Below are 288,358 nucleotides of genomic sequence, written 5' to 3' on the forward strand. Positions count from 1 at the left end.
CTTCAAATGGCTCTAAACGATCCCAACTGATGCATAAGGGTCTTATCTAGCGAAACCATCATCATTTTCGCCAAAAAAATGTAAAGTACTTTAAAACCACAACTTCTTGACTTCCACTAGCTGTGTGACTCGGCAGCTCGACCTTACGTAATACATTACATATGTGAAATGCACATTTGCGGACCATTTGTCGGAGCGGTCCTCTTTCACTTGTAAACACTGGAGCGTAGTTTGCATACATCATGGATACGACCTTCACGCTGGCTAGTGAAAGACGAGATGTTGTGATTAAAAACTTTATACATGTTTTTTTTCAAAAATTTCTCTAGATAAGACCTTTATGCTTCGGTTGAGATCATTTAGAGCCCTTTGAAGCTTACATTTTAAAAACTAAAGATCCACGGTTCAGGTCCACTATATAGAGAAAAATCCTTGAATGTTTTTCTTAAAAAAAAAAATTTAAATTTCTTTTTGACTGAACAAAGAAAGACATAAACATCTTGGAGGACATGATGGGAGTGAGTAAATTATCAGAATTTTTTAAATAAAAATGTAATATTCATTAAATACCTCAGAAGTACATATTGACACCAAATCTATACATATCTGTAACTAAATGGTACATATTATGATCTTTAATTAAAGGGCACTGCCCCACTGACAGCTAAGGACCATTTTTGCTCACAGTGTACATCAGGGCTAGTCAACTGGCGGGCCTACAATCATCTTTATCCGGCGCGCCGGTCATCTTTGTCTCATTTAAAATCAGCATGGTTACTTTCCACTGTAATCACAAATGATGGACAATAAACCATCTGCAGGGGTGTAATTTTCGGATTCAATTTGAGCTATGCGACCGTAAGTGATGTATTTCAATGTGTTTCAGTGCGCAAGGTGAAAATTATTCATCTTTTTTTGTTTAACTTCATCAGAAACACTTGAATCCTTTAAAAATGACTGATTACTGATAGGTAAATTGTAAAAAAAAATCTGTAGAAATGACAGTATTCCTGGGTATTATTGGCAACTAGCTGCCAGTAACTTACTGTAGATTTTACATTTATGTTATTTACTGGCCAGAGTTTGTTCAAAGTTAAATAAACATGAAACATTTTCAGTCTTAATTTTCTACAGTAAGTTACTGGCAACCAGCTGCATAATTACAGCTAATTTTTTACAGTGAAATATATTCGTAGATTGAAGGCTCTTGTGCTGGAATGAGCTTTCTTTCCTATGTAAAAACTATGATTTATGATTAAACTGAAATTTCATTAAAAGCTAAACAGTTATAAACAAAAGAAACATAATACAAAAATACATGTGATTATTTACACATGCACTTATTTTGTGCAAGGTTCATAGTTAAACTATTAACATCTGGCTCTTGCGATGTTAAACTGCAATTGTTTTTATAATATTAAAAAATTAGATTTGAGTTTTCCGTAAATACTGGATACAAGATTTTTGCATCTTTTTTTTAAATGCATGTTTTTTAATATATGACCTATAACAAAAAGTCACAAAAACAACACAAGTTATAACATAGGCTATATAATAATAATATATATAATATACAGTGCAAAAGTCTTAGGCCCCCACCACCAGCTTTGTTGTTTTAGGAAAGTTTTAATGTCCATCCATATTTATTTTTCACTCTTTTTTTAAGATACAAACAGAAAATACAGGAAATGTGTTCACAAAATTAAAAACAAAAAATTTTCAAAAGTAAATGTCTTCAATCAGTATTTAATGTGACCTCTCTTGACACGAAACACATCTTGAGCTTTTTTGAGGAGACTGAAGTCCTGAAGTAATTCGATTAGAATTACAAATTAGGATTTAATTTAATTTATGTTTAAGAGATCTTGCAGCTGCCTGCTATTGCTCAAGTGGAAGGGAAGTTTACCCTAAATACTGGACACTTCAGATTATACTTTTATACAGTTTTTAATACTACATACACATTTCCTGTATTTTCTGGATGTATTCTAATAAAGAGACTGATAAATAATTATATATGATCACAATACAATTGCAAAAACAACAAATCTAATGGTTTCTTTTGCACAGTATTAAATATATAAGGGTAAAAGTTTGGCCTGCATTATATTTAATTTTTTTAAATCTGGCCCTTGAAGAAGAGTAGTTAAAGCAACACTATGTAGTTTTTTTACCTTTAAATAATGTCTCTAAAATTATTTCAGGGATAGAACAGCTTTTAACTGGACAAATTGTACTGTTGCTGCAACCTGAGCAGCCTCCTAGCTGCTACAAGCACACTCTGAAAGTGGCGGTGGAGGGTAGGAAACACAGCCCCGCCCCTCCCCCTGCCTGCAGAAGAGTGTCTGATACCAGGCACTGTTGCACTTTTCAACCACATGGGGGAGCTGTAAGTCATTTTTACATGGAAACTACATAGTGTTGCTTTAAAGACCCTTGGTGTACACCCAAACTCCATATGAACCCACAAATTTTTATCTCACTATTTGTTTCTCGCATGTAGACGATTGAAATGTAATATGTATGGCGAATCATGCTGTGCATGACCGTCTACTGTTTTCAGAGGTTAAGTGGGTTAATTCAAGGTTTGAGAGCCACTTCAGTCCATTTCAATCAAAGGTAGCCCTGGTAACAGCAAACACGAGTAACAAAAGACTAAGAGTGCTTAGGCTGAACAAAACAATAGAAATAATCAAAAGCATCCATCATAACTTCATGGTGTGTTTGAACATGTTGTTATGAAACCCTATAGATGATTTAACATGAGATTATTTTCAGAAGTGGAATAAGAAAATCATATTTACTGTGTGTGTGATAAAGTATAAATGCAATACATTTTTGGAAAATCAAGAAATCATGATATATATTTTTTATTTATATATATTTTTACATATATATATATATATATATATATTTTTTTTTTTTCAGGATACCATTTAAAATCAGATTTTATTATTTGGGTATTAATTAGGCATGAAGTTTAATAAAAAAAAACCCAACTGTAAATATGAGTAATATGTAAAAACCCATGCTTTACTGTTTTCTAAATAAAATCATCCTGCATAATGTAAAAAACATTTTGTGAAAATATAATTTGGATATCTTTACTATTGACTGAGTAATGGCATGTCAAAGATTGACTGAATCAAACTTTGCTGTTCAAAATCTAAAAATTAAATTGTGTGACTTCAGCTGGGTTTTCACAGGCAGGGTCAAATATTAACACCCATACCAAGCAGCAAACATTATGTTAATGATTTTAAAAGCCACATTTCCAGTAATCCATACAGTCATGTGATTCTGTGGAAACTGTGGCGTCATTATAATTTAATTTAAATCATGTGGCCGTGACCCAGAATAGCTAATAGCAACTTCCCAGAGACTTCAAAGTCAAACGTCCATGTGGACGAATCACATTCCACAATTTGTAAATCTTTGCTTCTCATTCTTATTCAATGAGTTTCATTTGGGTGTAACCCTTAGCAACACTAATGTTGGTAATATAATTCACGTTTAATCTTTGAGAATGAAAACATCACAAAAATGAAGATTTGAAGGGGATCAAAACCTTTCATAAAAGACTTACTATTTTAAACAATACCCGCTCTTGTGTTATGACAACTTTAAATTAACTTTTTTGATCCACTTCAAATGGTGACTAGTATAAACAAGGAAAAAGGAAACATCTGATCTATTATTGGAACTGTGAGTCAGACATTTGAAATAAAGGGTTTAAAACATCATGCATTACTTAACTACCTAACAGAAAACCTGGATAAACAACATCACCCATCTAGTGAGAATAATAAACTTTTTTAAAACCTGTAGTGACACATACTTGAATATTGAATCAACCTAAATAAGAGACACTCCACTTTTTTTAAAATTTGCTCATTTTCCAGCGAGTTAAACATTTGATTTTTACCGTTTTGAAATCCATTCAGCTGATCTCTGGGTCTGGCGCTAGCACTTTTTAGCATAGCTTAGCATAATCCATTGAATCTGATTAGACCATTAGCATTGCGCTCAAAAATAACCAAAAAGTTTGGATATTTTTCTTATTTAAAACTTGACCCTTCTGTAGTTACATCGTGTACTAAGACTGACGAAAAATTAAGTGTTACGATTTTCTAGGCAGATATGGCTAAAAACTAAACTCTTATTCTGGCGTAATAATTTGCTGTTGTGATATGGCTGCAGCAGGCGTAATTTTTTGTCGGTCTTAATACACAATGTAACTACAGAAGAGGCAAGTTTTAAATAGGAAAAATATTATAACTCTTTGGTTATTTTTGAGCGCGATGCTAATGGTCTAATCAGATTCAATGGATTATGCTAAGCTATGCTAAAAGTGCTAGCGCCAGACCTGGAGATCAGCTGAATGGATTTCAAAACGGTAAAAATCTAATGTTTAAATCCATGGGAGCCGGAATGAACATATGTATCCATTGTTATCCATGTTTATGATATTTATGCATTTGGCAGACGGTCTTATCCAAAGCGACTTACAGTGCATTACAAGGTACACTTTTTTATTGGAATGTGTGGTCCCTGGTTCAAACCCATGACCTTTTGCGCTGCTAACGTAATGCTCTACCACCAAACTATACAGGAACACATAAACAGCTTTGTCTACATATACACAGCTATCTACTGACACACCTGACAGATAAAAGCTTGTATCTCAGCTGCCAAAGACCATCAGATTTATAACCCACACCAGACACAGAAACTGAAGGACTAAAGGGGGCGTTCACACCAACAGAGATTTGAACAAAGTAGCCGGACGTCATTTATTTTCAATGATTTGGGATGTGTGCATTGTGAATGTGCGATATGTCAAAGCTCCAAAGCCTAATGATTTGCTGCCTTATCAGTCAATGACTAAACAGGCGGGGGTTTTGAAAGAGTAGTATGTCATTGGTCAGCTGCCTTGTTAACATGCTTTACACCAGGGGTCTTCAACTACTCGTCTTCGAGGGCCAGAATTTAAAATTGTAAATAAGATTCGGGCCAAACGTTTACACCTATTTTTACCTTTTATATTTTTTTTACTTTTTTAATATTTTAAAGATATAAACCACCTTTCCATTGTATCCGGACACAACTGTCGGAGTGTCAGTAATAAAGTTTCAGTTTAATTGTGTTAAAATGGAAGAGATGCTAAAACCAGTGCAAGCAGGTTTTAATGTACACATTTATTTATAGTTAATAATTTTTTACTTTTTTTATATTTTAAAGATATAAACCACCTCTACATTGTATCTGGACACAACTGTCGGAGTGTCTGTAATAAAATTTCAGTTTAATTGTGTTAAAATGGAAGAGATGCTAATACCAGTGCAAGCAGGTTTTAATGTACAAATTTATTTATAGTTAATAATTTACTTAGCAGTAATCAATCATTTCTAAAGGATTCAAGTGTTATTGATAAAGTTAAACAAAAAAGGATTAAAAATGTTCACTTTGCACACAGTGTTTTGATCAACAAACTGAAATACATCGCTTCTGTTCGGCGTGTCAAGGGTGTAGTCGCACGAGTTTATTTATAAATGGGTGATTCTCACGAAAACTTGGTTTTAAAAATGTCAAGCATGAAAATGTAAAAATTGCTTAAATTTACTTTTTTTCCCAACAGACATTAAAAACCAAAGTCTGGAGTAAATGGGAACATTAATTTAAACACTTTTACTTATCATTTAACACTTTTTGTAACATAATTAAAAAAATTAGTCCTAAAAAATCTCATTACCGCAACAGTCAGAAAACATCAACACTGACATATTTTCAAAATGACATGACAAACCTGAAAGAACATAATTTGGAGATTCTGCACATGCATTTAAAATCAAAGTATTATGCTTTTATTAATTAAATTAACATTTAATAAGCATCTGTTGCGGTAATGATAATCAAAATGTAGTGTAAGCATTCTGACAAGACAATATTTCAAATTAACTGTAAAAAAATGATCTTACCTGGTAGCCATCTTGAAGTAACTGGTCCATGTGCTTGGTCACTCAAAATCAAACTTGATTAAAATTCTGTATGTGTGCTTAAACTGTTCTCAAAAAGTGTTGCGGAGGATGAGAACATCAGGCATGGACACATCATTTTCCTAATTTTTCTTCATTATTATTATACATGAATATTCAGTAAATATTTTTTCTGTCGTCTAAAGTAGTCTAGTAAAACATCCATTTATTTATTTTCTAAATAAATTTGTGTTAATTTGATTAAATTACAACATAACGCATGTTCAAACACAGCCGAACACATTGCGGTAATGAGAATTTCAGCAGAAAATGAGATAAAATTGACAAATTATAAATTCTTATGTTGAAATCACACATTGTGCAAGGTAGAACACAGTATTGTGTTAATTCTGATGCTTTTTAATATTACTATATTACACATTTAATAGCTAAAATCATTAGTGCCGTGGTGTTTCAATAGTTTTGTGAGAATCACCCATATTATATATATATTTATATTTATTTATTTATATATCTCCTGCCCTAAACGAAAAATTGTTCTATAGAGCGCGTTTCATCCCTCAGACGATGACATGTTTGTCCCGTGGCAGCTACATAGCTTCTGTTGGTTGCAATTCGCCATCTAGCCGCTTGATGACGCTAAAAGTTCACACCGGACATTTACTATAATTAAAAATGTGTTAAGGTTCTGGGATGACAGGTGGGTAAATTATGGGAAAATTTTCATTTTCAAGTTAACTATTCCTATAAAAAAAACCTTATGTAGTCATCATTAAATGCAAGTAAACTCGAGTGTATCTTAGGAGTGGCTGTCTTCGGTCACATGAGTTTATTTAAATTTTAAAACAACACCAGCTTCATTAAACAGTAAATATTTGAAGTAGCCAAAAGCCCCCGAGGAGGGCATTACATTTCAGAGACTTTCTACACAGCTTCCTCTTACTCAAAGAGTTTCTAATAAAAAAGACAGACAGGTTCTAGCAGTACAGCCACCACAAGTTAAACAACCTGAAGAAATCTACAAAGCATGGTTATCATCTTTCTGTTTACGATGTCATGGGATTTGCATGTGTCATCATTTCCTATAGCAACACAAATCTGCTAATGTGAGAGATAAATATCAGGAGTGCATGAGAAATTTGAGATGGTGTCTTCCTAGGTGAGTTCACACGTATGGACAAACTAAACCAAATAACATAAGCAAAACAACAGCGTGATAGGACGTATGACGTCTGATCGCCCTCATTTTGCCAGCAGCATGATGTTTTGAACTGGGAATTATTTTCAAACACAGCCAACAACAACACGTGAAATCAGATAGGAGCAAATAATCCTGTCCAAAACAAATGGTAGCAATGCAGTGTGTACTGTGTCACCTATGTCATTTTACAATCATATGTAATATTTTATCATTTAATAATTTAACCAGACGATAAAGCAAAGAAAAATATTTTTGTGATTTATTACCCATATGCTGCTTATAACTGCAAGGTGAACAAGTGAAAGATTTGCTCTTTGCTGACATCTAGTGATTAAAAATTATAGTTCATCTAAATGTAAAAATGACTCACTTTCATGCCATCCCAAATGTATATGACTTCCTTACTTTGTTGAACACAAACAAATAAATATTTTAATGTTAAAATGGCCTCATGTTATCTTCAAAAAAGTATACATTCATCATTAAAGGGGACATGTAAAATAAATCTTTGGTGTCTCCAGAGTACGCATGTGAAGTTTTAGCTCAAAATATCATATAGATAATTTATTATAACATGTTAAAAATGCCACTTTGAAGATGTGAGCAAAAATGTGCCGTTTTTGGGTGTATTCTTTTAAATGCAAATCTCTGCACTAAATGGCAGTGCTCTGTAGATTAAGGGGCGGCATTATCCCCTTCTGACATCACAAGGGGAGCCAAATTACAATAACCTATTTTTTGTACATGCTTGCAAAGAATGGTTTACCAAAATTAAGTACTGGGTTGTTCTTTTTTAACATTTTCTAGCACTGGGGACCCAATTATAACACTTAATCATGGAAAAAGTCCAATTTTCATGATTAGTCCCCTTTAAAGTAATCCAAATGACTCCAGTGAGTCTTCTAAAGCAAAACAATATGTTTGTGAGAGAAAACTATTTACATTTTGATTTTCAACACATCGCATATCCAAGTTCAAATATGGCATTACGCCGATAACGCTGAATGTCACATGATCTCATGTGTCTCATGATGACTTGTAATATGCTCGCTTCATCATAAGAGCCCGTACTAGTCTTGTTGATCTTCATAACAACACTCTTTAAAAATAAAGGTGCTTCACGGTGTCATAGAAGAAAATAAATGGCTTAATGGTTTCATAAAGAACCTTGGTGTTTCACAAAAAGGTTCCCTATAAAAACATATAAAATGAATGGTTCTTCTATGGCTCATTGTGAAGTATTGCATTTTTAAAGGTACCCCTATTTCATCCTTCATACGGTCAGCCCTATCAGTTACAAGGATTTAAATTTTGGGTCAGATTTGACTAAACAATTAGATTAAATGATGTTAAAAGGATGACAAACAAGTGAAATTAAATTAGACAAAGTGTACACTTCAAAAAATTATTTTCTTACTTAATATTTTTGTCTTGTTTTCAGTAAAATTATCTAAAAATTTCTTAAATTAAGATCTTAAAATGTCTAGTTTTTAGACAATAAAATAAACAATTTAAGCAAACTGGTGCTTAAAAAAGGACAAAAAAATGAGTTAAGTGAATTAAGTGTTTATGAAAAAAGTAAACTTTTTCTTATTCAATTGGCAGATTTTTATTATCCATTATTATATTTGTTCATACTCAATTGTAGAAAGTTAGTTGTATATATCTTATGGCATGGGGGTAAATTGGAGAATTTTAATATTTTGGTCAACTACTTCTCATGTAGGCAAAAGCTCACCAATGTTTTGACCAATCAAGAGCAAGAAGATGTATTTTAATGTCTTTGATGGATTGGATTTTGAAAATCAACCATAAAAATCAACCAAACTTTTAAATAATTAGATAAAGTCAAGACTACTATAAACAATCGGACATGTTGGTGCATACAAAAATACTGTATATTTTCAAAGCTTTTTAGTATGATATGGTGGATAGACATATAGGGGAGGTTTCCCGGACAGGGCTTAGACTAGTCCTAGACTAAAATAATTGTAATAGACATGGTCAGAAAGGGATGGACATGGTCAGAAACAATGCTCAGGTAGGATGTGGCATTTAAATGATGCCCAATTGACACTAAGGGGCCTAAAGTGTTCCAAGAAAACATCCCCCACACCATTACACCACCACCACCAGCCTGCACAGTGGTAACAAGGCATGATGGATCCATGTTCTCATTCTGTTTACGCCAAATTCTGACTCTACCATCTGAATGTCTCAACAGAAATCGAGACTCATCAGACCAGGCAACATTTTTACAGTCTTCAACTGTCCAATTTTGGTGAGCTCGTGCAAATTGTAGCCTCTTTTTCCTATTTGTAGTGGAGATGAGTGGTACTCAGTGGGGTCTTCTCTTGCTGTAGCCCATCCGCCTCAAGGTTGTGCGTGTTGTGGCTTCACAAATGCTTTGCTGCATACCTCGGTTGTTATTTCAGTCAAAGTTGCTCTACTTGAATCTGTCGGCCCAATTTCCTCTGACCTCTAGCATCAACAAGGCATTTTCGCCCACAGGACTGCCACATACTGGATGTTTTTCCCTTTTCACACCATTCTTTGTAAACCCTAGAAATGGTTGTGCGTGAAAATCCCAGTAACTGAGCAGATTGTGAAATACTCAGACCGGCCCGTCTGGCACCAACAACCATGCCACGCTCAAAATTACTTAAATCACCTTTCTTTCCCATTCTGACATTCAATGTGGAGTTCAGGAGATTGTCTTGACCAGGACCACACCCCTAAATGCATTGAAGCAACTGGCATATGATTGGTTGATTAGATAATTGCATTAATGAGAAATTGAACAGGTGTCCCTTAGGTGAGTGTATATCACTGCCATTGTTTAACCAGCATTGTTTTTTTGAAAAAGTATGTTTGTAAAAACTACTTAAATGTCCTTTTAAACTACCCCATTCAGCGTTAAGATCAGAGAAAATCTCCAGCAACACAAATTTACCTCTGGCCAATAATAATAATGATAGTTATCTGTTGTTATGATGATCATGCAGTACTATAGCTGTAGTGTAGGGGTGATGAAGGTTTGGCAGCGACGCATGGATGACAGGCTGACTGGGCTTAAATTTCACCTCTCTGTTTTTGAGAGTGAAAAGCGATATGCCCTTCATCTTCCATTTTAAATTTTGTGTTTCTTGTTAGATAACTAAACCATTATCTGCTCAAAAGCCATGTCTATGCTCCATCAATTTGGATTTTTTTTTACAAACATAAGAAATACAATAAACATCTATGGGATCCAATAGGAGCAAATCATGAAGTTTTCAATCAACCAAGAGCAGAGAGAAACAAGAACTCCATGCAACTCTGGACTCACTTAAAAAAGCCAACAACCTCCTCCCACAACCACTTTTTCAGGATGGGGAACGTGCATTGTGTGTCTGTGTGTGTGTGTGTGTGTGTGTGTGTGTGTGTGTAAGGCATACTGTAGGTTCAGAGCGACAGGGAGTACTTAAATATTAAACACTTTGGAGAGGTACACCATTGTTTGCCCTCCATTTCAGAGAGGCAGTTGTGGTTGGTTGGGAGTAAATGGCAACAAAGGCAGAGCTGCTGGAACTTCAGAGACAGCGAGAGAGGGAGTGCAGTCAGGTGTAAAACCGTTTGACAAAGGACGTGAACCATGGAGAAACCAAGACAGAACTGACTGTAAAATGTTAGTAGACATTGGACTTTTGGTACATTAAACATGGATGGAACTGTGAGTGGGACATCAGATCTTCAAGAGACCGGGGATCTAGAAAATAAACCTGGAGAGGAAGAGGACAGGTAGACGTTCTTCACGGAAACTGCTTATTTAATACTAAAATATATAGATTTATAATGATACCGTTTGTGTTTTTGTTTAATTCTGATGAAGAAAAGCGATAGTGAAAGTGCTTGAAATTGTAAATGTATTTTGAATATGAAGAATATATTTTATATTTCTTATATCATATGATTGTGCTTAGGATTACTTTTATTAAATGAATTATATGATTACAAACCATCTTGACGTATCATGCTTTCACTATAAACGATGAAATAACAAAATTATGCAAATAAAACATTTTCCATCAAAGCTCATTAGGCACATTGTGTGGTCGAGGTTGTTTGTCTTGTGACTGGTTGTAAATACAAAGGATTGTATGACGATGAAAAGCTTTTTCTATAACCTTACATGCATAAAAATTCAGGACTGTCCCTAATGGTAAACAGATACAACCAGCTCGGCTTACACATTGGCTTGCACTAGCTGACCTTGCATGTGGTTGAGTGAAATGAAAAAAAAAAATCTGAAAAAAGTACGGGCCCAATACTGGCCCAAGAGGTATTTAGACACTTATACCACTTTTTTAATGAATAAACGAAATAGCAAACCAACAAAATCATTCTAAAACTTGAACTAACAACTTTTCTAGGTAATTTTAGTAGATGTATAAAGTTAGTTCATTATATTAACTATATACAGACACTGTGAGAACCAGGAAGTGTCCAAATGTCTTCTCTATCTCAGGCAAATACAAAGAGATGTTTGTATCATGTTGACCTCATTGTTTAGGATCTCGGATGTTGTCGTGTCTGAAGCTCCTGTCGAGGGAGATGTGGAGACTGGGCCACAGAACTCCAGGGACAGTCGCAAACTGGACTGCATCGTCTGCTACAGTGTGTATAACTTGGGAGAGCGACTACCTCGGAAACTCTACTGTGGTCACACTTTTTGCCAGGCTTGTCTTAAGCGGCTGGACACCGTCATCAATGAGCAGGTGCTTGTTTGACCTATGTAATAATCTGATCATTTTGTGGAGGTGTTTGTTTGCTTGATTGTTTTATGCTACCAATGCTGAAGTATATCACTGATATCTTAAAAACTACTGTAGTTTTATAAGCTCATATTTTTCAAGGAAATACATGTGGAGAAAAATCTGAAAATTTTTACAACCATTCTGACTGTTTGATGCTTGACTGAAATTTTCTCTTTATTATAATATAATAAATTATTAATAATAATAATGTTAGTAATAAATCATCTTAGTTCATGTCAACTTTTGATTTTATAACTGTATTAGTAAACAATTAAATTAACATGAACTAAGATTTTAAAAACTAGAAGTATTGGTAACACTTTACAATAAGGTTCATTAGTTAAAATGAACTAATAATGTATAGACGGTTTCATCGGACGCACGTGATACACGTCTGGATCCGAACCTTACTTCCGGTTTCGTTTTTTTAATGGTCTGACTAGTTACTAAACTGATCTCTTGAACGAATGCCTCGTCGAAAATAACAAATGTTTTGGTTTCCTAGGTAATCTATGTGTTGTTTTATTTGCTTGTTATATAAATAAACTACGTTTAAAGAACTTTGTTATTATTTATTCTTAGCGGAGTTTACCGGAAGTTACGTGCGGACCGCGACAGCCGCTTGTTTATGTTGTTACTGCTGAAACGGTCTATAGCATTTATTAATCATTTTAATTTCAACAATTACTAATACTTTATTAAAATCTTGTTAATGTTAGTTAATGCAATGTGAACTAACATAAACAAACAATTAAAAGCTCTATTTCTATTAATTAACATTAACAAATATTAATAAATACTGTAACAAATGTATTGCTCACTGTTTGTTCATGTTAGGTAAAACATTTACTAATGTTAACTAATGAACCTTATTGTAAAGTGTTACTGAAGTATTGATCATTTTTAGTTAATTTTAGCTAATGCATTAACTGTTTATTAACTAACTCTACTGTGTGTTACCAAAAATCTAAATGTTTAAGATGTTTGAATGGTGGTGTACACAAATAAGAGGTACAAGAAGGTACAAAAGTTGTCATTTGTACATAACAGGTGCATATTGGTACCTCAAAGGTACATATCTGTACCAGAATGGTACATATTAGGACCTATTTAAAATTTCTACAGGCTTTACGTGAATTTTTGATGATGAATATGAATGTGTGTGAATTTGATTTTTAAATAAATTCCTCATATGCTGTTTTTAAGTATCCAGCTAAGCAATTTGTAGGTTGATTTTCCTGTAAGGTAATGTTAAAGGAACAGTATGTAGGATTGTGGCCAAAACTGGTACTGCAATCACAAAACTTGTGGCTGAAACTGGTACTGCAATCACAAACCTTGTGGCTAAAACTGGTACTGCAATCACACAGCTGGTGGCCAATACACAAAATGACAACATAAACATCAGTTGAGGGCTGCAACTCTACTTTTTAAATGACAATATCCTGGCCAGACCACTGTTGTCAGTGATATAAGTATTTGAAATGAAAATGATTTCTTAATATCTAGTGACATATCAGGGACATTTTATAATTAATTGAAATAAATTTCTTACATACTGTTCCTTTAAACATTCCTGTTTGTCCATGCATGCTCTACCAACAGTGTTGTTTTAGGGCACAACTACGTGATTTTGTCCAAACTAATGGCCAGGGGAGGGCAGTAAGGTTTGGAAACCTGCTTGAAAACAATGGGCATTTTCTACAAGCCCACTTTCTACTCCACAGACCCCGGCCACAAGTTTTAATATTCCTCTGCAAAGATTTATTCACTAATTTAACAAAAAACTTTTATTCTGTACAATTCAGCAGAAAAAAAGCTTAAAGGTAATGCGGAGGATTTTCTTTTTCCGGGTGGATCATCAAGACTATTGGTCCTCCTAGTTGTCAATCAGGAGTGTTGCGCAATTGCATTTTTTTTAAAAAAGTGGAGAAGGCGGTTCTTTTCTAAACTTTGAGAAAATCCATCCGCTATACCTTTAATATAGCAAGACCAATATGACATAACCTCATCTCCCAATGTGCTGATCTATTGTATATTACACCTCCACCATGTCAGACATTTCTGATTGACATGATTGTCCTCCATAGGTGTGGATCCCCTGCCCACAGTGCAGGCAGAACACTCCCCTTCCTCGAGGGGGCGCAACCGGACTCGACCTAGACCTGGCAGCATTTCTGGGTGTTAAAGCCGAGGTTGAAAACCAGCGAATCTACAGCCAGAAAGCACCGCTGGAAACCAAGAATTCTTTTATAAAACAGCCAATTACAGATCAGCCTCCCTCAGCCTGGGCTAATGTGGCAACAGCCGAACGTCGTTTCCATAGGAGCCCATGCTGTAAGCACTGTCTGCTCTGCTGCTGGTGGTGCTAATGTTCATAAACCTGCTGGAGGGGGGACCGACATTACCCTGTCAGGCATTGCAAAAATATGACTTTGACCAGAAACATCTTATAATAGATGTTTGCACTGTTCAACTGCCGAAATCAGAATTTTCCTTCACATAATTGCCTGGGACAATAAAACAGGTTGCATCTGGGGAACGTACCAAAATGCATCAGTGATGTTGCAGATTCTGTGTCACAGGAAGGAAATACCTTATATGGTAAAAACAAATGTATATCAGGGTACAACATATGCTTGTTTTAAGCACTACTAAATCTACACAGAACATTTGGTGTTTTATATTTTTAATCAAAGCGAATTGTCAAAGACTGGACAACATGTGAGCATGAAAATGCAATTTACAAATCTTGTGTTCTGCTGAAGCCTTAAAAAAAACTACAAAATAAAAACAGAATTGTATGTTAAGTTAAAGCAATACCCCAGCCAAATATCACAATTACCCTATGATTTACTAACCTTCAAGCTATCTGAGATACAGACGAACACATTTGGAGCTTTTCCAAGCTTATAATGGGAGAAAACAGGAATCAGGAAACTTCTGACTTTGAAGCCCAAAAACGTGAATCCATCTTTCACATATGTAATCCATGCTGCTTAAATTGGTTAATAAAGGTCTTTAGCGGGTAATCGATGCGTTTTTGTGAGAAAAATATCCATAATTTAAACTTTATAAATTGTAACAACTAACTTCCGGTATCGACGCCATTTTGGTCGCACGCAATTCCCGAGTCACTGCGCAACGTAGCTATGGCAACGAGCGCTGACTACGCTAAAACTCTCGCGTGAATCCAAGATGGCGCCGTTACCGGAAGCTAGTTATTACGGTTTATAAAGTTTGAAAAATGTTTATTTTCTAACAAAATCGCATTGATTACCCTTTCATTTACCCATTGGAGCCGTGTGGATTACATCTGTGAAACATCAATGCACTTTTTGAGGTTTAAAGTCAGCAGTTGTCCCCTGAACTGTGTTTTCTGCCATTATAAAGCTTTGAAAAGCAAGGACATTTACGAAAATAACTTCGAATGTTCTTCTGAAAGATGATGGATATATTTATTTCGGATTGCTTGAGGGTGAGTACCAATTCCTGTGGTAATTTTGATATTTGGCTGGAGTATCCCATTAAAATGACAGAATGATTTTATGCCTTAGGTTGGTAAAAAAAAAACACACATTCATTCAAAATCAAAAAACATCCCTCTCAGAAGCAGTCTAACGTCCCTCAAACACACAAATGCCCTCAAAGTAGAAATGATCTTCTCATTCTGACATCCATAGTTTGAAGGTTCTGTCGTAGGAACAGGTCGCAATGAGCTGTCCATCGGGTGAAATGTCAAGCCCCATGACCTTGCCCTCATGCCCCGCTAGAGTCTTCAGAGGAGACCAGCCTGGATGTGTCCACACCTTGGCTGTGTTGTCATACGCACCAGACAGCAAGTAATGCCCATCCGTAGCTAAAAGGAAAAGACGCCGTTAGCTTGACATCATTCTACGATGTTACCAAATTCATCACAAGGGGTTAAAAAGATGTATAAAGTATAGGTAGACAAGTTGATTTATTAATGCCCTCAATGTTGGGATGATCTTGTTTACAGATTGTGCGCAAAAGAAAGCCACCAGGTGTTGTGATGAACTCAACTTTAAGTTGGGAATTAATAAATCACGTTGGATGTCATTTAATAAATTGTAAATGTGAATGTTTAGTAAGTAAAGCTGTCAGTTTTGTCAAGTGATGATGAATAAGAGTGACAGGTGAACTTAATGCTGTTTAATTTGCTTGGATCTTGAACACCTACGCTGGAACTTGACGGTCGACACGAGGTTTTGATGGGCGGGAATCGTGTATATACACCTCCTCTGCCGAAGGTCCCACACTTTACAGGTGTTATCTCCACTTCCTGTGGCCACATTGTAGCTACATGAAAAAGATTGCACAGTTAAAAACAAAGAATAATCCAGCGAGAGTATAAGCAAATATTGGCATGCTCTTTATTACCCGTTTGGTGAGAAGTCGATGCTGTATATCTCTTTGAGATGACCCTCCAGGAACATCACGCAACGGCCAGTCCGCAGGTCCCAGACACGAGCGAATGAGTCCAGACCACTGTGTGTGAAACCGTAACCAATCGGATGTAAATATAAATTTTATTTCTGTTAATTAAGCAGGTTTATTGAATTGTAGCAATATGGAGTGTTATAGACTTTGGGCTGGTAATGCAAATGCTGTAACTATAGTTTTTGTTTTTCTATAATATCATGTCAATGTCCTTCGTTAACAAATCTATATTTATTATGGACTACAGATTATGGATTAGTGTTCCTGTTGTGCTCAATTAGGTAAGCGTTGGCTTCATCATGTGATAGATTTTTAGTAAACACACATTACTGATAAAATGTATATCATGAATGTACTGTACATCTCTTTGAATATAAGCTTCTGCCAAATGAATAAATGTTCATTCACAAATTATGTTTTGAATAAATGAGAGAAAAGATTTCATTAACCTTCTTGAATTTAACTATAAAGAGGCAAACTACTGCTGACCATGCAAAATTTGTGAAAGAGCTGACTGTAAATGTTGAGGCAAAAATGCTCAGGGTTCCCACACCTTAGTTAACTTTCAATTCAAGGACCTTTCAAGGACTTTCCAGGTCCAATACTCTAAAATTCAAGGACTAAATGTGGGGTCACATTTCATGTGAGAGCAAGGTTACATCGTGTTACTTTTTAAAATACATTGTTACAGTTCCCTTTTGAGGGAACTCGCACTGCGTCACTGCAGTGACACTTTGGTGATGCCTCCAGGGGTAAGTGCGTCTGAATGTGTATATCAAATTCAACCAATGGTGAGGCTTAACGACAAAGACAGGGTGTCGCGGGAGCCAGGAAGTATATCGCTATCTGAAATATTGCCAACGACAGTGTTATAGGGATGCATGAAGTATGACAAGGGAGACGCAGCGTCTCGTTCCCTTCCGAGACGTTTTCATGTGTCAAACACAACTATGCCAAAAATGCATTTTGGTATGAATCAACATTCGCATACAGTAGATATAAGCATTTAAAGCAAACAATTTAGCACGTGTGCTTAAAAAGTCTAGAATTTTATGATATTATCCTACACTACACAGGGAATAATATGGATTTTTTCCCAGAAAACTTCTTGCATAAAATAGATTCAAGCACTTTCAATGACCTGTATCTATGTATGTATTTTTTCAAAAACTTCCCAGGGCCTTGAATATTTTTCCACAGATTCACAAACTTCAAGGATTTCAAGGACCCATGGGAACCCTGAACGCTGGGACTGTTTCTTTATAGCACAGCAGAGTTTTTAACGTATGACCCTCACCCAGTTCCTGCGAGCGAGCCATCCGGGTGGAAGTGAAGATCGTGGACTCCTTTACTGTGACCCTCCTGATGCAGAATTTCTTCTTGAACTTCAAGATCCCACAGCCGCCATGAGTTATCATAGCTTATAAAAAAAACAATAGAAAAGACCAAACTTTTGTAAAAGAATATATGACAAAGCATGGACATATCTGTACAGCGATTTTCTTTCTAAGAAAATATAGCTTCTAAGACTATATTGATGGCGACAGTAAAATCTATTTAATTAAGACTTAGAAAAGATGTTTAAAATTAGTTTAATCTAAAATTGGTAGAACTATGTTTTGGTTAACTTGATTAAAAAGTATTTTTTTCAAAAGTATTGTAAAATGATTTTCACAATAAATCTTTTTCCACAGCACCTTTACGAAGAATTAGGGCAGCAACTAACGATTATTTTTATAATCGATTAATCAGCGATTATTTTTCAGATTAATTGACTAATCGGATAAAAACATAAATATTACTCATTTAGCTATAATAAGTGAAAAATCTTATTAAGGCAGTAAAAATTGGGGTATTCACGTGTAGAAGTGTAGTTTTATAAGTGCTAAGTACAGAGTTTTACTAGTAAAATAACTTGATGATATTACGCAGCAGCCGAAAATAGTCCCCTTAAGGCGCTTTTCCATTGCATAGTACCCCACGGTTTGGTTTGGTTTAGTTTGGGTCGGGTCAGCTTACTTTTGGGAGCTTTTACATTGGGTGCAGTACGTAGTACCCGATACTTTTTTTCGTACCACCTCGGTTGGGGTTCCAAGCGACCCGAGCTGATACCAAACGTGACGCGAAAACACTGTAGGTCACTGATTGGTCTGAGAGAATCGTCACTACGCGTCATCGCTACAATGTAGATTAGCTTTACCTATGCTAGGCTAGCTTGCACTGTCTCGAGCAAAAATTTTGTCATCTGTGCTCTGCTATAAGTTCCCAAACTCACGAACAAACATCCACAGGTTGAGAATCAGGGACACCATAACGCTCTCACTTGTATGATGTCACATCAGTAGGAAGCGAAAATATAACAACACGCCTAAAATCCCTCCCACTGCGAAGTGTTACTAAACTCGATGGAGAAGCTAACGACCCAAACTAAACTAAACAGAAGCAGTTTAAAGGTAGCCCAATTCAAAACTTTGCAGAAAGGCCGAGGACCACGCAATGCTGGCAATTTTATTAATTTTACAGATTAGTTGTTGCAGCCCTACAAAGAATATTGCTTGCATGAAAGATTCAATTTGTCATATTATACAAAAATATTTTTACCAAGTTGTGCCCAAAAACCGTCCGGATGGGTGCCAGGCCACTCGTGCCACCCTCATGGAGTGCCCTTCGATGTCTGCTACAGGCTCATCACTACAAATAAAAGGAAAACACATAAACATTTTGATGTTTCATATCAAAAACTCACCGGACACATACATACCTGTCTAAACTCCACAGTTTAACAGTGCCGTCCGCAGCACAGGAGGCCATATTGACATCTGACTCCTCCAGCGTCAGTGTGGCTTGAGGATGAAAGCTAATGGCTCCTACGTTGGTATTGTGACCTGAAGATGAAGAAGTGAAATCAAGGCTTTCTTTAAATTCTCACACTGAAACTTTGAAATAAACAACATACAAAAGATCTATCTATCGTAACATTAAAACTAGGAAATATTTACCCCTTAAAGTGCGAACGAGTGTACAATCTGGGACTTTCCACAATTTACACAAACCACTCCTAGAAGATGGAAAATTTAATGGGAATACTACACATTATATAATCATTCAATCAAAAAATAAATGAATCAAAGAAATCATTAATAACATACCAAGATGCCGTCACCAGCATCTTAGAGTTGGGGCTAAACTGGCAGTAGGATATTGGACGGTCATCGCCAATTTGGCTGCAGAAGTTATTTAGATTCTAAACAAAACAAAATAACATTAACTATTATATATATATAAACAATAACTATTCAATTTTTATGCATCTAGGACATGCGGTCGTACCCTAAGGTTCTTGTGAAGCTCTTGTTGTCGGACTGTTCGTATAGATTCTGGAACTTCCTTTAGGGCTCTTGCATCATCTAACCTCTGCACTGCTCTGGAGCAAATAAAAACAGATACCATATGTTAAACGTGCAAAATAAATATTTCGATTTTATATAAAAGTTGGGTAGATTAATATTTATGATGTTTTTCTTTTATAACCCTTTGATAGCTTCTATGGCTAAGTTCATGGCAAGAACCAGGTTTAATGTTAAACTATGACATTTCTCAGAAACAAACTAATTTTGTTTACCTGGGCAGTGAATACTTGGCCAACCATAGACGTGCCTCTTTTAAAGATGAAGGGCCTTCATGGTACCACGTCTGCTGATACTGCTCAAAACATATGCAAAACAATTCCCATTCCATGACTCTGTCAAATCCATTGGAGTTTATAAAGAAAGTCAACGAAATGCTTACTTCATCTTGACTGCGTTTTCCTTTATCCTCTTCTTTCTTTGATTTTTTCAAGGCGTCAGGACCAACCACCGAAAGAAAATTCCTTAATCTGTAAATGAAATCAGACTAGAAATGTCAGAGAAAAAAATACTGTAAAGGTCTTTAAATTTGTTTTTATAATATTACAAGGACTATTTATCTAACAAAGCTAAAATGTTTCTTTATACATAACAGATATATTTTAGGAAAGGGGTTATTTAAAAAAAAAAATCATATGTGTAGGTCCTTGCCATCCTAAAGTTTAAAACCCCTGTTTTAGACAAAAATGATGTGTATTGTTTATACCGTGAACTATGGCTAATGCTTACAAATCTATGTTTATAATAGGGCTGGGCATAGATTAATCTAGATTAATCTCATACAAAATAAAAGTACTTTTTTGCATAATATATGAGCTTGTGCTGTGTGTGTAAATATTATGTATATTTAAACACACACACATACATATATATACATTTAAGAAATTATATATATATATATATATATATATATATATATATATATATATATATATATATATAGAATTTATAAAAATATAAATACATTTATATACACATGTAAATGTTTCTTTAATACATACATAAATGCGTGTGTATTTATTTATACATAATTACACACAGCACAAACTCATATGTTATGCAAAAAATAACTTTTATTTTGTATGAGATTAATATAGATTATTTTATGCCCAGGCCTAGTTTATAACAATTAATTAATTACAATTACAGTTTATAACTATAATGAAGTAGTTTGATACTTTTTAGTATAAAAAAATAAACCTAAGTGAACAATAACCTTTAAAATGACATACACTATATAACAATGATAAGGCAATAATATTTGGTTAAAAGTATCACATTGATTTATTCAACAAAAACCTTGAACTATATATGAAGAGTTTGGTTCCAAAACACAATAAGCGCCATTTAAAAAAAAAAAAAAAAATGAGTTACTGCCAAAATCAGTATCATATCAGTTCAGTATTTAAAAGTAAATTCTTAATTTTACGCAAAATACAATATACGCCGTGTTATTCTGTCATCTTTTCTGCGTTTTTCCCAAAACGCAATAAACGCCAGTCCTCCTTTTCTACAGAATGCAATAAATCCGCTCCACAAATTACAGCGTACCATTCCACGCAATGTAAACAAACAATGGCATATCTGAAAAAATAATTTGTTTTTATAATAAATCTTTGAAAATCAAGTTATGGATTTTAATTTTTAATGTTAATATAACCTAAAGATGCTATGTGAAAGTTTGTAACAGAAATAGTGGTTTTCATCTCGTCACTTTCTTGGTAAAGAAAACACGTTTTACCCAAATTTGTCAAAATGGATTTATTGCATTTTGGAACCAAACTCTTCATATATAATAAAAGCAAACATTACATATTACAACAAATACCTGCAGAGGGCGCCGACAGCCTGGCGATTGTTATTTTACTTTCATTGTAGATTGAGAACATGCAAACAATGGGTCTCATTTATTAAGCATGTGTAAGCACAAATTTGTGTGAGAGATGTGCGTACGTATTTACAAACAAATTGTGATTCAACAAAAACTTTTGTATCAAAATTTATTCTAAATGTACGCAAAAAAAAAAAACTAAAACCACTAGTACGCAATAATCACATACGGTACAATCAAATACGAGGCTATAATTATATTTTCTGTATTATATATTATTATACAAGATCTATATTGTTATTATTATTATATACATTATATTATACATTACTATAGTCTACTTATTTTTTTTAAACATATTAAGAAGATGCATGTAATGACAAATTTTCACGCTTTCCTTCCTCACTTTTTAAATCTCTATATGAAAGCATCAGCTTAATGCCTAATGTAAACATCATGTAAATGTAATGAGAAGTCCAAACGTCAATCACTTGATCTCCTGTCTGTTTTATTTTAGATACAGATGCGAGTCTCTGTCATATTAATTAAATGTCATATTTGTTAACACATTAAATACTTCTTTAACATTACTCCGGTCGGTGGACAGCACTGGCTTCCTCCAGCGACAGCAAAACCTCCCAAATAAAAAATGCAAAGCAAAACGGAACTTTACCGATAATAAATACGATCATGGATTTCTTTTCCAGCTCTTCTGCTTCTATGACAAACTGCTCTAAAATTTTCTGTAGACCAGTGCTGCGCTGCTAAAAGCCCTTATATGAAGCTGGTTTGGGCGTGTTTTATGCAAATTACCAACCTCGGGCAAGCTCATGTAGAACACTCCAAATTCACTAACTTAATACGAACAAGTATAAAAAAAAAACTCATGTTGTGAATTAGTCAGAATGTTTTTGTGAGAAGTTCAAGTGTGTGTATAAATAAGAAAAACGCAGCAATTATTAGTGAATGAGACCCACTGTTTACATCCACCTTATATTTAATATTTGTCCACTTCTTTACAATAAAAATTATACAGGCACTGTAATTCTTGAGCAAGAACATTGCTAACATTAAATCATGTAAACTGAGAAGCTTCACACGTTAATAATTAATGAGCCCCAGACGTTAAGTTTCCAAACAAACACTATTGGACACCAAAACAAAAAAGCACACGCAGTAAGAGACAGAATAATGCATGCACTGTAAAAGGTTTTTGCCACAAACTCAACTTTATGGGGCAGACATTTTTCACCACGACGTGTGACTTTTTAATCTTACAAGATCTTATTGCACAAGATCACGATTTGGTGCCCCTGCCTGCTAACTGGTTTGTTATTAAAATCTTCTGTTAAAACTGTCCACCGTCTGGCGGTACCACAAGTGGCCACTCACCTCTCCCGTCTCTCCGCTGGCCCCTCCCCAAACAGCGTGATTGGCTCGCCGAGAGATCGGAGACAGGCCTTGACCTCCACATCATCAGTGGAGACAGTGATCTGTCTGGCTCGCTTTCTACGCTCAAACTCTGCCAATACTTCAGCCTGTCGATCACTTATGCGGTCCTCCATTTCCATGAACTCGCCTGAGGAGAAAACAAGCAATTCACTGTCACAGATGCCTGTCACAGATGCTGTACAAAATTTTGTTTCATGAATCAGTAGTAGTTTCATAAGAAAGTTGATCCTCTTGATTTATCAGTTCTAACTAAACACAATTTCAACTTACCGCTGGAGATATTAATATTTCCAGCATCAATGCCAGCTTTAACGGCATCTTTAGCAGTGGATGTTGTTCCTTCACGGCTAAGACGCTCTCTTTCTTTATCTTCGAGGCTTCCATAGAAGATCCTGGACTTTTTCACAACCGGGGCTTCGTCTTCATCCGACATCTTTTCAAGAGAAAACTGTCCGGCAGAGTATCTAACTTAAAAAAGCAAGATAGTACTACATCATAATCAGTATTAAGCAGCCTATCCATTACTTATGCTCCACTTATATTTAGAAATGCACCAATGTATTAGCTGTCGATATTTATCTGCCTTTTTTGCTCAATTTATAACCATCGGCATATCGGTTATAGCATGATAATAAAGCATAATGGTCAATATCACAAACCAATGGTCACTAAGTTTTGTATCTATAATGTCTGTTGCATTAAATTATAGTATAGTGTCATATATTATAGCAATTTATTTATTTATTTGTTAATGTGTACTATAGTATTCTGTAGTATTAGCTATAGTAAATTGATGAACTGAAACAAATACTGTAGTAATATTTACTACGGTAAGGTTCACAAACATAGTATCTAGGAATTTTACTATAGTAAATGATGATGAAGTATACTTCTGTTATTCATGTGGGACGAAACAGGAATCATATACACTGATGTACCTTCTTGTAATTCCATGACGATACCATAGTAAATAAATATACAGTACTATGGCATTACAATCTCTACCATACCACCGCCACAATCAATGCTTTTTGCATAAAGCCATGCTAAATTTCATGCGTATTCATAACGTTTAATTCAATTAACTGTTTACTTACCCCTTGTCCTCCTTCACAAGAACAAATATGTTCTCTTTTAAACAGTTTGTTTATTTAAAAACTAAAGTGCAATACAAACACGATCAGGCAACGCGGGCACACGGCGCACAATATGTCGTCATATCCGTTCGTTTAGGCTTCATTACAAATAGCGACATCTAGCGGCTAAATGAATGAATTAACGTTTGTTGCAAAGAATGCTTACATGTAATTTTTCTTGGACACAAAAACTTCAGAGCATAGAAAATATACACAGTAAGATAGATATCAAAAACAAAATAAAATACTTCAAGTCCAATAAAATTGCACGATTGTCAAAAACATCTGTGTGTTTTTATATAGATGTTGTACGTTTTATTCTAGATTACTGCTTGTTGCTTTTGAAAGGCAAAAAATATTATTTTTTTCTATTTATATTTCTAGTTTTGAGAAGCACGAGCCGTTACAAATACATTTTAATAATAGATGTACGAAATAATACAATACAAACAATTACATCCGCCTATTGTGCTAGCTGTGTGTTGCAAAGTAAACAAAAATGAGTAGTAATAAAAATAGTAATAAAAACGTTTGTTTAGCTCATATTTTACAAGCATTCAAAGTTTATCGTTTCAGATAAAGTATTTACTTGCTAGCTCAAGCGTTCGTTGTTGTTGTTGTTTTTAATTTGATTATTTTTCTTACCCCACAGGCAAATAGCTTTTTCTTGTTTTGATGTTTAATATTTCTTAAAGCAAGACATGCAGCTGTATTATTTTGCTTCTTGGGTAACCTTGTTTGTTTTTTTTTGTTTGTTTTTTTGTTGTTGTTGTTTTTTTTTTTTGTTTTTGTTTTTTTTTTTTTTTTAAACTGAGCAAAAAACTCTTGTAGTTTAAATTGTTTAGACATGTTACTAAACCCTATTGAATGCTTTTGTTAACATTAGGTTTTAACTCAATTATGTTTCCTCCCAAATTTGTTTAAACATCCTTTTGAGACAGCGGTCACGCCCTCTTTGCGTAAAGAAGATCACGTGACACCGTTACAGCGCAAGAAAGAAGGCGTTTGGGGCTTTGTGCGGTTCTACGCAGACTATCAGCGTATGACATTAAGATATCGCGAGAGCACCTCAAAAACTCAGCTATTAAATCGCTCTCGCGGTGCTTCAATGTTATACACCAATCAGTCTGCGCATCATAAATCCAACACGCCTAGCAAGTGAGCGGAAACGTGAGCGTGCAGCGGGGCAGTCCGTATCTACCCCTCTTAAGTCAAATCCACTGTTTATTTATTCCCCCTTTTGTGGATGTGGAGACAAATATTATAAAGCAGCAAAGGTAGGTGCTATGGTCACATTAGACAGTTGTGAATATAAATGTGATTTGTGATGCGTCTCTTTAAAACGCCAGAGGAGCGCTATCTGATATTCAGGAAGGGAACTTAAATCTAATGAGAAAAACATCAGTGGCTCTGCGGTAATTTGGTTTAGCTCTGATTTGCAAGTTAAGCAGCCGACAATGCTTAAAAAATGCGTATCTAGTTGACATCTATGTATAAATGCTGTGGACGCGCAGTTTTATTTGGGTCTTTAATGAGACGATGCGCTTTGCGTCTGACGTGGCGCACTTTCGATGCCCATTTAAATAGCCGATGCACCGCAGTCACAATCATTTTTTCGAACTTAAAAACTATAATAAATGCTATGGGAAGGTACTGCATGTCACACAGACTAGTTTTTATTTAAGCACCAGATCATTACTAAAGCGATACCACAGCATGTACTGTGGTACTGAATGATTATTGATTATTATGCAAGGTGATTTTACTGTACCCAGTGTATTACCATGGTGGTGGTACATATCCAAAAAACATCAGGCAATTTGTGTTTTTTTACTTTCATGTCAGCCTTATGAAAACTAACCATACTTTAAATATGGCAATTGTAGTAAAACCATAGTAACTACACCATGGTTTTAATAAAGCCATAGTTAAACAATTTTATTTTTTGTTGATACATTTTTTTGTTATTACAAATGACAATCAGTCTACCAAAAATGTGGTTACTATACTTTTACTATAATAAAACAATGGTTAATTTTTCTAAGGGGTGGGGGACCCATGCAGACAATCTGTGTGTCTGTCAATAGCATTTGCTCTTTTTTTTTTGTTGTTGCATGGATTCGGGGTGCATATTATATAGGATGGATCAGAAATATTTTTTTAAATAGGCCATAGTATAAAATAAAACAACACTGTTTTACATTGTTTATGTAAAATGTTACAGTGCATTTGAAAGCAGTCTTGCTTGTCTGGTGCAGATGGTTATGAAGATTATGATGAAACTGTATGAGCAGTCTGTTTTCAGGGAATCACAAATAATATCAGATCTACCAAAAAATCTACATAAAGAGTTTAAGTTGTTATTTTTTAGTAGATGCCACAGATTGGAAGTCTGTAGGTAACAATCTGTTTGTGCAATCTCATGTAACTGTTTAAAATATATAAATAAATAAAAAATATATAGGGCTCAACATAAAGGCCGGGAGCCAGTGTAAGAGACGCTCGGGCCAGTAAACATTTCACCCTCAGTCACTTATATTTTCTGCCTGTGGCTGTTTGTCTGTATGTATTTCTATGCAATGTTACCATCGAGACACATATTAAGTCATCACGAGGTTTCTCCTACCTTATTAGTTGTTGCGTGAAATTTCAGAATTAGAGTTTACATATAAAATTGCCAATTGTCTTAACAAATGATGAATACAATGTATAGGTACAATTATATTTGACTTTTGAATTATTATTTTAAATATGTGACACTAAAATCTTTTTGTTGGTGCGGCCAGTGAAAATTTTGGCAGGGCAAGTGAAAACCTGAACCACTGGCCCGACCAAGCCAGAATAAAAGATGATTTGTGTTGAGCCCTGATATAATCTAATAAAGTGCAGAATTAATTTAAATATTACATTAAAATATGTTGTGTTTTTTTTAAGGCAGTGGTTTTCAAACTGGGGGCCGTGGCCCTCTGGGTGGCCGCAAGATTGTGCTGGGGAGCCCCAGTTTTATGACATTTTATAAAATACATTCATTAATCATATATCTTAAATTCTGTGTTATCAAATCTCAGACCAACAGCACCACATTGTATAATTTAATATTCAAATTTTATGTTTTAGAATGTTTTATGTCATACATTTCCTTTGGGGGGGCCACAAAAGGCACAAGGGGGGCGCATGCCGAAAAAGTTTGAGAACAACTGTTTTAAGGTATTGGATTGGGCCTTGTAATTATTATGATATCATGTTTGTTTTTATTTTTAATTGTATAATGTTTTGAAGGTGACAATGTGCCATTGTTTAAATTTTAAATAATTACGAATTTGTTCTTCTTACTTTTACTATCTTAACTAGATATGTGTGGTGACAAACAGTCCTAAAGCAAGGCAAAGCCAGTAAGGTATGTTTTAGTTTGAAATTTGTGACCCTACCTGTGAAAACCTAGCTGAAGTCTTTTTTTATTATTGCAATTTACTGTTTCTACATAAAATGATCCTACATAATGTAAAGAACATTCCTTTAAAATGTAACCTTGGTATCAAACTTTCATGCTCCTATTCTCAAAATTAGATTAGCCTGAATTTCACAGGTAGGGTTCACTTTTTTGATGATTTCTAAAAAATAAAATAAAATGTAATTACCATCGCACATCTTCATTAAAGATAAAACCATTGTACTTTTAGGTAAATTTAGTTGACTTTAACTAAAATATATATAATCTGCTGTTTTTCGCAGTTAATATGAGCAGTGAGCTGAACGTGCCAATGGGCTCTCCAGCTCCTGGATGCCCTGACAGACTGCAGGATGGCAGTGGAATGGACTATAGAGACTGGGTTCGCCGCAGCTATCTGGAGCTGGTCACGTCCAACCACCACTCGGTCCAGGCGCTTTCATGGAGAAAACTCTACCTCAGCAGGGCTAAGCTCAAAGCCTCCAGTCGAACCTCTGCCTTACTGTCTGGTTTTGCAATGGTAAGTATTACTGTAAATAATGTACACTGAATATATTTCTGTTCAAAAACAGCTGCTGCACATCAGACCTAAACACAAAGCTGGTCTCTTACCTTTGCCTTGGCCTGTGCGTGTGAGCTAGAGGTCTTCACTGGTCCAGTTAGATCCGAAAACAGAGGTCCGACCGATACCCGAGCGGGTTCGGGTCTAAAAGTTTTACATATACCTCGGACACTGGTTGTGTATAATATGAGCAGTATCAGGTCTCGGGTAATTTAAAATGAATGTGTTTTTGCCGAACGGATCTGAGAAGGCCCAAACTATCTTGCGTGTGTGCATCGAGTCCTTTTCCAACCCCTCCTCTGTTTGACAAGAGTGCTTGCGACATTGTGTGGCTGGTGGTCAGCAATTTGGTCGGCTCCGCATCCGAAAATGATCGACCTCCAGACGATTTTTGGCTGAACAGGCAAGACTGTGACGTATCTCTTTGATCAATCCATGTAAAACAATGCATATACTATTTATCTGACACTCTTAAAATAATATATGGAAACCTTACCATTTAAAACAGGAATTCTTTACATGTGAAGACATTCTTACATTAATGAAATGATAATGTTTAATAAAGACATATTTAAGAGATTAGCGTTTTATTCATGTTCTCATATTTATATATCAAGCTCTGATGTTAAAAGCACCAGGAAGGACTTCTTTTATCCTTTCTTTGTGTTTGTTTTTGACTCGATTGCTTGCGTCGCCCCCTGTCGTTTCAAAGAATAGTGCAACAGAGACTATAAACCCCTTGTCTGTTTGTTGAGAAGCGCGCGCGATCAGTGGAGGCTCGTGTTGCGGACCAAAGCGAGAGTATAAACAAAGTTTATGGTGGTGTATGTAGATAAGAACGTCTCATTCTAGGGTAATAAAAACAATAATGTTCATTATGTAAAGTCTTTATACACCACTGATAATATAGTGATGTAAATTATATTGCATTTCTGTCAAAAGATCCTTCTAAAAGTTACACAATGCACCTTTAATTTTAACGGACAAACTTTTTTACTAAGTTGTCTCTGACGACGACATGTTTCACCAGTGGCGACTACTGTATGCATTTCAAAAGCGAGGGGTGACAGTGGATTGAGCCGTTGGTTGCAATTCGCAACCTCACCACTAGATGCTGCTAAAATTTACACACTGCACCTTTAAAAATAAATATTAATATCTCTACACCCTATACGTTTTCTGGTTATTATAACATTAAATCAGCTTTCAGTCTGTTTATAACAACCGTTTTTTATTCCCAATGATCTCCTGACCAGGTGGCCATGGTCGAGGTACAGTTGGAGATGCAGTACAACTACCCGCGATTCCTTCTCATTGCTTTCAGCGTGTGTACCACAATACTGGTGGCGGTCCACCTCTTCGCTCTCCTCATCAGCACCTGCATCCTTCCCAACGTCGAAGCCGTCAGCAACATCCACAATCTCAACTCCGTCTCCGAGTCTCCCCACGAAAGGATGCACCACTATATCGAGCTCGCCTGGGGATTTTCCACCGCCCTGGGAATTCTGTTGTTCTTGGCAGAGGTGGTGCTTCTCTGCTGGATCAAGTTCTTACCGGTTGACTCTGGGGCTCAGTCCGCGTCGGTTCTGGCGGCCATGAAGCAGAACTGCACCACGCCCGCGGTTCAGCCAGGGCATAGCGGGTGGCAGGCCGCGTTGGCCTCCACCATCATCATGGTGCCGGTTGGAGTGATCTTTGTGGTGTTCACCATCCACTTCTATCGCTCACTGGTACGCCACAAAACTGAGCGGCACCATCAAGAGATCGAGGAACTGCACAAGATCAAAGTGCAACTGGATGGACACGAGCGAGGTTTGCAAGCGGTGTGACATCCAGCATATGAGCACATCTAATACTTTTTGGGCATATTTTCGATTTTTACTTCTGAGGGGACACGACTTTTCGTCTGGTGGAAATGACTGAGAAAGCTTTACAGCAAAAAAGAGAAAGTTTACAAGATTTCAACAGCAAAGGGCTATTTATTTATATTTCTTTAGGCTGTAGGTCATTTGGACGTGCCATTTTTATGTTTTTTGCCTTAAATGAGAAAAATGAATGTCATATGAATGCTTGCTTTTGTCTTCATTTAGAGTTTTGCAATGCAAACCTGGATCGATAGCGTGCCACAGACCAAATGAGTTGAACTTGTTTTCAGTAAGGATCAGAGTCACTGCCAGAGTTTCTAATAAGAGTAAATCATCTAGCTTTTGTAAGAAACATGCCTGTATGAGCTATGACACACCACTTACGTTTTTGCAGAGTTGTTGTCCACATATTTTCCACAAAGGCTCCTTTTTTTCATATTTAAGCTGCTGCATTTAACACAACTATCGCTTACATGTAGTGCAGTATTTTTGTCTTTATGACGGTTCGGCATGTAAAATATAATCAAGCACAAAAGCAATGTCCATATTTTACACAAAACCCAAGGGAAGTTGTTCCTGTGTGCTACTGAAATTTTCTCCGTTAATGGTAAGAACAAAGATTACTTGCACCAAAATATGTAAAGAACAGGCACAAATACAAAGAAAAAACTTGACTGAGAAGAACAAATGGAGAATTACGAGCCGAGTTACAATTTTGTGTCGAATTGAGGAAAACATTCCAGTGGGACAAGAAGTTGCACCAATTTCTGCCTGCCTTAAATAATTGACAAACTTAAAAGTGCACTTGTAGTATAGTTCACAATTCGTCCGTTCGATCTGCTCACAATGCGAGATTTACAGATGTTTGCTTTTTATTTCATCTCTTACCACAGACGCTGTGTCAAAAACTTTGTTTTGAATGCAAATATCATTGAATTGACTGTGTGAAGCACAACTGCACCTTTAATGCGTAAATGCTCAAACAAGGAAACTTTGACCATAGTAACCACTGTACTCAGCTTGTGGGCTTTTGCAAGCACTTTGCTCTTGTTGCGTGTGTGCAAATAAATACTTTGGTCGTTTTTGATATTTCGGATGCATTGTGCCACACTGTCAGTGTAGATAAGCAATGGATATATGTAGTGTGAAAGCTGGCGTCTTTATGTGGGGAATTATTATAGAAGTGTTTTGTTGAGTAGCATGTTATATCACATCCGTCTGTACTTGTATGTTAATTTATGTTAAATAAACACAACCTATTTTGTTTACTTCATAATTTTGTGTTAATATTATTGGTGGACTTAAGTTGCTGAAACCCTGGTACACTGTAAAAAAAATTCCGTAGAAATTTCAATGTTATTGCAGCTGGGTTGCCGGTAATTTACCGTAGATTTACATTTATGTTATTTACTGGAACGAGTTTGTTCAAAGTTAAATAAATTTTAAATATTAACAAGTCTTTATCTTTACAGAATAAAACTATACAATAACAGCCTCATCCAAAGCATTCTGGGAACCAGAAATCATCATCAACCTTTTTCTGTTTTTTGCTTCAGATTTTGTTTCCCAGAATGTTTTACTTGATGCTGTTTTTTTTAGTTTTACTCTGTAAAGACAAAGACTTGTAAATGTTTAATGTTCATTTAACTTTGAACAAACTCTTGCCAGTAAATATCATAAATGTAAATCTACGGTAAATTACCGGCAACCCAGCTGCAATTTCTACGGAATTTTTTTACAGTGATTGCTATCATTTTTATAGTTTTTTGCCCTAAAAGTGTCTGTGACCTTTAAATCTTGTAAAAAATTAGTCAACCAACAATCTCGTCAACATATTTTGAACCGGTATGTAAAACCCCATTCTTATTTCTGGTAAATGGTGGTATATTAACTTCCTTTATGATGTGTATTGGATTAAACTGATTTCATTACCCAGTTGTGCTTTTGGGTGAAATGAACTTGTTGCTGATCATTTGCTGGAAACGTGTATGGTCGGGTTTCATAGCTGTGACTGGCAGGCGCACATGCACTGAGATTGCAGCTGGGGATAAGTTGACAGTGACTATGAAAGTTAATTTCAAAGTAAGTATGTCACACAGTGCATAAAACATAAATGGGTCATTCTACGGAAATGTCCATTTTCTGTCCCTAGCCTTTACAGAATTTTTACACTTGAAAAACACTTTTAGGGTTAAAAAATGTTTATATTTTGAAATGAAACAATATGGTATTTGAACAATTACACCTTCTTGAGCCATCAATGTAGCAATGCTTGATTTTTATTAATTAATTAGAATTACAAGCACCACAGAAGTGCTCGTCCCCACAGTCATGTACAGAGGGAAAATGCTTTATTTTGAGATCAAAAACAGTGTTTTCTTCCATTTAAAATACAATAATGAGTCCATAACTTTCAAATATATGATGTACATTACATTAAAAAACTAAATGCTAAATAAATATTATAAAATACATAATGAAAGTAGTGGTCCCCTGGAGTTGTGTCACTGGTGTTACCGTTTAACAAAAAAGCTCTTATTTTTAAATCAAAATCACACTGATGACATCACTTGACTTTCTTCTTTCACTTTCCTGGAGATTTATGAAGAGACGCCAATATAAGTCCACTGTCTCTTTTCAGTTATCAGATATCAGAAATCTTCTCATTTATCTCATGATTTCATATGGAGCTTTTAGTTTAAGTCAATGGTGTGACCTCCTTTATTGTTTGGGAATTGCAAAAAAAATAGAATACAAATGGATTAAACTGCTTAATTTAGTGAGTATACAATGATTGCCAACATGTGGTTTGATGCTTTGCAGCAGCAATTTTGTAAAATGCAGCTTTTATGAAAATTGTCACTGGTGTTACTGTCACTGGTGTTACCTTTCTTATGGGTAACACCAGTGAAGATCAGTAACACCAGTGACTGGTGATTTGTTGTGTCACTGGTGTTACTGTGTTTTTTTCTTTCACATTAAATGAAATCTTTCACATGTGACATGATGATAAATTTTAATTCATTGAATTCTGCTACACTTAAGAATTAAGCTTTAAAGCTGAAAAAAATAATATTTCATAAACACCTTTAATATTGATAAAGAAGTAAGGTAACACCATAGTGACAAAAAAAATGGTGTATGCAGTCTTTAAGTACATGCACACAAAAAAAAATCATTAAGCTGTCATTTATGTGTACTCAGTTAAAGATAATCTAATAATGTGGTCTAAGTTTAAATGTTAGAAAAAAAATCAATTATAAGACATCTTGACATACCAAAAGTGGACGTTTCTGTAGAATGACCCAAAAGTGCTATATTTGCTAATATATTGCTGTAATTTGAATGACGTAGGTTATATAAGAAGCTTAGATGTAAAAGCCGCTAAACGCCACCTCCGTCAAAAATGAGATAATATTAACAGAGTGCTCTTGGAACGTATATGTTCATTAAATAAGCTTCAGATACGCTTAATCCTGGCCTCAGGCCATTCAGATATACCAGTTTGTTGGCAGAATCCATTATAATTCTGATAAAAAATGCTTATTTACAAGAAAACACATCATGTGCATGCATTTGGAGAGTTTTGGATTTGAGCTCTTCATATATAATGCAGATTGTGCCTGTTTAAAGGAAAACACCACCATTTTTCAATATTTTACTATGTGCTTACCTCAATTTAGAGGAATTAATACATACCTATCTTTTTTCAATTTGTGCACTTGATCTTTGTACAGCGCGTTATGAATCTGTTAGCATTTAGCCTAGCCCCATTCATTCCTTAGGATCCAAACAGGGATGAATTTAGTATGGTGGCACAAAATAAAACGTGGCGATTTTTTACTTAGTTTGCAGCACTTCGACCTCCCTGCGCAGTAACATCATCCTTCCTGACTACTCCCCCTCTTGCTCAAACTTCTGTTAATATTTACCGCTTAAAAAATGGCCATGTTTTATTTTATGCCACCATACGTACTCGTGTAACTACTTATGTAACAGTCTTTAAATAGGGAAAACATAGAAGTGTTTGGTGGCTTCTAAGGCTATGTCCTCACGAAGCCAGTGCATTCCCTATACGATCATGTTTTTTCCTTTCTCTTTAAAAAAAAATTCCGTAAACACGAAACCACTGAAACCGACTGAAAGCGGTGTAGTATATATGCCGGACCAGTATTTGGCGCTGTAATTCTGCCACAGATATACACTATACACGGAGAAGAAGACTTTGAGCATGCGCATAACCAAGGTATGGTGTTGTCCATTATCGCTTGTTGGTCACTACAATTGCATAGAAGCAATAGATTTTGTTGTAATAAAGCTAGAAGGCTTTAGTAGCTTCTGTAGCACGAACACAATCACGTAGTCCGCCGTTATTGTTGTTGCTGTTACGTGTGAGGCTTCCGACACGTGATGTGATGACGTTTTCGCTTCACAAAATATACGGATTGGCTGTACAGACGAAACCGCAAGGGTGTCGGTTTCAGATTTATCCACTTTAGGACCCGGTTTCAAAAAATAGCGGATTCAGTCTCCCAAAACGCCGGATCCGTGTGGATGAAACGCCAATACGATAACAAATTTATACGTATACACGTCTCCGTGTGGACAGCCCCTCAATTCATCCCTGTTTGGATCCTAAGGATTGATGGGGCTAGGCTAAATTTTAACACATTCACAAGGCGCTGTACAAAGATTAAGTGCATGAATTGAAAAAGGAATGTATGTATTCATTCTTCTAAATTGAGATAATAACATAGATATACAATATATATATATGAATACATAAAATATTGAAAAACTTTGATGTTTCCCTTTAATAAAAATCTCTCACTGGAAGATGAAGGGATTAGACCAGGACAACATTTGTTCTAGTACTGATCTAATATTATGATATGTATAAAAACATATAGAATATTTATATTTTATATAATCCTAATATCCTATATCTATCCTACTGTATATATTATATGGACTGTGGGTGTGGTAGTATAGATAGATGACCCCAGTCAGAAGACATTGCAGTTAAGGCCAAATGTTTGTGGATATATTTTATTATAATGCATACAAAATTTTGTTAGTATTTGAGTAAACAATGCACCTTCTAATTTCACATATTTATACAGCATTAGCAAAATGAAATGGTTGTGCCCATCACGGCATGACTTACAAAAACAAAATCTGATCTGTTGAGAAACATGTTGCAAGTCTGTACACTGACTGAATAAGCACTAAAGCCATTTGAGAACTGCCTGTTAAAAAACAATTCTGACCTCATTGACACTACTTAATTCTTTCAATTACCACACTGATCCTTAGGGTATGATTACAAATGTAAATGAAGTTGCCTGGTGTCACAGGCTAATGATGATAAAGTGGGAACAGGTGCACCAAGAGTGCTGCTAATTTCATGATAAACTACAAAAGGCTGTGTCTCAAAGTGAGGAACGCTATCCTGTGGCTCTGTAACTGGCTTAACGGTAACTATTTTGAAATTAAAATTTTTGATGTTTACAGGACTGTCATACTGTATTGCTAGTAAAGCTCTCAAAAAGGCATAAAGTATGTATTTAATAGTTTAAAACTCCATGAATGGAATCATGGGAGTTTGAAAAAGTGCCTTTCGACAATCTTTCAGTCTTCATTGGCTTGCACTGTGACTTGATTTCTTTAATAAGGATGATTGTATGTTAAGAATGTCTGCAGCAATGATGAGTAATAGAATTTAACTGACTTGGTATTGTTGCCCTGTGGCATCACTGACCAAGGTTTGAATGAGTTTAATCTTCTCTCTGAGCTGTTGATGTTTCAGGTTTATGGAAAACTTGAGCTTTAATATTCATTAAATACTAAGTAGTAGGGAAATGTATTTCTTTGCATGCTTGATTTTATAAACCAACATTTAAATTGCCAGCAGTAACAAACTTGGAGTGTCTTTCTTTCTTTTCAGGAGGTTTTTGGTGAGTACCAAACATGAGGTCCCATGGGCTTCATGGGTCTGAGAAAATTCCAGAGCTGTATTTTTAGTCTGGGAGTAGTGCATCACTTCTGTGCCCTGCTATGTTTTTATCAGGAAGATGGGTATCTTAAGGAACCCTTAAAACAGGCTGTTGTTGAGTCAATATTATTAAAGTAATGTGTACACAAATATTGCAACAAGTAATTGCAGCACCCTTATCCAGCCTATGTTTTTAGGCCTTTCTTCTGTGAGGCATCTTATGTGACCCTGTTTTTGAAAACTTTACTGATGTTTTCTTAACTTAGGCCTTCTCTCCCCCTCTGCAACACAATCCAAAGGATGTCAATATTTATTGTATAAATTGCATTTTCTATCCTTGATGCAGAGTACCTTTTTATTTTTTTGATTATTTGCATTTGTCTGGTTGGTTAAGGGGTTAATCTGAGGGAGGCATTGTGTGCATAAGATCTGGCTTGTTCTTGTTGTCAAATGTTTCTTTTTTTTTTTTTTTTTTTTTAAGCTTTTCATTTTACTGTACCGGTTTATTTCTATAGCTCAGTTGCAATCAGGGCTGTTTCTAGCCATTTTGACGCCCTAGGCAAAACTCCTATTGGCACCCGCCTAAACAAGTTCAAAAACACATTATGCAAAAATCATGATATATGCAAATTGAGGGGTGCCAATAGGAGTTTTGTCTAGGGCGTCAAAATGGCTAGAAACAGCCCTGATTGCAACAGCGCTTGCATGCATTAACTCTAACAAGGCATTTAAATAAACTTGTTGTATAAAGGGAATTGTGTGCTTTTCAATACATTTTTGAAATGACCTTTGATCTATTGATGGTGTTGAGTGCTGAAAATGCAAACTTTACATGTAATGAATGATCAGGCAGTAATTGACAGCCTTTAGATCCAATGGCATACATGCATCAGACAGACCGTACTCCAGATTAATGGATCGCATTATAGGGTGGCTGTACCCAGGTTGTTACCTGTTGGACCAGGGTTAAGCAAATATTTTTAACTCAAGGGCCACACCGAAGAGCTGCATATGTGAACGACAAATTTAGCTTCATTCCGAATCAACACTTTATTACTGTACTATAGTTATACATGGACATCTTTACCCTGCCAATTTCATATTGCGGAAAAACTACCTCCGCATATCGCATTAACATTTCTAAAGTAAGCATCACAATCGGGGTAATATTTAGCATGGTAAGACACAACTCATATTTTACATTTAACTACCACTTGTGTTACCATAGTTTTATTACAAATAAAATGCCATTGTTATCACGGTAAGAACATAGTACATTTGTGGTTACTTACTACAAATGAAACTTTACCCTAGTTTAATCAAGGTTTATTTTCTTAAGGACAAATAATCACAAGTGCATTGTTTGATAATTATTATACATCAATTATCATTAAAAATGTGTTAAAAACAGGCCCTGGTCTTGAAAAACATGCAATACTTTTGGGCAAATCACATCTGTCTGATGCTGGTAAAATATTTTGCTGTCCATTCTGTGTTAAACACACATTTAGTTTCTTTAATTTTGTTGCATTGTTCATTAAGTTAAAGTGTACATTTTAGTTTGTCTAGTGGTAAGGTTGCAAATTGCAACCAACGTTTCAGTCCACCGTTCACCGAAATGCATAAAGAAGCTACAATAAGCTAGGCAACCGCCTTGTTCGCCTATGCCTAGAAATGATCCTGTGTGCAATGCTTTATAAAGGGATATCGGTTTGATTCTCAGGGAACATTTCAATAAAATGTTTATCTTGTAATGCACTGAGCACCGTAATGCACATGTCCAAAGTTGCTTTACACCTGCCCAAACTAAAAATTTACAATTTGAATGGTGTGGTGAGATGAAAGTCAAGAAGCTTTGATGGTACAATACAATTTTATACAATTATAATACAATTAAAAACAAATACTGTTCGAAGTACATTTAAAAGAATTCACAGTTACACCACTGGAAAGTTTCATCTGAGAGGCAATTTTTTTCACTTGACCTAAAATTTCCATTACATAATTTTATCGACATAATTACCAAACACTCATGGAAATAATTTATACTGGCATGAAGAGTCACATGCCCACATTTTGGGTAGCCTTTAAAGTTGCCATTGTGTGTACATTTATAGAAAACATGGTTTCCAATTTTTAGGATACATAACATGATTATTGGTAATTTGGCCTATTAAGAATTTTTTAGAAGTTAGTATGAGAGGCAAAACAACCGTAAAATTACAGATGTACTTTCATTATAATTTTTTTTTTATTAAAGGAAAGCAAAAACATGCCATGTCAACAGCCCTATTACACCTGTTCACTGCCAAATTAAATATTTGTATCTGTAAAATGTATAGAGTACAGTAATCAAATACACAGAAAGGACCACTAAAATGGGTGTATCTGAACAATGCGCAAAAATAATGTCAAATCACACAATTAGTGTATTAGTTCATAATATGGCATGTGGGGAAAAATGAACAAAATAGGCTTAATGTAAAACTGGTCTATCCATAGATATGTATAAAGGCTAGATGTGTTACGGCGGAGTCTCTAACGTCATCACCTGGCGGCCATCTTACCACAGGCAGCTCGCTCACTCGTAGAGTTTTAATGGTGCAGGTACTTTTAAATGACCATAACTTGCTCAATTTTCTACCAATTTTTAAACGGCTTGGTTTCGTACAAACGTTATTAACGTGGCTATCATTCTGGATGCTTTAACATGTTTTATGATTTTTTTTTTGTATAAGTATGCAGTGTCATAGGTACATCTTTGACGTTTATAACAAACCAAACCGTTTGAAATCAGTAAAAAATTAAGTTATGGTCATTTAAAAGTACCTGCACCATTAAAACTCAATGCTACGAGTGAGCGAGCTGCCTGTGGTAAGATGGCCGCCAAATTTGGCCAGCAGGGCAGGAAAGACATCTAGCCTTTATACATATCTATGGGTCTATCCATCAGGTGTGTATATTTTAATGAGATGTTGCAGTTCGGAGGGGTAGCCGGTGAGGGGACATCTATGATTGGCTTTGACATAGATGTATATGCACTTGTAACAAAACACATAACCTGAAGTAGCAAGGGCAGTGTCGTTGGTGCGCACTTTCCTGCAGAGTGGGCAGATTTTGTTGTGTGTTTGTGACGTTTCCTCGCTATGAAGGTGGAGAGGTGGTGGAGGGGTTGGGAGGGAGGTCAAAGACTTAGTGCTTTGGTTCTCTGACGAATACCACCACTCTAGAAACTGCAGAAAAAATACTCCAATCGAGAGGCTGGTTGAAAGTGATACGGCAACACCACCGACTGCTGTAGAGATGAGACGCTGACATTTTTCTGCAATGCTGAAAAACAAACAATTTTACTCATGAAAGTTTCAACAAAGACTCCCATTCCAGAAAAATGTACTACTTGGACTTTTTATAAACTCACCTTTGACTGGGGTTAAATGTCGGGCCTGATGGCTTGAGATCCAGGGTGCGGATGTCATGAGCTGTTAGATATGACAGTTTAACCCCCGCAAGCCACAAAAGTGGTGAATGTGTCCGTGCCTTGCCGAAGACATACAAAAGCTGTTGGCAAAACACCCAACCATCCCAGGCCATGCACACATAAGGGTACGCGGCCAGAAAGGCCCTGTACAACTTCTGCGTGAAGGACTGCGGCAAGCGGATGGAGAAATCGTCCTCATCTCTCTGTCGAGCAAAAACTTTTTCCAGTTTTCTGTGAAGGTAAGGCAGGAGGGCCAGCAGGAGCAAACAGCGCCAGTGCTGCTTACGGAGGAGCCCCAGGTGCGCAGGACGTGTGCTGTCCGTTCCTACGCGCTTTAGACCATAGAAGTTCTCTGAAAACGAGGCGCTGGTGCGGGATAGAAAATGATGCTGCAACAACAAATCTAGGAGGGCATAAATCTCATCAAACCTCCTCCAAAGAACACCATAGCGAGCAGGGTTAGATGTGGCGAGGATCTGTGAAAAATGACAGCATTGATATCTGGGTTGCTCTATTACTGTGAAGCAGAATGCAACACATGGATGCATTGAATGGTTGAATCTAAGGCTGTCAAACGATTAATCGCAAACAAAATAAAAGTTTGTGCACACTTACCTAAAGGATTATTAGGAACACCACACTAATACTGTGTTTGACCCCCTTTCGCCCTCAGAACTGATTAATTCAACGAGCATTCTTTAGAAATGTTGGCCCATATTGATATGATAGCATCTTGCAGTTGATGGAAATTTGTGGGATGCACATCCAGGGCACGAAGCTCCCGTTCCACCACATCTCAAAGATCCTCTATTGGGTTGAGATCTGGTGACTGTGGGGGCCATTTTAGTACAGTGAACTCATTGTCAAGTTCAAGAAACCAATTTGAAATGATTCGAGCTTTGTGACATGGTGCATTATCCTGCTCGAAGTAGCCATCAGAGGGTGGGTACATGGTGTTCATAAAGGGATGGACATGGTCAGAAACAATGCTCAGGTAGGCCGTGGCATTTAAATGATGCCCAATTGGCACTAAGGGGCCTGAAGTGTGCCAAGAAAACATCCCCCACACCATTACACCATTACACCACCACCACCTGGGTCTTCTGCTGTTGTAACCCATCCGCCTCAAGGTTGTGTGTGTTGTGGCTTCACAAATGCTTTGCTGCATACCTCGGTTGTAACGAGTGGTTATTTCAGTCAAAGTTGCTCTTCTATCAGCTTGAATCAGTCGGCCCATTCTCCTCTGACCTCTAGCATCAAGAAGGCATTTTCGCCCACAGGACTGACGCATACTGGATGTTTATCCCTTTTCACACCATTCTAAGTAAACCCTAGAAATGGCTGTGCGTGAAAATCCCAGTAACTGAGCAAATTGTGAAATACTCAATACTGGCCCATCTGGCACCAACAACCATGCAATGCTCAAAAATGCTCAAAACCTTTCTTTCCCATTCTGACATTCAGTTTGGAGTTCAGAAGATTGTCTTGAACAGGACCACATCCCTAAATGCATTGAAGCAACTGCCATGTGATTGGTTGATTAGATAATTACATTAATGAGAAATTGAACAGGTGTTCCTAATAATCCTTTAGGTGAGTGTGTATATATTTATGAATTTACAGTTATGATTTTTTATGTATAATAAATAAATAAATAAATATATAAAATATATAAAAATATTAAAATCATGTTTTTTTATATATAGATGAATGTTTGTGTATTTATATATACCTAATAATTACACACACATATATTATGCAAACACAAACTTTTATTTTGTATGTGATTAATCGTTTGACAGCCCTAACTTAGCTGAATCTACAGGAACAAGATAGGTTAACATCAAATCACAAAAATGTTAAGTGTCAATCGTTGTAAAATGACTACTAGGTCAGTGAATGTTTTATAACAGTAAAATTATAATAATTTATGTGTCACATGATGCCGTTAACACACAATGATTGAATAGATCAAATACCTTGACAGCATGTTGTAATGCAGGTTTGACAGCACCCATCAGAGAGTCCTGAGCTAAAACCTCAAAAATTGATGGTCTGTTATCTTCAGCTGTAGCGGCTGTTGTTAAATGTGCACCTCTCTCCGCCATCACTGCTGAATCAATGAAGATGTTTCGCAATCAGCGAGCAAAAATGAAAATGATGGGAACTGGAAAATCTTTTAAGAATGTTCATTTTCACATTTTTCACAAAAGTGAAAACTACACAAAATTTCATAAAACAAACAAAAAAAGCAATATTTATTCCACGAAATGCCAGGTCTTTTCGCATTACACTAATTCGATTCCGCTGTAACATCTAACATCCTCCGACTTTCCGCATTTTCCCTGCGTGTTCGTTCCGCTCTTCATTTTGTTTTTCCGGGTCCGCTCCATCTTCCAGCGCCGACCAATCTGTGGCTAAAACCGCATCTTCCATCTCCCTGCTGGAAAGGGCTGCATTCACAAAATATCCTTATATTTCTCGTCAGTTCTTATATCGCTGGTGAGTTTGCATTGTTTAGTGTTTTCATTGGCTGTCTGTAGTAAAAAGAGAGGGCGATGTGTAACCTTACAGTCGATCATTTTCCTGTATCCAAGGTTTTCACTAGCTTAGCATAGCTGGTTCATTTTGGAATCACGCCCAATTCATTCACTTTATATTTATTTAACCTGTTTAAGTTCGCATGTAAACGTTACATTTGACTTAAATTGTTTGTTTGTGCCCTGGTCAGTTGTATTATTTCGAGGTTGTGTTTCTGTGTGTTTGCGTAGCATTACATTCTCATGCAGCAGATAACTGTCTTCATGGTTTCCTGTGTATATTAGGGAATTTTACCGAATGCATTACATCGTATCTGTTATTACTTTGTATAACATAAAATATGTGTTTAGGAATAAAGTGCTTTTTAAGATGTGTGTTGAGCCTGTAAATGTGCTATAAGTGATTTCATTTTCAGATTGAGAAGCTGTCAAAATGACTGACTCTAAATATTTTACCACAAACAAAAAAGGTAAGTAAATGTTCATCTTTAAACTTTAACACTTTGTCTATCCTTAAGGTCCAATGTTAGCCTGTTAATCACATTTGTCTTAATTGTGATCTTTATACTAGTCAATTAATTTTTGATCATTAAAGGGGACATTTCACAAGATTTTTTTTAAGATGTCAAATAAATCTTTGGTGACCCCAGAGTACGTATTTGAAATTTTAGCTCAAAATACCATATAGATCATTTATTATAACATGTTAAAATTGCCACAAAAGTGCAAGCAAAAATGTGCCATTTTGGGTGTGTCCTTTAAAATGCAAATGAGCTGATCTCTGCACTAAATGGCAGTGCTGTGGTTGCATAGTGCAGATAAAGGGGTGTAGGGCTGGGATAAACGATTATTTTTTTAACGATTAATCTAGCGATTATTTTTTCGATGCATCGATTAATCTAACAATTCATTTTGTCAGTCCGATTCGACTTCGATTCGATTCGATTCTCGATTATCTCCCCATTAATTAACTAATAGCAAGTTATACATGTTGATTTACATATCTGAATGTAAACATTTCAATATATCTTTATTGCTCTTAAAATTTAAAAATATAAAAAGACTATACAAGTGCAAAATAATGCATTCTTAGACAGAGGTAGCATTCAATAAAGCTTTTGCAGTGCATACTGTGCAGTTAAGTAACCGTATAAAAATCTCAAGTTCAAATTACTTTATTTTACATGCATTAATGAGCAAAACCTCTTCAATGTGCCTTGTGATGGTCTGTGTAATTTTTATAACTAGATTTGTTTAATCCACATTGTTTTCGTGCTGTTCTAGTCCATTTAATGACAGATATAAACTTAAGATAGACTTATTATAGACTTAAGAAGCACATATATTATTAAATCTCTTTCTCTTAAGTTTGTTAAGATAGATTAGGACTCATTTACTGCTGGACAGAGAGTGAATGAAAGCGCAGTCTTCTGGCAACAGTGACATATCTCATTGCTTTCTGTTAAATTGCTCAAATGACTGTTTAAAACACACTAGGCATCACATTCATGATTTTATGGTAAAATGACACTTTTTCGCGTAAATCCACGAGCATTTAAACCATAAACAAAGCACTTTCACTTTAATTGAGCGTGAGCAGCGCAGCAGAACCACGCAGAAACGATTGCAGCACTGTTGCTACAGAGCCACCCAAGTATTTGCGGCTGGCTCCGACCTCCGTTTATATCCGTTTCGAGCCGCGAGCTCGTGCTGCTCATGCGGCGGGGTGCATGCTTGTTAACATGGGCGCTGAAAAAACCACGCGCCGCGCGGCCGCAGGCTCTGCTCACCCTTGCTGTGTGAAACCGGCGTGGACTGAAGCCACTCGCGTTGATACTACTGCGCCGCCTTTTTGGGTCTGACGAATCGACGCGCATATTTTGCGTCGACGTATTTTTTGCGTCGACGTCGTCGATTACGTCGACGCGTTGTCCCAGCCCTAAAGGGGTGGTATGATCCCCTTCTGACCTCACAAGAGGAGACAAATTTCAATTACCTATTTTTTCACGTGCTTGCAAAGAATGGTTTACTTCTATTAGGTTAATAGAAGCCCAATAATAGCACTTAAACATGGAACAAGTCAGATTTTCATGATATGACCCCCTTTAAATATCTGCTTCTGTAGCTCAATTGGTAGAGCATTGCTAGGGCTGTCAAACTATTAATTACATACAAAATAAAAGTAAAAAAAAAAGTATATTATATTTATTTTTAAAAACTAATTTATATACATTATCATTAAAAAATAAAAAAATAAATATATATTTTCTTAAATTATAATGTATTTGTATTTATATATACATAATTATTACACACACACATATATTAGGCAAACACAAACTTTATTTTGTATGCATTTAATCATTTAACAGCCCTAGTTAAAAAATATACATATTAGCATTGACCATTAAAAAGCATTTATCACCCACAAGTAATCTTATCATTTTGCTCTGTTTTAGGTGAGATCTTTGAGCTGAAGGCAGAGCTGAACAATGAGAAAAAGGAGAAGAGGAAAGAGGCGGTCAAGAAAGTCATTGCGGCCATGACAGTGGGCAAGGATGTCAGGTATGTAAGCTCTTTTAGCATACCTATTCAAAACCCAATGTGCATCCTTGCTATTAAAATCACTTATAACATTATTTTCCAGGTTTATACCACTGTAACAGATAATGTAATATATTTGTTTCCTTATATACATGTTTTCTTCCTTCTTTAGTTCCTTATTTCCAGATGTGGTGAACTGCATGCAGACTGATAACCTGGAGCTGAAGAAACTGGTTTATCTATACCTAATGAACTATGCCAAGAGCCAGCCTGACATGGCCATCATGGCCGTTAACAGCTTTGTCAAGGTAATATCAATTAAATTTGGATTAATCCGATTCAAAGTCAAAAACTTAAATATGAGTGGTATGGCATTGTTATTTGTGTGAAATTCCACCAGGATGTCTGAAGTTTTTCTTTCCACATTTCAGGACTGTGAGGATCCAAACCCACTGATCCGGGCTTTGGCTGTGCGCACGATGGGTTGCATCCGTGTGGATAAGATCACTGAATACCTGTGTGAGCCCTTACGGAAGTGTCTGAAGGATGAAGACCCCTATGTGAGGAAGACCGCTGCAGTATGTGTGGCCAAGCTGCATGACATCAATGCCCAGATGGTGGAGGACCAGGGCTTTCTGGATTCTCTCAGGGATCTGATCGCTGACTCCAACCCCATGGTGAGATATTCTGGATTTATTTCATTGAGTGAATGATGATGATCCTGTTTGCACCTGGTGTCTCCGTTGATCCAGTCAGTTGAGGTGGGCGTTTCACACCTGGTTTGAACATGCATCTCAAATTCATCTTCTGTATTTATTTTTCACTTTACGTCAGCGTTTATGGTTACTTGACTGTAGTTTGAATTCTTCCCAGGTTGTGGCTAACGCAGTCGCGGCTCTGTCTGAGATTAGTGAGTCTCACCCTAACAGCAACCTTCTGGACCTCAATCCTCAAAACATCAATAAACTCCTGACGGCCCTCAACGAGTGCACCGAGTGGGGTCAGATCTTCATCCTGGACTGCCTGTCCAACTATAACCCCAAAGACGAACGCGAGGCCCAGAGGTGAGAGGGCAATACTTCTCATAGCTGCTGTTCTTTCCAAGTATGCACTTGATTGTGGTAAATTTGGGTGCCTTCAGGTGTTTTGCAAAAATGCGGATAAACATGTTTCAATGAGAGAGACTTTTAGTTTTGTGTAGTGACTCGTGAAGTTTATCATCTAAAGTTTGTGTCCTTTCACGGTTCTCTTTGAGTTTATTATGCAACAGACAAGTTGTTCTTCTTATCTGTGTAAGTAAATTTGCATACCAAAAAACAAATTAGATTTGATGTTAAAATAAATTGTGGTTTCTGCCCAGACATGTTTAGGTCAATCATCTTTGTTTCAAACTAGTAAATGGTTGATTCTTAGACCCTGTTTACACAAGAACGCTCAAGGGTGAAAACGTACAAATATTTTATCGTATGTGCATTTCGTTTACACGCCGATGACGTTTTTGGGGCTTAAAAACGCAAAAAGTGAAAACACCCACCAGAGTGGAAATCTTAAAAACGCTCTACCATCGCGTTCCTGTCTAAAGGGGTAAAACGCAAAAGTCTGCTCACGCTGGCTCTCGTCACATGCGCGTTTACGACACCGGCATGCACCAGTTCAGGAAAATAACCATATAACCAAATAACCAAATTTAGGCCGCATTTACATTGCATGTTTGAAGTGACTCAATTCTGAATTTTTCCCTCATGTGGCACAGATCGGATATGACCCACGGATGTGTAAGCAGTAGCGCTGGGATAAACGATTATTTTTTAAACGATTAATCTAGCGATTATTATCTCCCCATTAATTAACTAATAGCAATTTATACATATTGATTTACATATCTGAATGGAAACATTTCAATACCTATATGTTTATTGCTCTTAAAATTTCAAAATAAAAAAGACTGCAAAATAATTAATTCTTAGTCAGAGGTAGCATTCAATAAAACATTTGCAACGCATACTTTGCAGTTTAGTAACAGTATAAAAATTTCAAGTTCACATTTCTTTATTTTACATGCATTTATGAGCAAAACCTCTTCAATGTGCCTTTTGATGGTCTCACAGTGTAATTTTTATAACTTGATTTGTTTAATCCACATTGTTTTTGTGCGGTTCTAGTCCATGTAATGACAGATATAAACACAATTATAGACTTAAGAAGCACATACATTATTAAATCTCTTTCTCTTAAGTTTATTAAGATAGATGAGGACTCATTTACTGCTGGGCAGAGAGTGAATGAAAGTGCAGTCTTCTGGCAACAGTGTGTTTTTACATATTTCATTGCTTTCTGTTAAATTGCTCAAAGTCTTGACTGTTTAAAACGCACTTGGCATCACATTCATGATTTTATGGTAAAATGACACTTTTTCGCATCAATCCACGAGCATTTAAACCATAAAAAGCACTGTCACTTTAATTGAGCACGAGCAGCGCAGCAAACCGCAAGCTCGCGCTTCTCATGCGGCGGGGTGCATGCTTGTTAACATGGGCGCTGAAAAAAACACGCGCCGCTTACGCACTCCTCACACTTTCTGTGTAAAACCGGCATGGACTGGAGCCACTCGCGTTGCTACTACTCTACGGCGCCGCTAGTTTGGGTCTGATGAATCGACGCCCATCTACGTATTTTTTGCCATGTCGATGCGTTGTCCCAGCCCTAGTAAGCAGGAAAAAGCAAATAAATTCTGATAATCGGTTTCAGGCATCATTCATATGTGGAAATAAATCTGATATAAATCGGATACATGCATTCTGTCTGCATGTAAACAGACAGATCTGATATACCCATGTCAAGACGTGTCGTGCGTCATTAAAAATGCGACACACCACCAGCTATCACATGTCTCTTCTTAGCAGCGCAATAAATGACGACAGCTCCACTTAGTGCAGTAATGTTGAAGTTTTATGTCCTATTACAGAAATTAAGCTCAATAATCTTGTGTAAGCATTTTGTCTGTTTCCATTGCATATCGCAACATTTTACTTTTTCTGTGGCTTAAGCTGTTCTGGGTCAGTATGTCTACCTTGAATTGTTTTGCTAAGTGTTTAGTGTAAATGCAGATACCGGAAGTCGCTTTTAAAAGAAAAAAAAAATGGTATACAGGCAAAAAAATCTAATTGGGCATCAAGATTTACAGTGTAAATCCATAGGTATTTAAAAAAAAACCTTCTCTGATGTCAGTACTTTTGGCCTTTTTTTTTTACATTTTTGATACATATGCCAATATTGTCTTTCTGACTCTTTTAGCATCTGTGAGCGTGTGACCCCTCGCCTGTCCCATGCTAACTCAGCCGTGGTGCTGTCGGCAGTAAAGGTACTTATGAAGTTTCTGGAGCTCCTGCCCAAAGACTCGGACTACTACAACACCCTGCTGAAGAAGCTCTCCCCTCCTCTCGTCACATTGCTGTCTGGAGAGCCTGAGGTCCAGTATGTGGCCCTCAGGAACATCAACCTTATTGTGCAGAAACGGTTAGTCTGCTCATTGTATGATGTGTTTTATTTAGAGATGTAACGATTACTGGTTTTATGGTTAACCACAATAAAAATGTCCAATGCATGATTTTTTATTTACTGTTTAACCATGCCAGTGTCACAGCTCAAACCCCTGTCCAGCATTAACCAGTTTCTGCAATAACGTGAGACAAACACATTTATTCACATCTTCTTACATGTGTTTGTGATGACAGTGCTTCACTGACTGAGTTTAAATCCAAAAAATTTCACATTTGGGGAAATTTAGTTGTACTGACACGTTTACTTTATATATCTTTAGACAGATTCATCTTTTCTATTCATTTTCCATTAAATGATGTGATCTGATAAGTTTAATGCTCCTTTCTACTTTGTTTGTTTCTTCCGCAATTGCTGTGAGCGCAGGTGTCATGCAGCTTACTCCTGTGTCCTAAAGTACACCCTATTTCTCACAACATATACAGACAGATGACTTGCTGATTTGTCCTGTGTTTATATACAAATCTGACTTACTCACTTGTGTTTTATCTGAACTATATGAACATTTATCTCACGACCCCAAATGTGCCATGAATAGTGTTAATGTTATTTATTTGATGTTTATGCGAACAAAAGTGCACTTACATGTCAAAATCTATTTTAAATTTGGTTTGCATCAGTACTTTTTTTTACATTTCTAGAAATTGTTCGCAGAATCATAATAATATTGATAATAGTGGTGATTTTGGTCACTATAATCATGATGTACAATTTTCATACAGTTTCATCTCTATTTTTACTTTAGTAGTTTATAATTGGCATGACTCACGAGTTTGCAACCCACAATTCTTGGATCTGTGTTGTGATATATTTTTAAGTGAAACAATATAGCAGGGAAAATAAGTATTTGACACATCAGCATTTTTATCAGTAAGGGGATTTCTAAGTGGGCTATTGACACAAAATTTCCACCAGATGTAGTCATCAAGCATAATATTGAATTCATACAAAGAAATCAGAACATTTAAGTATACAAGTTGAGTCATAATAAATAAAGTGAAATGACACAAGGAATAAGTATTGAACACATGAAGAGAACAAGGTGCAAAATGGCATAGAAAGCCAAGAGATCACCTGAAATCTGTTGTGTCAAATACTGATGTGTCAAATACTTTATTTTCCCCGCTGTAAATCGAAGTAGAAAAAAATGTGTCCAGGGCTTAATCCGAAATTGTTTGGACAGTAATAATAATTCTTAATGTCCAACTCCCAAAACCAATTTTATAATTTTGGGTCACTATCGAGTAAATGCTTAGATCCCAAATCTTTTGTTCGAAAGTGCCGATGCAGTATGAAAGCACATAGCAAGCCTGCTGTTATAATTAGCCTGTAGCTTTGCATATACACTGTGTAGTCATTGGTTGGTTATCTATGACCGGTTGGAGGATAAAGGTTCAAACTTATTTGGCTGTTGCCTACGCATTTGTGTACATATCTCAATGTATAATTGCATGTTGATGGAGAACAAAAAAATCTATTAAAGTGGTCAGGTCGGTTCAGAGTTTACACTGCAAATTCATGCGTTTCTGGCCACTGAATGTGGTTTGAATAATACGATCACAAAACATTTTGAACACATTTTACGCCTGTGATTAGATCATTTAAGATACCTGGTGTAAACAGGGTCATTCTTTACAGTCACTAGATGGCAATATTCCCTAGTTTACTGTTATCCGAATGTTTTGGTTGAAGCAATGTTTTCATCAGTCATCTCATTTTTTCTCTTCCCTTGCAGGCCTGAGATTTTAAAACAAGAGATTAAAGTGTTTTTCGTAAAGTACAATGACCCCATCTACGTCAAGCTGGAGAAACTGGACATCATGATTCGTTTGGCCTCTCATGCCAACATTGCCCAGGTACACCAAAAGATATTTTGCCCTCACCTGTTGATTAAAGCAAATATGAAACACGGTTGTTCCTAAACCTTTATACCTCTATGGAACTATATTTAAGCTCAAGTTTCATTACTTTTTGTGGTTTTGTATGCAAATGAACAAACCACAGACTCTGTCATAGATTTACAGTCATAAACATGCTGTGATGCTGGCGAAAATACTCAGGGGACACTTTTGCAACAGTTCCCCTAAGATTTATAATTGTTAAAGGGATAGTTCACACGAAATGAAAATGCTGTCATCATTTATAAGTTTCTTTATTCTGTTGAACACAAAAGAAGATATTATAAAAAATCATGATTGTGCTGTGCAGTATGTGTTGCAAAGATGAAATATTTAGCAGAGCTCAATGGATTTTCCTCCCTAATCTATTGTCATCTTTTTGGAAATCCAAGAATTGTGCCCAAAAGGAACGAGAGCTTTTCCACATTCTGTTCGGTGGCAGGATTTGTGTCATTCAGTTTGACAAAACACACCAATCCAACACGCTCAAACCAATCATGTTCAGTGTAAAAACAACATCTGTACTCACAGCTGCCTCTGTCAAGAAAACGTTCTGCTACATTTCACTGTAATTCACTGCATCATTTATTGTTAATTACTCTTAGCAAATAATTTTTTTCCGATTGTTACTAGATGCTATTATCAGACATTTTTCTCTCAGGTTTGTGAACTTATGAGAGTCGGAGGGGATTGGCCCAATGTTCTTTTGGGGGGGTCAATAAAGTCTGTAGAAAATGAAATGTATCTAAAAATGTATCTGCCTTCGATTTATAGGTGCTGGCTGAACTAAAAGAATACGCCACCGAGGTGGATGTTGACTTTGTTCGGAAAGCAGTTCGTGCCATTGGCCGTTGTGCTATCAAAGTGGAAGTAAGATGAATCCCATTCATTAAGCCAGAGTGGCTTTGTTTACATGCACAACATTTTGTCAATCCAACTGAATTTAATCCGATTGCAGGTTAAGACGGTACACTTAAAGAAACAGTATGTAGGATTGTGGCCAAAACTGCTACTGCAATCACAACTGGTGGTCAATACACAACATGACAACATAAACATCAGTTGAGGGCTGCAACCCTACTTTTTAAATGACAATATCCTGGTTGGACCACTGTTGTCAGTGATATAAGTATTTGAAATGAAAATGATTTCTTAATGTCTAGTGACATATCAGGACCATTTTATGATTAATTGATTTACATTTCTTACATACTGTTCCTTTAACATTGCAATCTGATTAAATGTTTGTTTACATGTACATTCTATATAATCCGAACTAAAATTCTGTGCAAGCGCACAGCCAGGATTGCCAGATTCCCGTATAAAAACCAGCCCAATGCACATTCAAAACTAGCACAAAAGCATCCCAATGACTATTCACACACTGCAAAAAAAGTCTTTCTTGCTTCGTATGTTTGTCTTGTTTTCGGTACAAATATCTACAAATATTTAAATCAGTATGTATTTTCTTAATAAGACAAATCATTTAGACCAAAAAATACAATTTATGTGAATTTGTGCTTTAAACCAGTGGTTGTCAAACTGGGGGCCGCGAGATGGTGCCGGGGGGCCCCAGTTTTATGATATTTTATAAAATACATTAATTTATCATGAATTCTGTGTAATTAAACTTATAAAAATAAGGCTACTAACCAACAGCACTACTTTGTATAATTAAATGTTTTGTTATTCTAAAAAATTTTATGTTTTAGAACAAATTTGTCATAAATTTTTTTTGGTGGGGGCCGCAAAGGTACGCACCATACATAAGGGGGGCCGCATGCTGAAAAAGTTTGAGAACCACTGCTTTAAACAAGCACAAATCTGCCAATGGGGTAATTAAGTTCAAGATTTTTTGCTTGCCCCATTGTTCTAAACACAAATTCACTTACATTTTTATGTTTGTTTTTGTCTTAAAACTACACTAAAGCACTATTCGGACGGGATTAGTTTTCCAAACGACGTTTGAGTTTCAGCGTGTCCCCCAGGACGTCTGTGATTTTATGTACCGATTCGGACGGGATTAAAATGATGCAGGCTATTCCAGAGATGGGAGTGTCTGTTTCATGCATTTGGGCGTTGCAGTAGCACGTGCTCTGGATACGCGTGTTTGTAATGTTTAATATTTTGCTTTAAATGTAAAATCATGACAGAACATGTAATTTATTAATTTAATTTTAACAAATCAAAATAAAATATACAAATCCTACTAAAGTAACATTAGCCTACGTGTTTTATATAACTGTCTGCTTATAACAAACACAAAATAATGAAGAAATAATGATTAATACAATTTAATATCTTTATTAATTAACATTACCATTCCGGAGTTGAACAACTTTGAACGGAGTTTCTTATAATGTTAATGATATATCAGTGTTTAGTCTTAACAGTGTATGATATTCAGCTCGTCTTTATTTAATTATTTTATTTTGCCGAATGCGAAAAAACATTCATATCTGAATGAATGGGACTCAGGAAATACAATATACGCGCATTAGTAAGACCTTACGGCAGATCAAGTTGGCCAAAACACGAAATGAACCGCGTTTTCAAAAGATATTGCGGGCAAACACAGACATTTGCATCCGGACGGGATTAAATTTCTCAGAGGACCTCTGAGTTCGGCGAAAAACAGTAGGTAAATTGCTCTGGAATTTTTACGGAGGTCGTCAGAGAAAAACACAGACATGGCCGATTCGGACGGGATTAAAAACACAGAGGACCTCTGAGAAGCACGATTTTCTCAGAGGTCCCCCTGTAAAACTAATCCCGTCCGAATAGGGCTTAATTTTCTTAGGTCATTTTGCTTATCAAGAAAATGCTTCTGAATTCAAAAATGTTTAGTTTTTTGTACTGAAAACAAGACGAAAATACTTAGTTATAAAAATAAAAATTTTTTCAGTGCAGCCCGTATACCAATAACTAATCTTTATCCCGCAAAACATAATCAATTCGCTGAAACAGTTTAAAATACCTTCAAATATGAAGTTTGCAAAAAAGGAGAGGACTTGGCAACGCAGTGCACAGCATCTCTCGTTGAGTTAACGCTTTATCTCTGGATAAATGTACAAAGTTAAATAGAACAAAAATACGTTTTCAGATTTGGACAAAGAAAACACACTTTTCAAAGGCACAGCGCTATTTTATTACCTTATGTAATGTTATAAAAATGTCATGAACGTTGTAGAATACACAGCGCGTGAACCAATTACCTAAATAATGTGTGTTGCCATTGCCTTGCTATTGCATGTTTCTGTGACAAGAATCAATAAATCAGAGGTAAATATAAGACGTAAACGTAAGCAAAATCCTTCTGTGCATGTGCACAAGGCATTTTTGCATCCGATTGAGAAAATACTACTTCATGCGTTTACATGCATACTTTTCTCCTGATGATCGGATCACAGATCGGACTACATCACCCCTAATTTGCATTAGACTAAGCTCAATCATATTGATTTAGGTGTTTAAATGATGGCTTTTCAATCCAATTGAGCCATCGATACGATTACAAACAGATTTTTTGGTTGTGGAATGTACCTAGTGTCTGCTTTGTGTTTAGCTTTAGTCCGCAGTCCGGGTCTAGTTTGGTAAATCTCAGCTTTGAAACTAACATTTAACTCTTTTAAGTTACGGAAGAGCTCCTGGTGGATAATAGCGGTATTAAGGATTGACGGAAATCTCTTAATTGACGAGTTAATTTGTCAATGGCGGTGAAAGAGTTAAACTATGCAACACTGCATTCATAACCCCCTCCTTTTCATTTGCTGGATATTAATATGCTGTAGTAGGGCCAATGTTATGTTTTCAGCGTTATGGTAAATTTCTCATGGTATTTTTCTTTTTATTGTTCCAATGTATACCAGTGACTGAGTTTTCTCTTATGTGTACAGCAATCTGCTGAGCGTTGTGTCAGCACCCTCCTGGACCTCATCCAGACCAAAGTCAATTACGTGGTGCAAGAGGCGATTGTGGTCATCAGAGACATCTTCCGCAAATATCCTAACAAGTCAGCTTACGTTACAAACGTTGTTTTTGACAAATACCTGTAAAATAACACATGCACTTGCATACTAAAAGGCTGCTTTAATTTTTCTCATTTGCAGGTATGAGAGCATAATCGCCACTTTGTGTGAGAACCTGGACTCTCTGGATGAACCTGACGCTCGAGCGGCCATGATCTGGATTGTGGGCGAATACGCAGAGCGCATTGACAACGCGGATGAGCTCCTGGAGAGCTTCCTCGAGGGCTTCCATGATGAAAGCACTCAGGTTTGATATTCACAGTCACACGTTGAGAGATTTCTGTTTATCGGGGTTCATGTTTTTTTTGTTATTCTGGTTCTGTTCAAAGCTATGTGCTTTACCTGATCTATTTGATCTGATATGTTGCATTCAGGTCCAGCTGACTTTGCTGACAGCCATAGTGAAGCTGTTCCTGAAGAAGCCCTCAGAGACCCAAGAGCTGGTTCAGCAAGTGCTCAGTCTGGCCACTCAGGTGAGATTAACAATAAATAGGAAGTTTAGTAAACAAAATTACAATTCATATGCACAACATACACAAAGCAACAGATTTATACTGTGTGATTGCCTTTTATGAGCTTTAGTGAACAAGTAATAACAATCAAATTGAATAGGAAACGAACTGTCTGACCTATGAATTGGTTCATTTTATATATAGCCAATATATATTTTAATCACAGATTCAGCTTTCGGCATCAGCCCATCTCACACATGACGTGCATCATTATACAATCATCATGAATACTTCACACAAGCCCTTCACACAATGCTTGTTCATGAGTTCGTATTATAGCCACCATCTGGTTGCATATTCATTTTTCGTACATTTTTAGCCACATTGTCTATCAGTTCACATTATAATCACTGTTATCTCATTGTCTGACCATTTCTTTTCAACTTCCTTTCAGGACTCCGATAACCCTGACCTGCGCGATCGCGGCTACATCTACTGGCGTCTGCTGTCCACCGACCCTGTGACCGCTAAAGAGGTGGTGCTGTCTGAGAAACCTCTGATCTCTGAGGAGACGGACCTGATTGAGCCCACCCTGTTGGATGAGCTCATCTGCCACATTGGCTCCCTGGCCTCCGTCTACCACAAACCCCCCAATGCCTTTGTGGAAGGAAGCCATGGCATTCACCGCAAACACTTGCCCATCCAGCACGGCAGGTACTGATTCAGACTTTTAAAGGGGACATGTAATGAAAATCTGACTTTTTTTTATTGGGTCCCCAGTGCTTTTATAAACCTAAAAAATTTGAAAAAGATCAACCCAGTAACTTAGTTTTGGGTAAATATTCTCTGCTAGCATGTGAAAAAATAGCTAATTGAAATGTAGCTCCCTTTGTGATGTCAAAAGGGGATCTTATTATAATAATACCACCCCTTAATCTGCATTTAATCTAACAACGGCACTGCCATTTACTACAGAGATAGAGATAAAATAATTGACAGCACAATTGTTTCAAACAGCAAAAAGACAGTTTCAATTTCAATAAACCACCATTATGGTGATCAGTATTTGCATTTCCTCAGCTCCTTTGCATTTAAAAGGACACACCCAAAAACGGCAAATTTTTGCTCACACCTAAAAAGTGGCAATTTTAACATGTTATAATAAATGATCTATATGGTATTTTGAGCTAAAACCTTACATATGTTCTTCAGGGACACCAAAGATTTATTTGACTTTTTAAAGGGTTAGTTCACCCAAAAATGAAAATGATGTCTGACCCTCCATAAAAAATCTACGTACGGTATACTGTCCATGTCCAGAAAGGTAATACAAACATCATCAAAGTAGTCCATGTGACATCAGTGGGTCAGTAAGAATGTGTTGAAGCATCAAAAATACATTTTGGTCCAAAAATAACAAAATTACGAATTTATTCAACATTGTCTTCTCTTCCGGTTCTGTTGTGAACCGCGTGCACGAGACTAAAGTCATGTGACTGCAGTGACGCAACTGACGTGTTATCCTCAGACATGTTTGCAAAGTTTTTTTTATTCAAACCTACAGTGTGCATCTCCCTCAGACTTCAAAGAAGCTCGGGCGCACAAAAAATAAAAAGCTGGGGCGCACCAGATAACACGTCAGCTGCGTCACTGCAGTCACGTGACTTCAGTCTCGTGCATGCGTTCACAACAGAACTGGAAGAGAAGACAATGCTGATTAAGGTCGTAATTTTTGTTATTTTTGGACCAAAATGTATTTTCGATGCTTCAACACATTCTTACTGACCCAATGATGTCACATGGACTACTTTGATGATGTTTTTAGGACCCATTTAGCTGAATCATTGGAGCTGAATTCAGTGTTGGAAATTGTTTAAATAGTGTTTTCCAGGTCTGGAAAGGCTAGTAACCTCAAAGAAAAAATGACCAATAGTAAAGTTCAATTTGTGTGTATGAATGCTCACATATGGAAAATTGCTTTTTGTGTATGTAGTCTCTATAAAATGTTAGGAAGTCATTTTGATTGTTCTTCTTAGAAGCTGTGGAAATCATGATTGTTTTGTCTCCGACTGGGACAGAATTTTTGAATCAACCATAGTCCAGTAATACAATGGGCTGCTCATTGAAACCAGTGGCATGTTGTTGCTTTTGATCACAACAAAGCTTGGCTTATCGTTTCTATTCATTGTTTACCCAGCTCAGTTTTTTTTACTCTTGTAGTATCGACACCGGGGAGAGTCCAGTCAGTGTCGGCCCGACTGCTTCTATCGATCAACCTCAGGTCATTCCATCTCAGGGTGACCTTCTGGGAGATTTGCTTAATCTGGACCTCGGCCCCCCTGTCAACGTACCCCAGGTGTCTTCCATGCAGATGGGAGCAGTGGATCTTCTTGGCGGTGGTCTTGATAGTCTGGTGCGTGGTTTTGTCTTTTTGTTGTATTTTTCTGATTTGTTACAATGCAATTTATTCTACTGTAAAACTGTTGGAAGTTTATATTTTCTATTACTGACAATTGTCAAAAGAATCGGATAAACTCTAAGGAGCAGTTTCCCAGACAGGGTTTAGATTAATCCAGGACTAGGCTTTCGTTATATTAGGACATTTAAGTAGTTTTTACAAACACACCTTACAAATAACAATACTGGTGTGCATCTTGTGACAAAATAATGGTACCGATATATGTGAAGATATGTCAGTGCAAGATGTTTTTAAAATAAGGCAGCTCAAACATGCATTGTAGTCTGGGACTAGGATAAGCCCTGTCTGGGAAACCACCCCTAAATGTTTCTTAGCCTAGTCATGATTTTAACTTCACTTTTTTATAGGGATGCACCGATAGGATTTGTTTGGGCCGATACCGATTTAAAGAGACAACTTCTGGCCGATACCGATGCCGATACCGATATTAAACACTTGTAAACAATACTATACAGTTGGTCTATTAGCTAGTTTATTTCTGCATCAAATTATTTTTACTGAACATGGATTGGATCTAATTAACATTCAACTGACCAACATAATAAGAGAGGCACAAATTAAGCTAAAACAAATATAAGACGACAGCATGACAACCTTCAAAGGCAGATTTGGCTATTCAGCATTTACTTTAATAACAACATTAACTCATTTTTTTTTTTTTACCTAATGGATTTCTTTATGCAGTTAATTAATAAACAATCGGTATCGGCCTTTCTCGTGCTATTGCCGATATGCCGATGGTTTCAAATTCATCAAAAATCGGCCGATAAATATCGGTGGCCGATACATCGGTGCATCACTACTTTTTTATAGTATTTCTGTAGTTCGTTTTTTAACAGATGAAAATGTTGATTAAAACTTTGGAAAATGAATGCTGTGATCATATCCTTAGAGATGCTTCACCTCTTCACCCCATTAATACCTGCATATCCACACATACTGTAAAAAACATTGAATGTAGTGTAAAGGGTTGAATCTTGTCCATTAAAATGTATCATATCATGAAAATAAGTAAGAAGTTACCTATGTTGCATTATGCAACGAGAAAAGCTAGAAATTGGACCAGAGAGAAGAACGTCAGTTTCAGAAACAATTTCATGCCTTGTGAGAAGCGATTTTGACCTTTTATTTAAAGGTCTGTGCTGTCGTATGCAGGAACTGACTTGTTCCACTGCCTAGAACGCAGGTGAATGCTTCTTTAAGCACTTCTATATTTGAAAAGACACATGCAAAATTACGAAAAAAATTATGAAATTTACGTGTATATTTACAGCTGGTCTATTCGCACGGGATTAGTATTACCCGAGGTAATTTCTCCAGACCTTTTTGTAATGATTAGTGACATAGAGCATTCGGATGGGACTAAAATTACTGAGAAGCTCTGATAAAAATTGCTTTACCCCACTTTTGCTTTACTTTAGTAGACATACTTTAATGTTCACATAAAGTCAGGCTCCATTGCCAGTCCCTTTGTTTTACATCATTATGCCAATTCAATATTTAGCAACTTGGCCTACCCAGAAGAACACCAGCGTAGGGTGGCCATTCGTGCCAGTTCCCCCGGACACGTCCCGAACATGTTTTCGGGTTCGTTCTCCGGAAGTCGCGTTGGTCGACCGCATACGTCATCAAGGTTTAATATTTCGGGTTTAATTTCAAAAAAGCAACCGTTACATTTCAAGGTAAGAATGAAACTACAATGATTGTATGTCTTAAAATAAATAAATCTTAATGTATTTTAACTAAAATGTGAGAACCTCGATGACGTATATGCGGTCGAGCAACGCGACTTCCGTAGAACGAACCCGAAAACATGTTCGGGACGTGTCTGGTGGAACTGGCACGAATGGCCACCCTACACCAGCGTGAATTCCAAACAGTTCAAGGGTCTTCTAAAAGTTTTTTTAGGCAAACCTTTACTAACATTATAGGTGGACTTTATAAAAGGAAAAATAATCCCCTAACTGTGTGTTCACACCAGACACAGAAGAGGCGGCAAAAACGCGCATTGTTGGGCGCTTTTGAGTTTACTGCGCGTGAAATTCTAGTCATTTGAGACATTCACGCGTAAATTTGCACCATGGGAGGGGCTTATATAGCTCAAATTGAGTAAACTTACCAGATTGTTCGACTTACTCACTCACTTTCTTCCAAACAAAATCCTTTTAATTCCTGTGAAAGTACAAAGATGTCTTGTGTAGCGATGATGATTGTCCTCCATTGTTGTTTTGTTTTTCTGCCTCCGCTTCCTGTAATCACATCACTGCTAGAGCAAGCTAGCAAGCAGACTGATTGGTTAAAGGGATAGTTCAGCCAAAAATGATATTAAACCCATGATTTACTCACCCCCAAGCTGTCCGAGTTGCATATGTCCATCGTTTTTCAGACAAACACATTTTCGGATATTTTAGAAATTGTTTTAGATCTTTCAGTTGATTAAATGTAATGTTACGGGGTCCACCCATAGTCCACGACCTTCAAGTCCAAAAAAAGTGCGTCCATCCTTCACAAATTAAATCCAAACGGCTCCAGGATGATAAACAAAGGTCTTCTGAGGGTAATCCGCACGGTGTTGTTGTAGAAATATCCATATTTAAAACGTTATTAACGAAAATAAATACCTTCCGGTAGCGCCGCCATCTTAGTCGCGTCCGCAAAGTGTACGCACTTTTCTTAGTGACGTATGACAAATTCGGAGGGCGGGGGCACAGAGCAGCAGCAGAGAAACCTCCGTAGGCTGCTTAAGCTCTCATCCTGAATGCGGACGCGACTAAGATGGAGGCGCTACCGAAAGGTATTTATTTTCGTTAATAAAGTTTTAAATATGGATTTTCTACAACAACACCGTGCGGATTACCCTCAGAAGACCTTTGTTTATCATTTGTTTACCTTTGTTTATCATCCTGGTTTGGATTTAATTTGTGAAGGATGGACGCACTTTTTTTGGACTTGAAGGTCGTGAACCCCGTTACATTACATTTAATCAACTGAAAGATCTAAAATATCCGAAAATGTGTTTGTCTGAAAAACGATGGACATATGCAACTCGGACAGCTTGGGGGTGAGTAAATCATGGGTTTAATATCATATTTGGCCGAACTATCCCTTTAACACTTCACAAAAATCCACAAAAGTTCAGATTTTTCAACTCGCGCAGATCAACGCTCAATTTGCACTCTACGCGGCAATTGCGCTTACCGCACCGCAGGACGCCTATTCGCGTCTTTGCATTGACTTAATATGTAAATCACTCGCGTTTGCCGCCTCTTCCTCGTCTGGTTTGAATGCTACATGAATCAACATATTTTTGTCCTGGCTGGATCTACAAAAAATGTCTCTCTGGCTGCCTCCTCCTTGTGAATAATTGGATTTGTCAAGTAGGCTTCTTGCTACAGGCGTGTGCACATGTGAAGCATCTGTATCAGGTGCTGCTTCTCAGTCCAATCTCTTCTACAAATCGACAGTTACCAGAGACCTGACGTCCTACATAAATCACAACACCAGCTTTGTGAGGATGCCATTGTAGGTCAGGCTATGTTCAGCAGGATTTAAAGCAAAATGTTTGCGATCCCTTTACTACACTTGATGTCCATCGTTGAGTTAACAGCACCCAATGAGCCTGTGATGATGATACAGCTCAGGCTGTACTGTAGGACATTGCAATGAAACAAACTCAGAATTGCGGGGGATGAATTTTAAAATATACAGTACTAACTCTTTAGATATGATGACATTAAGCCGTTCTGGGGCATAGAGTATATCCAATCTGAATCATAATTTCAATCAAAATAAATCTGAAAAAGTCTATTGACGATTAGCAATGGCTCCATTTTCAGAATTTTTTTTTTTAGGAAATCATTTCAGTATTTTTCTCCATATAGTGGACTTTAGCGGACTTCAACAGTTAACAGTTTCAAAGGGCTCTAAACTAGTGTTACTCATTGCGCGGCTCTCGAGCCACATGCTGCTCGGCAAGCTTTATTTGTAGCCTTTTCTGCTCCGGATGCAGGGCTCCGGACTGCCCCCAAATGGTGACATTTTGCCCCTAAAATTTGAGAGTGTGCCACTGAATTTTACATCCAGTCGCACATGTGCAACCAGTAAATTTGACCTTTTTTTCCAAAAGTGCACAATAAAATGTGACACTGAATTTGAAACAGCACATTGTACTTTCTGGATCTATCATTAAAGTATTTATTAGTAATACAGTGGAAATTAGTAGAAATCTGAATATTTGGTTAGCATGTTGATTTATGGTGTGTGCCCCTAAATTTTCTGGTTGCGCCCCTAAAATTTTCAGTTGGGGGCCACTGTGCTCCTAGTGAAAAAAGTTAGTCTGGAGCCCTGTCCGGATGCTAACTTTGTAAGAAAACGCATTATATCAAGATGCACGTCGATAAGCGTGTTTAATCGTATTCAGCAATTGCCGAGACCGATTGTCATATGACATCAAAGTACCGTGAGATCAGACTGCTTGTTATGCTTTCGAATTGCTCTCGCGGCACTGTAATGTCACCCGCCAATCGTTCTGTGCAGCACCGCATAAATTATGAGAAAGGTGGACCCCTAGTGGTTCGGGGGGCACTGCATACGCATATTATAAGAATGCTTAGAGAAGGTGGTGATTCGTGATGTGCAAACATCTGCATTCTTTGACTTTTCTAACAGATCAGAGTTGAATGGTATTTGATTCACTGTTTTTAGTCTATAAATATGACTTCAGTTTTAACTAACCACTTTTGACTTTGGAGCACCAATCATCTCTTTCTTTATGCAGCTTTATCCATAATCTCAGTATGAATCAACAGCAGTTGTTAGATGATATTGTGGGGTTGATGTGAGACATTAAGAAAAAATCATATATATAGGTTGATCGCTGAAGAGATCAAATGTGATTTGTAGCATCACTTCCTTTGGTAAACACGAAATTGTCTTTGCTGTTAATTAAGCTGTGATGTCTCTAAATCACTTCCCTCTCTCTCTCTCTCTCTCTCTCTTTTATATTGTTTTTGGTCCTGGTCTATCTGTTCTCTATTGCAGCTCGGGGGAGATCTTGGAGGAGGTGTTGGTGGAAGTCCTGCAGTAAGTGAGCTCCACCCTCTCCGCTCGTAACCGTCTGTCCGCATGCAGCATGCTGTGCAACAAACATTCTTTATAGTCTGCATAGTTGAGTCCTTGCTGGTGTATGTTCTGCTTTGTTTCTGTCTATTGCACGCACAAACATAATTGTAAAGTGCACTCCGTCCTGCTTTGAGGTGATATGATGTATGGCACCCCATCGTTATGCACATGAAGCACTGAAAAACACATTTGTTTGCTCTTGTATGTCTTGCTGTTATGTCATCAGTCCTTGTTGCTTTAAGTTAATTTGTGAAAGCCTTTAAATCATGAAAACCTTGATGGTCAGCACGCTGATGATCTGTGAATGTGTGTGTGTGACACAGGTGGGCCAGAACTTCATCCCGTCATCAGTACCCAACACTTTCGCACCATCTCCCACACCTGCTGCTCTCAGCAGTGGGCTCAATGACCTGTTCGAGTTGTCCACAGGGATGTCCACCGCTACAGGAGGTTACGTGGCACCAAAAACCGTGAGTGTTGGACTCAATCTTTAGCTCTTGTTAGGGCTGTCACAATGATTAAATAATCGTTTCATCACGATTGTTTGACCTCATCGTGATGATTTCAGATCACCGTAATGATTGCACATCTCTCTGAAAAACACAAGGGGGAGCTGCAGCGCCTGTATAAACGAGACAGTATCAGATTACTTTTAAATATGTGTTATGTGTATTAATATTTACTGAATACCTTGCAAAAGATTTAATTTAAATAATCACAACGTGTGAAAATTATTTCATAAACAAAGAAACAAATGTATGAGAATTAAATGTCAAAGTAATAAAACAGGCAATTAAATGTCATAAATGACAGCCCTATCTCTTTTATCTGATCATATAGATTGCGTTGTTCCCCAACAATTGAACTGGGAAACTTTTACTTCGCTACATTCCAAAGCATTACATTTGATGTGCATTTTTTTTTATTCAGGACATTACACTTAAAACAGTAATTAAAATACATTTACTCACTTATAAATGTAATTACTGGAATTTGTATGTAATTAAGTATAACATATGAAATGTATTGGGGCAAAAATACAATATTGTGCTTTTGGAATGTAGTAAAGTGAAAGTGTGACAAACCACTCAGTGAGTAGCACAGTTTTTGAAAATGAACGTTAAGTGTTGTTTTAATGACATGTTTGTGCATGGTCATTGACTTCAATTCTGAAGCAGTCAAGAGACGCTTCTAAACAGACACGACCCATTGTCAAAATTTCTGTGTCCAACACTGTAGTTCATCCAAAACAAACCAGAAATGAGACTTAAAGTGTTAAATACCGGAATTATCCTTTAAATATGGAGCCAGATATTTTTTATTTTATTTTAGAAAAAATGTCACATTAATATAGATTAAACAGTATATAAAATTTACAAAAGTAAAACGCAGCATCCACAATGTAGCAATAATATTAATTCGCGTCACTAAAACATTATTTATAATAATAAAAAGGCAAGGACGTTTAATTTGCAAAATATACACTTTTATTTAACTAAATTTTTTAATGTTTATTTCAAAATACCCAGACATCACAGGTGCGCATTGAATCTTGGGATAGCCAAGGCCGTATACAAAGGCCACATTTGGAGGCTACATGTAAAGGAGCCTTCAAATTGGGACAGCCTTCGTAGCGAACCTGTGATGTCATTGGTCTTCAAATATGGTTTTGGAAGGCCGCAGCCCCTGAATTGGGATGCATTGGGTATTTTAAGCTAAAACCTTACAGACACATTCTGGGCACACCTGAGACTTATGGCGCTTTTCCATTGCATAGTACCCCACGGTTTGGTTTAGTTTGCGTCGAGTCAGCTTACTTTTGGGAGCTTTTCCATTGGGTGCAGTATGTAGTTCCAGATACGTTTTTCGTACCACCTCGGTTGGGGTTACAAGCGATCCGAGCTGATACCAAACGTGACGTGAAAACACTGTAGATCATCGATTGGTCTGAGAGAATCGTCACTACCAGCGTCATCGCTATAATGTAAAATATTAGCTTTACCTTAGTGCTAGCTTGCACTGTCTCGAGTAAACATGTTGTCATCTGTGCTCTGCTATAAGTTCCCAAACTCCCTTATAGCGATGAAAAACATCCACAGGTTGAGAATCAGGAACAGATTTTTTCCAGACTTGCAGTTTGTGGCAGAACATTTGCGACGAGCACGTCAGCAATGTATATGCTTAAATGCAACTGAAATGAGGTTCAGCTGAGTGCGTCGACTGACGCCACGGGTGTTTGAACAGAAACGTCACGTGAGACAGAGGTAGTGATAAACGCGATGTGCAAACATCTATTTGTGGTGGTCAGTTTTAATTTTGTGGCGAACTGAGAAATAAATAAATGTATGGGAATGTACAACGACTCTCTCACTTGTATGATGTCACAGCAGTAGGCAGCGCAAATATAACGACACGCCTATAATCCCTCCCACTGCGAAGTGATACTAAACTTGTTGGAAAAGCTACCCACTCCAAAGTGAGGTGAGCTGACCCGACCTAACCCAGACCAAACCGTGGGGTACTTTGCATTTCGAAAAGCGCCATTATGTTACATCTTGTAAAAATTGGCATAAAAGGTGCCCTTTAGTATTCAGAAAAACTGAAAATCCCAAAATTTAGTTCCAACATGGAGGCTGTTCCACACAAGTGGCAAAATAACACTGCCTCGTACCATTTGCTAAGAAGACAATTAGGGCTGGGCGATTAATCGAAATCGAACCGCAATCGCGATGTGCAACGTTGCGATTAGCAAATCGCGAAAGGATGCGATATGATGCGATTTAAGAAATATGCAGAGAGGCTTTGTGACAGTCTGAGCGAGTGCAAATGCGCGAGTGTGAGTATGGCTGTGCTTTCTCCGTGAGAGGCACGTCAACCAAAACAGCACTTCTCCTCAACTGACGAGGGGTTTCAAGCATGCGCGCAGCCTGTGTCTCTCAATGCTTGTTAAATACTCGTGCCTGGTTCCGCATTGCAAGACTTTGCGCGCGTCTTCCACAACAGACAAGGTGTTTAAACTTGACGCACACGCGCAGCCTGTATCTCTAAGCTTATTAAATACTCACGCCTGTCTCCGCAAGTCCGCATCGCAAGTCTTCACGCCCGCGTCTCCCAAAACGTATGATGCGATAAAACTTTACAAACACACCCGCCCAACAATGCTTACAAGCCTGGCTCCGTATTTAAAACAAACTAAAATACAATTTAACTGGGTTGCTAATGTCACTTGAATTAAATGACATGTCATTGAACGCATTTGGATTTTATATTAATTTTAAAAATCCCAAATGTATCTATTTAATATTTTGATAGTTATGAAGTTGAGTATTACAGTTCTTTGTTTACAAAAAAACAATCATGCATTCAAATATTTCTAGTAAAACTCAGTCACCCATTTCAATATTTTAACTTATCAAGTTGCAGCTATAATGAACCCACTTATTTAAATACTGTTACAGTGTTAGTCCAAGCTAAAGACAATTTTAAATTTCATACAATAAGAAGTGTTAATTATATTCTTAATTTCTTTGTTTTTGTTTCCTTATTTTCACAAAAACAAACAAACAAAACAAAAACATAAGAATACCGTTAAATCACCAGACCCATAAGCAGTATCAGTAAGATCTAACCATCTAAAGAGGCAGATCCACATTGCATCTGCTACAAAATTTAATCGCAAATCGAATCGCAATCGCAATTCCTGGCAGAAAAGGCGCAATTAGATATTTTCCCTAAATCGCACAGCCCTAAAGACAATCCTAGGATACACTGCGACAACCTTGCAAAAATCATAAACTCATAAACGCTAATTTATATTGATTTAATTGATAATGAGGGTCCTTCTCATGTGAATACAAGAATACATTTTGGGACTGTTCTTGTTCTGCACCAGTCGCATTAACTTTATGAGCTGCATAAATACAATTATAGCGATCAGTTCCTTTAGGGAACAAAGTATTAAGACCTCCATTAAAGAAATAGAAAATAGTTCAGTAAATCAGGACAGACAGCAATTTGTCCTGGTTAATGTAGTTTTAATTGACCTTATAGAAGTGGGAAGTACTCCATATGATCTGGCTTTCTTTCTTTTTAAATGCCAGCTCACTTATAAGCTACAGGGCTTGTATGAGTCAGCCCAGAAAAATGTCAGACTCCTTTGTATTAAAATGACCTTCACGTTAGAATGATTTTAGTTAGCCTTACAGATAGGCTCGTAGCCCTAAGCAAACAAACTGTTAAATGAGGGCATGATAAATATTCATTGTTTTGGTTTTGAAAGGTATGGTTGCCAGCAGTGAAGGCCAAAGGGCTGGAGATATCTGGAACCTTCTCTCGACGTCAAGGACACATGTACATGGACATGACCTTCATCAACAAAGCCCTGCAGCACATGACTGACTTTGCCGTCCAGTTCAACAAAAACAGGTCTGTATTTGTTTTATTGTCATATCAGATGCAGATTAGGGGTGTAATGATAAATCGCAACCATAGACTGTAAAAAAATGGACGACGTGGCGTCAATTCCTTCCGTTGTAAAGAATTAAAGCTAAAAATGGGCGCTGCCATGTTACGTAAAAACGTCAGTTTGGAGCCAGGGCATGCGCAGAAGGAATCGTCAGTGGAGCCAAAGGCAGAGCTGCTGGATATCAAACTTCAAAAATGTTATTGGAAGTTAAATAATTTTTTTAATTTAGAACCGAGTCACATTCGTTTTCATGGGGAGGGCGGGGTTTATGACTTGTACTGCAGCCAGCCACCAGGGGGCGATCAAAGACCCAGAGGCTTCACTTTTCAAGACGTATGAGGAACACCTGATTGCGACACGCACAAATATATTCTGAATCGTAAAGGCGATATTATGCATAGCTCTTTTAGGTTCCACGGCTCTTTGTTTAGTTGGAAGTCCTAATCGATATAAAATCACTGTGAGTAGAGTTGCCTATATCATGCATTTGAAAAATCAAACAACCATTATAAATATTCTTTATCATTATAAAAATGTCTGAAAAGGTTTGAAGAACAGCAATATAAATATATGCTTATAGGCATTTTTTGGAGATGTGTGTGTATGGTACTTCTGCAAATTTATTGTTACACCCCTAGTGCTGATTGACATGTCCAAAATGAGAATTTTTCCCCCAGACGGCAAAGACAAGTTAAGAGAATTGGCTGATCATACATATTTTAATACATGAGTATATTGCTAAATGACCTAAATTCTTTCCCCGCCAGCGTTTTTTTTTTTTCAAGTTGCCAGCCAGCGCCTGCATTTTTTATGATTTTCACGAAAGTTTAATGCCTTCCAGAAAATGTTCGTCTTTAAATATAAAACATACAATATATCAAATGAAAGAACAGACCCTCTGCTTTGTTCATCATACCTTCATTTGTTCCTCTTCCTCAAATATTGGTAGGTTTCTTCAAAAAGATAATTGCATTTTTGTCAATGACTTTTGATAGAGATCAGATTCAGAGCGAGGATCAAAACACACACGTTTGATGTGTTTGCCCTAAGGGGATACTTCCGGGTTTTATTCGTTGGTTAAGAGCGGCACCTGGTGGATAGTAGCAGAAATACGGATTGCCGAAAAAATCGTCATTGACAGGGAAGCTTTTTCTCTTAATTGAGTAGTTAACTCGTTAATAGTGGGGAAAGAATTAAACAGCCTGCAGTTAGAATATTGCTTTATATTTCATTGTGGAGTGAATAATAAATTATATTAATAAACATTTTTGAGCATTTTTATATCTTTAAAATACTGCTGTTTGCATTTTTATAAAAACATTAAGCCATGGCAGGCATTACTTTGCTTTAAGGCCAAAGTATAGTCCATTTATTACATGTACACAGGGGTCCACCCACCACTGGATTTTTGAAACCTTGCGTAAATTGTACATGTAGGTCAGGGATGGGCAACATTGATAATGACGAGGGCCAGCATTTTTCTCCTTTATACCAAGGGGGCCAGAACCACACGCACAATTTACATCATTCTTAATTTTCTTTATTAAGAAACCACAATATACAATGAACCGGTCTTTAAAGATTTTTACTATTAAACTCTGCAATTATGCTAATTCTAAATCATAACTTTATTTTCAGTGGACAAAGCATTTTTAGATAAAACTTCTTAACTGCATTGCTTTAACATCTGTAACAAACAAGGCAGTTTTAAATTAGTATAGAGGAGTTTCTCATCCTGCCCTCAGAGAACAAAATTATTTAAAAGAAATATACATAATAATAAATAATACATACATTCAAAACAAAATATATAAAAATTTTAATAACAAAGTATTTTACCTTTCAAATCTAAGAGTAATTGTGTCTCGAGTCCGATCCGTCACTCAAACATGTGGCATTGTTTTGAACCCGACTGGACCCGAATGTAAACTGACGTGTGTGCAGTCGCAGCCCTGGTGGGCTCGCAACCAATTTGGCGAGCTGCTCCATTTGTTTATATGACGATGACACCAAGGTAACCGCTAAAATGTACATTTAAAATGATCTGACATGTCTGTCTCAACGAAAATGTACATATCGCCAGCCACACAATGTCGTAATTAGGCGCTCTTGGCAAACAGAAGAGAGGTTTGAAAAAGACATTAACACACACAGTTCAGGGCTTCTCGGGTCCGTTCGGGAAAAACACATTCATTTTAAATAACCCGAGACCCGATTATTGTACCCGACCTGTGTCCGAGGCACGCGTGAAACATTTAGATCCGAACTTGATCGAGTCTTGGGTCAGACCTTGGCTTTTCGGACCCCGTGAACTTGAAGACCTCTTCTTCACATAAGCCCAAACACGGGACTATGCTTACTGTGACGAGTCGTGGGACCTAGCGCCCCCTCCTGGTTGGGAGGTTTTACGTCCGAATACAAAAATCATCATTTTAAAAGTATTTGATTAAAGGGGCGGTGAATTTGTCGATTTTATTGTTTTATACTGTTGCCTGATGTCTACTTCTGATGTCCGCGTGGTTTTTACATTCAAAAACATCAAAAACAATAAGTAATAGGCTATTTTGTAACATAGATTAGTGGCTGTCTGGAGAAATGGTTCGTTTGAAGGGGCGGGCCGCATTGAAGACCTGGACGTAAACACCCACTGCTATGATTGGACGGCTTCATTCCCCGTCATTACATGTGGGGAAATGTTTTAAAAACATTAATGTGATAAAAATAGCAGCCGAACACAAATATGTTTGAGCCACAAAAGATTCTGGGTGCTAGATATGATACACATAAATGACAATACGTATATTAAAGTAGAAACAAAACTCGACGTGACTAAATTACCGTATACAACACAGTAAGCGCGCATCAGAATCTAAACTGCGGCTAATAAATCCTTATCAATAACTTTGTATAATTTGATTGTGCTTGTGAGGTTGCTTTTACATTCACGTAATGTTAAATACCACAGTTATATGATAAAAAATAAGCTTTGTTGAGTGTTTGACCTTTCAAACGTAACTCGCCTAAATTACCGTATACAACACAGTAAACGGGCATCAGAATCTAAACTGCGGCTGATAAATCCTTCTTTATAAATAGCACTGTATATTTCTACCGTTAAATTACATTCGTGTTGTTAAGTGGTGTATCTTTATTAATCGTTTAATGTTTTTAGTACAATAAAACAGTCAAACATACGTGTTTAGACACGGATGTTACAACAGACATATCAAGCGATCTCTTCTAACAAAGCAATAGTTAAACGCAGTAACTTAAATAAAGTAAAATGTCTTACTGTGTATAATGCTGTGTCATTGTTGTCAGATCCAATATAAGTGGTGCTTTTAATCACAGTCTCTCTGCAAATCCAGCATCGACTTCTTTCCAAATAAATCCGTGTACACAAAGTTAACAAACACTCCCCACACGAGCTGGAACTTCTTAAAAAGCAAACTTTTTCCAGGCATTTAATGTTATGTTCCAAGCCTCCGAATTAAAGTATTTAACTTCTGTGTTGTTCCCACGCGGTTCTTCCACAACCGAAAATGCGTTTCCAGTCTATCATAACAGATCACCGCGTCAAAATAAAAGTCTCTCAGAAAAAATGTATTTAAAAGTCATTTTGGTTACATTTGTCAATCTTTAAAGACATATTTACTTGTTGAGACACACGTGTGTCACGCGAAGCTGTGGGCGGGACTTCAAAAGTGGTCCTTGTATTTGGCTATGGGGCGGTGCTTCAATTCTACTTTGACGTCATAGATTTCCGAATTCCACACTGGCTTGTTTTACTGGCTTGGTGCCAAAAACGGTTATAATTCAGTAGCACGGACGTTTTCAGTTCTGAAACTTGCAGGATGTTCATTTAAGTATGATGACCTCTTATATAACAAATTATCAAGTTAAAATTGAGTTTTTGATTCACCGCTCCTTTAATTATAATATGGTCCAGCGGGCCGTATTAAAATTTACCTCGGGCCGCCAGTTGCCCATCCCTGATGTAGGTCATGCATTTACCAACAGGAGAATGTAGTATGTAGCCCACGAGATGCATTGCATTTTGTCACAATGCCCATACGTTGAACATAAGTCAAATTAACTATACTTTGCAAAAGGCTGTTTTCGACTGCGCAGGTACGTTTGCATACACGTAAAAACAGACTATACTCCGGGCTTACGAAACACACCTCAACCTGTCAAACTAACATAAGTGTTTATAATGTTTGTCCTGCATCTAGTTTCACTTGTGCAATCGACACAAAAAACACAATATGATTTTTTTGTATTCTATTTCTCGCATACTATATCCAGTTTCACATCACATACTGTCAAATGTTTCGCACACTGTTTTTCTCCAAAGTTATTCTTACATTGCTAACATTTAATTATTTAATAAGTTATTTATTATTAAAGGTGCAGTGCGTAGATTTTTGAGACATCTAGCAGTGAGATTGTGAATTGCAGTCAACTGTTCACAGCAACACATAGAGAAGCTACGGTAGCCACCACAGGACAAACATATTGTCGTCAAAGACAAAATACAGTACTGACAAATTGCGGTTCGTAGAGCAGTTTGTCCATTTAGGGCTACTGTAGAAGCATGGCGGCGCAAAATGGCGACTTCCATGTTAGGGGACCGGTTGTCTATATAACGGCTCATTCTAAGGTAATAAAAACAATACAGGTCATTACGTAAGGTCTTTATACACCACTGTTAATATAGTTATGTATATTATATTGCATTTATGTCATTAGATTCTTCTGAAAGTTAGAAAAATGCCAATCTGCTGTAGGGTTGTGCCGATAGATGATGCTTGATGATTCTTGCATAACTTATATACTGTATTTGCTAGTGCTGTAACATATGTTGATTTTTGATATATGTTGATTTTTGATATATGGTGCTTTATCTTTTCCCCTTTAAAGTTTTGGAGTCATTCCCACTACACCCCTTCCCGTTCACACCCCACTGATGCCCAGCCAGAGCATCGACATCTCCCTCCCTCTCAACACCATCGGGCCCGTGATGAAAATGGACCCGCTCAACAACCTGCAGGTACGATCCATTTCGGCTGTTCGCCTCACGCTCTTCCGCCCCCATCCGCACCCACGCACGTTCCATTCTTTCAATTAATCCTCCCACAGGAAATGACACGTTACAAATATGCCGTTAGCGTCTTCACCGCGTACATCCGAAACCCTGAATTTTGTGCTGCCCAGCAGGAATGTTTCTCTCTCTGATTATTTTAGTCAGCTGAGCCTCAATGCGTTTCATTAGTCACTGAGATCATTTGTATGAACAGCAGTTGCAGAACATTCAATTTTATGCCTTTAAAACACTTAAAATAATGAGCACTTGCCAGCGGCGTCTAGCCTGCTAATTTCGCTAATCAATCATGCAGAAAAGTCATTATGAATCATTATCACTTGTTGTGATTCATTGGGACATTTTTCTGCCTCATCGGGTGTCGGTTTTCTCTAGATGGGCATCCAGCAGGGTTCTGTCTGTGTTACTTAACATTTACAACAAGCTGTAATGGTCGATCATTTTTCCTCCACTTCCACTGGTTGCCCTGCTGGTAAGCACTTTTTCCCCTGCTGTCCATTTTTTAGGATGCCCTTATGTTTTGTATCCCTCTCCTTTTCTTCATTGTTGAGTTGTTGAGGTGAATAAGCATCTGGCTGTGCAGTGAACAGCGCTGTCCACAGCAAGTTTATTGCTTACGTGTCAACGAGTTCAGCTTTCTCATAATCCAAGGTTTAAAGCAGGAGAGTCTGTGACCTAACTGTGTCCCCCATTGTGAACCGGCTTAATCATTTTATTAAAGTTAAAAGTGGTTGTGGTTTCTTTAAAAGTGTAGTTCATTCGTCATTCCTTATTCCTCTTATAACTGCTTCATCGATATGTTTTTCTTTCATATCTGGAACACAACAGAAGAAATTTTGAAGAATGTATTGGCCACAAATTTAGTTAATCCAGATGGGATCTGGGTTACTAATCTCCAAAAATGATTGAATAACAGTGCATACATTGCCTTAAAGGGATAGTTCACCCAAACATGAAAATTACGTCATTAATGACCCTCATGCTGTCCAAACTCATAAGACACAGTTTAAGATGTTTACAGTTTCTGACCCTCCATTGAAAACCTATGTACGGTATACTGTCCATGTCCAGAAAGGTTATAAAGTAGTCCATCTGACATCAGTGGGTCATTTAGAATTTTTTTAAGCATCGAAGATACATTTTGGTCCAAAAATTACGACTTTATTCAGCATTGTCTTATCTTCCGGTTCTGTATACCGTACATAGATTTTCCATAGAGGGTCAGAAAGCTCTCAGACTAAATCTAAAACATCTTAAACTGTGTTTCCAAAGATGAACGGAGGTCTTACGGGTTTGGAACGACATGACGGTGAGTCATTAATGACATTATTTTCATTTTTGGGTGAACTATCGCTTTAAATTTTTCCCAGATAAAAGCTGGCCATTGCCAATCAGTTGTGAAGATTTCTATGTTCGTAGCTACTAAACTAGTCCTCCGTCATACAGTAGCTGCTTTACCATTGCAGATTTGCAGAAAACTTAAGGGTTATTTTTTTAAGTCGACAAAAGACTACTTAGAAATGACAGCATTTCCATTTATCGATGATGTGCGACCTGAAAGTAGATTTTACTCCTGCGATAAGTTATTCCAAACTTCACGTTGACTGATGTTGGTAGGTTTACTTACACTGCACTAGCAATTATTTTTAACCGAAGGAGACGTAGGAGTGTTATCGAAACATTAATGCCAAGGAAAGCCCCTTATACTTAGGAGCGGCAACGTATGAGGTGTTTCTTGGAGGTAATAGTACATTGTTTTAAATCAAAAACAAAAAAAGCCAAGGAAAAAAGCCAAGGAAAAGTTAAGGAAAGCCTCTTACCGTGGGTTCACACCAGCCGCGTTTGAGGCGTCAAATTCACGTCTCCCGCGTCTAGTTTGACGCTTGAACATTTTGAGTTAACTCGCTTCATTCACGCATGAAAAACAGGTGTAAAATTCTAGTTATCGAGACATACACGTGGAAAGTTGCGTCATGGGAGGGCTTCTGCGACTTTGCTCGCTTTCTGTAATCACGTCACTACTAGAGCAAGCTCCTGATTGGTTACGTTTTTCCACGTTCCAATTTTTTAACTTGCTCATTTCCCGCGACAACGCGCCATTTCTAGTGAACTAGACGTGCGAATGAGGCGGAATTGCGTCTACCATGGCGCACTAAACTCCTAATTCGCGCCGTGAGACCTCCAGACGCGATTCAGCAAGTCTTTACATTGACTAACATTGAAATCACTCGCGCTTGACGCCTCTACCGCGGCTGGTCTGAACACAGCATTATACTTGGGAGCAGACCCATATCGGGGTGTTTTTGGGAGGTTTTCGTACATACCGCGTCATCTTCAAATAATAATAATGTGACTTATTTGCATGCGAATAAACTCTTTCCATTGCATTTTTGCAAAATACACCTTTTTACGAATTTCCTGAAAACTACCTCATGCGAGCATAAACACTTTTTTTGCAATATATAGGAGATTTTGCAAAATTTACATGTTTCCATTGACCGTATTTTTAATGTAATTTTGCGCACTTTAAAAGCTAATGGAAACGCAGATAGTGAGAGAGATTCACGGTCTTAGGATCAAAGATTGTCTAATATTTTAACAAAGTGTCCGTATAATTAACAACACGCCCGCTTTAAGCGGACCGCAAGCACTGTGATTGGTCCGCTAGAACCCCTCCCATTAGACCTATGAATAGTGGGTGTCATCATTATACAGTTTACATACTCGCCTATCCCAAGTTTTTTTTAGATCCATGTCGCACAATGTGATTGTCAAGATCGCTTAAATTGTTTGTAGCAGGCTATAGGATAATTTTGTTTGAACATATTTTAAACTTTAATCTGACAAATCTTAATAACACTCAACTCATTCCCCCCCAGACATTTTTTAAAAAGTTGCCTGCAAGCATTTTTTGTGATTTGCACAAAAGTTTCACAAAATGCCTACCAGGAAAATTTTCTTCTAAAAATATATAAACATACAAATATATTAAATAAAAGAACAAACACTCTGTGTTCAAACAAACAATAAACAAACAAACAAAATGGGTAAAAAAACGTTTCATCCTATCTTTATTTTTTTTTTCAGCTTATAAACTCTTAAATATGGGTATTTTTTAACTACACATTTTTTTTGCAAAATACAATACAATACAAAGTCGAAATAATCATTTTATTTCTAGACGAAGTACTATTATAAAACGGGCGGTTCTGGTTCTTCATTCTGATTGGTTGAAACGCGTTCTAAGCCATGATAAAATCCCGCTAACGTTATGCATATGAAGTAATTGTTTTATAAACGCAATAAACCCCTCGAAGCATTGGGTTACCAGTGCATTTTATAACAGCTTAGGGGGTTTTAGGCACTCCGCTTCGCGTTGTGCCTAACATCGCTACTTAGCTGTTATAAAATGCACTGGTAACCCACTGCTTCTTGGGGTTTATTGCTTTAGTAACTGCTTTGATCAAGGTCAAAATATCGTTGATCATCGTTTGATCAGAATTCAAAGTTTCCTGAAGTCGCCATGTTCTTCTTATCATTGGTTCATTTATTCATTCATTTCAGGAAAACCTTTACATAGACATTTATTAAAATTTCAGTGGCATAATCCACTACATGCTGCCACAACACATCTACAGCTATATAACTCCTATGGCAGGCAAAAAATAAGATGCAGACCAATGCATCTTCCTCCCTGAGTCCATGTAAAAATGGTAAATAGTCTGCAGATTCTGTCTGAGCTTGTAAATGATCTCCCTCCCTAAAAAATAAATAAACACAATGCATGTTTAAAAATAGAGCTTATTCAAAGTTTAATTTATTCATTGGATATCTATGGATGTCTCAGTTTTTAATAATTTATTTTATGTAGTGAGAAATATGAAAGATCTTATTAGAATGGCAGCGGTCATTGATTTTACCACTCATCCCATCTGTTGCATGCCAAACGTTATTTTTCCATGTAGTTGAAAGCTCTTATTCCATGTTGATTCCAAGAGATATTTTTCAACCTCTGATGCGGTAGAAAATCTTATTGCACCTTCTTATTGCAGGTGGCTGTGAAAAACAATATCGATGTCTTCTACTTCAGCACGCTGATCCCTCTAAGTGTCTTCTTTGTGGAGGACGGCAAAATGGGTAAGAGCACTTCACGCATACAGTACACAATATAGACATTTTTTATGAGCTTTTTATTGAGGTTTTTATTTTGGTTTAAATATGAGTACAGTGATAGACACAAAATGAGACATTTTCCAGTTACGATCATAGATGAGCTTTAACCTGACTGTTTTCTGACACCTCTTCTTTACCCAACAGAGCGTCAGGTGTTTCTGGCCACATGGAAAGACATTCCTAATGAGAATGAACTGCAATATCAGATCAAAGACTGCCACTTAAACGCAGGTGAGATTATTCATTTCTAAATAAACCTGTGGTTCATGATTTAAAGGCCCACTGAGGTCTAGTGGAACGTGCAGCATTATTTAATGTAGTGACGTCATTTTGTCATTTTAACTGAAACAGGAAGTCAGTGCTGAACTATTGAAAACACCCTCCCTTTTTGTTTTCTTTTTTTTGGCAGTCCAGCAAAGCCGCATTTGACAGCTTTTGAGTGCCAAGGTTGTATTCAAATAAAGTCTAATAGATTCCGTATTTAGATATAATACAGATTAAAAACAAGGATAACATTGATGTTATGTTTGTGTGTATGCAGCAGGTTTAGTCTTTTTTCTAATCATCAGTGGTGTTTATTAGGGATGCAACAATACAGTAAGTCCACGGTTCAATACGTACCTCGGTTTTTAAACCACGGTTTATGGTGTCTTACATTATTCTATGCCTAGGGGAAAGCCTAAGCCAGGTGTTTTCAACCACTTTCCTTTGAGGGCCAAATAAATTAAATATGATGCAGGCCAAACTTTTACCCCTATTTTTATCTTTTATATGCATTTAACTTTTAACTAGTATATGTGTCACATTTTTTTTTTAAGTATCCAAAACTCAAAATGGATATGAAAATTACGCAGATGGTCAGCACCCCACTCAGCCCCTTTGCGACTCTCCTTAGGGAATTACTTCTGGGTTATCGGCCGTCAGTCATGTACAGGGTACAGACAGCTTTAAAGTAATCACGCTTATTTGAAATCTTTTAAAGGTGGGCCGGATAAAGTTGACTGGTGGGCCGCCTTTGGCCAATTGGCCCCTAGTCTTTCCTCGGCTTTTCATTTTAATTTCATGGGGACTTCAACTGTGGGTTCACACCAGCCGCTTTCGGTGTGTCAAATTCGCATCTACCGCGTTTAGTTTGCCGCTTGAACATTTTGAGTTTACTCTGTATATTTGCACGTGAAAGCCGCGAGTGAAATTATAGTCATCGAGACATTCACGCTGAAATTCGCGTCATGGGAGGGGCTTCTGCGACTCTGCTCATTTTCTGTTATCACGTCACTACTAGAGCAAGCTCCTTATTGTTTAACGCGCCGCGTTTTTCCGCCAAAGTTCAAACTAGACGCGTGAATGAGGTGGAATGGCATCTACCGCGCCGCGCTAAATGCCTCATTCGCACCGCAAGACCTCCAGACACACGTCAACGCGTTTTCACATTGACTTGAAACCACTCGCGCTTGACACCTCTACCGCGGCTGATCTGAATGCAGCATAATGCTACCTACACACCAAACGCGGGGCATCGCGCTACTCGCTCTAGATTACTCATGGGATTTAACTTCATGGCATGCAAATTTTTCGCTCGAGTTGAATATTTTAGGCGAATAGCACGTGTTTTTCGCGGCAAACGCGCCACCCATATCGCATCATTTGCAACGGCCCACGCGAGCACACGTCTAATCGCGTTTTTGCATTGACTTTGTATGTAATCTACTCACGTCTGGTGTAAACCCACCATAAGACTTGCTTTTTTCACCTTGAGGTGTTTGGCTTTTGAAGAATGAGTTAGTGGTTATTGTAACTTAAAAAAGCTGCTTTTACTGTGATAGCTCTTAGAAGACACATTACGGTACCTGCCCCTGAATAATTTTTGAAAAACTCAGGAATGTCAAGGAATTTAAATGTAGCATCAAGTTGAAAAAGTTTGAATGGAGAATTCATGGACATTTCTGTATTTAATAACTCCTTTATAGTGAAATTAGTGAGTGTAATTTCCCATAATTTTTGTTTACTTTTTTTGGCATAAATGATTTTTTTGTGAGGGGGAGCTTTTGTGCCTTTTTTTGGACAGGACAGTGCAGAGTAGACAGGAAAGTATTGGGTGGAGTTAGGGGAGCGGGATCGACAGAGAAGATGGGAATCGAACTCGGGTTGTCGTAAGCACACTTGTTCTATATGTCAGTGCGGGGCTATCTGCGCCGATGACATAAATTATTTTACAAATATTTTATAATAATTATGAACTCAAGTCATGGAAACGTTCACTCTAACCCTGCTGTTATAAAAAAAATTAATCTATTTATGGTATTTAGTGCTCTAAATATGATTCAGTTATTAACACAAAATTGTGTTTAATCATAAAATTTAAGGAAAAGGTGCCACTGCATTTTACCATATTGAGTGCATAACACATTAGGTATTAATGTTATATTTATACCTAATATATTAAGCACCTCAGCATTAAAATGTACCTTTTTTTTACAAAATAAGTGTTGAATATCCATTAAATTGAAATTCAAGAAGGTTGACAATAAATAAACATACGGTATTTCTATTTTTTTATTGGTCTTTTTAAATGGTGTCTGTTTGCAATGTAAAAATGTGTGCTTTGTGCACAGACTGAACTGGTTTGTTTCAAAGCTGATTAGTTACATTTGTATTCATCAACCTGGTGGAAATTGGAGCGTACCGCGGCAGACCATAGGGATAGGGGGGTTGGAAGGTTTGCAGGATTTTGTTCGTGCACATAAAGCTATTGCATGCTGGTCATCACATCCATAAAAACAGCTATCTTTAAGTAGTTTGATTATATTTTTCTTCAGACTGTGTTTGGTAGGAAATGCCATGAATAGGATGTAGAGATGCTGATTGGCTTACATGCCACGACTTGAATAACATTTATAAAAATGAATATAATTGAAAACACAAGCAAGAGCAAGTTATAATCGCATTCATTTTCCATTTTCAGTGTCCATTTCTATTATTTATAAATTACAGAATTTTGAGAATTATGTAGTGGAAAGGTTTCATTTATAATTCAACTGGTTTATTCATAATCAGGATGCAGGAACGATGCTTGGAGCTTATTTTGGCAATATTGGGAGCAGTAGGTTGAAAAACTCTCGATCGATTTTTAATGACGAATAATTTAACTGCCTAATTCTGCAGAAAATAAACATCACTAATTAGTTTTACAGCTTATTGCATCGGCTTACAAACCTCATTAACTTGCATATTAATGCATTTTATATAACACGTAAAAGAGTCAAACCATAGCAATGCACCACCAACCGAGCAGGACACCCCTGACAACCACACACATTTGGACAAACTCGAAAAATGTCACAAGAGTCCTGTCTCCTCTATTATCGGGAACCTTTCTGTTAGTAATACATATTTAAAGGCAGACTCGCATGATTGACAGCAGTAGTTTGCACACCCACTGTGAACTGAAGCTCTTTAGCCAGTCAAGCACAGCACGCTCCACATGAGGGTGACACCAGCTGCCATCGCCTGATTTTGTGGCTTATATAACCAATGACTGTCCTTCTACCTGTATATTTTCTATATTTTTCATCAACGTTCAAGGCTTTTTATTTTCCCAATCTATCGTCTCTTTTCAGGCACTTCATTGTGTCCTTTTACTTAATGTTTATTTGAAATTACTTGCACCCATCCTCTTATTTGTATGCTTGCCAGAGATTTCATCATTTTCTCGTTTTCTGCTCTCTGACGCTTCCAGATTTCCGTGATACGGTTGGGACTGTCTGACTCCAGATTGGCATCATCCAGGGTCAAGGCTTTCATAGAAATGATGTATAACAGGTTTTAGGACATTTAGGTACATGCAGTAATTTGTCATAGTAGTGTAGTGCCCTAGAATAGAATGCCACGGTGAGCTGTGTGTTGTTTCCTATTTTAAGATGGTATTGTTTTTATTTAGGATTGTATTTTAAAAAGTTGTATCACTAATGATACACAGTGCACTCGGCCATGTAATCTATACATTTTGGAATGGGAGTATTATCAAAAAAAATGTGCTGCCGATAGTTTTTCCTTTAAGCTTTTCACTAAGTAGAAAACAGTTTGTTGGTGTATGTTGATGCATTAACACTTATATTAGTGTGTTTTTTCGGGATTTTGACACAGGGTTATTGTGTATAGGGTTGGGCGATGTACCATCAATTGGCAGTTGACGATGGTTACGTTACCATCGCGATGGACGATGATATCGTTAGGCGGGGGTATTTTAATTTTTCGTTTATATATAATTATTATTCGTTATTTTACTTAAAGGAACAGTATGTAGGATTGTGGCCAAAACTGGTATTGCAATCACAAAACGTGTGGCTAAAACTGGTACTGCAATCACACAGCTGGTGGCCAATATACCAAACGACAACATAAACATCAGTTGAGGGCTGCAACTCCACTTTTTAAATGATAATATCCTGGCCAGACCGCTGTTGTGAGTGATATAAGTATTTGAAATGAAAATTATTTCTTAATGTCTAGTGACATTTCAGGGCCATTTAATGATTAATTGATATAAATTTCTTACATACTGTTCCTTTAATTACTTCCACTTAAGAAGAGTTGTGCACTTTTATTTTAATATATATCTTTACATAAATACTATTTCGTACTTAAAAGCTATAATTTCGTTATTTTATAACCCAACTAATGACTCTTTCTAATGGGATGCACATAAAAATATCTCTGTACATAAATATTATTTTCTTCTAATTAAAAGCTATAATAAATTATTTTACTAACCCAATGACTCCTCCGCGCTTTCCAATAGGTTGCACATAAATATCTGTGCAGATGTGCCACCAGTACTCCGTCAGAGCGTGTCTTCAGCACCGCGGGGAGCAGCCAGCACTTCAATCCGCAGCTTATTAAAATTAGACAAAGTTAACAAGTTGGTATTTCTGGCCAGAAACATCGAAATTTAAACATGGTCTGTGTATGTAAATCCCGCGTTTCGGTCGGAGTGTTGTTCCCGTTTTCTTGTTCTTGGCGTTCGGTGAATTATATCTTAAACTGCCGCTTCAGTGCCGTATAGCCTCATAGCTATGTGACGATGAGCATGATCTCCCGAGACACTACAATAGGCTATTAATAAATGATTAGTATGGGCTGTTTTCTTGTACAAAATTGATTATTTTAAGTTAAATGTACAACATGTAAAAGACAAGATTCTAGCAATGTCAAGATCAAATGCCTGACAGTATATTTTCAAAGACTAACACACGTCACTCTCGGGCAAGACTACAGTATTTAAAATAGCATATATGCATTAGGTATATTTTCAATTTAATTTATAGAGCAATTCCTGCAAAGATTTTAGGTTAACTATAGTCGATAGCAGAAAGTTAGTGTATGTCGACTCGCAGCGGAGTGGGGAGGGGGCGTGGCATCACATTGGTGTCTCTCCATCGTGATGTCAATCAACCTTCACGATGGACGATATCGACACAACCCTAATTGTGTACCCCTTGGAAATGGTGTTCTGGGATATGTTTGACTCTATAAGAGCATGTTTTATCTCACCATAAAAACACTTGGGGCGGTTTCCCGGACAGGGCTTATACAAGTCCTAGACTAAGGTGGTGTTTACATTTAAAGATTTGCGTTTTAAAACGGCATTTTAAAATGAAAACAATCCTTTTTTACCTTTAATAAGAAGTTTGACCATATGATTAGGGGGGCACGCTGTGTCATCTGGGGGGGCACGGCCCCCTAATGCCCCCCCTCTTGGTGACAGGCCTGTGCTGTTATGTTAAAAATAGTTCATATGGGTGATCTAGTGAAAATATTCATCAGAAAACCACCAAATAACTTTAAGTAACTTCTAGGGATGCGCCGATAGCGATTTAAACAGACAACTTCTGGCCGATGCCGATACTGATATTAAACACTTGTATACAATATTATACAGTTGGTCTATTAGCTAGTTTATTTCTGCATCAAATTATTTTTACTGAACATGAATTGGATCTAATTAACATTCAACTGACCAACATAATAAGAGAGGCACAAATTAAGCTAAAACAAATATAATAAGACAGCATGACAACCTTCAAAGGTGGTTTTTGACATTAACATTAACAATTTTTTTTAAATATAATGGATTTCTTTTTGCAGTTAATTAATAAACAATCGGTATCGGCCTTTCTCGTGCTATTGCCGATATGCCGATGGTTTCAAATTCATCAAAAATTGGCCAATAAATATCGGCGGCCGATACATCGGTGCATCACTAGTAACTTCCCTTTACCTGTGTGTGATCGGCTAAAATATTAAAAATTAATATGATGTTGATTTTTGCATACACTCATACACTCGCCGCAATTAAATGTGCTGCTACATCATGCTCTGAATGCGCATGCAAATGATTTTTTTTTTCGAAAAGCAAATTATATACTCAATAATATGATTTTGCACATCAATAAAACAACAGCGATATTATCACAAAAGGTAACACAAAATGTTTTGGCTTTTTTTCAAGGATGCGGAAGCATATTGCAGTGGTTTGTATTTGTTGCACATTGATGAGATGCACGTTGTTCCTTTTATTATTCTTATTTATTTACATTCACAAAACTTATTAACAAAACATTGATTAAAATTAAGAAACAAATTATATGAAACAAAATTCGTTTTAAAGAAGCAAACAAAACTTATTAAGTGGTCGAAAAATTACTCAATTTCTACCATCCTATTGGCCTTCAATGCATTACAACGCCCAATATATGATGTTTAAAATTATGTCTGTCTTTCGTAATAAGCTAATTTAATTGAAACAAAATATAAACAACATTACAACAATATAAAAAAACATAAATATAAACTCAAACATGAATATAAAATGGACATTTTCTCCATTAGGATCCAAGAGGAAAACTTTTTGATATAGCATTTATAATAGTTGGTTGCACTATGTTTACTATTTTGGGCAAAAGCTCCATTGCAAACCCTTTATTTAACTGAATAAAATTATTTTTACTTTGAAAATGATCACATAATGTCACGTTATGAACATCTTTCTACTTTCATCTACACTGCAGCGCAACCCCAGAGTTCTCAAACTAAAACAGGGTCTGCAGTGTTTACAAACGACTCCATTTATGAGGGTTGCAAACTTGGCTTAAAATGCATGTTTAAACTTCTAAATTGAAAAACATCTTGTACTGACATCCTAACATATATCAGCGCCATTGTTTTGTTTCAAGATGCACACCAGTAATATTTTATTTTAAAGTATGTTTGTAAAAACTTTAATTGTTGGTACTAATAAAATCAACACTAAAATACCAAGGTAACTGTAAATAAAGCATAAGATATAATTATACAATAGTCACTTTACTAGAATACCTATGTGACCCTGGACCACAAAAGCAGTCATAAGGGTCAATTTTTTGAAATGGAGATTTATAAATCATCTGAAGACTGAAAAATAAGCTTGGTTAGGATAGGACAATATTTGGCCGAGATGCAACTGTTTGAAAATGAACTAAAGACTAATTTCCTGTTATGATAGAAAACAAAAAGTGAGAATCCAACCGTTTATTGAGATTTTCTTATTTATAGCTGATAAGAAGAGTTTGGTTTCTGTGCATATCTTGATGAGTAAACCATGTGTCTGTGGTATTGGCAGATACGGTGTCGGGCAAACTGCAAAACAACAACGTCTACACCATTGCCAAGAGGAACGTGGAAGGCCAGGACATGCTGTACCAGTCGCTCAAACTCACCAACGGGATCTGGATCCTCGCTGAACTCCGCATACAACCTGGCAATCCTAATTACACGGTAATCCCTCAAAGTGCACACATTCAGCAGTTTTGTATTCAAATGAAGTCTGACTCGAGAGACGCTTGCCAATTTGACGCAAAAAGACAACAAATCTTGTCCCCTGACAAACAGAAAGCTGTTGACATTGTCAAGAGACCATATTGTGACAGAATACAAAAATCTAGTTCTTCTTTCTATACACACACCACACCAATCATTGTAATGTAATTCAGTGGTCTCGGCCGTCAAAGAGCTCTGGAGATCAATCTCGTATAGCCTGATAAATGACTGACCCTGAAGGCAATATCTTCTGCTTGAGTTCTCCAACACATGAAATAACAAGAAAACATGCTATAAAAAGCTTGTCCCACTACACCATTATTGATTCTTGGTTTTTAAGCCCCACTGCCGTTATATTTAATCAAAGGCTCTTTTGAATTCATCTGGATTAGTTATTAATACTTGTTGCTTAGGTGGTAGAGCTTGATAGTATGGTCATGGTTTTCCAAGGAATTCTGACAAAATGAATAGCTTCAATGCACTGCAATTGCTTTAGATTTAAGTGTCTTTTAAATGTGCAAAAAAAATCTAAATATTGAAAATAAACACTTTCAAAGTTACCTAAATAAAGTCCTTAGCAATACATATTACTTATTATAAAATGCTTGATGTATTCTGTAAAACATTTACAAAATATCTTTAAAAAAACGATAATTTTGACCCATACAATGTATTGTTGGCAACTGCTACAAATATACCTGTGTGACTTAAGATGTGGTCACATATAAACATAATTTTGTAAGCATTATTTAAGATGCTATAAGCAGAACTTAATAAATGGCAGTACTCCCACCAGTTATTTTTGTTTTCAGAAGCACGTTGAAAGGGATAGATCACCCAAAAATGCTAATTCTGTCATCATTTACTCACTCTCATGTTGTTACAAACCTGTATAAATTTCTTTGTTGTGACAAACACTTAGGAAGATATTGAAGAATGTTTGTAACCAAACCGTTTGTGGACCCCATTTACTAGTATTCTTTTTTCCTACTATGGATGTCAATGGGGTCCACGAACAGTTTGGTTACAAACATTCCTCAAAATATCTTCCTTTGTGTTTAGCAAAACAAAATTACATTTGGGGGTTTGTAACAACATGAGATTGAGTAAATGATAACAGAATTGTAATTTTTGGGTGAACTGTCCCACTTACCTAGATGAGTTTTTTTAGGTACTTTTTTTTTAGGTATATTAATGTTTAATATTAAATATATGAAGAGTTCGGTTCCAAAACGCAATAAACGCCGTTTATTTTGTTTGTTTGTTTTAATCGTTACCGCCAAAATCACTATTGTATCTGGTCACTATTAAAAAGTAAATTCTTCATTTAACGCAAAATCTGATATCCGCCATGTTATTCTGTCATCTTTTCTCATTTTTTTCCAAAAATGTGATAAACGCCAGTCCTCCTTCTCTGCAGAATGCAATAAATCCGCTTAACCAATCACAGCACACCATTCCACGCATTGTAAACAACAATGACAGCGTGTTGAATACATACTGAATCCCAGTTTTCCTCATCTACTTTACTTTGTGATCAACAAACAAACAAAAACAAAATAGTAGTACTTTTAATGGCATTGATTAACCTGTGGTGGTTTTCTGTGGTGGGAAAGAAACGTAATTCTTCAAAATCAAATAATTTACATGAGAGGCACTCGGGAAACAGAAAAATTCTCACAAGACTGCATCAAGTTTCTGTCATAAAACCCCAGGGGATCTTATGAAAAATGTTCCATTATTTTACTCAAAGTCAATGAAAATCAAGCAGGACCAAAACATTTTACAGCTGATCGCTGTCAAAAAAGTTCAGCAACGACGTCCCAAGGATGACAGCAGCAATGACAGTGATCTTAATATGACAAAGTAAGTGTTTTGATTAATGCCATTAATGTTTATTTTTTTAATCAGTGTATACCACTAGTTAACTAAATGAATATAACATGGCAAATATATATGCACATTTATATATTGATTCAATAGATTTATAGCATTTTGAAAAAAAAAAAACATTCCCATTTTGTGGGAAAAAGAATCAGTTTTATAACAAATCTTTGAAAATCAAATTATGGATTTGAATTTTTAATGTTATTATAACCTAAAGATGCTATGTGAAAGAAATAGTGGATTTCATCTTGTAACTTTCTTGGTATAGAAAACACGTTTTTACCCAAATTAGTCAAAATGGATTTATTGCGTTTTGGAACCAAACTCTTGATATGGATATCAATGTGAATGCTTTAAACATTTCTAATATTGTGAAACAATGGCTTTTTGGAAAAAACTTAAAAATTTAGTATAAATATTTTAAGCCCTTTATATGGGTGATTCTCACGAAAACTTGGTTTTAAAAATGTCAAGCATGAAAATGTAAAAATTGCTTAAATGTACTTTTTTTCCCCACCAGACATTGAAAAACAAAGTCTGGAGTAAATGGGAACATTAATTTAAACACTTTTACTTATCATTTAACACTTTTTGTAACATAATTTAAAAAATAAGTCCTAAAAATCTCATTACCGCAACAGTCAGAAAACATCAACACTGACATATTTTCAAAATGACATGACAAACCTGAAAGAACATAATTTGGAGATTCTGCACATGCATTTAAAATCAAAGTATTATGCTTCTATTAATTAAATTAACATTTAATAAGCATCTGTTGCGGTAATGATAATCAAAATGTCGTGTAAGCATTCTGACAAGACAATATTTCAAATTAACTGTAAAGAAATTATCTTACCTGGTAGCCATCTTGAAGTAACTGGTCCATGTGCTTGGTCACTCAAAATCAAACTTGATTAAAATTCTGTATGTGTGCTTAAACTGTTCTCAAAAAGTGTTGCGGAGGATGAGAACATCAGGCATGGACACATCATTTTTTCTAATTTTTCTTCATTATTATTATACATGAATATTCAGTAAATATTTTTTCTGTCATCTAAAGTAGTCTAGCAAAAAATCCATTTATTTTTTTTCTAAATATTTTTGTGTTAATTTGATTAAATTACAACATAACGCATGTTCAAACACAGCCGGACACATTGCGGTAATGAGAATTTCAGCAGAAAATGAGATAAAATTGACAAATTATAAATTCTTATGTTGAAATCACACATTGTGCAAGGTAGAACACAGTATTGTGTTAATTCTGATGCTTTTTAATATTACTATATTACACATTTTATAGCTAAAATCATTAGTGCCGTGGTGTTTTAATGGTTTCGTGAGAATCACCCATATAGTAAGACATATTGAATATTATTTTAATAACATAATAAAAGTATCATTCTATATCATATTTGCTTGTGCGTGTATACCACTAACAACACAGTAATGTACTATAAGTTTCAGTTTGATGGATAAATCAGGAGGCTGCTAAATGAATCTATTGATACGCAGTCGATCCCTGTTGTTTATTCTGAAGGCATCTGTTCAAATGGAGCTTGCCTGATTGCCTGTGGCTGCCTGAGGTCAGGTTGCTTTACTCTGGTCAGGAAACACTACCTGATCCCACAAAATTGATTTTTAATGAGGCTTCAGCCCTCAATATTCTGGCAGCAGCTGCCTCTGATCTCAACAGATGATAACTACAATCCTTCGAGTCAGCAGAGTTTGACCTAATAACACAGCGCATTTGACTGCCAAGAAATGCATTCTTCTGGTAGTGCTAACAGATAAAAGCCATTATTCGCATTTACATTGTGGATTGTGTTCTAGTGGTCTGGGAGTTTTTCATTGCAAGTTATTTTTTGGGCCATTTTACCTTTATTTGACAAACAGTGTATATTGGAAAACAGGAAAGTACAGAGTGAGAGGGGTACAGGAACGGCAAAGAACCTTGAACCGGGAATCAAAGTCGGGTCGCTGAAAGTGCATCTGCACCATATGTCAGAGCAATGCCCACTAACCCACCGGCTCCGACGTGACATTTTTTCTTGTAGGCGCTTTCATCGGTGCACGCGCATTGTTGTGTTTACGCGCCTGAACTGTGAACTTCCAGTCTGTATTTATTTATCGGTCCGGCTAGTGGCTAAACTGATCTCTGAAACAAATACCTTGTCCAAAATAAAATGTTTCGGTTTGCTAAAGGCGAGGGGAGACGACGAGCATGGATCACAACTCTGCGGAGAGGTTTGGCAGCCAGGCCAGAATTCAAGGACATGAAGCTAACATTGTATACATTAATTTTACACAGTAACGTTAGCCTTAGTGTAATAGTTATATAGTTAGATACTCATTAGATATAATATAAAGAGTTTGGTTCCAAAATGCAATTAATCAATTTTGACTAATTTCGGTAAAAATGTGTTTTCTATACGAAGAAAGTGACAAGATGAAAACTATTTAAAAAATATTTTTTGTTACAAACTTTCACATAACTTTATAACCTTCTTTAGGTTATAAAAACATAAAAAAAATCAAATCCATAATTTGATTTTCAAAGTTTATTATGAAAACTAATTATTTTTTCCACCAAATGCAATAAATGCATGACAAGTTTTTTTTTCAAAATGCTTTAAATCTATTGAATTAATATATAAATCTGCATTCATCTTTGCCATGTTATATTCATTTAGTTAACTAGTGGTATACTGATTAAACATTAATGGCATTAATCAAAACACTTACTTTGTCATATTAAGAACACTGTCATTGCTGCTGTTATCCTTGGGACGTCGTTGCTGAACTTTATTGACAGCGATCAGCTGTAAAATGTTTTGGTCCTGCTCAATTGTCGTTGGCTTCGCGTAAAATTGCGGAAAGTTTTTCATAAGATCCCCTGGGGTCAATGTATTAGCATGACAGAAGCTTGATGCTGTCGGGAGAACAAGCAACCAGCATTTCTTTTCATTGCGTGGAATGGTGCGCTGTGATTGGTTAAGCAAATTTATTGCATTCTGCAGAAAAGGAGGAGTGGCTTTTATTGCATTTTGGGGGAAAAAGGAGGAAAAAATGGCAGAATAACACAACGGATATTGAATTTTGCCTAAAATTAAGTATATACTTTTTAATACTGACCTGATACAATACTGATTTTGGTTGTAACTCGTTTTTTTTTTTTTTGGCGTTTATCGCGTTTTGGAACCAAACTCTTCATATATTTATCAAAGGTAATTTACTTGTCATTTATTTCCATGTTATTAGAAATAATCTACTCTAAAAGGACTCTGTTGTTATTGATTCAATGTGAAAGTCTACCAGAAGTTACAATAAGTCAACAAAGCCGTTTGTTTATGTTGTTGCCGCTGAAACCATCTATAACAGTGATGTTTAAATGCAAACAATTAAAGGTGTTACTGTGGGTTCACACCAGCCGCGTTTGAGGCGTCAAATTCACATCTACCGTATCTAGTTTGCCACTTGAACATTTTGAGTTTACTCGCTTCATTCACGCGTGAAATTCTAGTCATCGAGACATTCACGTGGAAATTCGCGTCATTGGAGGGGCTTCTGCGACTCCGCTCGCTTCCTGTGATAACGTCACTACTAGAGCAAGCTACTGATTGGTTAACGTGCAACGTTTTTCCGCCAATGTTCACATTTTTCAACTTGCGCATTTCCCGCGGCAATGCTCAATTTGCGCCATTTGCGTGAACTACACGTGTGAATGAGGCGGAATCGCGTCCTCACATTGACTTAACATTGAAATTACTCGCGCTTGACGCCTCTACCGCTCTGGTGTGAACGCAGCATTAAGGTGTCTGTAACAGTATGTACAAACCAAACGCGGGGCATCGTGTTACTCGCTCTAGATTAACTTTGTGTCATGCAAGTTTTTCACTCAAAGTGAATATTTTCAACTTGGGCGAAGACGTGTTTGAGGTGACTAGCGCGTGTTTTCGCGGCAAACGCGCCGCCCATATCACGTCATTAGCATCGCGTCATGCGAGAACGCGGCTGATCGCGTCTTTGCATTGACTTTGTATGTAATCTACTCGCGCAAATCGTTGAACTCGTGTCTGGTGTAAACCCACAGTAATTTGAAAAATGCTTAGCATAGAAGATAGCTCATTTTTATTTATGTTTTTCCTAAAGTACAAATTTTTACTTCTTCACTTTCTTTGTATAATCAATACAGGCCCTCTTTTGCCTTATTTTTTATGTTACAAATAATGTGCGCTTTCTTTGTCTTTTTCAGCTCTCTCTGAAATGCAGGGCTCCAGAAGTGTCTCAGTATGTGTTCCAGATGTACGATGCCGTTCTGAAGAGCTAAGCGTCTCCGGTCTGCTCCGTACCCATATGCCCCTTCCTGCCAGGCACAACCATTTTTTGGCACAGGATCCAGCTGCACTTCTTTATGTCTCTTCTTCTTATTTTCAGTTTTACTTTATGTCCCCACAATGAGAGAATCAATTACATGTCCTGTTCTAGCCAAATGTCTTGATGTTGTTGATAAAGTGTTAAAGGAAATTTTGGAGTTTGGTTTCTGGGTGATTATATATTTCACACTTGTGACCGTACCTGTATTTGCCGTATGTTACTAATCCAGTAAAAGACAAAGGTTTATGAGTTATATAGATCTATACACAGCGTTGAGCCATAACGGTGAATGAGAACATAGGAAAGCAGGTGTTTAACATACGGGCACTTCCAGAAATGTGATGTTGGTGTACTTTTGAATATTGTCCTGTTTTAATGGTAACCAATCAAATGCCACTGTATCAAGAATAGTTAACATCTGTTTTGCATTCTGGCATTGCTTTCGTCGTTTCATGCAAGTGTAAAACAATGTGGTATTCATTTGCCAACTATTTTAAATTAGTCATGCATGCTTTGACCACATGAACAGAACATTCCTTGTAATGTTTACGTAAGTTGTTCAGCTTAACCAATTTAGCAAACATGCTTGACACTCCATCTATGTCTTACATTGTTTTAAACAGTATGAATCAACTTAATGTGAAACAAAAAACCCTGTCCATCTTATAAAAGTGGGTCATCTGATATTCATTCCCTGAATACATCCATCCACGTCATTGTGCTTGTGAAAGTGAGTAGAATTTTTTACCAGAGGTATTGTGCAGTAGTGTTGTTACGTTATGGTCAATATCACAAATATTACCAAGAATAGTATACAGCGTAATGTAGATCGTCTCAGTGCTACTTAGTACTTAATACACTAATATGGAGTTGCAGTAAATTAAACCACCACGGCAAACCTCAACAAAACTAGGACCAATCTCTTTGAGCTGTCCCGTACAGGTTTATATGATAAAGTCATTTGACTTTGTGACTAAATGTGAACTTTTATGTTGCCATAGATGCTAATGTGCCTGTAAACCTGCATGTAAGCAGTGTCCAATAAACATTTGCCATTAATGTGTACGAAGCAGAAATATTAACCCTCTAAAAATGTAACTTTTATATGTAAGTGTAAAATTTTGCTTAAATTGTTGTTTATGTTGCTGTAATGTGATCACAGTACTTCTAAAGTCTGACTGGCATACAAACTGGAAAAAATCTAATAAAAATTATCCTCCAGCTTCACTCTATGGATCTTCAAAATTCAAAATAATATTGGCTTTCCAAATGGGAAAATGCCTTTGTTACACACACACACTTTAATGCATTTGAAGTGATGACCGTGCATTCCGTCGTCTTGGGATTCGAACCCTCACCTGTGCGCCCTTAACGCTACGCACTGTTATCCTCCATATGTTTTACTATACACTAAATTAAGGTTAGTGATTTAAACTTAAGTAGCTTCTATGGTAATGCAAGAGTCTCTGTGCATCCGTGGCGTGTGTGACATCAACTGAGCAGTGGTGGTGACGCAGGTGTTGCGTAATGTCGTAATCACTCAGGTCTGGAACAACGCTCGAAGTGAATACTAAACAGCTCCAAAGAGCACATTTTGCGTAATAGCACGACTACCCTTTAATTGACAATTTTAATTTAAAGAGGCCCTCTGCATTTTGTTCCGCTTCGGCTTATGTCTTACACGGCTCTGTGGAATACTTGATTCTGATTGGCAAGTCACAACATTACAAGGTCCAACACCCGCCAAAACTGATAAAACATCGCTCATCCATATAACGTTAAACCTACTCCGAGTTTTCTTGACCAATAATACCTACTTGCATGTTTAATGTGTCACTGTCTCTTCTAATACCATGTTTGATATTTTTTTAAATCACTTATAAAATATCTGTTACAGATGAACACTTAAAGTTTGTTGGTGGACCTACCATCATCATACCATTACAACGAAAGTGACAGGAGTGCAAACGTTACAACTTACCCCATAGGGGGTAAAAAAAATCCAGAAATCACAATATATGATTTTTTTTAACTATTTATTTGTATGATATCAGCTAGAATTCTGACCCTCAAAGACCTGTTAGTCTGCCTTTAAAATGTCCACCTCCACTCCATTTATTATCCTAAATTAGATGCACCTGTTTGAGGTCGTTAGCTGCATAAAGACACCTGTCCACCCCATACAATCAGTAAGAATTCAACTGCTAACATGGCCAAGACCAAAGAGCTGTCCAAAGACACTAGAGACAAAATTTTACACCTCCACAAGGCTGGAAAGGGCTACGGGGAATTTGCCATGCAGCTTTGTGAAAAGGTCCACTGTTGGAGCAATCATTAGAAAATGGAAGAAGCTATGACTCTCAATCTCCCTCGGACTGGGGCTCCATGCAAGATCTCACTTCGTGGGGTCTCAATGATCCTAAGAAAGGTGAAAAATTCACCTCAATGACCTGAAAAGAGCTGGGACCACCATTTCCAAGGTTACTGTGACACTAAGACGTCATGGTTTGAAATCACGCATGGCACGGAAGGTTCCCCTGCTTAAACCAGCACATGTCCAGGCCCGTCTTAAGTTTGCCAATGACCATTTGGATGATCCAGAGGAGTCATGGGAGAAAGTCTTTTGATCAGCTGGTCATTATTCCACTAAACGTGTTTGGAGGAAGAAGGATGATGAGTACCATCCCAAGAACACCATCCCTACTGTGCATGGGGGTGGTAGCATCATGCTTTGGGCGTGTTTTTCTGCACATGGGACAGGGCAACTGTACTGTATTAAGGAGAGGATGACCGGGGCCATGTATTGCGAGATTTTGGGGAACAACCTCCTTCCCTCAGTTAGAGCATTGAAGATGGGTCGAGGCTGGGTCTTCCAACATGACAATGACCCGAAGCACACAGCCAGGATAACCAAGGAGTCGCCTAGCCAATCTCCGGACCTAAACCCAATAGAGAATCTTTGGAGGGAGCTCAATCTCTGTGTTTCTCAGCGACAGGCCAGAAACCTGACTGATCTAGAGAAGATCTGTGTGGAGGGGTGGGCCAAACCTGGTGAAAAACCACAGGAAACGTCTGACCTCTGTAATTGCAAACAAAGGCTACTGTACCAAATATTAACAAATATTGACTTTCTCAGGTGTTCAAATACTTATTTGCAGCTGTATCATACAAATAAATAGTTAAAAAATCATACATTGTGATTTCTGGATTTTTTTTTTTTGATTATGTCTCTCACAGTGGACATGCACCTATGATGACAATTTCAGACCCTTCAATGATTTCTAACTGGGAGAACTTGCAAAATAGCAGGGTGTTCAAATACTTATTTTCCTCACTGTATAAGGGCTGCACAATTAAGAGCAAAAAATCATAATTGTCAGTTATTTGTATTTATAGTTATCATTTTGACGAATAGTATTTACATTGTTTTCATTATCATTGTATACCTTAAGCTTTATTGTAACACTGTGTGACAACTAACCCCACTGTGTAAAAATGTTATAATCCCATCAGTTACTAGAAGTAGCTGACATGTCTCAAAATGATGTTAAAGTTAACAAGACATTGATAAAAAAAAAAATATAAGGTTGGATTTGGTGACTTGCACATCCAACTCAGAAATCGAAAAAAAAAGACAAAGAAATTTACTTTCATGCCTTCAAAAAAACACATCAAAGCGTTCAGGAGATCTTCTTACAGTAAGAGAAAAAGACCAAAAGCACAGATTGCACACATTGCCCTGTATAAATATGTAAAGTAGCCGTGTTACAATTAACCCCGCTTGCCCCACTCACACCTACTTAAATGTTGAATATCTAATAGGACAGATAATGTACATCCGGATGGTTGTTATTGCAAAATAAGTCCCTTTAGGATGAAAAAACACTCTCCTGACCGGTCTTATCTTGCAGTATTAGAATTATCACTTATTATACTATGGGGCTGTCGAATGCTTTATTCTGATTGGTTGAGAAATGTTATGCATTATTTTTCGATAAATGCACACCTGACTTATCAAATGTCTTAAAAAAATCCACAAGAGCAATGTTTGTGGTAACCGTGGTATAACTAACTCTTGGACACTTGGGTGTCCATTATTTTCGAATAATTTAATGGCCCATTGTGAAACACTGTTTCTTCTACATATGATTCTTTTCAGGTCAGTTTAAATTCATTTTTGTATCCTAAACAAATAATTACATTTTTGGCACTTTTTGATAAATATTGATTGATAGATATAGATAAAAAAAACTCATACAAACAGTTATTTTTGGGGGATGGTGTGAGAGGAACGAAGCAATTAGCTGAGTAAACCATAAACCATAACAAGTTTGACAAGTAACATAATATCATTGTTCTAATGAAGATTCTTCCAATCAGATTTTTGGGATAAGTTTTTATGCTTAAAACTGGGGTTGGGTGCTTCAACATTTTTATTCATTAACCTATTATTTTCCTCGGATCATAGGGATATTGTTATGTTTATCTAATCTACAGGGTCAATTAGACCTAGCTACATCTCTCACTTGGCAAAATCAGGTACTTAAGTGCTAAGCTGCAGTCCAGTCACACCTGGATAAGGTCACCGACGCGATGCGCACAGGTATAAACGACGTGGTTTCTTAGCAACAGCAGAAAAATATTTGGTTGCTAAGAGACAGTGGTACTTTCAGTCGGTTGTTACACGGTGTACACGTTGCAAAATAAGTCGTAACGGGACAAAAGCCGAGCTGATACGCCAATATGATTCCCGGCGGAATTAAATACACGAGTTTTAATTTTACGTCTGATGTCACGCGCATCATGTCAGTGATTAGTTTTCAGCCCACGTGCTCTTCGAACGCGTGCTCGTATTTACTGTCAGCTCGTATGATGACTGACGCGCAGCGTATTTACGCACCGGAGAGGGGAAAGACTACACTGCTGCGCTCCAAAGCTCGGCTCTCAGCTCTTTTCAATTCAATTAACCTATGATTCTGACCCAGTGATGCGCAAAGTCTATGTGCGGTCCACTACACAGGTTTTACACGCAGGAGTTCAGGGATCTGTCCGTCAACCCCAGACGAACACTCGGGCGGCACGCTGACGCGAAACAAGGACAGTTTCGGCTTTACTTCTTCACCTGAATTCCTCCAGAGAGCGAGTACTCGATGAGAAGATCGTGCAGGTGTTCAGCAGCCCAAATGAAACCATGAATGAAACTTCTTACCTGGCTATAAGGTGAGTCACTCTGTACGCGTTATACATCTGCGCCTTTGGAGAAACGTAAGCAGCATTTATACATTATCGATATTCATTTAGTAAGGGTGTGGCATTCAAAATGTGAGAATATTTATCTTACGTGCTCAAATTTAACTAGCCTAAATAAACATTCTTGAGCTATATTATATATGCATTAGGCTATACTTTTGGCCTATTTTTTAATGCATTTATTACTGAGAATACACATTTTAAACTATAAGAATAAGAAATACCTCTAATAAGAGCAGCTCACACAGGTGTTGGTAGGTCGAATATGTTTGCCTGTGTGTGGCACTTTCTATAAATATCTTTGCTCCATTTAAACCGACCCAGTTTAAGTGCTTTACATTAAGAGCACAGGATGATACTATATATGATTAAGAGACCATAGTGAATAAACATAACCATAAAAATTAAACAGACTTATTAGTTAATTAATACAATATTATCAAATGCTATACTACATTTAGCACAGCACTGCACTGAAATGTGCCTGGAACTAATCTAATATTATCTTATATTAATGTCCTTTTCATTTTCACAGCACTTTATTTATCTTTTTAAAAATGGCATTTGACCTATTTGGTTAAATGTGTTTGTAAAAAACTGGACAAATTTGTATAAAGTGATGTAAAACTATTTTTTTATAAGTGGGTGATTCTCGCGAAAGTAGACCTATTAGGTGAATGAAACATTTTAATAAAAAAAAGTAAATGCAAAGTAAGAGTATAAAAATAAGAAGCATACAGTTACAAACATCTCTTCATGTACTATTTTGCACATGATTTCAAATGACATCATACTAACCAATTTTGTTGTTTTTTCCACATTTAAGGGGGACATTTTCATTACCGCAACGTGTCAATGAATGGATTTGGGTTCTTTGACATGGAAATATTTATAATTAAAAATCAAAAAATAATAAGCTTCAGTGCATGTACATTTATAGTAAAGAAACATGTGGTATTTGGTGATCATTGGTAAATGTAGAGACAATAATAAGGCATATAAATGTGTCCAAGAAAAATTTTCTCATCCTCTGCAACAATTTTCAATCATTTTTTCAAGCCCTCAAGGAACTAAAATTTAAAAAAAATGTTGGAAGGGAGATAATTGACTGTGACACTCAAGATGGCTACCAGGTTAGCAGTTCTTATTTTTTCTCAGATAAAAGTTGAAATTTAGTTTTGAACTTTTTAGTTCTCATTACCGAAACATAAGTTTGTAAATGCATATATTTATTGTAATATCATGTTACGGTAATGATAATTTTTTATAATGATAATCTAAAAAAAATTAATAATTCTATATGAAATATTTGTAAATTTTTAAAAATTATGGTTATAGTAAGTTCAGACCTTAATCTTATATGTGCAAAAATGGCTTTAATGGCTTTTTAAAAAAAATCTGATGCCGGACAACTTTTAAAGGAACAGTATGTAGGATTGTGGCCAAAACTGGTATTGCAATAACAAAACTTGTGGCTAAAACTGGTACTGCAATCTGGTACTGGTGGCCAATACACAAAATGACAACATAAACATCAGTTGAGGGCTGCAACTACACTTTTTAAATTACAATATCCTGGCCGGACCACTGTTGTCAGTGATATAAGTATTTGAAATGAAAATGATTTCTTAATGTCTAGTGACATATCAAGGCCATTTTATGATTCATTGATATAAATTTCTTACATACTGTTCCTTTAAGTTTGGATTTTCTGAGAATCACCCAAGTGGGTTAACCCTTATGCCTTCCCAAATGTATACAGCTGAGTAATTTTACAGTATATTAAAATACCATCGTCTTCCTATATAGGGTCAAGGCATGACAAAATATACCATAAAGGCAAGCACAAACATCTTTCATTAAAGTGCACCTATTTCATTGCTAAATAAACAATGTCACAATTAATATGTGTTTGTGTGGTTTATGGTTAAAAAACACATTATTTTCCGAGCCTGATCTCACAAATTTCCGTGGTATAGTCACAGAATATTTTGCTCATTTATCCGTGTCATTGTCACGGATCTCCGCATTTTTCCGTGTCCGTACCACAGACTTTCTTTTCCATGTCAGTTTCACGTATTGGTTACTCGATTGTTTTTTCAGATTTTCTTACCATTCTCGCTTGGGTTTGGTGTTAGAACCACTTTCTGTTACATAAAATGACATCTTAACCCAAACCCAACTCTAATCCTAATGTCCAAGCGACAATGGTTTTAAAATAGGAAAAACAATCGTGTAACCAATATGTTAAACTGACACAGAAAAGAAAGTCCGTGGTACAGACATGGAAAAATTTGACAATGACGCGGATAAATGAGCAAAATATTCTGTGACTATTCCACGGAAATTTGTGAGATTAGGTTGTGTTTTCCACATATCGTACATTTTTGTAGCTCCAGATATACTACTTTCCTTAAACGCATTGATTTTGTACAAAACACATCGATCTGAAAAGCGCTGTGTCCCTGATTGGCCAGCTAATATGTACATTGCGATACCTCTGACGTCAGCCGGAAATGTGACGCTCCTTACCATGTTTGAAAGTGAGTAAGTTTCAGCCCGACGCAGTTATCACCATTACCATTTTAAGCAATATTTTTCAAAACACTCAGGGCGCTGTCCCAGTGCTGAACTCTCCATATATTTGTAAATTCTTTATCTCCTGTTTGATACAAATAAAGTATTTTTACTTATGCAAAATACTTTTAAAATAAAACCCTTTTAAATGCTGATAAATAACGACTTTTAAAGAGAACCAAAGCTTTAATTACACAAATAACTATTTCAATAAATAAAATACACAACACCATTTTTTAAACATCAATCTTAAACTGGTGGTCTTCTTCCTCGGTTTACAGTTTTTTCGCTTGAATGTAAATAGGGAATCCTCCTTGGCGCAAATGCAACTGGCTTTTTAGGATGATTGGAAAAGAGACTCTCATTGGTATATTGCACATTACGCCCAAAACACACCCATTACTCATTATGAGAATGGGAACAACCCTCTTAGACTGTGTGCCAGGCGCAAAGGCCATTTTTCCCGTCATTAAACTAGAAAAAGTGGAATCGGACACGCATTAAGTTCCCTTGCGTCGTGCGCTTTAGACAATGTGCTTACATCGTTAAAATAGGGACCTAAATGGGGTCGCACACCAGACGCGCAGCTCAGTGCTGCGCCGTTCTAAAAAAATCGAACACATTGTTTTCTATGAGTATATGCACACCGGCGCCGACAGGTGGCGCCTGTCCACGGCGCCCAGCTACGACTCAGGAAGTTGCTCAAATTCCTGTCACGCCACAGAGTGCCACTCACATAGTTTAACATTAAATAACATCATATTTGTCCCAAATCATTAACGATTAACATTGGCTGCTAACGTAATGTTTTACATTTTGAAGTAGACGCTATCTGACTAAGCTTTTGCTATTTAATATGCACTTCCGGTGTACGATACCTCCGAGTTGTCCTAGATGCGACTCGACACGGCGCTGAGCTGCGCGTCCGGTGTGCGACCCCCTTAATTATTTAATTTTGTCTTTTTAGAGGCCTATGAATGGGACTGTGCTGTGGCCACCACGGCTCTCTGGGATCCAGTCAGGACTATGTGCTGCCCGCAAGCCCCTCTGAATGCACTGGCCAACCGTTTGCGAGAACAGGGAGGGCGGGCCGGCCCACCGGGGACGAGCCGGAAGCAGGGCAACACCCCCTCCGTTTCGGATTGCGGTGCTGGGGGCCCAAGGGGTGGGCAAGACAGCCATCGTGCAGCGCTTTCTTCGCAATGACTACAGTGAGGTGGCAGTGTCCAGTAAGACACGAAGGGTGCATCTTTCTGCCGCAGTGCTCAACGGTCACGTGCATGACCTCCAGATCACAGATTATCCAGCCATCAGCAGCTTTCCCGTCAGCTCCCTGCAGGTACGGTGACCGATGTGCCAAAACAATGTACAGAAGTCTGATTATGTATCAAGTCAAGGTTTATCACATAGGTTATGCATTTAGTAAGGACACATACACTCGCTACAATAGGTCAGTGTGTGTAAACATTATCCCTATAATACCTATTAATGGACTTCCTGTACCTCTTTGAATTGACTGTTGCAACTGTGACGTGCAGTCTGTCAGCTCATAAATCTTGCAGCTAAGATTGTGTTGATAGACGCGTGCTGTGTCTGCACAGGAATGGTCAGACGTTTGCTGTCGAGGCATTCGAAGCGCTCACGTCTACATCCTGGTTTATGACATCTGCTGTTTCGACAGCTTTGAGTACGTCAAGACCATGCGGCAGCAGATCTTGGAGACCAGGTGTGGTCCTTTTCTTTATTCCTTCATGCTTTCTCATCTGCTTTTCACCCCCCGGCTTTTTTTTTCTTTTCAATACAACTGTATTCCCAGTTTCTTCCTCTTTTCAATGTGTGAAGGTTGGTGTAATTACACTGAGAAAAGGAGATTGTGTAATCACAGGCTGTCAGCAGCACACTGGGTCATCCCTGTATCACTTAGCATCCAAAATCAACAGGAAGGCCTTTCCTTTCCACTGATTGCAAAGTGCATGTAATGTCGTCGTCGTCATCATCAAACATCCATTTAAGATGATTTGGGGAAGACTTTGCTTTGTGACCAGATTTGATGCCTAATTGCAGCTATTTCTGGATTTTCCTTGATGTCATTCACTGTTAGACTTGTTATGCATGTGTCAACACTTTTGGTAAGGTGCTATTTGAATTCATTAACACATAATAAAAGCGCTTCTTTCAGACATTAGTGAGAGAGAAAGACAATTGAAGGGCTAAGATGCAAAACCATCTGAGAGGCTGTTTACACTTGGCATTAACATGCGTTTTCGTCGATCGGATAACAAGTGGACGAAGTTAATGCCAGGTGTAAACGATGTTCAAAACGTTTTGAGCTCGTCCACTTTCGACCACTTTCAACCACATCCAGAGGTAGTCGAAACCACTTTCGATCGGATCACTTTGGAGTTGCGGAACGCATATGTAGTTGAATGTGTTCGAACAGCCACACGCGACCGCCTTCTCTCCACCTATTTATCTAATCTGAGGTATTAAACACAAGTTTTACGTCTGTTTTTGACTTCTGGCATGAACATACGGTGAACAGCGCTATTTTTAGCCTTTCATTGATAAACCTAAAGCGGTTGATCTCCGTAGTTTCGTTTTGAAAGCGTGTGAAAGTTGTGCGATCCTATTTCATCAATTGCGCTAAAATTCAGAGAAAGCTCCAACATATAAACGTACAAAATGCTGTGCAACATGTTTACTTGCTAAACAAGCAGTGGACTGTGACATAATATTAGTTTGCGTCCATATAAACTCATAATTACTCCCGCTCGCGTTTAAATGACAGCAGAGGGACTCACCCACCGTCTCACAGACCACCCCCTCACAGTATTCAGGACAGAAGTGTTCGAAAGCGGAGAAAAGAGACGGATTTAAATACCAGGTGTAAACGTAATGTGTCTCTCTCGTCCACTTGTGATCCGATCGATGAAAACACATCTTAATACCAAGTGTAAACAGCCCCTGACATCCGACTCTTAATGGATTATGCCAACAAACCGGTATTTCTAAAAGGCGTGAGGCCGGGATTAATGGGATTTGAAGCGAGAGCATTCAGGTAATATCATTATCTCATTATTGGATGGAGGTGGTGTTTAGCGGCTTTTGCAACTCAATTGATGTTACTGCGCGCCGAGGTCGAAGTGCTGCAAACTAACCGTGGGTTTACACCAGCTTGTGTGATGCATCTACCGCATCTAGTTTGCCACTTGAACATTTTGAGCTTACTCACTTAATCTGCGCGTGAAATTCTAGTCATCGAGACATTCACACGGAAATTAGCGTCATGGGAGGGCCTTCCATAGGCTTCTGCGACTCCGCACGCGTCATGTAATCAAGTCATTACTAGAGCAAGCTCATGATTGGTTAACGTGGAGCGTTTCCCGCAGCAACGCTCAATTCGCGGCATTCGCCCGAACTAGACGCGCAAATGAGGCTGAATCGCGTCTACCGCGCCGCGCTAAATGCCTCATTTGTGCCGCGAGACCTCCAGATGTGCGTCAACGCATCTTTACGACTTAACATTGAAATCACTCGCGCTTGACGCCCCTACCGCGGCTGGTCTGAACGCAGCATAAGGGCTCTTCCACCTATAGTTCAAATTTTTTCCGCTTAAAAAGAGCCACGTTTTATTTTGTGCCACAATCCTTACTCGTGTAACTACTTATGTAACAGTCTTTAAATAAAGAAAGCATGGAAGTGTTTGATGGCTAAATCGATTCCTTACAGATCCTTAAGAATAGCATTCTATACTTCCCTAAATTTGGAATTGCTATGTTTTGGAAATGTATGTTTTAACTGGCAATTCATACTTCAGTTTTGCAGCATTTCTTTAAATTCTGTTTTTCCACGGTACTGAATGTTTTTGAAATGTATCGCGTTACACTGTCAGTCAAGAAGCGCCATTAGATACTGTCTCATTTATACAGGCTCTACAGCTCCCCTTGTGTTTTTAAGAGAGATGTGCAATCATTGCGGTGATCTGAAACATATCTGTACCTAAATGCTACATATTAGCAACTTTTAAAAAGGTTTTTTTCTGAGAGTGTAGATGTATATGACTTCCTTTCTTCAGTGGAGAACATGTGAATAATTGTATTAAAGTTGCCATGTTATCATCTTATATTGCGGTATTTTTCTTTTTTTGTGAGCTATTTCTTTAATATCCTCTGTTATGATGTATATAGGCTCATCGAGGCTCACGATATATTATTACCAGAACACTTTTATCCATCTATGCCTAGGTAAATACAGTTTTACGGCACCTTTAAACTCAGTCAGCGATTGGCTTAAACAGTCAGTGTTGGTGTGATTGCCAAGTCTGTCATTTAAAGATTGATTTATTGTTATCAACGGCGTCAGCTGTCACGTTGTGTTTGCGTCAAGGCTCGTGGGGTGAGGCAGACGGTTCCGATGACAACCATTCATGTCTTATCGATCCAGCCAGAGCACAATAAAGTCACCTTGGACTGACACTACCTCACAGCATCCACTACACAATGAGAAAGTGTGAAGCGTTTTGATTCACTGATCCGATCTGCTAAAAACTAATAGAAATGAGACTCCTGGCTACAGTATCATTCCCGCCTGTGAAAACAGAGTCTGGGAGCAATCTCAACAGTTCATTGATCCCTGAAAAGACAATAACTTTCCTGCCGGTTCATGTTCTCATCTCATTTGAATATATCGCTAAATCTGTAGATCTGTCTCCAAAAGCTGGTATTAAAGGCATCATAGATGTGTTCCTAAAGCAAGGCTGTGCCAAAAATAATAACGTTAATATGTAATCCAATCGAAATTGATGTTATTTAGTCCACACTACTAGTTTAGTGGTGAACTATTTATCTGTGCAAGTCAGACTCGGAAATACGTCACAGCACTGCGATCGCTCACAACATCGTTCACATAGACATCAAGGCTAACTTTTAACCTCTTCTTGCCAAATATATTAAATCATTTGCCAAATGAATAAATGTAAATGCTAAGACAGCATCGCTTGCTTCCCATTTCAATGCAATCCCAGAATGCATTGTGAGAAGTTAAGTGAAAATCATCTAAGACAGAGTCAATAAATAAATGAATGTGCTTTGTTTTTAATTATATAAACACACTTTTTATCATTTATGGTTTGGGTATTAGACTAGGGAAGATCAGAGCACAACCTAACACTTTTTGTTTTTGGCTCAATCATTCAAAAAAATATTTGAGTTTTATTAATTATATTTTTAAACAAGCAACACACACATCTCTTCTACAAATGAACATTTGAAGTTTGTTTTTAGTACTTACCATTCTTGGACAATTACACCAAACGTGACAGAAGTGCAAACGTTACAACTTACCCCATAGGTGGGGTTAATTGTAACAGGCAGGGGGTTAGTTGTAACACTTGCTAAAAATTAAGTTTGCAGGCAAATATTTCAATACTATTTTGTCTATAAACTTGAAGTGGATATTGTTTATATATCTGTCTATAATAGAGAGGTATCCACACTGTATTCATTCATCCAGACCTTTTCTAACAATAGTTCAATTATAAATAGATACAAATGTCTAAATATGTTAGAAAAAGCAGCACAATTATGACAACATTCTTTTTATATGTGACCCAGTTTGTAATAACCATACTAAAGTTTAAAATCAAATTCTGAGATAATGAGTCTGATTTTAGCCATTCATTTTATTATGATTTCAATCTTTGATTTCAATCGGTGTCCGAGCTGGACGTGACTGATAGACAGTGCTGGTGGTTTCTGTCATTTCAAGACCCACAGTCACCCTCTGATTGACAGTCCATGGTCTACATCAAACATTCAACATTTGAATACCCATGTTTTGGAAGCCATGTATTTGCGAACACAACAAACTGAGCTGTTTTTTGGCTTCTAAAAAAGGGTCAGTTTTTAGCTTTGATCGAGAGTTTATCAGCTTGTTCAGGCGCTGTGAAAAGCAAGTTTCTGGCCCAGTGATGTGAATCATTTGAAAATCCATTTTTTTTAAAGGTTGTCAGAGATAGTGGTCATCTCAGGTAGAGATAGGGGAAGAGACATATGCTGCAGTTTGGGATCTTTTGAACAGTGGCTGATAACACAACTCTCCGTACATAATATGACTTCTTGTCTTTATGGCTGTCACTGCAAGGCTGCTTTAATGGAGAGACTTCAAAATTCATATTGATTCAAAGCTCAGCTCTCTGACTTTCAATAATGTGATTCAAATTTCAAATAGAATTTAAAGTTTATTTTTGATCGACTGTAAGGGCCCTATTTTAACGATCTGAAACGCAAGTGCGAAGCGCAACACGCAAGTGAGTTTGTGGGCGGATCTTGGGCGTTGTTGCTATTTTCCCAGCGGGAGAAATAACTCTTGCACCGGGCGCAAATCAATAAGGGGTTGGTCTGAAGTAGGTTCATTATTCATAGGTGTGGTTTGGGCGTAACGTCAAATAAACCAATCAGAACGCTATCCAACATTCCCTTTAAACGCAAGGGCGCAAGTTCCATGGCGGGTTGCTATTATTATGACGGATTTACCAGGCGTACGCCAGGAGCGGTTCACAGCCAAGGAGACTGACGTTCTTGTAAGAGCAGTCAAAGACAGAGAAGTTGTTTTGTATAGGGATAGAAGAAACCCGCACAAATCAGCGTAGGTTAAACAGGCGTGGGAGGAAATAGCCACAGTCTCATCAGCTGGCATCCCCATCATTGCGCCAAGCGCTACAATGATGTCAGAAGACGGGGGAATCCCAAGCGTGCCAGCATAAATCGGGCACGCCGTGTAACGGGAGGTGGATCTGCCTCCACACATGACCTGACGCCAGCAGAGGACATCGCTGCGTCCACCCTCACCGCTGAAAGGGTTTGGGGGCTTTGAAATCGGACCCAAGAAACGCAAGCAAGGTCCAACCCCAAAGTACTCTTACAAATCAAGTTCATATACATTAAGGTTTCTTATGAAAACATTTTAATTATTATTTACATAAAATAAACGTAATACAGCCACACAACAAACTTATGAAAATATTTTAATCTTTATTTGCATGAGAATTTTTTTAACGCAGCCACACAATAAATAAAAACTATCACCACAATGCTCACCACAATGATTCCCCTTATCTCGTGTATTAATATTTTTAAGTGTAACAATTTATGATTTGCAAAAATAACTGTTGCATCTGTGTAGATTAGATGCAAAGTGTGTGCGCGTTGTGCACGCTATACATTATGGTCAAGCATGCGCCCTTAAAATAGCATAATGAACCACGCGCAACTGACTTTAAACTTTTTTTTTCTGGTCAGTGGCGCAATTGTTTTTTGAAACTGCAAAATAGCATCAGGGATGGTTTGCGCCGGAACATGCCTCCTTTTTTGTGCCGAACCGCCCCAGGGAGTTCATTCCCTAGTTTGCCGACGTGTATCTGTGGAGGGAAAAACCCGCTGTGCGCCGGTGCAAAATACGAATGATACATGCGTCACTGACAAAGTCAATTGCGCTGGGTGCAAGATAGGGCCCAAAATGTAGTATTTATAATAGAATGTAAAAATAGGATGTAAAATGTAATAGTAATAGAAATATCAATAAGTATGTAAAATATCAATAAAAAATATCAATACGTATATATAAACATGTGTTCGGAGTGTGTTGTGTGTTGCTCGTCATTTCAAAATATGTGTTCTTCGCGTCGTGAACCTATGTGCATCACTTGTGATGTCAAAATACATGTCTGCTGCACACACGTCAAAGGATTTATGATAAAAAAAGACGCTCACGTTCATAAAATACTCGCAAAACACTCACATAACACTAAACTACATGAGATTAACCCTCATAAGCCCCTATTTTCTTGTATACGTTAGAGTTCCTTGGGGGTAAAAATGACCCCAGATATTGAAAGAGTGGTTACAAAAAATATATACATTTTCAATAATACAAATAATATATATATATATTTTTTTGTTTACCTCCCATCTATACAGCAATGTTGTGTTTTGGGAGATATGAAGTACTTTTATACCCGTTTACCACTAAATTGCTCATCTACACCATTAGCTTGCCTGTAAAATATCAAATATTTCTGAAAATTTCACATAAATTATGATCTAAATTTTATTTAAATTGTTTTTACATATTGATCTATATGTTATGTGTTAAATTTGGTAATCTGGTGTTTAGAAAAAACATAAAAGAATTACAGTTTAGGAAATAAATCATCAGAGGCCCATAGAGCCCCATTCATTTCACTGCTCACATCACTACTTTAGTGATACATTTTGTGAATTTATGTATATATAAACATTAGAAAGGACATTAAAAATAAATAGTATTTCAAATAGTAGAATTTTTTTGTAGTTTTTGATGCATTTTGTTTTTACAAAATTTGACTGAATGTAAGTGTGTGTGTCTGTGTGTGTACGTGTGTGCACGTGTGTGTTTGAGCATGTCTTTTCTATATTGCATTTGTGCTCTAGTACCAGGTCTACATTTTTGTGTAAAAAATTTTCAGATTTATTCTAGATGCATTGATTTTTTTGACAAATAAAAAGAAAAAAAGGATTTTCATTTTTAATTGGGGTCATTTTTACCCCCAAAGGGCCTCTTTTGGTAAATTTGTTTTACACATCTTTAGAATGACCGAATCAACGTTTTTTTTATATGAATACTAACAGATAGTCTAGAAAAGTCACCAAATCTTATTCCACTGAGATGAAGGGAACCATGTTTTTTAACTAAAGAAAAGTGACTTGGGGGTAAGATTGACCCCAAGGGACTTATTAGGGTTAAGCGAGTATCTGGCAAACAAGTGCGGCTCTTTTATCATAAACCCCTTTAATGCATCTGAAGCAGGCTCGTATTTTGACATCACGCATGATGCACATTGGTTCACATGACGTGAAGAATCCATCTCATTTATTTCTTTTTTCTTTTACCAATAAATGTTACCCCGGTGGACACAGCACATCTGGCTTCCTCCACCGACAGCGAAACCTCCCAAATTGAAAATGAAAAGCAAAACAGAACTTTACAGATAATAAATGATCATGGATTTCTTTTCAAGCTCTTTTGCTTCGGTGACAAACTGCGCTAAAATTTTCTGGGCATGTATTTTGCAAATTGCCAACCTTGTGCATTTAAAACCTCCAAAATCACTTATGTAAAAACAAATTTAGGAGCTTACGCACAGGTTGTAAATTAGGCAGAAAGTTTTTGTGAGAAGTTCAAATATGTATATAAATACGTAAAACATACACAATCATTTGTGAATGAGACCTACACTGCAAAAAATTATTTTCAAGAAAAATGTTCTTAGTATTTTTGTCTTGTTTTCAGTAAAAATATCAAAAAATTCTTAAATTAAAGTGTTTTTTCTTGATGAGCAAAACGACCCAAGAAAATAAGTCTACTTTTTAGACCAAAAATATCAAATTTAAGTGATATTTTGTGCATAAAACAAGCAAAACAATCTGCCAATGGGATAAGCAAAAAATCTTTAACATTATTCTAAAACACTAAATTCAAGAAAAATTCAAGAAAAATTTGCTTACCCCATTGGATATTTAGATTTTCTAACTGAAAACAAGACAAAAATACTAAGATTTTGTTTTTCTTGAATTTTTTTTTTTGCAGTGTACTGTTTCATTTTATTTTAAAGCAATCTGTGGTCTTTGTAATTTGCATGACTCACTGAAAGAGCTTAAGACTTGACTTAAAATAACTTAAAAAATTAAGCTTTTTTTTTAACCAAGCCTAGGTTCGATATCAGGCCATTACTTTTTTATAGCTTTCAGTACGTAGTTTCACATCTTTCAGTTTTCTTTGTGCGGGTTGATCCACATGTAAACATTTAACAATTAGCTATAGAAAAATCTACATTATAGACCCCCAGCTTTTTATATTTGGGCACACATGTCCCTTTCAATGTCTGATGTGTGGATTTGTTTTTTTACAGGGTCATGGGCTCCGGCGCCACTCCTATTCTGATCGTCGGCAACAAGCGTGATCTGCAGCGAGGTCGCGTGCTTCCCCGGCACAGCATATCTGATTTGGTCCGAAAGAGCTGGAAGTGCGGATACGTGGAGTGTTCGGCAAAGTTCAACTGGCACATTCTTTTACTGTTCGGAGAGGCTCTCCGAAGCGTGGGATGCGCCCGGTGCAAACACGTCCATGCCACTATCCGTTTCCAACGAGCGCTCAGGAGAGAGCGCTGTGTCCTGATGTGACATTCCAGGCTGTCGTTGCTCCATGGTTACCTGGTCAAAAATCTTGCTAAGGAACTTCACATTTGGGATGTTGCTAGTGGATAGACATGGTCAAAAACAGGGATTCCCCCTTAAAGATTCAAAGCCTGATGCCTGATGGAAGAACGCAACTGACATCTCTGCCCTTTTACCCTGGAAATCCAAAATTGGAAAAAGCCAGCCAAAGGCAGCAAAGATAATATAACAGCACAATAACTCTTTGTCATTCCTTATCTTCAGGCTAGGACAGCACTGACCTATGCTTATGCTGAGCCAATGTTAAAGGATCTTCCAGCACCCGTTAACAAAAGCGTTCCTGTATTAGGAACCCCCTAAACCAGAACTGGAACCCAGCGCTTATTCTGCAATACTCCACAGAACACAAATTAGACAGAGACTGCATGTTCTGTGGACACTTGATACTGTGTCTTATCCTAAAAGATTCATATGCCAAGGTATTTTGAAGCATTGTAGTCAATATCTAAATCTTTATGTGTTGCTGATCCCATTTTTATGGATAGGTCTGGGGCCTGGGAAGTGTTTTTGTGAGAGAAGTAAAATATGTCTTTCTTTTCTTAACATATAACTGTGACTACACTTAAACACAATGCTGGGTTATTTTCAACATCATCTCACAGAAAGTCGTGTTTCAGTCACAAAATATTTGATAAAAAATTACGCTTTTTTCGTGTCTTGACCACAAATGTTTTTTTTTTCATGTCTGTGGCACGACTTTCTTTTTCGTGTCTTTTTATGAATTGTTTTCTCGGTTTTTTTCCTATTTTAAATCATTGTCGGTTGGGGTTAGATTTGGGGTTTGGATGTACTTTTATGTATTGGTTTCTACATGTTTTTCTTTCGCGTTTAAAACTATCCTCGCCTGGAGTTGGGGTTTGGATGTCTAAAAATGTAACAAAGTAAAAAACTAGTGAGAATAGTAAGAAACTAGGAAAAAACAATGAGAAAACAATACATAAAATGACACGAAAAAAGAAAGTCGTGCCACCGACACGAAAAACTATTTATAGACATTCGCGAAGTGACACAAAAAAGACATTTGTGCTCTAGGCACGTAAAAAAATTAATTTCGTGCCATGGACACAAATAAATTAATACATTTTTTCGTGACTAACATGAGTTTCTGTGAGATCAGTCTGGGCCGGGTTTCCCAAAAGCATCGTAAGGCTAAGTAGATCGTAAAAACGATCGTACGAATCATCTTAGAATTACGGGCCGTTTCCCAAAAGCTTCGTAACTTAAGTTGCACTTGAAAATCATCGTAGATCTACGAGTGCTCTGGAGTAATCGTTCATTCATAAGTGCATCGTAAGACAACAGAGTTACAAGGTCACCTACAGGACAACCAGCAAATTGCACTCCTGCAATGACGATAATGTAATGTTTTAAATGTATATTTATTTATTTGGGTTTTCTTTTTTATTTGTTTAAATTACTTTAATATAATATATTTAAAGTTCAAATGAGAAATCAAATTTAAATGACTAGACAAAAGTAAAAGTTGGTACTAGCAAACTGATAAATGGTTCCTACCAATTGCTGCTATAATTCATCTAGGCTACAGTAAAAAAATATTTTGACGGGTATGGCATCTGATTAAAGAAACCAAATAAATATTTACTGTACAATGCAATAATCCATAATAATAAATAAACAAAGATAATAAACAACAAATAATAATAATAATAATCTAAACTATAATATAAAATGCAGAAGGCATTTTGCAGTGGGACGAGTCCTAACTAAATATGGACAAGAATATTTCATTATGAACAATTTTAAAACATTTAAAAGGTCATTAAACAATAATAAAAAATATAATAAAAAATATTAGTGCACATCGGCTCAAGATCATTAGCCTAAACAGCTACAAATTCGAGTCATTCTATTGGTGACATTTTAGCGCTTGACAAACAGATAGCGACTCGTAAGTAGCACTTAAAACTCAGCTGCGAGCGATCGTTTCATGTGCATCTTTGGGAAACACACGTAAATGAACAACGAATGTTCGTTTAGTAGCTCGTAGAAAGCGCTCTTAAGTGCTAAGTTCAATCGTTATCGGGAAACCCAGCCCTGGTTATTTTCTCTTAACCCAGCATTAGGTATAATGGGATGAACCCAACCCGACTGGTTGTAATTTACCTATGCTGAGTTGTTTCAACCCAAAATGCTAGGTTGTTTTAACCCTTTGTGAAAATCGATTACCTAAAATGATTAAAGTAAACCAACTCAAAATTTTAAGTAAATAATATTTATAAATTACAATTAATCAGAACTTAAATGTTTATCATTGTCTTTAATATTTAAAGGCGCAAAAGAGGATGTTTTTCACCGACCGAGAATCCAAAAACAGTTACTGAATTTTTTAAATGAGCGCATGCGTAAGAACAGCCTCCCGCCTTCACAGCTCATTTCTAGGGAACGCCTTCCTAAACTCGTGCACGAACGAGTGTTTGTTTGCCACAGGCATATGCTGTGTCGCGTCAGTGAATTTATTGTGTGAAATGATATGATGATAAACACATAAGACGTTAAAACGTTAGATCAGTCGACGCTAACTTACTCCCATTTCAACTAGCATGTAGCAGACTGGTCACTGCCTTACAACTACAGTACAATAACAACGTCAATATACCTGAATAACAGTACAACAATAATTACATCCACGAAGAAAGAATAATTTCTTCAAAGATTTTTTGCGAACTGCGCGTCTGTCTTGACACCTCTCTGTTCCTTCATTGCTCTCCAGCGTTGAAATGTTTCTCCAATAACGACTCTGGTTACATTAAGTTACGTTCTTCTGACAATTTTCTCCTATTCCCAGCGGCTTTAAAAAAGTCTTTCTTTTGCGTCCTACTTCGGGTTTTTTCTCTTCCATGGTGCAAATTCGAGGAGGAAAGCAGGATCGACAATGAAAACAAACCGAAACTTAAGACGGAGTTTCATGCGCTATGCGTCGCCTGTGTAAAGTTACTGGAGCGTGAACGCTCTCACAAGGATTGTAATGGCAGTGATTGACAAGCCAGAGGGCCAATGATGATTGCGATGACCGCAAGAGCAATTGGCTGATGTTTTTAAGGCCTTATCTTGTGCACAGATGACGTATATTAATATTATTACTTTCAGTGCACCTAATAAATTGTCTTTTATCATTTACTAAAGACAGTTTCAAGTAATATTGCAAAAATGTATAAAACAAACATCCTCTTTTCCACCTTTAAGTACACTTAACACTACTGTTTTACCTTAAGTAGTGTTTACCATTTATGTTTTGTTTACAAGTCACAGAAACAGACAATGTGACTCATCTGTATGTAAGTGTGAAGAAACTGAGCTCAGTGCTGGCATTGACTTTAAACAGTCATTGTTTATATGATAAAGCAACACATATCCGTATACAGCCTAAGCACAGGCACTACACTTCTGAACAAAACTAAAAAATAGCTAACTCTTCTCCAACACAATTGAATGTTTAACACTGAAAACCACATAAAATATCACTTTTTGACCCAAACCTGGTTTAAAAATAACAACCTAGCATTTTTTGAGTGTATGAAGCTTGTGTTACACAGCGCTGTATGAACAAATACATGTTCAGTACAAATGTCAACGTCTAAAGTGGCCAGCTGTCTAATAAATGCACAGATACTGAAAACACAATCTCTTCTGTGCTATGTTTGCTGAGAGTATTCAAATACACACATTAGCATTTTCTTGTAATGTACGCTTTTCTACTGTAGTTATTATGCACTACATTTATTCTATAACACAATGTGTGAATCATAGCTGGTACAGTATAAACCAAGGCTTTACAGTGTAGTTGGATGAGTTTGAACTAAAGCCAATCATCATGTGATGCAATTAATTTCAGTTTTAATAAAGCATTTTAAATGTTTGGAATGTACAAAACATGGTAAAAATTAATGGCTTCATTTCATATTAAGCTAAATTATTACATTTGTACAAGCCCCCCAAGAAAATACAGCAAATTTCAAACAGAGGAAACTGGGTACATAATAAATCCACAATAAACTAAAAAAATGCTAGTTTTCATTTTTTTTTTTGCTACTTTACGCCTTATTCAGTCCGCCGCCATGTAGAGTCCAAACTGAGGCTTTGAGGGATGGACGTCCAGAGCGTGTGCTTTAAACCTATTGTTTTAAACCGGGATGCTGGTCATTCAGCCATTAAAATACAGAAAATACATTATTTTACAAGTTTCCACAGGATAAAGAACCTCAGAAATCATTGATTGTTAAAATGAAAAGGGAAATATGACCTAATTTTGAGATAAGAGCTGCACAGTGTGTAAACTAAATCTGTTTTGTTATTAGCCTGTTGGCTAATTATTAATTTTTAATGTTGTAAGCATGCTTCTTTTCTTTAAAACACCAATATAGTCCAATAACTAAGTACATATCTTTAATTTGTACAGATTACAAAAACGCAAGGCATAAATATGTTAAAAACTTTTCTCCTTTAAGTTTTTCTTTTAAAGGGGACATATCATATTTTTCCATGTTTAAGTGTTATAATGGAGTGCCCAGTGCTTCTATCAACCTTGAAAATGTGAAAAAAATAGTAACTTAGTTTTGTTCAACCATTCTCTGACAAAATAGGTAATTTAATTTTAGCTCATATGAAGAATATAGGAAGAGTTTGGATCCAAAACACGATAAACGACATTTTTAAAATAATAAGTTACCACCAAATCAGTATTATATCAGGTCAATTTTAAAAGTAAATTCTTCATTTTATGCAAAATACAATTTTCGCTGTGTTATTCTATAGGGCTGGGCAAAAAAATAGATTTTTCGATTAATCGTTTTTTAAAACGTGGTCGATTCAGAATCGATTCTCAAAGAGCAGAATCGATTTTTTTCTTTCATATTTATTTCTGCAAACATTGAACGAAAGATTAACATTAATCAAATTATTAGTCTTCTTCACTAGATGTCACCCTCTTTTTTGCCTAGCGCATGTTACCAAGGACCAAGAGGCAAGCCTGTTATTCATTCATTCAGTGCTTAAAATGGCGGTTTCAGGTGCTTCGTCGATTTTATTAATTACCCACTTGTAACCTGCTGTTGTTCACTGTTCTTTTTATTAATATAGTATTTGTATTAAATCTATATTCATTGAGTTGAATAGAGTATAAAAACCGGTCCGAGAACCAGAATCGAAAATTGAATCGAGAATCGAAATCGAATCGATTTGGTAGCTTGTGAATCGAAATCGAATCGATCTGGAAAATCTGAATCGATACCCAGCCCTATTATTCCATCATCTTTTCTCCCTTTTTTCCCAAAATAAGATAAACGGCAGTCTTCCTTCTCTGCAGAATGCAATAAATCTGCTCAACAAATCACAGCGCATCATTCCACGCATTGTAAACAACAATGGGGGCGCGTTGAATACACACAGAATCCTACTTTTTCTCATCTACTTTGTACTTCGTGATCAACAAACAAACAAAAACAAAATAATACTTTTGTTGGCATTGATAAACCTGTGGTGGTTTTCTGTGGCGGGGAAGAATTGTAAGCCATCAAAATCAAATAATTTACGTGAGAGGCACTCGGGCGAAGGGAAAATGTCGGCTGTTGCTAACACATTGACCCCAGGGGATCTTATGAAAACTTTCCATTATTTTACTAAAAGTCAACAAAAATCGAGCAGGACCAAAACATTTTACAGCTGATCGCTGTCAAAAAAGTTCAGGGACGGCGTCCCAAGGATGACAGCAGCAATGAGAGTGTTCTTAATATGACAAAATAAGTGTTTTGATTAATGCCATTAATGTTTATTTATTTTAATCAGTGTATACCACTAGTCAACTAAAAATGAATATAACATGGCAAAGATGAATGCACATTTATATATTGATTCAATAGATTTAAAGCATTTTGAAAAAAAATAACTATTGCATTTTGTGGGAAAAAATTATTAGTTTTTATAATAAATCTTTGAAAATCAAATTATGGATTTAAATTTTAATGTTATTATAACTTAAAGATGCTATGTGAAAGTTTGTAACAGAAAATAGTGCTTTTCATCTTGTCACTTTCTTGGTATAGAAAACTCGTTTTACCGAAATTAGTCAAAATGGATTAATTGTGTTTGGAACCAAACTCTTCATATTCAAATCGCTCCTCTCTACCGACACAAGTCTAGAGATATTCACAAGGGTAATGGTGGGATGAAAGGCCTGGGGAGCAAGAAGACGTTGCAAGGGGGTCCAGCTGCTGTAGCGACAGACTGCCGTTCTGCCAAAGCTATTAATAGCACCAGACTTATGCCAGAAGTTATTTATAAAGCCAGCAGCCAAACACACCAAACTACAAGGTGACTTCAGGAAAGAAATGCCAGAGAGATGCTCAGTGAAGATGATGTGTGTTCAGTGAACGAACGGCAAAGTTATTGTCAGCTATAATGTAGGTACAAATTTTCAGCTAAAAACAATAAAACGTATTCTTTTGTAAACCCAAAGCTTTTATGTACAAATCCGTGTGTGTATATGAATATTAATGTGTGAAACACCCACATAGTTCAGATGTCAGCTTGTTATTTTTTCCTGTTTTTCTCTTTAATTGCCTAAAGCTATAAAACACTTTGGTGTAAGCAATCATAGCATATAATCACCACATTTCTTCAGGCACCAGCTGCTTTGAGTCACTGTTTAACACCGATAACAATTCAAAAAACTCTTTTTAAAAAAACTGATATAGTCAAAACCAAATGATATGCCCAAAAGCATATCAGAGAAGATGCCAACGATTGCCTATTTAGAACTAGTGCTGAAACTGGTGATGTAAACATCTTGACAAAACAGTGCATATAGTTAACATCTCCTAAATTGATATTTAGACATCTGGAGCATTAATAATTACCTTTATGATATTTATCCAAAACAACATGTTTGCAATTGCACTGAAACGTATTTTGCTCTGTGTTCTGTATAACGAAAGTGTTACCTAATAAAATAATGTGTGTAAACAATCAAACTGGCAAAATATGTCATTTATGGTAAGGTTAATTTTTTATGACTTTTTGTTAAAAGCTTTTAAATAGTATGTAAATATCATCCTGCCTGTGAAAACTCAGCTAAACTGATATATAGTTAAAAAAAAATTCATCCTTCATTGTAAAAAAAAATGTGTATGTTAAACATAAAAAAGTAAGTGTCCGTGCTGCGTTAAAATATTGAGTTAAATAATATTAGTTAACTTGGTAAAAAGGTTAAATCAACTAAAAGTTTAAGTTAAATAACCTTAAAATGTTAAGGCAACACGAAAACGTATTTTTTTAAAGTTGAACAAACAAATCTTTTTTTTTTAGATATACACGGCAAAAACATGACTTTCTTATCTAGTAATTTTGTCTTAATTACAGTAGAAATATCTAAAAATTCTTAAATCAAGCTGTGTTTCCTTGATAAGCAAAAATATTTACTAAAAAATAAATATACAATGATGAAATATAATGAAAATAAATATACAATTTAAGTGAATTTGTGCTTAAAGGGATAGTTCACCCAAAAATGAAAATTTTGTCAAAATGTTTGGACCCCATTCACTTAAAAGAATACTATGGAAGTAAATGGCGTCCATGAACGGTTTGGTTACAAACATTTTTCAAAATATCTTCCTTTGTGTTCATCAAAACAAAGACATTTATACAGGTTTGTTACAACATGAGGCTGAGCAGGGGCGCCCGCTAGCATTTTTTGGCCCTATGAAAGAATAGGAGGTCGGGCCCCCTACCATACCCATTTCGCACATATGCAAACATATGCAGATATCATAGCAAATAGGAGTAAATACACACACCTTGCTCTGTTATGAAGTTCACTCCGCATTGTGAGACCCCCCCTACGGCACCCCTGAGTAAATGATGGCAAAATTTTCATGTTTGGGTGAACTATCCCTTTAAAACAAGCAAAAAAATCAGCCAATGAGGTAGGAATATTTTTATCTATTTTTTTAAGGTAATTTTGCTCATCAAGGAAATGCATCTTCATGTTAAGAATTTTTAGATATTTGTACTGAAAATAAGACAAAAATACTAAGAAAGACATTTTTTGCAGTGTACATAATATAACAAGCATTCTGTGAAAATATAACCTTGATATCTTTAATATTGACTAAGGCCATGCCAAAGATTGAAATTAAAGTGAAATCAAACTTTGATGCTTCTATTCTCATAATTAGATCATGAAACTTTAGCCTGGCTTTCGCAGACAAACTTACAAAAAGTCCCTGACCATACTTGGGTTGGCTAAATTAGGTCAAAATTTCTGTATACTCCAAATTTGACATATGTAAATTTGGCTTCCCGCTAAACCCAATATTCCAGTACTTGATCTGGCTCTTGGTTTGTCTTTTGGCACTTACTTGGACTCTGTATTGGACTATAAGATTTGGGTTTAGTCCATGTGTCTCCTTGAGAGTTCTCTGTGCTGAAAATCTCAAGTGGGAAATCGTTTTCTCTCTGGTTGCCATCTTTGCAGCTTATTCTTTTGTAGAAAACTGGTTTTGGTATCTTTGAGGGTCTCCGATCAGATCTGTGGTCACGTCTGGGTGTCACACAGGGTCTTAGTTTCAGCTTGTAGATGGACGGCACCCTCTCCGGCTTCTTTAAAGACCTCCTTTGAGTGAATGAAGAACCCCTCTGCATTTTTAGATGTCCAGTACATACACTTGATACTTTACCGTGAGTATTTTTTCTCTCCGCATTCTGCTTGTCCCCTGAAAGCTTTACAAGTTCACCAGTCTCCTTTGAATCCATACTGGAGCCCAAGGAGGACCAGGAACTGGTCATTAAAGGCTTGGAGACCTTGAGGTGAGATGATGTAGTGTGGTCTTCCTCAACCTTGTCTTTGAGGCCAATGGGAAGAGTATTTACCCACTTTTCAATTGAGACTTTCTCCATCTTCCGTTGTCCACTAGAAAGTTCGGCAATAACTGTGTCAAAACTAGCCACGTGTTTACTGTTGTTGCCAGATGAATAGAGATGTACTGTCTGATCACAATTTCCTGACTTTTTGGGAGAGGAAACTTTACATTGGTCTAGCAAGACTTCTCCAGATCTCTGAAAAGTCTCACCGAGGTTTCCATCTGAGCTGCTGTTGGTATCAGAGTCGATGCTTAGCTGTTGCAGATTGGACAAGATTTCCTCCTCTAGACTCTTGTAGAGATTGGCTTCTTGAGCAGGGCTGAGTGCAGACGGAATGTAAAGATATGGACCCTCTATCCCCCCTTTATCACTTCCTGTTTTAGATTTCTGTGAATCAGGGACACTTTTACAAGATCTACTCGAGGTGCTAATGTGAGGGGAAGGCACAATGTCTGGGACTGGCAGTGTCAGATTCTGTAGCTTGCTGACTGCTCTGTTTCCTCTTTTATCAAGCTGCTCTTTGTCATTTGCATCAAGAAATCGTTTCATTGCATGTGAGGATTGTGCCGAACCATCTCCCTTGGTTTTTGTAGTTGCCGTTCTAGGTTGTGCCTCTGAAATGACACCCATCATCCCTTTGGAAGGAGAAAATGAGCGGATGAATCCTGGACTTCTTTTAGGACATCCATTTTCCTCAGGATCTTGAATGGTGATGTTTGGAGGTTTTAAACGTGGCTTTGTATTACTGGAAGGACTCTGGAAGATCATTCCTGGGCTTGGACATTCTTGCCTATTCGAGAGTAGATGTGTTTCTAGTCCTTTTACACCAGCTGTGGAATTTTGTCTCAGTTTGGTGACAAAGTGCGATTTGGTCCAGGTTTGACCTAGGTTCTTCTCAGGACTATGTTGGGGCTCGTTGTGGTTCTTCTGAAGAACCAGGGGCATTTGAGGTGGTTCCATCTCAGGTTGTGGTGTGGTAGGACGATGGAAAGCCCGTGGGAGACTACTAGCAAGGCGAGGTGCTGGAGACGACCGTGTTGCCTCTCTACCTCTCCTACTGGAGGAGTTTGTTTTTCGGAGGTCACTACTGTCAGTACAAGTATGTAAGTTAGGTGGCGTACGTGGTCTCTCCCTTAATCTGGAAAAAATGCACAAAGCTGAGTCAATATCTAAGTTTGTACTTCCTCAACAGCTGTAAATGGTACAATATACTCTGTGCATCAAAACAGAGTATTCACAAGCTTCTGTGTCCACCATACACTCTTAAAAATAAAGGTGCTTCACAGCGATACAATACAAGAACCTTTTTTGGTTTCTCAAAGAACAATTTCTTTCAATATATTTTAAATTTAAAGAACCTTTTTTGACCCTAAATAAGCATTTCTGAAACAAAACGGATGTTAAAGGTGCTTTAAAGAACCAAAAAAGGTTCTTCTATGGCATTGCAAAGCACCTTTATTTTAAATGGTACATTCACACGGGACGAAAGCGTTAACGCTTGACGGAAGGCTTGTATGAAGCGTGGCCAACAGCCAATCACAGTAGCCCCAACCTATGCTCTGGTTTCCATAAACGTAATTGGCTGGCTCTGCCTAGGTTATTTGCATAAAGCGATCTAATTGGCTGACACACGCGTTGTTGAAAAGTTGAGAAATGTTCAACTTCTGCCGCGAGTAATGACACTGACGCGGCGCCGACGGATCCACAATTCAGTTCGGCAACGCATGATGTCACTCATTAAATGTGAATGGGAAACGTTAACGTTTACGCCCCGTGTGAATGCACAGTAAGAGTATTGACTGTAAAAAAGTCTACTTTCTTTGTTCAGTCGAAAGTAAATTAAGTTTTTTTCAGGATTTTTCTCATAAATTGGACTTTAGTGGACCTCAACAGTTTACAGTTTCAGTACACCATCAAAGGGCTCTAAACAATCTTAACCGAGGCATAATGCTACGCACACACCAAACGCGGGGCATTGCGTTACTCGCTCTAGATTACTTGCGGGATTTAACTTCGTGTCATGCGAATTTTTCGCTTAAGTTGAATATTTTCAACTTGGGCGAAGACGCGTTTGAGGCAAATAGCATGTGTTTTCGCGGCAAACGCGCCACCCATATCGTGACATTTGCATCGCCCTGCGCGAAAACGCGTCTTAGCATTGACTTTGTATGTAATCTACTCGCACAAATCGTTGAACTCACGTTTGGTGTGTATGCCCCATAAGGGTCTTATATCTAGGGAAACAATCATCATTTTCGCAAAAAAAAATTTAAATAAGCACTTTTCAACCACAACTTCCCATTTTAACGCACTAGCCGTGTAATGTGCCAGCGTGACCGAACATATTAAGTAATCATGTTGAAAGGCCACACATGGCGTATACGTAACGTTCCGACGTTGTTGTATGTGGAATGATACTAATTCATGTCTTTGTGTTAGTTTATTGTTTAAAATGGTCCGCAAGTGTGCATTTCACATATGTGACGTGTGACCTTTCGATGTGGGTACATAATATGTAAGGTCGCGCTGGCGCATCACACAGCTAATGCAAGACGAAAAGTTGTAGTTTAAAAGTACTTTTTTTGGCGAAAATGAGGATCGTTTCACTAGAGCGTCGGTTGGGATTGTTAAGAGCCCTTTGAAGCTGCATTGAAACTGTAAAGTGTTAAGGTCCACTAAAGTCCACTATATAGAGAAAAATCCTTGAATGTTTTCCTTAAAAAACTTAATTTATTTTCGACTGAAGAAAGAAGGAAATAAACATCTTGGATGACATGGGGTTGAGTAAATTATCTGCATTTGAAAGTGGAGTAATCATTTAAGCGGATTCCAGCATCTAGTTGTTCCGATCTACTGCTGAGAGAAAGATTTTCTATTAAAAAGTCCCCTTTCAACATTGTGTACTGAGCATATACTCATAAGAAATTACTTGTTTAAGAGACAAGAAAACATAAGCGTGTAGTTGCATAAACATCACTGCACAGTCACAGTTTACATTTCGCAAATGCAGGGTTTGCTTACTTGTTAGGGGAGCAGCTGTTTCTCCGTCGGGTGGGCTGATGTTCAGGGTCGGGGTTGTGGGATGGGCGAGGTGGAGAGGGTCCTGCTCTTTGGGCTCTATAGTGGGCTGATGGGGTCCACGTAACTGACTGAAGAGGGGATTGAGATCGGCTCAGCAGAAGGCTGGTCTGAGAACCACACTGGGCATCGGGTATGGTTAACTTTTCTTTGATCTCATGGACTGGAGTAGCTGGACGTTGAGTCAATTTATGGACTGACGTGTGTATGTATGTATGTGCGAGAAAGAAATAACAAAAGAAAGAGTGAATGAAAGTCTTGGAGGATATCATACAGGATATCAAGTCAATTTCATAACCAAATAAAGTTTAGTACACCTTTGTGATGAAATATTGGTAAAGATTATACAGTATACATGTCAGATGACTATGCATTATGTATTAACTTTGTGTTTGTTTATATAACATGAAGTTCTAGTAAGGCCTCATAATGTTTTGAATATAGTGCATGTGGCATCTTAACTCTTTCCCCGCCATTGACGAGATATCTCGTCAATTAAGAGAAAACGCTTCCCCGCCAATGACGAGATTTTCCGTCTTTCCGCAATACCGCTATTATTCCGCAACTTTTTAAAACCGGAAGTATTGCCCTATGGCAAGCGGCTGCATGTCCGTGTCTGTTTTAAAGATCGCTCTGAATGGGATCTCTATGAAAAGTCCGTCACAAATATGGAATTATTTTTGCTTTTTGCTCAAAATATGGTGTTTTTGCAAAAACCTACCCATATTCAAAAGCTGATTGCAAAAGAACCACTAAAGGTAGGATGAAACATTTTTGTTTGTTTGAAAGCAGAGGGTCTGTTCTTTCATTTGGTATATTGTATGTTTATTTATTTAAAGAAGAACATTTTCTGGAAGGCATTAAACTTTGGTGAAAATCATGAAAAACGCTGGCGCTGGCTGGCAACTTTTTTTTAAAACGCTGGCGGTGAAAGAGTTAATAGTGCTTTTTTGCTTTATGTCACTCTTAATTTTGTATTTATGAATATAAATCATAACCTTTGTTTTGTGATTCATTGCAACAATAAAATCATGCAGGTTTTGGAAGACGTAACGGTCTTATTGTTAACTATTCCTTTAAAGGTGCAGTGTGTAGATTTTAGCACCATCTATTGGTAAGATTGCAAATTGCAACCAACGGCTCAGTTGAAAGCTCAGCCGTCCCTTTCGAAACATATAGAGAAGTAACGGTAGACACCACAGGAAAACCATGTCGCGTCTGAGACAACATAGTGCCAAAACGAGCTTTATAGTTTAGGACTACTTTAGAAACATGGTGGTGGAAAATGGCTACTTCCATGAATGGGGACTGGCAGTGTATGTAGATAAAAACGGCTCATTCTAAGCTTATAAAAACAATATAGTTCATTATGTTAATTTTTTTTACACCACTGATAATATATTTATATATATTATATTGCAGTGCGCTTGTGTGCCCATGTACGTACTAAGAGAAGTGCAGCGACAGGGATCGTGTTTGTCCAGATAGTGCTCCAGTGTGTCCCAACCTCCACCCACTCTCACCATTACATGATTCCTCAAGATCTACACACAGACAGACATTTATGAGCAAATACCATCTGCATTTTATTGCTGATCTGGTCTGTCCATAAACCAGTTTTATCACAGAACCATATCCACAAACAAAGCATTTGAGACAAATTTCAATAAACATGAATGATTTGCAACATACCCACAGAAATAATAGTTGCACTGGGATAATTGACTGAAAGAGAAAAGCAATAAAGTGTTATGTACCCGCACAAATATGAGAGTGTTGGAGTCTCCAACCCTGTATTTTCCTTCTGATACCTTCACCATGGGGAACTGGGAAGGGCAGGTGCATCGACTTATCAGGAACTGTACCTGCGGCCACACCAACACAGCAATGTTATTGAAGTGACCCATACCTCTAAAACATTATCTTCAATTATCAGCGGTAACCTGTCACTTTAAATCATAAAAATTAGGCCTAGCGGCTATTGCTTAGGCTGGATAGGAATAAACTCTGGGGCGGATCCGTAAAGGATCCAGACCGGAGCTGCCGAATACGGAGCGGACCCGGTACGCATCCGCCCCGGAGCCTATTGTACCATTGAGATAACACAAAATTTGGGTGTTTTTTTTGTCATCCTGTATGGACACAATTAAATCAGCATAAAATATGTTAGCAGTGAAATAAAAAAGAATATTATTTTATATTAAATTACATAAAGGCCATTGAGAATTTGTGCTTAAATTGTGACTTTTAACGCAGTACTAATTAGGTAAAATGTTTAATATTGCACCATTTCATCCAAGTTCTGACTGTTTCCCAAGCGCCTCTGAGGTTTGTGTTGGATTGTCTCCTCATCATGAATCTCCTTCTCTATCTCCTGCTCCAGCTGTATGAGGACCGGGGAGGCCATGCCGAAACGAGACGCCCGTCTGGCCACCTCAAGAACGCACAGCACAAAATTTTTCTCGTTCTTACGCAAGACAAGGTCATCCGTCTCAAACATCAGGACGTCTGTGACCGGGTATAAAATGGTAACAAACAAGTGAATTAAGAAACAATAAGACAGAATAGAAAAAATAGTCAAACTCCTGATCTGATTCGGTACACTGCAAACCTATAAACCTGTGCATAAACCAATACTTGGACCCATAAATTAAAAATCTTTGTTTATTTAACCTTTACCCTACAAAATGCATCAACTTAAAATGATTAGTACAAAGTGCAATACCCATAATGCACCTTAATATTTTAAATTTACCCAGAAGCCAATACTTACAGTTTATAAAGTTTGAAATATGAATACTTTCCTATTTGAGTCTTTTATGGATTGAATGAATTGAATAATATGATTATGAATATATGCTTTTTCAGCTTTAGCAAATTGGAATTACGGTCTTTGTTGTTAAACCTTTTGATATTTTACTCAAAATATTAAAGGTGCCAAAGAATGCATTGAAATCTGTTAAATTGTTCTATGATATCTCAAAAGAAGGTATTTGGCTTTATTAAGTGCAAAAATTATCCAGAAACGTTTTTACATGTCTATTTACAACCCTAGGATTTGCCCCCAGAATAAAATGGTCTATTATTACCTTATTTGAAAGAGTCATGAATAATAATGTTGAGCTCTGCTCTGATTGGCTGTTTCACAGAGCAGCTCCTTCAGTAGCTCTGTGTGTGTGTAAACAGATCTTATGTTTGAGTCTGTATCAGATAAAGATACAGATTTTGAGGAATAATCAATTGTTTGGAGATTGTTAATCAACGTTCCTGAGTGATAAGTTTGTGTGTTTTTTTCCGTATGGACCGTAACTGTAACATCAATAGTAGAATTGTGGAATTTCAATAGTGGAATTTCCCTTCCCTGTGATTTTGTGTGGTTCACTAGCGCGCTATGCAGTTTTACCGCCTTCATTTACAAAAAGTAAAATGATTATTTAAATCCAGAACAACGAGGTGCACCGATGTAGAAGCATAGGCTACATGTCTTTCCCCTTATGAGAAAAAGATTAACAAGCTATACTACAGCTAAATATATTTTTGTTAACAAGAAAGTTTTTTAGCTGCAAGTTTACAGAGCATTTGTAAATACAGAACACAGCAGTGTCTAAAAGAAATAAAAATTAGACCGTATTTATGCACCTGTAAATGTACAAAACGAATGCAATACAGAAGGCAATGAATATTTGTTTATGGCATTTTCAATAGTATATAAGTAGATAAATTAACGTGTATCTATAAAGTATGAAGACGAATAAATCATTATTTTGGATAAATTAATCTGGATATATCATTTTTAGTCAGACTGATTTGTCATAATTTCAGAACAAACTTAAATGTTATCTATAACAAACTTTAGTGTAGTATTTTGAGCTCATGCCGCCATCTTGTGAAATAAGTGAGAATTTCAAGCAATTTTTAATGTAGTCGTCTTGGTGATGTTTATTCTAAAATTACCATTTCAAATAAATACCTGGAATGCCCATTTCTTTTCGACACCAGTTGATGAAATTGGTCACATTATCCCTGGCCAGGAATGTTGTTGGATGGACAGAGCTGACAAAAGTGACTCCAGATGTGGGCAGCTGCATCTCAGGGACTCCCATCGTTTTTAGAAACTCATCCGCCACGCGTGTCACGTTATTGGCGTGTGCACAAAGCAGCGCACCTGTCTCCAATACATCCAAAATGTTATCGACGTGAATGTCGATGTTGTATAACTCTGCCAGCCATTCCGCCAGGTCTTCTTTCATGGCATAGAGATATTCTTCACTTGATTTAAAAGGCTTGATGCTTTGATTGGACGCATGCTTAATTCCAGACATTGTTCGAATCAAAATGAATCGATTCAAATGCTGATCTCACTAAAGTTAGCGTTAGATTAGAAGCATCGCATTTGAACTGCCAACAAACACATAACTAAATAACAAAAGTGAACATTTCGCTTCCAATCGATTTGAAAGAAAACGTCTTAAAAGTTAGTTTAGGAATAAATTCGTGGTGAATGTGCATCGGCATGATTGCAGTGTAGTATTGTAATGTTTCTGTGATTTGTAATGTTGTCAGGGTGCAGCGCGAGCTAATCGTCCTTGGATACCAGATAGCGTCTTTCCAAACACTCCAGTTAACCGTTTACTGCCCTTATCTTACATGTAACACAATATACACCAACATAATCTAACGTATAGGATTCAAGAAACTGTTGCTTTTGTGATTTTAGAGGTGTAGTAAAGTATTCAGACTAACTACTAAGGAGCTGTTTCCATTAGGTGAATGTGATCCTGGATAAACACCATTGTTGGTCCTGGATCAACCTTTTCATTATCCAGTCAGATTAATGGATTAGGGTGTATGTTAGATTTAGGATTGGTTAGGAGCTTTAAAAAATTCTTCTCAAAACTATTATTTTACACTAATTTGAGAGATAAAAATTAATGAAGGGTAAGGTTTGAAGTACATTAAAAATGTGATCATTTCTTATTAAGTAATATTAAGTAAAAATGCAATTACTTGTACTTGAGTAAAATTAATCAGTACTAGATTGTTAAGTAAAAGAAACACTTTAAGTAAAAATACTTGAAAATTTTACAGGTACTGGGACTCATCTTGACCGATACTACAATTTTAATTTTAAAATTCTGTCATCATTTGCTTATCCTTGTGTTTTTCTAAACCTGTATAAGTTTCTTTATTGTGTTAAACACAAAAGTAAATTATGACTGCATTTTGATGTTTGGGTGACTTATTCCTTACATATATCACTCCACTGTCACTTTTCACATGCCAGTTTTTAGTTACAAATGAGGAAAATAAATGTTTCAAGTCAAAATTTCGGTCCAATTATTACTTATGTGAAAAGAAACAACGTTATAGGTCACTTAAAATTCCTGAAAAAGGCTAAAAAAAACATGCCGAAAAACAACACAAATTGTACCTGCTATGTTGATTGTATCTAAAAACGGTTTACATCATTTGAATCACAAGAATTTCATCTTTTCAAAGATATGTGACATGTTTAGCTTTTTGTTTTAGAGTTGTTGTATTTGATAAAGTTTTCTGTCAAATAATGCAGTTTCTCTCCCACGGTACACTGAAATTTTAAGGTGTTAAAGGGATAGTTCACCCAAAAATGAAAATAATGTCATTAATGACTCACCCTCATGTCTTTCCAAACTCATAAGACCTTCATCTTCCGGAACACAGTTTAAAATGTTCATTGAAAATCTATGTACAGTATACTGTAAATGTCCAGAAAGGTAATAAAAACATCATCAAAGTAGTCCATGTGACATCAGTGGGTCAGTTAGAATGTGTTAAAGCATCGAAAATACATTTTAGTCCAAAAAAAAAAAAACGACGACTTTATTCAGCATTATCTTCTCTTCCGCATCTGTTGTTAAGCGCATGCACGAGACTAAAGCATGCATGATGCGGATGATGTACGACACGGCTGACGTGTTATATGGTGCGCCCCAGCTGTTTTTTTGTTGTTGTTGTGCACTACTTTGAGGAGTCATTAATGACATTATTTTCATTTTGGGGTGAACTATCCCTTTAAAAAAAAATAAGTGGGCTATATGGACATGTTACGTGCTGGTGTTTGAAAAAGAATCGACCCTTTTAACAAAAATCTGTTTTTTTAATTAAACAAAATGAATATTCATTTTTCATAGCTCATGAATTTGCAAAGAAAACCAAGCTGGTAGCCATTTATACATTTCACTGAAATTTACTTTTTTATGTAAACAACTTAAATTATCATTCACATGATTTTAAACAATAATTAAGAATATTTTTATCCATGACTACAGTCCAGTCTTATTTTTTATTATAGTGCCTATACTTAAATATTTTTGTCATTTAATTCCATTACACTCAAACAAGGAAATCTCTAATTCTCTTTATTTTTTCTTCTTCTTTCCTGAGTATTCTCGTCTACTCTTTTTGAATCGATTACTGCCCCCTCCCTCACGGCGACTGGTGAAACTGGGCATTGGTGGCTCAATCTCTCCTGGGCGTCCCCCCCTGTCTGGCACATCCCCCATTCGCACCTGCAGAGGATAAAAGAAAAACTAAGGGGCTGGACACACCAAAACTTTTAAACGCGGCTGAAAACGCCTTGAGGACGCCGAATGCCAGCTGTTTTTCAGCTTAGTGCCAGCTTTCTTCAGCTGAGCGCTTTGGTAGCTGTGATACTTCAGCTGCGAGCCGGTTGGTTGCTGTGGTAATGTCCCGCCCCTCGACCACTGTGATTGGGCGGCCGTGTGAGAACTGACATTGACGAGCGGAGCTTTTCTCCCAAAGTTGAATCTCTTTCAACTCTCGACGCTCAGCGCCGATCGCGAAAAAACCGCAGAGCACCGGTTTTCAGCGCGGAAAAAACCCGCTAGCTGCTGGCTTATTTGAAAAACGCTGAGCTTCCATTGGAAACAATTGAAAACATGCGCCGGCCGCGGGCGTAAAAGTTTTGGTGTACACAACCCCTAAGAATAAGATCAAGTTTATTCTATTGTTACTCATTTAACGGGTCAACTTATTTAAAAGTTTTTGTACTAATTTGTGCAAAGATCATCTTATTGTTCCTATTAATTAGAAGCAAAACTTTGGTAATAAAAGACACCTTATGAACGTCTGTTGAAGGTCCGGCTTTAACCGGTGAAATGCGGGACTGATCCTCTCTGGCTGCCAACAGCATAGCAATGGAAACAGAGGATTTGTAAGAGGGTTCGAAGGATTGCATTGAAGAAAGAACAGCTTTCCGTTCCTTAAAAAAAAAAAAGAGCATGCAGAATTTGCTTTACAACACATTACAATACATGATTAAAGAGTTGCTTATAAGACTATCTTGGTACCTGCCCTCTTTCTCCCCAAGCAAAGGACTGTAGCGTGACATGGAAACGATTGATCATCATTTTGCGCCGGCACTCATAATCCTTACAGAGAGCTTTTTTGATCTCATGAATCTTGTTCTAGAAGTGAAACAATAATTGTTAAAATACTTAATCAAAGACTATTAACAAGATGCTTTTGTTTTTGTCAATGAGGAAAGCGCAATGCTCAATATGACGAAACTAGCAAAAAAAATCCTGCCTTCCAGTAAAAACACGACACCAAATGATTCTCTAGAAGAAGAGATGTCAGGTTTTATGGTTAGACGGAAATATGTTGTTTAACTTAGCAAGTGATTTCACAAGATTTTTTTAGGATGTAAAATAAATCTTTGGTGTGCCCAGAGTAAACATGTAAAGTTTAAGCTCAAAATAAAATACAGATAATTTATTATAACATGTTAAAATTGACACTTTGTAGGTATAAACAAAAATATGCTGTTTTTGGGTGTGTCCTTTTAAATGCAAATGAGCTGATGAAATCCAAACACTGACACTGACCACCATAATGATGGTTTGTTGAAATTAAATCTCAGTTGTGCTGACAAATATTTTTCTCTCTCAGTCTTCTGCAGAAAAATAGGTGGAATTATTATAATAAGATCCCCTTTTGACATCACAAGGGGAGCCACATTTTAATGACCTATTTTTTCACATGTTTGTAGAGAATCGTTTACCAAAACCAAGTAACTGGGTTGTTCCTTTTCATATTTTCTAGGTTGATAAAAGCATTGGGGACTAGTCATGTACCGTGATCCGTACAGATCACGACCCACGGTTCGACTCTAGGGCTGCATAACGATTAACCACGACTAATCATTTGCAGAATAAAAGTTTAAAAGAATAAAAGTTGTTTACATCATATATGTAAAAAATATATGCATATATAAATACACACACATGCTTCTATAATTTTAAGAAAAAAATATATTTATAGATTCAATAATTATATTTAATATAAATTAAGACAAAGAGAAAAACACTTCTGTAGCTCTAAAAAAAATAATTATATTTAATTTATACAATATAGACAGTGTTATTATTGCATAATTGATTTGATTTCTGTACCTAATGCTAATTTTAGACCTTACTTAATGTGCAACTTTGTTCTTTTTTATAAATGTTTGTAATTTTTTCTTATTAGATTTTTCCCACCCAGTTTTTGCTGATCCGAAAAATGATCCGATCCGTACCTCAAAAACAGTAATGTGATCCGAACCGTGAGTTTTGTGATTCGTCACACCCCTACTGAAAACCCAATTATAGCACTTTAAACGGGCCATGGCATGAAAATCTGACTTTTTCCATGTTTAAGTGCTATGATTGGGTCCCCAGTGCTTCTATCAACCTAGAAAATGTGAAAAAGATCAACTTCTCTACAAGCACATGAAAATAAACAGGTCGTTTTTAGTGCAGAGAAAAGCACAATTGAATTTTAATTGCAACAAACCACCATCATTGTGATCAGTGTTTGAATTTCATCAGCTCATTTGCATTTTAAAAGACACACCCAAAACGGCACATTTTTGCACACACCTACAAAGTGGCAATTTTAACATGCTATAAAAAATTATTTATATGGTGTTTTGAGCTCAAACTTCACATATGTGCTCTGGGGACACCAAAGATTTATTTGACATCTTAAAAAAGTCCTGTGCCATGGCCCCTTTAACATGGAAAAACTTAAGGTTTTCACTCTATGACCCTTTTAAAGAAGGCGGTCTTTGTCCGTTCAGGTAAATAGGACCTTGTATGAATATAGCGCCTGCCAAAGACATTGCAAATATTGCTGGCGAACAAAATGATCTACAGCAGATTTATGGGATAGGTCAAATGTTCCGGAGTTTGTGATAATACATACCCACTGCTCAGAGTTCACATTCATCTTTAGTAACGCCTCTGGCACTTCACCATTTGGAAATGCAGCAAGGCGTGATTTCACCTGCACAAATGATGGTTAAAACAACTGACAAAAAGTATGATCAGCAGTAACAGGTAACCTTTTTGTTGATGTGTTTTCTTACCTCTGCACAGGCATCCTTTAGCTGAGAGGATTCATCCAACCCGAGGTTCTGAAGCAGCTCTGCCAGCTCTTTATTTATCTCTTTCCAGTTAGTCTGATCCTCTTCTGCTTGACTGATATTTTCATCCTCACCCTCGCTGTCCACAGCAAAATCTTCCTCTTTTCTTTGCTCTTTTGGTCTTGACTCACAATTTTGTTCTGCTTCTTCTGGGTGACTCTCCTTATACATCAGCATACGTGCTGCCATTAACTCTGACACCAAGAACTCTGTCAATTAAAGGACAGACATATATTATAATTTATAATCATTTATATATATACACACAAGAAAATAAAACTTAAATTGCCAAGCCTGAGATCATCCATCTCCCTACCTTACCGGTCACTTTGTACATCAGAGATGGGCTAAGATGCTCTGATGCAAATTCATTTTGAGGACAGGACATCTCCTTCAGCACCTCCTTCAACTCTCCAACCAGAACTGCTCCACCAATGCTGTGTGCTAAAAACATTCACGTTTTATGCAGGTCACAATACAATATAGCATACAGATTAAAGCATAGCAGACTGTTGCATATTTGGTAATCTCTAAAAAAAATCACTTTGCAATAAGCGTAATGTATTGCATGCGTTCGAGGCATGCGCAGAACTAATTTCACATTTGTTTAACTTACCTGGCACATCGGGGCAATTTGCCCTAATTTCCGAGACCAACCAGGTAAGTAGTGGGCAAGGTAACTCATCACATGTACATTTCCCCAAACACTCATTGTTCTTATACCTGTAACAACGTTAAAACAATTTAGTTTGTAAATACCATAAAAAAATAAAACGTTTTAAATGCGTCTGTGTTTATTTCAGGGCAACCCAACTCACCCAAGTGCTTTAATTAAAGAAATTATGCCAGCATCTCTCTCCATAGTAAAAGTCATACGCGATTATTTGAAAATGAACATGGATTGTAGTTTTTCTGTACTTCCTCTTTCACTCAGAGAGAATGACAACACATTCAACGCAGTGGATTTGCCGTGGTCGGACGGGAAACTGCATAAGTCAAGCTCTGCAGATAACCGATCACAAGACAAAACTAATCGATCGAATGTTTTTTGTCCTTAACCTGTCAGGGCTTCACATTTAACCTCTGAACCAGTGTTAAATGTGTGCCAATAACTTAAATGTTATGAAATGTGTCTGATACAGCCAGGCTCAAATACGTTTCTGCTAATTTTTAGTTTTCTGTCGAGTCAGACATTTTGCGACTCAGTTAAATTTAGTTTTCTTTTTTTAGTAAATGGACCAAAACAAACTACAAATAAACACGATTCAAAGCGATTAACAATGTTATTGGCTAGGTGAGCTTCAGACTGACAGCTGCTTCAGCCAATGAGCAAGCAGGAACTGAAGGCGCTCACGCCGTCTCGAGGCGGAGCGGAGGAAGTAGTCAGCCACGGTTACCCTCCATCTTCGATACCGCCGTTGTCACGACAGTTTGCTAAGGGAAACCCCGACGGACAAGGGTAAATATTTTAATATTTGCCAGTAAAAGTTATTATTCATGTTTAACCAAAGTTATTTACATTCATATTTTTTTGGCTTTTGTTTATGCGCGTGAGTCTGTTGCAGTTTGCGCGCTCAATGTTTAGGTCAACGGTTTGCTAACGTTAAGCTAATGCTAATTCTTCGCTTAGTTCTTACGAAACCAGTCAGGTGATTGTTTACATCTAAAAGGGTCAGGTTAAGTCATGCATATTGCAATATATATTGTGCTTAAGGCCAAACATGCATAATATTTCGTGCAATGGCCGTATATTTGCAGAAAACCCTGGTTTCACTTTGCTAGCTTGCTGGCTAATATTAGCCATGATCCGCCGAGCGAGCGCGTAAAGTAACCACTCGCGTTTGTTTACGTCTGTTTAACAGGAGCACAGTTGGGATTAAACTGCAATTGGAGGTGAATGAACCATGAGCGGGCTCAATGTTAAAAAGCTCAAGGTGAATGAGCTAAAAGAAGAGCTTCAGCGTCGAGGCTTGGACACTCGTGGACTAAAGGCCGATCTGGTGGACAGATTGCAGGCGGCGTTGGAGGCCGAGGCCGCTGGCTCTGAGGCACCCGGTGAGCAGGAACAAGACTATGAGGCTGGGGATGGCAACGATTTTCAGGAGGACGAAGGTAAAACATGCATTGAAACCTTGGAACTGAGTTGCTAACGTGACGTCACAAAGTGGCAGTCCACATTGTGAGAGATTTGCTACACAGGGATTGTGAGAGATTATTTATAATGAGGGTTAAACGGCAAAGTGTTGCTTTGAATTTGGAAAACAAAAGCTATGGACATTTTAAGAGTAAAGTTAATGTATACATTTCTAAAAATTAATGCTTGCTTTAAAACATCTAGTTTTTGGTCTTTGTGGGTGCAATAACAGATTTAACTTTTTTTTTAAATATTTATGAATTACTGGAAAATTCATGCGTTAAGTCAAGCAAATCAACTTTGTTTTTTTTATAAATATATTGTGCTATATTTCTGCAGAGGTTTCAGGCAAGGAGCAAGATTATGGGGAAGAGGCCAAGGCACAGTTTGACGATGGAAACAGCACAGACCTCTTCCAGGATGGCAATGATGATCAGGAAAATGAGAATAACAAAAACAACGAGGACAGCACTGAGACCCCCATCCCTGGTTTTGGAAAGAGTGATATTACCGCAGATATGGGTCAGGGGCATGACCAAGATGAATGTAAAGAGCCTGAGGTCAAGAAACCAGACCTTAAGGAACCAGCAATGGAGCAGGAAGAAGAGATGAACGAGGAAGGTCCTACAAAATCTGAGCCGCAGGTGGAGAAGACATCTGAGGAGCCGGCATCACGCCAAATGCCAGAAGGAGACTCAAGTCAACATAACCAGCAGGAGGGGTCAGGTGAGGTCAAGTGCATGAATCATTCGTGCAAATTCACTAAACAGATGTGCCACTTTAGTATGCAGTAACTTTTTGTGTTCACTAACCCACAGTCCAGGCGTTGCATGTCTGTTAATGCAAATGAGGTTTATTATAAAAGTTTGTGGCATATAGGACATTATGGCGAGTACAGTTGCCACACTGATATTCAAAACTTGGAGATCACAGCTGCAGTCATGCCAAAAATGTGGCAAGCTTTAGATCCCAACAATAACACCCAGCCGGTTTATGTGTGACATCTGTGGCTGACCCTGTGCGCAGCAGCAACATTGAGAATGACATCTGCGACGAGATCTGTCATGACAACAGCTAAAAAAATCGCTGATGGTCAGCACAGTTATTGTATTGTGTATATTGATCATGGCAGGTTATTGGTAATGCATCATGTATTAAGACACATTATGTAGTCAAGTGCATGCTCTGCATTAAGCTCTGTTTTGGTGTTTGGATCATAGCGAGAACAGCTGTACAGTCCCGGTCAAGACTGTGCCAGATCTTGGTTTTCTGCAGCATCCTTCACAACCAAGTACTCAAAGCAGCCTGGCAAGACCGGTGGTGGTTTATACGTTACCTTATTTGCATAATATAGTGTATTGGGTGATAAAACAATAATCCTGATCATTATAAATTATTCAGTTTGCCCATGACAGTCTGCAAAATCCGAAAAAAGCGTTACCTAACGTAAAAAAAAAATTCTGGTAGATACAATACTGTGCCGGGCAAGATGCAGAATATATTTGATGATTTGTCCAAATTTTTTCAGAGAGTTCTGAGGTGAAAACAGAAGAGGATGTTCCACAGCAAGCTGAACAAGCTAATGAATGGGGTGCTACGGATGCACCAGTCAAAACAGAGGATGATCAGTACGCATCATACAGTCGCAAGAGGTCGTACGATGAGAGCAGAGGATATAGTTACTACGAGCATCGCGATGATAGGAGGCAGGTCTTTTTCTGATTATTTTATTGAATTTTTTTGCATTTATTGCTTAATCTCAATGTTTTTTGTTTGCTACAGGGGGAGATCACCACAGCCCCCAGCCGAAGAAGAGGAAGAAGAGATTGACGATAAGCTAGTGGTCATTGACACCTGTGAGTAAATTGAAAGTGACTTGTTGTAATGGAGGTGCATTGACGTGTTCTCTTATTTTTATTAATAATAAATTACATACATATAGTCATATGTAATTCATTCCATATGTATATATTAATTCAATATCGTATTGTTTCTCTTTAGATAATTGTGACCTGCACTTCAAGGTGGCTCGTGACCGGTACAGTGGCTACCCTCTGACCATTGAGGGTTTTGCCTACCTGTGGGCAGGTGCTCGAGCCACCTATGGTGTCAACAAAGGGCGTGTGTGCTTTGAAATAAAGGTAATGATAGCACCACTTAATATAAGCATTGTTAGGTATTGTTGTCTGTTTGCTCCGTACAATGTCTTCTGCTGTGTCGTGTAGATAACAGAGGAAATTTCAGTGAAACACCTTCCTAGCAGCGAGCCTGATCCTCATGTGGTGAGAATAGGATGGTCCTTGGATTCATGCAGCACTCAGCTTGGTAAGTTGCCAGACTTATGCTAACTCCAAAATGGACAACGTCTTTGTTTCGTGTTGTGTATTTCTTTAGCATGATGCAAAGAATAGCAGCTTCTTGTTTATGTTACAGGTGAAGAACTGCATTCTTTTGGTTACGGAGGAACTGGCAAGAAATCCACCAACTGTAAATTTGAGGATTATGGGGAAAAGTTTGGTGAAAATGATGTTCTTGGTTGCTATATTGTAAGTATTCTTTCACACTTTTACATTACCCGCAGTGATTTTTAAGAATGCCCCAAAACATATTATTAAATAACTCTCATCTCTTTTTCTGCTGGGATTTTTCCGTAGGACTTTGAAAGCAGTGATGAAGTAGACATGGCATTTTCCAAGAATGGCAAGTTGCTGGGATCCTGTTTTCGGGTCTCTCGAGAGGAACTTGCTGGACAGTCTCTCTTTCCACATGTATTGGTGAAAAACTGTGCTGTGGAATTCAACTTTGGACAAAAGGAGGAGCCCTTCTTCCCCCAACCAGAGGGCTACACCTTCATTCAGGATTTTCAGCTGGCAGACAGAGTCAGAGGGACAGTGGGTCCTGCCACAAAAGCTGACTGCGAGGTTTGATGTTGCACTTTACTTTTGAGATAAATGTGTAGGCTATGATGGTTGTCAAGTGTGGCCTGCGGTGGTGTGAACGTCACAAACTATGAAAAATATAAAGTACAGTCTCCTCCAGCGAAATGTCTTCAAGTTTGTCTGAATGTAAACAGCCAACAGACTCATGTAGGGTTCACACCAGACGCGGTAGAGGCGGCAAGCGTGAGTGATTTACATGTTAAGTCAATGCAAAGACGCGATTAGGCATCCTGCGGTGCGGTAGGCGTGAAAGCAGCGTTGCCGCTGGAAACGCACAAGTTGAAAAATCTGAACTTCTGCAGATTTCCGTGCAACGTTAAAGTCGCCATGAAACGGAAGTAGCGGTTGCCTTATTTTCCCCGTGGTGACGTATATCCGAATGAAACGGCTTTTGTGATGAAATAAGGCAGGGCTGGATTTGAATTTGTCCATCGAGATCTGATTGGATCGTTTAAAGTTGGGTCGTGTTGCTAATTGCTAATCGCTGCGATCTTCTACCGGACCCCGCCCACCTGCCATACTTTTGACCGGAAGTGAAGAGATATCATTTTGAGGAGGGGAGGAGATTTGCATTTTTGATTAAAGATTGAGAACACACGAATTTTTTTTAAATAATGAAGCTCACAGATAAGTCATTTGTTAATAATACCACAATATTAAAAAAATATATATAGTTTTTCATTTCAATTTCATTGCGACTTTAACCAATCAGGACCTTACTGTAGTAGTGACGTGATTACAGGAAGCGAGAGGAGTCTCAGCGGAGTCGCAGAAGCCCCTCCCATGACGCAAATTTCCACGTGAATGACTAGAGTTTTATGCGCGAATAAAGCAAGTAAACTCAAATGTTCAAGCGTCTAACTACGTGCGAATAGCGCAGTTTTGCCGCCTCTACTGCGGCTGGTGTGAACGCAGCATCAGAGTTAGTGCGCTATTTGCAAGGGTAGTCGACTGATATCAGTGATGACCCACTGGGTTTGGGGCTGAGCAAAGATATTCTTTCTTGGACTTTCAAGGTTGCGAAAAAGTATCAATCTGCGCTACCAGTACACCATCAGAACACGTTATCAGCGCGGCTAGAAACATTATAATCCCAAAAAAGTTGTTGTTTCATGGATGGAAGTGCTACAATAAACATGCACATAGGCGCCAATCCCGTGGGTGCTACGAGGCTTGGCTCAAGCACCCACTGAAATGGCCAAGGACAAATGCTCAATTGCTAATTCACATTTTGCATCTAAAATCACACCGAAAACGTGACCGCGTCACTTTCCTCCGCTTCAAATATTTTTCAAAATATATGTATGCATTATATATAAGACCTATGCATCAACGTACGCATGCACATACGCAAATGAAAGCGTGAACGCTTCCCCACATACAATCTGTAACCACTGCACCCTAGTAGCAGTCTTTATTTTTAATCTCTGAATGTTCAGTTAGACAAATTTTTCATGTTAGATCCCAAGGATACAAGAATACAAGAAAAAGTATAGCCTGAATGCACTTGTAAGTCGCTGGATAAAAGAATCTGCCAGAGCCATAAGTGTAAATGTAAAACATGTTAATGGTTAACAAAGAAGTTGGTGAGCCCTGGTTTGTAAAGTCTTAGTTTGATGTATTTTTCGTAGATCCTGATGATGGTTGGTCTCCCTGGAAGTGGAAAAACAACCTGGGCCATAAAACATGCCGAGGAGAACCCAGAAAAAAAGTTCAACATCCTGGGCACAAATGCTATCATGGAAAAGATGAAGGTATAATAGGTTAATAATATATGTTTTGTGATTATGTCATTATCATGTTTAATGTTCACTTTGACAAATTTTCTTAGGTCATGGGACTCCGTCGCCAGCGTAACTACTCCGGACGATGGGACGTACTTATTCAGCAGGCTACGCAGTGTCTCAACAGGCTAATCCAGATTGCTGCCCGCAAGAAGCGAAACTACATCCTGGACCAGGTACTGATATACTTGCCTGCCTCCGTGCGGTCCACGCCGCTAAAAACCCACTTCCCTTTCCTCAACCCAAATCCTGATGCACATGTTCATTAATGCACTTCTGCTCTTTCTGTAGCATAGACCAAAGCATTGGTTAGCATATTGTGCACCTGAAGACTTGTTTTTTTTCTCAATCCCATTTCTTTGTCCTGAACATGTTGCTGAATTATGTTTTGTTTTGCTTAAACCCTACAAAAACAAGCAGGGAAAGTCTGCAGTATAGTGTGTTGTCGTAATGAATATTTTTGACTTTGTCATGTATGCTTTGTTGTAAAGAGATCTTGCCACACTGTACAAGTAGTCCATGTCATTAGTAAGATGTTGAAAAACAAGTAGTCACTGCCTGGTGAGTAAGAAAACACCTTCTGTTGCTTGAGTAATTGTAAAGAAAACCAGAACTTTAGATTAACTTGGAACTTTACTTGATTGTTGTGTTTAATAATAAATGGCAGGTAAGTGCAATTAACGTGCTTGAAGTTTGCAGGCGGACTGTTTCGAGAGGTTATAAGGTAGGTAAGGTCAAAGGACATGCTAATGGTTCATATAGGAAATTGTGAGTATGCAACGGTAGGTAGTAAATGTTTGTCTGCGTCGGGCTTGCTGGTCCTTGAACCTTGGGTAAGTAAAGGTAAGGAAGGGGACCCAGGCAGGACAGAAATTAGCATTGTGCATGCATTTAAAATGCAAATACTTAATGCATGTCTCTTTGAAATACACAAGTATTAGTTTTGCGTACATTGCACAGCGTACATGCATCTTATAGGACAGACAAAGTCATGGAGGTCAGGAAACCAAGATGCAGTTGATGTAGTGAAAGTTGCACATGACAAACATACGGCTGTGATGAATAGAAAGCCTGTAGACTGTTAAAATGTAAAAACATTGAATGTAATGTATGAACAATCATGTAATTTCGTAAAATATTCTTCTTATCATCATGTCAGCCATTTTTTCTCATTTGAGTGTATTTAACAATGGCTTCGGAAAGCTTGAGGTAGTACATGGGGTCCCCTACATAATGTCAGTCACAACCCGAATCTGTCCTGAATTGACGGTAAGTCAGTTGGGGTTGTGAGAGACAACCGTTAGCTGTTCCAGAGCAGTAACAATAGACATGAAAAAAAATTCTCTCACTTTCATCGTTGCAGGAATCCAATTCCCCTCCTACGGAACGCAAAGCCGTAACAAAAGCAAATAATGAACAGCTTCTACTTCTTTCTTGTCACCATTGCTAGACAAATGTTTATGGATCAGCCCAGAGACGAAAAATGCGTCCTTTTGAAGGTTTTCAACGCAAGGCTATTGTAATTTGTCCCACGGATGAGGATTTAAAAGAGCGAACGTTAAAGCGAACTGATGAGGAAGGGAAGGATGTTCCCGATCATGCTGTGTTAGAAATGAAAGGTAGGAATGCCATGGATAACAAAAACAAATGTTCAACAACTACACACCAGATCTGCTTTTGCTGTTTTTTTTATTTTTATTTTTTTGATTTAAGACTTGGAAGAAACCACCCGTCCCTCCTTCTGTTAAAACCTTTTTGCCAGATAAAAGAGCTCCTCTTATCTTTTCATCTCCCCTCTGTACTGTTAACCACATTTTCTTGCATTGTCTCTCATGCCATTTCCAACAACTACAACCGGTTCAGATAATCAGGATTGAGGAAGAGATTGGCTCGTGCTCAGTAATTCACTTCAGCCAACCAAGCAGTTTGTATCGGGTGCACTACTAAAGGGTGAATAAATTATGGGACATAGGGCTGCACAATTAAACGAAAACTAATCGGAATTGTGATTGCGTACACATAAAAAAGCGTAATTGCACTTGATCTAAGTTTCGTGCCTTTCATTTGCTAGTGACTTAAAAATTTATATATTTGTGTTTCCTTCAGTCTTTTTTATGTGGATGCCTAAGAAGAGCACATGTGATGTGTCTAGAGTACTTTAAGTGTTCAATTAAGGTGGCATCTCCAAAATACTTATTTTACTGTTGATCTAGTTTCAATAGCTATGATTGATTTGTGTTGTTTTTAGGGATGTTAACAATTAATCGATCTTTGATTAATTGTCGATAAGAATAAAATCGATAAAACTTAACGATTGTCGAATAAGCAAGATTATGCACGTGTGTGCGCCGCCTGCGCAAAACACATAAAAGTTACAGCCGTCGAAAAAATTAAGGGAGCGCACAGAAGTTAAACTCGCCATGATCACAATAATGCTCGATGCCAGACACACACCTGGGCTTTTTAATGTTATGCGAGACCAGGCTGACTGCAAATGCAACGATATGCATCTGCAGTGGATTTAATAGGGTCCGATACTGAAAGCAAAGACCCTCTTCACACTTTTTTTTACGCACACTTTCATGTCATTGGCTATATGCCACTGCAGTAAAGGCTTATTGCACTATTATTGTTAACGATTATTCAATTGATTGATCGTTAATTTAAACGATTATCGAATATGGGAAATTGCATAAATTGACATTATGACATTAGCTGTTTTACAACCATTCAGTCTGTCACATGTAGGGGTGTGACGGTCATTATATAACCGTGAGACCGACGGTTATAGTTGAACACCGTCATTAGAACTCTATAACCGGCAAAACCGTTAAAATATTTTTTTAAAAACATTTTTTATCATAAAGAATTTTTAAATACTAATTAAAAACAATTGTTAACAGTCTGTGTTATACGCCCCCTCACGTTCTCACGCAGTGAAATATACAGAGCGGAGCAGACACTGACAACGCGTTGACATACAGGACAAACCAGGTTGCTTTTCGGTTACTTTTGAGATTAAACATATTAAACAAAGTCTCACCTTTGAAATCATCTCTTCCTTCTAGTTAATTTATAGCATCAAATAAACATGAATGACCATGAGAAGGAATGTTGTTTTAACCGCGGAAAGGCGTCAGTACACTCCGCTTTTCAAGTCCAAATCCTCCTATGCTAATTTACTAACTCTCTTGAACGCACATTCACTGCTAGTTGTCTTGCTGTTAGTTTTAAAGAAATGTAGAGCAAGTAGCTAATCAGTGTCTAGTTTATTCAAACGCCGGGTGAGCACTGTGCAGCGCGTCTGCGGAGAGCGTTTGCTGCGCGTGGCCATTGTGCTTTACACCGGCTGCGTTTAATAACAATCTCAAGTTCACATTACTTTCTTTTACCTGCATTTATGAGCAAAACCTCTTCAATACGCTTTTAATCCACATTGTTTTCGTGCTGTTCTGGTCCGTGTAATGATAGATATAGACACAATTACAGACATAAAAAGCCCAATGCACAAATCTGTTTCTATGAAGATTATTAAAATAGATGATAGATGAGAGAGTGACAACGCAGTCTTCTGGCAACAGTGTGTTTTTTAAATATTTCATTGCTTTCTGTTAAATTGTTCAAAGTTATTACTGTTTAAAACACACTTGGCATCACATTCATGATTTGATGGTAAAATGACACTTTCCCGTCAATCCACGAGCATTTAAATGAGCAAAACGCCCCCCACCGACGGTTATGTTATGAACAGTCACATTTGACTCACGTCATAACCGTCATCACCAATTCTAAAACCGGCACACCCCTAGTCACATGCTTTTGTTGCCAGTGGTTGCCATATTCTGCTGTAATGCGATAGTGTCCCACACACTTATCATGCCATGTAACAGTTTAACTCTTTCCCCACCATTGAAGTTATCTCGTCAATTAACGCTTCCCCGCCAATGACGAAAAATTCAGTCAATCCGTATTTTCCGCTGTTACCCTTCTTATAATACAATGCAGCATCTACCGATCCAAAAGCAGTTAAAAACTCTGTATGTTTGGATCATTGTTCTGAATCTGATCTTTAAAAAGCATGTATTATGCTATTGTAAAAATTACCTTTCATGCAGTGTGTCATGTCGTTGTAAATGCATGTAAACAGTCAGCTAAAGCTGAAAGTGAACCGTAACTCAAGTTATTGGCTATCAAAAGAAAGAGTTGAGTCAGAGACGCTGAAACGAGTCTTCTAGAGTTCGAATCCCATTTTTGTAAAGTTGCTACGTCATGACTTGCCATGCGTAGGCCTGTCACGATAACAAATTTTGCTAGGCGATAAATTGCCTCGGAATTTATCGCGATAGGCGATAACATTGCTGCTCCGGGACCATTATAATAATGCAGATACACCTTTTCAAAGATCTATAAACTTTTATTTCTAAACAATAAGTAATACTGGAACTGGAAGACATTTTAAATATCCACAAGAAATGAACAAAATAACAGGATGATTGCGTTTTAGGTGCATATGCATGTTTGTCGTGTTGCCACTTTTAAGTGCTACGTTATTACCACAAATGCGACATAACGGCTCGTTCAGGTTTAGTGGTTCACCTCGGTCATTAGGTTTAAATCCAAAGTACTCCCACACTGCAGCTGTAGCGTTTGGTTTTGAAACTTGGCTGTTTACACTTGGTATCAAGATGTGTTTTTGATCAGATCACAAGTGGACGAGAGAGACATATCACATTTACACCTGGTATTTAAATCCGTCTCTTTTGTCCACTTTCGACCGCTTCTGTGCTGAATACTGTGAGGGGACGGTCCGTGAGACGGTGGGCGAGTCTCTCCGCTGTCATTTGAACGCCAGCGGGAGTAATTATGAGTTTATATGGACGCAAACTAATATTATGTCGGAGTCCGCTGCTTGTTTAGCAAGTATACATGCTGCACAGTATTTTGTACGTTTATATGTTAGAGCTTTCTCTGAATTTTCAGCGCAATTGATGAAATAAGATCGCGCAACTTTCACACGCTTGCAAAATGAAACTGCGGAGATCACCCGCTTTAGTTTATCAATGAAAGGCTAAAATAGCACTGTTCACCTTGTGTCAGAAAAGTCAGAAAAGACGTAAAACATTGTGATCCGATCGATAAAAACGCATGTTAATGACAAGTGTAAACAGCCTCTAGTAAATCCATCTTTTTCTCCAACTCTCGTCTTAACTAGTGTTTTCTCCTGCTACACTTCTCACGCGGCTCTCATCCTCCTCAGTACTCCTACTGTGATAGGCTACGCCAGGAGTCCCCCCTCCCCACACAGATCATGCGACTGACAAATGACTGACGAGGGTTCACTCCTTGTCACTCGTTGCACGGAGCGGTCATCCAGTCTCTTTGGTAGAGAGAGAGAGAGACAAGGAAAACAAACAAGCATGCAAATGTGAATTATCGCGGCCTAAAAAAATGATCGAGCTCATTTTATTTACCGTGCGATTAATCGATTTATCGTTTATCGCGACAGGCCTAGCCATGCGTTCTACATAGTCTCTACCGCGAATACACGTACCATGTGTATAACCTCATGTCAAGAAGACGCTGCGCTCTCTCTCTGCGTTGTGAAAGTGAATTCAGTTTTCACCTCCAAATTTTCACATCCAAAAGAGGAGGCTGTGAATTTGTAGTAAAATTTACTTAAAATTGATCGACTACAACAGTCACTGATGACTGCTTCGCTAATCTGTAAGCTACGTTAACCATAAAGTGTGGGTTAGTGTTCAGTTTATTTGGACCAGATTGCTCCTCCGAATCACAGCCTGTAAGTACGATAATTGTTGCCTTTAGGTTCTGTTAAGTTTGCTCTCATTGTAAAATTTTAACTATCTATATATTAGGGGTGGAACGGTACACAGAAGTCACGGTTCAGTTCGTAGATGATGTATATATTAAAGCAGCAGTCTGTAACTTTGGCCTCTCTATCGCCATCTCTGATTGAAATATAAAATTGCGAAATGTTCTATGCGTGCATTGTGCTTCGCCACGCTACTCTTCGCGGATGAATTTGATGTTTGTGATCACAGATCTGTCAATATATACATCCACATGACAGTAAATCTGAAAACAACCGACCTAAACTCTCATTAGTTCTCTATTTTCACTAGGGCTTTGACGATGCATCGCGTTCACCATTAAAAAGACCTGTCTAAAATCAATTCTAAATCGCAAGGCTTCGATTCTGTATTTTATGCACAGCTTTTGCATTTACTACGGCTATGTGATCAATAGGAAGTCCTTATCAATCTAAAATCATTATGAGTTTGAGTCGTTTATAATGTGCATTTAAAAAAGCAACACTCGTCAAACATAATCATTCAAAATATTTTTATTATCATGAAAATACCCAAAACAATCTAAAAAGCAGCAACGTAAATATTCCTATAGACATTTCCTGGAATAGCGTTTGTAATGGTACTTCTTCTGTGGCACAAATGGAGTTTCTGCACGAGAGCGCCCTCTGGCTTTCGGATGTGGAGGCATTTCACAGTAATTCATTAAAATTAATTAATTGAGAAAACACGCATTTGCCCGATTAATCGTCATATAGCCCTAATTTTCACCCATCCACCTGGCAGATGTGCCGCCACAAATAAGCCTGTGGAAAACATTGAAGTAAAGTAATACAGTATTTCTGCCACTAATGTATATTTTCTAATGTAATGATAACACAAGTGTTTTAACTGATGCCTTAATGGTTCAGTTTAAGGATGTTACGATTAAATCGCGGGTCCCATTGAAAATTCCTGTCTGAAATCGATTCTAAATCGCAAGGCTGCGATTCTGTGTTTTATGCACAGCTTGTGCGTGTACTATGGAATTTGGTCAGTAGGAAGTCTTTATCAATCTAAAATCATTATGAGTCGGAGTCGTTTATAATGTGCATTTAAAAAAGCAACACTCGTTAAACAAAATCATTCAAAATATTCTTTATTATCATGAAAATACCTGAAACAATCTGAAAAGCAGCGATATAAATATTCCTATAGACATTTCCTGGAATAGCGTTTGTAATAGTACTTCTTCTGTGGCACAAATGGAGTTTCTGCACGAGAGCGCCCTCTGGCTTTCGGATGTGGAGGCATTTCACAGTAATTCATTAAAATGAATTCATTGAAAAAACACGCATTTGCCCGATTAATCGTCACAGCCCTAATTTTCACCCGCCTCAAATAAGCATGTGGAAAACATTGAAGTAAAGTAATACAGTATATCTGCAGCTAACATATATTTTCTAACGTAATGATAACGCAAGTATTTTAACTGATGCCTTACCGGTTCAGTTTAATCCCTTCAGGTGTTGAAAAGCCTGACTGATTATATATAGCTATTGTTTTAGCATGAACTCGCAGTTTGAGCGTTCACTGTTTTAACAGATGTTTCCCTAGATGTAAGAATGTAATAAACGGACATGACGTTCCCCATGATCGTCGTTTAAAACATCTAGATGACACGTTTAAACTCTAAGCAAATGTTTTTTGCCATGAAGCCTCTGGCTCCTCTTCTTTATTTACAGACGTGACGTCATCGCGTAAAGACGAATTACGTTTTTCAAACTTTTCCCTGGGAAAACCGACCTGACAGCTCAAATTATAAATCATTATTATAAGCTTACCATTGTGTTTGGAGTAAGGTAAGGAGACAGTTTTAAGCTCAGATATTTTCCTACATATTCAATAACTGATGTTTGTTAATTTTTACTGCTAAAATGTTACGCATTGCATTTTTAATACAGAAACAAGAGTGTATATGCTGTTGTTTTTATGTGTAGTTGACCTTTTAAGACTATGCAACAGTAATAAAGTATTTTAAGAGCACATTTTATTTAGTTTTGAATATAAAGAGGAATGCAGCTGCTTCACAGAAAGTTAAGACACATTAACACGCTTCATTCTGATAATCTACATTAATAATTATAACTACAATATCAATGGAAACAATCGACAGTTATGATTTTTGTCATAATCGTGCAGCCCTAATTGAAGTCTTTTTCAATATGAAGAGATCTATTTTATTATTGCACTCTTTTTCTGGCAACTGTTTTTAGTTTAGTTTTCATTCCCTGTGATATCCCCCTTACATTGTCTGCATATTTTGACTCTGAGACAAGTGTTCCCTTACACATCTAAGGCAATGTTTGTCCTAGAGCATGTTAACTTAATCACCACATGCTCAAATTCTCTCTCTCTCTTTCTCTCTCTGTCTCTTTTTTCTGTCCTTTCCCCCGTATTTTTTCTGTCACCACTGTATGGTGCTGATAATGATTCTCTTTATCTTTTGCCGGCACACCTGTTCTGTCCCTCATTGCGTGCCTCTGCTCCTGTAGCAAACTTCGTGCTGCCCGACGCCGGCGAGTACCTGGACGAAGTGAGATTCATCGAACTGCAGCGGGAAGAAGCAGACACTCTCATCAAGCAATACAACGAAGAAGGCCGCAAAGCCGGCCCTCCGCCCGAAAAACGCTTCGATAACCGGCAGGGTGGCTTCCGCGGCCGTGGTAGCTACCAGCGCTACGACAATCGCGGTGGATCACAGGGTGGTAGAGGTGGCTACCAGAATCGGGGCGGCCAGGGAGGTGGAGGCTTCAGAGGAGGTATGATTCACCAAACGATTTGTTAGCTTTGTACTTTGAAAAGATGAAATGACTTGGAATGACTTGTTCATCAGGATATAATCGTGGAGGCTACAACCAGAATCGCTATGGAAATAACTACAGGGATGGAGGCTCAGCCAGCCGTGGGGGATACAACCGCAACCAGTCGTCTGGGGGCAGCTACTCCCACAACCGCCCGAGTTCTTACAGCAAGAGCAGCACTGGCAGCAATGGAGGCTACAGCCAGTCACAGGTATGGAGACTTAAATGTCGCATCGAAATTTCTGCTACATCAACCAAAATTGAAATAGTAGCTACGAGGACTAGTAGTAATTTCTTTAGTTTGAACTTTAAAATGGTTTTATTCATCTTTTATAGCCTCAGTCCTACAGTCAAGGATACAACCAAGGCTACAACCAGGGCAACTATAACCAAGCTTACAACTATGGAAGCTACAGTCAGTATCCAGGATACAGCCAGAGTTACAGTCAAACCCCAGCAGCCACAGCACAGACCTACAACCAACAGCAGCAGCAGCAGAGCTATAATCAGCAGTACCAGCAGGTGAGCTTATCAATTGACTTAAGTAGATGTTACAAGAGATTAATAACGCATTTAAAAGATTTAACAATATCTTTTTTAGGACCACGTTATGGCATCACGTCATGGCAACCCTAGATGTTATTTTGTTTCTCCAAATGACTCAAAATTTTCTGCTATGTCTAGCGACACTTTTAGCTGACCATGTTTTTTTATATGATTGATACAAATATTAAAAAAGACAGATGAGGTCAATATAATGTATACTTATACATTTGTCACCATTATACAAGACAAACAGAACATGGGTGAAACTAAATAAACATTTATTGTGAGTAATATTTGCAAATTAATCATCTTAAAGGATTAGTCAATTTTCTAAAAAAAAAAAAATCCAGATTATTTACTCACCACCATGCAGGCACGTCACACAGCCGGAGGAAGAAGAGAAGTTTTGGTTTAAAATTGCATATTTTTTATAATTTTTTTTGCCAAAAATGACAATCGTTTCGCTAGATAAGACCCTTATGCCTCGCTTGGGATCATTTCAGGGCTCCAACTGAAATTTTTAGGGGCGCAACCAGAAAATTTAGGGGCACACACTGTAAATCAACATGCTAACCAAATATTCACATTTCTACTAATTTCCACTGTATTACTAATAAATACTTAAATGATAGATGCAGAAAGTACAATGTGTGTTTCAAATTCAGTGTCACATCACAAAAAAGGTCAAATTTACTGCTCGCACATGCGAGACTGGATGTAAAATTCAGTGGCACACTCTCATTTGGTGGCAGTCTGGAGTAGGCATGGGCCGGTATAAGATTCTGGCGGTATGATAACCTTTAGCAAAAATACCACGGTTTCACGGTGTTACGGTTTTGCCATTGCAACACTAAAATGTGTTATTTTTTAAATGCCAGATAAAAATAAAGCCTTTAAATTATAATATGCTATCAAAAAATATATAATATTTTTGTAATGTATATTAAATGTAAACATCAAATCAATCACATGACTTAATGATTTAATGAATTTTGTATAAACACAGCTCAAACCTTGGAGACGGTATCACATAATATTTCAGTGGTTTTGAAACCTTGACTGTTTAAAACCTCGGTATACCTTGAAGACGGTAATCGGCCCATGCCTAGTCTGGAGCCCTGCATTTTAAAACTGCAACTTTAAACTGCATTAATCTGGATTTTTTTTTGAATAATCCTTTAAGTACTTATGATAAATATTTGCAAAAGCATTTGTACAAATTAAACGAAATACGTTATTAATGTATAAAAATTAGAGATATCAAATTTAATTAGCAGATACCGATAGATGGGTGGTTATTTTAACAAAATTTTCGGAATGTTATTCTTAAGTAATAATTGCCGACACGCCGCGAAGCGGTGTGCATTATTTTCAAATAATTCAAAGGACCGGAGTCAATTATTCTACTTACACCACAGTTACCACAGGCATTGCTCTGGTGGTTATTTTAAGACATTTGACAGATCAGGTGTGCGTTTTGCAGAAAAACAATCAACACCCATGGAACATTACTTAATTAATTAGAATAAAACTTTTAAAAGCCACCATTGTATAAATTCACATTATGACCATTAATATCGAACTAGTGATATTTCTTTAAATTTTCTATACACTGAGCGCAAAATTCATTGCATTTTCCTGTTCTCTTTTGATTGAGAGGAGATATCGGCTGTTTCTAAAATATTGGCCAATAGTGAGAAAAATAGCTTTAGTGCATGTAACTCCTCATGCTAGCGTTTGGAAAAAAGACTTTGCTGCACATCGCAGTCTTGTGTGTAACACAATCATAGTGTCACATTAAAAAATAAATGATGATTGGTCGGGTAAGTGTTCGGCATTTGTAGGCTTGGTTCGGTTTACACCTGGTATAAAGATGCGTTTTTCGTCGATCAGATCACAAGTGGTCAACCCTAATACTTCGTTCAGACCAGCCGCGATAGAGGCGTCAAGTGTGAGTGATGTCAATGTAAAGACTCGTTGACGCAAGTCTGGAGGTCTCGTGGCGTGAATGAGGCGTTTAGCGCGGCGCGGTAGATGCAATTCTGCCTCATTCGCGCAAATGGCGCGAATTGAGCGTGGCCGAGGCAAACACGTGAGTTGAAAAATGTGAACTTTGGTGGAAAAACGCGCTGCGTTAACCAATCAGGAGCTTGTTCTAGTAGTGACGTGATTACAGGAAGCGAGCGGAGTCGCAGAAGCCTATGGAAGGCCCTCCCATGACGCAAATTTCCGTGTAAATGTCTCTGTGACTACGATTTCACCCACGAATAAAGCGAGTTAACTCAAAAACTGTACAATGTACAGCGCTATCATTGGCTTTCATTGATTAAACTAAAGCGGCTGCTCTCTGCGTCTTTCATTAGCATGTGAAAAGTGCACAATCTTATTTCATCAATTGTGCTGAAATATCAGAGAAACTTTAACATATACACAAAAAACACTTTGCAGCATGTTTACTTGCAACACAAGCAGCGGACTCTGACCTAATATTAGTTTGCGACAATTTAAACCCGTCACTTCTCCCGCTAAATATATCAGTTTATCACTAATCACTACATAATCCCATAGTTTTACAGTTTAAGTGGCATGTGCTATATCTAGGAGAAAGCATCACTTACATTGTCTTTAAAGAGTGTAAAAATGAAGTTAAATCTGCTCTTTTCGCAATGTGTTAGTGATGTATGTTTATTTTTTATGTAGTACGCTCAGCAGTGGCAGCAGTACTATCAGAACCAGAGCCAGTGGAACCAGTACTACAATCAATATGGAAACTACGGCAGCTACCAGCAGAACCCCCAAGGCAGTCAGGGCACCCCGGGAACGCAGTAGTAGCAGCATTGCAGCCACTTCATACGGCCCCTTCGGCCCATTCCCTAAGCAGCATTCCTCATCCAATCCTTGTTTTGTGAGCCCTAATCTCGTACCTAGTCTTCCCCTTTTTTGCCTGCTCTCTCTAAAAATTAATTCTCTCCCTATTTATGCCAACTTTAAAGGTAACCACCATACCGGTGCTCAGTTTGAGTCCTGGCGGCAAGTTTCCCTTTTTGCTTCTCTACTAATTATTTGTTTACATGCAGCTTGATCTTTGACTTTTTTCCTTTACTTGTACATGAGAAGTTTGGCATTTGAAATTAGTAATGTGTTGTAAAGTCCGCTCCAAACATTCAAATACTGTGTTGTGCTTGAATTGGAGGAGCGGGATAGATAATTTGGTCCGGCTTTGCACGCTTTGATTCACTGATGTATAGAGACAGGATGTTTCCCTGTGTTCCAGTAGTTTTACCACTGATTTTATTTTTCTATTAAGATGAAAGAACCACATTTTGCTGTAGATGGTTATGGATATTGTTCTGTATGGTCATTCGCCTGTATTTAATCATCCATTTAAGACCACTTAACAGTTTAAATCATACTGGAAGTTTTATTAGCCTAAATCTTGAGCAGAATAACGCATCTCCAACTTTTGTTTTCTTTTTTATACCATTTTTAAAAGGAGAGGTCTGATCCACCTCTATTCCTATGTTGCAAATTAGTAATAATCAAAAGTAGCTCCTTGTGTGTGGATAATATGTTTTTACCTTGTGTCATGTCTGTAAAGCAGTGTCTGCATATGGTTTGGTCAAATCAGATCTCATTATTTTGTATTTGAGAATATAATCTGAAGAATCAATTCTGTGTTGTGTTATTTTTTATGTAAAGGGATTCGTTTAAAAAAATTAAACCTTTTTACTCTAAATTAAGGTGTCTTCTGAACTTAAAATTTAGTGAAGACTAATTCAATCTTTTATACTGGGGTGGTCAGAAGAGAATGTGTCTGATATCTGAATCTGGAAGATCTCAATAGCTCCTTTATTTCTGAAATGTATACGTTTTTATACATTGAACCTGGCTTTCGTGCTCTTTAGCCTTAATTCTCACACGGTTACAAGGGCTCAATGTAATTGCAGAACCAAAGGTTATAATAAATATAAAATATATAAAAATAATAATAATGCGGTTCTCTGCATGGATTGTGGTAGGAAAACCTGACTTTCTCACAAGATCGTAAACAGCTCCAACTTTTGTTTTCTCCATATTAAATATAGAAGAATAATGAGGTGAGTTTTTGTTAATGTTTATTGAATGTTTTAGGAATGGATGCAATAGGAGATGACCGCAAGGTTTTTTTGAATTAAAAACCAGGGACATTTCCAAGCTCAATGTCAAGTTGTTGCAATCTTACTTGTTTTTATCTATAAATAAAAAAAGGGGGCAAAACATTTTTTTATATTTAGTGTTTTTATTGTGGGCTTCTTATTCAATTAATTTCTGTAAATATAATTTTAGAAAATTATTTTTCCTTTTCACAATGCACAGATACCAGATATTAAATACAGAAGAATAATGAGGTGAGTTTTTGTTAATGTTTATTGAATGTTTTAGGAATGGATCCAATAGGAGATTACCGCAAGTTTTTTAAAATTAAAAACCAGGGACATTTCCAAGCTCAAGGTCAAATTGTTGCAATCTTACTTGTTTTTATCTATAAATAAAAAAAAGGTGGCAAACATTTTTTTTATATTTAGTGTTTTTATTGTGAGCTTCTAATTCAATTAATTTCTGTAAATATAATTTTAGAAAATTGTTTTTTCTTTTCACAATGCACAGATACCAGACCAGAGCAATCATGTAATGATTATTTTAACCAGCAGAGGGGGCTGCGATCTACCCTTATTACTTGGTCGCGCGCCACATCCAATATTATCCAGCTGCAGCGCTACGATTCAAGGGCGCTCGTTTCAGGGATGAAGTCGAACCGTATATGGTTTGGCGGAACCGGTCTTAATAGAGTCGTAAAAACCAACATTTCTTTGCATAATTATTAATTTTCTCATGGCTTTTGATATAAATACTAAACAGTTGAATCATATGTATAGTACTTAAAAACAATACATACAAATTCACTAAAATATATAGCAAAATATAAATATTTCTTATTAACATAAATTTTAATTTTTTAAGAATTTTAACTACACATTAAATAAAATATATATTTCCTAAGTATTTGTAACAAAATAAACATTGACACAGAGCATAATTTTTAAATGTCAAATACATTTATTTTTTAGAATTTCAACTACACATTTAAAGAGTAACTAAACCCTAAACCAACTTTTTTTAGTTAATGATCTGTAAGAATTATGCTTTATTAGTGCTGATCATTGATTTTAGTAAGTTTTTTGACATTTGGGTATAAAGTGTTTCAATACTACAATATATGGTGTAAAAACGTCTTGAGTGCTGCCCTCTTCAGGTTGAACGGTAGTTACCCTTTAATAAAATATATATTTCTTAATTATTTGTAACAAAATAAACATTGACACAGAGCATACTTTTTAAATATCAAATACACTTTATTTTTTAGAATTTCAACTACACATTAAATAAAATATATATTTCCTAATTATTTGTAGCAAAATAAACATTGACACAGAGCATAATTTTTAAATATCAAATACACTTTATTTTTTTAGAATTTCAACTAATAAAATATATATTTCTTAATTATTTGTAACAAAATAAACATTGACACAGAGCATAATTTTAAAATATCAAATACACTTTATTTTTTTAGAATTTCAACTAATAAAATATATATTTCCTAAATATTTGTAACAAAATAAACATTGACACAGAGCATCATTTTTAAATGTCAAATACACTTTATTTTTTAGAATTTCAACTACATATTAAGTAAAATATATATTTCCTAAATATTTGTAACAAAATAAACATTGACACAGAGCATAATTTTTAAATGTCAAATACACTTTATTTTTTAGAATTTCAACTACACATTAAATAAAATATATATTTCCTAATTATTTGTAGCAAAATAAACATTGACACAGAGCATAATTTTTAAATATCAAATACACTTTATTTTTTTAGAATTTCAACTACACATTAAATAAAATATATATTTCCTAATTATTCGTAGCAAAATAAACATTGACACAGAGCATACTTTTTAAATATCAAATATACTTTATTTTTTTAGAATTTCAACTACACATTAAATAAAATATATATTTCCTAAATATTTGTAACAAAATAAACATTGACACAGAGCATAATTTTTAAATATTAAATTCACTTTATTTTTTTAGATTTTCAACTACACATTAAATAAAATATATATTTAATAAGTATTTGTAACAAAATAAACATTGACACAGAGCATAATTTTTAAATGTCAAATACACTTTATTTTTTAGAATTTCAACTACACTTGAAATAAAATATATATTTCCTAAGTAAATATTTCTGCACCACAAAAAAAAAACAGAACACCATTCTGTTATGTTTTTGCAACTGTCCCTCACTTCCGCGAAGCGCGCATCGTGCCGCCCCCACTTCCGCCCTAAAACGAGCGCCCTGGATCGCGTGCCCTGAATCGTGGCGCTGCGGGGCTGCCGCTGGATACATCTCGACACATGAGCGAGACTTAAAAGTTATTAGTTATGAAAAGAAATAAAGTGATCGGGTTTAAAGCAATAAACCAATGAAATGAACACGTTTACAATAAAATCAGCTGAAGTAGTAGCTTAGTAGTCACAACACGATTTACTATTTTATCTAGTAAACGCCCTTAAGTCCATTTTCAATAAAATTGCATCCTTAACCAGACAACGCGAGGGTAGGATAAAATGCCAGGACACCGGAAACATCTGAAACGTATTAATCTTAAGTAAAATGCGGAAGGAGATATGCCACAAGTAACAGTTACGTTCTGTTTTCTCTTTTTATAAGTTACATGTAAAGAGCGTACAATATGAGGTAGGTTGTTAATGATTTTTTAAACGTTTTAGGAACTAAGCTTAAACCTCTAGTTTCATTTTCGCATTTCATGAAGGGAAAGTAGCCTAAGTTTATTTGATGAGACGTTCACCAGATTGTGTGCTTTGAGAATGTAATGTTTTACAGTTAGAAAGTGAAGCAGGAAACATTCACAGAAGACACAGATTTTATCCTTTATCTCATTTATAATCTTTTCGAGGCGTTTTCTTTGGCATTTTTCCAGTTTATCGGCATTTGTGACTGGAAAAAAAACATTTCTTAGGTGGGGCTTTTATCCCACGACTTGTTTAATACATTGAAACCAAACAATTACTCAATTTGTTAGTTGCTAATATCTATGGATAGTTTTGCTGAAACTTTAAATGGAATACCGCAGGGATATTTTAGCGGGATACTTGTAGGTTCCCATTCATTTTTCCCATAGACTTTTGGATTATCACATAAATAAGCTCTGTGTTTAACAAACGTTTATAAAACTTACACGTTTCGTCCAACAAGTTAGTATTCACAAATGAACACAACTTGAATAAATTTTAGTCAAAAAGTCAAAATTAAATTTACATTTTTTAAATTTCTAGTAAACACATTAACACTTTAAAATTCATAAATTCATTTGTATTGAACTGTGAAGATTAACTTGTACATTTTGTCATGTAAATCCTGCATAAATTCAATTTTACAAAATGAAAAAATCACTCAAGCATTCCTTACGAAAATTAACCATGGTTTTACTACAGTTAAAAAAACATGGTGGGTAGACGGGGTATGATTGTAACACTTTTTTCTTCAGCGCCTAAAACTAAATTTTTTTTAGCTACATGTGTGAAACTTTTAGACAATGTGTTTGTCTACTACAAATGGCAACAGTTAAAATTTCTCCAACTATATCACAGACTTTTTGAGATGATGACAAATACAAGGTGGTCCTTTGTTACAACATACCCCACTACTGGGGTAGATTGTAACACATACTGGGGTAAGTTGTAACAGGTAGAAAAAATGCTCAAAAACTAAGGGTACTCCAAGTGTTATGCCACAACAACAGTTTTATTTTAAATGAATAGCTGCAACAATAAAATATGTGTGTGAATATGGGGAGTATGTGCATATTGTGTGTGTTTGTGCATGAATTGTCTTGAAATTCTAAATAGTTCCATGCGGACGACACAGAAATCTTCCTCTTCTAAAGAGGAGTTATCAGCCTTCACCCTTTTCCTAGCAGTTTTTTTACCTTCTTGTTGTGGCTTTTCACACCATGTGAAAAGCCATTTTGTGTTAAATCACAAAAAATGTTCTTATTTGTATGTAAGGGGATGGTTTCCAAACACGTGTTACAACCTACCCCATCATCACTGTCACCCATTGTTTAGCTAGCTGTCTGAGAAAACTGAAACTGTCACATGACTCCTATCTTATCCCTGATTCGTGGAATTGGTAGTGTTACAACTCTCCCCGTGTTACAACTATACCCGGTCTCCACTACTGTAGTAAAACCATGATAACCACAAAATAACCATGGTTTTGACTAGAGGTCGACCGATTTATCGGCCGGCCGATTAATTGGCCGATTTTTGGCATATTTAAAAAAATCGGCTTTGGCCGATTTTGCTGCAAAATTAGGCCGATTAATAGGCAGGCGCATCTGCGGGCACTTAAGCGCTGTTGTAGAACTCGTGACGCTGCCTGCCTCTTGCTGCAAGCAGCTCGCTCCCGTCTCGTGTGTGTGCAGCGCAGCTGCAGCCATGCCTTGTTCACAAACAGCTTTACTAAATGATGGCGGATCGCGCGAATTAAGCAGCCAGTACAACAGCGCGACGGGCTTATGTCTCGCGGTGCACTGTCCGTGCAAAGATTAGACTCATGATGAGTTTTGTTTGCGTGACAGAGAGAGAAGAGCCGCGCCCGCACGCTTTCTGTCTCCCTGCTTTTATTACTCAAAACAAAACTGACCCGATGGCGAAAGGTCGGAAGACCAAATCATATCCACCGAGGAAATGTTTTTCGTGTTGTTACAGTAAGACTTTGTTTACAGTTTTGCGCTGCTCAGCCTGGATTAGAACACAGCGCGTCTGATTCGCGAACTGACTCCTTTGAACGGATTCGTTTGAATGAACGGTTGAAACAACAGATCTGTCCCAACACTAAAGTCACCAGATGTCACTGTCAGCACAATCAGTCACTTATAGCGTCTCACAAATGAGAATGTAAATGTGTTTAAAAAGATTTGCCCTAAATAACAGTCTCAACTAAAAACCATAGACATTTACTATGTTAACTTTATGATGAATAAATATTTTATCAGGTCTACCAAATAAGGATTTTATCCTACAAAGCAATAAAAGCCATGGTAAAAAACTGATCAAAGATGATGACAGCAGAGTGTCAGGTAATATCTGTGTCTGATAAATGCATGGTGCAGAGGAGGTTGTAAAACTCTTCAGAAAGACCAGTCATATATTTTTAAATACTTTGACTTAAATAGTGACATTTTTGCATTTAAAATATCTGCTAATAATGATGAAAACATTTTGATTATTATGTACATATAGAAAATCGGCCAAACATATCGGCCATCGGCTGCCCTGATTTCTAAAAAATCGGCATCGGCCAGAGAAAAAGCATATTGGTCGACCTCTAGTTTTGACAACCATGGTTTTCAAAAACCATAGTTAAAGGTGCAATTTGTAATATATTTGCAGTCATAAAATGTAAGAAAGGGACAGCACAGAAGAATATATTTGCAGTAAAATCTCCAAAAACCACTAGGCCAGTGTTATATATTTTGTCCAGCTGATTACTATCAATATCTGTAATGTTTTCAACTACTTGTAAATCATGAGAAAATTTCCATTCAAAACATTGACACGGGGCAGTGCAGTCTCCTGTCAATGACGTTAATATCCATGTGACCCTTTGTCACCGCCTTTACTGACGTAAACCACATGACAACAGTGGTCGAGCTCGAAAAAATAAAATGGCGGCCAAGGAAGCAGCTGGAGCACAAATTTAGTGAAAATAAACGTATATTTTCACTTTTTAAGCATTTTAATTGCATTTCTAGCGAGAAATTAGTATTGTAGTTTTCAAATATGTGATTAGTTATCACAAAGGCGCTCTCTGTTTATATTTCAAACACGCTGCCTTTCAAGTGCGTCGGAAAGCCTTTCTCTGAGCGGCCTTCAGGCCTCCGAGGCCGAAGTCATTTCCTCAAGAGGCAGCGAGGCAACAAGTCCTCACTGTCTTGAGTTTTCGGACGCAGCGAGCCAGTGTTGTGGACAAATGCGGAACTATGCGATAGCGCCTGTCGGGCTACGCGCTTGCTTATGAACTTATGGATATCTCTGTACCGTCTGCCGCTGGTTGTGTCAGCTCCTGTAAGCGTACGGGCCAACCAAACGACCCAAAAAGAGTTTGGAACAAAACGAGAGAGGATCAATTTGTTGTTGCATTATCTGGATGGAGAGAGCTTCACGACAACATTTAACTAGACCGAGATTCTGATCCTGCTTGTGTTTTACACGATGGGTGAGTTGTTTTGATTCGTATCTCTTCAAAAAACGTATGCTATTATATTGATCACAACATTAGTGTGTAGATTGTAATCAGCGCGTCTTCCCGCGGACGTTATGCACATCAAAGGTATTGTACAGCAATATAAATGGTCATTTTAAGATACTTCACAATAAGATTTGTACTGTCAATACATTATGTCAAAAATCATTGTAGATTGTAAGTTGAAAACTTAATTCTGTGCTGTGTTTACCATCGAATTTGGACTAATACTGTAATATCAATATGACTAACAATTTCGTTTTGAACATCACATATAAACTTACATAATGAAATAAACTATGTCATCAAACGCAACATTTATAAGACTTGATTACCTTACGTGATTTCTCGTTCGCGTCTGATTGATGTGGTTGAGTTAAAGACTACAAATCCCATAATTCCACGCTGCTTCAGAGCGTCAGTAAACAACATCATTGTTATTGTTTGATCTGGCGCCATCTAGCGGCGAAAATAATACAAACTGCATCTTTAAACCATGGTTAGTGTAGTAAAACCATGGTTTTGCTGATAGTGATCAATTCACCAAAAAACATGCTTACTACACTTTTACCACAATAAAACGTTTTAATTTAGGTTAATTTTCGTAAGGGATATTTTGTCATGACAATCCTGCATAAATTAAAACGTATCAAATGAAGAACTAGTCCCATTTTGTTATGACATTTCTGCAGAAAAACGTCAATGTCATCCCTGAACAGGAAATGAAACACGAAGGGCTTTCTGTTAGCTCACCAGATTGGTGAGGGCCAATGACATAAAAGTGGGTGTAAAAACGCCAGCTTCCTCACATGAATGAAAATATTTTATTTTGTTTTGCAAGGGGGATTGTAAAATTAGTGAAGTTAGTTGTGGTTTTGATAAAATCATCGATTTTTAATTAATCTCGTAATAAAATATAATGACTGGACACAGTATAACCTCGCCTCACATAGGTGCTCTGCTACAGTAGTATGATAGTCCATGTCAAAATAACAGTTTTATTATCATCAAGTGTTATTTTTCTAGTGTTCACCTCACTTTTCCGAGTCATTGATACACTTTTTTTTGTAAATATATCCAAGAAACACACAAAGGGCACTATTCCCGTTGTCACCTCAGCTTAGACCTGCGGTGTACTTTCAGCAAAGATGCTTATATTATGGAGATGGCAAACTTCCATTAGAAAACACAAAACGGTCAACTTGGGTAGCGTGTAGCGCCTCAGCCATTCAATAATGATCAGTAATATATGTTGTGGAGTGTAACGACAGTCAGTTACAGTTTACATTTTACAGTTTCTTGACAGAATTTAAGATTTTAATCTGTTCATTAAAACGGCTTCTGGTCTCCTTCCCTGTTTATAGCAGCGTTAGCAGTGTTGCTATGCTAAGCTTACAGGCTTTCCTGAAGAGGGTTTTTGCTTTTAGTATCCTAACTGTAGAGTATTTGCATTTTCTATATCGGACCATATCAGATCCACTGCGGATGCCATTTCGTTACGTTGGCTGCCAGGCTCGCCTCGCATGACAGTTAAAAGCATGTTTGGCTTCGAGCATCGATGGCTAGTTTAACTTCTGCGCGCTGCTTAATTTTTTTCCGGCTGTATATATAAACTCAAATATGTGGGTTTTTATATTTGAGACAGAGCACAGCTCAACATTATTATTCATGACCCTTTCAAATAAGGTAACAGGGACAAATCGTAAGGTTGTAAATAGACATGTTAATTGTCTCTGAATTATTTTTGCACTTAAAGTCACATACCTTCTATGTAGGTATCAGGGAACAATGCAGCATATTATATCAATGTATTCTTTGGCACCTTTAAAGAAATTGTAAATATACAAAAAATTGTTTGTATGGTTTGGTTTAAGGGTAGGGACAGAAAATATCTTTAGCATGGTACAAAACAAAGTCAATGGAAAGTTTTGAAATTATGAGAGTACAGTTGTTGTGTACATGGCCTGTTTTTATACAAATGTTTTATCAATTTTTTTGTCTGAGCATTTTCTTGTTTGTATTTCAGTGACGACAATGCCATAAAAACCAGACTGCTTCAGCAGGAGTGCCACTTTACGTGGTCTTTAAGGGAAGAAGACTTTTCCGTCACTGATTTACTGAATCGTCTGGATGAACAGATTCAATTGGAATCCGGTGAGGCAAGAGTAACACGAGCTTACAACAGTTTAGGATTTGTTCATTACATTCACGACAACCTGCAGGAAGCGCACAAAAATCTGCAGAAATCTGTGCAGCTCGCAAAGGAGTACTACAAAGAAAAAAGTGATTCATATCTTATTGTTACCTATGGAAACCTTGCTTGGTTACACTATTACATGAAAACATTCTCCACATGTGAAGACTACTTGAGATTGTTAGAGAGGATTCACGAAACATCTTCTAAAGATCTCACCAATAGCATTTCTCTAGAGGTGCTCCGAGAAAAGGGTTGGGCGTTTCTCAAATTCTGTCGAAAATACTACAATGGTGCTAAGGAGTGCTTCAGACAAGCCCTTGAAAAAAACCCACATGACAGTGATTTGAACGCAGGTTATGCTATTGCATTGTATCGCACAACGGAAACACCTGACTCTTTGTTAATTCAACAACTCCAAAGAGCTATAAAGCTTAATCCAGATGATGCCGTTTTACTTGTGCTGCTCGCCCTGAGAATGCTCCACTTCACAGACGATGAAAAAGCATCTCAAACTCAAGTGGAGTTGGTGATTTCTTCCTTGTTAAAGTCTCGTGAAAATCCTCATGTTTTGAGATACGCTGCACAGTTTTTCCGCCAATTGGGAACTGTGGATGTCGCCATTCGTCTTCTTGAAAAAGCATTGAAGAATACACCAAATTCAGCCTTTTTACACCATCAACTGGCTAGGTGTTATATCAATAAAAATCAAACACTGAAAATGAAAAAAGCTGAGTGTGATGAAAAGTTTCTGAACAGATGTATCTATCATCTGGAAAGGGCAATCACATTGAAGCCCTCATTCATTGTTGCTTTGGCAGATTTGGGTCTGCAGTATGGACGAAAAGGTAGTTTCCCAAAAGCTGAGAAAAAGTTTGAAGAAGCATTTAAATTGGCCAATATTCAAAAGGAGCATCTGTACAGAGTTTATTGTTTATTTGGCCAATACCAGCTCCTCTGCCTTCACTCTGAAGAAAAGGCCATTTACAATTTCATGCAGGGTCTAAGGCTTCAGCCCGAATCATCAGAGGACGAGTTGTGTGAGAGTTACCTGAGAAAGATTGCTGAAGATCGTATCAAAAACACCCAAAACCCACAGGACAGCAAGGCGAGTGGAATATATGGATTCATTTATGAAGTGAAAGGAGAAAAACAACAAGCTGCTAAATACTATGAGAGAGCTCTGAAGTATGGACCTGCTGATTGTAAGCACAATTCTGTGTTATTCTTTTATCATATTCAGAGTCATTATGCCAAAATAATGGGAAAAATCAAGTTAGATAACTTTTATGCTTTTACACATTTACTAACTGTAATTTGACTGTAACATAAAGATAGAATAAAGTACAAAAAAAGTTCAATATAAAGTAGAACCGAAAAAGGTTGTATAAGGTGCTTTATACAGTGTAGACCGTTTCAGCACCAACAACATAAAAAGGTTTTGTTGCCCAAACTTAACTTCCCGTAAAGTTTCGCAAATAATCAATAATACCAGACTTGATTATCTCTGATAACAAAAAAAAAGATAATTACCTTAGTTCAAAATAGCTAAAGGGTATCAACTGTAAGACTGAGCTAACGTTACTATGTAATATTAAAGGGATAATTCACCCAAAAATCAAAAATATCAAAATTCACTAAATCCTTTGATTGTCTTTGTTTTTTGATATTTTTGATGAAAACCAAAAGGCTTGTGAATGTCCCATAGACTGTTATTCCACTGACACCATTCAAGCCCAGAAGTGGTTCAATCAGTAGCATTGAGAACACTTTTGTGCAGAAAGAAAACAAAACTATTTACTTTATTCTGTAATTTTTTTTGTTAATATTTTGTCCTTTTTGGTCCTTCTACTTGTTTTTAATGAATAATATTTAAAGGAACAGTATGTAAGAAATTTATATCAATTAATCATAAAATAGCCCTGATATGTCAATAGACATTAAGAAATCATTTTCATTTCAAATACTTATATCACTCACAACAGTGGTCCGGCCAGGATATTGTCATTTAAAAAGTGGATTTGCAGCCCTCAACTGATGTTTATGTTGTCATGTTGTGTATTGGCCACTAGGTGTGTGACTGCAGTACCAGTTTTGGCCACAAACCTACATACTGTTCCTTTAATAGAGCACAACTTGACTATTAAATGCTAACCGATTTCACCCATAAACAATAACGCCTAAATAAAAAGCGCAAAATGTAAGAAATTTAGAAATGTGTTTACTATAACAATTGAGGAACTCACAGGCAAAAGCCGCTAAACACCACGTCATTCAAAAATTTGATAATTATATTAACCGAATGCTCTCGGCACATATTATATGTTCATCAAATACCTTCACTTCAAATTCGCTTAATCTTTAGGCCATTCAGAAATACTGCTTTGTTGACAGAATTTGCTTAACATCACATTGATTTTTCAGCAAAGTCCTCTAAGTGCACAAAGATGAATTGGGAGAATTACGGTTAGATGAGTAGTTACACGATTAAGTATGGTGGCACAAAATAAAACGTTGACGTCTACCTATCAAACACCATATCTTCAACATATCTCGAAAACACGAAGCCTGTTAACAAAAAATCCCACAGCAACTTTTTTCAGAAGCTGCGTAATATCATTGCTCCTGCTGCAGCCATGTTACGCCAGCAAAGTCACCAGAATGAGAGTATAGTATAGTCATATCGGCTTAGAAAATCTAAACTTTTAATTTTCTGTCGGTCTTAGTACACGATGTAACTACAAGAGAGTAAAGCTTTAAATTGGAAAAATATTGAAACTCTGTGGTTATTTTTTTTATCGTGATGCTAATAGTCTAATCAGATTCAATGGATTATTCTAAGCTAAAAGTGCTAGCGCCAGACCCGGAGATCAGCTAAATGGATTGCAAAACGGTAAAAATTAAATGTTTAACTCTAGGGGAGCTGAAAAATAAGCTGCCCCATTAAGGGTTTCAAAATTTAAAAACTATAAACAAAATCTATTAAAGGTGTTGTCATTTCTACATGATAAACCAAGATAATTAAAATATGCTTTATTGAAACCAAAGCATTATCAGTAACATTGTTGTTGTTTTTCTAACAGGTAAAAGCATTTTGCTCACAGAGATGAGGATTTGGCTCCTGAGTTTCAACGAAGCAGAAAAATCCATTTTAAATCTCATATTTGATGGAGGGAGTTATGAAGAAGGACTTTGTTCTAGTGGTAAGCTGAAGAGTGTCAAAGGCACAGTAGCCAAGAAAAATGTAAACCTGTTTGAGATTGACATCTGCAATGCCAAGAGAATCCTTAGATGGGAAAGAATGGCTCTTAATCCTGGACCTCATGCAGTTATACTTGCCTTTTCACTGGAGCATGGGCAATTCACAGAAGAAACTGAAAAGATCCTTAAGGATTTAGAGTTTCTTGGAGAGGAATTCTGGAATCGTCTTATAGTCGTATTTACAGAGGGAGACTGTAGCATGAGTGAATACCATGGAGATCAAGGAAGAGTAGTAGAGTGGCTTCTAGAAAAATGTGGAAGGAGATACTACATCACTGGCAAAGAGTCAGAAAGCCTTCAAAAAGAGCTTTCAAAGAAGATTATGGAGATGAATTGGATGAATAAGTCAATGCATCTGCTATTACCACAGATGTCAGATGGAGATTCTCAATGTCTCTCAGAAGACTTAACAGTAAGTCTTACAGTAGTGTTTTTGTTGCTTTTATGATGATTTGTTTAAGATCTTTTTTGTTAATGTCTGTGTAATAAAATCAGTAATATCTCAATCGTTTAAAACTATGCTGTCCATTATTTTATTTTCCCAGGGGATGGAAATAAAAGATGATGATTTGGTCACTCCCGAGATAATCGTTCAGGAAGGACAAACTGCATACAGGTATTGTGTGAAGAGACCGGTAATGGAAGCTAAGGCCTGGGACAAACTAGACGATTTTCACATTTTATCAGGTTTTAAATCTCAGGAGATCACAGAACTAAGGACTTTTTTAACCGATTTCTAACATTATAATCTTTAGAAAGGAAACAAGAATTATTTGACCAGACCGCAAATTATACTGCGGTACTGAGCGTTCACACTAGTCAAACAAACCAGGCTTTGGGGGTCAAACCATAGACTGTAAAAAAAGCATAGTTGATGACTTGCAGTTTAAATCACTTCCATATTGGCTTTATCAGAGAGATCAGAAAGTTGCCCCTCGGGTCAAACGTGCCCGGGCGTTTGGTTTGGATAGTGTGAATGCGCCCTAAAGGTTGTGTATGAGTTTCCATTCATATCTGTTTCTTCATTGAAATCCAACAGGATATCATGCAGGAATGCAGGTTGGTTCCACTGTAAGTTTACACGGCTTGGATTTAACATGAAAGGAGAAGGGGAGTTGCTCTACAGTACTGTTCTTCCAGAAAGTGGCACTCCAATTCCCACTAACTGTTACCCAGCAGGTCCTCTGTATGACATCAAATGTGTTCAGGGTGAACTTTGCCAACTCAGACTGCCTCACTGCGAAACCTTCATTGGTAAGTCAATGATCAACAGAAGATCACATGAAATGTACATTTTAGTCAATTAACTATTAGAGCTATAATGAATCTAAGCAATATTTCATCAAACACCACTGCAAATCCCTAAAATGATTTTTGACTCCACAGAGGATGCCATCTATTCAATGTCAGTTATTCATTATTCTGGTGACAGTGTTGAGGTTCTCAAAGCCCAAAATATCACAAGCACACATGTGACCGTGAGCATCCCTGGAACGTCAAGATTCAGGATCACAAAGATTATTAACTGGTTTAAGGAAAAGATCATGGGACAAGTGATAGTATTGTACCGTCAACCAGCACACAGACTGCATGCATTTCTACAGCCTTGTAATGTGGATCCCAGAAAAGTAAGCCATAAAGTTTTTAAGTTATATCAATGCACTTTAAGCTAATGGCTAATTGTATATACCTGTATGCTTGCTTTCAGGTGGCTGATTGTTTTCCAAATTATAAATTAATCCAAACAATTTCTGAATGTGATCTTAAACATAACTGCACATACAGCATGACCTGTGATTCACTAGAGGAACATGGAGCATCCGTAGCTCCAAAAATAAAGATACAACCTCCGGTCAGTATGTTTAGGAATAAACAAAGATTTCACATACAGTAATATGCATGACAAATAGATGTGCAATTTTTACATTTTTGAATTGGAAAAAGTTTGTTTTCCATTACTTAAATGATCAAAATCATCTCTCTTTTCAGAAAAAAAAATTCCGGTGCTCTTTTAAAGAAAGACCTCATTACTATCCAACATTTGAATTGTTTCTGCCAAATGATGTGATGAAAGTGAAGTTATCCCTAAAAAATGAACATTTTGATCCAGCAAGAGTTGTGTGGAATTGTGAAATACACCTCGAAGGTAAGCAAAAATTATTAAAAGATTTTGATTTAGCTTATAAAATAATATTGACATTATTATTCAGACATTGAAAATTAAACTTTAATTTGGAAAATTTGGAAATCATAATGCACAGCTCAACAAGGTTCCCATAATGCATATAAATAAAGTGTACATCTGATGTGCACTCAATAGCTAGAAAATATCCATAATGCACCTAAAGTCTTGTGCAAACTAAATAACTGCAAAAGATTTTGCCACAGACCTCAATGTTGCACTCAGTGTCTTAATCTGATCACTCGTGCTTATTAGTGACATATAGGAAATTGTGAATGATGTTATGGGGAGCCATTTTAGATTCAGACAATGTATACGTTTCCCAAACGCTGAATCTTAACTTTTTTCCAACTTCTTTCCTACAGAATATGCAACAAACAAATCAGTCAGTTCATCAACAAATGAGCAGTGTAAGTATGTACATTGTATGTTTTTTATCAGACCTAAAGTCATACATTTTGAATTGTGGAGAACCTTTGTTACCTTTGACATGATGATGTTGTCTGATTATTTTTCATTTCACATACATATACTATTACAGTAACAATGCGTAAGTGTTGCTGACTACACTTTGTTGTCCTCTATAGATAAATCCTTTCTGAAAGCCAACAAACAAAAGCTCATCCAAAGGGTGCTAAATGTTGATGCTATTTTGGATGGTCTAACCGATGTTGTAGAGCAAGAACAACTCAAGAAAATCAGAGCAAAGACAATAAGTCAGGAAAAAATGAGGGAACTCTATGACATTTTAGAAGTACGAGGGTCAAAATTCCAACAAAGAGTTTTCACTTTGCTTCAGGAAAATGAAAGATACCTTATGGAAGAACTGATGGCAACTGCTGGGAAATTCAGTTAAGACAGATCAGCGCCAGCAGCCAAGTGGACAGGACATTTTTGGGCAAAGTCCTGGCTTGTGGTCGTTCCCAACTCCTGTTGCTCTCTCATCCTTATAGATTTTTTCGTCCATCGTGTCCTGACTAATGAACGTTTTCCCTGCCATTGACGAGTTATCTCATCAATTAAGAGAAAACATTTCCCTGCCAATGACGCTTCCCTAACAAGTTTTTTCCGGTAATCTGTAATTCCGCTGTATGTTTTGATAATTATTCTGATCTGTAGTTCCTAAAAATGCATTTATCTCAGCTTTTGCTCAAATTTTGTATTTTTGAAGAAACCTACCAATATTTAAAGGCAGAGTGCACAATGTTTCAAAAACGCTTTGGAAAAGGGAGTCGGCCGACTACCAAAACACACTTGTAGCCAATCAGCAGTAAGGGGCGTGTCTACCAACTGACATCCTTGCCGGGTTTGCGTATGTGTGGGGTGGCTCTATTAAAAGAAGGTCCAGATTCTATTGGGGTAGGGGCGTGTATGTTTAGGTGATTTCAAATGTCAACATTGGCTTTCAAACATTGTGCACTCCGCCTTTAAGAGGTTATAAAAAGAGAACAAATAAAGATATAGCATGAAACTTTTTTGTTTGAAAGCAGAGGGTCTGTTCTTTCATTTGATATATTTGTATGTTTATATTTATAGAATAATTTTTTCCTGGAAGGCATTTTTGAAAATCACAAAAAATGCTGGCGGGCAACTTTAAAAAAGGAAAAAATGGCAGGGAATGAGTTAAAAGTGACAAGTACCTTAAAAAAAACTCATTTATAAAGATTATTTAGAGAATTGAGAAACCAACATCAGCACATAACCCGATTTATAAGCAGAAAGTGTGTGTGTGTAATAATGTGCATTTTTCTTTATTAAATAAATTATTATGTATGTATGTATGTATGTATTTGGAAAGTTATTAGCCCAAATTATTGGAAGCATTTAACACTGAATGAGGTGTACTCCTTTACAGTGAAACAAAATATTATGAATTTCTGATTTTTTTTCTATTATTGTGATGCACTGTGGATAGGCTCCATCCATTGTTTGACCCAAGAAAGGACTAAGCGGGTTGTTAAGAACAGATTGATGATTTATATATAAAACAAGGCTATACATAATAACTGGCTATAATGTGTTTAAAATGTAAGTTATTCAATGTTGAGTTTTTGTTCAAAGAACTGTTGTAATAAAGCAATGTTTCAGTTTAGCTAATGTGATAATAATTGTTATTATTAATAACATATTAAAAAGTATCTGAAATTTCAGTAAAAACAGTGAAAGTGGTTAATGCATGTATTGTAACACACTCTCAATATAGATGTTACTCTGAGGGGGTTCAACAGATAATCGAGCTGTACTGTTAAATAACCTTTACACAAAATCAATGATCTCCTTATCTTATTTTATTTATCCCACATATGCTCCCAAACATATTCAAAGAAAACAACATATACATAGAAACAACCTCATGAGTCTTCATTACATTTAAGTTTAGATGACAATGTTAAAGTTCAAAGTCCAGAGCAATACTTGAATTTGATACAATTATTAAATTCCCCATTCCTCATTGGAAGACAAGGCAACTGGAATTCTGTCCATAGGCCCGCTGTCCTCAACGCTGCCAAGAGTCCACAGCAATAAGAGCAACACTCAGTTCCAATGTTGACAGAACACAGAATTAATCCACATGTATAACAAAAAGTCCTTTCTAAAAGAAAACAAATAACCAACATCAATAGACCCATTTGCAAACACATCCATAATACAATCATCTCATACTCACAGTAGAGCTGAAACTCAAAGAGTTCTCCACAAAAGGACTTTAGATGCCAAATATGAGAGGGAGCACAAACACATGGTTCTCCTCTGCCAAACAAAGTTAACTTACTCTATGGTAACTGGGCATATATGCTAAATTCCCCATTAGCGCCCCCATGACGTTCTCCATGGTATTACAGGTGAAAAACAAAAAGGGCAATATCTAAATAAAAAGAACTAAATACATTATAAAGCAAGTAACGTTTCATGTACGTTACATACCCTTCCCTTTGGTATCAAAATTTGACATGACAAATTTTCAGATTTTGTGTATGATAACTATCAACTTGTTTAGAATCAGACAACATTACCACTTTATAATTTACTGGACCCAACCTTTTGACTATTTTACCTGGTCCTCTCCATTTTGGAGAAATCTTGGCCATAAAACCATCATCTGCACTAGAAAGAGGATGAGTACGCACCCAAACTAAATCACCCTCTTGGAAGTCTTGGTTTCTTCTCTTGAGGTCGTAATACTTTTTCTGTTTGGCTTGTGCTTTATCCACATTTTCTCGTACAGATTCAAACAATAGTTCTTGTCGTTCAATGGTATCATAGCTTGGATGATCTGGGTCTGGCGGACTCTGCAGAGCTCTTTGTAGTGGTCCTTTTAGTTGACGTCCCAGGGCTATTTCTGCAGGTGAAAATCCTGTGCTTTCATGCCAAGCTGTGTTTAAAGCAAATCGGAATTCACAGATCCATTGATCCCAGTTATGATGGTTGTTCTCAACATATGTAGCAATCATAACTTTAAGATTACGATTGATGCGCTCGGTCAGGTTTGATTGTGGATGGTAAGCAGTTGTAAGTTTCTGAGTTACCTGCCACTGTTTGCATAATTGATGCAGGAGGTTTGAGGTAAACTGAGTGCCTCTATCTGAAACAATGTAAGCTGGGGTACCCCATCTTGTAAATATTTCTTCAATTAGAATTCTGGAAATAATGGTAGACTTAGCAGATCTCATAGGGAAAATTTCCACCCATTTTGAGAAATAATCTACGATGACTAAGAGATACTGATTTTGTCGAGAACTTCTAGGAAATGGACCCATGATGTCCATTCCAATCATATATCCAGGCTCTACAATGGGTACACTTTGGAGAGCTCCAGCTGGCTTCAGGTTAGTAGGTTTATGTTGCTGGCACTTCTCACACTGCTTACAGTATTGCCAGACATCTGTACGTATGGATGGCCAGTACACAAATTCCAGTAATCTCATCAATGTTTTGAATTTGCCTAAGTGACCACTGAGTGGATTGTCATGAGCATAATTTAAGAACACCTCCTTTAAGTTAGTAGGCACCAGCAACTGAAACCTCTGTCCTCCTTTGGCTACTGGTACACTCCTAAACAAAACATCATTCTTGACAACATATTGCGTTCTCATAATATCCTTAGAACTTTGATCTTTAGCTTTCAGAAAGAGCTCTTGACATTCTGCATCTTTCTTTTGTTCATCAGCAACCTGAGACAAATCCACTGGTAGCTCACAAGTGACTGGATTGAAAGGTCGTTTTGCAGGTGTGTGCAAGAGGATGGCCGTTGATTCATCTACGTGTCTTCTTGACAAAACATCGGGTACCACATTACACTGTCCTCTTCTGTAACGAACTGTGAAGTGATATCCTTGAAGTCTAATAGTCCATCTTTCCAACCTAGATGAAGGTTTTGGGTGCTGGAAAAGCCAAACCAGGGAAGCATGATCTGTGACCACTTCAAAAGCATTGCCTTCAAGATAATGATGCCATTTTTCTACTGCCCAGACTACCGCTAAACATTCCTTCTCGGAAACAGAGTAGGACCTCTCAGCACCTCTCAGCAATCTGGATGCATATGCAATCACCTTTTCTTCTCCATCAACTTCTTGTGTCAACACAGCTCCTAATCCGATATCGCTTGCATCTGTTTGCACTGAAAAAGGGACATTGAAATTGGGTGTACCTAACACAGGGGCTTTGGTCAGTTCCTCTTTAAGTAACTCAAATGCTTTCTGGCATTCATCAGTCCACATCCATTTACCTCCTTTCTTCTTTAGGGCATGTAGTGGTGCTGCCTTAGAAGAGAAATCTGAGATGAACCGGTGATACCAGGCTGCAAGTCCCAAGAACCTCTGTAATTCCTTTAAAGAAGTTGGTGGGGGAAACATTTTCACTGCTTCGACCTTGTCAACATTCACTTTAACTCCTTCAGCAGTGATGGTGTGACCTAAGTAGTCCAACGATGAATGGATAAATTTGCATTTCTTGAGATTGAGAGTAAGACCAGCAGTGTGCAGACTATTGAATATTAGTTGGAGATGATGTAAGTGTGTTTGAATGTCTGGCGAGTACACAATGATGTCATCTATGTATACCATACAGAACTTGTTCTTATGTTCTCTGAGAACTTGCTCCATCAAACGCTGAAATGAAGCTGCAGAGTTTTTGAGTCCAAATGGTAAACATAAAAATTCATATAATCCTGATGCTGTTGTGAAGGCAGTCTTCTCCACACTAGCAGGACTCATCTCCACTTGCCAGTAACCACTCTTCAAATCCAGTGTGCTAAATACCTTGGCTCCTTGCAAAGCATCTAAAATATCAGTAATGTGTGGCATTGGAAACGCATCAAGATGAGTTTTAGAGTTAAGCCCTCGATAATCCACACACAATCGAAGACCACCATCCTTTTTATCCACGACTACAACCGGAGAAGCCCAGGGTGAAGTGGAAGGTCTAATTATATTTTGTTGAAGTAACTCTTGGATTTGTTCTTCTTTATTTGAGTTCCGAGTCGAACCAGATCATCGACAGTCTTTACTGTACCTCTTAGCAATGAAGCAAGTCGAGGATTGCAATTTCGTAAAGTTGCCTGTACAATCTCTAGCTCAGTCATTTGAGAGTTGTTCTTCAGACACAGTGCTCTATAATTAAAAGCAAAGTCCCTGATATTCTCATTAACCCCTTGATGATAATTTGCTAACTTTTGAGCAGCAACTTCTTTGTGGTCTTCATTTAAAAAAGAAAAGAGAAACTTTTCCTTAAAAGAGGACCAGTCTCTAATACTTGGTTTTTCTGCTCTCCACCAACTCTTGGCAGTTCCTTTCAAACTCACCGCCAAGGATGCTAACAGCTCTTCATCATACAAAGGTCTCAGCTCATTGTATTCTTCAAATCTATCAATAAATTCAACTGGATCTTCTGAATCAAGATTGCTAAATGTAGGCAATTCAATTTTAATTGGCGGATTTGAACATGGAAAAGGCGCATATGGAACTGGTCCCAAACTCTTCTGAGCAACTGAGTCAGGTGAGGTCTGGTACATTTTGTGTGTAGTTGTGGTACTAGTATGCAACGGTTTTGGGATAGATGATTCAACAGTTTTGAATTTTTGTTCTATTTGTTTATCTCTTCGTTTTAAACAATCCACAAAACTTCGGTTCAAATCTTCAATTTTAGATTGAAACATCTGCTTAACACGGTCCAATTCTCTTTGTAAACCATAGTTGAATCTCTCTTCAAATTTTTGAAAATTTTCACTCACCATTTCAGAGGTAGCAAGGTTAACGATCCGATTCTCAATATCAGCCAGATGCTCTTCAATGCTAGACATGCGCTGGTTTTCATTATTATATGGTATCCCATCTTCATGAAACTCAAGGGGTGGAGGAGGTAATGGCAAATCAACTGGGTTAGCAATGGGGTCAATTACCTGCTCATTGGACATGGTTTCACTTTCTTGTTCTTCTTCAGAGTCTATATATAATTCATTAAAGGTATCTACAAGATTAGCTACTGGGTCTCTACGTTGTCTGAAAGCTCTATCTGAAAAATCAAATCTCTCCTCCATAGCAGATGATGATTTATGACATTCATTTGTGAAAAGGTAACAGTACAGACGAAATTTATATTTAAATGGGATATCTTAATGAAGTCCCTGTTCGGGCGCCAATCTGTAACACACTCTCAATATAGATGTTACCCTGAGGGGGTTCAACAGATAATCGAGCTGTACTGTTAAATAACCTTTACACAAAATCAATGATCTCCTTATCTTATTTTATTTATCCCACATATGCTCCCAAACATAATCAAAGAAAACAACATATACATAGAAACAACCTCATGAGTCTTCATTACATTTAAGTTTAGATGACAATGTTAAAGTTCAAAGTCCAGAGCAATACTTGAATTTGATACAATTATTAAATTCCCCATTCCTCATTGGAAGACAAGGCAACTGGAATTCTGTCCATAGGCCCGCTGTCCTCAACGCTGCCAAGAGTCCACAGCAATAAGAGCAACACTCAGTTCCAATGTTGACAGAACACAGAATTAATCCACATGTATAACAAAAAGTCCTTTCTAAAAGAAAACAAATAACCAACATCAATAGACCCATTTGCAAACACATCCATAATACGATCATCTCATACTCACAGTAGAGCTGAAACTCAAAGAGTTCTCCACAAAAGGACTTTAGATGCCAAATATGAGAGGGAGCACAAACACATGGTTCTCCTCTGCCAAACAAAGTTAACTTACTCTATGGTAACTGGGCATATATGCTAAATTCCCCATTAGCGCCCCCATGACGTTCTCCATGGTATTACAGGTGAAAAACAAAAAGGGCAATATCTAAATAAAAAGAACTAAATACATTATAAAGCAAGTAACGTTTCATGTACGTTACAGTATAAATAATGTGCAATGTTTTAAAATGGTAAAGTGTTTTATCCAGGAATTGTAAAATCAAAATGCTTGCAGATCTTGCTCTTCCAAGTTCTATTCCGTGAAATCCATGTTGCCTAGCAATTAAGGTGCTTGCAGCTAAATAATGTAATTTAACCAGAAACATCAGCTTCTCATTTCTTTCCGATTGCCTGGCAGGATGCATTAGTAAATGTGTATGTCCTCATGCGGTGCTGCAAGAAACAACATGTGGATGACATCAGAGTACCGCGATAGCGATTTAAAATCTCCTCCACAAGATTTCTCGCGGTACTCTGATGTCATTTGCTTGTCGGCTCTTGCAGCGCTGCGTGAAGTTGAGCACGCATCTAAAAAAAAAAACCTCAAACTCTGAAGCATAGATATCATATAGAACAGGGGTTTTCAAACTTTTTGTGTGTGTGGACTACTATTTGTAATCAAGAATTTTCGCGGACCACCTCATAATACTTATTATAAAATATGTCTACACAAAGTCCTGAATTAATCTGCACATCTAAATAGTCTTACTAGCACTAAAACTATAACTGGTCATCGCATCAGTACAACAGGTTTCTTAACCTTATATCATAATTATTTATATACATATTCTTAGTGTTGGGAAAGTTCACTTTCTACATGAATAGTTTAGTTCACAGATCACAAATTTTAAAATGAACTAGTTCAGTTCATAGTTCATATTTGAAAATGTTAAACTAGGTCACAGTTCCAAAAATGAACTAATTTATAGTTATTTTTTCCCATATTATTTTTTTAAATGATTGCCATTATAGCCCATATAGAACCACCAAACAGCAATTATTTGATCAGTTTTAACACTGAAGCTAAATGCGTCAGATTTCATCTTCATGTCCAACTTTAAATCCTTATTCAACCAGGGTTTACATTAGCGTTGACTGTCTTTTAATTTTTGTATTTGCTTACACATACCTTGAAAGGCTAGCTGGGTGGGGGTCGCACCCCGGGCGAGAAGCGCTGCGAGGCATTGCGTGTTTGACAACTCGCAGGTATTGCACTCCACACGTGCACGTTAAATAGCGTGAGCTTAGTCAAAGTCTATTTCAAGATCCGGAATATGCGTTAGCAGCCTATGTTAATCGTTAACGATTTAGGACAAATATGATGTTATTTAATGTTAAACTATTTGAGTTGCACGGCAGGAATTTCAGAAGCGTCTGTGTTGTTGTGATGACGCATGCTGCGTGACTGGTGAACACCGAGTGGTGGCGGTGTTGCCAGATTGGTTGTTTTTTCCGCTACACATTAAGGCCTGTTTACAGTGTGTTTTAGTCGGGTTTTCGCCTGGAAGAATATCTGGCACCCTATTGAACGACGTTAAACTGAGAGAGCGTGCCGTTCACAGGCACCAGAATGAATGAGTTCACAGTAACGTTTATTAGGCAGCAGTACACGTTCGCCCAAAATATGAACGAGTTTGTATATTAAAATATAAATATTCTTATTTTGCCTTTTCACGGACCACCTGCAGTACCCTCACGGACCACTAGTGGTCCGCGGACCACAGTTTGGGAATGGCCGATATAGAAGACTAGATGCCCTATTGGCCGCTGGGGACTGAGAAATACGGCGGCCATCTTAAACCGGTCGTTCTCCTAGTTTCGTTGCATGGCAGCAGATAAGATGTCAGAGCACTGTGGAGCATTTTCCTGTTCTAATCGGCGGACGATCGAAAATAGAGCCCGGAGGATTATTTTCACAAGTACTTTTTAACATCGCGGTACTATTGGTTGTATTTTGTGAATAGAATATTACCAGAAAATTGAGAAAGAGCCAGCTTATTGATTTTACTGTACTGAAATCGTAGCCAGCTAACGTTCGCTAGGCTATGTTTACCGCACCAGCCGCTGTTCACCCTGCAAGGAGAGTGGGGTAAAGTAAAGTAATAATTACAAGAGTTTATCTGTTGTGAGTATTGTGTAAAGCGCTATATAAATGTGTATTATTATTATTATTATTATTATTATTATTATTATTATTATTATAAGGTGCTGTGAGCTGCGTGATCCGCCGAGCTTTAAAAAGCTGAGATGTCAACAGGAACAGAGGATGTTTTCCTTCGTAGGGAGGACATTGAGGAGACTCGGTTTGGAATCGACAACTATCAGTCTGACTCGTTGTCACTGGTTGTGTCTGTGTTTTTAAAGATAAGGCTCCACCATGTTGCCAAGCTCACCTCTCTTGAACTACAGAAAGGGAGCACGGGAAAGAAGCTCTGGAAAACAGTCCTCTTTCAGGGGTGTGTGTGTGTGTGTGTGTGTGTGTGCGTGCGTGCGTGCGTGCGTGCGCGCGCGTGTGTGTGTGGGGGGGTTTACAAATCATTTTAAATTGTTTCTTCACCATATTAAAAAGTCTTATTTTATTGCAACTATCTGTTTCTGCATCTTTGTCATATTTATAGTGTGTGATTTATAAAATATATTATGTCCTACACCACATATTTTGATTTTGGACTCACTTTATATCTTATATCAGAATATTTTATTACTGTTTAGTGAATATTCATTCATTCCTACTATGAACATTAAGTGGCGCTGTCCACATTAGTGTTGGTAACACTAAGATTCTAAACCTAAATGTTGACAAACTATATATTGTTGGAAAGCTCAAATAGTATAATTTTCATATTTCATTACCATTTGGGGAAAATTATGACACAATGAGAGTCAGTTTCTAAAAATGTTACGGGCCCACAGGTAGGCCAAATTTGTTTTTGCATATAACACTAAAACCCTACTCTAAACCTAAAAAATCATGGCAAGCTATATATCACCGGAAAGCTCTCAGAATGTAGTTTTAATATTTCAAAATCTTTTGCATGAATAATATTGCGGTGACAGTAATTTATTAGTTTGTGAGTATACAAGAGTACAAGAGTATGTGGCAAAATCTAGTGGCAGTTGTTGGTAAAACCATTAAAATTGTGACCCAAACATCATTTTTTTGTGATTTGGATCACAACTACTTGAGACATATTGCTTCATGTTAACATTATTTATTGTGTTAAACATTAACTTTTATGTAATTTTATTTATAAATTAATATGTTACTGCATAATTTGATATATTAAAATAAAGGTAAACGGCTATAAAAATATTTATATTTAATATTTTTACGTTCTAACTCATTTGTGAAAAACCCTAAATTGTCTTCTTTAAAACAAGACCAAGATTAGGTTGCTAGCCCAAAGAATCCCAGAGAAATATTCATTTAAAGATGTACATCACATTGTCACCCCCACTCAAACGGGATTTGCGGCACATAAGGGGTTAAAATACGCCGAACCATGTGTCCTATATCATAGCTCCATGAATGACCTTTGCAGCAAAAAAACCCGCGTGAAAATCTGTTCGGTATTCACTGAGATATGATTAATTAAATGCGCTGATAGCTCAATCCACCAGTCATACAGATTACACTGAGTGGAGCGGGTGACCGATCTAAGATGGCGGCCCCATATCTCACCGCGCCAGTAGGCAGTAGCGGTCGATAGGGCGTCTACCTATATGATGTCTATGCTCTGATATGAGGTGTGATTTGTGCAAGTTTTGCAACTCACTAAGCAAACAGACAAGCGAACAAACGTGTATACGCTCGCCTGCCGTCTGGCCAAAATCCCATAGTATTCAGGCGTCAGACGTAAGATATGAGACGTCAGACGTCACGGTCACGTGTCGGAGCTGCGCTAAATTTGGCGCGGGCGTCGCGGGCGGACGTATTGAAATTGATAATTTTTTACTTTGCGTCCGGATAACGTTCGTGCGGTTGAACGTCCGGATATTAAATACTATCATCATCTTTACTTATTGAGTTCTTAATTCGAGATATAAGTTTGAAAAGATGCAAAGAAACAAGTGCTTAATAAAACATTCATGCATTAAGAATGAATATCAACCTACTATTTAAAAAGTTTAGTTTTCATTCACTTTTGAGGGCTGTAAAACCACTAGTAGACACTAGCAAATAATGAAAAATATGTGTGTTTGTTTGTTTATATAGACTATAGATAAACTCTTCACTTTAATATGTTTCCTAATGTTGTGAAAACAAAATAGTGTGACAATAGTCAGTGAAAGCCAAAATCATATACACATTTTAGGACAGGAATTACAGAATTACTCCTGATGAGATGGCACATGGTGTATCTCCTCCTAGACCTGGATCAGCCCATAAGTGAGCTCCTGTCTAGGTGCTACAGACGGGTTGCACGGCGACGTCACTAACTGGTTGCGCGCGCAACCGAGGGGCAGAAAGAAGAGAAGTGCATTGTGTTGTATGCTCGTAGCGGTGTCTGTAAGTCAAAATGCCAAGGAATTGTTGCGTGGAAAATAGTACCAACAGATTCAGTGCTGGGTGCCTGATGTTAACATACCAGTAGATGCGACTATTACGTTACTAGCATTATAATTATAAAATTATAATTTATACATGTATCACAGTAAAACTGCAAAAATAAAGACAGAAAAACAGATCCAACTAAAATCAAGTCTTATTTATATACAAACAATAAAGAACGCTTCAATAATTAAGGTTGTTGCAGTAGCAGATCAGCTCACCAATCGGGCTTTCTGCCCCCTGGATGCGCGCGCACCCTGCAATGTTTGTAAACTTGCAACCCCTCTACTTGATGGCTTCAGATACATGAGATCCCAGAGGTTCTCAGTTGGATTAAGGTCTGGAGAATCTGAAGGCCAGTCAATGGCATCAATGCCTTCATCGTCCAGAAACTGCCTACAGACTCTGGCCAAATGAGGTTGTGCATCATGTATCAGGAGGTCTCTGCACTGCACCAGCATAAGATCTGACAATAGATCTGAAGATTTCATCTCGATATTTCATAGCACTTAGAGGGCTGTGAGACCCTCTGAGAATGGTCCTCCCTAAACCACTCTTGCTGTTGCCTGTCCAATGTATCTGTTTTCAATTGTATTTGCACCAAAATATGTATACAGTTACACTCACTCAGTTTTACAATCACTTGTGCTTCCGTACCGGGGTTGATTGATATTCCCGAAGGTTATCTGACTTGGTTTAAAGCTGTGATGATTTTCTTAATTTTTTGAGCAGTAATATATTTATATATATAAAGAGGGTAGTACATGTAATCAGATCCCAAAATACAACAAAAATTTGTATTTAAATGACATTACATTTTAAAATATATGTGTATTCTATTAATCTTCACATACTGTATATAAAGCATTGTAAAGGGTCATTGAGTCATTCCCATCATTGATGTTTTCTAACAAAATGTGCTTGCAACGTGGTGTTAACTGTGGTGAAATCTGATCTAAATACATATTTTATGGCTGATATGATGTTTATTTATTTTTGCATACATGTCAAATGCACTTACAAACATGTCTTGTTTAAAATTGCCATATATTTTCTTGCTCTTTGTACTCTGTCAAAATAGTACAATACTATCCTACTTAAATATGTGATATCAAATAAACGTCAATGTAGATGTTGATGTAATCAAAAAGTACTCATATTACATTACACAAAATGTGTAATCTAACAGATAAGCTTACTGACTACAAATTTTGGCATGTAGTTTGTAATCAGTAACTGATTTCAATTCTTATGTAATCTACCCAGAGCTGGATATATACAATATTTCCATTTAAAGTGGAAGATGGTTAAGGTGGTAGTGAAATAGGTAGGTCTAAAACAGAAGAAACCTAAAAAGAAAAAAGGTTGTTATTTAATATTTTTCTGAAGATGTGATGAGTTGATTGGGATGAGGTTAGAAGTGCTGGAAAATATGTAGTGTTTGGTGTGCCTTCCGGAACATATTTGGGGAACATTGACTGTGCCTTTTTGTTTGGTAAAATACAGTAAAAATGTGTACAAATAAGTATGAGAATCATGATTTAAAAGGAGTGCAAAGTGAGTTTAACGTATAGTACAGTAATCAAATTTCTGTTGTGTAGGTCTACTGTAAAATGTTTGGGTAAGATTTGGTAGGCCTATTTGTATGTCTGTTAATGACCCTTAAATCACAAAGACTATAAACAAGGGGGTGGTGATGGCGCAGTCGATAAGACACACGCCTTTGGTGTGAGAGACCTGGGTTTGAATCCACTGTGACACACCATTGTGTCCTTGAGCAAGGCACTTAACCCCTATTTGTTCCAGAGGCGTGCGACCTCTGACATTGTAAGTCGCTTTGGATAAAAGCGTCAGCTAAATGAATAAGTAAGTAAACAAAATGATATTTCCCCTGAATCAAGTTAATAGGGGCCAAGCACCGAGGTGCAAGGACCCTATTGTTCTTCAATGAGTCATTACATCTTTGATGTCTTTCAGGTATGAAGTTTTTCCTCTATTTGGTAAATACACTTTAAATCTAGATATCATATTGTTTTTAAATGATGATGATGTATGGTTTCAACTATTCTTTTTACTGTTTTTATTTTTATATTTATTAAATTGTGTAAGCTGAACAGCACATTGGTGAACATTGTTGTGTTTAATGGTGCTACAGAAATAAATTGACTTTGAATAGCCACAAGGTGGCGCTGTGATCCACCTTGTTTTGTCAGTGCCAAACAATGGATTATGTAAAAAAATTGCACAATAAATACTTTATGGACAACACATAAGAGAGGCCATACACTGACTTTATGCAAGGCATTTTTTCATTCACATCATGTGACTTAATACGTGAAGAGAATCTGTAAGATTGTACTGTTTATTATGCCATGTGCTATACTATTGAATAAATGTGCCTTTGGGTAAGATATTTCTCAACTGATTATTTTAACTTATTTGTCATTAAAAGTGTAACAGCTTTTAACATATAATTACGCAGCGGGCATATGACCGACCTTCAACGTTGAAATTTGGTTGAAATTAGGTCAGGTGTTTGTTCAACGTTGAAACAACGTTGAAACAACGGTGAATGGTAAACGGTTGAAAAAGGTTAATAAAATGCTTAAAAATCAACGTTGAAATTTGGTTGAAATAATGTCAGTTGTTTGTTCAACGTTGATTCAACGTTGAAACAACGTTGAAACAACGTTGAAACAACAGTGAAGTAAATGGTTGCAGAGAGACAATAATGTTTTATAATATGTGAATCATTCAGAAAAAAAAATGTAAAAACTCATTTTATAAAATTGATGAAATTATACAAAAATGTAACAAATAATTGAATATACAGGTAGCGAGGTAATCTCGCGAGATTACACGAGACTGGACTGTTTTAACGGCTGTCTGGGAGATCTTGCGTATCACACGAGAAAATGCTTCAGAGAAAGAAGAGGTAAGGAAATATAAGTCAATGTAAACGCATAACGTTATTATATTCACATATACAAAGTGGTATGACAAAAAAGCACGATGCCAAATCGGGTTTTTTCTGTTAGTTGCGAATGTATTCGTTATAGTAGTGTAGGATTGAAAATATAGAGATTTGTAATATAAAAAATATAGGAATTAATTACTTTGTCACAACTTGTCACAACCCCCATTTCCATACTGTACCATCTGCATTCCTGTGCTTACAAAGACTATTGTTACAGCTGTTTGTTCAATACAGTGGGGGTTAAAGGTGTGGTCTTCTGATTGGTCAGTTTGAATGTATGATGTTAGGTTTAGTCACACGGTCAAGGAATAGAGAATAAAGGTCTTGGTTTTCATGAGCTCTGGGCTTTTGCCTTTTGGCATTTGCCATTTGCTTTCTGCCCTCTGCTTTTCTTCTTTACCTGAGCTCTTGGGTTTAGGCCTTTAGGCCAAGATTCCAGTTCTTAATGGTGATTCTCTTTCTTCTAAACTTTATTTCTTTCTCTGTTCTCTATTTTATCAGGTAATATCTCACATACATTGGAAACAGTTAATTGTTTGTGTTAAGAACCATTTCATGCATTCATAGTGTAACCATTTCAATTGTAACTTTAAGTCAGTGCTGTTATTAAACCTTTTCATTTACAAATCTGTTGTTTAGTTTTGATTTAGTGTTAATACTTAAACGCTACATATTGCAATTCAATATATTTATATTCTAGCAATGCTCTCCCACATATTTTGCTATTATAACTGCACTTATTTCCGTCGTTGGTATAGGTTGCAGAAGGGTGAAAATTGACCAGAAATACACAGTTTTATAATATCTTGCTGTTAACATTTCTCAGTCATTTCGGCGTTCCTACAGACTGAACCACTGTAGTGAATCCACCCTTACAGTTTTGGTGCCGAAACCCGGGATCCCTTGAAGTGAGTTTTCTGAGTTTTACTTTGTTTGATCAACTAAATGAGGACTTTATCACAGTTAATCCTGTGAATGGGTTAAAGGCCTTCTGACCACACAGTGGGTAAGTCTGTTTTCATTGTTTCATGGCATGGTTAGTAAAATCTCCATTTGCATGAATTGTATGAAACAGAAATTAGAAGGACCTTAAATAGTCCTATTTTCATTGTACAGTTAGAGATTATTTCAGATTATCTCCTCAGGGATGGAAGGGATTAATTTAAGTAATGATATATTGTTTGCTTTATGGAGCGAGAAAGTTGAACCTACACTTTCTAAATTATATAAAAAGGGTTTGAATTACAATGCTACCACTGATGATATTCTTACATGGTGGCTCACAGTTGGTAGTGAACAAAGAAAATCCAAACATGCTGAAATCATTGAGGCTTTAAATTTCATGACGTGCAAGCAGTTACGTAAAAATAATGGAATTTTTGAGTCAATCCTGAATGATAAAGGTGATGAATTGAGAACCAAAAACGCTGAATTACAAAAGTCAGAGGCAAAGATCCAAAATCTTCAAACTCAGATAGATCAACTATCATCTGAGCAGTTAGCCCTGGCTAAACAGTGTGAGAAGTATAAAGACATCATTGCAGATGTAAGGGCTAAACTAATAGTGCGAGAGATTAAGTATCCCCAAACGCTTAACAGCGATGGGACTAAAAAATATGCTACTTGTACTAAAGAGAATGTATTTTCCAGAACCCAGAAAAGTGTTCCTATTTCAGTGATTGGGGTGATGCATCAACATGCTGAACCGCATGGTGTAAATGAAGCATTAGAGAGTCACAGACCTCCTGAAGCTCCAGGAGAACCAAGCTACAAACCCGGTGGCAAAATGAACAGGCTTTGTAATTCCTGTCATAAAATAGGCCATACAGAGGAGAAATGCTGGTCACTGGGCAGGGGCAGACCTCCACCTTATTATTTGAAATGTAGGAAATCACTTTCTAAGGGCAGATGTAAACAATCTGGTTTTGCTGGTAAAACTCTTTCTGAGTTGACTGCATTGTTCATGCAAGGACTCCAGCTGTTAACCTCACTTGCTAGTGGCTTAGCAGCCAGTTAGCATGTGTTTAACATTCTCATTGATTATCCTGTTTGCATTTTCTGATTTGTAATTGCTCGTAATGCATTGTTGTTTCTATAGAACACAAATTCTAGTTGTTTGTTGTACTGTATGTACACATAGGCTAATGAAGTTAATTTCTTAAAACACTTGACTGTTTCCACTGTAAGTGTTTGACAAAACATTTAAGTTAGAGGTTGTTGAAGCTACATGTATTCTAGACCAGTCGTCTTGTGTTAATGGATTAACTTTTGCTCTTGAAATTGTCTACCAGTTTCAAGTTGTATGTGTTTCTATGTTGAAAGATTTGTCTCCTAAGTGGTAAACTCTGCTATTCCTTGTATAGCTGCAGTAAGACCCTAAAGAGGAGCACAAAAATGCCATGTGGCTACATTGTGTTATATAATTGCATTAATGAAAATGTTTTACCTCATAACAGGATCCAGTAGCACTTTTACCATGCTTCCTAACTAAAAATATGGGTGTGAGAAGATTTACAGAGCCAGATTACAATCTCATACTTATAATATCAAACTGGCTCCCTGTTTTAACAACAGGAACAAATTTGCATCACAATTTTATCTTTCTCACCTTTGTTGCAGCCTGGTATTCACACATAGCCTCAGTTAAATTCAATCCCATTGCAAACAAAATTTGCCTCACATCAGTCATTATTTTAAACTGTCTGATGTCAAGCATCTGTTTTGGTTTCTTTTCATAAAGTTTGATAAGTTTTATGTCTCAAGTATTGAAATCTTGATAAAGAGTTTTTTATGTTTAATAATTTCATTAATTTTGCTATTATTTTGACATTTAATTTGCTTTTTATGTAAGACATTTAAAACTATCATGTTCTTTGCTTTTATTTTTGTTCATTTCATTTATAATGGTTATACTGGAAAATTAAGATCTTTAAATATCATGTGGTTACACTGAATATATTGTTGTTATTGCTTCTTATGACAAAGTGGTATGTTAAAACTAACATTTGTTAAGTTTAAAAAGAAGCATTTCATTTACATGTTTCTAAAACCAATGTAAGAGCTTTTATTATTTTTTCTTTTATTCTCACCTTGACCATGTTTTTATGTATTTGACAGGGATTTAAGGCTGAAGACCAATCTGACCATTTAAAAGTTGAGTAACAAATGCCATATGCTTTGCTGTATGTTGTGCCATTTGCTTAAATCACAGGATTCCTGCTGTTTTACATCTTGGGTGTTGCCTCAAAGAGAAGGACAAAAGTGAAACCCCCTTCAGGGCCTGTTCTTGTGAAAGTGTGAAGTATCGATGGAAATCTGCATAACTATGAAAGGTGCAATTCCATTCGATGAAGCCTTTCATGCAGGGCTGAAAGGAGAAGGACGTCTTCAAGTCTCATCAATCAGCAACAAGTTTGGACAATAAGTCTGAAGATGACCACTGCACACAACTAAAGGCATAATCTTATGAACTATGTCACCATGGGTCTTCGAGTGCGGTCCGGTCAGTGTTAAGCTGCTTAGTTTCTCAAATTCATATTAACGTTACTGATAAAGTGTTAAAACTTAGATGAGATGTTGGTGTTTTATGGTTCACGAATTCGCAATAACGGATACGTATAGCAGTTCGTGTTAATGACATTAATCCAAACATATTGATGACGTGATAACATGGGCGTCGAATCCAATATTAATCATGCTGAGGTTTTCTCGACGGGGTAATGTGTATAAATGCAGCTATAAAATTAAAAGGGACAAGATAGTCGACGTGACCCTCATGTTTCCATGGCAATCAGTCAATTACATGTTACGCTTATGATCGCACCTGCGGTCATTCGCGCAGTATCCATGATTTTAAGTGGCATAAAACACTTAAGTTAACTCCTTTGTACGAAAATGTCATGTCGTGTAAGTTAGTATGTTCTATTCGAATTGAAATACATTGTAATGGTGTAATTTTGCTTACTTCTCTTGTTGAATAGTTAGCAAGTTTTAATGGAAATAGAAAATATTGGTTATCTAGACAAATGTGCTCTTGTTTTCAGTATATTTTTATAACTCTTTTGTAATGTCTTTGTTATCAGAGTCCTTCAAATTAGAATAGTGATGATGATCTTGTCAATGCTGAGATTTTCATGCATCAACAGCCACTACATCTGGATCAGGTAATGTTGTGTTAACCCTGCTATTCTACAATATTTACTTAAATGCAGTATGCAAGTGTATGAATTCATGTTCTGATAAAAGTCATTATAATTCTCTTCCAATATTGCACTAATTTTACTTTTTAATATTTTGTCAAGATTGAACAAGAAACAGACAGCAAGGGTTGTCAGATCAGAAACAGAATGACACACAAACACAAGAAACTTCACAGGTGAGAATTGAGAGTGGCTTTTTAAAACACCTGCTACTTGTTTCTCAAGAATGGTTTATCATTGTCAATAGGAAAATATAAGAAACTAATTTAGGATACAATGGTTACTTTTTCTTTTGTATGCCACTATTCCTTCTACAGTATGTAGGCCTACATATTTCAAACACTTTGTTTTCAGTATACAGAGAAAAAAGTAAATCCAGTGTTCAGAGTGGATGTTGATGAAGTTTTATAGAGGCTTCATATTGACAGAAAAAAATGGGTCTTTGTGGTGGTGTACATGACAGCATTTATTTGTTCTTATCTTTATGTATTATGGCTTTAATCATAATTTTTTAATTGTCAATGAGCTACCACCTACCCTGGTAATGCACCACCAAGATACCATGTTGTAATAGAAATCCGTAATTTACCATTTCTTTTTTGTGAAGCGTCTCCCCTTAAACCTTACAATGCATTTAATATTTGTTTTGTAACCAAATCAAATTCTACTAATCCTAATAATTAAGATGCAGTGTTTTGTATTTCACAATTTATGTTTTCTTTTTAAAAGGGGCTATGCCTTGTTTTTATTTTATTATGTGTTTTAAATTGTAGGCATATCAACATGCAATTTGAAGACGTGTGATAAAATACAGAGAGGTGAAGTCGTGTGTCTTTCCAGATGCCCAAATCATTCCCCCTTAAAAGGTAATGAGTAGTGTCATGACAAAAAATGTAAACATTCTTAATTTCTTTCAGAGTTGTACTTGGGCCACAGTTTTCTATATTTCTAACCAAAACAATACATTTATGTTTCTATACTAATGAAATATGTTTTTCTTTTTCCAAACTTTATCAAATGCAATGATCGCTAAGATGAGCCTGAAGAGGAGATTTGGGAAGATGCTGTTTCATAAGTCGCTTTGCCTGATCACCTGTGGTAAGTTTGTAAAACATATATTAAAAATAGGATTAGAACATCTCCTAATCAAAAGTTTTTGATCAGGTCGGGATGTCTGCTAACAAGATGCCTTGCTGGTCTGGGCGAGTTTAAAGGCTTACACAGACAGTCCAGAGGTTCTGAAGTCCATCTTGGATCTCATTGGTAAGGGACTACACAAAAGGCTGTTTGACCCACACGTAAAGCAACCTGTCAGTGTTTGCTTTGTTAAGCATCTCATTTGGGGGTGTTGAAAATATAAAGTTAAAATCACTTAAGCATTCAGTACTGGATTCATTTGTAACCAAATCGATCAGAAGCACCATTCACTACCATAGTATTTTTTTATCCTACTATGTAAGTCAATGGTGCTTCTGGTCAGTTTGGTTGCAGACATTCCTTAAAAAAATCTTTGTGTTCATCAGGACGATTTAAGGTGTAGAAACATCTCAGCAACCTCAAGAGAAATTGGAGGCAACTGTGCTAAATTGCAGATGTTGTTGCAAAGGGTCTGAATATGTATAATGTAAATATGATATGTTTTCTTTTTTCATACATTTGCAAAAGTTTCTAAAATTCTGCTTTTACTTTGTAAAAATATCTAAACAATTACAGTATCATGCAACAACATAAAATTGAAAGTGAAAGGTGTATGATTTCTGAATGGACTGTAGATGATCTTAATTGTCATCTTCGTAAACACAACAGCTTTGTTCCTTCATCAGATGGCTATGCAATGTTTCAAGTCAGACTATCAAAGAAAACGCATCTTGCCCTGATGTGCAATAACAAGATTTTTTTGTACATGGGCTAAAATGCAGCATTTTTTGAAAATTAAATATCTTGTTTTTTTCCCCCTCTTTAGATTCTGTCATCGTATTAAGTACAGCATGAGCCAGAATGGATGGGTGGTGGTGGCCATAAGAAGACTGTCAACTAAACCAACAACAAAATTCATATTTGCAGTTTTTCTTGAATAAAGTTTTTCTATTCGGATGAATAAAATGACTTTTAAACATGATTTTGTTTCATATTTTATGATTTTATTCTATATTTAGAAAATTCCACTTCTGCACTACTAACTGGAAACCTAACTGTTTGAAAGAATGTGTTTTATCCATTAAAAAATATTTTTAACAGCTGCTTTCATGTTTATTTGGAAAGAGTAGGCACCTGCCATCTTATTTGTCCACATTTAAACTTTACCTTCCTTAAGTGTTTAGTTTTATGAATGGGGTTGTACTGTAAGTTATGCGTAGCAAGTTGCATTCATATGATAATTGCACTAAAAATGACACGTATACAGTAAATCATTTAGTGAGTATTGCAGTGTCAAGTAAAAATCTATATTTAGTGTTAAAAACAACAAAGGTTGAAATTGCGTCATGATATCAACCATAATTCACCTATGTTGAAAGTGTGACGTTGAAACAACGTCGTGATTTCAACGTTGAAATTTTTTGCAAAACCGAAAGGTAATCCAACGTTGATTCAACGTTGGTACCTGACGTTGATTCAACGTTGAATCAACGTTGAAATGCCGACTGGGTATAATAAAAAAAATTGGCCCGGACGTACGTAGCTTCACACGTACGTAGTATCACACGTTCATTGATCACGACGTCTGCTCACGGAAAAGGACGCGACCATCGGCACGACTGATTGCTTAGTTTGCAAAGCAGATGCATAAGCCACACCTCATGATGGAGGAGCTCGATCAGTTTCCGGGTCGTAGGACATAGGAGCAGCGTCCGAAAACTCTAAATTGCTGCCTTCTGAGGCAGCTTTCCAAGGCAGGAAGGCATCAAGGCATGTCCGAATTCAATGTTAGGTTTACTTCCTGTCTCCTGAGATACCTATGTGTGGGCGTACAATAAGAATGTGATTGGTCGAGCCTGGTCGAGTTCGAAAAAATAAAATGGCGGCCAAGGAAGCGACTGGAGCACAACTTTAGTGTAAATAAAGGTAGATTTTCACTTTTTACACCTTTTAATTGCATTTCTAGCGAGAAAATAGTATTGTAGTTTTCAAATAATATTGTGATTAGTTATCACAAAGGTGCTCTCTGTTTATATTTCAAACACGCTGCCTTTGAAGTGTGTCCAAAAGTCTTTCTCTGAGCTGCCTTCATGCCCCCGAAGTCCTTTCCCTTTTGAGGCAGCGAGGCAACGAGTCACTTGCTGAGTCCTAATTCGCATACCATCCGTCCTAAATAGTATTCGAAACTAGAATTAGTACGTCCCAAATCGTAGTATGTTGAAATGAGTATCCCAAAGATACCCGAATGGTCTACTATTTCCGGTTAGAATTCGAAGTGCAGATCAATGCACACTCTAAGGGTTAATAATGCCCACAACCCATTGCGTGCGGGAGGGAGGAGCAAACGCACTGACCCTCTTGCGTATTTGTAGTAATACTGTGGCTGTACAAATGTTAACTTTATTAGTCCAATGAAAGAAACATGGTTACTACACTTTTACTATAGTAAAAGCATGGTTCATTTTCATCTGGGTATTTTTGAGTTATATACATAAGTATAAAATTAAGTATAAAATACGTTAAACAATAGTTATACTATAAACTTTAAATATTTTGACTTAAAAATAAGTAGCTTTCGTTACACACATTGACATGAACGTCAGAACCAGCTGCCTCCCAGACGACCTGTGTTTGGGTCTAATGACACTCTGCTTCACTCCTCAACTTGGTAGAACACATTGTAAAATGTATTGTGAAAAAAAATGATGAGGAAAAAAAGATGGGAATAGTAAATAAAATTATATTGGACATAAGTTATAAGAATGAATGAAATATTGTTAACAGTCATGGTGTGCGTAACTAGGCAACCACGTTTTCGTTCACGTTGCATGACGTCATCGAAGTATGTCCCAGAACGTGCATACTCTTTTGCTACACACTCAAAAGTACGTTTTCCACACAAAAACAGTACATACTTTTAGGTCGTAGTATAAGTAGGCGAATTGGGCCTTAGCAACTGCCTTGAGTTTTCAGACGCAGCCGAGGAAACATATGAGAAGCACCCACACAAGTGTATCCTATGTGGAAGTGTTTTATCAACTAAACCTGAGGCACGTATTTAAACATGCATAAATCTTGCTATTAATCATTAAATTGTTGTAAATGTAGATAGGGCTGTGACGGTGGAACCATCAACAACAACCGCCGGTGTTGCGGTGGTGGGGTCCATGGGGGGGGGGGGGTTAGGGGGCATTAAATGGTGAAAGAAAATAACGTTTCACTAAATGCGCTACCTGATGCGCGCGACTTTAATCTTTAATCTGGTAAAAATTTTATTTCACAACAAAAAACAAACGTGATGTGTATGTATTTCACTGTCACTGGAGACCAATAGAAACTAACACAGACGCACAACACAGTGATATGGCTAAACTCCAATGTGCTGAGTTATGCTAAAATCCACCAGTTTAGTGGAAACGCCATACATGGTAATGTAGCGGAGATTTGTGTATTAACATAAAACAATGTTAAAAATTTGTATCTTAGGCTATAAATTACTGTACAACTTTTGTTATTATTATTTGTGTACAAAAACTGAAATTTTTACTTATTATTTTGTTTAATCATTCACCTGATATGTGACGTCACACAACCGCCGGTGGCACTTCACCACTGCGGTGGCATTGCACCACCGCGGTGGTGCGGTGGTCATGACAACCGTCCCACCCCTAAATGTAGACTAATTTCAGACAGTATATTTAATATGTATGTATAAACCACCGATCTATATAGATGATCAGTGGTATTGACAAATATATTAATTTTACAGCACTTTTGTCTTTATTTTAATGTAGAAAGGATATGGACTATAACTCAAGTATCTCTTTAACTTTATTTTATTAAATATGTGGGGGTTTTAAAGCAACACTATGTAGTTTTTTACCTTTAAATAATGTCTCTAAAATTATTTCAGTGATAGAACAACTTTTAACTGGACAAATTGTACTGTTGCTGCAACCTGAGCAGCCTCCTAGCTGCTACAAGCACACTCTGAAAGTGGCGGTGGAGGGTAGAGCACACAGCCCCGCCCCTCCCCCTGCCTGCAGAAGAGTGTCTGATACCAGGCACTGTTGCGCTTTTCAACCACATGGGGGAGCTGTAAGTCATTTTTACATGGAAACTACATAGTGTTGCTTTAATGGACGTGATTATTTGATAACAGATAAAAAACATTATAAAAAGAGTAAGGAAAGAGGATATCATTTCACTTAATAGTTTGTCTCCTCCTTCCTTGCGTCTTTCCTCGCTTGCATCCTAGGAGGGTGGAGCCAAAGATGGTGGAGCTAATGCTGCGTTCCAGGCAGGTTTTTGAGCCCGTGAATTACGACTTCAAAACCACGACTCACGACTATGCGTTCCAGGCAGCCTGTAACCTGTGTTTTTACAACCTTCTACCTGTGGAAGTGCACTGGAACAGCAGTCAAACCTGTGACTCCCTACCCGTGAACTCGTACAAGTTCGATGTACTCACAGTTCATTGTCGTGAGTCGTGGTTTTGAAGTCATGATTTACGGGTTACAGGTTGCCTGGAATGCAGCATAAGACGCTTGGAAAGGAAGCAAGGAAAGGAAACAAGGATGCACAAATAAGAATTGAGAAGCACCCCCGGAAACTGATCGAGCATCGCCATAATGTAGGACATCTCAATTCTTTAATTAAACCGCGAGGAGGCGAGGAACAAGGAGTAAGGAGGCTTTCTGAGGAGTCATAAGCGAGGATAACTGTATCCAATGCGGAAGTGTTTTATCAACTAAACCTGAGGCACGTATAAATCGTCTCATTACTACCGTAACCTAGGTTCCCTGAGAGACGGGAACGAGACATTGCGTCCGCTGACGCTATGGGAACTCCTCCCTCTTCCGGTTTCTCTGAAGCTATTATTGAACAACGCCAGTGTACTGGCCAATGCCGCCCATGACAGCATATAGGGGCGGGACTTTCGCTACTATATAGCCTGTTTAGGCGGCAAAATACTCAGATTATTTCGATTGAACGAACAGTAGAGCTGATCTGAGCAGTGACACGGCGGCTTACGCAATGTCTCGTTCCCGTCTCTCAGGGAACCGAGGTTACGATAGTAACAGAGACGTTCCCTTTCGAGAGCGGTCACTCGACATTGCGTCCACTGACGCTATGGGGGATGTATTCAAACACGCCGTGAGAACAGCGAAGAGCAGCTCCAGTGAAGCTTACTCAAGTCCGTTTGCCGCAATGCTTAGCTGAGTCGGTGCACAATCCCTGCCCAGTCTGTATAAGCCAACGCACAGTAGATTGGATGCCTGAGTCTCTAGGGATTCAATCAAAAGCTCATTCAGAACAGAATGCATACAGTCACAGGGTGCATGTAGGTCTTATTGCAGTCCTAGAGCAGATAAGCAACCTGTAACAGTACAACAGCAACTGCTAGGCCGACCCAACGTGGGCGGTAGCAAGCATATCCGCGCAGAGTATTTGCTGGTATTAACATATGATGCACGATGGCCAAGATAGCTAGCGTGAAAGTACAAGGATGAAGCGAAAACGTGGCTCCATATTAACACATCAGCAATACAGCTGTACTGGCAATCCGGTACAAACTATGAATAGGATAGTGCGACTGCCAAATTAGAATAACACCGCTATGCCAGTGTGGCAGATGTGCTGCCCTCATAAGCACCTAATGATCCAGTGAACCAAGCTGGATCCCAGCAGCTGACTGCTTAGGTGGAGCAGGGAAATTTCTCAGAATGAGCTGGGCAGGTCACAGCAATCGTTTACGAATGTCACAGCCCATCTCTGAACATAAAGAGTTGCTCTAACAGCAATGTCAGAGCGGAGTGCTTAGATAAATGTATAACACCCATACCGGGCACAGCTCACATGAGCTAGATGGGAAGGTAGAATGCAAACGTATGGTCGAGCACAACGTGTTTCATACAAAGCGCAACTGGGAAGCTTACACTTTCCACCATCATGTACCAATTCATTACGTCCAAACCAATCTCAAACAGTCTAAAGTCCTTAACCCCCTGGGTTCTGACCATTTTGGGACACTGTCAGAGGTTCTGACATGCTCTTACATTTGGTCTTTTTTCAGTTGCTTAAAAACATAATAATGGCAAATGTCTCATAACACCGCTTTCAGCACAAACTGGGCTAAAATTTTATATGAGCTACATGTATGTACATGTTTGTATTTTTGAGAGAAAAATGTTTATGTGTTGTTTTTAAAAAAGCTAAATTTTTAAAAGACTGATATAAGTCCACAAAAACCATACTAAAAATGTTTTAACAAGACTTTTCTAAACAGAATCTAGTAGTCTAGAGTTTTTTCTTTAAAATGATGTGAAAATCATCCTGCCTACTCACTATATATATATATATATATATATATATATATATATATATATATATATATATATATATATATATATATATATATATATATATATATATATATATATATATATAGTGCAATGCATATGGTATAGAGCAACGTTGCCACCAATCGGGGGCGTGCAAGATGCATTGTGCACTGCTTGGTGTGTGGAGACGGATCGCTGTGGGAAGCGAGCGCTAGTGATGGCCAAATGAGGCTTCCTGAACCACTGCGGCTTTCCAGTCCATTGGTTCGCCAAAAGGTTCATTTACCCGAAGCCTCATGAAACTCTCTGTGAGTGTGCTTTCTAGGGACACCTGCTGTGGAAAGCACTGTATTGCACACAAATCTACATCTGTATTCATTCTGAGCAACCAAATTGTCATGGTGTGGGCTTTATCTATTGCCTGTGTATTAAATAAAGTATTTTACTCTGCTTGTGTTAACCTATTTACACACAACTAACACATACACAACTTTGTGTTCAACTATTCAGTAGTTCTTTAGGTTATTGATAACGGTGAATGCCCAAAATGAGTGTAAATAAATTATTGTGAGTGCAGTGCTGACTGGGAATGCAATAGTGCAATGCTTATTGAACTGGGGGTGAAATAGTGCAATGCTTATGGGACTGGAAGTGTGGAACAGCAAACTGCAACTCGGAAAGTGTTTACTGGTTTTTATTTAAAACAAAAGTTTTTAACAGTATTTGGATTGTGGCGGTTACTCTTTTTAGAAAGCTCCTCTCAAGCCTTAGAAAACACCCTTTCACAGGGCACTGATGATGCTGGACAACATAAGAAGGTCAGTGCCAGCTTATATAAATTGGGATATTGAAACAAACAGAAGCTCCAATATCCCAATGGATCCTCAGTCCTCCTAGGCTATCCCTAATACAGTCTAGTCTTATAATAATAATAATAACAGCAATAATATATATAATAATACAACTAATTATAATATAGGCTATATATATCATAATATTTATAATAATGTAATTACGTATTATAGGTAGTAGAACTAGATATATGCTAATTTACTCCAATGATCTACTGAACTAGGCTATGTATAATTTACTCTAATAATCTAAGTGTAATATAATATATAATACAGGCTATGGTATATAATGATAACTATACTACAAACTCGCCACTACTCGCTACAACGTACAACCAACACCTCAACAACACCAATGAAAACGTATTGCAAAACCCACAAGAGGCGCGAGTTTCGAACCATTTTTATCCGGAGGCGATACCCAGAATGAAGCAATGACGTATTCAACAGAAAACGAGGCCTCGTTTGTCATCGTCACGTGATTTTCACGGAAACGATACAAGCCTCGAATCGGGGCTTTATCCTTTCTTTTACTGTCATCTGGAACGCCCCTTTTTGCTCGACACAAGCTCCGGAGCTTCGCTTCAGATGTCACATCACTACATGAAGCGTGCCTCGAAATCGCCCATCACTAACAAAATGAGGTAGGTGGTTAATGTTTATAAATTAGGACCTATTTTTAAACGTAGTTTCATTTTCGCATTTCATGAAGGAAAAGTAAGTCTTATGATACGTTCATAAGATTTTGGGCTTTGAGAATGTGATGTTTCCCAGTTAGAAAGTGAAGTAGGAAACATTCACTAAGGGCACAGATTTAATCTTTTATACTTTATCTCATTTATGATTTAGCATTTTCCAGATAGCGTTAGGTGGAGTAAAAGCTTTTTAACGCATTTGCGACAGGAAAAAAACATTTCCTAGGTGGGCTTTTATCCTTGTTGTTACCTGGCTTGTTTTAATGTATTGAAACCAAATGGGGACTCAAATTGTCAGTTGCTTACATCTATGGATCATTTTTGTTGAAACTTTGGGTTCTGAATTGTGACCTTAGAAAAATGTGCTGCAGGGTAGACGTAAGCCGTTTCTCTCAATACCAAGTACGCCAAGTTCGGACTTGCTTCCTTCGTAGTTCGGACTTGCAAGTTCAGACTCGGAAGAACGAACTGCCGATGATTGCAAATTATATTGCAAATGGAACAGAGAGTACTTGAGGTCGTCATTCAGTCTACGTGCCGTCCTGGCTGTTCTTATTTTAATGTATTTTTAACGAAATATATCAAATGCAAATACCGTAATATGTGGTTAAGTGAACACGTGAATACGCTGATTAGCTGTAATGTATTTATTACAAAATGATGTATGATATAAAACACATTTATTTACTTTATTATAAAAACATTTATTTTAATACTACTAAATGATTGTACAACATGAAATAAACACAAGAAAAACATCCAGTTAAAGCGCAGTCATTTACAGTGTTAAGATTATATAAAAATATATATGATTTAAGTTATGAAACTTAAAGCGGAAGTCCACCCTAAAACAACATTATGCTCCAACACTATATTTCATGCCATATATGTAGTTGATTGTGCTGCCATCAAATGTACTAACTCCATATAAAAAATTAAAGCTTTTAACTGCTACAGTAACGGTGATTTGACGCGTCATCAAATCACCGGAAGAAAAATGCACGACTACATTAATTCTGAATGTTCTAAATGGGGGCGGGTCTTGAGGCGAGATGATTGACAGTAGATGATAACGTTTTTGATTGACACCTGCACAGGAGCTAACGTTAGCTTGCTTTGCTCGTGTAAGTTATATAATAACAACAACATGATAAAAACTTTCTACGTAGTATGTTTACCGTAGTTACACAAAACAAGCAACAACTAAGCCAAATGATGTTTTAGATATTTTAACAATTTTAAATTACCTGAGTCCGCGGAAAAACTGGGCTGAAAACAGTACTCAAAATCTTCCTGACGAAAGTGCTGGCTGCATATTCAAAGTAGTGTAGTGGTGGGTCAGCTGAGGGTCGCGTTGATGTCAACAATAAAAACTCCCGGTGGCCTGAATTTGTTGTCCTTACATCCACATACTGCACAGGTTCTAGTCATCTTTTATCGAGGGCTTTGGTGATTTCCCCCTCAGAGACGGTTAAAGCGGAGTTACTCTTTGGATGGGTTCGTCTGCCGGCTAACTTCAAGTTGACTTGAGTTGATTTGAGAGCTAGTTGAGCGGTAAAAGAAGTTATTAGGCTTGTTCAACTTCATGTGGCGTTGCAAGAATCGACAGCGGGATGACGTCAAAGTACCGCGAGAGCGATTCGCGAAATCATACGGAGGAGTTTGCTTTTAAATCCCTTTCGCGGAACCTTGACGTCATCCAGCTGTCGGTTCCTGTGGCGCCGCATGAAGTCAAACAAACCTGACGACTGCATCGAACAGTGGTTAGTGGGTGGAGCTAATGACTCAGTTTCGCGCAGTGCATTCTGGTTAATTGTGTCCATTAAAGAACGTTACGAAAATTCCGCTTCAACACACTATCAATCTAATAATCGAAATCGTGCAAATTTATTTATTTTTCCTCATGTATAATGCAAAGTGGACATAAATTACCCGTGATGTATCAGGAGTTTGAGCTAGGCTTGCCGCGATAGTCGGTGAAACGGTGATTACCGGTGCTTCAGCCTCTCACCGGTTAGATCACTTTCCCACCGCGACACCGTCTTTCATCGTCGTTTTGATATTTTCGTGTAATTAAATCATTTAGTTTCATTAGAGAGAGAGCAAACACTAACAACTGATGTGTCTGTCTGCTGCCTGAATTCAGCGGAGCTGAACGCGCGTCACGTCACAGAGCAGCCGCAGGTGTCAGATTTCATTTATTGCTGTCAGTGTGTACGAGACGAGGCAACCGACCAGACGATGCCAGAAGCAGCGTGATTAATCGTTTTTGTTATAATATACATATATGATGTTTAATATAAGCGAGATCGTTTTGTTGTTATGTTTTTCATCAAGAAAATAATAAACCCATCATTCAAGCAGCGCTTTATGGAGAAGTAGCCGGTTGCTCTGCTTGGGACTGTTAGGTACAACACAACACAGGAATCCCAGCGCAGAGGTGTTTATTCACAATGTGTTTAGGAGACAGACACTCAATGTAGTCAGATAAATAATGAGTTAACACTTGAAGATATGTATATGAGAAAACACTCTGTGTCCGTGAGAATGTATTAGAGAGAAGATAACAGTAGGTGGGCAGGGCACAACGGGATCCGTTCGGGAAAGTCACTAGAGTGGGAAACACAGCACAGCCATGGACATCCACTAGCACATCCGAAATCCACAAAGAAGATATCCTGGCGGAGCACAGAGAGAGAGAGAGATAAACAGTCAAAGCCTTCAGCTATAATGGCTGCTGGACAGCGCACTTCATCAGCGTGGCGCTCAGATGATGGACAGCGCTCAAGGAAATCCGCTGACAGAGAGAGCGCAAAACTCGGCTGTGCCACTTCTGCCGAGCGAGCGAGAGATCAGAGATGATAAACAATCCAGCAGCGAGAAGACGATGACAGGGTATAAATCCACTAGAGAGTATAACAGAACAGGGAATCTGAAGGGGCAAAGGCAGCAGAGAGCACGGATGAAAAATACGATAAACTTATCAAAACACGACAAGACATGAACTAGACAAGGCTAGCGGGCATGAACATACAAAGACGAACTTGCAAAGAACAGAGGAAACGAGGGGAATTTAAATCAAACCGGATTGGGCAAATAATAGAAATCAGGTGTGTGACGCCGGTGAGTAGAGTCAGAGATAATGAGATCACCAGGTGGAAGGCGCGCACGTGTGGAGCTGTCAAAACAAAAACACAACACATAGAGAAACAAAGACAAAGCGGCCAATAAGCCCGAATTCATGACAGGGACTGGCGGGTTCTGTGAGAATTACCTGCGCACATTGACTCAAACACTTAATTAAACCAGCTGTTGCACTCGCATTGCACGCAAATTAATTTGCGATTTAACGCAGCATACGCAAGCGCTGCATTAAAACAGTTGCGTAATTCAAAAGTGAAAGTAAAATGTGCACGTCTGCATGCACATTTTATAAGCCCCTCCCACCCGGTAATACCGGGATCACCGGGTTTGTGACGCACTGATTAACCGGTGGGAAAATTCTGTTACCGCGGCAACCCTAGTTTGAGCTTGTGCAAGAGGTGGTAGCGCAGAGAATGGACTGCTGATAGTGTTAGTTTTCATCACAAAGAGAGAAGCAAAATCATCAGCCATTAAGTCAGATGAAGGTGGGGGGGGCGGTTAAAGTTTCAAGTTATATTTAAAAAAATATAACTTTTTAAAGGTATATTTTTTGGGCTTTTGTTAAACAGTGATAGAGGAGAGGACAGGAAAGTATAGGGAGGAAAGATGGTATGGGATCGGCAAATGACCACGAGCCGGGAATCGAACTCGGTTCGCCGAAAGTGCGAAAGCACCACATGTCGGAGCTAGGGTTGTGCCAATGGATTGGTTGACTGACATCACGATGGAGAGATAACATTGTGATGCCTCGCCCCCACCCCACTTTGATGCGAGTCGACATACACTAACTCTCTTCTGTAGACTATAGTTAACCTAAAATCTTTGCGCGAATTGCTCTATAAATGAAATTGAAAATATAACTAATGCATATGCTATTTTAAATACTGTAGTCTATGCCTGAGACGTGACATGTGTTAGTCTGTGAAAATATCCTGTCAGGCAATTAAATTTTGTACAAGAAAACAGCCCATATTAATAATTTATTAGTAGCCTATTGTAGTGTCTCGGGAGATCGTGCTCATTGTTACATAGCTCTGTGGCTATACTGCACTGAAGCGGCAGTTTAAAATATAAACCCAGAATTCAGCGAACGCCGAGAACAATAAAACGGAAACAACACTCCGAACGAAATGCAGGATTTACATACACAGACCATGTTTAAATTTCGATGTTTCTGGCCAGAAATACCAACTTGTTCACTTTGTCTAGTTTTAATAAGCTGCGGATTAAAGTACTGGCTGCTCCCCGCGGTGCTGAAGACCCGCTCTGACGGAGTACCGTTGGGTTAGTAAAATAACAAGATCATAGCTTTTAAAAAGAAAAAAATATTTATGTTAAGAGATTAAAAAAGTGCTTAAAGGGACACTTCACCCATTTAGATAAAGCTTTGTATAGTTAGAACCCCAGTCATGTTTTTGAATGGTCATGCATCATTTCCTCAGTTGCCCCTGAGACAGGAGAAATACAGATTTCAGTGTTGCACTTCCTTCTTTCAATGATAATAGGCACCAAATTCGAAATGTATGTTATATTTCGACTATAAATATGACACACTTTCAATAAAGATTTATGTTTCTATGGGTGAAATGCTCCTTTAAAAGTGCACAACTCTTCTTAAGTGGAATAAAGCTACTTTTTTCCATTATGTGCAACCTATAGGAAAGAGTCATTAGTTGGGTTAGTAAAATAACGAAATGATAGCTTTTAAGTATAAAATAGTATTTATGTAAATATATATATATATATATATATATATATATATATATTAAAATAAAAAGTGCACAACTCTTCTTAAGTGGAAGTAATAGAGTAAAATAACGAATCATAATTATATAATAACGAATAATAACGATATCATCGTCCATCGCGACGGTTTAACGTAACCATCATCATGTCAGGACCCGTCTGAAATCATGTGTTTTATTACATCTAGTCTTTGTGTTCGGGGTCCTGGCAGTACCCTGTTTTATGTGGGAAATGCGTGGTTTTAGAATTTAATTATTCTGACCACGCATTTCCCGGGTCTCGTCACTTTTTACCCGCCCCCTTTCTTGTCATTGATTTCAGCTGTGTCCCTCATTAGTTTCCCCTATTTATTGTCCTTGTGTTTGATGTTCTGTGCGCGTTCGTCTTGTTACTATCCTTGTCGTGTTCCTGAGTAGTGCATCTGTGAGTATTAAGAGTGTTTAGTCTAGTTTGTTATTTGTAGTTTATTGTTGGTTTATGTTTAGTTTTATGTTAGTTTAGTGTTTCGTTATCCTGTCTTGTTTTGCCCCCTCGTGGGTTTTGTTTTCCCTGTTTTGTTAATAAATTATTCATTTTAGTCCTGTCTGCATATGGGTTCGTTCTTTGTCATAAATCCTTACATTACGAACGCGCAAAATAAGAACCCAGCAGACATGAACACCCGTCTTGCACGGAGGGGTCGGTGTTATCGCCAGGAGTGTGAACCGGGTCCTTTCTGGACCGATCCACTCGTGTTTGGACCCGGGGCTAACTCTAGGCAGAACCCGACCAGAACCGCCGAACCCCGTCCACTTCAAGCCATCCAAGAGAGACGAACTTTAGGAATGTGGGGGTTCGGCGACCCAGAACTCTCTTCTCCGGGTCCAGAGAGCCACTCCCCACTGGTGTCCCTTCGAGGGAAGCGTGAGAGGAGGATCTCCTGGGATGGGAGAAGAGACTCATTGGTTTATTCCATAGACTGTAAAAAAAGATGGATGATGCGACATCGCCTTCTTCCATTGAAATAAATTGAAGCCAAAAATGTCCGACCATAATCGCTGCCATGTTACGTAAAAACGTCAGTTTGGAGCCAAGGCATGCGCAGAAGAAATCGTCCGTGAAGCCAGTGTCGGAGCCGCGGTATGAAACTTCTGCCCAAACGCTCGCGGCACCCAATTCAACCATGCCAATTATAACGACACGCCCCGTTTATATAGCATCAAATTACTAGCTTAAATGAAACTTATCACAAAAATTAACAATTAAACATATATCAGTGTGAAAACTAACTAGCTTAAAGGACCAAAACCATCTTTCTGAAAATTTTATTGGAAGTGTAAATATTTTTTTTATTTTGAGCAGAGTCCTATTCGTTTGCATGGAGAGGGTGGGGTTTATGACTTGTACTGCAGCCAGCCACCAGGGGCCAATCAAAGAGCCAGCGGCTTCACTTCTCAAGACATATGAGGCACACCCTGTTTATCCATTGCATGTTACACCAAAAACACACCCATTACTCATTATGAGAAGGAGAACAGCCCTTTTAGACCAATGGCCAAGCGCATTGACCATTTATCTTGTTGTTAAACTAGCAAAAGTTGATTTGGACATGCCCTAAGTAAACTTGCGCCGTGCGCTTTAGACCATGCGCTTAGATTGTAAAAAAAGGCCTACGGTCTGTTTGCATCATAGGGGCAACCTTCCGGTCTCTAACGTGAAGCCAACACGAAAGTGACTTAAACTGCAATTCATCAACTGGCCGCTAGAGACTGGTTTCAAAAGGGAGTCAATCATTAAAGGACAAGTTCGGTATTTTAGACTTAAAGCCCTGTTTTCAGATTGTTTATGGTGAAATAGAATGGTTTTGACTGAAATTTCGACATTTTCGGCTGCCCTGAGAATTTTCGCGTGTTTGTGTTTCAGCTCAGACCTCTACAATGGGTTTAATGGTGCACTGGAACAATCCTTCCTAAAATGCATTAAACTTTCGTTTACAAAGACGTTAAACTCACCGAGTGGTCAGGGGTGTTCACTAGTATGCTCACACAAAAATCGCTCCAAAAGACGCATTCCAACAGGTTTTATCGTAGTTTTTACCAACTCCATTGACTGTATTAGACGTCCTGTGAGGTACGGTATTACTCCGCGCCGGGAACTTTGTTTCTATTCTTGCAATTGGCAAAGGCGGATTAGCGCCACCACCTGGGCTGGAGTGTCTATTATTCAAGCTCTAAGCGGAAGAATGTACGGGTGTGAGGCGTTTGGAAAAATAGGTCCACAAGTTAACAACGAATGCTAAAACAGCTGTTGGAAAGCATCTTTTGCAGCGATTTTTGTGTGAGCATATCAGTGAACACCCCTGACCACTCGGTGAGTTTCACGTCTTTGTAAACGAAAGTTTAATGCATTTTAGGAAGGATTGTTCCAGTGCACCATTAAACCTATTGTAGAGGTCTGAGCTGAAACACAGTCACGCGAAAATTTTTATGGCAGCCGAAAATGTCGAAATTTCAGTCAAAACCATTCTATTTCACCATAAACAATCTGAAAACAGGGCTTTAAGTCTAAAATACCGAACTTGTCCTTTAACCTTTGATTTGCTGAATGAAATGGTTTCTAAATTTATTTGGCAAGGACAACGGCCAAGAATAAGATTTAAAATATTACAGTCACCAAAAACAAGTGGGGGGCTGGGACTTCCAAACTTTAAGTTCTACTTTTGGGCAGCGCAATTGAGGCCCCTAATTTCATGGATGTGTGAAGATACACAAACTCGGTGAGTCAATATTGAAATTAGCCTCTGGTCCATGTCCCTAAAAATCTAACCCTTTTCCAGTGTTTCTTTAAAAAATGGCTCCATGGGTGAATGGACCAAAGTCACATAAAAAATTTGGAGAACCATACAAACCTCATTTAGGCTTTCCCAAAAAAATGTATCAGCAGCAAGTATTGAATATCTCAATGACTTTCCACCATCTTGTACAGATGTGGGTTTCAAAAAGTGGTCACAATATGGACTTAATTATAGATGCAGTTTGTATTATTTTCGCCGCTAGATGGCGCCAGATCAAACAATAACAATGATGTTGTTTACTGACGCTCTGAAGCAGCGTGGAATTATGGGATTTGTAGTCTTTAACTCAACCACTGATGGCCATCAATCAGACGCGAACGAGAAATCACGTAAGGTAATCAAGTCTTATAAATGTTGCGTTTGATGACATCGTTTATTTCATTATGTAAGTTTATATGTGATGTTCAAAACGAAATTGTTAGTCATATTGATATTACAGTATTAGTCCAAATTCGATGGTAAACACAGCACAGAATTAAGTTTTCAACTTACAATCTACAATGATTTTTCACATAATGTATTGACAGTACAAATCTTATTGTGAAGTGTCTTAAAATGACCATTTATATTGCTGTACAATACCTTTGATGTGCATATCGTCCGCGGGAAGACGCGCTGATTACAATCTACACACTAATGTTGTGATCAATATAATAGCATACGTTTTTTGAAGGGTTACGAATCAAAACAACTCACCCATCGCGTAAAACACAAGCAGGATCAGAATCTCGGTCTAGTTAAATGTTGTCGTGAAGCTCTCTCCATCCAGATAATGCAACAACAAATTGATCCTCCCTCGTTTTATTCCAAACTCTTCTTGGGTCGTTTGGTTGGCCCGTACGCTTACAGGAGCTGACACAACCAGCGGCAGACGGTACAGAGATATCCATAAGTACATAAGCAAGCGCGTAGCCCGACAGGCGCTATCGCATAGTTCCGCATTTGTCCACGACACTGGCTCGCTGCGTCCGAAAACTCAAGGCAGTGAGGACTTGTTGCCTCGCTGCCTCATGAGGCCATGACTTCGGCCTCGGAGGCCTGAAGGCCGCTCAGAGAAAGGCTTTCCGACGCACTTCAAAGGCAGCGTGTTTGAAATATAAACAGAGAGCGCCTTTGTGATAACTAATCACATATTTGAAAACTACAATACTAATTTCTCGCTAGAAATGCAATTAAAATGCTTAAAAAGTGAAAATATACGTTTATTTTCACTAAATTTGTGCTCCAGCTGCTTCCTTGGCCGCCATTTTATTTTTTCGAGCTCGACCACTGTTGTCATGTTGTTTACGTCAGTAAAGGCGGTGACAAAGGGTCACATGGATATTAACGTCATTGACAGGAGACTGCACTGCCCCGTGTCAATGTTTTGAATGGAAATTTTCTCATGATTTACAAGTAGTTGAAAACATTACAGATATTGATAGTAATCAGCTGGACAAAATATATAACACTGGCCTAGTGGTTTTTGGACATTTTACTGCAAATATCTTACAAATTGCACCTTTAATTATCTTTACCAATTATTTCACAACGACACACTTAAAAAATAAAAAAAAATTCAGGCCTTGGGAGAGTACTCTCCCAAGGCCTGAATTTTTTAGATACTTACAATTGAGACATTTCCTCTCAACGCATAAGGACCTTAGCCTGGGTTTCCCCATGCTGCCTTGCGCGCAAATTTATTCACACTGCAAGTCTAGCATGGCAACTATGGCCCTTTTTTGCCCCTGAAATAGGGAACCAATCACAGAGCAACTTTTGGCGTTATACAATTTCATATCTAAGAAGGATGTTTGTATATGGTAAGACATGATAACCACAGAGTTTTATAGGACCAACCTGCTAGGCATCATCGTCGACGAAGTCCATTTAACTTATAAATGGTAAGTGGTATTTATTAATATCATATTGTCATTATGCCTGTACTGTGGTTGTCACAGTGCCACTAAAATGTGTTGCTTTTTAATACAACATACAGCTACCGGTTTAGTTGCATAGCTTTCAGCTGCGCTCGTACCCGATAAAAGTCGGTAGGTGTGTTCAACTTCATGCGGCGCTGCGCAGACCGATCGGCGGCTGACTTGAAGCAGTGCATTCCGGTTAGTAAGTTTGTCCGACTTCAGCTGGCGCTGCATGCACGTGACTGTGTCATATGGTTTTTAAGTACCGCGAGAGCGTTTCGAGAGTAGCCGGCTAGCTCAGCCGGTGCAGCTTCTCCAGAGCGGCTGCCCGGAGTTGTAATGACGTAACAGCTTGACGTGATTGGTCGCCTCACTGATGACAACGATCACGTGCGTTTCAAGTTTAATCCAACCTATAGTTCCACTAATAAACATAATAAATTCATGTTTTAAAACAGGAAAAAACACTTTAATATGCTTAAATATGTTATATTCTGTCGTGTAATAAAATAAAAAGGAAAATAACAAACTCTATTGGTATTTTAATAATATAGGCTTGTTTCCCGTTATTTTCGGGTATACAGTATAAGCAGCAATTAAAATATTCGATATAAAATGTTTCTGGTTGCAACTTTTTATTAAAAGGTTTGTTTTTATCAAATTCAGCATCTAATTCACTTCATTCGCGATTAATAACAAGGAAACACGGCGCACACGTCACTACGGCAAGCAGCAGGTGTCCGGCTTCACAGCTCCGTCTTCAGTTCCTCCCTCGACTGCAAGCGGCAAACCTCGCCGATCGGTCTGCGCAGCGCCGGATGATCTCGAACACACCTGTTAACTTTTGAATTGATGTCATGTCATCTGGTAAAATTGAAACGATTGGCTATGAGATACAGACGCATTTGATAGACATTCGTAGCGCCCAATAAACGGCTCTGGGCATTCGTAAACCATGCCTCAAATACGAGAAAATGAGCATATGGTTCCCAGACCATGTCTCATTCTTGTTAGGATTCTCCTATGAGACTGGTCAGGGCTGCGTTCAGCCCCGACAAAACGTTGCACAACGTTTATTAAACTGAAACGGTGATGCATTGAACACCCTGTTGTGATGACGCAAGAGTTGCAACTACGGTAGCTGAGAGGCCATTCTTTGTGTTCTTTTTTTAAATGTTTCTAAAGCCTGATGAAATCGTTATAAATGTGTGTTTAATACTGTAAAATACCCTCGATGTTACAATCACTGACCTTGCTGTCCAAAATGAAAGACAACATTCCAACTTGAACCCATTGAGAGAGCTCTCTCTTTACTATCGCGTGGTTTTATACATCTTGCCGCTGATTGGGCTGACATTTCTGACACACCCACCAAACAAGAGAAAACGCTTCTAAAACCTGTTGCATTCCGTTGCACACCGTTTCCAGGAAACATGTCGTTCAACCCGGAAACCGTAGCAAAACGTTGCGCACCGGTGTGAGATTGAACATGCCCCTGGTGTTAGCCTGGCCATAAGGACCTAGAAATCGTAGACCCCCCAGTAGAATTGCTTTTAAAAGAAATACAAAATGGACATTCGATCAATAAAATCATTTCTAGAATATATCTGTTATTTCTTTCGAAGAACCCAAATAACACAATACAGATAAAGGAGAAATGGGAGCTGGAAATTAACAAAACAATTCCTCTGGAAACTTGGGAGGAAGTTTGCAGGGAGCAGGCGCGGAGCTATGGGCGGGCCTGGACGGGCCTGGGCCCGCCCAGATTGACAACTGGCCCGCCCAATCAGAAATGTAAAAAAATACTACTCTGTATAGTTAGACATGGATACTACTTCATATGGTGTATTTTATCTATTGCATGTTATGTTAAAAACAGTAAAATTATAAGTAAGCCTGATAACTATTTAAAAACTATTATAAAGAAGTTGAATGTTGCGTTTCATTATGGTTCTTATGAGAAAAATATTCCCGAGCAGCTTTCAGCTATGATCACTTTGAGAACTTTTTTTGCAAGCAAGTGGAAAACGTATTTTGAATAACAACACGTTATCAATATGTGCTGCGCGCTTTCCTCTCAATAACATAAACACAACAAATATGACAGCGGGGTAAAAAATAGAAAGAAAAGATCTGATCACAGTGTTGTTGTTTGATATAGCCTATTAGCTCTCTAACTCAGCACTATAAGTCACGCCACGTTTATTGCTACACTTTATACAATATAGCCTATTGCTTTTAAGCAACAAATAGCCTATCATTACAACCTATAAGCCTACTGTGTAATTGAGACATTAATTTAAGAAATGCATTAAAAGCAGAAAGACGTAGGCTGCCGAAATATAGTGGGTTCACTTCAATCCACACCACAGACGTTCTTGGTTTGCTTCTTATTTATTAAATCAAGGCAATTGTTTGATTAAACATTGATTAATATTAAGATACAATTTATACAAAACGAAATTCACTTTAAAGAAAATCTTTCTACAAAACAAACCTATGCAGGGCTCGCAAAATCGCTAGCCCGTCTGCGGAGGAAAAAACATTGTAATGTGTTTGCATTCTCTCAGATTTAGTTAGGTAATTATATTGTATGTAATTCGGTGTCATCTTGTTAGTCATTACTATCCCCACTAACAAGTGAAACTGTCAGGAAATGAAGTGAAAGCATATTTAAACCCATTATTCCTTTCGTGTTCACGTCTCATATGCGCGCTCCTCGGCTCCGCTCTTCACGAGTAGGCTACCCGCTTGCTCTTATGCTCATCAAAAAGTATATTAAATGTTTATTTATTTGTCATTTCGTTTAACCTCAGAGTCAAACATTATTCTAGCAATTCCCTTTTTCTTTCTTTATTTAGTAAGTTAACTTAAATATGTGAGAACGAAAATATATTTTTAGTGATTTGCATGAAGAGAATATGATGTTAGAAGCTTCATTTTAAGCATTTAGTTTAATTTAGTTTAATTTATTTAAACAGTTTTAATAGGCTATTTTAAAAAGTATTAGGTTTTTTGTGTTCATTTATATTTTTTGTCACTGTGTGCAGGTTCGTTTTTGTAGGCTATGACACCCCAATAATTTGTTTTTACCAAAAAGGCTTAATTAATGTCATGCTGCATTACAATTTAAAGTATATCAATAATGTCAAAAATGTGACGTGCAGTTCGGGTGTGTGTGTATGCTGTTTAAATTAGTGTTCTCACCAATAAGCTTGTGATTCCTGAAGTTTTAACGAATTTTATAGACTTGTTATAGTTTCTTATTCAAAAGTGACACCCATAAATTCAGGCCCGCCCAGACTTAATCCATGCCCACCCATATGTCACGTTCTGCATTCGCCACTGGGAGGGAGGGAAATCAAATGGAATATAATAACCAGATTTTTTCGAACTCCACAGATAATTGCAAAATGGAATCCTTCCTGCTCAGACAAGTGCTGAAGAAACTGTGGCCAGCATGTTGGCAACCACACCCATATTTTGTGGTCATGTACAAAATTAAGAAATTTTTGGAAAGATATATTCGATGCATTCGAAGCATCTTCCATTTTGAAATCCCAGAAGATCCTATAATTGCCCTTTTGTGTGCCCAGAGGGCTTTGAGGGTAGAGCTAAAATATATTTTCTACAAATTCTTTTTGCTGCGGCTATCAAATGTATTACATGTAGATGGCTAAAACCTGACCCCCCCATCATACAATGCCTGGATTCAGAAAGTGTAGGAGTTTTACGAAAAGGAACAAATTACATATTCTGTACAACTTTTCTTACGAAAAATTAATTTCTTAATGAGATGGGCTCCTGTAATGCCTTTGATACTTCAGAGATCTTATATCATATGATCACATCCCTCATGTGGTGTTCTCTACTTTTCCTTTTTTTTTCTTATGTATTTACTTATTTATCTATTCATTTCTAATCTCTTTCCACCCCTGTGGTAGGTGTATTTGTTTTTATTATTTAGATAATGTGATCTGATGTAATTAAAATGTAATTATTGTCAAGGCTGTTGGAATAGGATGGACAGACATGTTAAAAATGTATAAAATGTTAATTTGTGATTCAAAATAAAAATATAGGTTCAAAAAAAAGGGAGTCAATCCCTATAGATCCACATGCTAAAATGCCAAACTTTACTGCAGAAATAAATATGTTTACAGCCTGGTACAAAAAGTGTATATAGCTACATTTGCCCTTCACAACAAATGTGAGGGGGTTAATTATTTTGTAACTCACCCGTTTAAATTATATTAAGCCTTAAAGTTCATTAGAATTAAGGGCATGGCCACTTGAGTGAGGGGTGAACTGCCCCTGCTACTGTCGAGCTAGGCGAGCATGGTTTCAGCAGTCAGGCACCTCAGGTCTATCCACATCCCATCTTTTTGGCCATTTTCATTCAGAGTGATGCAAGGGGACGCTGCCAAGCTGGCTTCAAAAAAGGTCTATGGTTCGCACACACCCAGAGCCACTGAAATGAGCCGCTCTGAGAAACAGCCAATCAGAACAGAGCTCAACATTAGTGACCCTTTCAGAAAAAGTAATAATAGACCATTTCACTCTGGGGACAAATCCTAGGGTTGTAAATGGAGATGTAAAACAGTTTTTGGATAATTTTTGCACTTAAAGTCACATACCTTCTATGTAGGTATCAGGGAACAATTTAACATATTGTATCAATGCATTCTTTGGCACCTTAAAAAAATTGTTAAAAAAAAACGGTTTGTATGATGGTTTGGTTTAGGGTATGTACAGAAAATATCAGTCAAAGGAAAGTTTTGAAATAAGAGTATAAAATAAGAGTATAGTTGTTTGTGTACATGGAATGTATTACATTTTATCCAAATGTTTTATCTCATATTTTTGAATAAATGTTTTTATTTTGTCTGAGCATTTTCATGTTTGTATTTCAGTGACGACAATACCATAAAAACCAGACTGCTTCAGCAGGAGTGCCACTTTACGTGGTCTTTAAGAGAAGAAGACTTTTTTGTCACTGATTTACTGAATCGTCTGGATGAACAGATTCAATTGGAATCCGGTGAGGCAAGAGTTACACGAGCTTACAACAGTTTAGGATTTGTTCATTATATTCACGACAACCTGCAGGAAGTGCTCAAAAATCTGCAGAAATCTGTGCAGCTCGCAAATGAGTACTACGAAGAAAAAAGTGATTCATATCTTATTGTTACCTATGGAAATCTTGCTTGGTTACACTATTACATGAAAGAATTCTCCACATGTGAAGACTACTTGAGATTGTTAGAGAGGATTCACGAAACATCTTCTGAAGATCTCGCCTATAGCATTTCTCTAGAGGTGCTCCGAGAAAAGGGTTGGGCGTTTCTCAAATTCTGTCGAAAATACTACAATGGTGCTAAGGAGTGCTTCAGACAAGCCCTTGAAAGAAACCCACATGACAGTGATTTGAACGCAGGTTATGCTATTGCATTGTATCGCACAACTGAGACCCCTGACTTTCTGTTAATTCAACAACTCCAAAGAGCTATAAAGCTTAATCCAGATGATGCCGTTTTACTTGTGCTGCTCGCCCTGAGAATGCTCCAAGTCACAGATGATGAAAAAGCATCTCAAACTCAATTGGAGTTGGTGATTTCTGCCTTGTTAAAGTCTCGTGAAAACTCTCATGTTTTGAGATACGCTGCACAGTTTTTCCGCCAATTGGGAACTATGGATGTCGCCATTCGTCTTCTTGAAGAAGCATTGAAGAATACACCAGATTCAGCCTTTTTACACCATCAACTGGCCAGGTGTTATATCAATAAAAATCTAACACTGAAAATGAAAAAAGCTGAGTGTGATGAAAAGGTTCTGAACAGAAGTATCTATCATCTGGAAAGGGCAATCGCATTGAAGCCCTCATTCATCGTTGCTTTGGCAGATTTGGCTCTACAGTATGGACTAAAAGGTAGTTTCCCAAAAGCTGAGAAAAAGTTTGAAGAAGCGTTCGAATCAGCCAATATTAAAAAGGATCAAAAGGATCTGCAGATGGTTTATTGTTTATTTGGCCAATACCAGCTCATCTGCCATCACTCTGAGGAAAAAGCCATTTACAATTTCATGCAGGGTCTGAGGCTTCAGCCCCAAACATCAGAGGGCGAGTTGTGTGAGAGTAACCTGAGAAAGATTGCTGAAGATCATATCAAAAACACCCAAAACCCAGAGGACATAAATGCGAGTGGAATATATGGATTCATTCATGAAGTGAAAGGAGAAAAACAACAAGCTGCTAAATACTATGAGAGAGCTCTGAAGTTTGGATATGCTGATTGTAAGCACAATTCTGGGTTATTCTTTTAGCATATTCAAGGGTGAGATTGCCATTATGCCAACAGTGGGAATAATGAAGTTACACATTTACTTCCACAGATTTGAAAGTTCTATAAAGATATAGTAGATATAAACATAAGTAGCATGGAAACCTTTGGTACAGTATATGACTTTAAATGTCTGGTAGATGTACACATTTGTGAAGATTTTAGATAATTATTTACATTGTTTATATATTTACATACTGTATAAAATGTTTTGTAGCGGTATTTGGCTTTGCAATTAATGGGTTCGGGTGCCAGGGGTAAAAACCACCACAGTAATCAAATTACTTTGTAATTTACCACCAACTTATATGCTAAGAAATCCAGTTGAAAAAAACATACCAAAAAGTAGCTTATACTTTTGTATTTTATAGCTTCATACAGTTTGCATTTAGATATGAGCACAACATTACGTAACTACATAGAGAACAAAATCACACAAAATAAAAAAAAATAAAAAAATAAAACATTTCCAGGCCCAGACACATTTACCTTCTATTACCGAAACAACTATCAACGGTTGACATCTTCTAAACAATCCATCATGATGATAATCTCCACATGACAGTAGACCCTTATAACTTCATGTGCATATGATCCTAGTGCACTCTATAGGCCTCCAAATAGATACAGATCTGAACACACTTATGATACAAGCACATAGAGTAGATAGACTAGCATACACACAATAAAAGAGTCTTTAACATAGGTGCACTGTAGTAGAAGCAGTCTTTAGTATATGCACAATAGAATAGTCTTTAACATATGTGTTTTTCAAAGGCCTCAGGAAAACAGCAGATCTGAACACTTTAATCTGAGCACATCAATTTAGACTCTAGTATATGCACAATAGAATAGTCTTTAACATATGTGCTTTTCAAAGGCCTCAGGAAAACACCAGATCTGAACACTTTAATCTGAGCACATCAAGTTAGACTCTGGTATATGCACAAAAGAATAGTCTTTAACATATGTGCTTTTCAAAGGCCTCAGGAAAACACCAGATCTGAACACTTTAATCTGAGCACATCAATTTAGACTCTGGTATATGCACAAAAGAATAGTCTTTAACATATGTGCTTTTCAAAGGCCTCAGGATAACAACAGATCTGAACACTTTGTATAATAAACACACCAAACAGACTAACATGTTCCCAATTAGAACCGTTGGACTACTAGGCCTGGAAAAACTCACATTAATAAATCCCCAACATACTCAAACCAAAACACCACTTTACTTAGAGCGCTCCACCAAAAAAAGAAAAAGAAAACAATTGCCTGCCCGTACCAAAATCTCTCTAAATTTAGCGGCATACTCTCTCTCTCCGGTATAACAAACAACGCTCTCGTAAAGGCAAAAATACTCTTGTATTACACATAAACCGAGGAATCATCAACATTGACTCCCGCGCTAATATTATACCATACACTCACTTTAACGCAAAATTAGGCGGTTTCAGTACAAGAGAGTAAAAAATATACCAACATACTCACGGCAGTGCAACCCACTGCACACTCCAACAACAACAGAGGAGAAACGCGAGCAAACCTGAATCTACACCTGAACGAGAGCGCGACCCGGCTCACAAGAGAGAGAGAGCCAGAGCGAACGAGCATCCGAACCAAACTCCCTTAAATAACTTCCGGTATCGCATATACACACGCATAAGCTCCGCTACCACTAATAAACATAAACTCCGCTACCACTTAATAGAAAAAAAATATTGACAACCGTCACATTTACTCTTTCTCAGCCATTGACGAGTTAAAAAGAGTCAATTAAGAGAAAATGCTTCCCTGCCAATGACAAGTTTTTTCCGGCAATCTGTAATACCGCTATTATCCATCAGGTGGCTTACCCAACTTATAAAACCTGGAAGTATTCCCTTGGGGCCTTTACAAAAATGGAATTATAACAGCTTTTTGCTCAAAATTTGGTATTTTAGAAGAAATTAACCCATATTTGAGAGGTGATAAAAATAGAACAAATAAAGGTAGGATGAAACACTTTTTTTCGAAAGCAGAGGGTCTGTTCTTGTATTTGATATGTTTATATATTTAAAGGGGAACATTTTCTGGAAGACATTAAACTTTTTTGAAAATCATAAAAAATGCTGGCGCTGACTGGCAACTTTTTTTTTTAAACGCTGGCGGGGAAAGAGTTAAAGCATATTTTCATACAGTATATCTTGGTTACAACATCTTAAAATAAAACACCTTAAAAGTGACCATGACTAAACCTTGCACACTTCCAACAAATGTTGCTTTTATTTGTGAATTTTATTAATGATGTAACTGCCGATGGTCATAGCAAAATGAATTCACAGCTATTGATGGTTTCAGCAGCAACAACATAAACAAACGGCTTTTGTGGACTGAACACAACTTGCAGTAGACTTCCACATAGAGTTGATTACAACAAAGTAATTTTCCAGTAGTTTATTTCTGATAACGAGGGAAATTAATAAAGTAAATTACCTATAATGTATATCATATCTAACACGTATCAACTATTACATTCAGCTAATGTTGCTGAGAAAGATGAGACGTATATAGTGACATAAGACTTGGCTCTGTGGTGGCTCTCTACCGCATGGAAAGGCAATCCGGTTTTCAAAGGCTTGACAGTCAAACCAACTCGAACCAGCATAAATTTACAGTAAAATACTGGCAGCTGGGTTGCCAGCCGTTTACTGTATTTTTAAAGAACCACTACTGTAAACAACATTAACAGTCTTGCACTGTAATTGTCAGATACAGTATAACGCTGTAATTTATTTATTTTTACAGTATACACTGTAAAACTTTACACTGTAAATTTACATACAGGCAGCTATATTGCCAGCAAATTACTGTATTTTTACAGAACTATAACCCATTCTGTATTTTACTGATATGCCACTTTTAAATTAGGAATTTATATTATATGTGTAACAGTAACAATAGTCTCAAATGGAAATTAAATACATAATACACAAATACAAAATTCTTAGAATATAAAACTTTATTTTTTAAAAGCAAAGGCCATAAAATTTACATAAACATGTTTGCTGAAATGTCAGCCGGATGCATTACAATTAATAAACAGTTGACAGAACAGTTATGAATTATCAGAACATTAACAATCAAGTGATCTTATTAACTTTCAAAGAATGGAAATGTTTCAAAATATTTTAAATGATGCAAAAAAAGAAAGTCAGGAGGGAAAATACATTAAAGGATTACTCTACTTTCTTAATAAAAAATCCGGATAATTTACTCACCCACATATCATCCAAAATGTTGATGTCTTTTTTTGTTCAGTCAATAAGAAATTAAGTTTTTTAGGGAAAACACTCATTGCTTTTTCTCAATTTTAAAGACTTTATAGGACCTCAATAGTTTACAGTAGTGATGAGCGAGTCACCCGAAACTCGGATCATTTAACCCGATCCCTAAAATGACTCGAGAACCATGAGTCCTTAGTGACCATTAACCCGAGTCAGTTGAGTCCTCTCAGATTTTGCATTAAAAATGAGAAATTGTATCAAACACAAAGCTCTTCAAATGTTTACAACAGAATTACAACAAATAACTCTACATAAGCTGCCATAGGTTCTATAACTTGCAACAACGAGTTAATTTACATCACCAAATGTCGACTGGGGGTACCGAGTGAACCAAAAGCTGCTATTCCGGATCATTATTTCTTGCAGCTCCGAGTCCGAGTACAAAGGGATGCGTGCGCGCGACAATGAGTTGGTCGGCAGCTCGGGGATTCACACAGAGAGTGACTCAAGTAACTCATGGAGCTTGAATCCTGGGCTAGGAGAAACAAGCCTTGCTCGTGTTGTTAACCCACTGACTCATGTAGGCTAATCTGTTGAAATATTTGACTGGCACAATGTTTTGGGTAGAAGCTGCAAATGTTTAACATTTTTAAATACGAGGACTGCTGCAGCAGTGCTGCTGGAAAGATCCGCCACCGACGGACGTACACGGCTCCTCTTGTTGACTGAGTCACTCAGAGTGACGCGAGTGGTTCACTCACAGGACCCGTGCAGGAGCGGGCGAGCGGCTCTGTCTGGGACTCACTCACAAGATTAACCGAAGCCTATCGTGGATCTTTTAAGTCAATCTGAAACAGGACACGTTCCTCTCACGTCCAAGTCAACCAAGCCTGACATCATCTAAATGTGGTGTTGATATATTTGTCGTTATGAAATGAAACTAAACACACCAAACTTTTACAGTTATGTTATTGATAATGTTACCAAGGGCATGCATGTTTTTTACGAGTTCCTCAGGTCACATAAGCCCTTTTTTGTGAGCAGAGGAGTCATAAACTCGTAGCTGCACGCGTGATCCGAGTTGCTTGGTTGGCATTAGTATGACTTAGCGATTGGAATTGGGAGATTTTGACCAAGTGACTCAAGTGACTCGAGTGACTCGCACAACCCGGATCATATTAGTGAGTGACTCAGAATAACCCGAATCCTTAAAAAGATCCGGGTTGACCATCACTAGTTTACAGATTAAATGCAGTTTAAAATGTGCAGTTTTGATGCAGCTTTAAAGGGCTCTAAACGATCCCAACCAAGGCATAAGGATCTTATCTAGCAAACCATCATCATTTTTATTGAGAAAAATAAAAAATAAGTACTATAAATCCATAACTTCTCATCTTGCACTAGCCTTGTGTCCCACCAGCGCAATCTAACGTAATGCTTAAGCATGTTGAAAGGTCACACGTGATGCATGCAAGACTACCGCCCCAGTGTTTACAAGCGTGGAGAAAGAAAAACGTTCAGACGTTGTTGTATGTGGAATGATAACAATTAATGTCTTTATGTCAGTTTGTTGTTTAAAATGGTCTGCAAGTGTGTGTTTCACATTTGTGATGCGTTACCTTTCGACATGCCTATGCATTACATGACGTCACGTTGGCGCATCACACGGCTAGTGCAAGATGAGAAGTTGTGGATTAAAAGTGCCTATTTTTTTTTCTTGCCAAAAGTTATGATTTTTGCTGGTTAAGACCCTTATGCATCAGTTTGGATAATTTAGAGTAGGGCTGCAAGATAAATCACATGCGATAGTCATGCGCATCTCATCACCTGCTTTCAGATGGAGCAGCTTTTATTAGACAGAGACGTAGTTCACTGACAAGCAGGGCCATATCGCATACATATTATTAATGCAAATTTTGCCCTGATTGTCAGTGATCTATGGCTTTGTGTAGTACATGCTCCTCCATCTGAAAGCAGGTGATGGTGATTTACTACTAATCAAGGAACCGGCTTTACTGACAAGATGCGCATTGACAATCACATGCGATTTATCATGCAGCCCTAGTTTAGAGCCCTTTGAAGCTGTATGCACCCTTTTAAACTGCATTTAAACTGTAAACTGTTGAGGTCCATTAAAGTCCACTATATGGAGAAACATTCTGGAATGTGTTACTCAAAAAAAAACAAAAACAAATTAATTTCTTCTTGACTGAACAAAGAAACACATAAACGTTTTGGATGACTTAGGGGTAAGTAAATTATCAGGATTTTTTATTAAAGGAGTATTCCACTTTAAAGATGGGGCCCATTGACTTACTTTTTTTTCCTACTATGAAAAGTCAATGGACCCCATCTTTAAAGTGGACTACTCCTTTAAGAAAGTGGACTAATCCTTTACTGTATTTTCCCTCCTGACTTTCTTTTGTTTTTGCATCATTTTAAAAGTGGTGTAATTCTTTAACATAAGCATATTTGGATGAAATGCCAGCTGTACGTTTGTATTTCAATTAACAGCACATCATTAACAATGTAAGAAACTTTATTTCCTTTTAATTCAACTACACTGGATAGTGGAAGTGTCTAAACAAAATTGCATTTAAAGTCTGTAAGTTTTCTATGAAGAGTGAAAACCTGTGGATTTACTGTAGTGTTCTTTTTCCCTTTCTTCATCTGTGATCCACGTTCCAGGTTGATGAAGAGAAATCATCTGCAAGGCAGAAAACAAACAAGAACAATTATTATTATGTTGATAAAAAAAAATGTAATAAGTCTTCTTATTTTACACAGTAATTAAAAAACAACAAATAAATCTGTATTAATAATTGTGCAATTTAATTGAATTATTTGGTTTAAACAGAAGTAATGGGGGAAGATCAATGTTCTGTTAAAAACAACAAATCACTGGTCAAAATGGAACATTGCAAGCATAAAGGTGACATTGTTTTGTAAAGGTGTAAATCAAGTTGCAGGCATAAGAAAAAAGTTTGGCAACATTGAACTGTTAATCTTAAGCGTAATTCATGTCTTGTAAAACTTCATATTTAGGCTAAATAAATATAAACTGTATTCATCTGACCTCAGTTATTCTGCATTTACACGTTTGGCATGGATTTTTGGGCTGAAATACTGCAAAAAGCATTTTATAAAACGGGCAGTTCTGGTTCTTCATTCTGATTGGTTGAAACGCGTTCTAAGCCGTGATAAAATACACTGGGCTGCGTTCAGCCCCGACAAAACGTTGCACAACGTTTATTAAACTGAAACGGTGATGCATTGAACACCCTGTTGTGATGACGCAAGAGTTGCAACTACGGTAGCTGAGAGGCCATTCTTTGTGTTCTTTTTTAAATGTTTCTAAAGCCTGATGAAATCGTTATAAATGTGTGTTTAATACTGTAAAATACCCTCGATGTTACAGTCACTGACCTTGCTGTCCAGAATGAAAGACAACATTCCAACTTGAACCCATTGAGCGAGCTGTCTCTTACTATCGCGTGGTTTTATACATCTTGCCGCTGATTGGGCCGACATTTCTGACACACCCACCAAACAAGAGAAAACGCTTCTAAAACCTGTTGCATTCCGTTGCACACCGTTTCCAGGAAACATGTCGTTCAACCCGGAAACCGTAGCAAAACGTTGCGCACCGGTGTGAGATTGAACGTGCCCCTGGTAACCTCACGGTTCAGACCACATTACATAAGTATCATTGCCCCACTGTTGCTGCCTACTGATTTATGAAAATAAACACCACAGTCTTAAATCATATTTTTAATTTGTCTACAATTGCACAATTAATGGCGATATCCAGATAAATGTCAATAAATATTGTTGAGTCATCTCGTCGATAAAGAGAAAACGTTGTCTGAGGAGTTTACAAGTCAAGTTCATACGTCCGCTATTATCCACTGGGTGGCGATCTTACCCAACTTAAACACTGACGCATTCACTGAAAACACCGTGTAGTACTGTTCATGGCTCCGTCTGAATCTGATCTCTTACTAAAGTTCTTCACAAAAATGGAATTATCTCCGCTTTTAATAAAAAAATTTGAAAGGTGATAAGAGATCAAATGAAGGTAGGATGAAATGTTTTTTTGTTTGTTTTTGTTTTAAAGCGGATGGTCTGTTCTTTCATTTGATATTTTATGTTTATTTAAAGAAGATAATTTTCTGGAAGGCATTAAACTAAAACTGGGTGGCAACTTAAAAAAAAAAAAAACGCTGACGGGGAAAGAGTTCAGCATGCTTCCAAGCATATTTGATCATCACTTCAACAGTTGCACGATATAAATGTTAATGTATAAATTAGATGAATGGTGATTTATAAAATAAACACCACAGTCTTAAATCATATTTTCATTGTGTCTTTGCTGTGTCTGTGTTGGTTGGGAACTGCGCTCTGTTTCAGTCACACTTGATTCTGAGGAACTACTTTGTTTGGCGGAAGAGTAATATTTGTACTAATATAATTACAACTTATTTGTGTTTTATTTTATAAAATCCCGCTAACGTTATGCATATGAAGTAACCGTTTTATAAACGCAATAAACCCCTCGAAGCGTTGGGTTACCCACTGCTTCTCGGGGTTTATTGCTTTAGCAAGTGTGCAAACAGTGGCATTCTTTCAAAAATACAGTTTTATGAACGGTAAACACAAATGAATCACACAGAATCTGTCTTAGAGTGTAAAATAAACCAGTTTTTATAAAACAATTTCCTGAAATAACTCAATATCTACTGGGTTACCGGATACTGAGACAACTACTGCCGTTATTCAACCAATCATAAAAGAGAAAACAACGAGTCATTAAAAGCCTCATTTGATAGCCACGTCTTTCCACACGCGCTAGCAAGCTCAAATGAGTGAGAGAATTATGACAAAACTGTTAATGTCAGGTTATTTCAGGAAATAGTTTTACCCTCTGTTAGGGTGGCCATTCGTGCCAGTTCCGCCAGACACGTCCCGAACATGTTCGGGTTCGTTCTCCGGAAGTCGCGTTGGTCGACCGAATACGTCATCAAGGTTTAATATTTCGGGTTTAATTTCAGAAAAGCAATCTTAAAAGAAATAAATCTTCTAATGTATTTTAACTGAAATGTGAGGACCTCGATTACGTATGTATTCGAGCAACGCGACTTCCGGAGAACGCACCCGAAAACATGTTCGGGACGTGTCCGGCGGAACTGGCACGAATGGCCACCCTACCCTCTGTATGCAACAAGTCATTTACACATTTAAAAGTGGTTTATTTTACACACGGAGACAGATTCTGCGCAATTAATTTGTATTTGTCGTTCATAAAATTGTGTTTGCAAACTTGCAATGCTTTTGGCAGTATTTCAGCACAAAAACCATGCCAAAAGTGTAAGCGGAGAAAAACTGAGGTCAGATGAATACAGTTCATACTTACTTATTTAATGTAAATATATAGTTTCAGTTTTACACTTGCATCTTGATGCAGACCTTCACAATATGTAAAAAAAATCATTTTAACATATGAATGGGAAATGTGTATCTTACCTCTGAACAAACCCAAGGGTGCATGCCACCGCTTCCTGATCCTGGAGGTTAAAATTGTAGAATGAGGCAATCAGCGTTGCAAGACCAGAGACAAATTTGCGCTGCTCTTCTTCACACACAACCTGACCGTCCATGCTCAACATCCAGCGCTGGTTGCTTAGAGAGGGACCTGAAATCGACCAAAACAAAAAAGATAAAATATTTAAAATAAAATTTGTTTCTATTTTTGCTACAAATATAACTATTTAACATAATTTGAGCTCAACCGATGCAAATACAGATATTAGGTTAAAATGTGTATATTACAGGACAATACAAATACACTACAGTATATTGTACTGGTACTGTATACAGTACCAGGCCAAAGTTTGGACTTGGGAAGTAAGTTCAAACTTTTGAGTGGTACTGTATATAGAAGTATGTTACATACATATACTATACATCACCAAATTTGAGTGATAATTGCAAAAATATGTTAATCAAACACTTTTAAATGACGTGACAACAGAGTAATGGAGGTGGGGGTTACAATTTAACTAAACTTTAATATCTGAGATAAGTCTGACATCATTTCACTTATAATAACTTTAAAATACAAATAAAACTAACAAATAAAAAGTAACTTAACTTGGTGTATATTTGAGAACAAGCTGAAATGTTTAGTTCTTTACGTGTATTACAAGCTAACTTCAGCTAAATCACAAAGCACCGACAGACAGCAACATTGACTGCGGTCAAGCCAGCCGCCACTCCGAAAAAGACGGTCAAACTAGCCCCCCGTTTTTTTTCTGTGTGCAGATAAATGAGACATTACGGTAAACGCACGAGAGGAATGATTTCAAAATAAAAGTTTCTCACTTAATCTGCTGATATTTCTGTTGAATTATGTGTCTCTTTTAAGTCATTGCTAGGGTATTATGGGTGGTTGCTAGGCTGTTTCTCTTGCATTCTGTGTGGTTGCTAGGGTTCTATAAATGGTTGCTAGGCTGTTTTTGTTGCATTATGTGTCTGTTTTAAGTCATTGCTAGGGTATTACGGGTGGTTGCTAGGCTGTTTCTCTTGCATTCTGTGTGGTTGCTAGGGTTCTATAAATGGTTGCTAGGCTGTTTTTGTTGCATTATGTGTCTGTTTTAAGTAATTGCTAGGGTATTATGGGTGGTTGCTAGGCTGTTTCTCTTGCATTCTGTGTGGTTGCTAGGGTTCTATAAATGGTTGCTAGGCTGTTTTTGTTGCATTATGTGTCTGTTTTAAGTAATTGCTAGGGTATTATGGGTGGTTGCCAGGCTGTTTCTCTTGCATTCTGTGTGGTTGCTAGGGTTCTATAAATGGTTCTAGGCTGTTTTTGTTGCATTATGTGTCTGTTTTAAGTAATTGCTAGGGTATTATGGGTGGTTGCTAGGCTGTTTCTCTTGCATTCTGTGTGGTTGCTAGGGTTCTATAAGTGGTTGCTAGGGTGTTTCTGTTGCATTCTGTTTGGTTGCTAGGCTGTTTCTGTTGCATTCTGTGTCTGTTTTAAGTCATTGCTAGGGTGTTATGGGTGGTTGCTAGGCGGTCTCTCTTGCATTCTGTGTGGTTGTTAGGCTGTTGCTAAGGTTCTTTAAGTTGTTGCTAGGGTATTATGGGTGGTTGCTAGGTTGCTTCTCTTGCATTCTGTGTGGTTGCTAGGTTGTTATTGTTGCATTCTGGTTGATGCTGTGCTATTGTTAGGGCTTTTTAAGTGGTTGCTAGGGTATAGCTTTGGTTTTCTATGCGATTGCTAGACTGTTGCTAGGGTATTATGGGTGGTTGCTAGGCTGTTTCTATTGCATTCTGTGTGGTTGCTAGGGTTCTATAAGTGGTTGCTAGGCTGTTTCTGTTGCATTATGTGTCTGTTTTAAGTCATTGCCAGGGTATTATGGGTGGTTGCTAGGCGGTTTCTCTTGCATTCTATGTGGTTGCTAGGGTTCTATAAGTGGTTGCTAGGCTGTTTCTGTAGCATTCTGTTTGGTTGCTAGGCTTTTTCTGTTGCATTCTGTGTCTGTTTTAAGTCATTGCTAGGGTATTATGGGTGGTTGCTAGGCGGTCTCTCTTGCATTCTGTGTGGTTGCTAGGCTGTTGCTAGGGTTCTTTAAATTGTTGCTAGGGTATTATGGGTGGTTGCTAGGTTGTTTCTCTTGCATTCTGTGTGGTTGCTAGGCTGTTACTAGGGTTTTATGCGTGGTTGCTAGGTTGTTTTTGTTGCATTCTGGTTGATGCTGTGCTATTGTTAGGGCTTTTTAAGTGGTTGCTAGGGTATAGCTTTGGTTTTCTATATGATTGCTAGACTGTTGCTAGGGTATATGGGTGGTTGCTAGTCTGTTTTTGTTGCATTCTGTGTCTGTTTAAGTCGTTGCTAGGGTATTATTGGTGGCTGCTAGGCTGTTTCTATTGCATTCTGTGTCTGTTAAAAGTCATTGCTAGGGTATTATGGGTGGTTGCAGGGCTTTATCTGTTGCATTTTGCATGGTTGCTAGGCTGTTTCTATTGCATTCTGGGTCTGTTTTAATTCATTGCTAGGGTATTATGGGTGGTTGCTAGGCTATTCTGTTGCATTATGTGTCTGTTTAAGCCGTTGCTAGGGTATTATGGGTGGTTGCTATGATGTTTCTGTTACATTCTGTGTCTGTTTTAAATCATTGCTAGGCTATTTCTATTGCATTCTAAGTCGTTGCTAGGGTATTGTGGGTGGTTGCTAGGCTGTTTCTTTTGCATTCTGTGTCAGTTTAAAGTCATTGCTAGGGTATTATAGGTGGTTGCTAGGCTGTTTCTATTGCATTCTGTGTCTGTTTTAAATCGTAGCTAGGGATTTATGGGTGGTTGCTAGGCTGTTTCTGTTGCATTCTGTGTCTCTTTTAAATCATTGCTAGGGTATTGTGGTTGTTTGCTAGGCTATTTCTATTGCATTATGTGTGGTTGCTAGGCTGTTACTAAGGTTTTTTTAAATGGTTTTCTCTGTGATTGCTAGACTGTTGTTAGGCTATATGGGTGGTTGCTAGGCTGCTGTTCTGGCATTCTTTCTGGTTTCTAGGTTGTTGTCGTGGAATTCTGGTTGGTTGCTATGCTATTGCTCTTGTTTTCTGGGTGATTGCTAGACTGTTGATAGGGTTTTATTGGTTATTGCTAGGCTGTTGTTGAGATATTATGGTGGATTACTATAAAGTTGCTAGCATATTAAGGGTGGTTGTTAGGCTGTTGCTGTGACATTCTATGTGATTGCTGGGCTGTTGCTAGGCTACGGTATTTAAATTGGTTGCTAGGATATTATGTTTTCTTGGTGATTGCGACGTTGAGGCTGTGTCTTTCTAAATGATTGATAGGCCTTTGCTAGGGTATTTTTGGTGGTTTATTAAATTGCTAGGCTGTTCAGGGTAGTTAACACAGAACTGTTATGCATATAATAGAGAGTCAGTGAGTGAATGATTGGTAGTTGATACAGCATTATGGGTGGCTGTTAATGTTACTAGATGCTGGGTTGTTCAGGGGATTGACAGAGCATTGCTATATAGTTGATAGGGTATTTAAATGAGAAGGCTCTAAAATATCCAACACATGCTGTATTATTTTTATATATTTAGTTAGATGTTAAAGGAACTACATGTTTCCAAAGAATCATTCCATCTCTGAATGATGGTACACCATCTCAGGTTGTCACTCATGCAGTATCAACACAGTCTGATATGCTGTTTTTAAAATAGACACCTCTAAGATGTCCTATACACTCTGTATTTTCTGTACATTCAGTTAGATATTAAAAGAAAACTACCTGTTTCCACAGAATCATTCTACTTCTGAATGATAGTACACCATCTCAGGTTGTCACCCCTGCAGTATCATCACAGTCTGATATGCTGTTTTTAAAATAGAGAGTTCGAAAATGTCCTATACATTCAGTTAGACGTTTAAGGGAAACCACCTGTTTGCGCAGAATAATTTCACCTCAGAGTGACAGTATCCTACCTCAAGGTGTCACAGACAACATATCAGACCAATCTGATATGGAGTTTGTAAAATATAGCTCTCCAACATAACCTAAATACATATTTATTTCTATAAGATCAAATACATGTTTATTTCTATAAGATCAAATACATGTGCAAAGGAAACTACCTGTTGGCACAGAATGATTTTACTTCAGAGTTACAGTGTACCACCCCAAGGTGTCACTCACAACATATCAGGCCAATCTGATATGGAGTTTGTAAAATACAGCTCTCTGAAATAACCTAAATACATGTTTATTTCTATTAAATCAAATAGATGTTTAAAGGAAACTATCTGTTTGCACAAAATAATTTCACTTCAGAGTGACAGTATACCACCTCAATATGTCACTCACACCGTATCAGGCCAATCTGATATGGAGTTTGTAAAATATAGCTCTCCAAAATAACCCAAATACACATTTATTTTTATAAGATCAAATAGATGTTTGAAGGAAACTACCTGTTTGCACAGAATAATTTCACTTCAGAGTGACAGTATACCACCTCATTGTGTCACTCACACTGTATCAGGCCAATCTGATATAGAGTTTGTAAAATACAGCTCTCCAAAATAGCATAAATACTTGATTGTTTCTATAAGATAAAAGAGGTGCTTAAAGGAAACTACCTGTTTGCACAGAATTATTTTACCTCAGAGTGACAGTATACCACCTCAATGTGTCACTTACATTGTATCAGGCCAATCTGATATAGAGTTTGTAAAATATAGCTCTCCAAAAAACCCAAATACACGTTTATTTTTATAAGATCAAATAGATGTTTAAAGGAAACTATCTGTTTGCACAAAATAATTTCACTTCAGAGTGACAGTATACCACCTCAATATGTCACTAACACCGTATCAGGCCAATCTGATATGGAGTTTGTAAAATATAGCTCTCCAAAATAACCCAAATACACATTTATTTTTATAAGATCAAATAGATGTTTAACTCTTTCCCCGCCATTGACGAGATATCTCGTCAATTAAGAGAAAACGCTTCCCCGCCAATGACGAGATTTTCCGTCTTTCCGCAATACCGCTATTATCCACCAGGTGGTGCCCTTCCGCAACTTTTTAAAACCGGAAGTATTGCCCTATGGCAAGCTGCTGCATGTCCGTGTCTGTTTTAAAGATCGCTCTGAATATGATCTCTATGAAAAGTCCGTCATAAAAATGGAATTATCTCTGCTTTTTGCTCAAAATATGGTGTTTTTGCAAAAACCTACCCATATTCAAAAGCTGATTGCAAAAGAACCACTAAAGGTAGGATGAAACGGTTTTTTTTGTTTGAAAGCAGAGGGACTGTTCTTTCATTTGGTATATTGTATGTTTATATATTTAAAGAAGAACATTTTCTGGAAGGCATTAAACTTTGGTGAAAATCATGAAAAACGCTGGCGCTGGCTGGCAACTTTTTTTAAAAATGCTGGCGGTGAAAGAGTTAAAGGAAACTACCTGTTTGCACAGAATAATTTCACTTCAGAGTGACAGTATACCACCTCATTGTGTCACTCACACTGTATCAGGCCAATCTGATATAGAGTTTGTAAAATACAGCTCTCCAAAATAGCATAAATACTTGATTGTTTCTATAAGATAAAAGAGGTGCTTAAAGGAAACTACCTGTTTGCACAGAATTATTTTACCTCAGAGTGACAGTATACCACCTCAATGTGTCACTTACATTGTATCAGGCCAATCTGATATAGAGTTTGTAAAGTATAGCTCTTCAAAATAACCCAAATACACATTTATTTTTATAAGATCAAATAGATGTTTAAAGGAAACTACCTGTTTGCACAGAATAATTTCACTTCAGAGTGACAGTATACCACCTCAATATGTCACTCACACTGTATCAGGCCAATCTGATATAGAGTTTGTAAAATATAGCTCTCCAAAATAACCCAAATACACATTTATTTTTATAAGATCAAATAGATGTTTAAAGGAAACTACCTGTTTGCACAAAATAATTTCACTTCAGAGTGACAGTATACCACCTCAATATGTCACTCACACTGTATCAGGCCAATCTGATATAGAGTTTGTAAAATATAGCTCTCCAAAATAACCCAAATACACATTTATTTTTATAAGATCAAATAGATGTTTAAAGGAAACTACCTGTTTGCACAGAATAATTTCACTTCAGAGTGACAGTATACCACCTCATCGTGTCACTCACACTGTATCAGGCAAATCTGATATAGAGTTTGTAAAATACAGCTCTCCAAAATAGCATAAATACTTGATTGTTTCTATAAGATAAAAGAGGTGCTTAAAGGAAACTACCTGTTTGCACAGAATTATTTTACCTCAGAGTGACAGTATACCATCTGAGGGTGTCACTTACATTGTATAAGGGCAATCTGAAATAGAGTTTGTAAAATATAGCTTCCAAAATACCCAAATACACGTTTATTTTTATGAGATCAAATAGATGTTTAAAGGAAACTACCTGTTTGCACAAAATAATTTCACTTCAGAGTGACAGTACACCACCTCAATGTGTCACTCACACTGTATCAGGCCAATCTGATATAGAGTTTGTAAAATACAGCTCTCCAAAATAGCATAAATACACGTTTATTTTTATAAGATCAAATAGATGTTAAAATGAAACTACCTGTTTGCACAGAATAATTTCACTTCAGAGGGACAGTATCCCATCTCAGGGTATCAGTCACAACATATCAGGACAATCTGATATAGAGTTTTTAAAATACAGCTCTCCAAAATATCATAAATACTTGATTATTTCTATAAGATCAAATAGGTGCTTAAAGGAAACTACCTGTTTGCACAGAATGATTTTACCTCAGAGTGACAGTATACCATCTGAGGGTGTCACTTACACCGTATCAGGCCAATCTGATATGCACTTTGTAAAATATAGCTCTCCAAAATAATCTAAATACACGTTTATTTCTATAAGATCAAATAGGTGCTTAAAGGAAACTACCTGTTTGCACAGAATGATTTTACCTCAGAGTGACAGTATACCATCTGAGGGTGTCACTCACACCGTATCAGGCCAATCTCATATGGAGTTTGTAAAATACAGCTCTCCAAAATATCATAAATACTTGATTGTTTCTATAAGATCAAATAGGTGCCTAATGGAAACTACCTGTTTGCACAGAATGATTTTACCTCAGAGTGACAGTATACCACCTTAATGTGTCACTCACACCGTATCAGGCCAATCTGATATGGAGTTTGTAAAATACAGCTCTCCAAAATAACCTAAATACACGTTTATTTCTATAAGATCAAATACCTGTTTAATGGAAACTACCTGTTTGCACAAAATAATTTCACTTCAGAGTGACAGTATACCACCTTAATGTGTCACTCACACCGTATCAGGCCAATGCGATATGGGGTTTGTAAAATACAGCTCTCCAAAATATCATAAATACTTGATTGTTTCTATAAGATCAAATAGGTGCCTAATGGAAACTACCTGTTTGCACAGAATGATTTTACCTCAGAGGGACAGTATCCCATCTCAGGGTATCACTCACAACATATCAGGACAATCTGATATGGGGTTTGTAAAATACAGCTCTCCAAATAACCTAAAAACATGTTTATTTCTATAAGATCAGATAGGTGCTTAAAGAAAACTACCTGTTTGCACAGAATGATTTTACCTCAGAGTGACAGTATACCATCTGAGGGTGTCACTTACACTGTATCAGGCCAATCTGATATAGAGTTTGTAAAATATAGCTCTCCAAAATAACCTAAATACATGTTTATTTCTATGAGATCATATAGGTGCTTAAAGGAAACTACCTGTTTGCACAGAATAATTTCACTTCAGAGGGACAGTATCCCATCTCAGGGTATCAGTCACAACATATCAGGACAAACTGATATAGAGTTTGTAAAATACAGCTCTCCAAAATATCATAAATACTTGATTATTTCTATAAGATCAAATAGGTGCTTAAAGGAAACTACCTGTTTGCACAGAATGGTTTTACCTCAGAGTGACAGTATACCATCTGAGGGTGTCACCTACACCGTATCAGGCCAATCTGATATGCACTTTATAAAATATAGCTCTCCAAAATAACCTAAATACACGTTTATTTCTATAAGATCAAATACCTGTTTAAAGGAAACTACCAGTTTGCATAAAATAATTTCACTTCAGAGTGACAGTATACCACCTCAATGTGTCACTCACACTGTATCAGGCCAATCTGATATAAAGTTTGTAAAATACAGCTCTCCAAAATAACCTAAATACATGTTTATTTCTATGAGATCAAATAGGTGCTTATAGGAAATACCTGTTTGCACAGAATAATTTCACTTTAGAGGGACAGTATCCAATCTCAGGGTATCAGTCACAACATATCAGGACAATCTGATATAGATTTTGTAAAATACAGCTCTCCAAATAACCTAAAAACATGTTTATTTCTATAAGATCAGATAGGTGCTTAAAGAAAACTACCTGTTTGCACAGAATGATTTTACCTCAGAGTGACAGTATACCATCTGAGGGTGTCACTTACACCGTATCAGGCCAATCTGATATGGAGTTTGTAAAATATAGCTCTCCAAAATAGCATAATATTCAATTATTTCTATAAGATCAAATAGATGCTTAAAGGAAACTACCTGTTTGCACATAATAATTTCACTTTAGAGTGACAGTATATCACCTCAAGGTGTCACTCACACAATATCAAGACAATCTGATATGGAGTTAGTAAAATACAGCTCTCCAAAATAACCTAAATACATGTTTATTTCTATAAGATCAAATAGATTTTTAAAGGAAACTACCTGTTTGCAGAGAATAATTTCACTTCAGAATGACAGTATACCACCTCAAGGTGTCACTCACACAATATCAAGTCAATCTGATGCAGAGTTTTTAAAATAAAATGTGTATTTAAATTATTTTGAACAGCTGTATTTTACAAACTCCATATCAGATTGTCCTGATATGTTGTGAGTGATACCCTGAGATGGGATACTGTCCCTCTGAAGTGAAATTATTCTGTGCAAACAGGTAGTTTTCTTTAAGCATCTATTTAATCTTATAGAAATAATTAAAAATTATGCTATTTTGGAGAGCTGTAATTTACAAACTCCATATCAGATTGGCCTGATATGTTGTGAGTAACACCTTGAGGTGGTATACTGTCACTCTGAAGTGAAATCATTCTGTGCAAACAGGTAGTTTCCTTTAAGCACCTATTTTATCTATAGAAACAATCAAGTATTTATGATATTTTGGAGAGCTGTAATTTATAAACTCCATATAAGATTGGCCTGATATTTTGTGAGTGACACCTTGAGGTGGTATACTGTCACTCTGAAGTGAAATTATTCTGTGCAAACAGGTAGTTTCCTTTAAACAGGCATTTGATCTTTTAAAAATAAACATGTATTTAGGTTATTTCGGAGAGCTATATTTTACAAACTCCATATCAGATTGGCCTGATACGGTGTAAGTGACAACCTCAGATGGTATACTGTCACTCTGGGGTAAAATCATTCTGTGCAAACAGGTAGTTTCCTTTAAGCACCTATTTGATCTTTTAAAAATAAACATGTATTTAGGTTATTTTGGAGAGCTGTATCTTACAAACTCCATATCAGATTGGCCTGATACGGTGTGAGTGACACATTAAGGTGGTATACTGTCACTCTGAAGTGAAATTATTTTGTGCAAACAGGTAGTTTCCTTTAAACAGGTATTTGTTCTTATAGAAATAAACATGTATTTAGGTTATTTTGGAGAGCTATAATTTACAAACTCCATATCAGATTGGCCTGATACAGTGTAAGTGACACCTTCAGATGGTTTACTGTCACTCTGAGGTAAAATCATTCTGTGCAAACAAGTAGTTTCCTTTAAACAGGTATTTGTTTTTATAGAAATAAACATGTATTTAGGTTATTTTGGAGAGCTATATTTTACAAACTCCATATCAGATTGGCCTGATACAGTGTAAGTGACACCTTCAGATGGTTTACTGTCACTCTGAGGTAAAATCATTCTGTGCAAACAGGTAGTTTCCATTAAGCACCTATTTGATCTTATAGAAACAATCAAGTATTTATGATATTTTGGAGAGCTGTATTTTACAAACTCCATATCAGATTGACTTGATATTGTGTGAGTTACACATTGAGGTGGTATACTGTCACTCTGAAGTGAAATTATTCTGTGCAAACAGGTAGTTTCCTTTAAACAGGCATTTGTTCTAATAGAAATAAACATTTATTTAGGTTGTTTTGGAGAGCTATATTTTACAAACTCCATATCAGATTGGCCTGATATGGTGTAAGTGACACCCTCAGATGGTATACTGTCACTCTGGGGTAAAATCATTCTGTGCAAACAGGTAGTTTCCTTTAAGCACCTATTTGATCTTATAAAAATAAACGTGTATTTGGGTTATTTTGGAGAACTGTATTTTACAAACTCCATATCAGATTGGCCTGATACAGTGTGAGTGACACATTGAGGTGGTATGCTGTCACTCTGAGGTAAAATCATTCTGTGCAAACAGGTAGTTTCCTTTAAGCACCTATTTTATCTTATAGAAACAATCAAGTATTTATGATATTTTGGAGAGCTGTAATTTATAAACTCCATATCAGATTGGCCTGATATTTTGTGAGTGACACCTTGAGGTGGTATACTGTCACTCTGAGGTGAAATTATTCTGTGCAAACAGGTAGTTTCCTTTAAACAGGTATTTGTTCTTATAGAAATAAACATGTATTTAGGTTATTTTGGAGAGCTATATTTTACAAACTCCATATCAGATTGGCCTGATACAGTGTAAGTGACACCTTCAGATGGTTTACTGTCACTCTGAGGTAAAATCATTCTGTGCAAACAGGTAGTTTCCATTAAGCACCTATTTGATCTTATAGAAACAATCAAGTATTTATGATATTTTGGAGAGCTGTATTTTACAAACTCCATATCAGATTGACTTGATATTGTGTGAGTTACACATTGAGGTGGTATACTGTCACTCTGAAGTGAAATTATTCTGTGCAAACAGGTAGTTTCCTTTAAACAGGCATTTGTTCTAATAGAAATAAACATGTATTTAGGTTGTTTTGGAGAGCTATATTTTACAAACTCCATATCAGATTGGCCTGATATGGTGTAAGTGACACCCTCAGATGGTATACTGTCACTCTGGGGTAAAATCATTCTGTGCAAACAGGTAGTTTTCTTTAAGCACCTATTTGATCTTATAAAAATAAACGTGTATTTGGGTTATTTTGGAGAACTGTATTTTACAAACTCCATATCAGATTGGCCTGATACAATGTGAGTGACACATTGAGGTGGTATACTGTCACTCTGAGGTAAAATCATTCTGTGCAAACAGGTAGTTTCCTTTAAGCACCTATTTTATCTTATAGAAACAATCAAGTATTTATGATATTTTGGAGAGCTGTAATTTATAAACTCCATATCAGATTGGCCTGATATTTTGTGAGTGACACCTTGAGGTGGTATACTGTCACTCTGAGGTGAAATTATTCTGTGCAAACAGGTAGTTTCCTTTAAACAGGTATTTGTTCTTATAGAAATAAACATGTATTTAGGTTATTTTGGAGAGCTGTATTTTACAAACTCCATATCAGATTGGCCTGATATTTTGTGAGTGACACCTTGAGGTGGTATACTGTCACTCTGAAGTGAAATTATTCTGTGCAAACAGGTAGTTTCCTTTAAACAGGCATTTGTTCTTATAGAAATAAACATGTATTTAGGTTATTTTGGAGAGCTATATTTTACAAACTCTTTATCAGATTGGCCTGATACGGTGTGAGTGACACATTGAGTTGGTATACTGTCACTCTGAAGTGAAATTATTTTGTGCAAACAGGTAGTTTACTTTAAACATCTATTTGATTTTATAGAAATAAACATGTATTTAGGTTATTTTGGAGAGCTATATTTTACAAACTCCATATCAGATTGGCCTGATACGGTGTAAGTGACACCCTCAGATGGTATACTGTCACTCTGGGGTAAAATCATTCTGTGCAAACAGGTAGTTTCCTTTAAGCACCTATTTGATCTTATAAAAATAAACGTGTATTTGGGTTATTTTGGAGAACTGTATTTTACAAACTCCATATCAGATTGGCCTGATATGTTGTGAGTGACACATTGAGGTGGTATACTGTCACTCTGAGGTAAAATCATTCTGTGCAAACAGGTAGTTTCCTTTAAGCACCTTTTTATCTTATAGAAACAATCAAGTATTTATGATATTTTGGAGAGCTGTAATTTATAAACTCCATATCAGATTGGCCTGATATTTTGTGAGTGACACCTTGAGGTGGTATACTGTCACTCTGAAGTGAAATTATTCTGTGCAAACAGGTAGTTTCCTTTAAACAGGTATTTGTTCTTATAGAAATAAACATGTATTTAGGTTATTTTGGAGAGCTGTATTTTACAAACTCCATATCAGATTGGCCTGATACGGTGTGAGTGACACATTGAGTTGGTATACTGTCACTCTGAAGTGAAATTATTTTGTGCAAACAGGTAGTTTCCTTTAAACATCTATTTGATTTTATAGAAATAAACATGTATTTAGGTTATTTTGGAGAGCTATATTTTACAAACTCCATATCAGATTGGCCTGATACGGTGTAAGTGACACCCTCCGATGGTATACTGTCACTCTGGGGTAAAATCATTCTGTGCAAACAGGTAGTTTCCTTTAAGCACCTATTTGATCTTATAAAAATAAACGTGTATTTGGGTTATTTTGGAGAGCTATATTTTACAAACTCCATATCAGATTGGCCTGATACGGTGTAAGTGACACCCTCCGATGGTATACTGTCACTCTGAGGTAAAATCATTCTGTGCAAACAGGTAGTTTCCTTTAAGCACCTATTTGATCTTATAAAAATAAACGTGTATTTGGGTTATTTTGGAGAGCTATATTTTACAAAGTGCATATCAGATTGGCCTGATACGGTGTAAGTGACACCCTCAGATGGTATACTGTCACTCTGGGGTAAAATCATTCTGTGCAAACAGGTAGTTTCCTTTAAGCACCTATTTGATCTTATAAAAATAAACGTGTATTTGGGTTATTTTGGAGAGCTATATTTTACAAACTCCATATCAGATTGGCCTGATACGCTGTAAGTGACATCCTCGGATGGTATACTGTCACTCTGAGGTAAAATCATTCTGTGCAAACAGGTAGTTTTCTTTTAATATCTAACTAAATGTATAGAAAATACAGAGTGTATATGACATCTTAGAGGTCTCTATTTTAAAAACAGCATATCAGACTGTGATGATACTGCATGAGTGACAACCTGAGATGGTGTACCATCTTTCAGAGATGGAATGATTCTTTGGAAACAGGTAGTTCCTTTAACATCTAACTAAATATATAAAAATACAGCATGTGTTGGATATTTTAGAACCTTCTCATTTAAATACCCTATCAACTATATAGCAATGCTCTGTCAATCCCCTGAAAAACCCAGCAACTAGTAACACTAACAGCCACCCATAATGCTGTAGCAACTACCTATCATTCACTCACTGACTCTCTATTATACGCATAACAGTTCTGTGTTAACTACCCTGAACAGCCTATAAACCACCTAAAATACCCTAGCAAAGGTCAACTTCGCAATCACCAAGAAAATATAACAATATCCTAGCAACCAATTTAAATACCGTAGCCTAGCAACAGCCCAGCAATCACATAGAATGTCACAGCAACAGCCTAACAACCACCCTTAATATGCTAGCAACTTCATAGTCATCCACCATAATATCTCAACAACAGCCTAGCAATAACCAATAAAACCCTATCAACAGTCTAGCAATTACCCAGAAAACAAGAGCAATAGCATAGCAACCAACCAGAATTCCACAACAACAACTTAGCAACCACACATAACCCCAGAGCAACAGCCTAGCAACCGCCATAATTCCCTAGCAACCACAAAGAATGCCAGAACAACAACCTAGCAACCACCCATATAGCTTAGCAACAGTCTAGCAATCACAGAGAAAACCAAAGCTATACCATAGCTAACATTTAAAAAACCTTAGTAACAGCGTAGCAACCACACATAATGCAATAGAAATAGCCTAGCAACCACCCATAATACCCTAGCAATAAATTAAAACAGACCCAGAATGCAACAAAAACAGCCTAGCAACCACCCATAAATCCCTAGCTACGATTTAAAACAGACACAGAATACAATAGAAACAACCTAGCAACCACCCACAATACCCTAGCAACGACTTAGAATGCAATAGAAATAGCCTAGCAACCACCCACAATACCCTAGCAATGATTTAAAACAGACACAGAATGCAACAGAAACATCATAGCAACCACCTATTATACCCTAGCAACGACTTAAACAGACACATAATGCAACAGAAATAGCCTATCAACCACCCATAATACCCTAGCAATGAATTAAAACAGACCCAGAATGCAATAGAAACAGCCTAGCAACCACACAGAATGCAAGAGAAACAGCCTAGCAACCACCCATAATACCCTAGCAATGACTTTTAACAGACACAGAATGCAATAGAAACAGCCTAGCAGCCACCAATAATACCCTAGCAACGACTTAAACAGACACAGAATGCAAAAGAAAAAGACTAGCAACCACCCATATACCCTAGCAACAGTCTAGCAATCACATAGAAAACCAGAGCTATACCCTAGTAACCACTTAAAAAGCCCTAGCAATAGCATAGCAAGCAACCAGAATGCAACAAAAACAACCTAGCAACCACGCATAAAACCCTAGCAACAGCCTAGCAACCACACAGAATGCAAGAGAAACAACCTAGAAACCACCCATAATACCCTAGCAATGACTTAAAACAGACACAGAATGCAACAGAAACAGCCTAGCAACCAAACAGAATGCAACAGAAACAGCCTAGCATCCACCCATATACCCTAGCAACAGTCTAGCAATCACATAGAAAACCAAAGATATACCCTAGCAACCACTTTAAAAGCCCTAGCAATAGCATAGCAAGCAACCAGAATGCAACAAAAACAACCTAGCAACCACGCATAAAACCCTAGTAACAGCCTAGCAACCACACAGAATGCAAGATAAACAGCCTAGCAGCCACCAATAATACCCTAGCAACGATTTAAACAGACACAGAATGCAAGAGAAACAGACTAGCAACCACCCATATACCCTAGCAACAGTCTAGCAATTGCATACAAAACCAAAGCTATACCCTAGCAACCACTTAAAAAGCCCTAGCAATACCATAGCAAGTAACCAGAATGCAACAAAAACAACCTAGCAACAACGCATACAACCCTAGTATCAGCCTAGCAACCACACAGAATGCAAGAGAGACCGCCTCGCAAGCACTCATAATACCCTAGCAATGACTTTAAACAGACACAGAATGCAACAGAATCAGCCTAGCAACCAAACAGAATGCAACAGAAACAGCCTAGCATCCAAACAGAATGCAACAGAAACAGCCTAGCAACCACTTATAGAACCCTAGCAACCACACAGAATGCAAGAGAAACAGCCTAGCAACCACCCATAATACCCTAGCAATTACTTAAAACAGACACATAATGCAACAGAAACAGCCTAGCAACCATTTATAGAACCCTAGCAACCACACAGAATGCAAGAGAAACAGCCTGGCAACCACCCATAATACCCTAGCAATTACTTAAAGGAACACGCCCATATTTTGGGAATTTAGCTTATTCACCGTATCCCCCAGAGTTAGATAAGTCCATACATACCTTTCTCATATCCGTGCGTGCTGTAACTCTGTCTGACGCAGCCCCCGCTAGCTTAGCTTAGCACAAAGACTGGAAGTGAATGGCTTCAGCTAGCAAACTGCTCCCAATAAGTGACAAAATAAAAATCGAAACATTTCCTATTTATGTGTTGTGATTTGTATAGTCACATTGTGTACAAATAACAAGGTCATATGAGACAGAGCCATCTTTCAAAAGTAAACATACTGGGAACTATATTCTCAGAAGGTGAAGCTCTGCTACTTAGGCGGAGTGATTTGCTTGCAGCACCCAAGAAGCCCCCTGGTGATGAGCAGAGAGTTCGATCAAATCAAGTAGCAGTGCTTTGCCTTCTGAGAATATAGTTCATGTTATTTTGTCACTTATTGGGAGCAGTATGCTAGCTGAAGCCATTCACTTCCAGTCTTTGTGCTAAGCTAAGCTAGCGGGGGGTGCGTAAGACAGAGTTACAGCATGCACGGAGATGAGAAAGGTATGTATGGACTTATCTAACTCTGGGGGATACGGTGAATAAGCTAAATTCCCAAAATGTGGGCGTGTTCCTTTAAAACAGACACATAATGCAACATAAACAGCCAAACAACCAAACATAATGCAACAGAAACAGCCTAGCAACCACTTATAGAACCCTAGCAACCACACAGAATGCAAGAGAAACAGCCTAGCAACCACCCATAATACCCTAGCAATTACTTAAAACAGACACATAATGCAACATAAACAGCCTAACAACCAAACAGAATGCAACAGAAACAGCCTAGCAACCACTTATAGAACCCTAGCAACCACACAGAATGCAAGAGAAACAGCCTAGCAACCACCCATAATACCCTATCAATTAGGGCTGTCACTTTTTATTCGATATTCGAATATGCATTCGAACATGACGTGAAATATCCGTATTCGAACTATAAATAAACCATCCGTTTTTTTAAATGCCATGTGTAGCGCATTTTTTACAGTAACACCTCGTAATAGGAAGGAGGCTGAGAGTGAGACCGACGACTGCAACTGTGCGCAAGAGAGGGAATCAAATGGGACTAAAATGAACCTCATGTGCATGTCAAGATAGAATTATAGTTTGTATATAAAATGACATATTGTTTATAGTGTTAAATATTATAGCAGAATACCTTGTGTTAATACGTTCGCATTATGAAATTAGCATGTATGAAGATAATTTCATCATTTTTACAACGCAATGTAAACTTTATATTAAACAACAACAGCATTTGTCTTGTAAACGGATGTGAAATGATCATGTGCTGACTGTCGCGCGTCACATAGACGACAGAGTCAAGTGAGATCTGATTAACTCATCTATAAGTTTAATTTCATCTCAAGTATCAAAGGGTTTGTGCTCTCTATAATTGAAAACGGGCAAGCAAACAGCACGCGCAGGGTTAATGTACTTGTGAATGATGGCTCACAAACGCGCGGGATAGGCTTTGTATAAGTGTGCTTGTTGTCAATGACAGTTCTGGTCACAAACACGCTCAAGCGTGGGATATGTGTGCTTGTCAATGATGGGCATTAAATCCGCGAAATTCCGCGGAGTTTTCTGCCGAAATCTGTGGGCGCGAATTCCGTTTGCGTCTGCATATACTCCTGCTCCTATTTAAGTTGTCACGTTATTGTTTGTAACTGTTCTGAATCATTTTTTTTTATATAAGTTTGTTATTCATAAGTTGATAACCTGCTGTTTCAAACATTAACGTTAAGTAAAAAGTAATCCAGACAACCCTGTGTATGACTGTCACTGTTAATAATTTTGTGATTGAATCTCCATTACGGTGGGTTTTTGATGCGCGTGGGGGGCGGCGCCTAGATATTCGAATATATTCGGATACATTGCATGATATTCGAAATCCGTTCGAATTAGATTTTTCTGACAGCCCTACTATCAATTACTTAAAACAGACACATAATGCAACATAAACAGCCTAACAACCAAACAGAATGCAACAGAAACAGCCTAGCAACCACTTATAGAACCCTAGCAACCACACAGAATGCAAGAGAAACAGCCTAGCAACCAACCATAATACCCTAGCAATGCCTTATAACAGACACATAATGCAACAGAAATATCAGCAGATTTAGTGAGAAACTTTTATTTTGAAATCATTCCTCTCGTGCATTTACCGTAATGTCTCATTTATGTGCACACAGAAAAAAAACGGGGGGCTAGTTTGACCGTCTTTTTCGGAGTGGCGGCTGGCTTGACTGCAGTCAACATTGTGTTGTTTTAGGCCAATTCACATTATCATGTTTAGTCGTCAAAAACGAAAGAATTAACAGACAGATAAGTTACAAAAACATCTGCATCAACGTGTCGTGTGCTGTCTGTTAAGAGTTTAGCAAGTTAGCGTAACTTGTGGAGTGACAACAACGCAGCTCCTAAAAATAGCCCACTCGTGCAAACCGTTCAGAAATGCAATCGAATAAAACAACAGTGTCTTACCGTGTCAATGATGCTCAGTCAGTCAATCTTCGTTTATCTTCATCACAGACACATTGTATTCTCCCCGTCTTCTTGCTGCATAATTCTCTCATTTCTGCCGCGTCGTCGTGTAACTTTTAATTGTTCCGTGTACGTTTTCACATCACAGGCAGCTATAGATTAAAAGTTGAACGCGTTGTCTTCATATCGTCGTTTTTTATATGAATAACCAATCCTAACAAATAAAGGGCGTCCGAACTTCCGAAGTACTAGCTCTGCTTACATTCAAATATTGAGCGCGAAGGAAATCAATCCCACAATGCAATGCTTTTACAGTATTATTCTGTATTACGAATTTTGCATGCTGAAAACAGGACAATTCTGTACATTTACATACATTCTGTAAATATTTTGTAAATATACAGTCTAACACTGTTTTTTTAAAATACAGTACAATACTGTTAGAAATTCGCTGTAAATTTACAGAAAAGTTTTACAGTGTAGCACCTGGTTCTTGCTGGTGGAAAAGGGGCGAATGACACGCTTTGATTAATAACATCAGGTTTAAAAAGGTTGCGGTTATGACAGTGTTGCCAGCTGCCTTTAGAGTAAATCAGCTTCTTTTTTGTCCACCAGTCCAGTGGTTTGTCATAAATGAGTAAAAAATTTACATATAAAAAATGAGTCTATCGCATATCGGCAATCTCACAAACTTGCGATAAGACGATCTTAACTGCCAAACCTCCCTTCGTCTTTAGCAAACCAAAACATTTTATTTTCGACAAGGTGTTTGTTTCAGAGTGAAGTTTAGCCACTAGCCAGACCAATAAATAAATACAGACAGGAAGTTTACTTTGGTTCAAATGCTGCATCAAATGAATCCATCTATAGAAACATCTTAGTTGCTTATGTTCAACCAAATGCCTCAAAACACATTGACTGTAAATATACCCTTCACTGAAACCAGAGCATTGTTACATTGTTCGTTTTCTTCTAACAGGTAAAAGCATTTGGCTCACAGAGAGGAGGATTTGGCTCCTGAGTTTCAACGAAGCAGGAAAGTCCATTTTAAATCTCATATTTGATGGAGGGAGTTATGAAGAAGGACTTTGTTCTAGTGGTAAGCTGAAGAGTGTCAAAGGCACAGTAGCCAAGAAAAATGTGAACCTGTTTGAGATTGACGTCTTCAATGTCAAGAGAATCCTTAGATGGGAAAGAATGGCTCTCAATCCTGGACCTCATGCAGTAGTACTTGCCTATATGTTTGAGCATGGGCAATTCACAGAGGAAACTGAAAAGATCCTTAAGGATTTAGAGTTTCTTGGAGAAGAATTCTGGAATCGTGTTACAGTCGTATTTACAGTGGAAGATGGTACTGAGAGTGAAGACCATGAAGATCAAGAAAGAGTAAGAGTATTAGAGTGGCTTGCAGATAAATGTGGAAGGAGATACATCACTTGCAAATACTTAGAAAGCATTCAAGGACCGTTTTCTGAACAGATTCTGGATATGATTGGGGGGGAAAATTCAATGCACCTGCTGTTACCACAGATGTCAGATGGAGATTCTCAATGTCTCTCAGAAGACTTAATAGTAAGTCTTACAGTAGTGTTTTTGTTTTTTTTATGATGATTTGTTTAAGATCTTTTTGCAAATAAAATGATGGTTTTATCGTTATTTTGTAGTAGTAAGCTACATTCAAAACAAAATCAGGAATATTTTAGAAACAATTTACCCTTCGCTAAGCCCTCCTTAGTTACATTTCCTACACCTGTCAAGCTTTTGCGCGCAAGTATGCATGCAGCGGTGTCAGACATTCCCAAGGACATAATTAGTCATTTTTGGTGAACAGGTGAAATATTGGAGAGAGCAAGATAAAAGGGGCTGCAGTATGCATTCGAGAGATATATCAACGACATAATATGCAACCAGTTAGAGAATAATTTTATGAAAATTTAAGCTAAAGCCTATAACGTTAGGTCTCAGCGCAAGCAGAAGCCGCCTCATACGCTGACCATTCAAATGGAAAACACAACAAATTGAGGAACAACTTTGTTTATGCACAGCAGGGTAAGTTAAATTTGTAAAAATAATCTAATAATTATAAATCAAACAGTGGAATAAACACACGACATCAGCCTGGGACATTCTCCAGCATGTAGAAATATCCCTGGGAGAGCTGCGATCGGATTATGGTACTCAGGTGTAGGTCGTCTAATAACAAAAATGCCAAAATATTTTTTTAAGTGTGTCAGTCAGCCTTTGTCTTGCCTTTAATCATCTTATTTTACGTTCAAATATATGCATTATGAACAAAGAACCATCATTATTTGCAAGCAATGATGTACCAAGTTGGCTAGCCAGCTAACATTAGCGTGCTCTTACATTGGAGCAAACGTATGTGATTTTTTAAAATCCTGTTAATATTTAGTTGTGAATTCCACACTGTTTGATCCACGTCCAACATTTCTCCATTTGGGTTTTAAGTTTCGGAAAGGGAAAAAATCCACCATCCTGTCCAAACTCTTAAGCCGCCTTTCCACTGCACACGACATACGGAAACAACAGTCGGAGTTCTCCCCCTAGTGGCAGTCGTAATGAAGTTTCAGTTTAATCGTATATGGGAGGGAAGCTCATTCCAGCGCAAGAGGCTTCATTCTAATATATTTACCATGGTGGAATAAATAAAGGAATGCAAATGAATGAAACAATAAACAGCTATGCATATATGACAAGGATTGCCAATATTTTTTGGAGAGAACATATGAAGACAAGATTAAAATAATTACATACACAAATTAAATTAATAATGTATTTATTATCAGTAATCAAAAGTTTTTTTTAACAGGATTCAAGTGTTACTAATAAAGTTAAACAAAAAGGATTAATCATTTTTACCTCACACACAGTTTATGATTGGAATACAATGAAATACATAACTTCCGGTCGGCATATCGCATGCGGTTTAGTCGCGCAAGTTCAAATTTTTTAACGGATCCAACGCTCAAAACGGATCCGATTTTTACGCATCCGCAGATGGTCGGCACCTCACGCAACTCCTTTGCGACTCTCCATAGGAAATGAATGACTTCCGGCTTATCGGCCGTCGTTTGTCGTGTGCAGTGGAAAGGCGGCTATAGGATATCGGGTATCAGATTTACGCAATCCATATTCACAACGCTTGAGCAAGATTCCCTCGCTCGAAAGCTTGTCAGACCCCTCGCGCCTAGTTAGGGTTGCTAAACCACGATTGGCCTGAGGAAGTTTTCGGGCATGGCTTAGCAAAGGGTCAATTGGTATGCTGTTCAGAATGTTGGTAGGCTATTTAGAATTGATTTTTCAGCAAAATCCTCTATGTGCACAAAACTTATGTCGGATTTCAGGTTTTACCCAGTTAAAGGGGTTAACGCATTGATGGTATCGACGACGTCGACGCAAAAAATACGTCGATGCAAAATATGCGCTTCGATTCGTCAGACCCAAAAGGCGGCGCCGTAGAATAGTAGCAACGCGAGTGGCTTCAGTCCACGCCGGTTTCACACAGCAAGGGTGAGCAGTGCCTGCGGCCGCGCGGCCCGTGGTTTTTTCACCGCCCATGTTAACAACCATGCACCCTGCCGCATGAGCAGCGCGAGCTCGCGGCTCTGTAGCAACAGTTCTGCCGCATTCAGACAGCCAGCGATGTTATCGCTGCTCATCGCCTGCCGCTGGTGGTTGATGTCGCTTGTGGGCGTTCCCACTTCTGGTTGCGTAGTAGTGTGACGTTACCCCATGTTGTAAACAACAAATCGTGCTCCACTTACTTCACTCCCATTGGTAGTCGCTCGTGAAACTCGCTGCTAATTTGCATAAAGTTAAACTTTTCTCAACTTTTGTTGCGCGACTCCGTCGCTAATCGCGCCTACATTCTGTCGCCAACGGTCACGTTTGCTCGTGTCGCCGGAAGTCGCCCAGTTTCCATTGAAATGAATGAGATCGCGTCGATCTGCTACTGCTTGTCGTTGGCTGTCTGACCCTACAGTCACATTAGCTACAAAAGTGAACGACACCGAGCGACACACACTCGCTTGATGGGCGTTCCTTGGCTAGTTTCCAAAAGCGGTATCAAAAGTCACTTTAGAGGTATTGTTAAGTTACAAGAACGGTGTTTTTGGATTTAAAAGTATTTATTTCTCGATAAAAGTAACAAAATATATGAGATAAAATGCCAAACTTATCAGATATATACATAAATACCCATTTTCCGCCATCTTGAATTATTTTCTCAGACTCGACCACAGACCTACGTCACGCTGCTCCTTCACTTCGATTGGCAGTCGCTTTGTCGCATCGCTCAGCATTTGCATAAAATAGCCTGCTTGTCTATTTTGGCTCCGCCTTGCTCGCGCAGCGGCGAGCTCGTCGTTTGTCGCTGGCAAACGGCCACTTCCATTGAAAATTAATGGTAGCCTGTCGCTCTGTCTCTGTCGCTTGTAGCTAATGTGACTGGGGGGTGAATGGGGTGTTCTTCGTGGGTTCTGCTGCGCTGCTCACGCTCAATTTAAGTGAAAGTGCTTTGTTTTTAGTTTAAATGTTCGTGGATTTGCGCGAAAAAGTGTCATTTTACCATAAAATCATGAATGTGATGCCAAGTGTGTTTTTAACAGTCATCATGAGTTTGAGCAATTTAACAGAAAGCAATGAAATATGTCACTGTTGCCAGAAGACTGCGCTTTCATTCACTCTCTGTCCAGCAGTAAATGAGTCCTAATCTATCTTAACAAACTTAAGAGAAAGAGATTTAATAATATATGTGCTTCTTAAGTCTATAATTGTGTTTATAAGTGTCATTAAGAACAGCAAGAAAAACAATGTGGATTAAACACATCAAGTTATAAAAATTACACAGACCATCAAAAGGCACATTGAAGAGGTTTTGCTCGTAAATGCATGTAAAATAAAGTAATCTGAATTATATGGTTACTTAACTGCACAATATGCACTGCAAATGCTTTATTGAATGCTACCTCTGACTAAGAATGCATTATTTTGCACTTGTATAGTCTTTTTTTATTTTGAAATTTTAAGAGCAATAAACATATATTAAAATGTTTACATTCAAATATGTAAATCAACATGTATAAATTGCTATTAGTTAATTCATGGGGAGATAATCGAGAATCGAATTGAATCAAAGTCAAATCGGACTGACAAAATGAATCGTTAGATTAATCAATGCATCGAAAAAATAATCGCTAGATTAATCGTTAAAAAAAATAATCGTTTATCCCAGCCCTAGTTAAAACCAAGGAGTTACACAGTTTAAACCAAATATATTAGGCATATTAGGATATTGACATTAAGCCAGAACGGACAGTGAAGAGTGACTAGATAGAGAAAGGGTGGGATTGAAAAATGACTGTGGATCACATTTAAACTAGGGTCAGATGTGAGTAGTTTGCGGATTTAATAGAGGAACTATATTGTATGGCGAACAGCACTTTTGGGAGTACTTCAACTCGCCTGAAAAATCCGCTCCCCTTCCCCCTCTCATAATGGGAGAGGGAGGGTGTTACTGCGCCGAGTCGAAGTACTCCCAAAAGTGCTGTTCCGCCATACAATATAGTTCCTCTTTTAAATCCGCTTAGAAAAGCGCTACGTTTTATTTTGTACCACCAAACTTGGTCGTATAACTACTCGTCTTAAATAGGAAAAACGTTGATGTGTTTGGTCACTTCGAACTTTATCTCTGAGTGGTACCATTGAATGCATGGGGCTAAGCTAAATGCTATCGAAGTGTCGCAGCGCGCTCCAGCGCTTACGTGCACGCACACAGATGATAGAGGGATGTATCAACTCTTCTTAGTTAAGGTAATAACATATTTTAATATTGAAAATGAGTAGACTATTCCTTTAAGGCCCTGTCCCAAATGGCACAATCCGGACTTGTGGTCCCCCTCAGAGTCCACACTTTGATGACATCATGTAGTGCAGACTTTAGGGACCCTTGATACGAGTCCACGTGGGTGCACCGGAGTCGTATTTTGGGACCGACTCGAGCGTCACACCGAAAAAAGGTAGAGAAGTTGCCCGTCATTGTGAACTCTTCCCTTCCTTCGTCTGATTGGTCTGATTGCTCTTTCGCAAGGATTTCTGGGTTGGTAAAGTGCGCAAAGCCTGCTGCAGTGCAGGCTTCACTGAATACCGCATCAAGGGGGCAAAGGAGGCGCTGATGAGCACACTTCAAAGCGTAAAAATGACAGATGGGACACCCTACGGACTCGTAGACTAAGCAAACACGCGCAATTTAAGGCCACGAGACCGAAAGTCCACATAAAGTGCACCATTCGGGACAGGGCCATAGAAAAGGTGTAGTTGATGCTCAAATGCATTCTCTGGAATCCTTTCAAGCGGAGGTTTCCGCCTTCCGATTGGTTGCCGCCGAACCGCGTCCTAGCTCATTACCATAAAGTTGAGCTGATTTCAACCAGAGCCATATAGATATAGAGAGTTATGTCAACTCCGTTGACTCCAATGGAACGTTTTTTTTTTTACAGCAATGGCGGACCACGGAGTCTCTCCAGAGTTCCCGGAAGTCACAGTCAGCTCCATAGAGTTGCATTAGAAAAATTTGAATGTGTTGAACTTAATACAAGTTTTAAGACTTAAAGGCGCTCTAAGCGAATAATGTGCGACGTCACTTCCTGTTGATGTTTGAACTGTTTTCAAACAGACAGAGCGTAGCTAACTCCTCCCCCTCCCTTCCGTGCTTTCATGAACGCGCCCAACCCCCACCCCCAAATCCTTCTTGTCGTTTATTGGCTGGAATACTTTGTTTTGTTTTGTGCTGCTAGGTTTGGCCATTTGTTGATATTGCCGTTTGTGAAGCCTGGGCTGTCTACAGAGATCGCGTTTTTTTACAGTTTGATCAGCGGACAGGCAGCAAGCAGATAGTGAGGAGATGTTTCCGGTATGTAACAAAAAATGTTTTATGGTCTAAAACGCTTCAATTCGCTTAGAGCACCTTTAATACGCTTGACAAATAAGATTGTATGTTAGCAATACATGTGAATTGAATGACTTTACGCATCAGTGTGTTTGTAGTGCATTATTTATCATTTAATTAGTACATTTAAGGGGTGTTAGTAGAAAACGGGTCAGGCTAGGACAAGCTGTGGATAACTTTAGCAACACACAACAAACCACGAACAGCCTTTTATTGGTAAATTTCGTTTTCTTAATGCAGAGTCATCCATTATTGTAAATATTGTGTAATTAGAGAGGCTATTAAATAAAGTGATGCTGGTATAAAGTGCATATTTATGCATCAAACGTATGGGTGGAGTGTTTTTGACACTGTGGTTTTGCTGGTTAATAAATTAAATAAAATAAGTTAATTTATTAATAACTTGTCAAATGTATACTTATATAGTTAAGAGATTAGTAATCATTTAAAGTGATGATGATGTTATTTCCCATCAGATGTTTATATTAACAACAAAAAGAAAACTACACTAAGCCAGAAATATTATTATAATTTATAATAAATTAAACAAAGTGCTTTGTAAGTCTTTTTTTATGTTGTGCTTTGTATATTAATAAATTAAACCAGTATGAGTTACATACACAGCACATTCACTTTGTATATTATTAACAGGCATAAACTTACATCAGTACACAGTGTGATGCATTTTAAAGCTTTAAAGTTACTAAAGGCAGCGTAAAACATGTTAACAAGGGACATACCAGCAGATGACCATACAAATCTTCCTATATTGGTGAATTTAATTTGTCAAAAAACATTGTTTATATAACTACATAACAATACTACCTTCACATTTTGATGTGATATATAAATATTGTAAAAAAAATACGTTTCTTGACTATAAATTAAGAAAAATCACAGCTCTTTGCTTCTAACTCAATGTATTCCAATGGCTCACTATGGGCTTCTAGGAACTAACTGAAGTCTCCGTGAATCACGTGACGGGCGCGCTTCTGGACTTCCGGTGGCACAACTCTGTTTTTCTATGGCTCTGATTTCAACTCTCCTCGATCCTCACACCGTACATGACACGCCTCTCATTGAAAATGTCTGACTTCCGGCCACTTTGATGCTCTCGCCGGTGGCGCTGTGAACACACAGTTTAGAGGGTTTAACGGGGAAAGTCAAATTTGTTACATACCAATGAAGTGACATAAGGCATTTTAAAATTAAAGTGAAATTACTGAAACTAAACATAAGAGCCTGATAAAAATGCTCATTTACAGTAAAAAAAAACATTTAAAAAAATCTGTTTTCTTTTTTCCCAGGGGATGGAGATAAAAGATGATGATTTGGTTACTCCTGAGATAATCGTTCAGGAGGGACAAACTGTATACAGGTATGATGTGGAAAGACTGGCGATAGAAGCTAAGAGTGTGTATGAGTTTCCATTCATATCTCTTTCTTTGAAATCCAACAGGATATCATGCAGGAATGCAGGTTGGTTCCACTGTAAGTTTACACGGCTTGGATTCAACATGAAAGGAGAAGGGGAGTTACTGTACAGTACTGTTCTTCCAGAAAGTGGCACTCCAATTCCCGCTAACTGTTACCCAGCAGGTCCTCTGTATGACATCAAATGTGTTCAGGGTGAACTTTGCCAACTCGGACTTCCTCACTGCGAGATCTCAATTGGTGAGTAGGTGATCAGAGGATTATCAGACTAGACTTGCATACCTATTCCCAATTAGCTGAGCATGACAATGTCACAGGTGTGATACCAACCCAAAGTTTCAAAATATGTACCCTTTTGTCACCCAAATGTTTGCATATCTGTACCTAATATGTACTATTAGGTACAGATATGCAAACATTTGGGTACTAATATGCAGTGGCGGCCGGTGACTTCTTTTTCAAGGGTGCACGATGCGAAGCTCGTCACAACATGCATGTAGCCCGTCATGTGTGGTTCGTCATTTCAAAATATGTGTTCAACGCGTCAAGTTAACTTTTGTGCATCATGTGTCTTGTTAAAATAAGTGCCTGCTGCACACGCGTCTAAAGGGTTTATGATAAAAGAGACACTCGCGTTTGTCACATACTATCAGAATTTTACTGTTAAGTTAGGGTTTGTGCACACCAAAACTTTTAAACGTGGCTGAGAACGCCGAATGCCAGCTGTTTTTCAGCTGAGTGCCACTTTTCTTCAGCTAAGCGCTTTGGTAGGTCTGATACGTCAGCTGTGAGATGGTTGGTTACTGTGATACTTGTCCCGCCCTTGATTGGACGGCCGTGTGAGAACTGACATTGATAAGCGGAGCTTTTCATCCAAAGTTGAACATTTTGTTGGGGGCAGGTTTTCAGCACGGGAGAAAATTGCTAGCTGCTTTCTTATTTGAAAAACGCCAAGCTTCCATTGGAAACAATTGAAAACATGCGCCGGCCGCGGGCGTAAAAGCTTTGGTGTGCACGCCCCCTTAGTGTCTTGCGAGTATTTTGTGATCATGAGCATCTCTTTTATCATAAAAGATTTTGGCGCATGTGCAGCAGGCACTTATTTTGACGTGATGCACATGGTTCACATGACGCAACAAACACATATTTTGAAAACACAAGCAACACACATGACACTCCAAACACATATTTTGAAATTTGGGCCCCTCAGAAGAGCAGTCACCAGCCGCCACTGCTAATATGTACCTTTGAGATATGTTACAACTGTACTTTTTGAAAGTGTAGAGCCTAGCCCTTATGCAACAAAAATATATTACTCAATATATTACATGACAATATATTTCATGTGTCTCCATATATTGTGAAATTTACATAGTAATATATATCATGATATATTATATAAGAATATATTATATATATGTAAGTGATATATTGCAATATATTAAACAATACTGCAATTATTGCCGTGTTCATATATTGAGTAAATACATCTCATTATACTATTTAATATATCCCATGATATATTGGATAATATATTGATAATATATTGATACATATATTCTAAATGTATGTAATATATTGAAGTATATATTGGCAATATATTGAGTAATATGTTGATACACAAATTCTAAATGTATGTAATATATTGCAGTATATATTTGCAATATATGGAGTAATATGTTGATACATATATTCTTTATGCATGTAATATATTGCAGTATATATTGGCAATATATGGAGTAATATGTTGATACATATATTCTAAATGTATGTAATATATTTCAGTATATATTGGCAATATATGTAGTAATATATTGATACATATATTCTAAATGTATGTAATATATTGAAGTATTTATTGGCAATATATGTAGTAATATGTTGATACATATTTTCAAAATTTTAGTAATATATTGCAGTATATATTGGCAATATATGTAGTAATATGTTGATACATATATTCTAAATGCATGTAATATATTGATACACATATTCTAAATGTATGTAATATATTTCAGTATATATTGGCAATATATGGAGTAATATGTTGATACATATATTCTAAATGTATGTAATATATTTCAGTATATATTGGCAATATATGTAGTAATATATTGATACATATATTCTAAATGTATGTAATATATTGAAGTATTTATTGGCAATATATGTAGTAATATGTTGATACATATTTTCAAAATTTTAGTAATATATTGCAGTATATATTGGCAATATATGTAGTAATATGTTGATACATATATTCTAAATGCATGTAATATATTGATACACATATTCTAAATGTATGTAATATATTTCAGTATATATTGGCAATATATGGAGTAATATGTTGATACATATATTCTAAATGTATGTAATATATAGAAGTATCTATTGGGAATATATGGAGTGATATGTTGATAAATATATTCTAAATTTATGTAATATATTGCACTATATATTGGCAATATATGGAGTAATATGTTTATACATATATTCTTTATGTTTGCAATATATTGCAGTATATTGTAAAATACATGAGTAATATGTTGATACATATATTCTATATATATGTAATTTATTGCAGTATATTGATAAATATAAATAATTGCCGCTTTTAATATATTGCACGTGAATATAATATATGTGTTTATATATCTCAAAATATATGCAATATTATATTTATAAATATCCGCCATATAGTATTCCGATTGACATGCAAAAATGTATTAACAATATATGTACAGATATAGTGGCACATGCACATGTATGTTTACTATATGGTAGAATATATTTTAAATAACATGTACAATTATATAGAAATATATACATAAAAAAATATGTACACACATTTATACCACATATTAACACAGACTAATGGATAATCTATCAAAAGCCACCTTTATTTTCTTTTAATCAGGCACACATACTAAAAACAATTTGAGGTAGAGAGCTAAACAGACCTATTACAACCACACGAGGTTTTGCACATGGTCAGACAATGTGATTTGCTTTACATTACATAAATGTCTTGCATTACATTAACATAAATTACATTTTAAAAGAGTGACATAAAACAGACAATATACAAAATATAAATTAAAGCTTTTTAAATTACCAATATCTATTTATTTCAAACTTCAGCAGTGCCGTTATACAGTTAAAAATACAATATAAACAAAATGCACAGACAATAATAGATAAATAAATAATAAACAAACTTTCAAGGAGCTTTGGCAACATGGAAAAATAAATTGCCAAAAGAACGGAGGGTTACGCAGGTAACCCAGGTTCTGTGAATGAAGGTCAACACGCCACAGTATGGGTCATCCTCTTTGAGAGGGTGAGCTGTTAGGAGACAGAATAGCAAATTAACCACTCCCCGCTACGTGTGTGCAATCAGCCTCAGTCTACATATACAGGTGCACGCACGCCGGCACTTTCTCTTTTTGCCATCAAGCATCATGCCACTCCCCGAGTGACCACGCAGTGTGGGGTGTTGACCTTCATTCACAGAACCTGGGTTACCTGCGTAACCCTCCGTTCTATTTCATATCGGTCAACACGCAACAGTATGGGTCAACAGTGTACCAAATAAAGTCACGAGGGGGAAGTAGCGGGGAACCCTTCAGTAGAAAAATGACAAAAGACAGATATTCACTTCACACAGGTCTTTATTGAAAACCAGATCAAACAAATCACCAGGTGTCGAACACCTTGTAGAAACTGAAAGTAAAAAGGCCACAGACAAAATCACAGTTGGCTCCGAGTCTGTAGGACAGAGGCAGCTACAGCAGAGGCCACATTGAGGCAATAAAACCGTGCAAATGTCAGTGATGACCTCCAGCCAGCTGCAGTACAGATGTCTTCCAAGGAAGCCCCCTTAAACAAGGCCCAAGAGGCCGCCATCCTCCGGGTGGAGTGAGCCACAACCCCTGTAGGTAGGGCCAGCCCCTTCTTACTATAGGCCAATTCAATAGTCTTTACCACCCAGCGAGCCAGGCGCTGTTTAGAGACTGCCTGACCTCGGTTTGAACCCCAGTAACACAAAAACAGCTGATCTGTTTGTCTGACCGCCGCAGTGCGATCGACATAGGCCCGCAGTGCCCGGACAGGGCAAACAAGGTGCAACCTAGCAGTATCAGGAGAGTCATGGGGAGAAGGGTGAAAGGGATCCAGAATCAAAGGCCTTGAAACAAAAGATCGCGGGAGAACCTTGGGCAAAAAAGCCGGGTTTGGCAATAGGGAGACGAGAGAACCGCTTTCCCCAAGCCGCAGACATGCAGGATGGACTGACAAGGCATGCAGTTCACTGACCCGTCTAGCTGATGTGATGGCTAGGAGGAACACTGTCTTAAGTGTAAGAAACTCCAAATCCACCTCAGACATTGGTTCAAAGGGAGCCTGTGACAACGCTTCCAATACTACCTGTAGATCCCAGGAAGGGACCATACAGGAACGCGATGGACATAGCCTCCGTGCTCCTCTGAGGAACTGGCTAACAAGAGGCTGTGAGCCCACTGACAACCCATTCAAAGCATCATGGCCATTTGATATGGCTGCCACATATCCCCTTAAGGTAGATTCCTTCAGACCATCTTCTAAAATTGACTGAAGAAAAGACAAGATAACTGGCACGCCACACAAGACTGGGTCCACACCACTGGGATGACACCAGCGAACAAACCTCTCCCACCTACCAGCATAGAGGGCCCTGGTGGAGGGTGCCCTTGCTGCCTGCAAGGTGGTTAAGACATTCTTGTCCAGACTGCCTGGCTGACTCTGTGTAATGGCCAAACATGCAGTCTGAGTAGGCCTGGGTTCGGGTGGCAGAGCTGTCCGCGACCCTGTGTTAACATATCCTGCCTGAGGGGAAGACACCACTGAGATCCCGCAAGCAGAGCCATCAGATCTGGCATCCATGATCGATTTGGCCAGTCTGGCGCCACAAGCAGCACCCTGGCTTGCAACCTCCTTATCTTGGCCAGCACTGCTGGGAGTAACGGAAACGGAGGGAAGGCATAGAGAAGGACTCGAGGCCACTTGTTCGCTAGGGCATCTATCCCCAACGTCCCTTTGGGACCTGTCATGGAGTACCAGAGAGGGCAGTGCGTCATTTCCTGAGACGCAAACAGGTCTACTGACGCCTGTCCATACCTCGCCCAGATCTCCTGCACAATGTCTGGGTGCAGCCGCCATTCTCCTGGCCTCGGCCCCCCCTGAACAGAAGGTCTGCTGCCACATTGTCCACTCCTGGCAGATAGATTGCCCGCAAAGACAGGTTGTGCGCATGAGCCCACCGAAGGAGTTTGTAAGCCCTCCAATGGAGGGACACAGAACGTATCCCCCCCTGGTGGTTGATGTACGACACCACCGTTGAACTGTCTGTCCGAACTAGGACATCCCCTGTCTGCAGACTTGGTCGGAAATGCACCAAGGCTCGACGCACAGCCTCGAGCTCCAGCAGATTTACATGAGCCCCCTGCCACATGGGTTCCCACAGACCTTGGACTGGGCAGCCCCGCCACATGGCTCCCCAGCCCAGACTGGAGGCGTCCGTAGTCACGGTTTCTCTTGAACTCCGCTGGCCCAGAGGTACACCCTCCTGCAGGTTTAGGGCAGCCAGCCACCAGTGTATACCTGGAACACAACCTGCATTCAGCTGCAGAACAAGTTGCCCGTCCTTGTAGGGGCTCACCTTGTTCTTCGAGAATCCATTTTTGTAGCGGCCTCTTATTAACCAAGCTTAGTGGCACAACCTGAGCTGCTGCTGCCATTAGGCCAAGCAGCCTCCGACCAACTTCACAGATATTTGCTTTTCCCTTAGAAGTTGGGACAAGCTCTTCCTCAACACAAGCTGCCTCCGAGGAGACAGCCAGGCTCTCATTGTGGTGGAATTTAGGACCAGACCCAGGTACTCTACTGTGGTGCAGGGAACCAGCACACTCTTCTCCCTGTTCAACGCCAAGCCCAGCTTGAGGAGGTGTGCTAACACCACCCCTGTGTCGATCTCTGCCTGCTCCCTGGTTGGGGCACAAATCAACCAGTCGTCCAGATAGTTCAGGACGCGAAGTCCCTGGCGCCGGAGCGGGATGAGAGCCGCATTCATGCATTTGGTGAAGGTGCGAGGCGCCAGAGACAGACCAAAAGGGAGAACATTGTACTGGTATTCTGCCCCTTGAAAGAAAAACCAGAGGTGCTTTCTGTGATGTCTGTGGATTGGGATGTGGAAGTAAGAATCCCGTAGGTCCACTGTTGTGAACCAATCTCCGTGTTGAACAAAAGTGAGGACTGTAGACAGACGCAGCATCCTGAAGGGGAGGAGCTGTAAGTGTCGATTGAACCTCCTCAGATTGAGAATGGGGCGCAAGCCCCCATCCTTCTTTGGAATGAGGAAATAAGTGGAGTAATACCCCTGCCTTATCTTGTCTGAAGGCAGAAGTGTTACCGCTCCTTTTTACAAGAGAACAGAAACTTCCTTTGACAGGGAATCGTGCTCGGCATTGCCCTTCAAGACAGTAGGGACAACCTTGTGAAAACATGGGGGTCTGGTTTTGAACTGCAGCCTGTACCCCGACTTCAGGGTGCTGAGCACCCAAGGGCAAGGAGTACACTGGCGCCAATGAGCAAGGTGTTGGGGTGTGAAATGTGATGTCGGAGGCTGGCAACCGTCAGCGACGCGATGCCCGTCCAGGTGGCCGACCGCTTGCAGGCCGGCCACCCCTTTGTTGGCAAAAGGGACGATAGGCAGCGTGGCTTGGGCCTGCTGTGTCAGTCTGAGCTGGTGCACGGCGTGGACCATTCCAGGCCTGAGGAGCCGAACGAAACCAGGGGCTCGCTGACCCAGAGCGCCGTGCTCTGCCTGCCATATGTACTGAGCGAGTCAGCTCCCTCGCTCTCCTTGACTGTTCCAGAGCCCCTTCTGAAGGTGGCCCAAATACCTCACCTGGCACCACCGGAGCCGCAACCACTGCCATGCAGTCCTGGTCTGTTATATTGGCCTGAGAGAGCCAGACCTGACGTCGTGCCTGGACCATCGAAGCCATGGACTGACCCAAAGCCTGAGCATGAGCACTGGTTCCTTGAAGCAGTATGTCCATAACTCGCAGCATCTCTGTAATCTCACCCCCTGGGGCAGAGGATGCCATATCTTGCAGCAGCCCCTCCAAACACACGAGCAGAAGGGAGTTGGTGCATGACAGCCTGCCAGCCAATGCTGAGGCCTGATAAGCCTTCCGCAGTTGGGAATCAACAGCCCTGCAGCGCTTGTTTGGATGAACTGCATCCCTGCCAGCCTTAGCTGTTGCTCCTGCCAGCATCGCAAAGGTAGGCCCCACCACAGGAGCCGCAGCCAGCCCCCATGTTTCAGCCCCAGCCAAGGAAGCCAGCTGTGTTCTGGGCAGTGGGCTTGAGCTCGGGGCTTTCCAGGAAGAGTGCAGCTCCGTCATAAAATCAGGCAGGATTGGAAGCCCTTCAGACTTGCGTCGACGCGGACCTCAGTCAAAGACAGAAGCCCCCGTAGCGGGGGTCAGAGGCGGCAACTTAGCACGATCTGCAGCTCTCACAATCACAGCTCTGTCTGACGGATCTAAAGGAGCTGGCTCAGAGTTCTGTGAGGTAACCTCACTGACCTCAGACTCAGAGCGATCACCAGGGTCATCAGAGACCTCACGGTCTGGAGTAAGGCTGTCATGGGAAACTAAGACACCTGAGGCTGCCAATGACAGCTCATCAGGGCTGAGATGCCGGCGCCTAGCCACCGGCTCGCTCCAACCTGCTGGCCCCCGAGCTCGCTCTCGGTCCTCCAGGAGGCCATGCAATGCACCTTGTACTTCCTCCAATTGACGCCGCAAACTCTGCACATCTCGTTCCACATGTTTGCGTTTGTGGGTGCGCTTTAACCCAGCAGCCTTCTGCATAGGGACTTCACCTTCGGCTTGCATCCCCTGGCCACTGGGGGGAATGCTCTCTTCCTCCGACATGTCACCAGCTCAGAGCTTGTGCGTGTGTTTAGGAGGGTTTCACTTAGGTAGCTTTTGTCCTTACAGACAAAGAGGCTCCCAAAAGCCTATAACTACTCAATAAGTATGTATAAAATCAAAAAACAATCTATCAATAAAGATATTTATCCAGGTAGCTTTTGTCCTCACAGACAAAGAGGCTCCTAAAGGCATATAACTACCAAATATGTATCAAAACAAAACAACTATCAATAAAAATATATATATTTTTCAGGTAGATTTTGTCCTCACAGACAAAGAGGCTCAGAGAGGCATATAAATACCAAATAAGTATGTATAGAAACAAAAAACAATATATCAATAAAGATATCTATTCAGGTAACTTTATCCAACTCAAACACGAAAAATCAAAAACTTGCTCCAAGAAGGTTACGAACCCATGACTTACTGAACTCAAGCCAAACGCACTACTGTCGCGCCACCAGATGCCACGTGTAAAACGAGTGACACACTGGCTAAAATCCGCTATACTGCGGCGGTTATATAATCTATAATCAGTAATCGTAACAAAAACACGTTTTTAAGCAGCGACTTACTCCCTCTCGAGAGCAGAGGCCCTACTTTAGCAATAATCTAGATGAAAAACCTTCACGTCTTGCTTCAGCTACCGCAGGGGTGCCCAACCCTGTTCCTGGAGGGCTACCTTCCAGCACATTTTAGCTCCAACCCGAATCAAACACAGCTGAAGCAGCTAATCAACGTGTTCAGGGTTGCTTGATAATTACAGACAGGTGTGTTGGAGCTGGGTTGGAACTGAAGTCTGCAGGACGGTAGCCCTCCAGGAGCAGGGTTGGGCACGTCTTCAGGAGGCAAAAAGAGAAAGTGCCGGCTTGCGTGCACCTGTATATGTAGACTGAGGCTGATTGCACGCACGTAGCGGGGAGTGGTTAATTTGCTATTCTGTCTCCTAACAGCTCACCCTCTCAAAGAGGATGACCCATACTGTGGCGTGTTGACCGCAGAGGTGTCAAGTAACGAAGTACAAATACTTCGTTACCTTACTTAAGTAGATATTTTGGGTATCTATACTTTACTGGAGTAATTATTTTTCAGACCACTTTTTACTTCTACTCCTTACATTTTCACGCAATTATCTGTACTTTCTACTCCTTACATTTTAAAAATCGCCCCGTTACTTCTATTAATTTCGGCTTGTTTTCTTTTTTTTACATTCCGGCTTGTCATCGTTAAAAAAAGCTATCTTGATAAATTGCATCATCCAGATGAATACGATTGTGGTTGGATGAGAAGTATAAACATACACCATTCCGACTCCCTATTGGTTTGTACGCAATCCCCGTCCCCCAGATGACTGCAGATGATCAAAAGTTTGCTCGATAACGCTGCAAAGATAAACATAAAAGAACCGCGAGAGCGATTAGAAAGCATGCGGAGCAGTTTGCTCTCGCGATGCTTTGATATCATCCGCCATCCGTTTGTACAGTAACAGAACGCGGCATTCTGTCTTCAAATGGAAAAGTACGAAATAAAACTTGCGCATCACTTTCAGGTCAGTTCACATTCACAAGCCTGTGTAAATATATAGCTGTCTGCTGACACCAACTTCTCTGTGTGATTTAAATAGTGTAACAATACCAATTTATATCATATAACTTCAGTTGTTCAACTTAAATGACATTGTGCTGCGTTGCGTTTTTAAGCATGGCAAAGATATCTATGCTAAAGACATTGTTGTTTTGTATATGCTAATAACTGCCCTAAATTTTATTTGCATTAACAAAACCTAGTTAGCTGAATGCTTGAGTGTTAAATCAATCAAACACATAACCATACATACCAACTTTTGCTTTTGTTAATAGACATCAGCTGTTTCCTTAAACCTGACTTTTAATTTACTTACAAGAAAGACATTTAGTAATTCTCCAAAATTGCTTGGATTTATACTGACTAAAGTAAAGTATACTAAAGTCCATTAGCTACACATTTGTAGTTTGTGTTGCTGTCAAAATACAATTATAAATGAGAACAATAGCATATTTCTATTCTCACACATACTAGTTGTGTGTGATTTTGTTGTTTTTTAACTAAAGAGGGCACCACTGTAAAAGTTTTGCCAGCAGCGGCCCTGCTCTGAAAGTTTGACTTTTTGCACCATTACAATATTTTTAGGCAACTAGTCATCATATCTTCCTCTCTATGGAACACATGTTAATGCTCAGTAGTACACATATACGGTTCTTTAATGCAGTGGTTATCAAACCTTTTTTTTGCGGCCTCCCTTGTGTACAGCGGATTCCTTCGCTGCCCCCCCAAAGAAAATGTATGACATAAACATTCTAAAACTTAAAATTTGAATTAAACAAAACATATTAAATTATACAATGTATTGCTTTTGTTTAGTAGCCTTATTTTTTGAGGTTTAATTACACAGAATTTATAATAAAGTAATGTATTTCATACAATATTATAAAACTTGGGCCCCTGGCACCATCTCGCGACCCCCAGTTTGAGAACCAGTGCTTTAATGTATTTGTTTGCATTGTATTGAAATGCGTTCATTTTTAATGGGCATATACCGTATGTGGTTGAAACAGATAGCCTAGCGCAGGGGTAGGCAACATGGAGTGCCGATGTCCTGCAGTGTTGAGCTCCAGGTCTAATCAAGCAGACCTGAACAAACTAATAAAGGTTTATAAAGTCACCTGAAACTACAGGTAACCAAGGTTTTATAAGGGTTAGAGCTAATCTGCAGGACATCGACACTCCAGGACTGATGTTGCCTACCCCTGGCCCTTGTGCATCCCAAATTTTTTTACATGAACATTTTTAATATAACACTATAGTTATTATGGCCTTTAGAAACATTTTTTAGAGGAGATAGGGTAGTGCACAAAAGGCCCCTGTGGTGCGGCCTAGGCTTTTTTCTCTAATGACATTTTTTCCTTACATTACTTTTATACTTTAAGTAGTTTTGAAACAAGTACTTTTTCACTTTTACTTGAGTAAAAAGCTTGAGTTGATACTTCAACTTCTACAAAAGTCTTTTTAAACCCTAGTATCTATACATCTACTTGAGTAATGAATATAAATACTTTTGACACCACTGGTTGACCGATATGAAATAGAACAGGCCTTTATCCTGTTTAGGAGTCCATCTTGGCTCTTCACTGATTTAAATGTGCTTTTAAACCCATGCTTTTGCACTTCACCTGGTGTCTTAGCTCGCATATTCTACTGTTGATGGATTTTCTAACATCAGCTTTGCCCGTGGAAACTAGTTTAAAACAGCATCTGTGGAACAAACAACAATGATTACTCTCTCCCTTCTCACTCCTTCCCCTCTGGTTCACGAAAAATCTCTCCTGGAAGAGATGCAATCAAAACTGGAAAGCACCACCTCTGAAAACTATGTACCTTGTAAAGCTTGAAGTTTCCCTGGGTTGAGAGCATGCCAACGATCAGTCTCCTTCTCGAGTTTTACTGGTGGTTAGCAAACAACTTTTAGGTGCAGTACCACCACCTACTGATTAGGAGTGTGAGTTAGGACCATAGGTCAGGACCCATAGACATCATATAGGTAGACGCCCTATCGACCGCTACTGCCTACTGGCGCGGTGAGATATGGGGCCGCCATCTTAGATCGGTCACCCGCTCCACTCAGTGTAATCTGTATGACTGGTGGAATGAGCTATCAGCGCATTTAATTAATCATATCTCAGTGAATACCGAACAGATTTTCACGCGGGTTTTTTTGCTGCAAAGGTCATTCATGGAGCTATGATATAGGACACATGGTTCGGCGTATTTTAACCCCTTATGTGCCACAAATCCCGTTTGAGTGGGGGTGACAATGTGATTACATCTTTAAATGAATATTTCTCTGGGATTCTTTGGGCTAGAAACCTAATCTTGGTCTTGTTTTAAAGAAGACAATTTAGGGTTTTTCACAAATGAGTTGGAACATAAAAATATTAAATATAAATACTTTTATAGCCGTTTACCTTTATTTTAATATATCAAATTATGCAGTAACATATTAATTTATAAATAAAATTACATAAAAGTTAATGTTTCACACAATAAATAATGTTAACATGAAGCAATATGTCTCAAGTAGTTGTGATCCAAATCACAAAAAAATGATGTTTGGGTCACAATTTTAATGGTTTTACCAACAACTGCCACTAGATTTTGCCACATACTCTTGTACTCTTGTATACTCACAAACTAATAAATTACTGTCACCGCAATATTATTCATGCAAAAAGATTTTGAAATATTAAAACTACATTCTGAGAGCTTTCCGATGATATATAGCTTGCCATGATTTTTTAGGTTTAGAGTAGGGTTTTAGTGTTATATGCAAAAACAAATTTGGCCTACCTGTGGGCCCGTAACATTTTTAGAAACTGACTCTCACTGTGTCATAATTTTCCCCAAATGGTAATGAAATATAAAAATTATACTATTTGAGCTTTCCAACAATATATAGTTTGTCAACATTTAGGTTTAGAATCTTAGTGTTACCAACACTAATGTGGACAGCGCCACTTAATGTTCATAGTAGGAATGAATGAATATTCACTAAACAGTAATAAAATATTCTGATATAAGATATAAAGTGAGTCCAAAATCAAAATATGTGGTGTAGGACATAAGATATTTTATAAATCACACACTATAAATATGACAAAGATGCAGAAACAGATAGTTGCAATAAAATAAGACTTTTTAATATGGTGAAGAAACAATTTAAAATGATTTGTAAACCCCCCCACACACTCACACGCGCGCGCACGCACGCACGCGCACACACACTCACACACACACACACACACACACACACACACACACACACCCCTGAAAGAGGACTGTTTTCCAGAGCTTCTTTCCCGTGCTCCCTTTCTGTAGTTCAAGAGAGGTGAGTTTGGCAACATGGTGGAGCCTTATCTTTAAAAACACAGACACAACCAGTGACAACGAGTCAGACTGATAGTTGTCGATTCCAAACCGAGTCTCCTCAATGTCCTCCCTACGAAGGAAAACATCCTCTGTTCCTGTTGACATCTCAGCTTTTTAAAGCTCGGCGGATCACGCAGCTCACAGTACCTTATAATAATAAGAATAATAATAATACACATTTATATAGCGCTTTACACAATACTCACAACAGATAAACTCTTGTAATTATTACTTTACTTTACCCCACTCTCCTTGCAGGGTGAACAGCGGCTGGTGCAGTAAACATAGCCTAGCGAACGTTAGCTGGCTACAATTTCAGTACAGTAAAATCAATAAGCTGGCTCTTTCTCAATTTTCTGGTAATATTCTATTCACAAAATACAACCAATAGTACCGCGATGTTAAAAAGTACTTGTGAAAATAATCCTCCGGGCTCTATTTGCGATCGTCCGCCGATTAGAACAGGAAAATGCTCCACAGTGCTCTGACATCTTATCTGCTGCCATGCAACGAAACTAGGAGAACGACCGGTTTAAGATGGCCGCCGTATTTCTCAGTCCCCAGCGGCCAATAGGGCATCTAGTCTTCTATATGATATCTATGTCAGGACCTATAAGCCTCCTTGTTGCTAGTGTCTCTTACGTGTCCTGTCCTCTCCTCGCGCCTGAATCTCAGCTTCCTACTCAAGCATTATGCTCCATCGCCTTTGGCACGCATTCTGGTTGAAGCAGTCGGTGCTGAGTAGAGTACTGACAAACGTAGAAAATGAAAGGAAGGTCTCTGCTGTTTCAATAAAACTGTTATTTGTGTAATGCAGATTTTTGTCTTCAATGTTTTCTTTAGACTATATGCCATGCATATTCATGCATATAGTTGTTTATTTGGAAAGTATAAATTGTTAAATCATACATACATACATACATACATACATACATAGCACATGCATATATTCATGGGCATTGCTAGATATTAAGCTCTACTGGGGCACAGGCCCCCCATTTTTTGCTGACTTTTTTGAAAGCCTGCTGTGTGCAAGAAGTGTGCAACACTTCTATACAATGTCCTTTGCTTAACCCACTTTTCTACAGTTCAACAATTACTGCAACATTTACATATATAAGTATAATCTTCATTATACCTAACATTATTACACATTTCTTGAAACTATGCCTCATATTCTCAAAACAGTAAAGACAATTCCATAAAGTCTCACACAATTCTCCAAACATCATATTTTCAGGTCAAAATGAAGCTCTACACTCAAAACCATTCACTCTTACTGAAATACCAAACTTTTCCCTCAGACAACACACACACTACAACATAGTATTACACACTGGTGCAATCAATTCAAAACAATATATCCAAAACTGGTAAGTTGCTTGTGGTTCTCCCCCTCAAAAACCTTTTCACATGACCAAAAAAGACACAATCAATATATGCATTAGCACATTGTTATTCATTAATGTGCTATACACAGCACAACTGTAATTTTTTTTATTATTTCGCCTCAACATCCAGTCTTAGTTCTGGGTCAGGCCAGAGAATCTCATCCACATCACAGACTATATTGGTCCTAGCCAAACAGCGATGGTAAAATCCTCTTGCATGATCCAGTCCTGGCATTCATCTACTGATATGTCTATCTGTATGGAAGACAATTTGATGCATTTCTTTATTCCAGTAGCATAGTCCAGCAGTGTATGCACACTAAAGTTACTGTACAGAGCAGTCTTACTGTAAGTACATCTATCTGTTTTCTATCTGAAGACTCTGAAGATGGAGGCAACAGTGAAGCGACTCAAATTAGGCTTTACTCGCTGCTCAGCCTCCCTCATAGTCATACCATGGACAAGGACATGGTCAACTAGAGTGGCTTGAATTTCATCTACGACTGCTTGTCACCTTGCCCTTCATCTCCCTCCTCCTCTTTCACCACGTCCTCCTCCTCTTCCTCCTCTTTCACCATGTCCTCTTCCTCCTCCTTCACCATGTCCTCCTCCTTTCCCTTCTCCTCTCCCTCCTCCTATTCCTCTCCCTCCTCCTCCTCGACCTATTTCTTCATCAAGTCCCCTCCCTCCTCCTTAACCATGTCCTCTTCCTCCTCCTTCACCACGTCCTCCTTTCCCTACTCTTCTGCCTCCTTCTCTTCCTCCTCCTCGACCTATTTCTTCATCATGTCCTCTCCCTCCTCCTTCACCACGTCCTCCTTCTTTCCCTCCTCTTCTGCCTCCTCTTCTGCCTCCTCCTCTCCCTCCTCCTCCTCCTCAACCTATTTCTTCATCATGTCCTCTCCCTCCTCCTTCACCATGTCCTCTTTCTCCTCCTTCACCATGTCCTCCTTCTTTCCCTCCTCATCTTCCTCTCCCTCCTCCTCTCCCTCCTCCTCGACCTATTCCTTAATTTTTCTGTGCATCCATTGTTCCAAAGCTCAGTGAACATATTCAGGCCCTTTTATCTATCTATTGAAGGATCTGATTGATGTTCAATTTTGACTTTTAGTGTTTTCACCTTGGTAATTGTTTGATAGTTGAGCCTAAGCTGTGCTGACTTGAGTGAACAGTGTTGAATGCTAGTGCTTTCCATTTAAACCAGATGGTTTAAGCACTGAGAAATGTTAGGATTTGTGTGTAGAGTTTTGAAGCAACAGTTCACCAAAACTGACTCATTTGTTAACCGAGGTGAAAACGTAGTACACTTCCATAGTGTATTTAAAGTGCTTTATTTTCGCACACTAATTTTGTACTTAATATACTAAAAATTCATCTTTAGTACTTCTTAAGATGTTCTTAAGATCATCTAAGTGTACTTCACTGTGCAATTTTGAGACACCATATGAACTAAAATGTGCTAAAAATGTATTTAAAAAATGTATTTAGGTACCACTTGTAGTAAACTTGAACCCATCTTTGTATAAAAGTTGTGTTCAAGTTTAATACAAGTGTTAACTAAATAAATTTTTTAATACAGAGATAGTATGTTAAAAGTGCATTTTAGTTCATATTCATGATGCCTCAAAATGGCACAGTGAAGTACATTTAGATAATCTTAAGAACATCTTACATCTGTCTCAGCAACAATGCAATTCTACAGACTTGACGAGGTTTTCACAAAACATGTTCATCTTAAGAAGCCAATAATGATCGAGTCAAAATAAGATTAACATTATTATTTAGAAAACTTACTTTAGTCTGGTCATGTTTTCATAAGCTAACTCACTTGCGTGGCGTCACCTTTTGAATGCGGTTGTGTGCAGATGAACGCAAAGACGTGCGTGGACATACGTGTGTGCACGAGTCAATGCGACTGCTTCGTCGCTTTTACAAGCGTAAATTCGGTAACTACATTGCATATAGATCCGTTTTTGCCGCGATTATTTTTGTATAGGAATACACTAGTTAACTGCTCAAATTTAAACTTGAGATTTACACCGGGACACAAAAGATTTACACTGGGGCATGTGCCCCAGTAAAAGCGATCTAGTGACGCCCCTGCATATATTGCAGTATATAAAATCATATAAAGACAAACTATTACATGGAAAAACATAGTGCCCTTTTTGGTCTTGGTTACAATATATTTTGTATCAATATATACATGTATGGTCTATTCATATACTGCAATATAATGGAAAATATAAATATTAAATCCTATATATGGGAATATACTGCCTAATATATTACATTATATTTTCTATGCATATATTACAATATATTGGGAAATATAAATATTAAATCCCATATATGGAAATATATTGCCTAATATATTACATGATATTTTCCAATATACTGCAGTATATTTTTGTTGCATAAGGGAGGGTTGCCAACTTTGTTACGATGAAATACGGGACAAAAGGTGGCCTGCCACAGCACTGTGGGTCTGGTTTTGTGTGAATATAAAATGGTTAGTCACTGGTTAGCACAGCGTAGCAGTCAATAAATGGGACAGGGAGGTCCCGTACTGGACAAATTAATTAGGCTCCATAATACGGGACGCTTTGGCTAATACAGGGCAGTTGGCAACCCTAGCTGGGGTTAATATTTTCACCATATTTTCTGACAGTGTACTCTAAACCAGTGGTTCTTAACGTTATTCCTGGAGGCCCACTGCTCTGCACATTTTGTATGTCTCTTTTATCTGACAGACTCAGTTCAGTTCATTGAGATCTCTTCTAATGAGCTGATGATTTGAATCAGGTGTATTAAATAAGGGAGACATACAAAATGTGCAGGGCAGTGGGCCTCCAGGAATAACGTTAAGAACCACTGCTCTAAACGCACCGGATGTTGCTTTGAATTAAAGAGAAATGCTTAACATTAGAGAATATATGTTTACAGACAGATACCACTGCAAATCCCTAAAATGATTTTTGTCTCCACAGAGGATGCAATCCATTCAATGTCAGTTATTCATTATTCCGGTGACACTGTTGAGGTTCTCAAACCCCAGAACATCACAAGCACACATGTGACTGTAAACATCACTGGTACGTCAAAATTCTGGATGGTCAAAGCAATAAACTGGTTTAAGGAAAAGATCAGAGGACACGTGATGCTATTCTACCTTCAACCAACACACAAGCTGCATGTGTTTCTACAACCTCACATTGTGGATCCTAAAAAAGTAAGTTTGTCTTGAGTTAATGCAGTTTAAACTATAGTATTTTATCTGATTTTTATACACTCTTTTATGGTTGCTTTCAGGTGGCTGCTTGTAATGCAAACTATGAATTAATCCAAACGACCTGTGAATGTGACCTTAAATTTAACTGTACATACAGCATGACCTGTGATTCTCTAGAGGAACATGGGCCATCAGTAACTTCAATAAAGATACAACCACAGGTCGGTACATTTAGGAATAAGCACAAAACATACAGAAAAAGATTTTGCATGCAGTAATATGCATGACAAATAGATGTGGGATGATTTCAGAACAATAAATTATTTTTGTATATAGTTTATTTTTCATTACATTAAAGAAAAGAGTACAAATGGATCTTCTTTATTTTTAAGAATTCAAAATTCTGCTGCACTTTTAAAGAGAGAGCTCATTACTTTCCAACATTTGAAATATTTCTGCCAAATGATGTGAAGAAAGTGAAGTTATTCCTAAAAAAGGAAAAACCAGATCCTGAAAACGTCAAAGTTGTGTGGAATTGTGAAATTCCCCTAGAAGGTAAGCATTGCTTTATTGAAATTACGAAAAGATTTGAATGTTGCATATAACATAATATTATACAGACACTGAATTTTAAACTTGAATTTGGCAAAGGTAATGTAATAAGGCATTGCTCAACATAAAACCAGATAGCTTGGGGGCTTACAGGGAAGTAAAGTGACCATTGAATGCAGTGCACATGTATACAGGATTTCACAAATGCTGTTTTTCTTGCACTGTTGACTAAAAACATTTTGCTTTTCTCAACTTGCAGTGACTTTTACTCTAGTAAAGTAAGTTTAATATTTTAAGGAAATTAACCAACTTTTTCTTTTACAGAATATGTAACAAACAAATCGAGCTCCTCAACAGATGAGCAATGTAAGCATGTACATTTAGTTTCCCTTTGAGTCCGACCTAAAGATTCATTTTAGATTTGTTTAAAGGGGACATTTCACGAGACTTTTTTTAAGATGTAAAATAAATCTTTGGTGTCCCCAAAGTACATATCGTCGCTGTCCGATGAAAACAACGTATGTCCATTTTGCAGATTTTGAGATTTTTCGACCGATTGAATTTCCAGGTTCATTTCGGACAGTGCTTTAAGTGGGCCGGAACGCGCCGGTACTCCGTACCGCCACTTCTAAATATAACTCTTGAGCGTACCACCACATCTCCCTGACCCCAGAACGTGCTTTTAGCGTACCGGAACGCTCATTTGCACATCTGTTTAAATCAGAGGTTAATCCTTTGGCCTCTGTCTGCGTGTCGTGTGGATTTTATTCACCTCACTGACGGTAAGATGTTTAGTTATGTTTAGGGTTAGGTTTTTTTATTCTTCTCAAACTATTATCTCATAACAGTGGCAAGGCTACACACTCAAATTGACAGCTGGTCCACCAAGTCAAGAAACACAAAATATTTTATTGGGAAAGCAGAAGAAATCACGCATAAATGATAATAAATTAGCCTATAGTCTTTTTAAAATGAATCGCTCAAATACGCATCATTCAGAAATTAAGAACTATTTATAGCAGGGGTCTTTAACGTTTAATTTTCTAAAGCATGCAAACACAAAATGATTTTGAAATACCACAGTCTTGGCACCTATTCTCATTAAAAACATTCAGTTATGTCTTAAAGTGAGTGCAAACATTTCAGAAAGAAGTCAAATCTTTGTGTTGGTCTGAAAGTAGCAGTTCTTATCTGCTTGTGTTTCTGTCATTTATATTAATTAAACAACAGAAAACAAAGGAAAATCACTTCTGTATCTTTAAAAAGATTAATTTTATTTAATTTATATAATAAAGAAGACGAAGTGTTAATGTTTATTTGATTCTATTTATACCTAAATACTATAGTTAGATCTTACTTTATTTGTAACTTTTTTCTTTTCTATTTTTATATGCTCATCATTTCTTAATTTGTTCTTATTTTATTTTCCTAGCCCCAGTTTTGCTGATCCGAAAATTACTCGATCTATGCCTTAAAAAACGCAATGTAATCCATTTAACCACTACTAGTAAAAATATGTGAGAGTAGGCATTGAGGTCCACCCTATTTCACCCCTATTCTGTTTAAAATTTCTGGCCTTGCAGTGTTTCACACTAATTTGAGGGGAAAAAACGTTAAGGGGAATTTGGGGTTTCTTTGATTAAAACCAGGATCAGATGATTGTTGATCCAGGATCACATCTTACTTTGTCAAATCACAGCGACCCCATAATGAGGGGGGTGGGGCTTGGCCAGGGGGTGGGGCTTAGGTAGGGGACCCCCCATAAGCTTTGACATAATTCGAACACTGCTTAATATGCCCTCATTGTTTTAGACTCTGAGTAATAAAAGAACAAGGTCAGAATCAGAGGTCTCGCTGGCTGACATCCCACCAAGCCAGAATGATATCGCTCCAGGTCAGACGCAAGCTTTTTCCAATACCCTTTTGTAGGTATGTGATAATCTCCGCTATCGTGGCTGTCAGTTTGGTTCCCCTTTGGATTTCCTCAGGCGATGTGCAGAGTAAAAACATTCTTGAAATTGTAATATACATTTAGTTTTATTGCTAAACTACAAGTGATCGAAATTTCAATGAATTTGAACGACGCACAGTAGTTTTACCCCCCGCAAAATGGAAAACAATGGGAAAAAATAAAGTGATGACTTTCTAGTTTCAAATGGCCAGTATTTTGTTATTCTTGAACCCATAGACATGGTCTTGGTGTCATTTTAAAGTTTTTGCTTTCAAGCTCTTTCTATCTGAACAACTAGTTTTAGCATTTAACTGAAAATTGAAAATTTTACTCACATATCTACCTTTTGCACATTTTATTTATGTTCAATACAATAGCTATTTCTAGCTCAAGCAAATCCACAAACTTATATAAGGATTTATAATTTTTTACAAGGTCGTCTGTTGAATGCTGAATATAAAACCCCTTCAATATAGGAGTCGAGTCAGCAAAAAAAAAAAAACAATAGAGTACCGGCACTTCTTTTGGGCCACTTAAAGCACTGGGTATACAGTATGCTTCACATATCTAAATGGCCAATGAAAAGTTGTGAAATCATGTCATCTGATTTTCACGTATATCCATTTGGTGTCAAAGCTGTCAATCACGGCGCGTATCTTCCGCCATGTGGAAGCAGCTCGCCGGTCTCATGAAGTTTCATTGAAGCTCAGCACTGGATAGCCGAATAAACATAGCCTGGTGGGACAATGACTTTCCTTCATCGAGGTAAACGTTTCCCCCCTGACGCCAGACGTACGTCTAGGAGTGACAAAATTACAGTTTTGGACATACATGAGTTTCATCGGGCAGTGACGATATGTAAAGTTTAAGTTCAAAATACCCAACAGATCATTTATTGTAATATTAATGTTAAAATTGCCACTTTGTCTTTGTAGATGTGAGCAAAATGTGCCATTTTTTGGGGGTTTGCCTTTTTAGATGCAAATGATGGCGGTATTATACCCTTCTGACATCACAAGAGGAGACAAATTTCAATGACCTATTTTTTCACATTCTTTCAGAGAATGGTTTACCAGAACTTAGTTACTTTTATTAAAACTTTTTCACATTTTCTAGGTTGATAGTAGCACTGGGGACCCAATTTTAGCACTTAAACTTGGATAAAGTCAAAGTTTCATGATATGTCCCCTTTAACAAATTATTGTTAACTTTTTATTTACCCTTGACACTGTGTTCTCATTATATTCCATATCACAGAAATAAACATGCTCTATAATAAAACAAGTTGTTGTTAATATTGTAATAATTGTTGACTGCACTTCATTGTCCTCTACAGGTGAATCCTTTTTGAAAAACAACAGATGTGAGATCATCCAAAACGTGGTAAATGTTGATGCCATTTTGGATGGGTTTGCTGATGTTATTCATCCAGAAAAACTCAATTCAATCAGAGCATTAACAACATCTCAGGAAAAAACGAGGGCCATTCTTAACTTTTTAGACGTGAGACCTGCACTCAAACAAACATTTTTCACTTTGCTTAAGAACAATGAGAAAGATCTTGTGGAAGATCTGATGTTTAATAAGTAAAACTTCAGTTAAGACAACTAATACTCTTTATGTAAGGAAAATTCTCAAATAAACAGAGAAGTTATCAGAGCAGAAACTGATTCTTAAATACAGAAACTTCTGTACATTTGCTTATGTTTTATTATGCACTATTGTCATCACTGAGTATATCATAACGTCATAAAAGATTGCCTTCATTGCAGTAAACAAAATTTATAAAAATGCAAATAGTTGTTTTTACATTTTCATGTAACAAAAGTACTACAAAATAACTGGCCATATCAATATTAACTACCACTATATAGAAATGTTGTATTAAAGCAATGTTATACTGTCTGATGTTCATTACAACAGCAATATTAATGTGATATTTATAATTTTCGTTATTGTATTTTTTTGTGTTTTTTTTAATTTTACTGTTGTATTTTTACTTGCCATATTTCAAAAAAAAAATACCGAATGATTTTAACAGAGAGGGAATGTCCCTGTCTTTCAGGTAAACAGAAATCCTTTATAGGATCACAACTTTTATTATAGGAACTTTTTAAGCAGTGGATTTAAAAGACAGGAAGTTCAAGCCAAGGTCTTGGTTAGAGTTCATGGAGTTTAAAAACCGCCAAGACCTTATAACATTATGTAAAGGGCTCAATTTTTTTCAATTTTTTCTAAATAAAAACGACTATTCAGAGCTGTGATGCAAAGGAGCCATGTATGTTGAAAGAGCTTAAAACTAAGATCTGCCTTAATCTATGTACTCTGTTGTTTTTTTTTATATTAGGTTTGAATGGAAAGATTCTTTGCATTTTGGTATTTCTTTGTGCCTTGTACTTAACAGGCCACCTGTTAAGGGTTTTTTCTGCCTATGGCCCGACATATTGGGCTCCAGCTCTCCTGGAATTAGGACAAGCAAGTGTAGAATGAATAGATGTATTTCTTGACTAATGGTTCTCACAGTTTGATCTGGTAAAGTAAGAATAAGAAATGTTTCTAAATAAATTGGCTAAGCATTGCTGCTTTTATACTTTCAAGTATCAGGCAATGAAGAATGAGTAATAAAAAAAATAGAAAATTGAACATTGTTAATAATAAATCATACATTCTAGTGTACATTCTCAAGACCGGCCTCAAGACCACTTTTTAAAGGTCTTGGTCTCATCTTGAAATCGACCGCATTTTTATTCGGTCTTGTCTTGGTCTCAGATAAAGAGGACTCAGAATTTTATTTCAAGACCACAACTGATGGCACACTGCAAAAAAAAAAAAAATTCAAGAAAAAAATTCTTAGTATTTTTGTCTTGTTTTCAGTAAAAATTTAAGAGATTTTGTGCATAAAACAAGCAAAAAAAATCTGCCAATGGGGTAAGCAAATTTTTTCTTGAATTTAGTGTTTAAGAAAAAGGTTCAAGCTTCATTTTTTTGCTTAACCCATTAGCAGATTTTTTGCATGTTTTATTCACAAAATCACATAAATTTGATATTTTTGGTCTAAAAACTACACTTATTTTCTTGGGTAGTTTTGCTCATCAAGAAAAAGCATCTTAATTTAAGATTTTTTAGATATTTTTACTGAAAACAAGACAAAAATACAAAGAAACTTTTTTCTTGAAAATCATTTTTTGCAGTGCATTTTATAAATTTTATTCAGGTTTGGCATATAATGTTGGATTTGTTTAAGCTAGGGGTGTGCCATATCATATCGTTCACGGTAATACTGGTATATTTTTTACATAATAAAAAACCGTCATATCATGATATCCATATAGCGACGTGATGACACTAATTTTTATCTAGCTTTTATACATATCTGGGAGATACTAGCAGGCAGCAGCGGGTGATGTGCGGCCAAAAAATAAACTAATGAATGACTCAACCGAGCATCGCTGTGCAAATTACTTTAGTCACTATTAAACTAAAGTGTTAAGGAGTTGCGTTATATAGGGAAAACACTGCCAACTCGTACCGGCTCTTGCGATTTTGCCAAGTGGTTGATGTCCTCAGGGCAACATTATGTTGACCCTGGGACAACATTTCAATCAACCAATCAGATATCAGAAATAAGTTTACAGTTTGTTTTAAGTTTAAGCTTACAACCAGGGTTAGCTGTTTCTAGACTATTGTTTTTCACTTATCATGTCCCTCTGATTTTAGGGTTTGGTTATGGTTAGGGTTGGGGTTTGTGGTGAGTTTAGGTCTTATTTAGAAAAATGTTGTCCTTGGGTCAACACAATATGTTGCCCTGAGGACATCAACCACTTGGCAAAATCAGTTCGAGCAACTCGTACCACCGTGATGACAGGAACTTATTTTAATGACTGAAATTAAATCCAAAAAAATTTCACAAATGTTCACATACTAGTTGTACTGACGCACGTTTACTTAATATTTAAATAGACAGATCAATCTTTTCTATTAATTTTCCATTAAATTATGCGATCTGATAAGTTTAACGCTTAAGAGTTCCTAGGGACATTTTGTGCCATTTTGATTTTGATTTTTAAACCATCTTGACTGTGATGATTGAATTTGCCCAAACTTGCCAAAGGTTAATCATTTTTGATACATTTTAGAATTTTGGTTTCAGTTTTTTAAATTAGCTTAAAATGGCTAAGCTACGCAAAAACCGACCAATGTGTTCCTAAGGACAAAAACTGCCCCATTGAAAACCATTATAACTACCATTTTTGACCCCCCCCCCATTTATCTTAACAAAAACTAATACATACCTTTATGTCAATATATCATTTTAAACTACTGGCCTTGAAGTTTAATTTTTTATGCTTGTCCACCAGGTGGCGCTACTACGCGACCATTTCATGCATTCATCAAAATGTCACAATTTTTGCTGTTTTCTGGGGACCGCATAGCTGCTGAAAAGATAAACCTTTAATGGTGAAAATTGGTGTGTGTGTGTGTGTGTGTGTAAAAAAAGTGTGTCTGAGTGGTAAGGGGGTGGTGGTGATGTCGGGGTGGAGTCGGTGTTGAGTGGGGCAGGGGGCATATTCAACATATCCAAATTCTTCTCTCTTTGAAGGGCATATTCTGCGTTATAAACTAATTCAGTAATAAAAACGATGAGAGGCCAGAACCGAAACAAAATCAATGTTCATTTTGTTTCTCGCTCATGTTGTTTATGCAAGTACACTGCTATAAGTATGAACAGTATAGCAGAAGTAGTGAAAATAGCAAAGCAAATTACAGCACACATAAGGCTCTAGAAATAATCATGCACTTCAAGAGGGAGGATGGCTCCTCATCTTCCTCCGAGGATTCTGAGGTCGACAGGGAGGCCTCAGAGGTGGAAGTAGACCAGCTGGAGTCTAATTCATTAGAGGGATCTTCAGAAGACTTGTCAGAAGGTGAGAGCGAAGAGGAGATGGATGAAGTGGTGGCAGGATGGACGTCAAATATTGAAAAATCTTCTGGTCTCCCTCAAACATGGAGATGCTCCGCTACTTCCCAGCAGCCAGAGATTTGATCCCAGGGCTCACACACGCCACTGCCCGAATCAGAGCCCTGACTCAAAGCTTTTCATTGATGCTGATGCATGAAATCCTGCAGCATATTGGGGCCATGACAAACCTACATGGGAGACAGTCATAGACTGGAGAGATCTTGAGACAGAGAAACTGCAGGCTTATGTGGGGCTTCTCATTCTGACCGGTGTTTACAGATAAAAAATGAATCAGCCCTCAGTCTCTGGAGTGAGAAATCAGGACAGGTCACTATCTGGGCTACGATGTCCCACAAAAGGTTTCACGACATCAGCCGAACACTGTGGTTCAATTAATGTTAACATATTGGCATTTAAAGGGTTAAAATTTCCACAAATGTAATTAATATTTGACATATATGTTTCAGGAAAAAGTAGTGATAAAACATTTAATAGTTTAAAGTGGAAAAAATTATTGATGTATGATATTTTTAGAGCAGTTTTTGGGAAGGTGTCATTTTGGCCTTAGGATCATTTTGGCCTTAGGAAGTGTGAGTTTTGTATAAAATCTGACCTTGTTCAAAAAATAACAATGCATGAAAATCAATGTTGCTACCAATCTTTGACCCATCCTAGGGTATAATAATAATTATAATCACATGGTGGTTCAAATGTGTTTTTTGGAAAATATTTAGTTTTTTTTTTTCTGTTAAAAAACCATGGGCTAATGTAAACAAACAGGCATATAAAGGGTTTAAATTTCCACAAATTTAATCAATATTTGATATGTATGTTTCAGGCAGAAGTAGTTTTAAAAGACTGCACCGTTTAAAATGAAAAAAAATATTGACGTATGATATTTTTAGAGCAGTTTTTGTGAAGGTGTCATTTTGTGGCCTTAGGAACACTTAAGGAAGTTTTTTTATAAAATCTGACCTTGTTCAAAAAATAACAATGCATGAAAATCAATGTTGCTAACAATCTTTGACCCATCTCAGGGTATAATAATAATAATAATCACATGGTGGTTCAAATGTATTTTTTGGAAATTATTTAGTTTTTTTTCTGTTAAAAAACCATGGGCTAATGTAAACAAACAGGCATATAAAGGGTTAAAATTTCCACAAATTTGATCAATATTTGATATGTATGTTTCAGGCAGAAGTAGTTCTAAAAGACTGCATCGTTTAAAATGAAAAAAAAATATTGACGTATGATATTTTTAGAGCAATTTTTGGGAAGGTGTCATTTTGTGGCCTTAGGAACACTTAAGGAAGTTTTTTATAAAATCTGACCTTGTTCAAAAAACAACAATGCATGAAAATCAATGTTGCTAACAATCTTTGACCCATCTCAGGGTACAATAATAATAATAATCACATGGTGGTTCAAATGTGTTTTTTGGAAATTATTTAGTTTTTTTGTTTTTTCTGTAAATAAAACATGGGCTAATGTAAACAAACAGGCATATAAATGGTTAAAATTTCCACAAATTTAATCAATATTTGATATGTATGTTTCAGGCAGAAGTAGTTCTAAAAGACTGCATCGTTTAAAATGAAAAAAAAAAATATTGACGTATTATATTTTTAGAGCAGTTTTTGTGAAGGTGTCATTTTGTGGCCTTAGGAACACTTAAGGAAGTTTTTTAAAGGAACTCTTGAGGGTTAAAGTTCCGTTTTACCCTGTTTGTTTCTTCAGCGAGAGGCGCAGGCGCACCGTCCACTCCTGGGTCCTACAGTACACCTGGGGCACGTTCAATCTCACACCGGTGCGCAACGTTTTGCTACGGTTTCCGGGTTGAACGACATGTTTCCTGGAAACGGTGTGCAACGGAATCCAACAGGTTTTAGAAGCGTTTTCTCTTGTTTGGTGGGTGTGTCAGAAATGTCGGCCCAATCAGCGGCAGTCAGTTAAAAACATAAAGCCACCGCGGCGTTACATTGCAACTCTCTCATATGCGGTGTGGACTCTGTAGATGCACATATGGTTTTAATGTTGCTAAACAAGCAGCTGTATTATGGCACTTTCGTGTTGATCAGTTATTTTAAACTTTAAAACTGCATTTAGAAGCAGACGACAATAATTCATCTCAGTTAGTTTCACTTTGCGGTTGAATTCCAGTTGATGCTCCAAAAACCAAAGCAGCATCACACAGCCCTTTTAATATGTATTCTGTCCGACTCGTAATACCCACTGTCATTTCTTGCTATTTTTCAAATGAATAACGCTGGCTTGCTCCGCATAGTTGGCTGAGCCGCTAACGCTCTGTATAACAATCCGCGTCAGTTACGTCATCATCACGATGCGTGAGCTTCCTGACACAGGTAAAATTCGAATGCAAAGTTTTACGTTCGAATATGCATATTTTTTTTTACATTCGACGAATATTCGAAATTCGAATTAAAATTTGACAGCCCTACTGAGAAGTAGGCACACCAGCAACAAAACTCAATTTCCCATGAATCTCGTTTAACCCCGGAAGTAAACGCTTCAGTTCTTAGCATGGCGCTAATGATGAGCAGCGAGACCAGTTGTTTATCCTAAAACTATATATTTTCTTAAATAAACCGTTTTGGAAGATAATTCACACGCGAGAGATTGCAGATAAAGATACAGTAAGTAAAATCAGAATTTATTTTTTAAGACTCACACTTTAAGGCTTACTTAGTAGCTTTGATGCTAACCGGGCAGTTATAAAAAGTGTATTATTATATTAAACTTCTTCAGTTTGTAGTATTTTAGCAGACATATCTTGAATATGTTTTGTGACACTCGTTATTTATTATATTCATTTCCGTGATGCATAGTCAAAAAACACGTTTTATGAAATTGCTAGTTAGTAAATATAGTGTAGGATCCATTTAATTGTATGAAATACTGTTAATTGTAATGACCAATCCATAATGAATGGTTTGCTAGTTAAGAATCGGACGACGTTTCATCAGCATTGTGAATTTCTTCCTTATTCACCAAATTTTCTGCATGAATGGTTTTATATACTTAAGCAATTCATAGGAGCATCAAAGTGAATATGAAGGTTATATTTTCACAGAATGATGTTATTTACGTTATGTGAGACAATTTTATGTAGAAATCAGTCAGTCACCAAAAATGATGACCCGATTGTTTTGTGATACTGCAGTTGTTAAACACGAAACCAATAAATACATTTTTTTTTTTTACATATTTCCATCCAGAATTGTATGTACTGTGATGGATCCAGACATTTCACTTTTAGTTGTACTTTATTTGTTTAATGTTTTACATTATGTAGCATTATTTTAAATGTTTTGTATGATAGCTATAATTTTTACTTTTCAATATAATTTTTACTTAATTATTTTAATATTATTTTGTATGCATTGTCTACATATACGTGGGACTAATCACAAAACGAAAAAATATTTATTGTCCCTAAGATAGACATTAAAATCTTTATGCAACAAATACATGTTTATAATTTCTAGTTAAACAATTTTCATGTGAAATGAGTCGATTGGAGGGGAAGATTATGTCAGAAATGTTTAAAGGGATAGTTCACCCAAAAATAAAATTGTCATAATTTTTGTCTAATGAATAAAAAATATATTTGGATAAATAATGGTAAGCACACAATTGATTGTATCTATTAACTTCCATAGTAGGAAAAACAAATACGATGAAATTAAATGGGTACCGTCAACTGTGTGCATTTATAAAAAATATCTTCTTCATCATTTATCACAATACTTATACATTGTTTGTTTTCCTACTATGGAAGTTAATGGTTACAGTAGTTGTGTGCTTACCATTATTTATCAAAATATATTCTTTTGTGTTCATCAAAATAAAGAAATTCATACAGATTTAGAACAACAAGTAAGTAAATGTTGACACAATTTTTGAGTGGACTGTCCCTTTAAAAGTGTGGTACCCTACCCATCACACCACACAGTTTAGCCTGATATTTCCTAATTTGTCGTTTTTTTCTGACCTCCACATCTGTGACCTTATTTTTATGTAGATCCTTTGGAGATGGCGTCAGATGTGGGAGAACAGTCGCATGGTGGCATGGATGAAGATAAAGCCCTTGACATGACTACCAGTGAGAAGGTAACACACTGACTAACCCTTTATTTTTGAGACCCAGTTATGTTATGTCATTTTTCTCTCTTATACTGCATGTAGCTTTACATAATATTGTATTGTAGCCAGGGCATGAAATTAACACCCGACCACGCGCCAAATGCGGGTGGATTTTGCAATTGGCGGGTAACACTGTCAATCTACCAGCCACATTGGCGGGTAGCCAATGCGAATCAGTGATGCGCGGGTCATTGTATAAACAACCCACTCCCGACCGACATTTTCAACTAACCCGCCCCGCACGCAATTGTTCAAAGTAGTTTTTAAACTCGACCGACTGACCGCGGCCTGAATATCATTAAAATATTTTTGGATGACTCGTAACCGGCACCCGCTCATTTCTTATCAACCTGCGCATATCACCGATGCAAATTGAGTGATTCATTGAGAGGATGCGACTGCTGTTTCGCAACGTTCATGCGATTGGAAAGAAGATGAGGCACTTCTCTGACTACGTTTGGATGTGCGAGTAAGTATTAAATTGTTGGTGAGATGGGATGAGAATGCAATGCTGACATAGACTACAGTACAATCACAGTTGCACAGATGTGTAGTGCTGCTGTGACGGATCAGAACTCTTGATGTGTAAACTTTAGAGAGAGTTGCGCTACTATGCCTTATACTGTAGTATATAATATAGTAATGAAAAACAACGTATGTGCGGCGTTTATTTGCGCAGTTTATGCCCCCTCTGTCTCTGTGTGCGTGCGCGGGTTTAAGGGAACTCAATAGGGCACATCGGAGAGACGCGTTCCTAAAAGCATGCGTACATAAAATCTTTCTGGTCTTGACAAGGCACATATAAACAAAATGATCTCAACAGTATTCATTTTCTAATAAAACATTTCTTTATGTCTTAAGTGTATGTATAGAGAGTCAAAAACCAGTCTGTGCTGGTCTTAAAGAGACAGTAACCTCAATTAACCTACTTAAGTCTGTGTCATTAATGTTAATCAAACAACCTAAGACAAAGAGATTCACTTTTTTAGCTCTGAAAAAAAATTATATTTAATTCATACAATAAAGACAGTGTTATAATTCACTATTCGGGCCAAAAAAAAAAAACTGGCTGGTAAAAAGTCTCTGTTGCTGTGGTCAAAAAAGTTAACTTCAGGCCCTGATTGTAGCTCTAATAACGTGGTCATAATATTACATGGAATTGTTTTTTACATTGTGCATTTGTATTATGCATGTTTTTCTTTCATTGACTTCCTGCCATTTGAAATATTTTTTGATAATTTGACCTTTAATGCACACAGGTAGTGGAATTACTAAACCAGGCTTCCCTCATCTCAACAGAAGAAAAACTTGTCATTCTCAAACAGGTTTTCTGTCCTTATCATTATTTTTAAAATAAAACTTTTGTCTCATGATTATCAATTATAGCTGTGCTCTCTCTATTCTTATATTATTAGGTGCAGGAATTGATCATCAACAAAGACCCTTCATTACTTGATAACTTTCTGGATGTAAGTGCAACACTGTTTTTAGCAGTTTGTGTACAGTAAGTAAATAACCTTTCATGGAAATCTGATTGGTTGCTTTCTGCCCTTATATATCCCGAACAGGAAATTATTGCATTTCAGACAGACAAGTCAATTGAGGTGCGAAAGTTTGTTATCGGCTTTATTGAGGAGGCCTGGTGAGTTGCATAATACATTTTTAGCATCCAATACACAGTAATGCTATTATCTATGACCAGTTCCTAAAAATCTGTTTCTGCATTATGTTTATGTAGTAAAAGGGATAATGAGCTTCTTCTGCGGCTGATTGCCAATTTGAATATGCTAATGAGAGACGAGAGTGTAAATGTGGTGAAAAAGGCAATTCTGACCCTTACACACCTATATAAAGTTGCTTTACAGGTATGAGTTTGTTTAACAGATATATACGCTATTCATTGAGTGGTTGGGCTGATTTTTTTAAATTACTTTTATCAATTCTGTTAGTGGCTGGTGCGTACCAAGACCGTCTCAGACATGGAGGAAGCATGCTGGGATATGGTAACTCGGATGAAAGACGATGTCCTGGCATTGCTCGATTCTGACAACGATGGGGTCCGCACTCACGCCATCAAATTCACAGAGTCCCTCATTATCACTCTGTCACCACGGACACCTGACTCCGACACTCCCAAGAAGCACGAGGGGGACATCAGCCTGGACAAAATTCCCAAAGATCACGCGTATATACGTTATGGTAAGCAGAGTAGTGTTTTTTTTTAATCACAAAGTATTTTTCTTCTTTCGTTATCGCTTATTTCTCCTGTCTTTGTCTAAGACACCTTAAGCGAGGAGGGTAAGTCTGCTCTGGATCAGCTGTTAAAGTTCATGGTTCATCCCGCCATCTCCAGCATTAATCTGACCACTGCACTTGGATCACTGGCTACGTTGGCCAGACAGCGGCCCATGTTCATGTCTGAGGTGGTGCAGGCCTATGAAATGCTACATGGTAAGTTCACTGCACGTATATTTTCAGTTTTACAATTTGGTGTGAAACCTCTACCATTTAGTTTTAAGCTTTAGCCAGTAAACAGTGGTCTAGTCAAATAATGCTTCACACTAAAAGACCGTAAAATAACACCCATTTATTTGATTATGACTTTTGCATAGGCAACCTTTTAGGTTTTCTATAGAAAAAAACGTTTGTGCATTATCATTTATGAATCCATATTATATTATTATGTAATATTCAGGGTTCCCACGGGTCCTTAAAATACTTGAAAGTTTGTGAATCTGGGGGAAAAAATCAAGGCCCAGGGAAGTTTTTGAAAATATACATACATAGATACAGGTCATTGAAAGTGCTTGAATCTATTTTATGCAAGAAGTTTTCTGGAAAAAAATCTATATTATTCCCTGTGTAGTGTAGGATAATATCATAAAAATTCTAGACTTTTTAAGCACACGTGCTAAACTGTTTACTGTAAATGCTTATATCTTCTGTATGCGAATGTTGATTTGTACCAAAATGCTTTTTTGCATAGTTGTGTTTGACACATGAAAACATCTCGGATTAGGTATGTAACTGTTGTTTCAGAAGGGAACGAGACGCTGCGTCTCCCTTGCCATACTTCCTGCGTCCCTGTAACGTCGTCTTTGGCATTATTTCAGATAGCAATATTCTTCCTGGCTCCCGCGTAACCCTGTCTTTGTCGTTAAGCCTCACCATTAGTTGAATTTGATGTACACATTCAGACGCATTTACCCCTGGAGGCGTCCCCGAAGTGTCACCGCAGTGACGCAGCGCGAGTTCAAGAGCATCTGCCGAATACATAAATGTAAATTATTTGTGGTCTGAAATACTGCATTGACATGTTTGCAACATGTGAATTTTTTTCTTTTCTCCTCTTTCATTGCGCTCTCCAGCTAACCTGCCACCAACTCTGGCCAAATCTCAGGTCAGTAGCGTGCGTAAGAACCTGAAGCTGCACCTGGTCTCGGTGCTGAAGCACCCCAGCAGTGTGGACTTCCACGGTCAGATTTCCACTCTGCTGCAGGATCTCGGCATGTCTCAGAACGACATCACCCGCTGCACCCCTGCTCCACAGAAAAGACGCCACCATGAGCCTTATGTAGAGGGCAAGAGGATCAAGATGGGTAAGAGGCTCCTTTAACAAACAGATGTGTTGTCATATTATTTAAATGTAAAGCTGTCCAGACCTTTTTAGATGGTCTGTAGTGATATACTCCTAAAAGCTGGGAAAATAAACGTTAAAACGTAACCCTGTTTGTGAAAACCCAGTGAAAAAGTCATTTTTTGTCATCATGCATAATGTAAAGAATATTTTGTCAAAGTACAACAATATTGACTGAGTAAGGCCTTCTCAAAGATTGAAATTTGATCTGCTGAATCCAGACTTTAGCCTGGATTTCACAGACAAGGACACAAATGTGCCGTCTTGATCTTTTAAAGGGACGTTTGATTAGACTTTTAAGATGTAAAATAAGTCATCGGTGTCTCCAGAGTGTGTATGCAGTTTTAGCTCAAAGTAGGGGCCGTTCACATATAGCGCCTAAAAATGCGTGGGAAAGGTAACGGAAAAGGTGAGGAAGCTGATTGGTTGGTTCTTGTCACAAGACCTGTAGTGCGCTTGCGGCATTCTAAAACGTTTAGATGTTTTTAACTCGATGCGGTTGTGGACATGCCTGGAAAAAACTTGTGCGTCGTATCGCGTGCGTGTAACTTACATTATGAGCGCGCATACTAGTGTTGTGCCGATAGACGATAGTATCGTGTATCGACGATCGTCCGACATATCGCCAATGGCAGGCTTTCATGGCGATAGTCATGACGATAGTTGGCGAATGGTTGTTATTATCATCATCATCATAGTTTTGCATGCTTTTCCTCGCATGAGGGTTTGTGCTTCACTTTACGCGGAGAGCTTGTAGAGAGAGAGTTCCTTCTTGCACGCAGATGCACTTAATGCGCGCGTCTCGGACTCGTTCTAGCACCTAAATCCAGCGCGTGGATGAGCAGCTACGCTTCCCTCTGTCTCACATGCACGCGCTCTCGCATCTGTCCGAAGTCTAAACATAAACTGAAGTAGTAATCCTTATGTATTTGTGCGGTTTAATGCGTTTCATGCGAGCTGAGGCAAACTATTCCTTTTGTTTAAAATATAACCCGCTGCACAGAGCTGCGCTCTGTCTGAACTTGAAGTCAGATAGTAATCCTGTTTATGATATGCTTTTCAAGGAGTTTTAGCAATACATCCCTCGTGTTTAAAATATGATTGTGTTCCGCTGGACCAGTGTGTTTAAAAAGGCACCTCTGAGAGCACCACTGCTTGACACGTGTAACCTTCTGCAACAGCACTAAACAAATGCATTTAATTATTTTTATGTGCGCTGCGTGTGTCTGCGCAGGTGCATGTTTTACAGTCATTAAGTAATCGTGTTAAAAATCAGAATTATGATTTTTCCCATAATTGAGCAGCCCTATCTCTGACATTTCCTTGCACTAGAGAGGTTGTTAGCGCGCAGAGGGTTAAAACCAGCGCGTGTCCTGTTCTCCCTCTCTGGCACGCAAAGAGCGTCTGGGCTTTAATGACGCACTCAGATTAATGGCATTAGTTTTAAGAAAGATGCATTCATGACGGTGTTGCTCTTGTTCTTTTTTCCACCAATCAAGTCTTGTCATAAATGAACAAATAAATAAATGAGTAAACTACTGCCCCGCCCCCCGATACTATCGTGTATCGCCGATCTCACAGGCTGACGATAGGACGATCTCAAAATGGGGCATATCGCCCAACACTAGCGCATACCACGCGCCTACATTTGCCCACTCAAGTTTGTTATTTCAAAAGATGCGATATGTAAACAGTCCCATTGATAATGTATTATAGCATGTTAAATGTGAGTGAAAGTGAAAGTGAAGTGATTATTTGCCAATGTATGGTAACTCATACTTGGAATGTGACCTCTGCATTTAACCCATCCAGTGAATAGTGAACACACGCACTGCAAGTCGTGAACACACAAACACCCGGAGCAGTGGGCAGCTTTCCCTGCAGCAATTAGGGTTAAGGTGCCTTGCTCATCCCGCCAGTTGTGAGCCTCGAACCGGCAATGCTCGGGTTACCAGCCCGGCACTCTAACCACTAGGCTACAACTGCCCTAGTTGATAGGGTGGTCCTTATTTTTAAACTTTTAAAAGTTCATGATCTCACCCCACCCCACCAATATGTTTGAATAAATAAATAAATAAATTGGGCAACATTTTTTCAATATTTATTAATATTTAGAGGTTGCTCAAGTGAGAGTTGAACATAAAAAATTGACCCATTATAAGGACCACCCTAATGTTAAAATTGCCACTATCGATGTTAGCAAAAATGTTTTTGGGTGTGTCCCTTTAAGTTTTAAAGGAGTTGATGAAATGCAAACACTGATCACCAAAAAAAAGAAATCATCCTGCATGCGCGCACATAGAACGCCTTATCGCTCTTGTGTCTTAAAGCGACAGTAACCTAATTCATTTCTGAATAAAATCACTCTCTGCTCTTTACTGAAGAATTGTTGTACTTTATAGGAATGCGTGTATATTTAATTAATTTACGGAAGACTGTAAAGTGTTTTATTTTCATTCCTTTTAACAGACATAAGCCTTTTTTAAATGGCTCTTTGTAGAAGTAATATTTGTTGTGCTTATTTATTTGATTCTCTATTAAAACAATTATATAGGCTACCTAATTACTGCAAGTAATATAACAAAGGCAACATCTGTGGTATTACTTTATCTAGAAAAAACTGTTACAGTCATCAAAGAATTTACAAATTAGTTTGAAGAATCAGTATCGGCATTGGTATATCGGCCGATCATGAAAACAACAAATCGGGACTCGGAATCGGCTACAAAAATGCTGATCGGAGCATCCCTAGTTAGTTACTGGGTTGTTCTTTTTCACGTTTTGTTGTTCGCTTTCAGTCTGAATGGGAATAATGTCTGCTTTTGGTTGCAGAGACTGCTTTAGTGGAGGATGATGAAGATAAGGAGGAACAAGCACCGGTCATCACCCCAAAACCCTCCTCCTCCGTTGGCACCCAATCAGCCCTCGATCTCACTGCTGAGTTCCTGTTCCCCCTCCTTTCCCCAGAGAACGTGGCTAACCTGGTAAATGCTTTGTTCAAGTTTGTTCAAGGCTACCAACTCCTGGTCTGGACTATACTGAGTTAATCATGTATTCTGCTTCGGAATCTAAAGCACGATTTTCGCATGATATATTGGTTATTTAGCATAGGACCTAACAATGTGTCACGCATAAGAATTAGTAGTTCCTAAATAAATTGTGAACGGGTGCATTAAATATCTTTTATAAAGATGTTTAATGTATTTCTAATTAACGTATGTGTTTATCATATTATTTGTTGTCTCAATGTAGGTACTCATTAGTATGGTCTACCTGCCTGAAGTGATGCCAGCCTCTTTCCAGGCCACGTACACGCCTGTAGAGTCTGCGGGTACTGAAGCTCAAATTAAACATTTAGCCAGGTTAATGGCCACACAGATGACTGCGGCTGGTTTGGGACCAGGTGAGTGGATTTCAGCAGAATATGTTTAGAGAGTCTGCGGGACAGATCCAGAGTATCAATGACAAATCGGTACTGCGCACTCCCTGTACAGTTTGAACGATCGCGCATGAAACGTGAAACTAAAAAGTGAGCTCGCATTTAAACGCAATTCAATACCCGTATACCCCAATTACATCAAACATACCGTATTTTCCGGACTATAAATCACACCTTTTCCATAGTTTGGCTGGTCCTGCGACTTCTAGTCAGGTGCGACTTATATGTCAAAATGTATTTATTTGAACCAAGAGAAATGATTACCATCTACAGCCGAGAGAGGACGCTATATGCTGCTCCTGTATTTATGTAATTCAATGAATTCAGTGACGTGGAATGACTTCGGGAGCTTATTGAACTTGATTTGGCGTGTCGTGTTACTTTAGCCTAGTCAGCCTCCCAGGTATGTTCGATATGCTATTGTGTTCAGTGAAAAAATGGTAATGTTACGTTAACATGTATGGACACCTATTCAGCCTTCTGTTCTGTGTGCCATTGTTTAGTTCGCCTTTCCAGATTAAATGTCTGTTTTTGGGCTTGGATTTTATGAAATCATTTTCTAAATAAACCCACCGTATAGTCCAGTGCGACTTATATATGTTTTTTCCTCTTCAAAGTGCATTTGACTGATGCGACCTATAGTCCGGAAAATATTGTAATTACCAAACCAAATCTGTGAGAGAATGCAAAATCATTCAAATATATGCTTTTCCTCCCTAAGATAGCCCGACGGGCAAGGCAGATATACATTTTTTTAGCCCGACTGGAAGGAACAATAGCCCCGGGATGTCTGGCTAGCGATTTTGTGAGCCCTGATCAATGCTTTTCATTAGCGATGCACAGATTTATCAGCCTTTAATCGATATCGGCAGATACTTTCCCACTATGGGACCTTGGTTGATTGGTTAAAAATCAACGGTGTCTAAATAATCAAATATCAGTATTGACACAGAAATTTTGTATCAGTCCATCCCTACTTTTCATAAATGCAATGTCATTATTTTTCAATGCTGCTGCACAGGTTTGGAAATGTGTAAGGCTCGGGATGAAGAGGTGAAGGGGGAGGACGAAGGATCGAGTGAGATCAGCTCCAAAGACCCTCTCATCGTCCGCAAGTTCTCTGCGGTTTCCCTCGGTCAGGCCATCTCAGTGGTGGGGGCCTACAAGAGCCCTGTCACTGAGGAGACACCTCAAATCAAGAAAGTTCCTGAACCTATACTGCCCACAACACAGCCAAAGTAATAATAAATATATATATAATTAAAAATAAATATAAGCTTTGTTTTATTCATCTGGTTTAATCGTCTCTCACTGTGTTCCTCTCCACATTATGTAGAGCTCCTGGCACCAGTGGCAGAAAGAAGGTGTTCAAATTGGCAGACGTCGTGCAGCCGTTCTCAGAGGCTCAGATAGAGAAACTAATCGACATGTCCGTCAATAGAATCCTCCAATCGGAAAGAGCCATTGCACAGAGCGGAATGTCTCATGTGAGTCTAAAGAGATGCTTTCCATGCTTTTCCTGCTTCAGCCTCCACTTTCTTGATTTCCATGTTTCCCGTCTTCCAGGTTCGTATGAAGCTGCTTGCTCGGTTGGTGACCCAATTTGAAGGAGGGATGAAAAATGACTTGTTACAGTTTATCCTGGATGACATGCGGGGTAGATGTGAACTGGCCTTTTCTCTGCTGTACCACGAGTACAATGAATACCTAAATCAGCAGCCCTCCGGCTCTCTGGACAGCTACGAGCAGTGTCTGTTTACACTTCTGACCGGCCTGCAGGAGAAACCTGAGCAAAAAGACGGGTGAGACAAAAAAGTGTAAAGTATTTTATTGAATGTTAAAGGTACAGTAAGTCATTTTTGTTTTGTACCTGATGCATCTTTCAATGAAATTCCATGTTTATGTGAAAACCAACGGATAATAATGACTGGCTGATTAGATATTTGTGGTACTAAAGAAATCATTAAACAGATATACCTAATGAAGTTTGCAGAGTGTAACAAAAACTACTTACCTGCGACTTTATGAATAATTCCTTTATGCCCCATATTCATTTATGCAACTATAATGTACCCAGGCAGCTAGCCAGTTGTGTAATCATTTAGAATCCTGATTTTCCCATTTTGTAAATATGACTGTGTTTGATCGCTCATGTGCTCGGAACTTGTAATTACGATATTTCTGACTCAACTGAACTCTTTCCCAGCCAGTGTTTTTGAAAAAAAGTTGCCAGCCAGTGCCAGCATTTTTCATGATTTTTACAAAAGTTAAATGCCTTCCAGAAAATGTTCTTCTTTAAATATATAAACATTCAATATTTGAATGTTTCATCCTACCTCCATTAGTAATTTTTGTGAAGGACTTTTGATAGATATCAGATGCAGAGCGATCCTCAAAACTTACACGGACATACAGCTGTTTGCCCTTGGGTGATACTTCTGGGTTTTATAAGTATAAGAAGAGTGCCACCTGATGTATAATAGCATAGTACTCGTCATTGGCATGGAAAGCGTTTTCTCTTAATTGACGAGTTAACTCATCAAAGGCGGGGAAAGAGTTAAAGGGGACATATATTATATTCGTATTTGTTTATGGGTCAATGACATAACATGCGTATTTTTGTTTCCGGGGGAATTATTTACTATAGAAAAACTTGATGTATTCATGACATGTAGCACTTTATTCTATAAAACCTATTTTGTTTTATTACATTTTTTCAGTATTTTTAAAAATAATATTTTTTTGTATCTCAAACTTGTAAAATGGCAGGCGGGTCAACTGTCCATACAAACGAGCAGTTTAAGACAAAAATGGTGAAAAAGATTATAAATATTTTAAAATAAGATACTTTGACATTATTTTATGGTTGAAACCTTTCTTATAAACATAATTCAAAAATATTAGTAGTTGTTGAAATGTTTTAATTAAAATTTAACAACTTTTTGTCCAACAATTTTGTCCAACAAAAAGCAGAGATAATTCAATTTTTGTGACGGACTTTTCATAGAGATCCCATTCAGAGCGCTCTTTAAAAGCGTCACGGACATGCAGCCGCTTGCCATAGGCCAATACTTCCGGGTTTAAAAAGTTGCCACCTAGTGGATAATAGCGGTGTTGCGGAAAGACGGAAAAACTCGTCATTGGCGGGGAAGCGTTTTCTCTTGATTGACGAGATATCTTGTCAATGGCGGGGAAAGAGTTAAATGTCAAGTAAGAATGAATGCAATCATGGGACTTTTATTAAGAAGTTAACAAGTAAACAGTAAACATGATGTCACATCATCCATTGAGCCCCAGGTGGTCTTTACGGTGGAATGAAAAGTTTATAGATTTCTCTTAAATACTGAAAATATAGCTACTTTATTGTAATAGGTAGGCCATGTACACTTATTGTGTCAGGTGGTACAACCAGTATAAAACTAGAAAAAAAAATCTATTTTAACACATGTTAATTGTATTGAAATAGTGTATTTATGAATTTGATACCACAGGCAAAAGCTTATAACAGCATCCAAGTAGAAGTTAAATGTAAATTCACTGCAGAGGTCAGGTGGTGCAACCAGAAAGTCAAAGGGCGCTACTCCTATGAAGGCCCCTTACTCATTCCCTGCCAGTCTTTATTTTTTTTAAGTTGCCCGCCAGCATTTTTGTGATTTTCACAAAAGTTTTACTAAATGCCATCCAGGAAAATGTTCTTCTATAAATATAAACATACAAATATGTCAAATGAAAGAAAAGACCCTCTGCTTTCAAACAAACAAAATTCGAAAAACGTTTCATCCTGCCTTGATTTGTTCTCTTTTTATCACCTCATAAATATGGGTAGGCTTCTTCAAAAATACAAAATTTTGAGCAAAAAGCTGAAATAATTGTATTTTTGTAAAGGAATTTTGTTAGAGATCAGATTCAGGATGATTATCAAAACATACACAGAGTTTAAAATGTTGTTAAATTATACCGTAAAAACTTGTCAGGAAAGTGTCATTGGCAGGGAAATGTTTTCTCTAAATTGACGAGATAACTCGTCAATGGCAGGAAAGAGCTAAGAAATAAAAAAAACAGTAAGTTAAATAATTTTTATTATTTCTTTTTAAAAAAGTTTTATTTTTAATAAAAGCAAGCTAAGGTTGCCTATAATTATTATACTTTTTTTAAATTATTGTATAGTTCTCAAATGTTAATTCTATGGTCAAGTATGGTTACATTTTCAAACGATTTTCAGGATTATAATTTTAAATACACACGGAGCACATTAAAAACTTATCGGGCAAATTGACAATGGTTTTCCACCTGACATTTATTTTGAATGGGGATATCAAAAATATTGTGAAAAAATATATTAAATTGTACTGAAATATGCATTGCATCCATTTTTGTTTTAAGTGCAATGTCATTGACCCATTATTATGTGTTTTTATATGATTAGTACTGTTTTTGAATATGTTTGCATAGTTTTGGCTTTGGAATAATAATTTTTTATTTATCGCAGGCTTTTCACCAAGCTTGTTCTGGAGGCTCCAGTCATCACAGACTCGGCCCTGGAGGTGATTCAACGCTACTGTGAAGATGAGGTTAGCCAAGCCATTACTTTTTACCAAAAGCAGTATCTCATATTTCTTCACCTGATCGCCTCATACCTACTTTCTGTTACAGTCGCGCGTATACCTGGGCATGTCCACCTTGAAGGATCTCATTCTGAAACGCCCGTCCAGGCAGTACCAGTACCTCAATGTTCTTCTGAACCTCAGCTGTCACGAAAAAGAAAAGGTACCTTTTGCTCTTCTGACTCAAATAGTTTTTTTCTTTAGAAAGTTTCCAAAGCATGGCGTAATCTCTCTTACGTTTCAGGTGCGAACCACCGCTCTTAGCTTCATCAAGCGCATGTATGAGAAGAAACACCTGAAGGACTGTATTGAGAAGTTTGCTCTTACGTACATGCAGTTCCTGGTCCACCCAAACCCACCCTCTCTTCTGTTTGGAGCAGCGGAGGACACAGGTGAAAAGCATTTTCTTGCTTTTCAGTACATCCCAGTTTATCATGCCTGTTGCCTTATCTGATACGGCTCTTCAATTCTGTCGTCTCTTCAGAGGTGGCGGGTTCTTGGACGGAGGAAACCGTGCGGCAGTGTCTCTATCTGTATCTCTCCCTGTTACCCCTCAACCATTGTCTGGTTCATGAGCTGGCAGCTGTGTACACCGAGGCCATCGCTGACATCAAACGAAGTGTGCTGCGAGTCATTGAACAGCCTGTAAGACATTCTCGAAATAAACTTTTCTTATTAATTACTTTTTTATTGGTTTTTAGCTTTGTCATGTTTAGTTTTGTGTTTTTTTTTTGCTGTCCATCTCAATTTTGCAGGGTTCCCACGGGTCCTTCAAAGTTTGTGAATCTGGGGAAAAAAATTCAAGGCCCTGTGAAATTTTCGATAATATAAATACATAGATAAAGGTCAAAAGTGCTTGAATCTATTTTATGCAAGAAGTTTTCTGAAAAAAATCCATATTATTCCCTGTGTAGTGTAGGATAATATCATAAAAATTCTAGACTTTAAGCACACGTGCTAAACTGTTCGCTTTAAATGCTTAAATCTTCTGTATGCGAATGTTGATTCATACCAAAATGCTTTTTTGCATAGTCGTGTTTGACACATGAAAACGTCTCGGGTTACGTATGTAACTGTTGTTCCCTGAGAAGGGAATGAGGCGCTGCGTCTCCCTTGCCATACTTCCTGCATCACTGTAACGCCATCTTTGGCAATATTTCAGATAGCGATATACTTTCTGGCTCCCGCGTCACCCTGTCTTTGTTCTCATCATTGGTTGAATGTGATATACACATTCAGACACACTTACCTTTGGAGGCGTTCCCAAAGTGTCACCGCAGTGCGAGTTCCCTTGAAAGGGAACTGTAACAATGTATCTTTAAAGGTAACACAATGTAACCTTGCTCTCACTTGAAATGTGTCCCCACATTTAGTCCTTGAATTTTAGGTTATTGGACCTGGAAAGTCCTTGAAAGGTCCCTGAATTTAAAATTAACTAAGGTGTGGGAACCCTGAAACAAAGACATAATATGTGCTTTCAACATCACCCCACATTGTCCGATTTGTAGTGTCCACAATGCATGAGAAGGTTAATGTAGATCTTGTTATCTTTTGTAGATAAGAGGCATGGGGATGAGTTCTCCTGACCTGCTGCTGCTGGTTGAAAATTGTCCTAAAGGAGCAGAGACACTGATCACTCGCTGTCTACACATACTCACTGATAAAGGTAAAGTGTGTGTATTGGTGTATGCTTTTGTTTATATTTGTGAGAGGGAATTATTTAAAAATGTCAATTTCTCATTTCCAGTGCCTCCATCTCCTGAATTGGTGGAGAGGGTTCGGGATCTTTATCATAAACGAGTCCCTGATGTTCGTTTTCTCATTCCGGTCATCAATGGCCTGGAGAAGGTATGCGTCTCAACTTCCATTTGTTTTGTTATGTGTTGTATTTATATGGCATTTTACTATCAGATCTAATCACGCAAATAAAAAAATGGTGTTACAATGTTGTCTTCATGTATTTTGAGCAGCATGAAGTGATCCAGGCTTTACCCAAACTCATCAAGCTTAATCCAATCGTAGTCAAGGAGGTGTTCAACAGACTTCTGGGCACTCAACACAGTAATACCTGCTTGTTCTTTTATGCATGTTTACATGTTTGATAAGTATTTTTGATAGATATAGATGTTTGGGTCATGTTTTTGAGTTTGTCAGAAGTTTTGATTTATTCTGGATTGTGTATATAAAGTGACTTTGTTGTGCAGGTGAAGGCAGTTCCTCCATGTCTCCGCTCACTCCTGCTGAACTCCTCATCGCCTTGCACAACATTGACTCCTCCAAGTGTGACATGAAGTCAATCATCAAAGGTAATTTAACATCTCACACCAAATCGTTTAATTTGAGGGTCAAATTGCCCGAAAGAACGTAAGCTCTTTCATTTTGTGAGAATGCTAAATTTCATCCCTGAAGTCTAGGGGACTCTAATGCTGGATTCTCACCAAACGCGGTAGAGGCGGCAAAAACGTGCTATTCGCACGTAGTTGGACGCTTGAGCATTTTGAGTTTATTTGTGCGAGAAATTTTAGTATTTTAGAGACATTCACGCGGAAATTCGCATCTGCGATTTCCTGTAATCACGTCACTACTAGAGCAAACTCCTGATTGGTTAATGTGGCGCGATTTTTCACCAAAGTTCAGATTTTTCAACTCGCGCGTTTCCTGCCACAATGCTCAATTCACGCGTTTCCTGCCACAACGCTCAATTCGCGTCAATTCGTGCAAACTAGATGCGCGAATGAGGCGGTTTTGCGTCTTACCTGCCGCGCTAAATGCCTCAGTCACGCCGCGATACCCCCAGATGCGCAAAAGGTGTCTTTACATTGACTTAACATCACTCGCGCTTGACGTATCTGCTGCGGCTGGTGTGAACGCAGCATAAAAGTTTACATCTGCGACTTTAAATGCATTGATGTACATGCCCGCTTATTGTTGTTCTTCCTGTAGCCACCAACCTGTGCTTTGGAGAGAAGAATGTGTACACGTCAGAAGTTCTGGCGGTGGTGATGCAGCAGTTAATGGAGCAGACGCCTCTCCCTATACTGCTGATGCGTACGGTCATTCAGTCCCTCACCATGTACCCTCGCCTGGCCGGTTTCGTCATGAACATCCTGGCCCGGCTCATCCTTAAGCAAGTCAGTGGTCACATGTCTTAATACTCAGTGTTCTGTTTAGTAAAGCCATCATCACTCATGTTTATGTAAAATGTCAACTTTATTGAGATACGCTAGTAGTGTAAGCAAGAGCTTATTTGTATGTGAAGTTAAATGCACTTGGAGTTGTTGGGGAGATGTTATTATTCAATGGGAACAGTTATCGGCAGATGGCACTGATGGTGTTTGGGCTAGAAGTGTAATTGTGTGTGTATTGTGTATTCAACAGGTGTGGAAGTATCCCAAGGTGTGGGAGGGCTTTGTTAAATGCTGCCAGCGTACCAAACCCCAATCTTACAACGTGCTCCTCCAGCTACCTCCTGCACAACTGGCTAGTGTGTTTGAGCGTTGTCCAGAGATGAGAGACCCGCTCCTACAGCATGTGCACTCCTTTACGCCTCACCAAGTGTGTAGAAACTTTTACCATTGTCTCTGAGTGCAAAGTAAAATAATCTAGTATATGCTGAAACGTGCTGTTGTAATATTAACTCTTTCGCCGGCAGCGTTTAAAAAAAAAGTTGCAAGCCAGCGACGGCATTTTTCATGATTTTCACAAAAGTTTAATGCCTTCCAGATATAACTCGTTAATGGCGGTGAAAGAGTTAATGAACAATTAAGTCTTTCCCCGCAATTGATAAATTATCACGTTTTCCTCCCAATGACGAGTTCTTATGGCAATCCACATTTTCGCTATTATCCACTAGGTGGTGCTCTTACCCAACTTATAAAACACTGAAGCATCCACTGACCCAAAAACAGTAAAAACTCTGTGTATGTTTTGATCATCGTTCTGAATCTGATCTCTAAAAAAATCTCAGCTTTTTGCTCAAAATTTTGTATTTTTGAAGAAACTTTGAAAGTTGATAAAAAGAGAACAAATGAAGATAGGATGAAAGTTTTTTTTGTTTGAAAGCGGATGGTCTGGGCTTTCATTTTATATATTGTATGTTTATACTGTATATTTAAAGAAAAACATTTTCTGGAAGGCATTTAACTTTTGTGAAAAGCATAAAAATGCTGGTACAGAGTATCTGTATAGCTGAGAACTGCATTAGTTAGGCAAAAAGTCTTTTGAAGAACATCAAAAGTTTGACATGGAAAAGGTTTTCACAGACAGGGTCACATATATATTTTAAAGAAATGATTTGTTAGTAATCCTGTTAGATTTTACTACTTGAAAT

General features: G+C 37.6%; 12 protein-coding genes, 3 long non-coding RNA genes and 1 other non-coding gene across 24 annotated transcripts in view; 10 read left to right on the forward strand and 6 right to left on the reverse strand.

Moving 5' to 3' along the window:
* The first annotated feature begins 10,608 nt into the window (after nt 1-10,608).
* rnf224 (ring finger protein 224) lies at nt 10,609-14,536 on the forward strand. Its single transcript, XM_065284193.2, has 3 exons — nt 10,609-10,977; nt 11,750-11,954; nt 14,084-14,536. Exons 1-3 carry the CDS (start codon nt 10,898-10,900, stop codon nt 14,363-14,365), a joined length of 567 nt encoding a protein of 188 aa, XP_065140265.1. The 5' UTR covers nt 10,609-10,897; the 3' UTR covers nt 14,366-14,536.
* A 129-nt stretch (nt 14,537-14,665) lies between these two features.
* prpf4 (pre-mRNA splicing tri-snRNP complex factor PRPF4) lies at nt 14,666-24,362 on the reverse strand. The gene is made up of 14 exons (XM_065284192.1): nt 24,242-24,362; nt 23,415-23,612; nt 23,085-23,271; nt 20,244-20,331; nt 20,077-20,156; nt 19,785-19,878; nt 19,604-19,698; nt 19,454-19,512; nt 19,216-19,339; nt 19,056-19,145; nt 17,752-17,874; nt 16,395-16,502; nt 16,195-16,313; nt 14,666-15,852 (listed from the first exon to the last, which is right to left on the reverse strand). Exons 2-14 carry the CDS (start codon nt 23,575-23,577, stop codon nt 15,659-15,661), a joined length of 1,524 nt encoding a protein of 507 aa, XP_065140264.1. The 5' UTR covers nt 23,578-23,612; nt 24,242-24,362; the 3' UTR covers nt 14,666-15,658.
* Nucleotides 24,363-25,425: 1,063 nt separating this feature from the next.
* On the forward strand, nt 25,426-31,423 carry orai2 (ORAI calcium release-activated calcium modulator 2). Of its 2 annotated transcripts, XM_065284182.2 has the most exons (5): nt 25,452-25,557; nt 27,398-27,487; nt 27,632-27,677; nt 28,013-28,248; nt 29,547-31,423. In XM_065284182.2, the coding sequence occupies exons 4-5, from the start codon at nt 28,018-28,020 to the stop codon at nt 30,117-30,119; spliced, it is 804 nt and encodes a 267-aa protein (XP_065140254.1). In that variant the 5' UTR covers nt 25,452-25,557; nt 27,398-27,487; nt 27,632-27,677; nt 28,013-28,017; the 3' UTR covers nt 30,120-31,423. The 2 variants fall into 2 exon arrangements, with proteins under 2 accessions (XP_065140253.1, XP_065140254.1); XM_065284181.1 differs by lacking the exon at nt 27,398-27,487 and having other exon boundaries at nt 25,426-25,557.
* A 4,433-nt stretch (nt 31,424-35,856) lies between these two features.
* On the forward strand, nt 35,857-35,952 carry LOC135774597 (Z30 small nucleolar RNA). The gene has a single exon (XR_010543758.1). It is a non-coding gene; the product is annotated as a Z30 small nucleolar RNA (small nucleolar RNA).
* A 2,794-nt stretch (nt 35,953-38,746) lies between these two features.
* Nucleotides 38,747-41,938, reverse strand: pex12 (peroxisomal biogenesis factor 12). Its single transcript, XM_065284184.2, has 3 exons — nt 41,608-41,938; nt 39,569-40,104; nt 38,747-39,480 (listed from the first exon to the last, which is right to left on the reverse strand). Exons 1-3 carry the CDS (start codon nt 41,734-41,736, stop codon nt 39,093-39,095), a joined length of 1,053 nt encoding a protein of 350 aa, XP_065140256.1. The 5' UTR covers nt 41,737-41,938; the 3' UTR covers nt 38,747-39,092.
* A 53-nt stretch (nt 41,939-41,991) lies between these two features.
* ap2b1 (adaptor related protein complex 2 subunit beta 1) lies at nt 41,992-91,338 on the forward strand. Its single transcript, XM_065284183.1, has 22 exons — nt 41,992-42,130; nt 42,585-42,638; nt 44,628-44,733; nt 44,885-45,020; nt 45,144-45,389; nt 45,586-45,776; nt 48,007-48,228; nt 50,006-50,126; nt 50,943-51,038; nt 54,065-54,180; nt 54,278-54,443; nt 54,571-54,669; nt 55,103-55,362; nt 56,869-57,061; nt 62,168-62,209; nt 62,572-62,718; nt 66,528-66,673; nt 71,637-71,766; nt 75,870-75,954; nt 76,135-76,221; nt 83,648-83,802; nt 89,990-91,338. Exons 2-22 carry the CDS (start codon nt 42,602-42,604, stop codon nt 90,062-90,064), a joined length of 2,856 nt encoding a protein of 951 aa, XP_065140255.1. The 5' UTR covers nt 41,992-42,130; nt 42,585-42,601; the 3' UTR covers nt 90,065-91,338.
* A 3,499-nt stretch (nt 91,339-94,837) lies between these two features.
* Nucleotides 94,838-115,256, forward strand: LOC135774227 (ras-like protein family member 10B). Its single transcript, XM_065284185.2, has 4 exons — nt 94,838-95,331; nt 98,906-99,277; nt 99,540-99,664; nt 107,885-115,256. The coding sequence occupies exons 2-4, from the start codon at nt 98,990-98,992 to the stop codon at nt 108,153-108,155; spliced, it is 684 nt and encodes a 227-aa protein (XP_065140257.1). The 5' UTR covers nt 94,838-95,331; nt 98,906-98,989; the 3' UTR covers nt 108,156-115,256.
* Nucleotides 115,257-116,494: 1,238 nt separating this feature from the next.
* On the reverse strand, nt 116,495-124,486 carry gas2l2 (growth arrest specific 2 like 2). Its single transcript, XM_065284656.2, has 6 exons — nt 124,135-124,486; nt 122,452-122,672; nt 121,922-122,029; nt 121,612-121,708; nt 120,108-120,360; nt 116,495-118,224 (listed from the first exon to the last, which is right to left on the reverse strand). The coding sequence occupies exons 1-6, from the start codon at nt 124,484-124,486 to the stop codon at nt 116,529-116,531; spliced, it is 2,727 nt and encodes a 908-aa protein (XP_065140728.1). The 3' UTR covers nt 116,495-116,528.
* A 2,063-nt stretch (nt 124,487-126,549) lies between these two features.
* LOC135774229 (protein FAM98B) lies at nt 126,550-130,636 on the reverse strand. Its single transcript, XM_065284187.2, has 8 exons — nt 130,449-130,636; nt 130,247-130,353; nt 129,952-130,074; nt 129,574-129,839; nt 129,411-129,491; nt 127,514-127,630; nt 127,282-127,425; nt 126,550-126,712 (listed from the first exon to the last, which is right to left on the reverse strand). The coding sequence occupies exons 1-8, from the start codon at nt 130,502-130,504 to the stop codon at nt 126,563-126,565; spliced, it is 1,044 nt and encodes a 347-aa protein (XP_065140259.1). The 5' UTR covers nt 130,505-130,636; the 3' UTR covers nt 126,550-126,562.
* Nucleotides 130,637-130,933: 297 nt separating this feature from the next.
* On the forward strand, nt 130,934-149,374 carry hnrnpul1l (heterogeneous nuclear ribonucleoprotein U-like 1 like). The gene is made up of 16 exons (XM_065284186.1): nt 130,934-131,089; nt 131,493-131,742; nt 132,104-132,490; nt 133,293-133,470; nt 133,547-133,620; nt 133,766-133,905; nt 133,990-134,089; nt 134,198-134,310; nt 134,419-134,685; nt 136,335-136,457; nt 136,535-136,663; nt 137,938-138,106; nt 144,850-145,116; nt 145,191-145,369; nt 145,495-145,680; nt 148,405-149,374. Exons 2-16 carry the CDS (start codon nt 131,535-131,537, stop codon nt 148,531-148,533), a joined length of 2,649 nt encoding a protein of 882 aa, XP_065140258.1. The 5' UTR covers nt 130,934-131,089; nt 131,493-131,534; the 3' UTR covers nt 148,534-149,374.
* A 2,716-nt stretch (nt 149,375-152,090) lies between these two features.
* Nucleotides 152,091-165,736, forward strand: LOC135774230 (uncharacterized). 2 transcript variants are annotated; one of them, XM_073814760.1, is made up of 10 exons: nt 152,091-152,523; nt 158,123-159,495; nt 161,374-161,963; nt 162,097-162,167; nt 162,591-162,805; nt 162,938-163,179; nt 163,260-163,403; nt 163,541-163,697; nt 164,099-164,147; nt 164,321-164,435. In XM_073814760.1, exons 1-10 carry the CDS (start codon nt 152,519-152,521, stop codon nt 164,322-164,324), a joined length of 2,850 nt encoding a protein of 949 aa, XP_073670861.1. In that variant the 5' UTR covers nt 152,091-152,518; the 3' UTR covers nt 164,325-164,435. The 2 variants fall into 2 exon arrangements, with proteins under 2 accessions (XP_073670861.1, XP_065140260.1); XM_065284188.2 differs by having other exon boundaries at nt 152,093-152,523; nt 164,099-164,143; nt 164,321-165,736.
* A 12,552-nt stretch (nt 165,737-178,288) lies between these two features.
* Nucleotides 178,289-185,130, forward strand: LOC135774531 (uncharacterized). 4 transcript variants are annotated; one of them, XR_010543723.2, is made up of 7 exons: nt 178,289-178,437; nt 182,562-182,642; nt 182,781-182,854; nt 183,452-183,544; nt 183,713-183,776; nt 183,843-183,941; nt 184,642-185,130. It is a non-coding gene; the product is annotated as an uncharacterized lncRNA (long non-coding RNA). The 4 variants fall into 4 exon arrangements; XR_010543724.2 differs by lacking the exon at nt 178,289-178,437 and adding an exon at nt 181,972-181,981; XR_010543722.2 differs by lacking the exon at nt 178,289-178,437 and adding an exon at nt 184,202-184,302 and having other exon boundaries at nt 182,357-182,642.
* A 6,426-nt stretch (nt 185,131-191,556) lies between these two features.
* On the forward strand, nt 191,557-265,689 carry LOC135774232 (uncharacterized). Of its 3 annotated transcripts, XM_065284190.2 has the most exons (11): nt 191,557-191,654; nt 206,243-207,621; nt 235,736-236,142; nt 236,236-236,328; nt 243,028-243,098; nt 243,180-243,394; nt 260,477-260,718; nt 260,799-260,939; nt 261,111-261,273; nt 261,595-261,636; nt 264,558-265,689. In XM_065284190.2, the coding sequence occupies exons 1-11, from the start codon at nt 191,599-191,601 to the stop codon at nt 264,809-264,811; spliced, it is 3,063 nt and encodes a 1,020-aa protein (XP_065140262.1). In that variant the 5' UTR covers nt 191,557-191,598; the 3' UTR covers nt 264,812-265,689. The 3 variants fall into 3 exon arrangements, with proteins under 3 accessions (XP_065140262.1, XP_065140261.1, XP_065140263.1); XM_065284189.2 differs by having other exon boundaries at nt 235,736-236,328; XM_065284191.2 differs by lacking the exon at nt 264,558-265,689 and adding an exon at nt 264,157-264,343 and having other exon boundaries at nt 235,736-236,328.
* Nucleotides 213,332-235,027, reverse strand: LOC135774235 (uncharacterized). The gene is made up of 3 exons (XR_010543664.2): nt 234,757-235,027; nt 216,457-216,625; nt 213,332-213,640 (listed from the first exon to the last, which is right to left on the reverse strand). It is a non-coding gene; the product is annotated as an uncharacterized lncRNA (long non-coding RNA).
* LOC135774532 (uncharacterized) lies at nt 255,777-256,696 on the reverse strand. Its single transcript, XR_010543725.1, has 2 exons — nt 256,338-256,696; nt 255,777-256,242 (listed from the first exon to the last, which is right to left on the reverse strand). It is a non-coding gene; the product is annotated as an uncharacterized lncRNA (long non-coding RNA).
* A 5,002-nt stretch (nt 265,690-270,691) lies between the features above and the next one.
* sympk (symplekin) overlaps nt 270,692-288,358 on the forward strand; it is a 20,457-nt gene continuing 2,790 nt past the window's right edge. Inside the window, exons 1-24 of one of the 2 annotated variants that reach the window (XM_065284195.2) lie at nt 270,692-270,838; nt 272,227-272,315; nt 273,608-273,673; nt 273,764-273,817; nt 273,917-273,990; nt 274,087-274,213; nt 274,298-274,547; nt 274,629-274,799; nt 275,717-275,947; nt 278,818-278,969; nt 279,238-279,388; nt 280,446-280,662; nt 280,761-280,911; nt 280,991-281,226; nt 283,914-283,995; nt 284,078-284,191; nt 284,273-284,420; nt 284,513-284,673; nt 285,586-285,694; nt 285,776-285,876; nt 285,999-286,089; nt 286,233-286,334; nt 286,972-287,159; nt 287,407-287,583. In XM_065284195.2, coding sequence (XP_065140267.1) covers nt 272,238-272,315; nt 273,608-273,673; nt 273,764-273,817; nt 273,917-273,990; nt 274,087-274,213; nt 274,298-274,547; nt 274,629-274,799; nt 275,717-275,947; nt 278,818-278,969; nt 279,238-279,388; nt 280,446-280,662; nt 280,761-280,911; nt 280,991-281,226; nt 283,914-283,995; nt 284,078-284,191; nt 284,273-284,420; nt 284,513-284,673; nt 285,586-285,694; nt 285,776-285,876; nt 285,999-286,089; nt 286,233-286,334; nt 286,972-287,159; nt 287,407-287,583 — 3,231 coding nt within the window. In that variant the 5' untranslated portion in view covers nt 270,692-270,838; nt 272,227-272,237. The remainder of the gene's footprint in view (nt 270,839-272,226; nt 272,316-273,607; nt 273,674-273,763; nt 273,818-273,916; nt 273,991-274,086; nt 274,214-274,297; nt 274,548-274,628; nt 274,800-275,716; nt 275,948-278,817; nt 278,970-279,237; nt 279,389-280,445; nt 280,663-280,760; nt 280,912-280,990; nt 281,227-283,913; nt 283,996-284,077; nt 284,192-284,272; nt 284,421-284,512; nt 284,674-285,585; nt 285,695-285,775; nt 285,877-285,998; nt 286,090-286,232; nt 286,335-286,971; nt 287,160-287,406; nt 287,584-288,358) is intronic. The other variant, XM_065284194.1, reaches the window with a different exon arrangement.

This window comes from Paramisgurnus dabryanus, chromosome 5 (genome assembly GCF_030506205.2).
Source record: "Paramisgurnus dabryanus chromosome 5, PD_genome_1.1, whole genome shotgun sequence".
Lineage (NCBI taxonomy): Eukaryota > Metazoa > Chordata > Actinopteri > Cypriniformes > Cobitidae > Paramisgurnus > Paramisgurnus dabryanus.

Bases quoted from the DNA above. Each gene is read 5' to 3' on its own strand.
- rnf224 (XM_065284193.2), top strand. From the start codon at position 10,898: ATGGATGGAACTGTGAGTGGGACATCAGATCTTCAAGAGACCGGGGAT. The intron at 10,978-11,749 runs GTAGACGTTCTT...CTCATTGTTTAG, and splicing joins CCTGGAGAGGAAGAGGACAG to GATCTCGGATGTTGTCGTGT. The intron at 11,955-14,083 runs GTGCTTGTTTGA...TGTCCTCCATAG, and splicing joins ACACCGTCATCAATGAGCAG to GTGTGGATCCCCTGCCCACA.
- prpf4 (XM_065284192.1), bottom strand. From the start codon at position 23,577: ATGTCGGATGAAGACGAAGCCCCGGTTGTGAAAAAGTCCAGGATCTTC. The intron at 19,146-19,215 runs GTATGTATGTGT...TTTTATTTGTAG, and splicing joins AAACTGTGGAGTTTAGACAG to TGATGAGCCTGTAGCAGACA. The intron at 17,875-19,055 runs GTAAAAATATTT...TTTTTTTATAAG, and splicing joins CGGTTTTTGGGCACAACTTG to CTATGATAACTCATGGCGGC.
- orai2 (XM_065284181.1), top strand. From the start codon at position 28,018: ATGAGCAGTGAGCTGAACGTGCCAATGGGCTCTCCAGCTCCTGGATGC. The intron at 28,249-29,546 runs GTAAGTATTACT...TCTCCTGACCAG, and splicing joins TACTGTCTGGTTTTGCAATG to GTGGCCATGGTCGAGGTACA.
- pex12 (XM_065284184.2), bottom strand. From the start codon at position 41,736: ATGGCGGAGAGAGGTGCACATTTAACAACAGCCGCTACAGCTGAAGAT. The intron at 40,105-41,607 runs GTATTTGATCTA...CATTTTTCACAG, and splicing joins CATTACAACATGCTGTCAAG to ATCCTCGCCACATCTAACCC. The intron at 39,481-39,568 runs GTGAGTTTATAA...TTTGTTTTTCAG, and splicing joins ACATTTAACCCCAGTCAAAG to CATTGCAGAAAAATGTCAGC.
- ap2b1 (XM_065284183.1), top strand. From the start codon at position 42,602: ATGACTGACTCTAAATATTTTACCACAAACAAAAAAG. The intron at 45,390-45,585 runs GTGAGATATTCT...AATTCTTCCCAG, and splicing joins TCGCTGACTCCAACCCCATG to GTTGTGGCTAACGCAGTCGC. The intron at 54,181-54,277 runs GTCAGCTTACGT...TCTCATTTGCAG, and splicing joins TTCCGCAAATATCCTAACAA to GTATGAGAGCATAATCGCCA.
- LOC135774227 (XM_065284185.2), top strand. From the start codon at position 98,990: ATGCACTGGCCAACCGTTTGCGAGAACAGGGAGGGCGGGCCGGCCCAC. The intron at 99,278-99,539 runs GTACGGTGACCG...GTGTCTGCACAG, and splicing joins TTCCCGTCAGCTCCCTGCAG to GAATGGTCAGACGTTTGCTG. The intron at 99,665-107,884 runs GTGTGGTCCTTT...GTTTTTTTACAG, and splicing joins CAGCAGATCTTGGAGACCAG to GGTCATGGGCTCCGGCGCCA.
- gas2l2 (XM_065284656.2), bottom strand. From the start codon at position 124,486: ATGTCTGGAATTAAGCATGCGTCCAATCAAAGCATCAAGCCTTTTAAA. The intron at 122,673-124,134 runs GTATTTATTTGA...ACCCGGTCACAG, and splicing joins AAAAGAAATGGGCATTCCAG to ACGTCCTGATGTTTGAGACG. The intron at 122,030-122,451 runs GTGCAATATTAA...GTGTGGCCGCAG, and splicing joins GTCAGAACTTGGATGAAATG to GTACAGTTCCTGATAAGTCG.
- LOC135774229 (XM_065284187.2), bottom strand. From the start codon at position 130,504: ATGACTTTTACTATGGAGAGAGATGCTGGCATAATTTCTTTAATTAAA. The intron at 129,840-129,951 runs GTAAGGTAGGGA...TTTAATTGACAG, and splicing joins TCTGATGTACAAAGTGACCG to AGTTCTTGGTGTCAGAGTTA. The intron at 127,631-129,410 runs GTATGTATTATC...TTTCACTTCTAG, and splicing joins ATGTGAACTCTGAGCAGTGG to AACAAGATTCATGAGATCAA.
- hnrnpul1l (XM_065284186.1), top strand. From the start codon at position 131,535: ATGAGCGGGCTCAATGTTAAAAAGCTCAAGGTGAATGAGCTAAAAGAA. The intron at 133,471-133,546 runs GCAGGTCTTTTT...TGTTTGCTACAG, and splicing joins GAGCATCGCGATGATAGGAG to GGGGAGATCACCACAGCCCC. The intron at 145,370-145,494 runs GTATGGAGACTT...CATCTTTTATAG, and splicing joins GAGGCTACAGCCAGTCACAG to CCTCAGTCCTACAGTCAAGG.
- LOC135774230 (XM_065284188.2), top strand. The intron at 163,404-163,540 runs GTCAGTATGTTT...CTCTCTTTTCAG, and splicing joins AAATAAAGATACAACCTCCG to AAAAAAAAATTCCGGTGCTC. The intron at 163,698-164,098 runs GTAAGCAAAAAT...TCTTTCCTACAG, and splicing joins TTGTGAAATACACCTCGAAG to AATATGCAACAAACAAATCA.
- LOC135774232 (XM_065284189.2), top strand. From the start codon at position 191,599: ATGTCACATCACTACATGAAGCGTGCCTCGAAATCGCCCATCACTAAC. The intron at 243,099-243,179 runs GTATGATGTGGA...GAAATCCAACAG, and splicing joins GAGGGACAAACTGTATACAG to GATATCATGCAGGAATGCAG. The intron at 243,395-260,476 runs GTGAGTAGGTGA...TTGTCTCCACAG, and splicing joins TCACTGCGAGATCTCAATTG to AGGATGCAATCCATTCAATG.